The sequence below is a fragment of the Anabas testudineus genome, chromosome 18 (assembly GCF_900324465.2).
Source record: "Anabas testudineus chromosome 18, fAnaTes1.2, whole genome shotgun sequence".
NCBI lineage: Eukaryota > Metazoa > Chordata > Actinopteri > Anabantiformes > Anabantidae > Anabas > Anabas testudineus.
The window spans coordinates 22,238,409-22,522,289 of NC_046627.1; the positions used below are offsets into that span (position 1 = coordinate 22,238,409).

The window sequence follows — 283,881 nt, forward strand, 5'->3', positions numbered from 1 at the left end:
GGGAAATACGCTTATTGACTTTGCCATAAATGAGACGATACCACACTGACGTGAGCCCTTTAAATGTGGGGCTGCAGCTAGCAGCAGTTTAGCTTTATTATAAAGACTGAAACAGGCCCCGTTTATACCACGTACTCTGGTCATTTGCTTATGGACATGGTTGGTGGATTTTGATACCATCGACAGAGCCAGGCTGGCTGTTTCCCCGTCTACCATATTGCCAAGCTCACTGGCTGCTGCCTGTAACTTCATCTTTATTGTTCAGACATCAAAGTGGTATCAATAATCTCATCTAACTCTCAGAAACAAGAACAGATGGGTATTTCCCCATATTAATAAAAAGTTGTTTTGTTTTTAATTTGATATTGAGAGTTTGCCATATTTAAAATATAAACTTTAAGTCAAACTTAAAGGGTAAAAGAGTCACTATTCCTCAGCTAGGGGTTCTGTATACATTCCCTTTACTCTTGCACGGATAATTCTCATGTTTCAAGAGCAAAAAGAGAGACATCTAATATTTTAGAGGAAGCTATTTAAAGTACATTTTCATAGGAAAAGCCAATATTTGCCTTTACCTTATAGCAGAGTTATTTACAGAAACTATTTAGATGGGAAAGTTACAGTTGTTATTTCTATACTATGGATGTTCCCTGTCCATAAGATTTGTTTTCATAAAGGGGACCAGAAAGCATGAAAGTCTGTTCTAGGAGCTGGTTAGAGATGTAAATATACAAATAATATATGACAAGACAATAGCTGAAATAATTTATTGACCTGCAGTGTTTTGTCAATACAGGATAATGTTTTAAGAAGCAAAATCAGTTTCACCATGTCTGCTCTTGCAACTAAAGACTTATTACACCCTTACACCCTTATTTTACCTAATCTGAAACTGCGTGTACTTTGAATTACATTAGAGAATCTTAAAGTATATTTTGAGAGAACTATTGGATATTTTATTTACTGTATAAACATCTTGTGTCACGTGACACAAAGAGACAAACACTAAATTTAGTTTCGACCTTTTGTTGCCATTTCATTTGTTTCACAGGAAATAACTGACCACGGTGTGACGTCTCTGTGTAAGAAAGACAAACTAAGGCCTCTGTTAAGGAAAGTTTTAAAAAAAAGTGCAGATAAAGAAGAAAATGTCATAAAGAAAACACGGCGTGCGACAATAAATCATGTCCTTTAATGAAATGTACATAAAGTAGATTATTATAATGCACACGACGACTCATAACCCACTGACTATGCCATTACCGCCATGCACCAACACTATAGCTAGCAAGACTGTTGAAATTAAACTTTAATAACCGCTCTTATGATCACTGTGTCTCTTTTTTTTCCCTGCGATGAAGCCTTAGCAGACTGCGTTTACCCCGACATTTTTTTGAACTGTGAGAGATTGTGTATGTGTGAGGCGGAGGCAGGCGCCGGCACACACTGATCAAAAACGCCTCTCACTTTTAAAGAGAGTGACGCTACTTTTATTCTGAAATTTGCTAAGGACTTCAATGTGTACAGATTGTCTCTGGGTCTGTTTCTGCCCCCATCTTTGTTGTCCTTGAAGCTGTTCAATCAAAAACTGAAAAAAAAACTCTCAGTGTATGACTAGTCATTTATTCTAGCCCTGCTACTTCCCTTTTTTGCTTTTCCCTCAGCCACTCTCCTCCCCAACCCCAGTGCCAACAATTATTTTAACTTTAATTTTGATCACAGTTTCTGTAAACAGTTGGGTTTTTTTTTTCTTTTGTATTGCTCGCTGTATATTGTAGTGTTGGACTGATTTGTATCCTATGCATTTATGTCTATAGGAGAATCTGTGCACTGTAACATACCTTCCCAACAAATCTTTTAACCTTAAGAACTCATTGTGATGAGTCAAGGTGTTGGTCAAGATATTGTTGTGTTCAATTTGCATGACGGACGTGCAGGGTGGAGTGGCACTTGTTGAGAAAAGTAAAAGCGCAGAGTTTTAGAAACTGGAAAAGAAAATAACACTTGAGACCCTGACTACTCCTTTAAATGCCCACAGATGTATGGAAAGGTTGAATAGTTTGCAAACAATGGGCATGCATCTTTGCATGAAACATCCAATGAATAGACCAGATCAAGCATTTTATGCTGTTGTTAAAGGGACAGTCCACCCTCGATACCTAACACTGTCATATGATCATTTCTGGGTCTATTTTGCAGGTTTTAGTCATTCAGAGAGTGCTGGATCCTGTGGTAGTATCCAAGGTTTGGTCGACACTGAAATATGTGAACTGCTAAATAGATTAAGTTTTTAATGTTATTCTTCCACAACCACAACGTCAATTGTGTATCTTTTTGCACCGACTTTCAACAGTCAAACAGAAATGGGAAAAGTTTAGTTCATGCAAGTGTAACGAGCTGTTTTTCTCAATCATAAAAAAACATGCTGTTGCCCTCTCTAACACCTCTTCACCTACACGTACAGTAAATCACTTATTAGTTTTTTTTACCAAAACACTTTATAATCCAACACTTTACATCATAAAGTATCTTCATATATACAGTACAGTAAACAGTTTTTTAAACGTATGACTGTGTCAGAGTATTTCTGGGTGGATTTTCCCTTTGGCGTCCAGACTCTCTCTCTCTCGCTAGGCCAGACCCCAAGTGAAGCGGTAGCTGCCCTCCTAAAACTGTAGCCAACTGAACACAAAGTGGGAGCACTGCATCAATCACACAGCTGAACTGAGAGCATATTGTCAGGCAATGGGCGGCATTTGTGCTTACTGCTATGACCTGTGGGTAATGGTCTTTGCAAGTTTTAAAATAAATACAAACATCAGCTACAAATGTTGGAAAACCAGCCACTCATCCCAGTGATCAGCGCTGGTACAGTAGTTTCTGTCTTTCTTTCCAGATTAGAGCATGTTACACTGTACAAAATATAGGCACGAGAAGATGGGGGCTAATGTATTTTATTTTATTTTATTTTTTATTTTGAAGTGCTTTTTGAATAGCAACTTGTGAATTTAGATGTATGTGACCAAGTGACTTTAATTTAGTTTCTCTCTCTGACTCTCAGTAGGCGATGAACTCATGTTAGCATCTGTGTGGTAATTTGTCAGTAGCTTGACAGTAGGATCGTCGACGCAACATCTGTAATCATCAGAAACTTAAGAATAATCAAACCGCTTGATGCTCTAGACGCTCCAGACTGAAGCTTAAATTAAAACACTTAATTCAGGTTATTCACTGGATTTGCTGGCATCAAATTGTGGCTGTGCTGCAAACTTTCCCCTGTTTTTTTTTTTTTTGCATTCACTTCCTTCTCCCTACTCATTTTAAGTCTAACCCCCATCAATGTCACAAAGTGGCACAGCCTCACAACTTCATCACCAAGCAGATTATGTGTTTGGCATTACTTTGCGTTTTCTTCTGTAGCCATCGGCACATAATATATCAACATATCAGTCACAAATGATGTCAAATTTGGATTTCTGTGTACGAAGTACATATCAACTAAGTAAATGCTGCAAAGTATAAACCTACTAAAATATAGCCTATTGTATTAATAGCGAATACTTGAGATCATCATCGATACAAAGAGGCAGATAATGTGCAGATGTATTCAGCATGTAATGAAACAGTTGAAAAAAATTCTAACTGTATAATTTTCCCTAAAGGATAAGACTGTGTTTTTTTGTTTTTTGTTTTTCATTTTATTGGGTTGTAAATATGTACTTTGGATATATATCACTGTGTTTGTTTTGAAATGGATTAATTTATTTAATGCCTATATATTATTGTTTTTACATATCCTGCTTTTTGTTTTACTAACTGGAAACAAATCAAGGGGATGAAAACATCGTGCTTATCTAACATTAAGCAGACCATGCATCAACACTTTTATAATTCATGTTATTCTCTTCATTTATGTTTTGCTGTTTCCGCTTTGGGTGATGATTAAAAAGTGATATTCATTTCATTGTATTTACTGATATGTAACATATTATGTTTTACTGTGTCGTATTTGATCAGATGTGTTGTGGTCATTGCTTGTAAAAATCATTTTATTCAGAGTTTCCAAATCATGACAAAAGATAAAAGAAGTCACAAAGTCATAATCTGACATTTTGTTTATGGAAGACTTGTTGAACTAGGCTCATGTGACATGTTCAAGACAAACTGAGCCCTGAGTAGCCAACTCTGTAAAATAAGGTGACCAATAGGTATTAAACATAAAAGGCAACAGACAATAATAAGCAGCCACTCCAGTTCTGTATGGGGCCCCAAAATGTTCAAGTAGTCACAAAGAGAATGGCTTCAAAACGTTAATTTGAGCAGTTCAACAAGCTCAACAACTGGAACAAATGTTGTCAGTTAGCTTCTCCTGCAAAAAGCAAAAACACTGTCAACGTACATGTGATTCAACCAATCGGAGGGGGCTGTAAATAAAAGAAGTGCAGTTCGAACACACACTAACCAAACCTAATTTAAATAATCAGCTACAAGAAGTATATGGGTGAGTTATTAGAACCCCATACTGGATCAAAAAAAATAAAGGAAACCCAGTTTGGTTTTCCAAATAATACAGGCAGAATAGATTCGACCTCAATGATCACTAAAATGAGCATCTATTTACAGCAGCTTCTAGGTAGTTGAATCAGAATTACTCCAGTCTTGTATCGATCCAGCTAACTCATACTAGCTGCCAAATTTCGATAGCAGTTGTTGAGCTTGCTACTTTAAGAAAGGCATGTGAGCATTTATACATTATATTCGTAACATTTTCTTTTCTTAAACCTCTATTCACTATTAAACACTGAAGGCTTTATTGTTTTTGTAGCTATTTTTCATTTTAAGATATAGTGAATGGATAAAGGGCACATGGATGCAGCGAAAGAGTGAAGAGGTGCATATGAGTAGAGAGGTAGTAGTGAAGAGTAGTTCTGGGAGTTGTACTTTAAAATTAAAGATGGAGGTGAGAGCAGAGACAAATATGTAGGATCATACTGTGGGAGGATTTTCTAGTTAGTATCGTTTTGAATGTGTCTTGCACAATACCACGGTGTAATAGTGTTGCAGATATGTGTTATGAATGAAAAGGTGTGTTAATGCTGGGAATGTTGAGTGTCTGGTCAAATGAAAAAGTGCAACCTGAACACACCTGACACCTGTTTTCCTTTGCACCATTTACTGGAAGAGTGTCAGATTTAGTGTGAAGTGTCTGTTTCCAGTAAGCTGTTGTACTAAAGCTTTTTAACTGCACGTTGTTTAATTTCTGTGGAGCTTCACAGCAGAAAAATTCTCATTTTGGCAAAAGATAAAGAAAGAAAACTGTAAAGTTTTAGCATTTTGTCATGATGTTTGTTGTTAATGACTTTTCAATATGTCAGATTGTCACATAATCGGTGTGTTCTGCTGTAGTTAATACACACATTGTGTTGTAGATTTCAATAATGTGTTTTTGTAACTGGAATGGTGTGATCCGCCAGTGTGGTTGAAGGTTACAAATCATCTATGGTGTGGTTTAGGTTTTTAAGCATCTAACATTTTGACACTGAATGATTTGTTTTCTTTTTTGTTTTGTTTTTTAAGAAGAGTTATCTTAGTACCCTAAAGGATGAACGAGTGTGACTTGGAAACCTAAAGTAGCAGAAATCTTCCCAAAATGCATTTTGCAGGGTTTTGATAGGAAAATCTGCATTTTCAGGTTTTAACTTTTTTGTAGATCAGCAGCATTCAGAAAAAGCTGGAAGGTCCTGAAATAGTTTTAATGGAAGTAAGATCACAGCGTTAATAGTCAGATGTTCTTATATTAATTTGTAAAATGCTTAGTTAACAGATGTGGTTATCTCTTACAATCAATGCAACTTGTCATGTTATGACTTACTGCGCTTAAACAAATGATCTTTTAGATTTACACAGTGGAATTAGGTTTGAGACAATGACATATGTTCCAGTAATGAAACTTGCATGGTTTTCATGGTGTGACATGGCTCAACAATACAGTGATTGACTGATTTTTATCATGTTTCATCAAAAAATAACTTTCATCACAACATAGATCTATTGGATACCATGGGCTCAATGCTGTTAGAAACTTATGCTATGGTTTTTCTCTCATGGGGCAAGAAGCACTTCAGAATTTTCTTTTGTTTTTTCTTTCTCTATTTTTTACTATGATTGCAACAAAATATGATTCAAACTAATATAATAATGTGGCTTTTTGTCATGATTTACATGAGACTGAACTGAAATTATGCCATTTTGTCATTGTGCTAAAATAAATATAAATATTATATATTAAAATATATTTGCTAACCTATATGGTGCTGAAGCTTTCTTTCAAATATGGTTAAACGATTGTAAAATATAACACGATTCACTGAAGTTTACTACACATTGAAGTGCTCCAGTACATACATATTAATCTTGTACTATTTAATTATGTACAACTTTTTTATTATATTAATTTAGTTAATGTTTTTGTCCAAAGCGACTTAAAAATTGTGTCGTAATAGGAGTCCAAAAACACATGGGTAATAATGCCTCTATATTCACATAAGTATGAGCCAACTTAGCTAACTTTGAACTAACTTAGAAAACAATCATTAGGGACCTTAACTATGTAAAGTATCTATGTAAAATACATCTAAATATCCAAATGTCTGTCACTTTTAGTTCTCCCCTGGACACATTGCAGACAGATGTCGCATTTGCAAACCACAATGTTTCTAGGGGCATTAAAAAGTGACATTTAAATATGGACTTAAATTGTGGAGCACTGAGCTACTGCTGTGTGAGCTGGAGACGCCTGTAGACATGCTGTGTAGACCGAGGGACATCCTGTCCTCAGAATGCCAAAGTCCATGACCAAGACGATGGTAGAGAAGTGAAACTGAAAATCAATGACACTGACAAGAAATGCAAACGTACAGTTATATCAGTAGAGTTTTAAAACAAGTAAAGATACATTTCCCAGATCGCTGTGCTGTGTTCTGTTACATGATATTAATGATGTCCGTTCACCGTGATACTTGATTTCTCCCCATTGCTTGAATATGTTTTCAGATTCTCTCCTCGCCTCCAGTTTAGTACTAACGTTCCAGTTCTAGTTTTCAAACAATCTGAATTTACTGACTTGCTATTACACGTTCGTTAACATGTAAGAAACTTTGGATCTTATAGCGGGACTGTCATGACACAGAATTCCCCTACTCTTAGTATCATTATGTCATTAATTAAGAATTGTCTTATTTTATGAACTGATCTGCTCTGTGTATAATATTATATTCTGCAGTCCAACTTAACGTTTTTATGTTCACAATCATTTGTATACAGGAAACTGGAAGTCCATGATCCAAGATGACCAAAAACCTTCACGTGTGCTGTGATGCAGCTAATTGAAAAGACCAACGATTCCTATGAGTATACATATGCACAGTACCTAGTTCCTTTATTTACCTTGGTAAAGATGAGACTCCAAGCAAAATTGTTCTATCAGGCAACTAAGACTTTTTGCTGGAGAATACAGATCAAACAGCAGACTTCATCAACTACATGATCTGCAGAGACAGGATTTCTAAAGATCTGAGAGTCCAAGAAAACCTCCTAAAATGTTATGGAACAGTTGAAAACAATAATTTAATGTAGGAGGAGCTGCCATAATGATGAAAGCCAATCAATGCGTTTCTTTTTACCTTGGATTCACCATCAGAGGTCCGGTAGCATTTGGCATCCAGACAAAGCCAAATAAAAAAGGTAGGAAAGTTATTAGGACAAACAACATCAAACAAGTCATTGTAATAATGATTTAATTTAAATAAAACATGTTGAATATCGTCGATCATCTGTTGATGTGTTTACATATTTTGGTAAACACCTAAAGTTGATCATCTCCCAGACACTGTACCAACTGATTACTCCCAGTGAAGAATGGACGTACTTACAGATATCATATATGAACAGAAATGTTTTTCAAATAACATGTGTCTAATTAAAACATCAGTATCAACTTTCATGACACCAAACAATTGAAGGAAATAAATAAATTGTTATAATAAATTAATATAAATATGTCAGTGAACAACATCTTCATAGTCTAGAACAAAGCTGAGTGAGTTAAAGACTTTTAAAGAGCTGTTTTTTTCTTTCTCAGCAAATACAGCTCAGCCACAAACGGAGAACACTGCATTTCTTTACAGTATTCAAAAAAATGCAAAAAGTGACTCAAACTACACCCTTCAGGGGAAAGCATGTGGTCCTGTACATTTACAAAAGGTTAGTGGTTATTGCCTTATCCTTCAATACTCAAGATCCACCTTGATTTTTGAGGAACACAATAAATGAATTCTGGTTCTTTGTAAATATGAGTATTGGTGCTGGATAGAGTAGAGAGGTAGTAGAAAAGAGTAGTTCTGGGAGTTGTACTTTAAAATCAAAGGTTGAGGGGAGATCAGAGATAAATATGTAGGATTTCTAGTTAGTATCGTTTTGAATGTGTCTTGCACAACATCACGGTACAATAATGTTGCAGATATGTGTTATGGATGAAAAGGTGTGTTCATGTTGGAAATGCTGAGTGTCTGGTCAGATGAAAAAGTGCAACCTGAACACACCTGACACCTGTTTTTCTTTGCATCATTTACTGGAAGAGTGTCTGAAGTTATCTGAAGTGTCTGTTTCCAGTAGGCTGTTGTACTTAAGCTTTTTAAGTGTACATAGTTACATTTCTGTGGAGCTTCACAGCAGAAAAAAATCTCCTCATTTTGGCTTGTTGGACTTTGCAATTAGGTATTTTTTATGACATTTAGGAGATATTAACTGTTGGTGAAAGAATATTTTGTTAAGTTTCATCATGAGGATGAAATGAAACTGAAAGTGCTTCACATCAGCTGGAACAATAGTGAAATGAAAGTTTCATTTTATCACAACACATATTTTTCTGCATCCACCCCCCTACCTGGGGTGTGTCATCTACTATATTAATACCAACCACCTTCCTAGGAGTGTTACCAGTGATACTTCAAACTTCAGAGACCTCTGCATTGTGTGGAAAAAGGTAAGACAAATTTTTATTTGCTGTTGATAGGAAAATAATGTGTAGATGAAATAATGAAGATTAAGATTTATGCTGTTTCTAAGTATAGAGCCATGACAGTGACTCTGAATTTTGGCATTGAATACAAAATGTGAAAAAGGGCACTTAATCAAATCAAAGAAATAGGGTAGGATGAATCTACTGCTGAATGAGGTAAAGATTCCTGTGGACGTTGGTTTAGTAAGAGGGAAATTCACTCCTCAATGTTGAAATAACTACAGCCAATACAATAATGTATCCCGGTTAAAGGCAATTGAAGACTGGGGAAGTTAATTTTCCCAGATTGCCGTCAGTGTCAGAATCGGCTACAGCAACGTGTTCTTTTACATGATGTTATTAATGTCTGTCTGGCTGAGATCACATCACAAAGTACTCTCTCTCTTATACACTAGTGTGTCATGGGATAGCTCACTCTATCTCTAACTCCACCACAGTTACTTGGGATCTCTCCCCCATTGCATGAACACATTTGCAGTTTCACGTTGCCTCTCCGGTCTTTCGTTCTCATCCCCTCTAGCCGTCACTCTCACTCAGGCTGCCAGCGTCACTGTAGTTAATAGTATTGATTGTAATTGTATTATAAGTCATTTTTTCCTCTTCCTACAAAAATGGTAAACATTTAATATTACATTTGTGTGGTTTTCACTGAAAAGTTCTTTATTCTTTTTGAGTTTGTTGGTGGTGGTTATACAAATAATCCCAACGTTAACTTAGGTTCACCCGCTCTCTTCGCTTCCTTTATAAAAGTTAATTCGCACCTTCTGAAAAAACTAGATTAACTGAACTCATATCCCATGTTAATTACACTTCAAATCTCATAACTGGTCACAGTCATGACACTGATTTTATTATTCTACATATACTTTTGGGGTATGTTAATTGTGTTTTTCACTACACAGCTAATATTTGGTTCTGTACAGTTTGTTATATCATAATCTGCAGTCCAACTGTTTTATATTCATTAGCGTACAGGAAACTGGACGTCCAAGATGGCAAATGGACCAGGCCTGTTAACAGCCACAGGAGGGGAAATGTATGTGGGGAAAAACATCAGAGACTCTCTCCCACAGCTGGATGTTCTCTATGCAAACCAGTTTGAAGGAGAATCTTTTGTTCCTAAACTCACTGAGCAGACAGAGGTGAACTTTTACCGAGGGGCCCCGCCCATATGGTTAAACTTTCACATCAGTGAACAGGCAGGTGGTACAGCAGGTCCACTTATCAAACGAGATGGATACGAGACACTCGTGCAACAAATTCAACAAAGAGGACGCCCTGGAATATCAACTGTTAAACTGTTCCACCAGCCAGGATCTGGGGGCACCACACTGGCGATGCAGGTGTTGTGGGATTTGCGGAAAACCTTCAGGTGTGCTGTTTTAAAAAGCTCAACCTCGGACATGACAAAGGTTGCACAGGAGGTGGTCCACCTTTTCACAGCTGGGGGTCGAGGCCACCAGAACACAGTACTGCTGTTACTGGATGATGAGATGATTTTGGAAAATCTCCACGAGAGAATTATGGAGGAGATTGCTGCACAGAAGATAGTACCCTGTATGCCTGTGTTGGTTTTGCTCTGCTGCTTTAGAAAGGATGCAGATCTACAGAGTGGCCACGTTGTCCTCGAAAAAGCTCTGTCAGACACAGAAAAGGAAAAATTCAATGAGAAGAAGACAGAGCTTGGCAGAAGGTATACTGATCAGTGTGAACTATTTCATGGCTTTAACATAATGCAAACAAATTTCTCTCAGGCCTATGTCACACAAGCGTGCACTGTATTCAGCAATGTCCGAAGAGCAGGGAGACCTCTGAAGACCCAGCTGGCTGCCTTTCTGGCTCTGCTCAATGACTATGTGCCAGGTTCATATGTCCTGGAGTCTCAGTGCCTGGACTTCCTCAAAAAGAACAAAAACGATCCACTGAAGGACAGTATGAAGCCCTTTAGTCATCTGATCGTCACCTTCACACAAGATTCAAGTTCTGAGAAAAGGGTCCGCATGGTTCACCCTATGATAGCACAGACCTGTACTGATCTGATGGCTGAGGCAGGCGTGACCAGAAGTGACACAGCCAGAAACCTCTTGAACCATTTTTGCAGAGATGAGGTTCCTCCATACTTGCTAGCTTTTTTTAAAGACATGCTAACCAAACGAGAAACAACAAAACAAAAGAACCCTCTCAACAGCACAGAAGTCGAAGAGAAACAACAAAAGTTTTCTAGACTAATTCTAGACATTCAGGCAACGGAGAATGAAGACATGAGTGCATCACTTTTAAAAGTAGCCTCTAATAAATTTGATAGAAACCCATTCTTTCCTCAGGCACTTGCACGTTTTTATTACATAGAAATGAAAAACTACAATCTGGCAGCAATGTGGGCTGAAAGAGCAAAGAAAAGAGATCCCAAGAACTCCTTCATTGCTGACACTCTGGGACAGGTCTACAAGAACCAGTTGAAGAACACAGCGATTTCTCACACCCCAAGAGAAATTTTGCATCTGGCCACAAAGGCCATTGAAGCCTTCAAACATGAAGAGCAACTTGCTGAAGAAGAGGCAGAAGATGTCTGTAACACCACAGTGTTACAGACTTTTAATAACAGAGGAATATTTGGTTATTTGCAGGTTTGCAATATTCTGTATGACCGTCTGGTGCGTCAGAACGAAACCTGGAGAAACGTGCTCACAAGCAGTGTGTCCATGGACTCTGTCCTGGATTCACTTGGAGATAACAAGCTCTTCACATTTAATGATGTGATCAAAAGCCTCAGAGAAGAGGTTGAGAGAAAATACATATTTTTCGATAAATATCTGACATACTCAAAGCCCAGCATGAAGAAAGACGATGCCCCATACATTTCTGAAGACACCTTAGACTGCTTCAGAAAGTATGTCGGAGATATACAGATGTGGAAGAAAGAAAAATGTGATAACAGCATCCAGAAACTCAAACAAAACCTGGCCGACACCTCCACGGGAGTACTCTCATGTCTTGACAGAGATATAGAAATAACTACATGGTGGGAGGAAATCGATTCAAGCCCAGATTCACTGACAGCTCTGGCCAACTACATCAAACAGAAACTGCCCCTGAGTCCACAAGAAGCACCTGAGCGCCAAATGTTAGCTCTCATCTTAAACTGGCCCACAGACGGTGAAGAGAGTGTCTTTGACCTCAATCAATTAATTCAGCGTATGCATGGTTCTTATGAACGTTCATACAAGAAATACTTTGGATCAAGATACCTCTGCCCTTTGTTTTTCCTGGGAAAAGGTCAAAGGTCAGTTGTTCTTCTCAGAACAGTCCTTGAGAGACTTGGGCTAAATAATCAAGACTGGAGCAATGACTGGAGTGATGAGACCATTTTCCAACATCCCATGATCCAAACCCACCTTCGCAAAATTGAAGGAGTGGTACAAAACTGCAGAGTGTATGCGACTGTTGGTGGAACAAACATTGGGGTGGATGCCAATCTGCGAAACAGTCTCTGGATCCCACGGCAAGTTTCTTTTTATCTTGGATTCACCATCAGAGGTCCTGTAGCCTTTGGCATCCAGACCAAAACTGCATAAAAGGGTAAGTAGGCATAATGTTCAAAGAGTGTTGAAGTAAAATCACTAAACATAATAAACATAAAATAATGACTGCTCATAACGTGAAAAGTCTGTAAACCAAATTTTAATTAAACACTTTTATTTTGTTTTATCATTTCAGTGATTTTTTTGCCCATTAGCACATGATGATGATGAGTTCTACACCGATAAAACCTGAATCTCCAGCTTTGGATCCAGGCTTTTTCAACAGTATAGCCCTAGATGTTCACGGTTCAACCAAAAAAGCAAATCCAAGGACAGAATGAACCAGCTTAGTCATCTGATCGTCACCTTCACACAAGATACAAGTTCTGAAAAAATAGTCTCCTTGAACTCCTCACTGTCATTGTTTCTTAGTTTGTCTGTCATGTCACTGGTGTAGCTACTGTAATTGTTAGATGAAGATCCCATTTATATAATATCTATATGTCATTAAATCAATTCATTTAATCACTGATTTTAAAAGGCTGTTCATGCTGGAAACCCACTACTGTGGCTGAATTAAAACTATTCTGCAAAGAGTGAGCCAAAAGTCCTCCACAGTGATGTGAAAAACTTAGTGCTAGTTATCACAAACTCTTGATTGCAGTTGTTGTCACAGGACGAGGGTAGGGTTTATGGGCCAATTACCTCTTCACATAGAATTAGACTAGTTTGGACAGCTTTATACATGAAATCATCATTTACCTACATCATTTAATCAGCAAGGGGACAAAATATTGTCCACAAAACTGTATATCTACCACACTTGATTGTTAATTGATCAATTATGTAAAATAAAAAACACTGATTTTTCGCCACTAAAAACTGTTTATTTTGTGTGTGTGCGTCTTGTCAAACACAAATAACAACAAAGAATAAGTAAAGCTTCTTCCTGGAGGAAAGAGTCCAGTCTAGAAATACATTAAAGATGCAAGCTGAAAGGAAATTCATCAGAAAAATGCATAAATTTTAAATGCTTTATCATTTTGAATGGATCTTCAATGGCAGTTTTTACCCATTTTAAACACGATAAGCTATGTGGAATAAGTTTTCATTCAAGGGAATAGTTCCACATTTCTGGAAAATACACTCAGAAAAAACACTGTTGTAATAAACAATTGAGGATGTTACAATTTGGGTCATCAGTTTCACAAAAATCTACCATATTGCACAAAAAAGTAGAAATGAGTGTAAGCATTAGTGCAACACAAGCTAGGATAATACACTGCCCGTCCAAAAAAAAAAAGTCACACACTTTAATATTTTGTTGGACCGCCTTTAGCTTTGATTACAGCACACATTCACTGTGGCATCATTTCAGTAAGCATCTGCGATGTCACAGCATTTATTCTCGTCCAGAGTTGCATTCATTTTTCGTCAAGATCTTGTATTGATGATGGGAGAGGCCACTGCGCAAAGTTTTCTCCAGCACATCCCAAAGATTCTGGGATTAAAGTCTGGACTCTGTGTTGGCCAATCCATGTGTGAAAATGATGTGTCAAGCTCCCTGAACCACTCCTTTACAATTTAACCCTGATGAAACCTGGCATTGTCATCTTGGAATATGCACGTGTCATCAGCGAAGAAAAAATCCACTAATGGAACAACCATAGAGAACTATTGGATATTTTATTTACCATTTAAACGTCTTGTGTTGCGTGACACAAAGAGACAAACACAAAATTAAGTTTCGACCTTATGTTGTCATTTCATTTCTTTCACAGGAATTAACTGACGTCTCTGTAAGACAGACAAACTAAGGCCTCTGTTAAGGAAAGTACAAAAAAAATAAATAAAAATAAGAAAGCAGAAAATATAAAGAAAACATGGCGTGCGACAATAAATCCTGTCCTTAAATGAAATGTACACACTAAATGCACACACTAATCAAAAACGCCTCTCACTTTTAAAGAGGGTGTCGCTACTTTTATTCTGAAAATTTTCAAAGGACTTCAATGTTTACAGATTGTGTCTGGGTCCATTTCTGTCCCCATCTTAGTTGTCCTTCGAAAACTGAACAAACATTTTAAAAAATTAATTAATTAAAAAAAAAAAAACAACAAAAAACGACTAGTCATTTATTCCAGCCCTGCTACTCAATGTTTATATTGAAGTACTCACTGAAGTCTTGGTGAACTGTGGTCAAGAAGCAGGAAGGAGTGAACCAAAGAGAAGACTGTGAGGAGTTGTACATTGTTGAGTGGTGAACCAGTGGTGGCTTGTAGACCGCAGAATATGGTGGAGATTCCAAGATGGCCGATAGTAGAATGACGCACGTGTTGACTGGGAGCAGAAGAGGAATCATATGGTCTGCAGAACAGGCCAAGTGGCTAAAGCACAATGGGCTAGTGAACACAAATAGTTGACAGTTCTCCAGAAAGCCGAGATGCAGAGTGAGAGACAATTCCAGGGTCATGCACAAAAAGCCATCCAAGCACCAATGTCCATAAGGCGAGATTCGAGGTCCAAACAACAATCCAGGTCAACACTGAGAGGTAAAACTGAGAGCAAAGATCCAAAAGGCTGCTAGCAATGTCAAGGTACGGTCCAGGTCATACACAGAGAAATTCAACACAGGGTCAGGACAGGCAAGGAGGCAGAGGGGAACAGGAACAGGTCAGGCAGAAAACACTCAGGGTACCGCAGGGCAGAGCAGAGCAGAGGCAGGTCAGAACAGGCAGGTTCAATCACAAGTCATCAGTCCAAACGAATGCTGGCTAGTGTGTGTCCTCAGGTCAAGATATTGTTGTGTTCAATTTACATGACGGACGTGCAGGGTGGGGTGGCACTTGTTGAGAAACTTGAGTTTTAGAAACTGGAAAAGAAAATAACACTGACAGACCCTGACTACTCCTTTAAATGCCTACAGATGTATGGAAAGGTTGAATAGTTTGCAAACAATGGGCATGCATCTTTGCATGAAACATCCAGGTAATTGGCCAGATCAAGCTTTTTATGCTGTTGTTAAAGGGACAGTCCGTCCTCGATACCTAACACTGTCATATGATCATTTCTGAGGCTATTTTGCAGGTTTTAGTCATTCAGAGAGTGCTGGATCCTGTGGTAGTATCCAAGGTTTGGTCGACACTGAAATATGTGAACTGCTAAATAGATTAAGTTTTTAATGTTATTCTTCCACAACCACAACGTCAATTGTGTATCTTTTTGACTTTCAACAGTCATATTGGGAGAAATGAGAAAAGTTTAGTTCATGCAAGTGTAACGAGCTGTTTTTCTCAATCATAAAAAAACATGCTGTTGCCCTCTCTAACAGCTCTTCACCTACACGTACAGTAAATCACTTATTAGTTTTTTTTACCAAAACACTTTATTATCCAACACTTTACATCATAAAGTATCTTCATATATACAGTACAGTAAACAGTTTTTTAAACGTATGACTGTGTCAGAGTATTTCTGGGTGGATTTTCCCTTTGGCGTCCAGACTCTCTCTCTCTCGCTAGGCCAGACCCCAAGTGAAGCGGTAGCTGCCCTCCTAAAACTGTAGCCAACTGAACACAAAGTGGGAGCACTGCATCAATCACACAGCTGAACTGAGAGCATATTGTCAGGCAGTGGGCGGCATTTTTGCTTACTGCTATGACCTGTGGGTAATGGTCTTTCCAAGTTTTAAAATAAATACAAACATCAGCTACAAATGTTGGAAAACCAGCCACTCATCCCAGTGAACAGCGCTGGTACAGTAGTTTTAGGAAGCCACTGTCTTTCTTTCCAGATTAGAGCATGTTACACTGTACAAAATATAGGCACGAGAAGATGGGGGCTAATGTATTTTATGTTATTTTTTATTTTGAAGTGCTTTTTGAATAGCAACTTGTGAATTTAGATGTATGTGACCAAGTGACTTTAATTTAGTTTCTCTCTCTGACTCTCAGTAGGCGATGAACTCATGTTAGCATCTGTGTGGTAATTTGTCAGTAGCTTGACAGTAGGATCGTCGACGCAACATCTGTAATCATCAGAAACTTAAGAATAATCAAACCGCTTGATGCTCTAGACGCTCCAGACTGAAGCTTAAATTAAAACACTTAATTCAGGTTATTCACTGGATTTGCTGGCATCAAATTGTGGCTGTGCTGCAAACTTTCCCCTGTTTTTTTTTTTTTGCATTCACTTCCTGCTCCCTACTCATTTTAAGTCTAACCCCCATCAATGTCACAAAGTGGCACAGCCTCACAACTTCATCACCAAGCAGATTATGTGTTTGGCATTACTTTGCGTTTTCTTCTGTAGCCATCGGCACATAATATATCAACATATCAGTCACAAATGATGTCAAATTTGGATTTCTGTGTACGAAGTACATATCAACTAAGTAAATGCTGCAAAGTATAAACCTACTAAAATATAGCCTATTGTATTAATAGTGAATACTTGAGATCATCATCGATACAAAGAGGCAGATAATGTGCAGATGTATTCAGCATGTAATGAAACAGTTGAAAAAAATTCAAACTGTATAATTTTCCCTAAAGGATAAGACTGTGTTTTTTTTGTTTTTTGTTTTTTGTTTTTTTGTTTGTTTGTTTTTCATTTTATTGGGTTGTAAATATGTACTTTGGATATATATCACTGTGTTTGTTTTGAAATGGATTAATTTATTTAATGCCTATATATTATTGTTTTTACATATCCTGCTTTTTGTTTTACTAACTGGAAACAAATCAAGGGGATGAAAACATCGTGCTTATCTAACATTAAGCAGACCATGCATCAACACTTTTATAATTCATGTTATTCTCTTCATTTATGTTTTGCTGTTTCCGCTTTGGGTGATGATTAAAAAGTGATATTCATTTCATTGTATTTACTGATATGTAACATATTATGTTTTACTGTGTCGTATTTGATCAGATGTGTTGTGGTCATTGCTTGTAAAAATCATTTTATTCAGAGTTTCTATTTCTATTCACTATTAAACACTGAAGGCTTTATTGTTTTTGTAGCTATTTTTCATTTTAAGATATAGTGAATGGATAAAGGGCACATGGATGCAGCGAAAGAGTGAAGAGGTGCATATGAGTAGAGAGGTAGTAGTGAAGAGTAGTTCTGGTTCAGTACTTTAAAATTAAAGATGGAGGTGAGAGCAGAGACAAATATGTAGGATCATACTGTGGGAGGATTTTCTAGTTAGTATCGTTTTGAATGTGTCTTGCACAATACCACGGTGTAATAGTGTTGCAGATATGTGTTATGAATGAAAAGGTGTGTTAATGTTGGGAATGTTGAGTGTCTGGTCAAATGAAAAAGTGCAACCTGAACACACCTGACACCTGTTTTCCTTTGCACCATTTACTGGAAGAGTGTCAGATTTAGTGTGAAGTGTCTGTTTCCAGTAAACTGTTGTACTAAAGCTTTTTAACTGCACGTTGTTTAATTTCTGTGGAGCTTCACAGCAGAAAAATTCTCATTTTGGCAAAAGATAAAGAAAGAAAACTGTAAAGTTTTAGCATTTTGTCATGATGTTTGTTGTTAATGAATTTTCAATATGTCAGGTTGTCACATAATCGGTGTGTTCTGCTGTAGTTAATACACACATTGTGTTGTAGATTTCAAAAATGTGTTTTTGTAACTGGAATGGTGTGATCCGCCAGTATGGTTGAAGGTTACAAATCATCTATGGTGTGGTTTAGGTTTTTAAGCATCTAACATTTTGACACTGCACGATTTGTTTTCTTTTTTGTTTTGTTTTTTAAGAAGAGTTATCTTAGTACCCTAAAGGATGAACGAGTGTGACTTGGAAACCTAAAGTAGCAGAAATCTTCCCAAAATGCATTTTGCAGGGTTTTGATAGGAAAACCTGCATTTTCAGGTTTTAACTTTTTTGTAGATCAGCAGCATTCAGAAAAAGCTGGAAGGTCCTGAAATAGTTTTAATGGAAGTAAGATCACAGCGTTAATAGTCAGATGTTCTTTCATTAATTTGTAAAATGCTTAGTTAACAGGTGTGGTTATCTCTTACAATCAATGCAACTTGTCATGTTATGACTTACTGCGCTTAAACAAATGATCTTTTAGATTTACACAGTGGAATTAGGTTTGAGACGATGACATATGTTCCAGTAATGAAACTTGCATGGTTTTCATGGTGTGACATGGCTCAACAATACAGTGATTGACTGATTTTTATCATGTTTCATCAAAAAATAACTTTCATCACAACATAGATCTATTGGATACCATGGGCTCAATGCTGTTAGAAACTTATGCTATGGTTTTTCTCTCATGGGGCAAGAAGCACTTCAGAATTTTCTTTTGTTTTTTCTTTCTCTATTTTTTACTATGATTGCAACAAAATATGATTCAAACTAATATAATAATGTGGCTTTTTGTCATGATTTACATGAGACTGAACTGAAATTATGCCATTTTGTCATTGTGCTAAAATAAATATAAATATTATATATTAAAATATATTTGCTAACCTATATGGTGCTGAAGCTTTCTTTCAAATATGGTTAAACGATTGTAAAATATAACACGATTCACTGAAGTTTACTACACATTGTGGTGCTCCAGTACATATATATTAATCTTGTACTATTTAATTATGTACAACGTTTTTATTATATTAATTTAGTTAATGTTTTTGTCCAAAGCGACTTAAAAAGTGTGTAGTAATAGGAGTCCAAAAACACATGGGTAATAATGCCTCTATATTCACATAAGAATGAGCCAACTTAGCTAACTTTGAACTAACTTAGAAAACAATCATTAGGGACCTTAACTATGTAAAGTATCTATGTAAAATACATCTAAATATCCAAATGTCTGTCACTTTTAGTTCTCCCCTGGACACATTGCAGACAGATGTCGCATTTGCAAACCACAATGTTTCTAGGGGCATTAAAAAGTGACATTTAAATATGGACTTAAATTGTGGAGCACTGAGCTACTGCTGTGTGAGCTGGAGATGCCTGTAGACATGCTGTGTAGACCGAGGGACATCCTGTCCTCAGAATGCCAAAGTCCATGACCAAGACGATGGTAGAGAAGTGAAACTGAAAATCAATGACACTGACAAGAAATGCAAACGTACAGTTATATCAGTAGAGTTTAAAACAAGTAAAGATACATTTCCCAGATCGCTGTGCTGTGTTCTGTTACATGATATTAATGATGTCCGTTCACCGTGATACTTGATTTCTCCCCATTGCTTGAATATGTTTTCAGATTCTCTCCTCGCCTCCAGTTTAGTACTAACGTTCCAGTTCTAGTTTTCAAACAATCTGAATTTACTGACTTGCTATTACACGTTCGTTAACATGTAAGAAACTTTGGATCTTATAGCGGGACTGTCATGACACAGAATTCCCCTACTCTTAGTATCATTATGTCATTAATTAAGAATTGTCTTATTTTATGAACTGATCTGCTCTGTGTATAATATTATATTCTGCAGTCCAACTTAACGTTTTTATGTTCACAATCATTAGTATACAGGAAACTGGAAGTCCATGATCCAAGATGACCAAAAACCTTCACGTGTGCTGTGATGCAGCTAATTGAAAAGACCAACGATTCCTATGAGTATACATATGCACAGTACCTAGTTCCTTTATTTACCTTGGTAAAGATGAGACTCCAAGCAAAATTGTTCTATCAAGCAATTAAGACTTTTTGCTGGAGAATACAGATCAAACAGCAGACTTCATCAACTACATGATCTGCAGAGACAGGATTTCTAAAGATCTGAGAGTCCAAGAAAACCTCCTAAAATGTTATGGAACAGTTGAAAACAATAATTTAATGTAGGAGGAGCTGCCATAATGATGAAAGCCAATCAATGCGTTTCCTTTTACCTTGGATTCACCATCAGAGGTCCGGTAGCATTTGGCATCCAGACAAAGCCAAATAAAAAAGGTAGGAAAGTTATTAGAACGAACAACATCAAACAAGTCATTGTAATAATGATTTAATTTAAATAAAACATGTTGAATATCGTCGATCATCTGTTGATGTGTTTACATATTTTGGTAAACAACTAAAGTTGATCATCTCCCAGACACTGTACCAACTGATTACTCCCAGTGAAGAATGGACGTACTTACAGATATCATATATGAACAGAAATGTTTTTCAAATAACATGTGTCTAATTAAAACATCAGTATCAACTTTCATGACACCAAACAATTGAAGGAAATAAATAAATTGTTATAATAAATTAATATAAATATGTCAGTGAACAACATCTTCATAGTCTAGAACAAAGCTGAGTGAGTTAAAGACTTTTAAAGAGCTGTTTTTTCCTTCTCAGCAAATAAAGCTCAGCCACAAACGCAGAACACTGCATTTCTTTACAGTATTCAAAGAAATGCAAAAAGTGACTTTGGACTCAAACTACACCCTTCAGGGGAAAGCATGTGGTCCTGTACGTTTACAAGAGGTTAGTGGTTATTGCCTTATCCTTCAATACTCAAGATCCACCTTGATTACAACAATAAATGAATTCTGCTTCTTTGTAAATATGAGTATTGGTGCTGGATAGAGTAGAGAGGTAGTAGAAAAGAGTAGTTCTGGGAGTTGTACTTTAAAATTAAAGGTGGAGGGGAGATCAGAGATAAATATGTAGGATTTCTAGTTAGTATCGTTTTGTCAGGTCTTGCACAACATCACGGTACAATAATGTTGCAGATATGTGTTATGGATGAAAAGGTGTGTTCATGTTGTAAATGCTGAGTGTCTGGTCAGATGAAAAAGTGCAACCTGAACACACCTAATACCTGTTTTTCTTTGCATCATTTACTGGAAGAGTGTCTGAAGTTATCTGAAGTGTCTGTTTCCAGTAGGCTGTTGTACTTAAGCTTTTTAAGTGTACATAGTTACATTTCTGTGGAGCTTCACAGCAGAAAAAAATCTCCTCATTTTGGCTTGTTGGACTTTGCAATTAGGTATTTTTTATGACATTTAGGAGATATTAACTGTTGGTGAAAGAATATTTTGTTAAGTTTCATCATGAGGATGAAATGCAACTGAAAGTGCTTCACATCAGCTGGAACAATAGTGAAATGAAAGTTTCATTTTATCACAACACATATTTTTCTGCATCCACCTACCTACCTGGGGTGTGTCATCTACTATATTAATACCAACCACCTTCCTTGGAGTGTTACCAGTGATACCAGTGATACTTCAAACTTCAGAGACCTCTGCATTGTGTGGAAAAAGGTAAGACAAATTTTTATTTGCTGTTAATAGGAAAATAATGTGTAGACGAAATAGTGAAGATTAAGATTTATGCTGTTTCTAAGTATAGAGCCATGACAGTGACTCTGAATTTTGGCATTGAATACAAAATGTGAAAAGGGCACTTAATCAAATCAAAGAAATAGGGTAGGATGAATCTACTGCTGAATGAGGTAAAGATTCCTGTGGGCGTTGGTTTAGTAAGAGGGAAATTCACTCCTCAATGTTGAAATAACTACAGCCAATACAATAATGTATCCCGGTTAAAGGCAATTGAAGACTGGGGAAGTTAATTTTCCCAGATTGCCGTCAGTGTCAGAATCGGCTACAGCAACGTGTTCTTTTACATGATGTTATTAATGTCTGTCTGGCTGAGATCACATCACAAAGTACTCTCTCTCTTATACACTAGTGTGTCATGGGATAGCTCACTCTATCTCTAACTCCACCACAGTTACTTGGGATCTCTCCCCCATTGCATGAACACATTTGCAGTTTCACGTTGCCTCTCTGGTCTTTCGTCCTAATCCCCTCTAGCCGTCACTCTCACTCAGGCTGCCAGCGTCACTGTAGTTAATAGTATTGATTGTAATTGTATTATAAGTCATTTTTTCCTCTTCCTACAAAAATGGTAAACATTTAATATTACATTTGTGTGGTTTTCACTGAAAAGTTCTTTATCCTTTTTGAGTTTGTTGGTGGTGGTTATACAAATAATCCCAACGTTAACTTAGGTTCACCCGCTCTCTTCGCTTCCTTTATAAAAGTTAATTCGCACCTTCTGAAAAAATTAGATTAACTGAACTCATATCCCATGTTAATTACACTTCAAATCTCATAACTGGCCACGGTCATGACACTGATTTTATTATTCTACATATACTTTTGGGGTATGTTAATTGTGTTTTACACTACACAGCTAATGCTTCGTTCTGCACAGTTTGTTATATCATAATCTGCAGTCCAACTGTTTTATATTCATTAGCGTACAGGAAACTGGACGTCCAAGATGGCAAATGGACCAGGCCTGTCAACAGCCACAGGAGGGGAAATTTATGTGGGGAAAAACATCAGAGACTCTCTCCCACAGCTGGATGTTCTCTATGCAAACCAGTTTGAAGGAGAATCTTTTGATCCTAAACTCACTGAGCAGACAGAGGTGAACTTTTACCGAGGGGCCCCGCCCATATGGTTAAACTTTCACATCAGTGAACAGGCAGGTGGTACAGTGGGTCCACTTATCAAACGAGATGGATACGAGACACTCGTGCAACAAATTCAACAAAGAGGACGCCCTGGAATATCAACTGTTAAACTGTTCCACCAGCCAGGATCTGGGGGCACCACACTGGCGATGCAGGTGTTGTGGGATTTGCGGAAAACCTTCAGGTGTGCTGTTTTAAAAAGCTCAACCTCGGACATGACAAAGGTTGCACAGGAGGTGGTCCACCTTTTCACAGCTGGGGGTCGAGGCCACCAGAACACAGTACTGCTGTTACTGGATGATGAGATGATTTTGGAAAATCTCCACGAGAGAATTATGGAGGAGATTGCTGCGCAGAAGATAGTACCCTGTATGCCTGTGTTGGTTTTGCTCTGCTGCTTTAGAAAGGATGCAGATCTACAGAGTGGCCACGTTGTCCTCGAAAAAGCTCTGTCAGACACAGAAAAGAAAAAATTCAATGAGAAGAAGACAGAGCTTGGCAGAAGGTATACTAATCAGTGTGAACTATTTCATGGCTTTAACATAATGCAAACAAATTTCTCTCAGGCCTATGTCACACAAGCGTGCACTGTATTCAGCAATGTCCGAAGAGCAGGGAGACCTCTGAAGACCCAGCTGGCTGCCTTTCTGGCTCTGCTCAATGACTATGTGCCAGGTTCATATGTCCTGGAGTCTCAGTGCCTGGACTTCCTCAAAAAGAACAAAAACGATCCACTGAAGGACAGTATGAAGCCCTTTAGTCATCTGATCGTCACCTTCACACAAGATTCAAGTTCTGAGAAAAGGGTCCGCATGGCTCACCCTATGATAGCACAGACCTGTACTGATCTGATGGCTGAGGCAGGTGTGACCAGAAGTGACACAGCCAGAAACCTCTTGAACCGTTTTTGCAGAGATGAGGTTCCTCCATGCTTGCTTGGTTTTATTAAAGACATGCTAACCAAACGAGAAACGAAGAAACAAAAGAACCCTCTCAACAGCACAGAAGTTAAAGAAGAACAACAAACGTTTTCTAGACTCATTCTAGACATTAAAAGGACAGAGTGCAATGCCCACAGTGCGTCAGTTTTAAAAGTGGCATCAAACACGTTCACTCAAAACCCATTCTTTCCCCAGGCACTTGCACGTTTTCATTACATAGAAATAAAAAACTACAGTCTGGCAGAAATGTGGGCTGAAAGAGCAAAGAAAAGAGATCCCAAGAACTCCTTCATTGCTGACACACTGGGACAGGTCTACAAGAACCAGATTTGGAACACTGTGATCTCTGACAAACCAAGAGAAATTTTGCATCTGGCCAAAAAGGCCATTGAAGCCTTCAAACATGAAGAGCAACTTGCTGAAAATGTGATGAAAGAAGATGGCAACATCAAAGTGTCAAATGTTCACAACACCAGAGGGCAGTTTGGTTATTTGCAGATTTGCAATACTCTGTATCACCGTCTGGCGAGTCAGAACGAAACCTGGAGAAACGTGCTCACAGGCAATGTGTCCATGGACTCTGTCCTGGATTCACTTGGCGATAACGAGCTCTTCAGATTTAATGATCTGATCAAAAGCCTCAGAGAAGAGGTTGAGAGAAAATACATATTTTTCGTTAAATATCTGACATACTCAAAGCCCAGCATGAAGAAAGACGATGCCCCATACATTTCTGAAGACACCTTAGACTGCTTCAGAAAGTATGTCGGAGATATACAGATGTGGAAGAAAGAAAAATGTGATAACAGCTTCCAGAAACTCAAACAAAACCTGGCCGACACCTCCACGGGAGTACTCTCATGTCTTGACAGAAAATGCACTAAATCTAAGCTTGAAGAAATAACTACGTGGTGGGAGGAAATCTATTCAAGCCAAGATTCACTGACGGCTCTGGCCAACTACATCCTTGCTCATATCATGTTAACAAATTCAGGAGAAATGTTTGCCTCAGCTTCATCGCCAAGGTATTTAAACACATTCAAACAGAAACTGCCCCTGAGTCCACAAGAAGCACCTGAGCTCCAAATGTTAGCGCTCATCTTAAACTGGCCCACAGACGGTGAAGAGAGTGTCTTTGACCTCAATCAATTAATTCAGCGTATGCATGGTTCTTATGAACGTTCATACAAGAAATACTTTAGATCAAGATACCTCTGCCCTTTGTTTTTCCTTGGGAAAGGTCAAAGGTCAATTGTTCACAAAACAGTCCTTGAGAGACTTGGGCTAAATAATCAAGACTGGAGCAATGACTGGAGTGATGAGACCATTTTCCAACATCCCATGATCCAAACCCACCTTCTCAAAATTGAAGGAGTGGTACAAAACTACAGAGTGTATGCGACTGTTGGTGGAAGAAACATTGGGGTGGATGCCAATCTGCGAAACAGTCTCTGGATCCCACGGCAAGTTTCTTTTTATCTTGGATTCACCATCAGAGGTCCTGTAGCCTTTGGCATCCAGACCAAAACTGCATAAAAGGGTAAGTAGGCATAATGTTTAAAGAGTGTTGAAGTAAAATCACTAAACATAATAAACATAAAATAATGATTGTTCATAACGTGAAAATTCTGTAAACCAAATTTTAATTAAACACTTTTATTTTGTTTTATCATTTCAGTGATTTTTTTTTCAACAGCATAGCCCTGGATGTTCACGGTTCGACCAAAATAGCAAATCCAAAGACAGAATGAACCAGCTTAGTCATCTGATCGTCACCTTCACACAAGATACAAGTTCTAAAAAAATAGTGTGGACTCCTCAACCATGATTTTAAAGAGTTGTTGTTTCTTATTTTGTCTGTCATATCACAGGTGTAGCTACTGTAATTTATTAGACTAAGATCACATTTATATAATATCCATGTCATTAAATCAATTTATTTAATCACTGATTTTAAGAGGCTGTTCATGCTGGAAACCCACTACTGTGGCTGAATTAAAGCTATTCTGCAAAGAAGAGTGAGCCAAAAGTCCTCCACAGTGATGTGAAAGATTCATTGCTAGTTATCACAAACTCTTGATTGCAGCTGCTGCCACCAGTATGGGTTTATGGGCCAATTACCTCTTCTCGAGAATTAGGCTAGTTTGGACAGTTTTATACATGAAATCATCATTTACCTACATTATGTGTTATTATTTGAATGATGATCAAATCAAGTGTTACAAACATTCAATATATGTATTTTTTCTTTCTTTCTTTTTATCAGCAAGGGGACAAAATCTTGTCTATAAAACTGTATATCTACCACACTTGACAATTAATTGATCAATTGTGTAAAATAAAAAAAATGATTTTTTGCCACTAAAAACAGTTTTTGTGTGTGTGTCTTGTCAAACAGAGATACAATTTGGGCCATCAGTTTCACAAAAATCTACCATATAACACAAAAAAGTAGAAATGAGTGTAAGTATTAGTATCCATGTGTGAAAATGATGTGTCAAGCTCCCTGAACCATTCTTTTACAATTTAAGCCTGATGAAACCTGGCATTGTCATCTTGGAATATGCACGTGTCATCAGCGAAGAAAAACTCCATGTAATAACCTGGTCATTCAGTATATTCAGGTCGTCAGCTGACCTCATTCTTTGCACACAAAACATTGCTGAACCTAGACCTGACCAACTGCAGCAACCCCAGATCATAGCACTGCCCCCACAGGCTTGTATGGTAGACCCTAGGCCTTGATTAGTGCATTACTTCACCTGCCTTTCTTCTTACCATGATGCACCCAGATCTTATATTATTAGATCTAATCTAATAATCTTTGGGTTGTTTAAGAAATGAAAAGCTACTCACTGCATCAGTGCAGTAATTTTCAAAAATCATAGGTGCTTTATTTTCCAGAGGTCACACGAGTCAAACAAGAATGTGTAGTTATTTTAGGGTAAATGATCACCTTTATTAGCATTTGACTGAGGAATGCCAGGGAATAAATAAACACAAACAAGAATCACACAATCTATGGGTTCATCTGAGCAAGAAGCCCCTCCAGCTCTGGACGTGCCTTGAACCGCGCTTGGAAATCAGCCTCTGTATGCTGAGAAGAAAAAAGGGAAAAGATGTGAGGACATTGCTGTGGAAATGTTAGAAGTAAAGTGAGAATCTTTTTTCATACAGTAGTTTATTTATCTCTTTGTGCATTATCTGGAGTTAGGTCCAGTTAAGCAAACTCTTAAGGCTACAGAACACAATATCTAAACAATCTGGGTGGAAGCTATTTGGTAGAACTAATATTGTTATTAGAATCAAACATTATTTTCTTCATTAACTGATTGTTTAGTCTATAAAATCTCAAAAAAACTAAAATGTAACAACCTTATTAAATGTGTTGTCCAAGCAACAGTTAATAATATTAACTTTACTACCAAGTTATCAAATGTAAACCTGGAATCATAGAAGAGTTTGGCATTGCTGTTTAAAAAAGACAGTGATAAAAATGATAGTTGTTTTATTGTGAATTAGTTTTATTCTAATCAGCACATCTATTAATCAAAGAATCACTGCAGCTCAACAGTTTAGAGAAGCCGCTTCACTGCATCAACCTGAAAAACAACACTGCGTTTTTATTGGTCTGACTTTGGACCAGATTACGAGACAAATGAAGCAGTGACACATTCTGCCTGGTACCTTTCCAAAAGTGAGTCCTGAACAAAATATTCATGGTCTAGAAATAACTACATATGTGTCTGTCTTCATATTAACTCACCTCCTTTACAGAGAGCTGAACTCCCTCTGGTTGATTCTTAAGAAAAACATCGATGAGAATGGGACATAATGTGGTGTCCAGACTGCTCAGCTAGAAAAGCAAATAAACTCTTTAATAGTCATGTCTTTTTTTAGAAAACTAACAAAACATGTACAATAGTTATCAGGTTAAAAGGAAGTTTAAAGCAGAAACACATTACTTCAAGTTCCAACTTATCAGTGTCTCCTACAGTGCATCCAGAAAGTTTTCACAGCGCTCAACTTTTTCCCCATTTTGTTATGGTACAGTCTTTTTCCAAATTAAATTCATTATTTTTCTTAAAATTCTACAAAAATACCACATGTCAACGTGCAAAAAAATATTTCTTAAATTTTTCTCAATGAGCACAATAGCCTGCATCATCAAGTTTGGAACTACTAGGACTCTTCCTAGAGCGGACTGCCCGGCCAAACTGAGAAGCACTGAATACTGAATACTGTCTAGATGTACTGTATGTGTAATACCTGGTGGTATAGCCATAGCTTCATTAACACATTCATATGCATACTGTTTCTATAATTATATAATTATCATAAGGTTCACTGTTCATGTGGCTTTTTTTGTATAAAATAAATTTTTTAAATGGATAAAACAAACTAAATTTTACCTGGACAACTCGCTCATGAGTCTTTAGGACGGCATCGACGTACATCTTGGTGCCTTGTTCTTGCATTAGCATGACCTCTGTGGTCCTGGTTGGCAAAGCATAGCTGCAAAAGGAAAATCAGTGATTAAAAACAATGGTATTGTCCACAACAGTTCAGCACTGAGAGCAGTGTTGACAATCACCTTAAACTCGAGAATGAATTGTTAAATGTACTTTTAGTATTTAGATTCTATGTTACTTTTACCCCACAACATTTATTTTTGTTTTTTTATTTTACAGTTACTTTGCAGATGAAGCGTCTTAATGCAAAATATAATCAAATAATAAAATATGTAGGATTCATTTAGATCGACCACCTGGCTATACACGTTAAAAAATAGACCCACCTTTACCAGATGCAACATTAGAAATAAACACACATTTGTGCATCACTAATAATAATATTCCAATAACAGCATATTCACTTATGTGAACTGAGCCATTCTGCATGAAGAATACTTTTAATTTTGGTACTTCAAGTATTTTAAGCTAATAGTTTTGTCTTTCAAGTTACATATTGAATGCAGGACTTTTACCTACTAAAGTAAAGTCTATGTTCAGGAAACCCTGACGGCATATTTGCACTCTCTCATTGTTAGGATCCCTTTGTCTCTGTCTTGCACTACAGTGTGTTCAGAGGTTTCCAATGACAACGAATGGCTGCTGTCACTGACCCAGTAATTTGTCGGTGGCTAAATGAACATCATGTCAATCAAACCAGCCTTCCGCACCCAGAGCTTCCTCTTCCCATGTTGTTACAGCTCTGCTTCATTCTTTATTCTCTACTATGATCTTTTTCTCTTCATTATTGTTCAAAGGAGAAAAGGCCCCAATGTGCCTCAATAACTGCACTTAAAATGAGCAAATCAGAAATGTATTCCAACATTGCTTCTTTAAGTGTTTTCCATACCTTTCTGCCACACAAATGCCAAGCCTGTTGCAGAGGTTGTGGATGTACTGGGAATAATGTTCCACTACTGTCATGTCATAACCAGACACTTGGACATTCAGAGTCCCGTACGCTGTATCTGTCGCTGCAAAAATCGGTTTCATCTGGTGTTTGTCTTTCTTTTTCTTTGGCTAAAAACAGACAAAAAACTTGACACACTTAATGACAATTTAGTACAATGTTTTAAACTAATCATTTTCTATCTTTTGTCCATATGAGACATTTTGTAGGCTTCAGCAATGGTAGATAACTATAGTCTGTAAATAAATTAGCTACTGTTTTACCATTAGTGCTCATTGAAATGATGTGAGCACTGTACACTTACTGAGCAAATGTAATCTAAAAAAATTATTATTAGAGGTTATCATATTCCAGACATTGCAGTCTGGTCTGACAGTGATCCAATTATCTACAATTATTCTGCCTAAACAGTTTCTGCTCAATAATATCCATAATAAGCAAAAAATCCTGTTGTTTTTCTAAAAACATACTCTGGTCTTAGCGTCTTACCAATTCCTTAGGTAAAAGATATTTCCACCTTCCAATCCCGTTAGTTGGCATGTCTTTATATTGTCTTTTGTTTACAGCAGCCGTGCCTGGAAAGAAAACGGGTCCATTTAAGTACGTATTCTGTGTACAAATGCCATACTGAGTATCCAAGAACAGTTTAACTTATGAGGTTGAAGTGTTTTATTCACCCTTGTCTATAAATACTTACCCCAGACAGGATGCTGAAGGAATGGTGTGGCCCTTGAAATACATTAGAGATTTTAGTCATCAACAACATTAAACAAATGCTAATTATGTATTCCTGCAAATTAATTATCAAAATAGGATCAAGTAAACTGTTATTTATATAGATGCAACTTACAGGATTGTTCCATTTTAAAATAATGAGGATCTTACTTTCTTGGTAGTATTTGCATCTTTGTTGTCAACAAGATAATGCTGAGATTTGAAAATACAGCAACATTAATTTCCTAAGAATAAGGACGCAATGGACTGAGGTTACTGCTGCTGTCATTGCTTTTCCACCACTCTGTATGTTTAATGGGTGTGTTGTACAGTCTTGAGACAAAAATATCAAGACGGTTTATGTTCTGTCAGATTATAAATATATGTAGACATTTGTCACAATCCCATTTTATGATTTATTTATGCAGAAAAAAAAAAAAAAACAAAACATCAAACTGTGTCGAGAGGACTTACCAGCATACTGCAAGTGCTTCATTTAACACAAATGTTGGTAACTGAAAAAACATTAAAAAAATCAATAAATCAAATTTACAAAATTGCAAAATACTGAAATTAAAAAAAAAATTACGTATTTAACTGTTAACCTTTGTATGAACAAATCTTATTTACAACACAGCACATGCACAAAATACAAATATGGAGATATTTCTCAAACAGCAGCTACATGATAAGAAAAGCGTTAACACTTATTTCACTTGTTGAAAAGTAAAATCAACTGGAACATTTTACTGAACTACTTCTGGCAAAGCTGTGAAGACTTGATATCTATTGTCTTCCCCACTGACTGGTTCATTTTAGTGTCTATTTTTAACACTTGACTAAACAACGAATCGATAGAAAGTAGTAACTAAAAGCTCAGATGTTAGCACAGATGTTACCGATGACATATTACTGCTGTGTGACCTCTGTGCAGAAACTAAACATGTAACAAGATAAAGACAAAACAAAGATTAGTTACCTTTCGAAACACCGGATTCATGGCGTGAAGCTCTCGTTGTTCGTGTTTAACGAAAACACAGTAGTGATTCTGTGAATAAATTACATCAAACTAAGAAAAAAACACAAACACATGCACCGAGAGTTGCTCCTAATACCGGAATGAAGCACAGGAAACGAGTCCATCCGCTAATATGTCCGTCGGTTTAATGCGCCAAAGCAAAGGTTCCGGGATGGAAACGATTCATTTTTTTTCCATGGGAGTGAGATATTTATGATAAGAAAAAGCAAAGTGAAGAAATTAATGCTGTTAAATCAGGCCCAAAAAACTGTTAGTTACTTTTTATTAACTGTTAATCCAGTGCGTTTTATTATTTCATATTTTGTCTTTCACAGTTTTAATTAGTTAATTTTTTAATGTGGATTTCCTTCACTTTTAATTTTTTTAAAGAGCATAGCTAACTAAAATATATAGTTCTTACTGTAATTGTAAGCAAACATAGCAGAATGGTAATTAACTCAAACTCAAACAAAGGTTTAGACAATGATTTAGAGCCCTTAAATTCAGTTCACGGTTTTTAACTTGCTCTACTTTTTGTTTTTTTTTTAACTTCACTCGGTTTAAAAAGATCAAAGTTGACACATGTTCACATTTCAACAGGCTTTATTATTATGTATTAATTATTTTAGTTTGGCCTCACACAAAAAAACCTTTACTTGTATCAAAATAAAAATAAATGTTTAACTTTCAAATAGTTCAGGCCTATCATAGCATATTTTGTAGTAAAGTGCAAAATTCCACATCACCTGAAATGAATATTTTAAGAATTATGTTTGAACTATGCATAGGAACATTTGACATTTTTTAAACAATGCATTAATTCCTTTTAAAGCACTATGAATTATGAAAAGCAAAGCCATCATGTACTGTAGAGTGGGTAAACTGTTAGTTGCACATTGCATTTCTTTTTCTAAACGTCATGCCAAGCAAACTAACTTTTCAAATTCTCCATGCACACACACACACCTCCTTACTCTTTGGCTGATCAACTCCAGCATGAATGAGACAATCATAACAATCCATACAAACATTCAAGTAGATTGTTACCAGTCTGGTTTATTTGCTTAAACTTATCTGATTTTCTTTCTCAGCAGATCAAATATGATGCCAACGTTGGCATCTTTACCAGTGTTAATAGAAAGGCTTTCTATGGTGAAACTCAGGAATTCACACATGTGTAAATGTGTGTCTGGTAAATTTAAGTCAAACCACTTTGTGAAGCTTTGTGAAAAAGCTCTCTGCTTTTGTGTCTAGCACCTGTTGTTGTACCAGAAATTCAAGTAAACAGTTTAAATTTAGATCAAATTAGACTCGATTAGACTCAAATCTATCAATACTCATTTTGTATATTTTTTTGCCAAGGTCCAGGAGAATCTAGCATTACAACATGCAAGAGGTTATTCATTCAGTTTGAAGCTTAGTCCCTCCAGGCACATTCTCTCATAATACATTCACATTCACGTGTGTACGTAGACAGCAATTTTCTTCTAATATAAAGCACCTTAATTCATTTTAGCAGTATGCAACGCGGGTTTAGCATGAGATTCACATTGGCTGATTTTCAGTGCAGTGAAATCCAGCTGAATGAAAGCTCCATTGCTGTACTGTAGTTTGCCTCAGAATTGTTGATGGAGGGTTTGAGGCAAAATGCGTCAGCTGCTCCAGTCCTGTTCCGTACATGAGACATTCAACGAGAAGATGGGTGCAGCACTAAAACAGATGTCAAAACATCTGTCGCACTCAGCAATGTTAAAAATCTAATTCAAAGTGCTGCGAAAAGTGTAAAAATGTATCTGTACAAAAGTCCTCGGTTAAACTCCTCTCTCTTCCTCGTCCTCTTCTTCCCCATCGTCTTCATCGTCTTCATCTTCTTCCTCCTCACCCTCTTCCTCTTCCTCCTCCTCCTCCCCTGGGCTGTAAAGATCATCGGCCAGCTCAATCTGATCATGCCCGTCTTCCTCGTCCTCATCTTCCTCCTCCTCCTCCCCGTCACTCCTCATTTCTTCCTCACTGCTGTCATCGAGGTCATCATCGTCGTCATCGTCCTCCTCTGCAGCTTCTTCCTCATTCTCCTCATGCTCCTCCTCCTCGAGATCTGAAAGATGACCTGATAGTTGGAAAAAATATATATGTCATGAGTTTAAATTTAGCTCCTGAAGACGCCACCTCCCTGTTCTTTAACATGTTATTTGACACCTGCACTAAATAAAAAATATTTTTAGATTAGATAACAATGAATTGTGTTACATAGCAACAAAGAAGCATCACCAGTTCAGCAGAACTGAAATAACAAGAAGCAGCTATTTCATAAAGCAGCTGTCAGCTCATCTCTCTGACAGCTGTCTAAATGTGACTGGATGAGAGAAAGTTTTCTTACACAGGGAGTGAATGGCAGAAACAATATGACATGGTAGTTCATCATCAAGAAATTTCCTCATTTCTTCTTCCATCATAGCTACAAGAACATCCGTCTCCATGTCAACGTATTCTGGGTAGAACATGTTTTTCCTTAGCTGCCGGCGGCACCTGAAAACACACAAGATACACTTATAATTCAGTGTCCACTCAGCATCAATTAATTGTTTAAAACACAAAACATGCTATGTAGTAGTTTTATCTTCACTTAAATGTCAAGATTTGAATTTTTAGCAAACAAAGAATCCATAGGTTTGTGAACTATTTTTCTGAAAAAACTACTCAAGAAAAACAAGAAATACAATTAAGTGATATTAAAATTATTGAGCTGCAGCCCCAAAAAATTATAACACACTGTACTTACTGTTTTCCTGTTGTCTTGAATTCCTGAAAAAGGAGCAAAAACAAATGTAAAGAAACAGTAGATTCTGATTATCTTCAGTAGTATTAGTTCCCCCTCTCCTAATTAATGTATTATCTAAAAAATTCCACTACATGTTTATGTCTACTTTAACCTCTAATAATTGTTTATAAGTCTAAGAGTTTATTGCATACATAAAATACATACATGCATGTCTTATTTTATTACCACATATCACAAGTGTGTTTTTGTATATTAGCTGGTGCATGTGATTTGTGCTGTACAGTGATGGAACTCACCTCGATGAAGCGGAAAGGATCACTTTCCTGCATAAGGCTTTCAATGCCGCAGCGGACCTCCTGGAGACGGGCCTGGTCCTGGCAGATCTTGGTGATGTTCTTCTGAATTGCCGGCCCGTTAGTGTCACAGTGAGTACGTGTGCATTCCCGCAATCTAGCGATGAAGCTGAGCACTTTGGCCTTCATCTCTTCACCCAACCTGGTCAAGCACTCCTCAGAGTCGTCCAAAAACTTCTAAATAAGGGAAGTAATGAGGGGCGCATAGATGAAGGAAAAGTACATAGTACAAAACACTACTACTTACACAAAATGTATTTTACTTTAAATAACCAAGATTTAGTAAGTCAAATCATTTTTTTTACATTTTTTATTTATTTTGTCATATTGAAATTCTGAAATGTTAAATAAAACATAACATAAGCAAATAGTAAAACTAACTTTTTAATTAGCGTCACAAAATTAAAGGAGTTTCTTGTGATATAACAAATGGTCAAAGATTCATCAACTGTTCTGTTCATCAACTAGCATGCACCCTCCTACCTTATTCTGTCTCTCCTTCTCCTTCTGCTCCTGCAGTTTCTTCTCTGCCATGCTGTACTTCCTTTCAACCCTGTACAGCTGCTTATCCAGTGTGACCTGACAAAGATGAAAAGGTGTGGGCTCAGGAAATGATGCCTGAATAGATTTTAAGATCTAACTGTAAATATAACACAACCCAAAAATGTCTAGTAGAGGCTGAACGTGTAACTGATTACAACTGTACAAATAACTTCTGAAATTCCCCACTGAATTATCTTGTCTTTATTATTTGTTGGGACATTGTATGACTATGACTATTGAATATCTTACTGTTAAACAACAGTGTTTTATGACATTATATAAAAACTCTAATACTATATAATAGGCTAGGCTAAAATGACAAGTCAAATCAAGTGTCAATTAACAAAGCAAAGTGAATTCAGCAGGCTACAGTCTGCATATCCACAGCAACAAACTGGAAGGCTCTCTACTTGACAGTCTGTGCAGGAGAATGGAAGCACAGGAAGAGAAAGACCACAAAGTCATGCGACTCTTCCATTCATTTACGCACTGCCACACACAACAACAGACAGCAGTCATTCATCAGTATTCCAGACTCATCACAGGACTCTGTGTGAGTCAAACAATGAAAATGTAGTTCACCTGACTGGAGCAGGGTAAACCAAAGACTGAAATCCTGGCCTGATATTTTATGGGTCTAATTAATACGTGTACTTTTCACAGTTTCCTTTAATATTTTTAATATTCCAAAATATCTGTAGATGACAAAATGTCCTCACTAGAAGAATACCTTGAGATCTTTCATTGTGTTTTTTAAGGTTTTCATTCTGTGTCCTGAGTGTTCTCCCTCTATGGTGCAGGCGTTGCACACACAGACCTTATCGTCCATGCAGTAGTATCTGGAAAGAATAAAAACATGATTCATAACTAACTAAGTTTTTTCTTTACAGTAATGTATCACTCAACTGTGTCACCTTGATATGGGAAAAATCTGAGAAATATAGAGTGGAAAAAATTAGATATTGTAAAAGTTTGGCTTAGTGATGGTTCATGTTCTTAGCCATGTTTTTAGACAAAAGCTGTAATTTCAGGAAATATTTAGCAAAATAACTAAAAATACCACTTAACAGTTATATTGTATAAATAATATATATACTACAAAATGTAAACATAAAAATGATCCCAATAAGTTCTGTGCAGCTTGATGTACAGATGTCAAGTACTGATATCACTATGGGAATCAGCATCAGAAGATATCTTGTGTAGAGGTATGTGAATCAGTGTTGGGAGAGTAAATGTTGTACATCTCTGGTTTATATCAGAAACAGAACATTAACAGATATCAGCTAACCATCACTGACTCAGTATGTTTTAGTACAGCTATGTGTGAACATGGTGATTGACACAGTGCCTAGATGAAAACACTGTGGCATTGAGAAAAACAAAATTCAACTTCAAGAAATGCACATCTTTTAAAAAATGTTCGTGCTTCCTACCTGTATATTTCATCGTGATCGGGGCACTTCCTCTTCCAGAAGTCGTTTATCGGTTCTGTCAGTGGATGCTCACAAAATGCGGGCAGCTCCAGATGTGGTTTTACATGCTCCTGGCACATTGACACCTCACACTTCAGGCATGTCTTCACTGCAAACATTGGCGCAGCAGCTTCGTGCTTAACCTGCTGAGAAACAGAAGCTGCAGAAGATCCGTCCCCAGCAGTGCTGGCACTTGATGCCTCGGCGGCAACTGTAGGGCAGTAGTCACATGGAACAGCAAACACGCTCCTGGCTTGTGGCGCTGCCAGAGAAGGCAGCAATGACGCCCTGGATTTTAAAGTTATAGGAGCTGCAGTGGCAGCTCTGCGCCGATGACGATAATCATCAGCAATGTTGGCTAGTTTGAAGTTTTTCTGAAAAGTGGTGCCACAGCGGTGGCTTTCACGGCATTCTGGGCAGCGGAAGCGTCCTCGCTCAGCTTGCCGCTTTAGGTGATCAAGGCAAGTCTTGCAGAAGTTGTGGCCACAAGGAAGCAAGTGAGGGTCACGGTACAAGTCCAGACACACCGGGCAGGTGAGCTCCTCTTGAAGGACCCTGGATTGATCGGCCTGGGCTGAGGCCATGTCAGAGTTCACACTGAAGCCAGAGAGGTCAGCTGGAGACGAGTGGATGTAGTGTGAGAGGAAAACGAGATGAGCAAGATGGGTAGAAGTAGAAAAAAGAGAAGACGAGATGGTGAATGACGAAAACAGCCAAGACAGGTGGATAGAAACAGGACGAGGAAAAGAGACAGCTAGTTTCCAGATGTAGCTGTCAGGTTGTTGAAACCTTAAGAAAAAACAAGGAATATTTATTATTCACAGTATGAAGCATTTAGTCAATTCATCAATAAATGGACAACAATGACTTGTTTCAGTCATTTTACCAAACGACAGCAAACATGCACTGGTTTCAGTTAAAACACATTAAACACAAAAATAGATATTAAGCTTATTACTGTGTTGTAAGAAAATCTGTAATGACAACCAATGTTGGATGAGGCTCTCTTGGTTGATTATTACTGTCATAACCACTTCCTTCTTAAAAACTGAAAGTAAACAGCACAGTGAAGGTTGAGACGACATTCAAAGCAGGTTTATTTTCAGTTCTCCTCAGTTGAACATATAAACAGTCTCTGTTTACATTGTTGGACATGAACATATAAGGGTTAGCTGTCCAGCTACATGATGACAGGAAAAGTGTTGTGATAAGTAATGTTAGCAGCGGCTCACACTCCACCTGTCATCTTTAGCATAGCCTTTTACAAGCCTCTCTGACACAGGTTAAACCTTAAATTAAACTATGGCTCCTAATTTAGCATGTTTGTCCTGGTGGCTGCACCAACAGCGGGTTCAAGGGTCAACTGACAATTAGCTAACGTTGACTTACCTCCCTGTTAGCTTCACTAATCTCCCCCCGGCTGAGTTGGAGTGGTATTAACGAGCTACAGCTAAACACGACAGGGAGCCAGGCTGTTGTTGTTCCTCACCTCGGTAGGTATGTTACCGTCTGTCTCCGCACACAGCTGAAACACGGGTTTCCAGAGAGGTTAGCGACGACACAAATCTCTCAGCCCCGGTGCACCTGTCGTCCCGGGGCTAACATGCCAGCGAGCCGTTAGCCTCTTCCGTTTAATCCAGGCTGTGGTAGGAATCCGAGCAAATGCCTCAGTCACCGGGCATCTGGTTTGTCATCTGGACTTTTCGATATTTGACACAAAAGGACGAGTCAACTCACAGCTGAGCGACAGACGAACAGCACAGACAGACGAACTGAACCGGCCAGGTTGATGCGGGGAAATGCTGCCTTCAGGGCTCCTCGGAAATTCCGGTATATAGACAGTAACTCATCAGTGCACAACAGAGACAAAGAAGAATTAGAGATTTTATATGCCATACTGTTTGAATGAATTTAAGAAACATGTCTTTCTCTGATCTATTTTAAAGTCAGATTATTACTGAATATTATTATATTTTTTTTATTATAATTGTTATGACTATTCAAGACATTAGAATGCAGTAAATTTATCAGGGTGTTTTAATATGTTTGAGAAATGTTAAGTTAGTCTGATGTGTATGTTGTGACAGGCGTGTAAAGGTTGCAGGTCTGAATGATGACAATAGATGAATGTCGCATGGTGGATGGATATAAATATATAAATTGAAGTGGCGGAATAGAATAACACATTCGTGAAAGTGTTGTAGTGGCACTTTTTTTTTCTTCTACTAATGTTTATGAGTCGTCAATTCTTCGTACTTAGAGCAAAGTGGCATTGATCTAAGTCATAAACTAGGATCAGGAATTATTAGAAGCACAAGTTCTCAGATTCAGGATCACATCTCTCAGCAGAGACACACTGAACTCCTAAAGACCAGTACTTATCCTTGAAAATGGAGGAAGTACCACAGACATTTGCCATATCTAAAGCAGATACACCACAGACAACTCTGAGGTCACTATGAATCAACCTAAAAGAACCACGTCTGCTGATATGATGCTGTTATGGAAAAGAAAATATAAATTGAATGTTAGAAGAGAAATTAAAAAAAAAAAAAAAAAAACACAGGCAGGTCCATCTTCATACATTTCATTTCCTTGCAAGAAAAGGCCAACAGTCATACAGACTTTCATACAGATAGTAAGTGTGTAACAAACATATGGGGTACATGTTTGTTACTCACTCTCTATCTTGCGCTTCCCTCTGCAGACTTACAGACATACAAGTGGGAGGTTGTAACCCTGAAAGTGAGCAGGAACAAAGAGTACTGACTATCTTTGATATGTCAATAAACAATGTCATACATCTACATGGCATGTCAATTGTAAAAAGCGTTGATGTTCAGCGCAAGGGTGACATTTAAGCAGAACAAAAAGCTTCAAAAACACTTTTTTTTACTACTTTTTATTAGAATTTTCAGCAGTTTAACAATTCATGTGCAGCTGGTTAATGAAGCTCATTTTATTTGCTGAGAATATGAATTACATGATTATAACCAACAGCAACAATAGGTCTGATGTAATCACTTTAACAATTTTACCTCCTAGTTAAGTTCATATGCAGGTAGGCATCCTACACACATTAAAATGTTACTTTAATATGGCTAATATGGTATTCAAATAAAATGTTTCATACACCCATCCACCTCCTTTAAGCCTAATAATACAACATATTTAAATAAACTGATTATATAGAACATAGATGTGAACACACAACCACTGCCCCAAAAACAACCATTGAACTTCTTTAACTCTTTTCTGACACAGGTAAACCTGAATGTTTGAATTCAATCGTGTAGCGTAAAAAGAAGAAAGAAAAACTACACAGTTTTTGCGAAGCTTAGAACAACCAAAGTACAGCAAACGTTGAAAATGAATTGATTCATACAATAATTATTACATATTTTCTTTCTGTAAAGTTATCCAAGTTTATTGTATCTTCATTATCCTGATGTGCTCATGATGAATCATTGTTGTGACATATGAGGAGCTCCCACACTGAAGACAACAGGACCTCGAATGGTGAAGCCAAGATAGAAACGCATGGGGATGTGAGCTGAAGCTTCCCGCACAGCCTCTGTGGTGGCTTTTATTTTCTGCCCTCCAGCACAAACTAACACCTGCTGCTCCTTATCCTCCTCTGGGGCCTGTGTTGTGGGACCTTGACAAGGCTCTATGTTCACCGGAAGAAGAATATTTGTGATCTCTGGGAGTTGCCACACTGTCCCCTCGATCCACATGTCATTGATCCGCTCAACCTTCTTCTGAACTTTTTCGTCAGCATCCAGCTCAGCGTCCACCGTTTTTTCCACAATGGCATCTAACTTTGATTTGTGAATCCATTTGCTCAGTCCAGAACCCTTTCCCAGAAAAAACAGAGGCAAAAGGTATCGGCCACGAAGGTGTTTGGCATAATTGGTTTCAAATGCCTTCTCCATGAAGGTAACATACTGGTCCAGGTCAAGAGGCAGTTGTATGGCCCCTTCTCTACTTTCCTGTTCCTCGTCACTGTCCTGTTCCTCCCAGGTTTTGTCTTCTGGATCATCTTCCTCTGTGGCCTGCTGCTCCACTTCATCATCATCCTGTTCTTGCACCCTCTCAGTCCGTTCCTCAGGCCAGAACAGCAGCAGAACCAAAAGGTAAAACTCAGGGCATCTGCGGCCTACTTCTGTGTCCAAGAATTGACAAATTATTGTATTGAGTTCTGTCATTGGGGTTAAATGAGGAGAATTAGGTTCCTTGTTGCTCAAGATGATGTTGGACAGGATGTACCTCTCTGCTGCTTCGACACTGTCGACATTTTCTTCAAAGTTGGTTTTCAACAGAACCTGGACTTCCTCAATATCAGACACATTCTTCTCTTTCTCCTGTAACTTAGCCCTTTGTCCCTTTGACATGAAAAGTCCATGATTCAGATAGTCTAGAAGACCTGGAAAGCTTGTGGATTCTGCTGCTGTTTTTCCTGTGTAGTTCTGGTAACAAAGTGCAACATCCCTCCAGAAGTAGTGTGGCTCTAACGTCTTGATGTCGGGCTTGGAGTAGGTTAGGTACCACTCAAAAAAGTCAAAGTTGGCTTCAACTTTCATTTGTTTGTTTTGTATCAAACTCTGTTGCTGTTCTTTGTCTTTGTTTTCCAGTTTTTTAAAGGCTATCTGTGCTACTTGAATGAAACCAAAAAGGCCTCTGTTGTTGAAAGAGTTTGAAATGCTCACTGTACCTGCTGTGTTCCTCATCTCTGGGCCCTCTTCCTTCTCTGCTTTCTCCTCCACAGCTTTAAATGCTTCGAAGGCCAGTTCTGCCATGGCTAAAACATACTGTGCTTTTGCAGCTTTCCTCAAACAGTTTTTGTAAATCTGCCCAAGAGTGTCAGCCACATAGGAGTTGTTTGGAGCTCTTTTAATGGCTTCATTTGCCCAATATATAGCTTTTACCTCATAGTCAACGATGCTTTCTTCATTGTAGTAGAGTCGAGACAGGGTTTGAGGGAAAATGGGTTGCTGTCTGAATTTCTGTGCTGCCTTTTTCAAAACAGATACAGCGTGGTGAGTCTTCTTCTCTAGTTCTATAATATCGATTATTAGCCTTGAGAACTTCTCTTTAAAATGTTTTATCATTTCTCTCTTTGTCAGCAAATCCTTGATGTACTGGATTATATCTTCCCGGACCTGATCTCCACAAAGTGAGGATATTAATTCCTTCACTATAGTACTTCTGGAAAACCCTAAGTCAGCCAGTAGCTTCACGGCTTTCTGTGCAGTGTCAGACTTCATCATACAAATGTGTTCAGGGTTTGACTGGTATGTGCCAATTAGGGGAGAAAAGGGCTCCATTCGTTTTTCAAAAGGGGGGCCTCCATGGATGGGATCAGGTGGTCCAAGGAACTGTTGGCATTCAGACATCAGCAGGTAGGACTCAGGAACATATGCGTTCAGCAGTGCCAAGAATGAAAACAGTTGCGTGTTGGTGGCCTTTCTGTTGTTTTGCACATAGTGTTTAATTATTTCAAATTGCTCTGCTTCATCAGCAGCTTCATCTCTGATGGCAGGATCCATGGTGGTGTTCAGTGATTCATCTAGTGCCATCTAGTATTACAGTGAAATACCTGCAAAACCAATGAGGATCAGTCAGGCTCAGATGTGACTTGGGTTTAGAGAAATTGGAGAAGAACCAAATAAAAAAACTAATATGGTAAACATCAGTGTGCCAGCATTGTAAGCATTTTAATATTTAGCTTAAAACTGCTGACTTATTTAAAAGCAATCAGGACTTCACAAGTAAAAACTTTGCAGCAAGAGATATTTTTCACAACAAGCATTATAATCATTAATCTTTTCTTTTTGTAAATATCACATTTTACATTTTACAAGTATTATTCTCAACAATAGTAAAGCATCAGTCTTTTAATACTGATTGGCTATAAGCTCTTTCAATAAAACAGTTCTTAATATATATTGTTCAGATAATGGTTAAATTTAGTATTTAATAAAATCTGAATCTAAATTATAAAAAATAAAAATCAATATGTATGAATATGCTGTTACCTGTTTGAGTTCCAGAGGAGTGTGAATGACTACAGAGTGAGCATATAAACAACTTTGAGCCACGCCTTGTGCATAGTGGACATTCTTTTTGCTTAGATATAGTATTTATTTTATTCTCATTGTGCGTCAGTTCACCCTGATGATCCAGTTTGATAAAAACCAATGTGACAGACATGATGCCACATAGCCTACCAGTTACATTTACACAGAAATGAAAATAAAGTGACAGGAGAACAGAACAGATTGTGTTTTTCCTGGAAATGCTCCTGTGAGTATTTTTATTTCTTTCTATATGTTTTTTCCCCATGGACTCTATATATGTCAAATTGAAATTTTTTATAATGTATAATAAAAACAACAATTAACACACTTTCCTCAGCTGTCTAAGTTAGCGTGATACTAAAGTCATCATCTATTATAGCCACTCAATTCTTATAAATCAGTTGAAACATACATAATATACTGTACATGTTTTACAAATATGGTTTCACTTATTAGATCTAGTGTGTAGATGGGCTAGAAGTGCATTGTTGTTCCATTTTAAAATGAATAACACAGTAAAATGTGATGAAGGCAAAGTGTGTGAGTACTTTCCAGAGTGAGTGAGTGAGTATTTCTTTGAAACAGATGAAAATTACTAGATATAGAAATATCTTTGTACTTGTGAGCCATTTATTTTTTTGTGTTGTTGTATTGTACAGTGAAAAAAAAAGATCAAATGAGAAATTCAGTATGAATGATCGCAGACATGGTTAAATGTCAGAGGTCACTAATGAGATGTGAGAGGTAAGTGATAGTGCTCCTGGCTCCAAAGAGGTGGTTCTAATTTTTTGACCACCCTTATTTAAATGAATGAGAGTGCCTAAACATTAGAAATACCTCCACTACCTCAATATGACCCCTATAATAAAGTCAAATTATCACTTTTCTGACTGTTTCAACTTAAAAACTGAGAAATTAAACCCTTGTAAAGGTAGAAGTAATGGCAGAGCTGCTAGATTTGATTGCATTAGATTGTACACGTGTACCTAATAAACAGATATCTGTGATTTCACCTTTCAGTCTAAATACCACAGCATCACACTTCAAGTTTATCTAAACTGTAAATCTAAAAGGTTTTCCTTTAATATACACAGCCTTGCATTATTTATGAACATGAGCAGTATCTTAATACAAAAACTGACCAGCTAAAATAAGTAGTGCTAAATACATAGTATCAGTAGACCAACATAGAAAACCTGGTTTCATTGTTCATATTGATCAAAGGGCCGGTTCTCAGGAACGAATAGTGATTTAGTTCTTAGTAATAAGTGGGCGTGGTTGGCTCTATTATTCTCAGGAAATCATCTGCACTTGTGTTTGTGCCTTTGTCTTCTCTGTTTTGAATGTTTTGTTTTCAAAGAAGCATTGCTTCATTTTTGCCGACTCTCCTGTTGACCTTCTGTGGTGAGTCACTCTTTGAGAGCCATTTCAGATTTACCTCCTAAATCACCAAGGCTAGATCAATACCAGACTGGAAATGACCACATCCACAGCTCATTCCAGCTGCTGCAGTTGTTTGCACTCATACTGTTTTCACACTGACCAGGTTGGTATGATACTGTCTGATACCGGGATTTCTGAAATTTGCATGGGTCTAAAGTGAAGACATGTCACTCTGTTGGAGCTGAACATGTAAAGATCTATTTCTCTAGTTCTGAACTTGTATTTATGACTCCACTTTACACCTGTCTCTGCTTTCATCACTGACTGGACAGACGGGCTGAACAATGTCATGTCTTTAATGCAAAAAACAAATAACCATATTGACTTATTACTCCTCAATAAACTGTGATAGATTGAAAGTGCTGTTTTTGTGTTGCAGTGTAAAATGTGCAGAGGGTTAGACTGAAGCTATATTATTAATGTTTTCAATCAGTAGGTTGTAGTATAAAAGAGAATGAGGTCTGACATTGACTGATCCATCTCTTACACCTTTTTTTGCTGAACAGTCCCAAAGGGAGAAACCCAGAGTTGTGCTGTGCCTAGTTATGGTTGTTGAGCTGATGATTGAGTATTATTACATATCATATTGTTGGAGATGTTCCCCTCAACCAAATTGCTCTTCAGTGATTGTGATGCCAATTCATAATGACGTCCAGATTTTTAAGGTTTTCACTACATTGCAACAGAAGTAGGTATATTTTCTTCTAAAGTCACTTCCTGTTGCTGCTCCTCTTCAACGGGAACCCTCAGGGTGAAATAAAACAGGTGACCGTTCATAAAGACGTTGAAGTTTGTGAAAAACAGGACATTGGCATATGCTATATGGTAGCTATCATTTTGATCCCCAGAGCTCTCTGAGATGAACAAGACACAATAAAGGCAAAAAGTGGGGGCAAAGGCAAAGAAGACTGTGAACATGGACACAATCACAATTGGTTTGGTATGCTTGGCGGCAGAGGGGGGGGCAGCTGACACAGCATATTTGACAATGACCATTAAAGCCACTCCAAAGACGAGAGCTCCCACCCCAAATATCGTCTCCTTGTGTGGCATCGTCACACTGATAATTAAACAACACAAGACAAACACTAAAATCAACACAAACACCAGCATGAACATCCAGAAGAATTTGGACGCCCACTGTGGGTGGTACAGGACGAAGAGGCACGCCAGGGCGGTGAGGACATGGAAAAGTACCCCAAAGTACCTCGTCAGTGACCACAGAACGAACGAAGTGAAACAGGCGTCTGTGGAGCCACAGGTGGACACAATAAAACTGACAGCCAGGATGACTGCAGTGACTATGTTCATGACGTCATTCACAATCAGCAGTTTAAGGAAGGTGTGGATGTGTCGAACCCCCCCGAGGTCGGACGTCCGGCCCAAGCGGAACGAGAAGATGCTGTTGAGAAAAACCAGGAGCCCGACTCGCTGGGACCAGAAGGCCCAGATGTAGCTGCCAAGCCCCAGCAGGAAGAAGCCCAGGAGAACTCCTGCAGCTAAATTAGGGTCTCCTACAACACCCACTGGCCTGGGGAGGGTTGAATCCCAGCTGTAGGTTAAGCTGCTGATAAGATGGGTGCTGTTGTCCATACTGTGGGAGTCTAGTGGTAATTTCATTGACCTGTTGGAGGAGAGAGAAAGGTCTCAATAAAGCATCATCTGCACCAACTTTGTGCTCAAGTTAAGTTAAATTAAATTTAGTGAATGTTCATTCAGTAAAACCCTTTGAGCATAAAGTGAATGTTTCAGTTATTGCAGGAGCAGATGCGGAGAAAACAGTTTACAGAGAGTGTATGTTAATTAATAGTGTTTTTTCATCATATTACTGAAAAATAAAATAAAAAGTTATTTTTAAAATCACTAAGAAAAGACATTTAACAGGATCAGTGTAAACGCTGATCACAATAATCTCTAATACAGTGACAATAATACAATAAAATCTGATAGTATCGGTGTCATTACTGTTATGGTCACATCCAGAGGTTTTACTTACTTTTTACCAAAAGATCAAACAAACATGAGTTTTGTTTTAAAAGCTGAAGATTCTTACTTGTTTGGAGAAAGTGATGATCGCTTGTCTGCTGCTGAGTGAACTTTGCCTCTTCGGGCTGAATATTTATTGACGTATAATACGTGACATTAGGAGCACTCCGGCACACCCATTGTTATGTCTTTATGATCAGACACCATCGATACCTCGACGTAACCTCAATAGGATGAGGCGGATTTTAGAAAATGTGTGTTTAAATTGTTTGGTAAAGTAAAACAAGGTAATTGAGCTGAAAGGAAACCTATGTAGAGTTTGGTCTGCTCAAAAGAGTGGGTGATTACAGAGGTACAGTCTTTTCAGCAAAATTAAAGGCATGACTGTAGAACTGTAACTGATCATGTGATGTTGACTCCAAACGGCCACTTTTATTTAATGGAGCAGGAGGTACATCGATGGTTCTGCAGCACAGACTTTCTTCCTGAAGCTGATGTTTCTGCATCCACATGACTTCTTTGGAGCCAAAGCCTGATAATATAAATTAATATATTTCATGAAAAAAATAAATCACAATAAAATCCTACATAATTCAGTTCTCAATGTGCAACAATACAGCTGTTAAATTCCTCCATCTAATGTGATGCAGGGAACTAACTAATCCATATAAATCTCATGTATGATGCAGTAAAAAAGGCAAAAACTAGACATTGAATAAAAATAGATATGACAAATTTGTTGTTACCCTTCCAGAAGAAAAACAAGTCAGACTTTTCTATAAAATAACTTTGTTTAAAATATTCATAAAATCCAATCAACACACACACAAAGTAAATGGGGTAAAGGTGACGACGCAACCTTTAACCCCTAACAGCTAATCAGGTCATCATTAAGTTCAATGGACGTCTGTAACCTCAGCAGTAGCATAACAGCTTACCAGATATCTGTTAATAATCAATTAATATGCTGATAGAATTACACCAGATGATTTATTGTACCACACTCTGAAGCATTTTGGCAGAAAAACGATCTGCTCTCGAGGAAAGAGCGACAAGAAGTCGGGAGAATCGACTCTTCTCATGAAGCATGTTAACGAAACTCAACTGGACCTTTCAAAATCTGCAGTAATCCAAAAGACAACCTCCACATGATGAACGACAGAAGCGCAACGCAGCCATTAAAAAAGGGGGCTGGGTGGGAAATAACAGAAGAATCAGCTACAGTTCCTTTTAATTTTATTACAAAAACAAAAACAGGATTTTCAGAATTAACAGTACAACATATCTACTCAGAATGAACATAAGAGGGGACAAAGAGGAGGACAAGTGCGAAGGAGACGGTGTGTATGTGTGCCTGTCTGCATAAGTTTACAAACCCATTTAAAAAAAAGAAGAAAAAAAAAAGTGTCTCTGTCCCACCCCTGCTTTGAAAAAGACAAACTGTCCATCTAATTACCACAATTTGACAAACACTGCAGAAAACATGAGGAGACAGGGAATGGTAGGACGAGGTGGTGGGGGGGGAGAAGAGAGAGAGCGATAGGGAGGCTGGGGGAGAAATCAGTTTCTCAGTTTTATATAAAAACACTTGGCAGAGGATGTGTCAAGTCTCTTCTTTTATTATCCATTAGTTAAGAAACTTCTTTTTAAACAGAAAATAAACAATGCTCGCAATAAAAACCCATTTAAACACACATGCACACACCCACACACACTCACACACATACACAAATCCACCCACCCACACACAAAACATGAAACCCTGATGGTTGGATGGATGGAGAAAAAAAAAAAAAAAAAAAAAAAAAAAAAAAAAACGCCAGAAATAAAGCAAAACAGATGAAGTGCGTGTGACTGTCCTGCTGGTTGTGTTATCATTTCAACATGACACTTCACTGACCAACACAAAAATAAGGGGCTTCTACGGCTATATACACACATACACGTGCGTTTGAGCGTGTCTGTGTGAAGTGTATGAGTCAAAAGAGCCAGTTGGGGTAGAAGGAGGGGTCGAGGGTCATCTAGGTTTGGCAGTGTGTGTGTGTGTGTGTGTGTGTGTGTGTGTGTGTGTGAGTGAGTGTGTGTGTGTATGTTTGGGTGTGTGACTGTGTGTGAGAGAGAGTAAGAGAGATGTTTAGGACCGTCGCTTCTTCTTGCTGGGTGGGGCTGCTGACCGGCTCTTTCTCTTCCTGTTGGAGGTGTCCTCGTCCTCATAGTGACTTTCTCTGTCAGCTAGAGGAAGAGAAAGCATCACAGGTCACACTTGAATTAGGACGTAGGGCTCAACAGAAGTATGAATATTATAGCTAATTACTCTAAATTGTACCAGTGCATTCCACTTGAAATGAGAAACAGTAAAGGCCACAGAAATTACAGCAATATCAACTTATGTCTGAAAGAGTAGCAAGTGAAAATCGAACTTCGGCAGACACAAACCTTTTCTGGCTTCTTCCTCCAGCTCGTCCCAGTCTTTACCGCTCTCCTCCTCACTGCCCAGTGACTCCCCGCTGTAGTCTACAACACACAGCGAACAGGAAACGTAAATTTAAGACGACAAACTAACTTGAAAATGACTTAATAAATCTATTAACAACAAAAATAATTCAATCTAATCTTTTAAAATCATACCCGAGTCCTCGGTCTCTGAACTGTAATCTTCATCGCTGTCTTCCTCTTCCTCCTCCTCTTCGTCTGCTGATGGGTTGAATGTTTCATCCTCTATTTCTGACTCCGAATCTTCCTCTGCACCACTTCCCTGAGACAAAATTAAAAACAAACTATTTCTGAAAAGCTGTTTAAAAGTTTCAAATGTCAGTTTGACAAGAAAACTGATCCACACAGTAAGATTCTGATTTAGAAATCATCCACTACAGACATCTTTGTGACACAGCAGCAACCTAACTTTATTTTATTTATTTATTTTTACGCACTGTGCTGGACTTACCTCACTCTCTGGGTCCAAGAAGGACCAGCCCCCCTGCTCAAAGAAGCCCTCTGGATCATCAACGATAGTCTTCATGATCTTGGTCCAGTTCAGGGACTGGACTCCCTCTGTGTACTTGATGTCGCACGAGCTGAAACAGAGACGAAATGTGAATACAGCCACAACAGAGGAAGGTGTGAAGTTCTGCTTATGAAAAGGAAATGGCTCATAACCAGATGTCACCTAAACTTAATATAACTTTACAGACTTAAAAGCTTTTTCCATGTTTACTGGGCCTTACTTCAGCCACTCCTTGATGGGGTCGAGGGAGTTAACGGGCACAGCGTTGATCATGGTGACCTTCTTGTTGTAGTCCTTGTAGATGATGACCACGTCGAAATTCTTCAGGTGGAACTGCACACGCTCAAAGTGGACCAGCTCCACCTCATCCAGCGTGACGACGAATGGCGGCTGAACGAGGGAGGAAGAGGACAAAGAGGCTGAGACATGCGCTCCACATAAACACCTTAAAATTCACACGAGAGCCGTGGCTGTTCAAGCTGCGTCGGTCCGGCTCAGTTTGCTCACTCACCCATTCAGTAACATTGACAAGTGAGCTGGACGTGGGTTGTAACAGGCAGGTACTCCTGTATGGGGCCCCCTGGAACCTGGAGACAAAGACACAGCAAAAATCAGTCCACCTGTGGGTTGTTCAGTAATGAGTTAAATCTCACATTAACTTTCATATAAACTGTTAAAATCCTGCTACACACATTCATGTATCCATAAAGGGGAAGTATTGTGTTGGTGAGCTGATCTTTTCCTCTAGCGCCATCAGCAGGATGATTTGTGACAATACAAAACAACCAAATAACCTGCAGTTGGTGAGCTTGACAAAATGTGCTATTTCACTAATAAACTAAACTAGGATGGTAAACATTATACATACATATCAGTTGTCAACCAGTTATTTGTATCTGTCTGTTGTGTGGCATTGGTTCAAAGTACAGTGGCAAGAAAACGTGTGAACCTTTTGGTTTTCTGCATTAATTGGTCATAAAATCGGATGCCTATCTAAATCAAAAGTATTGTTACCAGTGAAGTATTAACAGTATAAGTTATTAATTTCCCAGTAGCTGATGAGGATTTTATGGTTGTTCTCAAAGAGATGAAAGATTAGAATTTTACGGTGTTATTTTAGGCACATTATGTTAATATTCTTGACTTAGATGAAGGTCAGATCACATTTTATGACAAATTAATGCAGAAAACCATGTTTTCTTGCCACTGTATAGTCGATCAGTGTTACTCACCCCAGGTCTCTGAAGGGCACCTCGAACTCCAGCTCCTCCTTTGTCAGCGTCTCTACTTTCTCGATAAAGTTCTTAAAGGCCGACTTCAGCTTATGCCTCATCTCCCGCTCCATCTGCTCGGCGTACAGGTCGTCTCTGTCGTGCATATGCTGGTGTTTGCCCAAGTCTGTGGTGATCTCCCCAACCTCAGTGTAGAACTGGACGTCTGTGTGGCGTCGCTTACCAAACATGATGGCGTTCTGGAGGAAAAGTGAACACACCTCAAGTTATTTACCACCCTGTTTTCAAAAATGTTGAGACACTATAAAATGTAAATAACAGAATGCAATATTTGAAAACTGCTTTGATTGTAATGATACAAAGGCAACATCCACAGCCCCTGGTTTGTTTTTTGTGCAGACAGATTGATAATTGAGTTTGAACGTCTGCCGTGGCAGTGGTTGTTATGATTGATAAACAACTTAACGTGCCTTGAGGTGAAAGTGCAATACGATGATCATCTCCCCATCGCATGGCTGGAAGATCGCGTGTTTGATGTTGTTGTAAAGAATGTCCACTTTATCACCACGGACCGACGTGAAACGGAAACCTGTGTGGTTGAGAAGTGAGTTATCCGTCAAGAAGGACCAGTACCAGAGAAGTTCTCACATTTACCAGACTTATCATTTCTGTCTCCTCACCGTTGGTATGTGCCTCCAGTGAGCCCTGCATCCTCTTCTGTGCGATGTTGGGTCTGATGTAAAGGTCTTTGAGCTTGGGGTTGCTGCGGTTGAGGTTGATGACCAGCGAGTCTTGTTTGACAATGCCCTCCTTCTCCTTCTCTTCGGCCTCTCGTGTCTTGTAGCGCTTCTGCACCTCCTTGATGATGCGGAATGCGTTCTGCAGGTTGGTGGAGGGCACCGACGTGTCACCGGGAGCCTTCAGATTGGACGCTCGGTACGTGCTGAGGGGATGAGTGAGCAGTTCACAGAGATGTTCATGATATAATTATCAGTCATATGAAATTAGACGAGGAGACGGATTTAAAAACAAGTTCCAGGACGAAGTCATTTGACTTTACTTTTATTATTACAAAATCCTGAACTGGACTCACATTTCTTTAACAAATGTGGCGTCTGGGTTGGGGAAGATATTTCCCTCCTGTCGCCCTAGAGAGCTGCCGGGGACGTAGAAGTTGATCCTCAGGTAGGTGTAGTCTCCTTCTACAGACATACTGATGTTCTAGACACAAAAACAGGACAAAACAGTCCATTTGAAACTGTTTTAAGAATAAAGTTTTAAATCTGCTATCATCAGTAAAAGCAAGTAGACGGGTAGATGTAAACTCTTTACCTTAATGGTGGCGATATGGAATGGTGTGGCGATACCAAAGACTGGCATGACGACAGTCTCATACTTCTTATCGATAAAAATCTTCATGTCTCTGATGTCTTTTTCTCTGGGCATCTGAGAGATGTTCTTATAAGACACGTTAGATTTCCTGGCCCTGAGAGGAAAACAGAGCGAGCTCAATTAATGACCACAAACCCAATCACGCGTGTGGATTCACAGAGCTGCTGCCTGCTGCTCTTCTTAAGCTTGGGATGATCCACATTCATTTGACTGTTCAAATTTTAATGCTATTACACATTATGAACATTACATGAACCTTTCGAGTAAAAAAAAATGACAAGGAACACAAATTGGTAGCTAGTAGCCATCAAAACCATTATGTTTTGCTAAAGGTACATTTACCATACTGTGAATTTTTAGTAGTGCAACATTACAAAATAGAAACCTCACTCACTTCTGGATCTGCTGCTCTCCTTTCTGCTCCGTCAGACGACGCTTGGCTTCTTCGTTTAGGTGATTGGCCAACTCCTTCTGGTGAGCCCGCCTCTTCTCCTCCGCTGTCATCTCATTCTGAGTTTGAAAACAGCCAAGTGAGTGACCACACACAAACAATGGAGTCCAAAATTTTGATTAAAAACAAAAACAAAAAAAAAATATATGGAAAAACCACAACATACATGCAGAATACAATCGTGTTACAACTTTGGATGAGCAGGGAGGAGAAAAAAGAAACAGAAAAAAACAAAACAAACAACTCACAAAAATGAAAATGAAACTTTTCCCATCAGCAAGTGGATTTTTACTACTAAACCAGTTCAGCTGATGAGATTTTAGAAAAAACAACAAATACTTACCTTCCCAAGTAGCTGGTAGAGTACAAAGACATTCACACTCTTAGTTACTAACACACTGTCAAGGTGGCAAATAAACACTGATCACCAGCGACATGTGTAAAACCACACGCTCACCCTGGTTCTGTCGGCGAGCAGCGCTGCGCTCCGAGCTCCCTTCCCCAGCAGCTCCTCAGCGTCGTCGCCATCCTCCTCTTCGTCCTCCTCATCGTCGTTCTAATAAAAAACACACACAAGATGCCGCAACATGCTTCACTACAGTCTGTCCTGTCCCCTCTTGTGAAACATCAACCCCGGTACTGTGTCATATAGTAACACTGCTAAATTCACAATAATGTAAAAAACTAAAGAAAAATAAATTAAGATTAATTTAAATACTTAGTTATCTCTAGAGCTTCAGCTTGTTTGTGCACTGACACCTACCTTCAAGAAGATTCCCACATTTTTTATTTTTTTCTTGACTGGCGTAAGTATCGTAGCAGCTTCCTCCTGTTCCAGAAAGATTTCAGGTTGTTACATTAAGATTGATTAAAGTTGTACAACTACTGTTGTCTTTCTGTAGTGTCAAGCACATCAACTGATGACAATATGCTAAAATGTAGAAATATTTCCAGAAGTATTAATTCTACACACTGGCAACGCTCATTAAGCAATTCAGTAACCGAGCACAAACCTGGTCCTAACACTCGTGTAGGGGCACATGAAAACTGTCGAGCAGTTCTTATGAAGCTGTTGCATTCAAGTGTCTTGTACCATGGCTTACCTCATTGATCTGTATCGTGTCACCGATAAACAAGGCGTACTTCTTCTGCTCCTCCTTCTTGGCGTCTTTGTTCACAAGGTCGGCAAAACCCAAACTGATACTCAACACCATGCCTGGAGGAGAAACGCAAATCAATTCATGCTCAAGTTCTCAATATTAAATTAATTACTTAACTTGTGTGTCTGAGTTTGGGATATCACGATAAAAGACATGTGATAGGGAATAACAATAGGGAATATGTGATGGGGAATAACAATACCCACTGGTTTTCATTGTGCGTTGTATTTAAACTCCCCTTCAACAGTGTAATTTCACGAAAAGGATGCAAATCACCAGCATATTCAGGTAAGTAAGAACTTGTGAAGTGTCACCTTTTTTTAGTTTGTACTGGTTCTTCGTGTTCAAAACCAAGGCCCCTTCTCTGAACTCAATTCCCATTGCAAAGCTGCAAACAACAACAACAAAAATACATAAATAACACAAGATACGTAAATGTGTGCGATTGCATGGAGGGAGTGCAGTTTGCCTTTACCCGAGGTTCTTGGTCAGCTTTGGTACAAGGTCCGATTTCTCTTTCTTCACATACTCCAGAACAGCGTTGTAGGCGTCACAGATTTTTACACCTGTGCAGGAGACAGAAGTTAATCAACAGAAACACACAAATATGCTCAATATGCTCGCTTCTCTTTATTTGGACGACGGGAACCTTGACGTTTATGCCAACTACCCTGTTTTTCCTTCACTTGCAAGTTTATTGTTTAGTCATTCAATAGAGCATTAATCAGCAGGAATTCTGATGTTTCGAGCAAATAATGACCACAATGTTTGTTTCAGCTTCTCTCCTCTGTATATCTTAATGTTTTTTACTGTCTGAATAAAACCTTGTTCACCTCATGCTGCATGATGCAATTTTTCACTACACTTAATTTATCAAGACGATATTGTGCAGACAGTTCAATGGAAATACTTTAATCAGGTGTTGTATGTCTTCATTAAATGTTTTCCAAATGAATTTACATAAAAGGTTTCTAAATTACAATTTATATTAGAAAAAGGATGTATATTTAAAAAAACACTTTAGAAAAATAAATAAACACACCACAACACAGAAGAGACTCTTGCTGCCACTTTCCATTTCTTGGATCACCGACTTTCAACAAGTGCCCGAAACTCCCACACGCCCACCCACCCCATTGAACTTACCGTGTTTGAGTTCTTTGAGCAGCTCCTCCTCCACCTGCAGCAAGAAGTTGTAGTTGTCCTGCATCTCCTGAGAGGGGTCCACCATAAGGGTTCGCACCAAGTTGGAGCAATATGACTTGTAGCGGATCCCCATGGCACACGTGATGGCACCGAACTGCATGTGGTTCTTATCGCTGGTGAAACACAATTATCTTTTGTTAAAATAAACCAAGCTTAGCGGGTTCTGAACTATGTGTCAGACAAAGTTTTAATCCACAAATCACTTCGCTGAGTGTCTGTTGAGATGGTGCGAGCTACCTGACGACGCTGAACTTGAGGCTGTAGTTTCCTCCACTTTGAATGATGGGAGGGTAACACATCTCTACTGTGGAAGGATCGGCGCCACATAGGTACTTCTTCTCCTCGATGGCCTTCTCCACAGACTCTGCCAGTTTACTGTGACGTACTTTCTGTGGGGGCGGAGGAACAAAACAGTCTATACATATACTGTATTTTAAGGGAAGAATTTCGACACATTAATGGATGTTTTACATCTTTGATGTAAAATATGTACACCACTTTCCATTTCAATTACCTCATTTGGACAATGAAAGTCAATACATGATCTTCCTAAAAGCTGTGGCATTTATTTTGTAGTTTTCCAGACAGAGTGAGACTCCCTCCTCCTCACCTCATCTGCATCAACGATCTCCATGACACGCTCCTTGAAGAACTTGGAATAAACCTCACTGGTAATGGCCGCTGCCTTTTTCATCAGACCGAGCTCACCGTCTTCCTTCACTGCCATTGTGTACGCGACCACAGCGCTGATGTCCACCTGTAGACAGGACACGACACAAGAGGCAGAGCTGATGACAGAGGCTACAAATAAGGATAAAGAGTGCTACTCCCTGTTCCCTACCACAGGTGTCCACAGTTTTAATAGTTGTGTAAATTTGTGTTTTACCTTCTCCAGTCCTTCTGCTGTGATTGTGTCATTCCAGCTCTTCATGTACTCTCCAGGGAATTTGTCCTTGCTGAAGACACCCACTGTCTTGCCTTCTTTGCTGCCTCTGATTGCCTCAATCATTTTGTCAAAGTTGGCTTTGTTGCTTTCATTCTGAAGGATGCAAAATGACAATAAATGTTAGTTTTAGAAAAAAAAGAAAATTAATTTAAATTTTAGAAAAAAATAAATAAAAATACTACTACAAAAAAGCCCAATAGGTCATTATTGCAAGTTTAAGAAGGTTACTAAGAGCTGACTGCCTCCAGCGGTCAATATTAGTACTACAGTCATTACTTGAACTTGTGTGGGTTTGAAGTTTGTATTTAAAAAGTCTGTTTAAACATAATTTAAGATGTTGCACTTATTGCGTAAGGTTGTTCTGAAAAGAAAAGTCTTGTAGAGAATTTAAAATATCCTTTATATGGTTTTATCAAGTTAAATGTAAGATTTAATGAGATAAAACTTGATTATTGCAACCCGGACTTGGGTAAGGTGCTGAAAATACATATATGGAGTCTGAAATTTCAGGTTATTAACTGATTTAAACTCATTTTATGATGTTCTTTATGAAATTATTATAGAAAGATGGGAGTCCCAGTGACAGCCAGTACTGTAAACTGAAAGTCCATCAAAAAAAGTTTTTCCACAGCATCTCTTGCACATTCCCCATCAGAACAAAGACGAAGGATTAAATCTTGTTCCTCACGCTCCGACAGCAGACTCTTCTTTCAGACGAACTCATCAGTTAGTCACACTAATACTTTGAACTTGGATACGTGTACCAAGAAAAGCTTTACTCTTCTGTCTGCCACTGCGGCTTCATGTGAGCTACCTTTTCTCTGGTGAGCAGAGTGATGGGCGGGAGACCGTTCGCGTTCTCGTTGCCTTTTGTTACAGTCAGCTGTTTGAGAAAATCCACCTTCTTCTTGCTGGCAAGGAAGATGATTTTCGTGTCGCAGAACACCATGATGGTGTCCGTCAATTCATAGCCAAATAGCCAAGTCTGATGATGAGGAGAAAAAAAAAGTGAAAATTTTAAAAACTAAACAGATGTACAGCGAGCAACTCACTTCTATTAACCTGAACATGCTTGTGTTGTCCTATAAAGCGGAGCCACATTAATAACTATAGTGGAGCAAAAGTCTTAAACTAAACACTGCTTCATCAAATGTTTTGATATCATACAGGGACAAATGTTGTAAACTAAATTCCAGTACATACATTAAGATAAGATGAACTTTGATTCTATTATTAATCCTGATTCATAAACTGAAGGAACCTGCATGTATACCCGGATCATAGCAGCTTCTGCTCTGTGATCATGCGGCTCTACCTGGGATATCCCCCCCTGTACCTGTATGGCTGTGGACTTCGCGTAGACAATTTCCTCATCCACTCCGACAGACACCACGATAGCATCGACTTTGCCAAACTCGTCTTCTCCTTTCTGGAAATGACACAAAGAGAAGTGGAGAACACAATTTAGTGCTGTGCATGAAAGAGCAGATGACAAGAGGCTGGGGTCGCTTCTCTTACACCCACTAATACTCTGGAGAAATGCTGGCAGACAAAGAGTGCTGGTTTCAGGTGTCACATCCATAACCGCGACCCCGTTCACGCCACTGAAACGCTGCTCACATGCGAACTCTCAGGGCTCCATCGGCTCATGAGGTGGCCTGCAAGTCCCCCCAAGAACAATGAGCCCTCAAGGAGAGCTTTTAATGAAGACGAGTAGCAACAATGAGACAACAACAACGCAGTCAAATCAAGTCACAACTTCTGTTTAAGTCCTGAAAAGTAGCCGCGGTGTCACCTAAAGACAGAGGACACGTTCAACACTTCATTAAAGCTCATTCCCATCATCTGCAGGCACGTTGCTGTGATGCAGGCGTTATTTTGATGCTAATTGCCCAGCTAGCATTAGCATGTGGCTAATGTTACAGGTGTAAACTGACAGTAACGCTGGACAGCTTGGTAGTTCACCCACGACCAAGTACTTCTACAGGGGTATTTTACGTGTTTGTGATCACTTTAACGCGACTTATGTGTCAGTTTTGGAAACGCTGGTTCATCCACACGTTTAGCTACTTGGCTAGTAAGTTAGCTTAGAGGTAAACTTACTGGCTAGCTAGCAGGCTAGCTAACGTGGTGAATGGAGTGACTTGGTGTGCTAGCTAGCCTGTGTGTCTCATGAAAGCTGCTGAAACGTCTCCCAAACACGCTAGAAGAGAGTTTCGGTGCCGATAAAGTAGTTAGGTCTGCAGACCGGGGCCTGTTCCCCCCCACTAGTTGTTGGAGGTGGGAAACATCACCGCTCACGCCGACAGTCAAGTCGCTCAGCAGAAAAACGCGGCTAACTCAGCTGCTGGCATCTTCCAGCAGAGCCACTTTCTCCACGGTAAAATCTCCTGCACGCTTCAGATCGCCCCATTTTACCTTCCAGTTGCCATATAATCTCTTGATCCGGCGGTAGTACGCTTCCTTGTCCAGGTTTACCGCCATGGTGAGTCCTCTGTTGCAAACTCCAGGTCCCGGCTTCGCTCCTCAGCAGGCCGGATGATGATGATGATGATGATGATCCGTGTCAACTAATAACAACGCACTTTCTTTCCACGCCTGCAGGGACACCACTACGAGCAGAGGATGCTGCTGCTGCTTCCTTTGTAATTTCACTACAGCGCTCTTATCCACTGACTAGTAATATATAAAGAAACAGCGCAGGGACCCAACAAGCATACACCAGGTTAAAATACCAAGTATAATTATTAAAATGTTATGTAATTTCTCCTCTTTCTTCACCACACACGACTATGCTCACACCAATCCGTTTTAATTAAGCGCTCCCCCCTCCTCCTCCTCCTCCTCCTCCTCCTCCTCTTCCTCCCTCCTGTGCTTCTTGTTCCTCTCCCTCCCCCTCCAGGTCTTTACATACCAGCTTTTATTATAAACAAACGTTATTTAAAACCAAAAAAACGCTCGACTCGACCTTTTTGATCGATTCTAGCTCATTAGGTAACAAAACAAGTACAAACGAATCTGTCTAAATGCTTCGTAGTGAATCCCTTTGCTCTTACTGAGTTACTTTGTGATTTTATCAGATGGTTTGTGGCGCATTTTAATGTGATTTGGAGCAACAGCGCCTCCTGTCTTGTGTTTACCACGCTGCTTTTTCCCGCCTTGTTGGGTTTTCCCGCCACCGTCATCACACACGCCCACTGACGTCAGTCTCGCGATACCAGCAGTAATGACGGGATGATGATGATGTGACACCTCTTGTGACACTTCTGTGTTTTTACCATCAGACATATTATTTTATGTTCCCCTGGCACACACACACACACACACACATCATGTATACATAACAGTTCATCCCCCACTCATCAGTGAAGGATATTGGATTTAATTACTGTGATCATCACTTAAATGTTTCAGTTGATAACCATGGAGCTTATCTTAAAAACCTTATACAATAATTAGATGATTATATTTTGATTCTAATTATAACCATTCAGATTACTCCACATCTTGCTGAGTAGCCTTTGAATTTCACAGAGGATCAATAAAGTCCTATTATTACGCTGTATTTTATTATTATGATTCTGAAAAGTAACCATAGTTATCAAACAAATGTAGTGAATTGTAATATGGAAGTACAATGTTTAACTCTGAAACGTGAAATCATAATGTGAAGTAGCAGAAAATGGCAATACAGTAAAACAGAAATACCTCAAAAGTGTTCTCGAGCATAATTTCGGTGCTTATTCCCTTAAATTTGTGAAAATAAAACCTGCCAGTGTTGTAAAAAACGTTTTGGAAATGAGTGTGAAAAGCGTTTTCATAAAATATTACTTCTGGAAATCAGTATTTACTGTTTGCAGTGTGTGCAGTCAACACGTGCATCACCCAGTGTATATTAAAACATAAAATATTTTTATTTCACCATTAAAAACCATTTCCAGTATTTCTACAATAAGCCAGACCGATCACTGCATTACTGGGAATAGCTTTATGAAGTAACCATCCCTTTCTTGATTAATAACAGACCTGGAAGCTTAAATTAAACACTGCCATGTTAAAAAAAAAAGAAAGAAAGAAATATTTTCTACTGTACTCCCTTTCCAATAAATAGTGTTGTCAGAGCTGGTGTGTTTATTCATTCCAATATTTTTTTTTTCCTCAAACAGCAATTTTCACAACAAATGTTCCTCATAAGCAAAATATGCACCACGTGTTTAAAAAGCTTATGTTGCAGGGTATTTCAGCAGGAGAGGAGAACAGAGAACACTACAGCTAGTTTTCCTGAATTGTAGCACCAGTGTTCAGAGTTACAAGTAAAACTCTTTGAATTATGGTAGGTCTCCCACACCCCCCAGAGTGGCTTTTAAAAGTGACAACCCGCATTTGGCTGGTGGTCGATTAATTTCCACCTTGTCTCAAAATGGCTTCTTGCAAACACCCTCTTGTATGACTCCGAACTAGCTTTAAGACTGTTTGTGCTTTGCCCAGTTGTTGGTGGCAACCTCTGAAGCAGCCGTCGGCCTGTCAACACAGGAACGCCCACACTTTACTGATGAACAAGTAAATTAAACAAAGGAAAAAAAAAACTCTCAGATTTCAGATTTCATTTACATCAATCAATCCTGAATGTAACAGTAAATGGAGGAGCATACGCGTACGAAGGTGAACGTCTCAAATGAAGAACTGAATACAAATGGTTTCCATCCTGCACTCCCCTCCCTATTTCAAAACAATTAAAAACACCATAAGTCCATAAAAAATAAAAAAAAGAAATAGTTTTTATCAACTCCATATTTTAAACTCACAACACATGATCAATAGAAAATCATGGAGCAGCAGAGCTAAGTCTCTGGTTTCTTCTTCTTCTTCTCTGTATTATTTTTCATATATTCATTTGGAATTATTTGGAAATAAGTTTTATTCTGATGGAGAACCATTTGGGCAGGACGAGAGTCACGGCAAAAGTATTTTACTGTTTTACTTCTCCATGACCGTCTGTCCATCTGACATGACTTGATAAAACAAACCATTATGTGCCGATACCTGAGCCCCATCTGGCTATCATCCACTCACTCACTCACTCATCCATCCATCCATTCCTATGTCCATTTGCATTTCATGTGTCATCTTTGTCCTTTTCTCTGTGAAGCCCTCGTGTCCTTCTCCCTATGTGACAGTGGTGGAGTTCTGTCCTCGGATTGCACACCAGGCCATGAACACATCTCTGAGGAACAAAAAAGTAAAAGAAACAGGTTTATTTTCTTCTGCTAAGTGTAATGCTCAACAAGAAGCAGCTCAGATTTAGCCATTTAATGAATTAGTTAACTGCAAATTCGTTTCTCCACTGACACAGAGCACAATAAGAAGCACAGTAGTATCCCAGTTTTGATCATACTCGGGATGTAATGTTTACATGAAAGTCATTTCTGCATTGACTGAGTTATATAAGTGATTGATGATGAGAACATGGATTCTGGCTTTCAGGATGCTCCGATGTCAGACGTTCATGTCCATTATCTACTGCATAATTAGAACTGACAACACACTTGTGACTAGAAACGTGGTCACTCCCAGTTTACAAACCACAGTATCTATATGTTTATATGGATTTCAAAAATACAACCAAAACAGAGCGACTAATGTGGATGTAAACACACACATTAGGTGTGTTTGGCGAGACCCTACGTACTGATAACATACAACTGGTACGGTGTGCACATGTAATTATGCCTACACTGATGAACATATTGGCAATAAATTACATCTTTACTACTTGATGAAAATGACCTTTAAACTGCTGATTGGCTGTCAACAACATATTCTTAAAGCAACAGTTTTGCATTTTGGAAAATACCTATTCTTACTCTTTCCCTCACACACCTGCTGAATACAGTCAGACATCTTTATCATTACCACTCATGAGTAGACATATCCAACTCTACGATGTGGAACATAAGTGAGCAGAGATGCACACTACTTGCTCTTAATTTATAAATGATTTGCTGATAATACTGGAAAGGGCAGATGAAATAAACGAAGTGTCAATATTCATGTCTGTCTGAGGTGCTGGTAAGAAGATTTTATTACCACTAAGAGCCAGGTGAGCTGTTTCTCCACTGTTTCCAGTCTTTATACTATGCTACGCTAACTGGCTGCAGCTCAGAGGTTACACCAATGAGAGTGGGACCAATCTTCTCATGTCACAGTCAGCAATAAAGCAAATAAGACTATTTCAATGCAATAAACGCACTAGATGAACATTCATAATGACACTTTGGGTTGGGTTGCCTTGGAGACAAATTAACTCACATTTAAACCAAAAAACCATTAGCATAGAGACAAACCTGCAGTGTGTGGCGACACACTCATTACTACAGTACTCCTTGTCCCAGTCTTTGCTCTCCACAGCAGGGTTAGTGCAGCCTGCACGCACACAAATGTTCAGACTGGCAGCGGGGGTCACACTCAGGCCGGGAGCAACATTTACCTCAACCTCCATCTGAGAGACACAAGAAAATGCAGACATTAACCCATTGAGAGTGATTTAAACCAAGTAGCAGTGTAAATTATCAACGGACACACACATTGATTAACTGTATTTGCAATAAGCTAATATTAGTCAGTTTATTAGTAATAGGTCTGATTAAGATATTGACATGACAAACACTAATAGTAACATCTTGCACAGTCACATGAACGTACAAATGCTTCAAGCATACAAATCACAATATTAAACACTGCTTCATGAGTTTCTTTTCCTTACTTACCCCTTCCTCTGCCACCTCCTCTCCTCCTGTCACCACAGCAGCCGACTCTCCCACCTCTACCGTCACGGCAGAAGAGGAGGAAACCGACGTGGGCTTTTCGCCGGCAGCCGTCACAGCGATTGGAGTGCTTGAATCCGACTGCCGTGACGACGGGACAATCTTAATCTGCAGTGGAGGTGGCGCTGTGGCAGCAGCTGCGCCTCCACCTCGAGGTTTGGCTTGCAGGGGCGGAGGAGCCTGGGCGTGTACCATCTGCTGCAGTCGAGGTGGAGGGGGAGTGCTCTGCATCTGCTGTAGCGGCGGCGGCTGCCGTGGCGAGGTGGCGGGCATCGCTGTGACGGATACACCACCAGAGGGCAGCTGCGTCTGTTTGATGATGATCTTAGTGACGGTGGGAGGGTTCGGAGGAGTTGGGGGGGGTAGAGGTTGGGGTTTGATAGCGCCAGTACGGGAGCGCGTGGTGACCTGAGGCAGGTCCAAGATGATGTTGGAGGTACAGATGTTGGTAATGGTGTTCTCCTCTGGGTTGTAGTGCTGGGATCTGGTGGGGCGAGCAGCTGGGGCGATGGCTGTGGCTGTAAGTGCTGGAGCTGGAGGCGGAGGCGATGGGGCAGTGTCCATGACTTCAATGGGAGCCTGAAAAGAAGACAGAGAATGAAGACATGATAAGCACTACTTGCTATTTAATACCTGATTGCTGATAATACCTGAAAGGGCAGATGATACAAATGACGTGTCAATATTCAGTATCATAAAATATTCACCTCAGACATCTGGCTGGCTCTGTACTCTGCCAATGCTTTCAAATATTCCTTCTTCGCTACTTCATTTTTCCTTTTGTAAACCTGAAAAAAAGAATTATGTTTAAATCTCACATTACTGAGCCCATGTCATCGTTTTGCACTTGTCTGAGAGGAGTAATGATGGATAAACTATGAACACATTTCAAATATGTAAGTATTTTTCAACAACTAATTGAGTACAGGTTCCTTCTCACCTGTTTCTGCTCCTCCCCGAGACTGTCCCACATCGAGGCCACTATCTTAGAAACTTCTCCAAACGTAGCGTTCGGATTTTGTCCCTTAATAGCTGCCTGTGTGTCCCTGAAGAACAAGGCATAGGCTGACACAGGTTTCTGAGGCTCATTAGGGTCTTTCTTCTTTTTCCCCTTCTTCCCTCCTCCCGCTCCTCCTTTCCTCCCAACAGCCGGAGAGACACTAGAGGTCGGGGCGGAGAGCGGGGAATCGGACATGGATGGATCGAGAGAAATTACTCCAGGAGAGACGGCCAGAGAAACTGGAGATTCAACCAGGACACTCTGATTGGAGGGAATTAGGGCGCAAAACATTAGAAATACCTCTTAATATACTGCACTCCAGTACAACTTCACCTCCTACTATGACCTCAATAACAAACACACAGCAGGATAATCACCTTTCTGAAAGTTTACAAAGAAACTGATAAATTTTAACCTTGTTAAAGTAGAATTCATGACAAAGCTTCTGTATTTGATCAATGTACAGGTGTACCTAATAAAAGTGGGCATGTTTATGTAGGATCTCATCACCTTTAACAAGAAGCCGAGTTTAAAAATAGCTTTTCAGACTCACCCTTCTAAAGTCGTCCATGTCATCATCCTGGAGCGAGCTGGTGGGCGACGCCGTGGCTGACAGAGGGTGTTCGGGCGACTGAGGGCGTTGCAGTATATTTCCCCCTCCAAGGCCGAGCCCCAGCTGAGCACTGAGCTCTGACTGGTCAATAGTGGTCAGCTGGTTGGACCCCAGCAAGCCCTGGCTCATATCACCCAGCGGGACGTCTATGGTCACTGGGGAGGAGCTGCTGAACTGAGAGCCGATGGGATGGCCGAGATCCTGTGGGAGAAAGGAAGACAGGAGCAGGACGCTGAAATATTTAAGATGCATCAAACAGGAGATCTGTTCATACAGTTAAAACGTCCTTTACTCCTCACCATTCCCAGTGACGATGCCAACAGAGTACTTCCTCCTGAGTGGTTCATGACTCCCAGACTCAAGTGTTCCAGTCCCTGCGAGGAGGTGTTGACAAAAGTGGAGGCAAACGAGGGGTCGTCCCCTTCCACCACGGAGTTTCCAGGTACCACCACGCTGTCAGAGTGACCTGTGTCTGACAGCTCCCCAAAATGGGACACGACATCGGACACGGTAAGGGCCGAGTCTGGATCCAGAGAGATGGGAGGGATTTCAAATTCCTCATCACCGAGACTTGGGGTGTGGAAGGTCTGGAGAACAGGAAACGTTGGTGAAAAGGAAGGAAGGAATAGCAAGGACAGAAGAGGACAAGACAAAACAAAGTTGTGAGATGTTGGGTAAGAGAGCAGTGAAGGAAAGTAGCACAGCCACAAGAAAACTGAAGGTCAGACTAAAACCTGTCAACAGCCCGACCACTGACCCATCGCATCACTCAATTTGAAACCTTTACAATAAAATAACAAGTAAAACGTACTGATTATAGCTGTATATTAAGTACTGTCAAACAATCAAAGATGTCTGGCTGTATTCATCAGGTATGTGAAAAAACAAAAAGGTACTGATAAATAGCTCATACTCCACCAGAAGATCCAGCGAGGCTGAAGAGGTCAAGGGGTTTAGAGGCACACTAAAAAATGTGAGTATGTCAGTAAGTGCACATGACAGCGGATTATAAATGTCTTAATTCTTATTTCTGGCTGGCAAATGTGACAAAAAGATTTAAAGCTGGATTAAAAAGAAAAAACTCTCAATTATCACTATTAAAAACATATCATCTGCCCTGTGCTTTAAAAACTGGGAGTCATGTGCCTGCAGTGAAAAAAGTCGGTTGATGACTGGAGGGCAAAGCAAATGTCCACAGGGACAGGCTCGGTAACAATACAGAAAAACCTGCTAGAGAGAAATTCACTGCCACATTATCCAAGACGCAAAGGCCTACCTCTGAAGAGGAGAGGAAGGGATGGCCGGACCCTGAAATGGTCAGGTAGTTGTCACTGCTCCCAGGGAACTGAAACAATCAGGAAGAAAGCCAAGTTAGAAAATAGTTCACCTGTCTCTTTACTGTCCACAAACCAGAATCCGGTAACATTTTGAATCATCAGGGACCTGATTTACAGACATCAACAGTGAGGCAGTGGAGCCACAAACAACTAAACAGCAGTAACATCTGCACCCTGAGGTGCGTTCAGTGGCAGCATCACACCAACCACACCGAGCCGATGTTAAAGGTTACACACGGTCTGTCTGTGGAGGGGAGACATGTGACCTCCATTCATAAAACAGTCACCTTGTTGTCAGAGTCAAAGCCATTGAACGACTGCGGATCCAGGAACTCCGGATCGCCGCCGTGTTGCCCGGTACCGTCCGTTAAATCCGAATAAAAATTCAGGTCCATCTTCTCAACCGGGCCTCATATGTTAGCTATGAGGCCCCTCTCCGGTTCACCGAGGCGATCCGCAGTTGAACCGTGGTCTCCTCGCTCTACCTTTGCTCACAGTGTTGTGGTAACGTGGCTCCGGGTTTGTGCCCGAACAGCCGGGTTTGTTCCGGAGCCGCCGACCCCGGTGGAGCGGGCAGCTTTGGCACAGATGTTGGACTAGCTCACGCCGCTAAAGCGCAGCATGTGTACGGCAGCAACCGTGCCAAAAATAACCCGTCCGCTGGCTGGCTGGCTACCGAGGTAACGTGGCTGTTGCCCGTCTTTCTTGCTGACTTGTCCTCACACGGTTTAGCGTTAGCAGGCTTTGACGCAAGGCTGCGGTACTCCTGGCGCCCGTTCGTCTGCCGGTCCTCAAACGTGTCATTCGATCGATGGCGGAACCGGACGGACACGGCTGCGTGTTGAACGGACGAACCGTGCCGCCGCTCGACAGGGCCGGGGAACGACAGTGGTCGTTTCAAGGTGTCTGACAGCGAAGGAAGACACACCAAACCCCCGGTGTCGCTTCGTGTTGGCCCGGGCCAGGCTGCTTAATGGATCCCGAGCCACGGATCAGGAGCTGAACAGGAGGGGGTCAAGCTAAACCGTCACAATACCGGATGTAGAGGTTCCGGTTTCAAAATAAAACAACCTTCTAAATCTTTTTTTTACAATTACTTGGTCACATGCCAAAGCACTAAAAATGCTGACAAACAGTACAGTTCAGCCCATAGTATGGCTAGATTAACCTCTTATGAATGAATTATGAATGGGCCTCCCATGCACCACTGATGCCTTTGTACTGGAGCCTCTGTTAAAAGTGACTGAAAAACTTTAAACATGATCAAAAGAGTACAAAAATTCAATAAAAAATAAATACATCAAATAAATACATTAGGCTAAAAGTTGCAAAATGACTATACAGACAAGCAGAATGCCCAGAAGGAGATGCAATACAAGAGAGACTTACAATAACCACTTCTGATGGAGTCAATCTAATCTCTCTAGATTGGAAAGAGCACAAAACACCAACATGCACCCACAGACAAACAACTGCTAAATATTCCAAACAAGCACAAAGACACTCAAAAAAAACATTAAAGCATTTTGATTGAACACAACTTTCAGCCAAATTATACAGATGTGATGATGGGGGTCTGCTGGTTTTGCCTGGTTGGTTATAAAGGGTGAAATTACTTATTTAATTAATTAAATTTTTACTAGTCTCTGTTACAGCATCCACACAAAGTAATGTAGGAGACTGCCACAGATATCAGCCTAGAATTTCTCACAAAGTTATTTATATTTTCTTTATATGGCAAGTGTTGCTGGACTTTTGAGCCTTTCAGACTAGCTTATATACCTTTCATGATAAAGGTGGAGTTGAATAAAGTCCTACTCTTATTTTGTCAGAGACTATGTAGTCCTGGAATGACACTAAATGACACCAGTGTTTCTATGCATCTGTTTATCTGAATAAAAAATGTAAGATATGGATATAACTCCTGCACAAATTTTATGTCACAAAGGCACTTTTACCAATATTACTCTATTACGGCCCAAATATTCATAGTGATTATGGGTCAGTTTTCATATGTACATTTTCTCATTTTGATTTATATATGTCCTTTTCACCTTTCCTTTATCATGTTAATGTATTTTTTGTTTATGTACGTGTTGATGTAGTACTAATTAACAACTACCAATTATTGTCATTGTTGATTAATCATCCAACTTTCAAAAATAGCTTTTTTAATAGTTAGTGTGGTCATTTTCATCTTTAATTTCTTGTAACAACTTTACTATAAATGGCAAGTGTGCTAATGTCTACAGCTGTTATACAGGTGTGATGATTCCTTATTTTATACTGAAAGTTATGAAAGGAAGTCATTCATCATGACGTGTTTCTCAATTTTAATTAAATCCATATAGGAGTTTCCTTTGCTACCTTTGATTGATGTAAAAAAAAAAAAAAACTTTTAAAATCTAATCTAGCTGGAAAACACACACGATTATGTCGTCGAACAGTTTAGTTATGAATATTTTAACAAATAAGTTTTCAGCTATTGTAACATTAACACAGCTTTTGATGGCCCTGATCTTACTTCACCTCCCGTTTCTCCCCGTTGGTTCAGTCCAATACAATCCTCTACTTAAGTAAGATAGTGAACTGTTCAAAGATTAAGATTATTAATAAAGCGATTCAATGTACAACTTGTGGGAGGATAATTTACTTTGCTATTAGCTATTTCCGTCCCGGATGGTAGCTTTTAACGCTCTACATGACCATTTTATTTTTAGATTAACATCATAAGTCTGATGTGTAGGATTGGCTGCTTTTAACGGGGAAACAGATAAGGTTAAAAAAATTAATCAATGAATAGATTACAGAGAGGGGTAATAAATGAGACATGTCGGGCCGCTCGTAATAAGGCCATCGTTGTGTTTGTGACAACCAGAGATCGTGTGCTGTAGTTTATCATCACATATGAAGACAAAGGTGATTCTTTTATTAAGTTAAACGTTTCTAATGCCAGCTACTCTTACCTCCATGCTCACCCCGAAATCTGATTTATGTTTAGTTTTATTCCACTTTTTGCCAGTGAACTTCGCCCAGAATTGATTTCCTCAAATATCACAACATGGCACCGGCTTCCGATTTTTACGCAAGGTGGAAGTGACCTCAGCACGTACAGCTGAGGCGGTGTCTTTCCAAAATAAAAGCCGATGGAAGCTGTTCAAGTTGGGCCTGATCACTTTTAATGGTTAGACCCAAATTTAAAATACACTGCCACTCCCCCCCCAAAAAAAATCACCACCTGGATTTAATTAAGAAAATAGCTAACCTCCCACTTGATAATTACTGCATAGATGATTATTTTTCAGCTGCCAACCAGTTATTTAACCCCAACTGATGCAGTGAGTTGAGAATTTCTTAAACAACCATGTCTGAAGACACATCCAACATGTTAATCTGTTTCAGAAGGGTCACATTATTGGCACCAAGCAAAGAAAACATCCACAAAGATTGATGAAACTACTAAAACTGGGTTAAGAACTGTCCAATGGAAGAAGGTCATGTGGTCTGACAGGTCCAGAAGAGAGGTGGATGAAATGATGCACCCATCATGACTAGTGTTTACCGTACAAACCTGTGGGGGCAGTGCTATGATCTGGGGCTGCTGCAGTTGGTCAGGTCTAGGTTCAGCAACGTTATGTGTCCAAAGAATGAGGTCAGCTGACTACATGAATATACTGAATGACCAGGTTATTCCATCAGAGGATTTCTTCTTCCCTGATGTCATGGTCATATTCAAAGATGACAAAACCAGGATTCATCGGCCTCAAATAGTGAAACAGTGGTTCAGGGTGGATGACACAACATTTTCACACATGGATTGGCCACCAAAGAGTCCAGACCTTAGCGCCATTGAGAATCTTTGGGTTGTGCTGGAGAAGACTTTGTGCAGTGGTCCGACTCTCCCATCATCAATACAAGATCTTAGTGAAAAATTACTGCAGCATGTACTGCAGTATGTAATATAACGTTTAGCAAAATAATTTGGTAAAATGATTAATCAATTGGCCAACAGCAAAAATATTATAATATTTGATGACTGAAATATGTTTAAATAAACTGTATGTCAGTTATGAAATACCACTAATTTATCAATTCCAGTATTATAAAAAATATCAAAAAAGGCATCTTCCAATCATCCAACAGATCTGACCTGAGCTGAACCTTAATCATAAATACCAAAAAGCTATAGCGCCAATTTGAGGGAACATATTTCTGTAGGTCGTTAATGTGACAAAATAAATGGATCATAAATATTTTTACTTTTCTTTCAAAATTATTTTATTCCCACATTTTTTCAGGCAAAGTTTTTTAGGATTCCTTTTATATTAATGTAATAAAAAAATGATAAAATTTGGGATCTTTCTCGTCTTTATGTACAAGCAATAAAACAACGTTCGAGAAAAGACAATGAACATAAAAGAATCCCTGCACAATAACACTGTAGAAAAGAAAGAAAGCATAAGAGTGGAATCAAACACCTCCAGTTTACAGCTCCAGACTTAAGCAACAAACCCATTCATACCCACACATACAGACAAAGCAGGATGTCAGCAGGTTTATTTCAGATGTATGGTGAGGTGGAGAGATTCAGGCCAGAGGGAATGAGAAACACCATAATAATGTGTCAAACGCTTGTATCATTCATATGTCGCGCGCACAGACACACACACACACACACAAACTCCTCTGTCCAAGTGACAGAGACTTTTTGACAACATGCAGTGCAGTGGTCCTCTGTTCGATGGTCCAATACTGTTTCTAATTCTTCCCTTTCTGAGGCCTTTAGAACAATAACCACGTTTGACCTCCCTTTCCAAACACATTATAACATCTACGTAACCAATATCCTAAAAATTCACATGCAGTTCAACATGGGGCCGATTTATGGCACAACACAGAGAAGACTGCAGATCATTTCCTTAGCATTGATTTAATTACTAGTTTTCCTGGATCGTTTGTTGACATCGACAAATACTGTATATGTGGTGTATGAGGACAACCCCCCGCTTGATTTATGTAACCAACCTACACCCATCACACAGATGACACCACATACGGTCAGAGTGGACTGCTGGTGCTGGTTTTACAGATAAAAATATGTCTTAGGCAGTTATTGTCAATAACTTATTTTTCATCAAATTATAGTCACCCGAGTACAGAGGCCCAGTTTTACTCAGAATCCAACAAAATGTATTTAAAAAAATTATATATTAAAAAATATTAAAATACCCTAATTGGAATTGGAAAACCCTTGTGTTTGTCATGTTTGATCTATGAGTATTTAGTCATTTGGACTTTGTTTGTAAATTAGATTTCTCACGTTTGACATGACTAATTCAAGATATAGAACTGAAATCTAATACTTTAATAGTTCAATATTTTGTTGTTATCATGACAAATTTTCATCTTTTTCTACTGGCAGAACTGGACTTTCACACAGGGCGACAGATTCAGAGAAATAGCAGCAAGTGCAAACAAGACTTAAAAAATTATTCAGTTGCTCCACTTTGAACTTGGATATAACAAATTCTGAGATATGTGCAAATACTACAGGATATGGTGGATATCAAAAGAAACAAGGCCAGTACTGATATGCCATTGATAGATAACCCTGTCTTCCTTTGATCTACTTAAACACGTTCCACTTTCAAGTAAGGAGACATCACTAAAGTCTTCTGATATTCTTTAAAACTGGACTCCTCGCTCCCTGTGAAGTGCAGTGTTACTTTGAAAGTTTTTATGTGCTATTGGAATGAACGTCACTGCATCTTCAAGGAGAAAACAAAAACTGAAACTTCGGACATTCAAGCTCCACTCAGAACTCAAGACTATAAAAAGGCAAGCCAGAATCTCTTCAGTCGAACGGCTGCTCTGTTCTGAGACACCACCAAACCTCTAACACTCAACACTGCATGCCCCCCCCCCTTCCTCTGATAAACCAAACCTCCTTTAGGTGGATGACTTCATACACACACATGCACAGACACACACTGTTCACTTTTTTTGCTCATTTGTGGAATTGTGTTGGCATTTCTATTGTTCGACGTAAATGGAATGGAAACCCTCGTCAGGACAGAGAAGTGTAAAGGTGAAAGGAAAAGGGCTGAGTGGGGGTACTGGGCGCGATGACTGATGCTGCAGCCAATGACAGTCTATTTCTGGACTCATGCCCCAACAGCTCATTTCGCTCTCTTCTGCATGATTGGCTGCTTCTGTAGTTCTGGCTTTCTCTCTTTGTCCAATCAGGAGTAGATAGTAATAACTTCACTTCCTCCACCTCTGACCAACAGGACACGCTCCAATCCTTCCGTTAAAACCTCAAGGAACTCCATGTCTGGCCAAAGAGTCAAGGTACGTATGTGCACCAAGCACAGAAAATATCACACCCACATCCTGCATAAAATGCTCCACTCATTTTGGATTCCTCCAGATGTTGAAGCAGTGTGCATGAGGCTGTAGGGGTGATACATTTAAAGTTTGAAGGGTATTGTATCTTTAAGTTGCATGTTACTGTACTTAAAATCTATTCTATACAGATCACGAGTGCTTTTACTTGCACTGAAGTAAACCAGTCACAATCAGCTTTCTTGGGTAAGCTCACTTTTTTCTGTGTTGCTGTCATGACAAAACTGGTTGCTGCATCTGGGGTTAGAACATTAGGGAATTTAGTCTGACAAGTTTGCCGTTCAGATTTCCTTTCTTTCTAAGAACTATAATTGACAGCAAACACAAACACTTTTGTGAGAATTTAATTGTAATAAAATAATCAATTACTAAATAACTTTCTCTCACTCACATTTAAACAAATCCCTGAGTAAAAGTGTGCCAGGTTACTGAACAAAGCTCTAACTAAAGACAAAGTGCAGTATTAGTACTTCTCCATATGTAAGCAGGTGCAACAGGTAATAAAAACAGAAGAATACAACAAGAGACCAAATGGTCATCTTTCCACAGCTGACTTTTGTCATATTGTGAGCTTTGTGTTTCTGAGAAGCAGAGCAGGCAAACAGCTCCATCAACGAGGAGAGAAATATCTCAATGCTTGTCCACGATGTGAATTACCGTGCTTGTAAATGTGATCAGCCCAGAATCAAATAGCTCAGACTGATCAGCTGGTCATAGGACTAATAGTGTCTTTAACCAATTAATGGAAGTAATGTTTGGCTTTTTGACTTATTACATTCTAATTGCTATTTTAGCTATTAAAAATGACTGAAGAAAGAAAAATAGCATTGGTTTAATTTATACATTCCTATTTCATAAAGTAAGAACATTTCTTTTCTACACATTTAACAAAAACAACTTCTAATGCCACCTTTTCTGATAAGGATACAGTTCTCGTCTCCGTCTGGGTTCCTGGGAGGTCCCGGCATGTTGAGCAGGACAAGCCGGGCATCATGGGATTTGTTAACAATGACCTCGTTGAGTTTGACAGCGGTGTGCATCCGCCTGACGTTGGAGTGGTCCCTGACAGAAGAAAAGAAACATTTAACAACCAGCTTCATTAACTTCTATGCTGAGATGTGAGAGAGAAATACTCCCTCCTTCGTGAATATTGTTTTTCTGCTCACGGCCTGATGCTGAGCATGTCTCTGAAGCCCTCAGGTGTGGAGCAGCCAGAGTGTGTGACTCTGTACTGTGCTGTCTTCTCTTTAGTCCAGGTCATCTGAACCCGTCGATGGTGCTCAGAGCTTCCGCCAGCGCTCCCCATCCTGTCTCGCTCCCCGCCGTCAGTGTCATCATCATCATCTGATCCGATGCTCGTCAGACGCAGCATGGAGTTACGGTCTTTCACCAGCTGGGCCTAGTTTGATAGAAGGATACACAAACAAGTTCAGTGTCATGTCATCACCTTTTCAAACTGTTTCTGCCTTATTCCTTATTTCTGTCTTCTATTCCTCCTTACTCTTCACTCTCTCTCTCTGTACCTGTCTGTCTCTGTTTCCTTTGCAGGTGTTTGAGATATGGATTCCAGTACTCCTGAACCTGGGGGAAAGATACACCTATAGACAATACAAGATAATCTAACTTCCTAAAACAAAACACGGGTCAATCTGCTCTAGCAGAAGGGTGGAGGATCGCTACAGGGACACGACAGCGCTGAATGTTTTAAATAGATCTGAGTCAAAAGCCAAGAAATTCAGGAATCAGAGTTGAAAAGGGTGAATGAAGAATGAAGAAGGAAAGTGGAAAATCAGTTAAAAAGTATAGTGGAGAAACGGACAACACACTGATTTTGTCCAGAGTGTGACACGTTTGACCCAGGTCTACAAATATTAGGCAATCCCTCTACTGAATCCTTCAGAGAAAAGATCGAGCCGACATCTTCAGATGAGTGATCAGTTGAAATCTCATAATGCAAAAGACTGTGATCTTTTTTTTTTTTTATCTCTAATTCATTCTCCTTTTGCTTATCCAAGCAACATTAGTGTCCACGGTCAGTTACAGAAAAGCTTTGCCTGGTAGGAGAAAGGATTCAGTGTTTGGATCAAGGACCCTTTATCCAGGTCACTCTGCTAATAAGCTTCACAAATATGCATTTGTTATGTATGTCCTGGTAAAATTTTAAGACGATGCAGCCAACTAATGTTTGACAAGAAAAATTTAAGTTTGCATCCAGGCTTTGTCTTTGTCTTTGTCTGAAGGATTCAACTGGGCTTGCGAAAGCTAAACTGCTCTACATCCGACAGCTGATGGTCGCTACTGTATAACCAGTGAACTTACATCATCAAAGCTCCAACGTACTCGCTAAGGAGACCAGTGGCAAAAGAAAATGTCAAGAACTTCAATAACAAAAAATCAAGTCCTTTCTATCTAAGTCTCTGTAGTATATGGGGACATGTGGAAATCATGTAGAAAATGCTCAAGCTCAACTGACTTTTGATTGACTGATTAAATGTGTTATTTTGTAATTAAATTTCCATAAATTAGTGATTTTTTAAATTAGAAATTTTATAAGGTGGCCCTTTTAATCTACAGGCAAAGGCACTTATCACTTAGCATATCTAGTAAGACCTAAATGTTCATATACAACTCTACAACCTTTTTAAAGTCAGAGTTCGCATATAGTACACTTATGAAACAATCTTTTCCTTCTACCTTTCCTTACCTCTTTTTCCCGGTCTGATTTAGACAGCCGCATCTGTCTAAGCATCTGAGACCTCTGCTCCATCATCAGGGTCCTTTCATAGGTGTACGCACTGATATCACTGTCATGCTGTGAGAATAAAAAGCAGAAGTAGAATACATTTATGGGGAGGTGAATGTTATTGTACTGTTTGTGTACCACTAGTTAGCGATTAAAACCTTAAAGCTCACTGCTCAAGCATTGCAGCCAAATGCTGTTCCACCCCAGAACAGCGTATTAAATTAATTTAAAAACGCCAAACTGTCAAAAGGGAAGGCTACAGACATATTGAGGACCCCTGACTTTCATGACAAGTAACACATTTCAGTCAATTTTAGGGAAAACGTACAAGTCCTTATAAGCATCATACCATCTCAACTACTTCAACCTCAGCCTCGATACGTAGGTGATAGAGAAACGTTGCCAGATCCTTCTTCATCTGGATTGAATTATCTTCCATTTGGGCCACGGTGAAGATTCGCATCCCACACTTGCGCCATACCTAAAGAGAACAGTGAGACAAAGCAGTTAAGACCTGAGCAATAATGTCAGAGTGGGAAATAAAATGTAAACAGCAAAAACACCTTGTGTTGGCGCAGGAGGAAGGGCAGGAGCATTAGCATCCCCCCATCGTGGACGATCCACCAGATGTCGATGTAGCCTTCTGTGCAGGGCTCACTGTTAGTCGGGAACAGAGATATGTTTTTGGGCACCAACAGGGCAAGGTGGGCTGCTGTGGTCACCCGCACTGTGTCTGGAGGGAAGAGAGGTGGCGCTGTTAGCTTGGAAACTTAAATCATGACATCCTCTCACATCTAAGTGACAATCAGTCAACAATTTCAACATCCTCTTTGACTCACTGATGAAGGTCTTCCAGGAATGTGGGTCCTCGCTCTGCCTCCAGGCGTGAGGCCAGCCCATCACCACAGTGTTGGGTCTCATTCCTCCCAGGCCACTGGACTGAATCATGTGGCTGATGCCTTCACGCGGCTTCTGAGCCACGATGCACTGACAGAATCCCTTCACACGCTCCTTATCCATCAAGTGCTTCAGTGTCTGATATGTGGCAAATACAGAGGAAAATGATTTCTTCTTAATATATCTTAACGTGTTAAACAATCAGAGGTTTCCTTCAATTCAGGAATTTTCCAGGAGTAGGGTTAACCTATGAGGAGTAGTACTTTCTGTACTGATACAACTTTCTGGCATCTGAATGCAACTACAGCTACAGTCTTCAGCCACAAAACGTTTTCATGCTTTGTTACCACTCTAACCCTGAAATAATCATGTACCCACCTGTTCAGCAGCGAGGGCCTCCCCATAGCTTTGTAGGAAGTTGCCAGAGACAACTGTGCCAACGATGGTCAGGCCCTTTCCCGCCTTCAGCTGGCTGGCAAATGTCAGCAGACGAGGAGACTTGACGTGGGCGTCTTCGTCCAGTTTTAGTAACACCAACAGCTGGGGCCTGGAGAAGAAAAGTAAGTGAGATAATGTAAGTGGATTCAGCGCTTTGAAATGAACATGTTCTCCTACACTATCCAGGAAAACTAAAGGCTGCATCAGTGTAATATTAACAGTTAACTTAATCCTAATCAACAAGCTTGTCATTTATATTGTTACATCAGTGCTCTTCCACTGATGTAGGTCACTCTTTTTATGTATATAGTAAGCTTAAACCTTCTTGTAACAGCTACTAACAGAAATTCAACTTTCAACCCAGTGTGATCAAGTGGTACTGAAAGTACTCAGAAAATAGCATCAAGCATTGAGAGATATGATGAAAACATCAGAAGAGTACTGAATGAACCTTATGATACATTGTTCTTTAAACAAACAATAATCTACGGACATAGTATATAGAGAAATTGCCCTTTACTACTGCTGTATCCCTTATTACTGGTGTGTATCTCCTGTGTTCCTCCCACAGTATCTACATAACATGGTTCATTCTTTGGTACTAAAAAGACAAATGTTTAACTTTAACATACACTGCCACCCAGAGTCACTTGTCGTTAAATGTAAGGGTATTAAATAAATAAATGGCATTGATGAAATTTAAATAATAAAAGGCATTAGTATTTTTCAATGTGTATCTATAACTGATTTAATGTACTCGCAGTAATACTGTGCAAACATAAAGTTTGGTATTTCACCATATAACACACTCCTATCATTTACACTATTTACACAAGTACTGTTTGCACAGTCCACTTTCAGTTCTATCTAAGGAGTTTACGATCACCTGTGACAAGTTGTGAAAAGTTATTAAAATGTTCATGTTGGGGTACCTCCAGTTTTTGGTGTGCGGTGGTCCCTCTTCCAACCTCAGGAGGGCATAACGGGCAGCACTGAGCGAAAGGCCGCGGATCCCATCCCCCCACTCCTTCTCTGCTCTGATACACAAGTGGATAGATGGAATATGTCAGAATATGATACCGTAGTGTGTAGTGCATATACTGACCTTACACACTCACAAAAAACGGATTATTAAATTTAAAAAAAATTATATTTATATATTAAAAGCTCACTTTTTACACACACTATGCTGTACATGTACAATCATTTAGGGGGGACACATCTCCATAGCAACATACCCATGGTACTCAATGTACTTGTAGATCATGCTGGCGATCACCATGGCAACAATTGCGTAGTACCAAGAGGATATAAACATCAGTGCCAGACAGAAAGTCATCCCCAAAAACGACAATGACCTGGACATAGATGAGGAGCAGAGGCAAAGATCAGCTGTGTTTACGTGTGCAAGTAGTGTGTGTGTGTGTGTGTGTGTGTGTGTGTGTGTGTGTGTGTGTGTGTGTGTGTGAGACAGTACCAGTGGTAGTAGGAAAAACGTGGCCTCCAGTTAGGCGTCCTAAGGAGGGTCTGGAGAGCACACGCCAGGTTTACAAACAGATAACACATCAGGAAGAACCTAATTTAAAAAGAGAAAAATAATTAAAACACAAGCTGCAGAAAGAGAAAGATACAAGTTTAGATACCACAGTGACATAACACACACAGGCACACACACTCAGCTGTGTCTCACATTGTCAGGATGGGAGCCACCATGTCCAGAGAGGCAATAAGTATTCCCAGCTCAGCAATCAGGCCCGTCAGAAGCAGGGCCCACGTGGGCTCTCCGTTTGCCTTACCATGGCCAAACACCTGTGTAATATATAAATATACAGCAGTGAATCACTCCATATCCAATAATAATCCAATCGTTTATTTATAAATCTATTTTTCAGAAACTCTCAGCTGCATTTAACATTCAACTATAATTACTAGTAATATACCTAATCCTAATCTATATTCTGGACACAGATAAGCACCAGAACTGACGTGAACATTAATTAACATGGGTGATTTACTGTACAGTATTGTGAGCTTCTTTGGTACTGTCATTTGCAGCAGCAATGATATCTTTTATAAGATATCAAACGACCACCTCCACAATCCAACACCGCACAACTCTTGTCCGTAGTGCTCTCTTCTCTATGTAGACAGGCAACCAGTAAATTTTAGGAAAGAAATGTTTCACTATCAAGCATCTGGTAGAGTAAAAAGTGTCTGAGGCTTGTTTTAAATAACCCTGTAATCATATAGTAATTACACAGAGGCAACAGTCTGAGCACAGCAAAACAAATGCCAGAGAACAACATCTTTAAGCATTAACTTATCACATCAAATGCCCTGCCAAGACCAAACAAGACCTCTGCACATCTGCATGTGTGACAGGTGCACTAGAGGAAAACACCAAACAAAAATAACAGGAAAGAACTCCCGCACATTGTCTCGCTGAGATTATAGTATTTAGTAATTCACGAAACCATACCCATTTTATATATCATATCCTAAGCAAGACAGTATGGGGGGGGATTCCTGTTATTTAAATTAATATTTGTAGTTCTAACCCTGAGGAAGGGGACGATATTGTCTTTGGCAATAGCCTGCAGGAGTCGGGGAGCGCCGGTCAATGACTGAAGGCCTGCGCCACATGTCGAGAAGAAAGAACCAATCACAATGACCCAGGGAGTGGGCCAAGCCAGAGTCCCCACCACCAGATTCCCTTTCACTGAGTCTCCAAATCTGCCAGAGCCAAAAATATATTTATAGCTTACAAAAGTATCACAACAATAACTACTGCTTTTTAAACAGAGCACATGCAATAAAAATAATCTCTTTAGCTCATGCATGACAAAACATAACACGCAGATAAAAGAGCAGATGTACTGACTTGTCTCTGAGGACCACCCCGTCAATGCAGGCTCCAAACAAAACAACGCTGCTCAGGTCTGGATGGACAAAACTCAGGAAAACATCCCGTAGCAGTCAAATCAAATTAAATCAAGTCAAGTGTATCTCAAGTGCCTTTTTGATATAATGGTACAATACAATTAGCAATCAAAATCATATAATGATGCATAAAAACCTGGAATAAACTCCACAGCCACATAATAATAAACTATGTTGTGAGTAAGGGAGACAAATCGTATAATAATACAGAGAAAGGTCGCATTCAAAACTCCACATTATCATGAAATATTTACAGTTATTATTTGCTGAACATGCAGTGTAGCATCTGTAAAGTAGGTAGTACGACACACAAACACATAATGTTGCTTTGAGTTGGTTTTGAACTAAAATATACATATACTATAATATACAGTACATGTATTTATCAAAAGGATACAGACAATGGAGGTGGTGAGAATTGCGAGGATTGTCCCAATGGGGATGGAGCGCTGTGCATCTTTCAGATCCCCGGATCGGTTGGATCCAGCCATGATTCCTAAAGAATGAGAAGAAACCATTATTAACAATTGCAACTTCAAAATTATATTGATGTAAGCTTAAGTATATTATCTTACTGTTTAGTTAAACATCAATAAATCAACATCAATTAAAATGTCAATGTTGTTGTGCATCAAATTGTACTGAACTGAAGTGGTAAATTGAAAACCAAAAATGAAATACAGAACGCAGACATAGAAAAGACTGATGCACTGTGGTCTGAAACAGCAACAATCAATATCACACCTGCTACGTCTCACTACCAATAATAATAACAGGAACAAGAAAGAAAAGAAATCTGTACCTGTGACAGAGGGGAAGAAGATGCCCACCAGCAGTGTGAAGGAGGTGGTGATGTCAGCAAACACATACGGCTGATGGGTGGATGATGGATGTGCAACATGAGAAGAGCTGAGGGAGCCTTTCTCTACCACATCCCCTTTGCTAAGGTAGGAGCTCCACAGGTTTTCTACAAAGCAATTCGATATGTGCTAGTTAGTAAAGCATTATGTTGTAATTCTTATGAAGTGAGCCGTCACACCTTGATACACAATGGAGTTGGAAAATCTATATTATTTCAAATTCAAATTTACAACACAAAGCGAAGGAGTCTGAATACTTTCTGTAGCTACTGCACTACTTGGCCAGTGGGTTTTAATATGCAAGTAATATGCCGATTTAGTTTTTACATCATGCTGTTTAAACTGATTACATAGATATGAGAGTGTAGCTTAAATGAAAAATTGGTGGAACAATAGGTACTTTCTTCTAAGTTGTGTAACAGATCCAGATTTAAACACCTGGAAATAAAAGCTGAAATGTTGATCTTTTGTCTTATATTCTTTTGACCCAAATGTTAAAAGGAACTGGTCTCACTGTTCCAATACTTTTGGAGGGGAGTGTTCATCTTTAGTTTAAATCTATTGGTCAAAGTAAAAGTAGGAAGTGATTTGAGGAATCACATTTAACAATAGTAAGTAAATGAATAACCCAATATAGATATAATATAATAGCGGGGTACAGGATGCCACCATAACAGTCCTTAACTACATCTATAAACACCTGGAGGGGAGCAGAAATCACACTAGACTGTTTGTAGATTTCTCATTAGCATTTAACACCATCCAGCCCCACCTGATGGTGAAGAAACTCAGTGAATAGTATGGTTTGGGTAGTAATGTTGTTGGCTGAAAAGTGTCATCACATTTTATATGTTAGTTTGGCTCGCTCAGTGTTAAACAGAAAAGTTAATTAAATGTTAGAGGTAAAATCATTGGGACTGAGTTCCATGTGCTGCCTTCTGGTTCTCTCTTTGGCAGCCACGAGCCAGAACCAACAAATACAAACACTTTTACTACTCGCATTGATCAGTGTGGTGAACTTAGAGAGAAGACGGTAATGAAAGTGCTACTATGTCTTTTATGTTGATTTATGTGTCCGTTTTCCCTGTGTCATGTGCAACTGTACTGCTACAAAAATAATTGGCCCCCTGGAACAATAAATTATTATTTGACTGCTAATAATGGCAGTGATAAAAGTGCATTAATGCTACAAAGTGAAAAACAGTAGATAAAAGCATATTATACAATCTAGACACATCCTGCACATTAGCAAAGCTATTACAGAAGCTTCAGTGCCACATCTACACAGGATGAATACTGGGTGTAGTTTACCTGGGTGTGGCAGCACTTTGTGCAGCGGGCCGTACTAACACATTTAACGCACAAGTAAACCACAACCCAGTTTGTGGCTTGTGTAGACAACTCACAATGTTTTAAATTCTGTCAGATCAATTGGACTCCAATGTCTCCCACCTTCCCTGATTGTGAAAGTATTAAATATGAAAATATTGAATTGAAATGCTACACACATGTAGTATTGTCACAAGTATCGTCACATGCCTACACATTCTCCACATACACATACTCTACCTGATATGATACCGCTGGCCAGGCCGGGGATCCCTTCAATATTGGAAAAATTGTTTGACATGAAGTATTCATCACAAGAGGCGTTGAGCTCTGGGCCTTGGCAAAAATGCTTCCAAAGATATGTGGTCATCACCAGTGTAGGAACATGACTGGGATCAGATGTTGTGCCCACAGTTTTGTTTTCTATTGAGAAAAACAGTACAGATTTAGAGGATGTTAAGGAAACTGAATGGGTGTGAATGGGTGATTTTTTTTAATAGCAGTAAGTCACAAATGTGAATAATCATCCTCCAGCACCCACCATTAATAAGTGTGAAGTTTATGTCGTCTCTTTCCACTGGCTGCTGAATGATGGTTTTTGCACACTGGTTGTCATCAAGTTCATGTCCGTTGATAGTTCTATTTCCCAGCATGCACACACTGCAGGTGAGAGCCCATTGGTCAGTCAAAACCATAAGTGTTACTGTACATTTTTGCAGCTTTGTATTTTTGGAAGTTAATAATTAAAACTTACGGAAAGTGTGGTGGATTGAAGGCAGAGACCAGTGCGCCGACATAGATGGAAATGATGGAGACGATGACACAGGCCAAGAAGATGGAAGCAAGTTTGTTGACGTACTTCACGCCAAAAAAGACCAGCAAGGACATCAGGAGGAGACAGATGGAGCCGTAGACCCGCATGTTATTTAACATGGCCGCCCCTTCGCCTTCAGGGTATTTTGCCTCAAAAATGGCTGCCTTAGGTGCTATGTACATCTGGAGGAGGGAGGGAGATGAGAGAGTGAGCACATGTAAACAAGTTAGACAATCCATTCCAAAAAACAGGAGAAAATGTGATAATACCAACTAAACTGATGATATAATAGTGGTAAAAGCTAATAGTATCAACCATGATGGCGATAAATCAGAACTCACCAGAAGAATCTCAATGGCTCCCAAGATGTACATGGCTCCAGCGAAGGTGGTACCCAAGTAAAAACACAGGCCCACTGCCCCCCCGAACTCTGGACCCAGAGAGCGACTTATCATGAAGTATGAGCCTCCCGCTGGTGGGTCAGAAGAGAGCAAAGGAGTGGAGGAGAGAGAGGGTAGGGTGTACAACAGGTTTGGAAGAAGGAAAAGAAGGAGGAAGAAGAGAAAAGTTGGGTGGTAGAAGAATAAGAAATTGTATAGAGAAAGGAAAGTAGGAAGGACAGAGAGAGTGAGAGAAAGACGGATGTTGGACAACAAGAGGAGATGGGATATAACAAGAGAGAGAGGCATGTGGATGGTTAGTAACATTATGATGTTAAGAGAGAAAAGAGGACAGCTGATGATTTATTCTATGCTTGTAGAAAGCATACATTTCCAAATTATAAGAAGACAGAGCAGATATTTGGTCAAAAAGTAGCCAAGATAAAGTCTTTAAACTGTTTTCGGCTTCACTTGAAGTACGAGGCTGGGTCGAGTTTCCTGCATCTCAAGTCTTTAGGTCTTTATCAAAAATACTTTTCTAGTGCTAGATAAAGTGTGTCCTTAGCAAAGAATATCATGAATCTAACTACTTTAAATTAGATCAAAGAACATTGAAACTCTTTTATTCAGGCAATGTTATGCTTCAGATGGTTGTGTTTAGACACATTCAACAACTTTGTCTTCTTTTGTTAAATAAAAAACATGTATATTTCTTATCTCAGTTTTGTTTCTACCCTTGATTTAGCTGAGGTTGTAGTTATTATGTAAGCTATGAAAGCAGTTGTTTTTTCAGATTAATCAGATAATATAGTGATTCCAGAGATGTTAAATCTGTAAATAAACTTACAGCAACTTACACTGCTATGTTAATCCAGCAAACTAATACTGAATTTGTTTTCTCCAACCAGCAGTCCTGAATGAGCACAGTGACAGTGAAAAACGTTGTTTAAAAAGTATTGTGTCTAAATAAAAGCCGTAACTGTGTACTAAAAGCTGCAGATGTTATTATTTAACTGAGCCAGTACTCCAAGTGAGCTCAAACAGTCAGTACAGTGCATCCAGAAAGTATTCACATAGCTTAGCCTTTTCCACAGTCTTATTCCAAAATGGATTAAATTCAATATTTTCCTCACAATTCTACAAACAAAACCCCATAATGAGAACATGCACTAATGTCGCTTTACATTGCTGCATTCACCTTTCCCTCGAACCTGACTAGTCTCTTAGCTCCTGCCGCTGATGAAACATCCCCATAGTATGATGCTGCCACCACCATGCTATACTCTAGGGATGGTATTGGCCAGGTGCTGAGTGGTTCCTGGTTTCCTCCAGACATGACGCTTAGCATTCAGGCCAAAGAGTTTAATCTTCGTTTGATTAGACCAGACAATTTTGCTTCTCAGGGTCTAAGAGTCTTTCAGGTGCATTTTGGCAAACTTTAGTGCTGCATATGTCTTCTGGAAGAACAACCACAGTTTCTCCACAGTGAAATGCTGGAGCTCTTTGAGAGTGACCGGGAGGCCAGCTCTAGGCTCTAGTAAGAGCCCTGGCAGACTTGGTTTATGTTGTGACGTGCTCTGTTAACTGTGGAACCTTATACAGACAGGCGGTTGTTCCAAATCATGTCTATTTGTTTGTGATTTCAAACAAATTTCTTTTATATTGTCATTACGGGGTATTGTTTGCAGAATTCTGAGGAAAATAATGAATCTAATTAATATTGCAATAAGACTGTAACATAACAAAATGAGGAAAAAGCTAAGCACTGTGAATACTTTCTGGATGCGCTGATGCTGATACAATTTGACCCAGTTATAAACAGGCTACATGAAGGAATCATACAGTAAGATTGCTCACTGTAAGTCCAGAGTTCAGTGTTTGGTTTCCAAAATGCAACCCTTTAACAAAAGACACTCACATAGTTAATGTGCATTACACAAACACAACATAACTGATGTAACAAAGAAGGACAATGAATAAAAGTGATGTTTCAGGTTAACTAAAAACACATTTAGTAGATTAATGTTAATGCTGCCAGATTTGCTCTTGGAACACTTTAAGGCAGGCAATTATAAAAGTAACAAGCAAAACACCACAAGTCTCAGTCAGAGATATTATTTTTACTAGTGAGCTGAGCTGTATTTGGGAAGCCAAACATCTTTGATTTTGCTTCAAAATTAATCACAGTGAACTACGCACACACACACACAGTATAAACTACCATCTCAGATTAGATGGTGAGAGAGCATTTTAGATGAGAAAGAGAGAGCATGGAATGAAATGTTGATGCCAAACAAGACATGTTAGAAATTAATTCTCTAGGTTACCTACCGGGAGTTTGCATATTACATTTATTTATCAAAATGTCACATGCTAGTGGAAATATCACACTACTTTGACATTTAGGATATTCTTCGAGAGGTGTTTCGGTGACAGGCAAAGTCAATGATAAATAAATATCCTGGGTTTTTATGCATTTACAGACAGAGAGGGAGAAGTAGACAGAGGAGAGGCAGGATAAACAGAAATAACATTCATTAGAAAAACGAATGTACTTCATCATCTGTACATCATCTGCCATACCTGGAAGAAGAGAAGGACAACAACCAGGAGAATTCAAACGAATATCTAGAGAGGTCACCTAGATGGCTAAACTCAAAGTGGTCACCATAAAAATGCAAATTATTCTGTTATTAAGCTTCGACTGTGGGAGACTCAGATTGTGGATGAAAAGTTATGTATAGCCTACATGCTGGCTGAAATGTCTCCTGTCAAGTACGTTTGTATGTCCTCGCCTCTGTCTTCACTGGCTGTGTTCGATCCATATATGTGGCAAAGATGAAAGGTTAGAGAGATCATACCTGGTACAACTCCATTTGTGGCGATGGCACTCATCGATATCGCAGTTAACAGTGTCTAGAGATGAGAGAGAGACAGTCAGACAAGCAGCCAATATAGAAATGGATTTACATGTTCTGTCTTGTTCTGCCTTTCAGCTAACACACAGAACTGTAGTGACAGACATACAGAATACTCACACAGCAACAGCATATGAAGACGATACAGAGCGCCTGCAGCACCCCAGCAGTCCCCACCACCCAGGTTAACCGCAGGAACAAGATGACACCAAAGATGTTCTGGAGGCAAGGCAGGTAAACACCCATGAACGTCCCCATATGTGGTGACTGGAGGGGAGATACAACAGACAGAGGAACAAAGCTTTATGAGCAACAAAGCCTTAACAAAAACAAATAATGTGCTTGTAAATCATCTTATTATTCCCATGTGTGTATTAACATGTATGTGCAGTACATAGAGACCTTACAGCAGTGGATGTTCCAAAAAGTAAATATATACATTTAAACTAACCAACAAAATGTTAATTTATACAAACTTATATACAACTGAGTGTTGAAAGAACAAGTTTTATACAAATGAATGTAAAATTAGTTTTCTTACTGTTTCTAGTTATTTATCCATTACATTAAAATATCTATCCTATTTAAACTGTTCATAAACTAGACATCATCACTTTTAACAAATCTAACCTCTGGCTCACCTGCTCAAAGGTGTTACTACTGGCTACTAGAATATTTTTTATATTTAGTGGTGCTACTCTCCACCTTTCCACACAACTCGTGTGCGGCTAACCCTTAACTGGAAATCTGTGTACTACACCACCTGATGTACTAGTTCTATGTTCCTGCTTACACTGAACACATGCTGTGTGGTCAGGAGGGAGGATTAAAAATGTTTTGGTTTAACTTTCTCAGTCGTGGACAAATGCATCTAGTCCTGCCAAGGTGCAAGGAGCATGCTGGAAATAGTATATTACTCTGAACCACAGCAGACTTGGTCTTGGTCTAGAGACAATTCTTTATCAGCAGGACTGCTGTTCACATCAGGGTCACATCCTACTGAACTTTCAGTTGCAGATGCTGACTAAGGTGGGCAATTGCTGAGGATGTAATTTCTCTAGGACTGGAACTCATGACCACGTTTTAAAAGAATGGAAAAAGTAAATTTTTACATGTGGGTTTTCCTTAACTTAATTTTCCTGTGCAAAGCTAACAATGCCCATCACTTGAGGACATTTTAAACTTTGCACTTGTTGCACCACCATTATACCCATAATCATCAGCTTGGTATGATCGCTGCAGCATGGTAACATTGTGCAGCAAGACAAAGTACATCTGAGATTACACACTGTGTACACTATGTGTGCCGTCACTGGCATCAAAGTCCTGCAGAAAACAACTGCATATTTTCGCTTTGTGCGGCTGGTATGTTGTTTGATTAAGGTTAATGACTGAATATTTATTGCTGGGTGTTTTACTGCACTCATGAGTTTATTTTCGCAGTCTGGTATACCTTGCTGGGTTTCTTCTTTTCACCAATGCCTTCGGCCTCCTCATGCTCCTTGGCTCCCTGTGTTAGATTGGTGTAATTGGCTAGGCGATTGAGCAGAGAAGACACCTTCGGCCGAGTGTCCATCTCCTCCTGTATGGATCAAATATTAGGGGGGCAAAAAGAGGAGGTAAAAGAAGGACGATAGGGAAATAAAGAGGGAAGTGGAGGGAAATTATGAACAGAGAAATCAGGTGGAAGAAACATAGTCAGAAACCAGGAAAAAAAAGAAGAGGGCAAGAATAAGATGAGCCAAAGGAAAAGGGACAGAGAGGAATAAAGAGAAGAAAGGAAAGAAAAGAGATAAAAAAGTGAGCAAATGATGTATATTACGAAGCTTGTTAAAGAAATCAGAGACAAAAACTGAGCTATTCCCAGCAGATTTCGTTTAAAACAACTGAAATATCTGCACATATCAGGCAATTGCCTATTTGTGGCTCTAGTTTAGCACACGATTTGGCAAAAAGCCTTTCTGCATTTAATACAAGCCAATTTTCATACTATTTATAACATTATTATATTGTGCTTTTGTAGATAACAAATATATGTTTTATTATTTTTTGCATTTCAGACCTCAAACAGGGCCAAGTTTCGGTCATAGAAGTCATCGTCATCCACCCCATGAGTGTTGTTGATGTACACACTAGAGATTTTGGAATTCCCATCACCTAGAAACAAAAAAAAGAGATTATGAGAGAGAAGGAGGAGAAATAGAAAGGAAGAAAAGTGAAGACACAGCAGAAAATCATCTGGACACACTGTTACTGTTGCCATGGCTTTTGAGGAAGTACTGCACTCATTCCTTCTTTCTCCCACTCACACACACTCAGTGACTTTGCTGCAATGGCCACCATGTCACCGGCTTCGTTCTGCCTCACTCAGCACTCAGACCACTACATCAGGAGCAACTGAGTCAGCACCATCACTTCCTTCCCTGCTCAGCTACACTCACGCAGACAACCACACACAGTTTTAATTTTAACACAACCGAAAGACACTGGTGCATGACATAACTTTAGACTAATATGATGCATTTGTATTTTGTAAAGAAAAACTAATAAAGAAAGATGTGGCTCTGCCTCACCACCAAGTCATACTGTTGTTGTACCATCAGTTTATCTATTAAAATGGGACAATCTGTCGATCATTGTTCCAATTAATCAATTGTTTGGTCTATAAAATATTTTAAAAACTCTCTGTGCTTAAACACTAAAGGCACACAGAGATATATATCTATTGTACTCTCCCCTTTTAATGAATAAATGTACTTTTTGTGTACATTTTCAAAAACTTTATTTTAACAGTATTTTCACAATTTAATGGATCCGTAGAGTATCTAGTGTTTACCTCTTAGGCAGAATTATACAAAATATGTGACTTTCTCCTTAAAGCAGTGATGATTTTATTGACCCCAATCGTCACGTTATACTGAGATTGAAGAGTATCCTGCATCCTGACAAAGCTCACAAGGCCAAACTCATTGACCCTCTGTATACTACAAATATTAAGACTTTTGACCTCTTCAGGTGGTTTATTTTTGTCCATGCACTTTGGCTTCCTGTTGTTGAAGCAGACACAATTCCACTTGATTTTGTTTTTAATGCAAACAGTATATCTTTATGTTTGGAAAGTTGTTCAGACAAAGCAAAACATTCAAAGATGTCACCTTGAAACGTGAAGACATTTTCCATTCATTTATTCAATACAGCTAACCTACAAATGGAAGATATACAGTATTTACTGTAATATTTTACCTGTAAGATTTACATACACGTTTACATGTCTATGAAAATCATCTGTAATCTAAAAAACATGCAGTTCAGTTCTAAAATCTGCCAGGCTTTTGATTCCACTGTCGGCGAACGCTTAAACTAGAATGTAGTGTGACTGGTTCACAAATGATTAAGTCAACTTCACTGAGCCTCAGAGCAGCCAACAGACAACAGTCGTGCTGACCTCTGTCTCCACTACTTCTCTCTCTACAAGATTGGGTTTGTAAAGTTTACAGACAGCCACTCAGCTGTTCCTGTTTTGCTCTGTGTACAATGACACAAGCAAAAAAAAAAAAAAAAAAAAAAATGCTGTGATTTAACTGACAACATGCGATTTGTCACAGTGTATTCTTGGCTGATATGTTTGAACAAATTTTGAGGAGCAGGTCTGTTGGTATCAATTTAAAAAAGCCTGCATCGGTTGAGCTATAATCTCAAACAGCCCGAAATCACCTATGTGTTCTCACAGCAGGAAAAAAAACAGCGATCCTGTCATCTGTAAATAACTCAACAGTTTCACTGTAAAGTTCAACACAAAGGAACGCAGCTGTCTGTTTCTGTTTGATCACCAAGAGGAGTCCTGCACCAGAGACTGTGACACCTGAGTATGGAGCCTTTTTTAAGCATGAGTAAACAGTGAAGCATAAAGCTGCTAGGGCCAAGTGTGCGTCCGCGGAATGTGCACATATCATTCAATAGTTAATTTTATTGATGTCAAACACAACGGACCACAGAGCTTTGACCTTTCTGGAAATAACTCTCCACTCCTCCCACCTCCTTTCCTCAGCATCTTGACTTGCTCGCTTCAACGAGAGCAGATTTCTATTCCGGCTGACCAGGGAACGACTGCTGTTATTTCTGATATATATATATTTTTTATTTTAGAGTGGGTGATGAACCGTAAATAGAAAAGCTGTGTAGTTGTGTCTCCAACAGTCTCTGTGTTTGTTTCTCTGTATAAACAGAGCCTGATTGGAACCCAATTGGATTAACAGGATTGATTTCTATTTATGGAAGCTTATTAAATAACGTGGGGCATCCTTATTACTATGCAACTGCTTAAGTGGATCAATGCAGCTAATATCATTATATCTCTCCACGGTCACAACCCTCCTGTTGAGCCTGTGAATCAGTGCAGCTATTCTTTTTCTAAACTGAACCACTGTGCTCCACAAGAAAACTGCACAGTCATTGCAGTCAGGAAGAACTCTTTTGTTCTTTTCTACATTTACTCATTTGCATTCCCACAATATCATGTCAAACTAGACTGACTAGCTACATGGTGCAGGTACGTCTGTACCTGTTAAAGCTGATTTCATGGGAAAAGGTCTCTGCTGTCAGCTACCATTAAGGGAAGAACTGAACCACTCTGTAGGTGGGCTGGTAACAGCAGTAGAGGAAGTGAAACCTACACTATGTTCACAACAGGCAATCCTGTACATGTCACTTCTCTTGTTGTTCTCACCCTCTGCTGTGTGCAGGAGTTGAGCTGTTGGGGGCTTTGCTGTGGACCTGCTAGAGGAGCACCCTGTAGTCAAGCGTGCACTTAGGAAACAAGTGGGGGGACTAATTGCTAAACTCTCATGTATGTGGACAAATCTAAAAATAGCACTTCCCTTTTAACTTCTCATAAAACCAACATTTTGTACAGCAATGTCATGAGCCTTAAAATCTTTCTTGCCAATGGGAACGTCTCAGACTGGCTCACTCCTGGGAGTTTGTTGTGTGGGAATCCAGTATCAGTATACCAAGAGATCCTAGACCCCATAAGAATGCACATGAGAAAAAATGATTTCACAATAAAATTTACATTTAGTTATTTGGCACTTTTATCTAAAGCACCTTACAGTAAGGTACAAGGTACAAAGGCAGGCAGGGCAAGTGTTAAGAGGTCTTGCCACAGGCCAAGACAGCTGGGATTTTGAACACTATGCAACCGCAATGATGCACAACTGATCAGAAAAGTATGAGCCAACATAACCAGTGTACAGAGTGTGCTGCCAGTAAATGAACATAGCGTGGCTAACTGATTTTACAGTGGGATATGATCTTACATGTGGTAATACACCACCATGCAAATGGTGGTGTATGAATGAAAGGATAGTACACTATGAATGTAAAATGAGTAATTTAAAGTGTCATGACACATGACTACTGCAGAAGATAGAGCTCTACAGTTAAGATAAACCTACCGTAAACATGTCAGTCTTAGGTTAACCCTGAATTCAGGGTTACAATGAAGTAGAAACAAAACTCACTTGCTGTACCTTTACATCACAGGAACAACCTATTATGTCTATATGGCTGTGTGTGATTCTTCACCTTGCTCCACATGGCTGTGGTCCGGCGTGTCTCCTCCAGTAGTTGTCACAGCTCCCGACACCTCGCTGAGTGGGTCACTTCGATTGACACTCTCCCTGGAGCCAAAGCACACTCGGGGCCCCGAGCGGGAGCTGATGTCAGGCGACGTGTCAGACAGCCCCGGGAGGTCCTCTGCCTTGGTGGGCGTCACCGTAAAACGCACTGATGCCATGACGACTCACTTGGTGAAGTTAGAAGGTAGGGGCAGGGTGTTGTGTTGGGTGGATTGGCTTGGGAGGGGGTCACAGACTAGCTAGTTGGGCTGACCTAAGCTAAGCTAGGCTATCTCCCAGGTGACGCTGAGGTGTTTGAGACCTCTACAATGTTCTCTTTTGCAAATGCAGTTCTCCATTGAAGCCAACTGGTCGTCTGCCACAAGGCATGTGAAAGTAAATCTACAACAGGCCTCTCTCTGTGCCTGCGAGTGTCAAAACCCCTTCTGCATTAGAGGAACAATTCCTGTAGTATAAATGTGTGATTGTGTCATGCAGCTATCAGAGATGATGAGTACACCAACACAAAGAGTGGAGGATGCCTGTTATTGTCATATCATGCTAAATGTTTCCTTTCTTTCACATTACCTGCACTGAAATCCTGTTTCTGTGCTGTGCAGTGTCTTTTCTACCTACACTTTGTCTTGATTCTTGATAATAGTCTCGCCTTGAACAGCTTCTCAAGTAAACAACTAAAATTAGTTATAACAAATTTCTTTCTACTATGAGCACCAATCAGTAGTCACAGCAAGGGAAGGGGGGGCACCATGGTGGGTCGACAAGGCATCAGTGCAGTAAAGGTGAAGATGGGATTTAAGTGATTGTAATAGAGAAAAATAAAGAGAAAATAAAGCAGAATTAGTTTGTATAGTAATGACTGGCCTCAGTGTTGGTGACAAAGAAAACACACAAATAGGCAACATGTACTGTAAATACATGTATTTACATGTAGTTTGCATTGCATGTATTCAAAACATGTTATGTGTAGGATAACACAGTTTAGTTTTGCAGTCCTTTTTCTCTAGTAACACTAAATTATTATTACATATCTGTATTAGCAATTCAAAAGCTGCAGACACCAACTGCAGCTTGTCCCATCTACCTTCATCTTGGCTGTCTATGGACAGATTTAATGGGCTGTGAGCATCATACGTACATTCATTTAGAGGAAGTAACTGTAACAGTGGAACTACTGGAACAGAGACTGTTTAGAGCAAGGGACAGAGCAGACTCTACTTCTTGAGGAAGCTTTAGTCGTTTAATATGCGCAACACTGGTGCGCCCCAGAGTTTTGCCAGTCTGTTCTAGTAAGTGCAATTTTCAGCTGATCAGGAAGGTGGCGTCTGTGCTGGGACTTCACTGAAACCCTTGGAGCAGATTGTGGAGATGGGATGCTGAACATCATGGTTAGCAGCTCACATCCTGTCCAGCTCCGCTGTGATAAGTAAGGTACAGGAAGTCATTCCTGCCAACAGCCATCACCCTGTACAGTGACTACATTCAGACAATGAAGAGCTCTGCTCCAGCAGCAGCAGCTCTAGATTTTATTATATGAATCTCTTGGTATTGCACCATATCCACTTATAACTACACAACATGCTTAATAGCTATTCTGTTTCGTTCTGTAGATTTGCAGATTTCACAACTGTATGCAACTTAAGGTTGCATTTTTGTTTCAGTTTTGTTCTGTCAGATGTGTTTTTTTCTTGTATTATTCTTGTTATCTTCTGCATGTGTATGTACGTTTACGTGTAATGGCTACTGCAACACTGTCCACTATAGGATTAATAAAGTATCTATCTCTCTAAATGTCTCTCTATCCATCTTTCTATCTCCCCATCTAAATAAATAAATGTATTCATTGGAAAATTTAAGTAGAGCACTGTATCAAGAGTTTGCAGGTAAAAGGTTCACCTACTAAATATCAATAAATGCAGGCTACAACATGCCTTTTTTTTACACAAACGAGAACTCGGTATCACCCATTGAGAGACTTTCCTTTATGTAAAAGAATGTCTCTTTCGACATGCTGTAAGTGAAATTAAATCTAGGGAAACTGTGTCTGGGCTGTAATTCCACCATGACATTAGCTCTCTAGGTTAAGAAGGTGTAAAACAATAACCAGTATGAACCTCACTGTTGGCTTGTGGGCTTTGCAGGTGCAGATTCAATTGTGTAATTTACTGCCATCTTGGGAAAAAAAATGGGCCATGACAGGTGGGTATAGCTGCATAGCTGAATTGTTGTTTTAGCTTGGTTAGAGTGGTTTCAACCGGCTGTGCCTGTTGCTCCTGGCTGTTTTTTTCCTCACTCTCTATGCACCGGCATAGCACATTTTCCTGTTTTATAATGCAGCCTGCCTTGCACGTTTAAACAGCGTGTCCCCGGGAAACTTCCAGTTTAGGCGACTCAGGCCACTGAAGCTTATCCCAGCATGCATTATGTAAAAGACTGGGAAACCCCCAGGGTTATTAGTCTAGACAAACACATCTATATCCACACGGACTCTCCAGTACAACTCATTGGTATATCTTTCATACACATCCTAGTAAAGACTTCTTAATCAACTCAGGTAAATAACCACACTACGCTGTTCCCATCATGATCCCATAAATAGAGTAATACATCTTGGCACGGTCTACCACAGTCTGCTATCAATACACTGGCAGAGACATTACAATACATTCTCTTGTGACAACTAAGCAGGGGGGTGTTTACTTCTTTTTCTACAGATATTTGGATTCTGTGTTCTTGATCATTTATATGCTAATGCAGCAGATTTGGTTTCAACTTTTAATAAGTGGTGTAATTTACTCAAATGAGTATGATTATGTGCACATTAGTTCCTGATCATCTGTGTCCAGCAGTGTCAAGATTTCTCAGCCACATTGTTCTTTACTAACAAAGACTCAAGAGAAACTTTAACAAGATATTCATGCCCAGGTATCTTGGTTTCTATCAGACTGGTTGAAACCTTGATAAGACCTTATCCAGGTTTCTGAAACCAGGATGTTTGCATGTATAACTCACAACTGGTATACTAACATAGTATACTGCAATAGTCAAACAATCATTGAAAAGAAATGTTGAATATTGTGATTATTTGATATTCGTTGTTAAAATATTTGCTCCTTGCATGCGAGCACTAAATAAACATTGCTGTACCTGGCAATGAACCAAATAGCTTTAAATTTAGAACATGTTATTCGGGCTAGTAAGACTTTTAAAGACATCCCATTCAATCATTCGTTATGGGATAGTTTCTGTCTTAAAACTACTAACAGGTGCCCATAGGAACAATAAAAAGGTTTTACTTGCTGCAAGAGATGCTTTCTGTGAAAGTGAGGGAAATACACATTTCAAATTAAATGGATATTATCCAGAAGTAGTACAACTCTACTACTTTTTGTTACAATGCACCCACTGCAACTCACCAGGGAAGCACATCTGGACACATTTTTGCACAGAAGGAAGAATGCACTTCTGTTGAAAAGGCTTTAGGGAGGTATCTATTCACAGCCAGTATAAACAGAATAGTTAAAGGTGGTAAATCCTAGTTCAGTACTGCTACATTAAGGACACCTGACTATTTGTTTGGAAACTGACATGTGAACCTATCCTTTAAGTTACTGATTTTTCACAGGGCAGGTTATCAACCAACCCTTATTTACAATCCAGCATCAGAGCTCATATCCAAAACAATATTTTAATTATTATAGTTAAACCAGTGTTAGGTCTGGATAAGGGAAGAGTGTCCTCCTGCTCTTCTGTCTCGCTGTCAGCCTCTGTCACGAAGGGGGCTTAGGTTAATGCAGCTGTAATAAACGCGATGCAGGGACACGTAGATAGCCAGCATGTCTTTGTTCAGTTGAGAAAAGCTTTATCTCACTAGGTAATAATCCAAAACACAGACTGTCTATAGAGGTTGTGGTCCCAGTCACCAAACCCAGTAGCTGCTGAGGTTCGCCTGCTAATCGCCACTCACTTCCAGTCCATTCTAAGCCAATTAAGCTAGCTGTAATAATTCTGGCTTGAACCGGTCCGTACAAAGCACCCGATCATATTATCACACTCAGAACCGGCGTTGTAGTAAAATTATGATCCGACCGTTTTAAACCTGACATTAGACAAGGTTTTCATTTCTTATAACGAAAGCAATGCGGCATTTCTCCGAAACTGCGGATACTGAAAGGCGCGCAGCTGATTAAGAATAAACCGGCGGAGGAAGAAGCGTGTCACTGACAGGGCTGTGATTTTGGTTTTAAATTAAGAGTATCATAATAAAGAGCAGCATGTCCATCCCTTAGCCATCACTTCGGCAGATATAGCGTTAGGTACGGGGGGGGTGGTTGTAGGGGTGAGGTGTCGCTGGCGGCTCAGGTAACTGGAGCTAGCGTTAGCCACAAGCTAGTCATGCCGCTGATAACCTGTCAACTCCGCGGACCTCCGGCTATTCTCTGACAGTGACAAAATACCCACTGAAAATATTAAACCCTACAGGCCAGTCACATAAAGTGCATACCTGGTTCGGGTTTCCTTTAAAGAACGCTTCCGCCGTGTCGCTGTTTTCAGGTACATCTAGGAAGAGTTGGCTCCCAGCACCTATTTTGTCCCATCGACCCAACGCACAAAATGCGAATGTGAGCGCACACGTCAGGTCCTATTTCACTTGCCGTAGGTCCAACGGCTTGAGCTTTGCGTAATGACGCAATCACTGCAGAGGCTACCTGGGAAACGTAGTCCGTAAAGACCATACGGCAACTTTGTTATGTTTAAAATATTGCTGTTGAGTTGAAACTGGATGTTTATAAACGGCTTTATAGTGTATATTAGTCTAAAAGCTTTGGATGCAGTTTTCTGCATACTTAATTAATAAGAATATATTTGCATATATAAATACTGTATCAGCTTTGGAAGACACAACAAAAGCCATTTTTAGCAGTATGTAAATCATGAGAATTTTATTCATTTTGTCTCTTTCATCACATTTCGGTTTTCAAAATATAACACAAGACTTTCCCCCATTATATCATAAAAACCATATCACACACAAAAAGAGAAAAGAATACAACCATCAACCAAACACTTATTTAGTACTGAATCAAAATTATACCAATGTCAAATGATTGTGAACAACTTACAATATGTAAAACAAGATCCTTATCATTACAATTGATCCAACATGTGAACAGTCTGTTAAATCTGAGCCAGTAGATTTCTTGTCGTGTTGTTTACAGTTCATCTTCGCCGTAATCCCTCCATTCATCTCTGCCTGCCTTGGCTCCTTGTCCTCCACTCTCTCACAGAACAGGTCTGGGCTGCTGGGTTAGCAAAATGCCGAAACGTTTCTTCAATATTACTCGATGTCTAGAAAACTTGTCGTCTGGCGAAAAGCGGGCCGGGTGGGCCGAGCTGGTCGGCTGTCCATCTGGATTCACCTTCTGTTGGTAACAAATAAGAGCAAGTTAAGACCTCAATGATCCTGTAGGAGAGAAATTCACTTGTTACAGTAACAGGGTAAAATTGGCTGATTTCAGTGCTGGGAGGGATGAATAAAGAACAACTTAGATTCTTCCTCAGTTCTTTCTATTCCTGAAATCCCTCAACAACAAATGTGACTGAATTCCTGCTTTGTAGTTTTAAATTATACAACATAATAATAAATGGTCGAAAATATGGTGTATTTTAGTAAAAAGTAATTAGAATACATATACGTGTCAATAAAAGCGTTAAAATACATTTAACAGAATAAAGAACAAATAAACTAGACCTTAAAGGAAATACTGAAAATAAAAAAACAGAAAATACAGCTTTGGAGACTAAGAGTTGCATCCTTCTCTTTGTTGAGATAATAAACATCATTAAAACCATGTGAAACAAACAGCATACAAACTAAAACTAACTTGGATTCTGACTATTTATGGATAATGTGAAATGTGAATGTGTGTAATACTTATAACAGCAAAAAGTCACAAATAATAAAGAGAAAAACGAGCTCGTTGTATTTCTTCGTATCGATAATTTTAAGTTACACTCCTCTGGTAACGAAGTTAAAATGTATTGTATTGAAAATATATACTAAGTTACAGAGAACAACATAATATGTGGAAGATGTAAACACCAGTTAACTTTAGCTAATGCTCCGTTAGCATTACCTTCAGAGTATAAACCCTGTCCCCGTTCTCGTTCAGATGATACTGCAGAAACATCGCGATGAAAACGTGTCTCGTCGATTTAAAAAAGGAATATACAGATCAAAGATGTTGAATTGAATAAAGAACAAGTCTTTGCAGGTTTCTTCTTTTCAACTCCACGTGTGGAGAAGCGTCTCCTAACCCGGATAACAGAGCGGATATCCGGTTGAGAAGTTTAGAAAAAAAAGCGCTCGGCATGCTGGGAAATTGAGTTTCCAGGGGTGCAACTTAACGCCAAAGTCTTACAGGGAATTTACAAGCAGATCCCCATCTAAGGAAAATGCCCCTGAGCTTCAAGCTTTATTCTTGACCTTGAGAATAACTTGTCCACTTGATTGCAGCTTCAACTATATCTCATGCTGATTATTATTAAATGACTTACGGAGGTTATCATAGGATGTATTCCATGCATCCATCCATTTTCTTAGCCACTTGTCCACTGAAGGGTCACAGCAGTGTTGGAGCCTATCCCATAGCTGCTGTGTACACCCTGGACAGGTTGCCAGTCCATCGCAGGCCACACATACAGAGACAGACAAGACAAATTGGGCCACAAATTTCATTTGCTTAATTCAATTTGTTAAATATAATGTTGATTAATTTGACAGCAACATCTATATGTCAACCTCCAGGTTTAATTTTGTGGCAAAATATATTACAACACAATTATTTAAAATGTTTAGTTTAATTCCTCTGTACCTTTTGTATAATTCTATGATCCGTAGCAAATAGTTCTCTCAGTAGGTATGACATATTGATAACCTTTTGAATCAGTGAATTCAGTGAATGATAGTAAAACATGAAACAAGTATTGTAAAAATAACATTTGAAAGCTATAAATCACTATGAAACTGTAGTTTGTGACTTTTACAAACTTGGAATGTTTATATGAGCAGATCTTTAAGTCATAGATAAACAAAATCAATCAGAATTGAGGTTTATTTTCAAAACACAACACATGCAAACTAATAGTATTGGTTGAAGACAATTTTCTGCAAGAAAGGTAAGCTTGATAACTGTTTGATGGTTTGTTATTTACATTTTCATTTGTTATTAAAACTGTAGCTGAAAAACAAATATTGTTCAAGTTAACCATAATTTATCACTGAAGGTGCACAGACATATTGAAATAGTTTTCATGACTAGGTACCAAAGGTTTGCTCAATAGCGAATTTTATGATTTTACAAACGAGAGTGCTGTAATACTGAAACAATGTACTGTTAGCAGTTAGTGGCCTTATAACTTGAGGGCCACGGTTCATAATCTGCCAACACAGCTTTATAATTTTGTGTGCAAAGACAACTGTGTGTCTCTGTGTTTTCAGCTGTGTTGTTCAGTAAAAAGACACATTTCAAAATGCAAAAATCAAGAAATATGACACTGTACCATGTATAAAACAGGGATATGTGCCCGATTATTCCAGATTCAAATTATTTGTTATTTTACCATAGAATGATTTTAAAGGGTATAAACAAACAATACATGAACATGTCTTATTCCCACTTTCCTCTGCAGTTACAAGCGAGACAAACAGAGATAAAGGATGGATCCCGTTCCAGTTTCTCCACCTGAAATCCTTTTTAGTGACAGAGAAGAGCCTGACGACTCTCTCGCAAGATACCTGCCCTTTTTTCATTCTCCATATCATCACCAGCCTTTTTCTGATTACACGTGTCCTTCACAAGGAGAACTAGGTCTGGGTGAATTATCAGAAATAAGAACTGGGCAGTTTTGTCAATCAAAGCTTTCACCTCCCGGAGTGAATGAACCCGTGCCGCTGAGACCTGTCACAGTTGCTGAAATGCTCCGCAGGTTACCCAACTGTGAAGAAAGAACAAATATGCAGTGGACAGCATGGACACAAAGAGCCTCCAACGTAAACAATCACTTTCTACAGCATCTGGCACCAAGCCTGACAATCGGCACAGCTCAGGAGAGTCCCTATGGCTTAGATTTCCCACCAGGTGTTTGTCCCTCTCAGCGCCACCACCAGGTTTTATCACCAGGTGCCAGAGTCCACCCTGAATTTCAACCAGTTTTACAGAAGCTCATATTGACCCCATGTTCACCACCAGACTCCTGCTGCCTTGCTATGAGCCCAGTCTCCTCCACGCCCAACTCCAGCTGTAGTTTCAGCCCCTACATGTTGGTCCCATGCAGCCTATTTTCACCTTCCTATTCTTTCTTCGTCCTGTCTGAGGATCGTCCAAGCTGGTGCACGTGTCCACAGGTCGAACCTGTCCATCTGGCCTGCAGTCCAGGACTGTAAGGAACATACAGCATCATGATGTGATTTATGGTCCGCTTCATATTCACAAATCCTGATCGTAATACTGTATCAAATGTCTGACCTCAGGTTGTCAAGGAATTCAGTGCAGAAGTTAAGTCTAACGCCAAAGTCTGCAGCGTCAGAGAAAGAAAAGGATGAAGAGAAGTCAGAAGATCAGAGGTCAGAGATTTGTGTACAAGGACAAACAGGTGAGATGACCACAGACAAAGTTTTAGCCATTTTAGGAGGAGAAATGCCTCAAGGGTCTTTCCGACACCATGCTTTTAGTCAAGTACTTGAAAATTCATTTGAGTATTTTCTTTGTGCTTCTTCACACTGCATTACCTTATTTAAAAAGCTTTCAATACTAGTTACTTTACAAGTTAAACATTTTCTGAACAAAAAGAAGTTTGGGCAGAATGTTGAGATTTTAGGAAAACTGCATGATTAAAGAAAAGTAAACTGATTTATTGGCTTTCATCTTTTTTCCTCACAGTTGAGCAGAAAAGTGAAACACCTGACCTGCACCAACAAGCAAACAAAACAGACAATAAAACTACAAAATCCAGGATTTCTCCTGGTCTTCTGCTCTCTTTGGATGAGGAAACGCTGGCAGAACGCGCCTTTGAGGAATACATGATGATCATGGACTCTCTCTTTCCCAAGGTCCACTGCGGTTTATAATATATTGTAGAAAAAAGTTTAAGGAGTTACTGTAGATTGCGTAAAATTACTCATCTAAACTCAAAAGAACTTATCTGACACCGTCACCTAAAGATACCCTTTCTGACTCTGCTCAGATCCAAGACAGCCACAAAGAGACTGAGAAGGAGGAAGATGAGGGAGAAGAGGACGAGAAGCTGGAGATCGAAAATGGCTCATTTCTAGAGTATCTCGACAAACTCTGCAGTGACGTGGACTTTGTCAGAACTGTACGTTATCACAGCCATCGGTTTAATAAATAATGTGAATGTTGATCACACTAATGTTCATAAGGATCAGTCCAAAAAAAAAAAAAAAAAAAAAAAAAAGTAAATGGAGAGCACAAGTCTTGTTTTTTCTATTTGATACAGTTTGCTGATTATAAGGTTTCTAAACTTTTACTTGTAATAGAGTACTTTTTCTGGTACGTAAGGGGGAAAAACCCCTTATGACAGTGGAGGTTTCCTGTCCCTGTGCTTATCTCTTTCTCTCAGGTGGAGACGACCCTGAATATAGACTACTTGGATTCCCTCCTCAGCACAGACCCAGAGCCCCTCGACCTTCTTGCACTGGAAAAACAAGACCAACAGGTAACTGAAAAAAACTTTTCCTGCACAAAGACCAGCTGCATTTTTTAAAATTAAATATAATATTTAATTGCGATTCTTTTTCTGTTTCCATTTCCAATTTTACAGGTAATACTGCAGGAGCAACCACATCAATCATCTGCAGACTCCAGAGATCCTGATGCGTCTCCGGTGCGTTTCCAAGTAGTTGTCTTATTAGCTTTGTAACTTTGAGCTTTACCTCAATGGGTTTTACAGTCAGCTCCACAATCACATGGCTATATAAAGGAAGCATACCAGAGGACATTATTCTGTTGCCCTAGACAACAGGAACAATTAATTTAGAGCACATCTGTTTTTAATCTTGGTTTACAGGTCCTACAGGAGCGGTCACATCCACCTTTGGCTGACACCGACAGATCTGTTGGTGCAAAAACATCTCTGACAACTGCATTTGTCGAGGAGAGAGATCAGTCGTCAATTTCAGGTTGTGCAAGCACACAGCCTGACCCCGAGTCAAACCATGATAGTCAAAATGCACCTCAGAGTTCATGGAACAGGGGTTCAGTGGAAAGTTGGTGCAGCTGTTCCTCCGTCCTGCCCGCAGAGGAAACACTGCCTGCTTATGCCGCACCAGAGTACCACAACCCTGTTAATGTGTTGACTACCGTCCCTCTGTTAAAGGACCATAGTTCCACTTCTGTGCTCCCCTCCCCAGACAGTTTTCTTAATTTTGAATTTGAGGGAAGTGACTTGAATGCATTGGAAGCCATATTAGCCTGCAACATTGATCTAAATGTGTCAGAAGAAGATACTTTAGCATCTCTCTCACATCTTGTAGACATGCAGACAGAGCAGCCACATGAGAACCCAAAGGCTCCTGCACCTCGTTTCAGAGCAGACCTGTTGACTCTCAGCCCATCCCAGTCAGCTGAGCCTCCAGTTTCGAGTGTCCTGCCTCAATCATCAGCGAGGACAAGGAAGCCTGAGAAACATCGTAAACACAAAAACATAAAACCCAAATCCTCCTGCCTTGATGATAAATCTCTTTCAGTCAAAGACAAACATCGTTGCACAGCTAATGTGCCAACTAATACACCTTCTGTGGCAGAGTCCTGTACAAGTTCCTGTGATCGCCGTGTTCATGGCAAACTACCAGATTTCGTGCCGGACAAACAGATGTTAGAGGCAACAATGAGACGGCAAGTTTCTCAAGAATTAACATCCTCTGGCAAGTCCTCTGAATTAGGAACAAGAGAGCGGGGTAGAATGGACAGAAAATGTCTGAAAAAAGTGGTGAAAGCTCCTAGAACTGCAAGACCAGAGCCACTTGAAAAGATGAAGGATAAGAAAGAAGAGGATGAGCTATTTAAGGAAAGAACCAATGTAGTCAATATGACACAGGGTCAGAGACGGTCAGGGCAGACTAAAAAGGACGAAGCAATAAAAAACAGTGAATGCATCAAAGAAGGAGCAGAGAACAGGAAACCAAAACACAAGCGTGTTAAGAAAACAGTCAAATTCACTACAGAGAAGGAAAAAGTAACTTCTGAAAAGCCAAAAAGAAAGTCCTCGGGAGAAAGGAAGGTCTGTATAAGAGAGGGGAGGAATATTCAAGAAGGAAGCCGAGGAACAGAAACAGCAACTACAGTCAAGCAATTTTCAGAGGTGGACAAGCAGAGACTCGAGGCAGAGGAACAGCGTGTGGCCGATAACACACTGAAACTGTCTCTTTTAATTAAAACACCACAAGAGAAGAAAGCATCACGTAAGGGGATGGCAAAACGTGAAGAGGGGATTCAAATGTCCACTATTGTCAGAAGAAGAACCAAGAGCCAAACCGGAGAGGTTACTGCCTCCAAAGATGCAGGGAGTCTCAAACACTCCAAGATGGAGAGAAGTGAGATCAAGTCCTCACCTCATAGAGAAATCCTGGACACACTAGATGTAAATGTGAAGGAAAATGCTATTAAACATCCCGTTTCAAGTTTAATTAATAAAGGCAGGAGACGTGAGAATAGTAAGAAGGCCAATAACACAAAGAAAGATTTAACTGCACGCATCATCAAGGACGCAGTTTCTGAAAGCTGCAGGTCCACCTCTCAGTCTGAATCTTCCCTGCAGGACACAAACACCACTGGAACAGCCGATCAAGGCGGACAGAAAGCAGCACCAAATAAGATAAATAAGTCTAAGTGTCCCATCTCAAGCATGAAGTTTTCTTTGAAAACCAGCAAGAAAACCCCCAGATTGCCCCCACGTCCAGAGACTCTCCAGAGAGAGCGTGAAACAGCAGCACAAAGTGGAGCTGTAGAGAGTCGACGTGAATTAGAAACCTGTGACGCTCACAATTCAAAATCATTTACTCATAAGCAAAAGGTGACAATAAGGCAGTTAACAGAAGCACCAGCTGAAAGCGAAGAAATAAAAGAGCATACAAGGCCTATGTTAAGTCCAACAAAAAGGGTTCATCAAGAGCATGAGGCTTCACAAACAATGGTACATGCACCAGAGAAGTCAGGGAACCAAACGCAGATGCCAAGTCCGACCAAAAGAGCAAAGTTCAAGAGCATACATTAGACACCCACAAGGCTGAGGATTAAATTATCCTGAATCCATAAAGGTTGACTAGACCAGAAATTTGCAAATAGTGAAAAACAAATACAAAACAAAAATGAACACGGCATGCAGAGAGGAATCCAAAAGAAAGTTTCCACAGTAGAAAGATTGTATCTGGTAAATCCAAAAGGTGAAGTCACAACAGAAACTGAAGAAAAAGCAAAGGCAAGAAAAAAAAAAAAAAAAAAAAAAACACATCCAAACTACTACTTAAAGTCACCGTTTAATTTATTGTTAAATTATCACAAAAAGTAAGAATGTATATAAAATAAACTTTTTGAATTGAGTGTTGAGCTCCTTTTGCACGAACCACTGGCCCTTTAAAAAACAGTTTATATACATAAGGAATTTCTATAAATAACACATTTCAGGGCTCAAAGGACAAACATGAACTATTTTAACAGTACCTGTGAACAAGAGTACAGAATACAAAAAAACAGAAACACACTAACCGTTTTCAAACATCAGCTTCGAAACATCAGAAAGCCACCGTAGCATGTGAGAAGCTCATGGCTAAATGGTTTAACACATGATTAGCAAGTCTTTAAAACAAACAAAACCACACACGCTTTAAAACACAATCCTTCATCTGTAGTTCTTCTGCAAAACAAACGCACTGTAAAAAGTCCAACTTTGATTCCATCTTTTAAAACTCTTATTTATACTTCTTGTCATAGTGGAGGGATCCGTTGCTGTTGTGCACAGTGTTTCCATTGTTGTTCACAGTCTTCCCATCGATGAAGGACTGCAGAGAGCCCACTTCTTTGGGCTGCAGATATTCATTCACTACTCTCTGATAGGTCGGGTGGGTCGTCAGCACTCGCAGCAGATTGTCTGTGGAAACGAGATGCAAGCAGGATTTGAGCGTTTTGACCATGTCTACACTTCACACCACTGTAGTTCTCCCAGCAGAGAGAATGGTCCAGATAATGGGGAAACTAACTAAATCTGACAGAAGAACAGTAACTTTGGAGAAGTAAGTATTAGCAGAAAAAAGTGTCATTTTAATAACGCAGAACTATTTTTAACAGATTATATTTTTGCATAATTTTACAATTAAACCATAGAAGCCAACACAATTTCACTAGTAACAAGACGTGCTACTTTTATAAAAGTAGTAATGTGAAGAGATACCGTCAAATCAAAAGGTCTTTGCATGAATTGTGTGTTTAAAGTATTCATGCTACCGACTCACCTTCAGTAATCTGGCCTTGACTGGAGGCTTCAGCGTAAAGCTGATCAATGTTGCGCTGAGGAAAACCCAGCAACGCCCCCATGAGGTCTGACAGCTTCTGTGCATTCAGACTGCCTTCGCCTCCATTGTCAAATAGCTGGAATAGATAAAATACACTGAATAAATAAACTAGCTGGACTGGAGTAAACAAACTGCATGGAAACAAATTTCATTCAACAGATGATACCCTGAGTCGGGGGCAACATCAACAACATAAATAGTCAACAGTACTTACATTGAAAGCAGTGTGAAAGAGTGATTTGAAGCTAAAAAATCCTGATATGGTGGCAACGCTCAAACAGACCTGTCTCAGGTCCACAGTCTCATCCTGAGGGAAGGAAAAAAAGTGTTACACGTTTGGTGTGAGAGGTATTTCACTTCAGGTGAAAAAGCCACCCGATCAGACCACAGGTGAGAAGGCCTCTGGTGGAGACAAATATCTGGCTCATATTTTAACATTTACCTTGGAGAAGAGGCTGCAGACAGTGACAGCCGTCTCTGTATCATTCAGTCCGAGAATAGAGGAAAGCTGCTCCGCACTGACCATTGACTCCTGGGGTCCTGACTGACACCTGTCAATCATTCGTTCCAAAGCTGCTTCCACTTCTGATGGTTTCAGCCTGAGAGAGAAAAGACGACTGACTTTGTGTCCCATTTTCATACGGATGCTTCAGGTAATCCAACCCTTTCACTTATATTTACATTACAACAGTGTTGAGATTGATATTGTGTTATACCTTGTGTTGTTCCTTGTTATCTACCCACAATAACCCACACTGACAAAGGAAAAACTCATTTTCAAAAGGTTTTGCTAAATTTTCTTTGGATGTTAAAGTTAATTGACAATGTCAAGTGAGTACTTTTTAAAGCTACAGTAGGCAGTAACGAGACCAAATATTAACAAAAGGAGGTCCTCTCTTACCCGTTTTTGTACAGTAGTGAGAGTGTTTCTCTGGGAGGTGACTCCAACTCCACTGGGAGAGAGAGGCCGCCCAGTTTGCTGACAGGAATTCTACCCTCCATCACATAGTCTGTAGCTGGGACTCCAAGAGCCCTGAAACACAAGCAATTAATACTTATTACACTAAAAGCAGTGTATTCGCACCAGCCTATCTACATTTCAAAGCTTTTAACCCCCAGCATCCCATCACCAGGGACACGGAAACTCAGCAAATCTAGCCAACCATTTTAATAATGAATGTGTTTGAGCCATTTCTTAAGGATAACATCAAAATTAGCTTGTTCTAGCTTCTCAAAATGTAGATTTTCACAAGTGGAAATCACTGTTCACAACCTGTGCATATACATGCATCTCCAAAGTGCACAGCAGAACCCCTTTATTCAGATTTAGTTACTGGTGCATTACTTCCACTGACATGGTGGGTTGAGCGAAGGAATCACAACCCGTCGTGGTTATTTACAATCGTATTTTGAGCTGTGCATTTTAAAACCAGTTGTAAACCGGGTCAATGCATTTGGGTTTTAGATCCTTTGACCAGACATTTATAATCTTCACAGAGATTTGTTAAAGCTACTGTGTTGGATTACATTGGATCGTACAGGTGTATATAATAAAAGTGGCCAATGAGTTTATAATACAATGAAGTGTATAATCTGCTGCTTACTTGGCCATGAGTTTCTGAACATTGTCTGCATACAGGTTGGGATCATCCTTTTCCTCCTGGGAAGGGTTGTAAACTGGCAGGAACTGTAGCAAAAAAAACAAAAACAAACCATTGTCACAACAAAGTCACACAGAAAGGCAGAACAAGGTTTACAGGTTTTATATTAAATGCAGTTTAAATATCCCAGAGAAAACGGCAAAACATAATATACCATGTGTTCAGGTCTGATGTCCCACCACACCTACCATTTACTTCACCCGTTTCTACACTGACTGAACATGCCGAGTGCACTTCACTAGAGGTGCACTCTATCCTATCACAGAACAGTTTGATTTATTTTTTTATAGTGACCAAAACCTGAAGTTTATTATGACATCATCTGAATTAAATGAACTCTTACCTCAATAGTCATGTTGGAGTAGAGCTGTGAAGTGGTGTGCCACACTGCCTCAGTCCTGATGAATAGAGTCAGCATTATATTTATTTAATATATACAGAGAAATTATCCCCATGTATAAATGCTAATCATGAGAACAGTGTGACTTGCATTATGTATGTTATTAAAGCCAGTATGTCATTTGTTTATTCAAGAAGACTGTCCAACCATATATAAAAATCCTGCAGTGAAATCAAGTTAAACTGTCATCACACTATGTTCGGACTTTTCACAAGAAAATGTTTTCAGCAGCAATAATTATGATGCAACAGCTATGTTCTTTTCCCCTTCCACACAAAATGCCTATAACCTGAAACACTACCATTATATTTACTTATCATTTAAATACTTTTTAGGATAATAAATCAAGTTACTGAGCAGACAGTTATTGAGAGAGCCGAGTTCAAAGTCCTGGAAGCTGTTCAAATTATTGTCCATGTTTACGCAACCTCCTCCCTACATAGAAATCCAGAGATTTTACAATAGCTATGTAGTGCAAATGTCATCAGTGATGACCAAAACACATTTATGCGTCGTGTTTTTTTTTTTTTTTGCATGGAGGCACTCACCAGCTCGTTCCTCTATATGTCCAGCGAACAGTATCCTGGGGAAAGTAATATAGGAAAATCAAACTGCAGATAATACGACAGACTGAGTGGAGAGTATTTTTATAGCAGGTGTAATTCTAGTCTTATTCCCCTCTTTACACACTATAACAGGAACTAGTATGCAAACACTGGCCTTGTGAAAACATTCCAGTATGTTCAGATACATGACTATAACCTAATAATATGCAGTATAGAGCACATACTGATCTTACCAGAAGAATATCCCCTCACCTCACACTCTCCCACATCAGACTGCTCTGCCAAATTATTTAAACTCCTTTTCCTTTGATGTCACATATGTAGTAGCACTTAAGCAGTGGAGACGTATGGGGCAAGTTTCTGTTTCTAATTTCAGGTACAATGCTTGCCATTATGACGAAAGTTATATTTTGACTTCTTTCATAGGTTGAGTTAGCAAATATATTCCTAATTAGCATTAATGTTTGTTTCCTTATTGCTTCATTGCTTGGGAAGAATTTGAATGCAAAACTTCCAATGAGTAATGTTTAGAACGTAACATGTAATATAGTGGTATTAAACTGCTCAGTGTAGTAGCCACTTAGCAGTTTAATACCTCTAAAATTATATCTATTACACAAAGGTATGTCTTATTTTGTCTGGGGTGAGGATAGCTTTCTATAAATTAATAACCAGTGACAACAAAAAAAGATTTTCTCTGATTAAATGAATACACACCCTTTATTTGTTTACAACCACAAAAGACATAACCTAAAATATAGCTAGTGTTCAGTGAAGTATTGTGTTTCCCTAAGATACTGAAATCAATCCTAGTCTTAACCAAAGTTTATTCCATCGTTAATCACCCTGGATTAAAAAAAGCATCTTACTTGATTATTATCATATGATGCTACAGTCTAGCATCCCACTTACCAGTTTGTTGGGGTAACGCAACAGAACAGGCTGGACAGGGACTCCAGCAAGGAAGGCACCTGATGACGGCGAGGTGAGGCGAGGCGAAAAAAAAAAAAAAAAAAAAAAAAGGTTAGACATGAAGGAATGAAAAATGAACATGCACAAGACAGTAAATCATCCAGTAACAATAGATTCAGCTGTAACACCCATTCCCTCTCATGCAAATCTCTCAAACTACAAGTCCATACATCAGGAAAAACAAGACGGAACTGATTCTCTAGATGGGGTTAACACATGTTCATTAATTCTTTGCAGGAATGTGTAGAAAGACTGTATTTTACCCACTGTTAGTACTTACCAGGCTTAAATTTGATGAGTGCCTGACCATTAGTTGTAGTTCCCTCAGGAAACATCAGCATCTAGCCAAGAATGTAAGGATAATTAAGAACGGCAGTGGCATCTTAAGCCCTTTGCACATTCAGCAGGTTCATTTATGAGATAACATTAATTGCCTCTTACAATCAGTTAAATGACAGTGTATCTTTAGGCCTGTCTAGCACCTTGTGCTCTTACCTAATAAGTGTGCATAAGAACTGACAATGTCAATACTGATTATAAATCCAATAAGAAAGTATAACAATGTATTGTTCACCTCTTGTTAAAAGAAGTGTTGAGAGAGTTGAGTAACGAAGGATAAAATCTCTCACCTGAGGCCAGTAGCCATTAGAGGTCAGTCTCTCTGTGAGCTGGGACACTGCCCTTTTCCTCGACTCTGGATCCTTCCGGCTCACCAGCACTGACTGGTTGAAATCAAGCAGCGCTGAGAAGCAAAAAAAACAATATCAGAACCAGAAGGGAGGAAGTCGAGAACAAGAAGGCCAACACAGGGCATATCAGAGCAGCCTGAGCAGATTAGAAGCCATAAGACTTAATCACTTGTTTATCTTTGAGCTTCCTTGCATATTTTTTGTTTTGCTCTCCATCTCTCTAATCCAAATATTATTCTTGGTTGTTCCAACACATCGAAAACTTGATATCCCCTTAAATACTAATCACACTGTACTGTGCCTGCTACAAAAGCACAGAAAAATTATTCCAGCAGAGATTTAAACCAAATATGGTAAAAGATTATGTCATCCAGGCACACTGAAACCTGGAAACCAGGATAAACAACAGTGACGTGAACAAATGACTCAATTCTGCCTAGAGCTGGCAGAACTATGTTTTGGCAGATCGAACACAGTTTTGTCTCCACAGTGTGATTTTTGATTACATTGTTGCTACGGCTTTTCTGAAAACTCACTGCTTCTCATGTCAAACCAGGCAGTGATGCAGACACAGGGAAAGGACGAGAACGAAAAGATGAAACCAGGTACAGTTTTAATCCTGCAGCCTATAGATTTATGCAAACTTTTACTGTATGTTGTCAAAACATACTGCCCACACATGTTATGCAAATGTTAGCATTGAACATGCTCAGAAATGTTTTTCCTGTCATTTACTGTAGTCCATCTAGCACAGCAGTGTGAGAGTGGTCACACTTAACAGATGTGCAGCAATCATTTACTATGTGCACCGCCGTACAAAGTGGACAGTGTATACACACTGGCCCATTAGGGTTCAGGTTCTGGACAAGCAGTTAGTCCACACAGCGAGCACTAAGAAAGAAAACCAGTAGGTAAACATAGCAGGAGAGATGCAGATTTGCAGCATTTCTGCATGTTGTGCATATCTGCTTGTTAAGTGACAACGCACTGATCGATGAAATTGCTCATTATTCACTTTCTGCTGCTTAACTATTGTGTCAGGAATACTGTGATATCTACCTACAGTTTAAGTGAAGCTATGTGGGGCGGCTAGGAATCAGGAAGGTGTGTGCTGGGCGAGTTGAATACCAGCTCCTCCAGTTCACGGCTCAAAACATCTATGGACACTGAACCCTAATGTGCTCGTGGTAAACATGTGAAACAACCAATGACTAAATGACAAATGGCTCAATATAGAATCTAACATGAAGGATCCTGTAGGGTTGTCTCACCTCCTATGACTGGCAGGCTGACGTTCTCTGATCGCGACACCACTGTTGGCAGATGGGTCGGACACAGCACGAGCATGTCCAGAAAACTGCTGTGGGGAGCAACCACCAGCACTGGTGCCTCCTTCAGGTTTGCCCTGCGACCTTTGACCTTCACCCACAGGAAACCAAGTGAGAAGAAGACGGCACGGCTCAGAAGCCAGATGATCGGGTGGAAGAACCAACTCCGCCAACCTGTGATGGGCCGAGAGCGCTGCTCCTTAGACAGACCAACCAGTCGCAATGGAGCAAGAGGCCACATGACGAGGAAGAACAAGGCCGCCAGGATCACGCGTAAAGGGACGAGGACGCTGCCCAAGATGATGCCCTAAGGACGATGAGAATAAAATTAGAATATCATGTAGGTCTGCACTGCTACAATGTACAATCACAAATATTTTAATATCTACACAACGAACAAATCTGGCTTTTCTATAACGTCTTATTCGGCATGCAGAGCAATAATTAGTGCCATTCAATACATTTTACTTTATCTTGGTATGAAAATGTGCTATTCTAAGAACATTAAAAATAATAGCTAGAAGCAACTATAAGGAATTTTCATTAACATCAATTAACTCTATGTTTACAAGATTATGTGCATATTAAAAGGAAGCTTCAACCATCAAACATTCCCTTAAAAGTAGTTGCAAATCATCTGATGTAAATGGACAGAAAACTACAATGTTTTGTCCACCAGCTAACTGATGAATCCAATAATAGTTAGATTAAAATGTGTAAAGAGTTTTGATCTACATTTTAAAGCCACCAGTCAGTGCACTTGACATCCATTTCCGCTTTTCTATGCGCGGGTTGATTCATCTGGACTCAAGTGTAATCACAGAAAAAAAACAATCCTATTAACATAATCATAACAATTTCATCCTAACGCCAAGCACGACTAATGCATCTGTCACTATTGGGCAACTCTGTGGTAATGTTGTAATTACCTGGGATGCCTTTCTCTGCGTGAAACATTTATGACTCATCTGTTTTGCTTAAGCACCACAGACAGAAAAAAAACTGTTAAAGAGCCTTTGTTCTCCGGTGAGCAGCATTAAAAGCTGATCTTTAAAAAGAGATCGCATTCTAGCAATTAATCTGATGATTATTTAATCAGTAGATCTAATCTTTTTTGTATTATTTAGTCTATAATGTGAAAAATAAAAAAAGGTCACAATGTCCTAGATCCCCAATATGTGAATCTGACAAACTTAAGACAAGTCAATGTCTGAATGTTGTCTTACAAAAACTAATAAAGCTGATGGACTCATTGATTAGAGCAGCGCTGCTTAGGTTTATGGACTGATCAAGTGAAGCACATGTGGAGATGGTGAGTCTCAAAGACAGGATCAACTCGTGCAGGTTCAATTAAACTGTCTGATGAGCTCCAGGTGCTGCAGTCTGGGACCAGAGGAAGCTCAGGACCTCTCTAATGCAGCCTGTGTAACCTCTCTGCTGACTGCCTCAAACACAGAGAGCTCAAAGAGACATTACTCCTTGTTTTACATTAGTGGTTTCTAAGAGTAAAACAGTGAGAGGTCAAAGGGACATTTACCCTGATCCTCTGGGCTCGGCTCATCTTCACCTCATGAAAGAACGGATGCGTTGCTGGGTGACGGTCACAGCTCTCCATGGAGACACTTAAACTCCGACAGACCGGTTTTAAGTCAAACAAAAGTAGGTTAAAACGAGAAAAAAGAAGCTGAAGTCGCTTATTGTGGAAGAATACACTTTTTAAAAGTGAGGGAGGGTTAAGCTGCTCCCGGGTGTTGACGGCTCCTGACTCTCTGGAAAGTTTTTCGCCAGTTTAAAACAATAATAATAATAAAAGAAAACTGAGCTGAAACTAACTGGAAAAATAAAAAAAAACACTACACAAATAACAGCAACGAGCTAAAACAATAAAAGAGAGGACTAAAGGCGTCTTCCCTCCGCACGGGGACGGACTGTCTCACTGATGAAGACGCTGCGTCTGGTCCTTGTAGCGTCAGCTCACCTGCCCCGCCCCCTTCACACGTCAGCCCCGCCCACTGAAGGTAGACCAGGTCCTGAGAACAAGAGGTGCAGGAGTCACCTGGGGATGGGACAACCACATGTATACAAATACAAAATAAATAAAAAAAAGACTTTTTAATGTCAGATGTATCCCAGCCATAATAGGAGTTCACTTACACATTCACATTTCTACATGTTTTGGGATGCCAATCAAGCCCTGTCATCATCATAGATACCTGTCTATGCCTGATCACCCACCACTAGCAAAAGCTGCACATGCTTTCTGCCACTTGCCGCTCAGGTTTAACCTCTGCCCTACCTCGCTGCTATTGTTCTGTGCACAGGGTGTTGCTACTGATACCAGTACAATCTCCTCCTATGTAGGAAGGCAAACACACACGCAGGAGGGGTTCGTTAACATGCCAAAGAAAGAGAAAATAAGAAAGGGTTGGAGCGAGACAAGGTCCAGATAATTACAGTTGCGGGAATTTAGCAGGTTTCACCTACTTTTTCCTTCATGACTATGTATTAAACAAAACAAAGTCACGGTGGAAAAAGTAGGTGAAACTGTTTTTGTAATAACTGGCTGAACCGCATTTGGCAGCAAGAACCTGAAACAAGTGATTCCTGTTGCTTTGGATTAGTCCTGCACCATAGGGTTATGTCATGAAATGTAATGGGTGTGTTCAATAAGAACCTGAAAGATTATGGCTGCTTGTGGTTTATCAGCTCAGGAACATCATGTTTGTTTTTATTGGTGAGGTGGTAAAGATCAGATCACTCTTCATGAGCAATTTGTGCAGAAAACCAGAAAATTGGAAACAGTTCACTTGTGTTTTCATGTCACTGTATATCATTTATTATGACTTTTGTATGAACAAGTTATCATCTTATATCGGTTGACATCAGAAATCTAAATACCAGATCTTTTTCATTCAGCGCATTTATTGACACAGCTGAAAAAATCCAACATTAACCAATAAGGGTTTTTCCATAGAACCTTCTCATAAAGCAAATCAGTATAAATTAAACAGACCTATAAATTAAACAGGTTAGAGAGTGCTGCTGGTTAGCATGCAGAAATCATGTTGAAATGAAGTGTTTCACTACAAAACAATAAAAGAAGATGAAGAATGAAAAAAAAAAGAAGATAAAACTAAATTTTCAGTAATTATAGATACAAAATGTTCTGTTAATAATGACGTCTGCCCCTCAAAAACTAGATATAATTCTGTATTATGTAGAATAACTTCATAAATAATCTCCTATTGTGAGCCTTTGCATGTGTTAGAAATTTCATATGGAAAGAAAATTACAGTAGTTCAACAGTCAACGTGACGACTCAGGCTCGGAAATCTTCATCAGAATATGAAATGAATGGGGAATAGCAGAGGTCTACACATGAGGCAGAGCAGCATGCTGAATTAATGTAAGGTTAATGTTTCTGTCAAAAAAGGCAAACAATATGCGGTAAAAAGCTGCAGTGCACAGCCTGCTTCCAGCGGACTACGTGTTCTGTCGCTGTAGAGGCTGAACCTGTGTGAGACAGAAGCAGCTGGACAGGCGGCTGTGTGGCGCGAGTGGAGAATGAACAAGATACAACATCTGGGAATATCGGAATCCTTTATATGCGAGGTCCATCTTCTTCACAACACCATCCCTCCGCCCATCATCTCCATCCTCTGTTGAGAAGACAAAATGGTTCAGTTAGTCCAGTGTTTGTTTGGCACTATCAAATTGGTCACAGTCATTTGCTGTGATGTGAAAACATGCTGAATTATCTACATCCATCACCTTTTAATAAATCATGTACAGAATATCTAAAGTACTACTCATGTGTAACAGTGTTAATATTCTGAGGCTGAAGCTTCTGAAGAGTCTTAAACATCAATATTTGTATTTGGCTACAGTAGCTGTGACTAAGACCTGAAACAAACATCACCTCTGCTGACGTCATAAAGATTATTACTCCTTTATAACATAAATCATTACATCAAAACATCAACCCCCAGGTTCCATGTTGTTGTCTACAACTGCATCGAGTAGCATTTTGTGAGGCTACAGTAGATACTTGTATTCTTTGGCGTCGAACTGGAGCTAAATCGTCACCAAATTCAAGCTGAGATTTAAACATGACGATGTCAAATTCTCTTTCTAGAGCAAGTGTCCGCTTGGTGTTAGTGTAGAAACATGGGAGTGCAGAACTGCTGCCTCCGTGAAAGGGGACCTGCTCCCTGTGTAGATATAAACTAAGGAGATAACACACTAATGGAAAGATAATTATGAATACTGGGACTATTTGATTCCATTTTTGTTCATCTTACACACAGCACCTTTAAAAACATACAAATTCTAAAATCACCATAACAGTTTTCAATTTAAAAATGAAAGTGTTTACACAACTATAAATTAACATTCAATTCCAAAATGAGAGTACTCTACCCTCTACTGGCCTCAAACTGTACAACACGAGAGACACTGCCTCGATTTCTGACGACCAAAGTCAGTTAATGTCACACAAAACTGAAAATTTTGGTTTGTTTACAGATACCGAATGGACGTGAACAGATCAGCTGATTTTACAGCCCAGGGTGAAAAATGAGACACATACAGACTACCTAATAGATAGAGGGGTTGAAATCACAGCCACAAATGCATTTTCCAAGTGTTGTTTAGTAAAATCCAAAGTCTGATATAATTTATAAGAATTCCAGCTGTTAGCGTGTTTTGTGGTTTAACAACTAAAACATTCGACTAAATGATGAGGTGATGGAAAGTTTATAGCTCCACATAAATACACTGGAAGTGTCTGGAACACGAACAGGCTTGTCGATGGCAGACTTGCAAGTGCTCATTTGTCTCGCAGACTGTCCACATGATAAAATTCTTCTTCTAGGTTGCTAGAGTTCAACATTTTTCCATGACCTCTTGCTGGTATCTGAGTAGTCAAAGTGTTATAAAGAAACTACAGACACTTTGCTATTAAACAGATCATATTGTTTACCTGCGGAGGTTCTATGAAAGCCAACCAATCTGACGAGTGTGTTGGGAGCAGTCCCATTGACTGACACTTGTAGATGGCCAATGCTGAGCCCAGGAGGTTACCGATCAGGTAGACGAGGCCCTGAAGCCACTGCTGACTGGAGCTCTCCAACAGCTTGAAGGCTGAGACACAACAGGACAAAAGGCACAGGGAAAGACGACTTGATGTCAGGTGTTTATTGTCTGCGACGGTCTCTGATCACTTTAAATTGTGTTCAGCCATCTCCAGGACATTAAGAACACATGCAATCACAAGACTGGACACTCACTGGCAGACATGGACATGAGCGCCTGTATGGGCCTCCACGCCATCATGCAGACCATCATGATGGGGAAGATGGAGATGGTGTTGCCCGACATGTACATGATGAACAGGTTCATGGGGATCTGCTTCAGGGGCCCGAGGGCAACGTCCCAGCAACGCTGTACAACAGAGAAACAGAGAAAGAGGTCGATGATCTGCAGCAAACTAGAGTTACTGTCACAAATCAAGCATTCATCACGTACTACACCCTGCATTGATTATGAACAGCAGGAACACCAGAAATGATCTTTAAAACTCTGTCATGTGGTGATTCATGAGGCACCTGTCTGAAACTAATGTCGACTAATTCAACATTCTCCATAAAGTTGACGATATTCAGATTGTGTTCAAACTGTTGTGCAGTGGTGTTGATTCTACTAGATCCGTCATTTTGGAAGCTGCAAGCTCCTGTGCTAATGGATTGTTTTTGTTAAACTGTTGCTAGATGTTGCTTTGTTTTTGTCCATATACCATGTTACAATATTATCACATAACTATAAATCACAGCACCTGTTTTCAATATTAGTTTTTCACTCATGTCTTTTTGTTACTGAGTAAAAGGTCAAATCATCTGAATATTAATTCAAAGGCAGCTTAAGCTAAACCTAACCAAACTCCACTAGGAAATCACAATCCTAATCGGTGTTGGAAGCATCGCCAATAAAACAGGCTGAAACACAAACAACATCAGCATCTGTGACTGTATCTGTAACTGCTGTCCTCACCTTCTCCACCAGGTTCTTATCTGTCTCCTGGATGCTGGTGTCGGGGACAGGTTTCTCAGAGTAGCCGATGGGGTAAACAACATCTCCCTGACCGCCCTGCCGGTCACGACTCCTGCAGCGCAGAAATAACAAAATGAGACTGAGTGAACCTTTTATTTCCTATTACTAACTAAACCAAAAGACCTTTCATGTGTTTTGTCCTTTTAAAATATGGAGAAGAGGTCAAGTCAGTCACAAAACGGTACAGGAGCCGATGCACTCTGAGGAGTTGAAAGCTCTGTCCGTAGAAGTTTGAACTTAAATGGAACCTGTTGTTTGGGACACTTCTAATTATGGATTAATATATCCAGTTATGTCAGTTCTTCAAAACTACTTGAGAAGTGGATTAGCAGGTTTTTTCTCTGCCTAGGACCCAGTGATGAAAAATAAAGATTAAAAAAGAAAGAGTAAGAGAAATTAGAAAAAATGAGGAGCGATTGAAACAAAAGTGTTGAACAAATTCACGTGACTCCACCACAACTGCTTGTCCATTAATCTGTTGGTGAATCAACCAAATTCAGAATAAGTACAGACAGACGAGAACCTGGAAACTGGTGAAAGTAAGATAAGAATGATCTGCCTGTGTAGCCTACAACTCTTAGCCCTGCTCCCATTAATGGTGGGGACTTTACTGTAGGTTAATTAGCTTAAAATTACACATTCCTTTCTATGTAAAATTGTGTTCTCACTCATTCAGTACTCTCTCTATTTTAAACTCACTCGATGCTTGCACAAATACATCACAACCATCTGACTTCACATGAGTATAAACCTACTAAATTCCAAAACTCAAGTTCTCAGTACTTGTAACGACTTGTTTTAGAAATTCTACATTCAATAGATGATAGTAGAGACAGTGAGGAGAGAGGGAGAGAGACGTAAAGACCACACAAAAAAGATCCCAAGCAAGAGTCGAATGAAGATGTTTGTGATTGTTCATATAGTCCTTAGACAGCCAGGTCTGAGAGATACCCACAGATTGTCACAGCTAGAAGGTGTTCTGTGGATTTCCAGGTTGGACAGTGAGGGTGTAAACAGAGGCTCAATAGTTTATACTGTTTTAATAAATTGTTGGAAGTATTTGGATCTAGTCCGTTTGTGTTTACCTGCTGCTGCCCATACTGAGCTCCAGAGCCCACTTCATCCTCCGGGCCCCGCTGCCTCCTCTGGTCGACAGAGCTCCTCCTCCTCCTCCTTGTCCCCCGGGAGATGCCATGGCAACTGACTGCACTGCTGGACCACAGAGACTAAAAGCACCTACAGAGATAAAAAGACAGGATGACAGCAATCAGATGATTCTTCACTCTTCATTTTGCTCTCAAAAGGTTCCTTGAAATGTTCGTCCCAGGGCTCAACAGCCACATTAAACCACTTCGATATGTAGATGCATCTTTTTCTCCATTTTCCTCAAACTAAAACTGAGCTTTCCTGAAGACTTAAACACAAATCCAGTATGTATGCACGTTCTCTACTGCCCTTTATGTTACTGGTCTAACTGTGCAACTGACTATATGCTTTTATTATTATTTATCTATTTATTTCCTCTAGGTGTTGCAGGTCCATGTGGTTTATTACTCTGACAGATACCCTCTGTGTGTACAAACATATTTTAATGCACTCGCGATTTCATTTTGTCCATATTAAGTTTGACCTAAATAATTTTATGTTTTGTATGATGTTTAGCACTAAGAGGAATTCATACCCAGGTCCATATAATTAAACAACAAATAAATAACAATACAATAGTGGTGTTTGTTGGAAATGTTTATTTGTTTTGTCACTGCATTTAAGAGCGATATAACTATACTTTAGTTTATCCGTTATATTCTTCAGTGACTTAACATAATATTGAAAATAATATTAGAGCATGTGATCAGTAATAATGAGCTTCCTACCATTAGCACCACAACCAGTTTCCCCTTATTTGATGCTATATGTGTTGTTAACTGTATTAGTGACTCTCACCTGGTCAAACAACAACACATGTTGATCATAAACAGTAACGATCTGGATATCTGGATGTAATAATGAGGTTTTATCTGTTGTATCAGGACAATTCAAAGAGAAAACCTGAAGATTCAAACGACTGCACACGGCGCAGAGCAGCAGGGAGTCACGATCACTGGACGTCGCTGCCGTTGAGCCGTCCAAACACATAGATTGATAAATAATTAGGCAAACACGCCATAGTTTATTATCAAGCTTACCTTACGATAGCATCCAAAGCTGTGATATCGGCTTTATTTGAAGGTCTTTCTGATTAATAAGCGAAGATTTCCGTGTTGCGGCGACAAACAGGTCGACACCTCGTCACTCGCTGATCCCAGGGCCCGCAATGATGACGCAGTTACGTTGCTGTCGCGACTCGTGCGTCACGGGCGCCCTCTAGCGGCACTTTAGGAGACTTACTACTGATGCAGTCAGCTGCTAAGACGCATTAACATTTTGATTTTGACACAGAGATATAAACATATTAGAAGAATATCAAGGCTTTTATTATCTGGGACATTGTCGTTGCTGTTTGCAGCTGTATTACATTCACCAACTCATAAGCAACACACATTCCAACATCTGTGTACAATCTTTACAGTGAGTTCAAGGCAATGCTATTATATACACACACATACTGACATGTAAATGAAGCAGTGCAAATTGTAAAGTGAACATGTTACAGGCACAGTGGGTCCGTACAGTGTGAGAGCATTAATAAAGGCACAGATAAACTCAGGCGTAATGATCAGCATTAGCTGTACAAAGCTCTTTAACTAACAAACTACAGGCACTTCAGGTGATGTGTGTCCTTTATGTAAATGTTGCAGATTGTCACATTTCTATTTTGTCTGAAGAGAATTAATGTACCTTTGAAGCCTTGTGCAGTCATTTTAAGGCAGCTAGTCTCACCAGACTGATCGAATTCAGGTTTGTCTGAAGTGTTTTCTGTTGGAAGCACATGCATGGTGATGTTGGTGAATGCTGGTTTTAAAATATGGTCTTGTATCAATCTACATAAGCGCCAGAAAAATACTGAATACCTGAATATCAAAATATATATATATGTCTCTTCTGGTCAAAATATGTGATGAACATGTTTCTAAGTTACCTAAAACACATTTGACATTCCTGTCCTATACTACTACCTATATAAAACATCTGTGACAAACCAGAATCAGCTAATAGCATACAAAATTCACATTATTAAAGTACAGTCAATAATATGAACCTAATATAAATACTACCAACATAAGACTGGTCCAATCTGCTTTAACACTGTGCTGAAAGTTGATTAAGGCAAAAAGAGCTAATGGATTGTTTAAAAACACAGGTAATTTCACAGTTACAACCGACAAAGCCACAAGTGGCTTTTCTCTTTTTCTTTTTCTTTTAAGTTTTACTGGTCATTTATGGTATATTTAGTTTTAAATGGTTTGTTGTTTTGCTAAAATACTTTTACCTGTGCTTCAGTTATAAAAATGTATAATGTATTGGTATTATTTTAATTAATTTAATTACAGTAAGTTAAACATGTACAAACACAACACCTGGGGGTCACTATTCAAATAGTTATGAGCCTTCTGTTTGATAATTACTGCAGTAATTAATACGTTTCAGGCGGTCACAGCAGTCCAATCCCATCACTACGAGATATTAGCAAGAAATTAATAGAACTCTGGAATTGAATTAGGCTTAAAAGAATGACGCCACGGCTAATGTGTGGTGTGATCAAAACCAAAGGTGGTCAAAGAGTGATTTTTTTTTTTAACAAGAGTAAACTGGAAGGGTCAAATTTCAGTTTTTACAGCTTGAGCACGGACACACTGGACTGGATCAAATCTTTACAGTGAGAAGAAAAAGTACGTGAACCCCTTGGAATTTCATGGTTTTCTGCAATAATAAAATCTCATCTAATCTTTATCTAAGTCAAGAGTATTAACAAATATAATCTGCCTAATATAATAAAAAAATAAATAAATCTGATCTTTCATTTCTCTATGAAGAACAACCATAAAAATCTTTTAGTGCTAGAGGTACAAGTATGGGAACCACTGAAATAATAACCTCCAAAAAGCTTATTAGAGTCAGGCATTAGAATACCACTCAAACTTTTAGAGTTTGTTCCGCACAATAGGAATATGCATATGTGAACCATACCTCACCAAAAGAATGGTCAAAAATACAAAGTGATTTCAAAGACTTTAGAAGTTCACCAATCATTGGAACTGGCTAACATCTGTGTTCATGAGTCTACAGTAGGTAAAACATTGACCAGGCAGGGTGTCTTTACTGCACGCCTAAGGTTTGCCTAAGAGGCCAGAAGTATTGTGGACTGACAAAACTATACTGAACTATTTAGAAAGAACACACAACACTACATCTGGCATATAAAGGTCACTGCATATCATCATAAAAACATCATCCCAATCCTAAAGTATTGTGGAGAAAACATCATGGATTTCCAAGTGTATCAAAAGAATTTTCAGAATAAAGTGAGAACGTCTTTACATCAGCTGAAACTCTGTAGAAGTTGGATGATGCAACAGGACAATGACGCAAAACACACAACAGAATGGCTTCAGAAAAACTAAATCTGCCTTTTGGAGTGGCCAAGTCAGAGCCAGTTATTCATTCCAAGGGATCACATACTTTTACTTCTTGCCACTGTAGTTGTGCATCGGATGGATCATTTTTCATCATTTTATTCTGAAGAGCTTGGGGATCATTACACTTTTAGAAGTGTAAGTGGTTATGCATTTTATGGACATGGATTAATGGTTGAAGGTTTTATTTTACTGCCAGGACACAGTGGCAGAAAAAATGGTCAAGCTGAAAACAAGCCCACTGTTTATCACCACTCAAAAGTTTGTAATTTGAAAGTGCAAGTGTTTGATCTGTCACTGGCAGAATAAGAACGTGAGGACAATATGTGTGAGGACAGCATGAGTGTGTCTGAGCTCAGCCTCCACATCACTTGTACAGGCTGAGCTCAGGGCTGTGGTACAGACACATGTAGGAGTCACACAGCAGGCGGCGGGGGGACTCTTGTAAGGAGGTGGGGTCTATTCTGCTCAGCTCCTCTTCTGACAGGCTGAGGTACCGACCCACCTCAGGACATGCCTTCACCTGGGGGATGTTGAAGCCGTTCTCTCCACCTGGGTGAGAACATACAAAAACAGGAGCTCTTTTCCCCTTTTTGTTCCGTTTGTTTATGTAACTGTACTGAAATGTGTCCAAGTTAAGATGTCTCACCCTCCCGGTCTGCCATACTGTCAAAAAACAGCCAGTCAGCATTGAGGGGTCCGTGCTTGACGAAGCTAACGTAATGGCTGGTCTCGATGCATGTCACAGCAAAGAGAGACATTCGCTGGCGGGTGCAGTGTAGAGGGCCGGTCCATGGTCCCCCAGGAACGCCAACCTTTATTGGCCTATGGGAAGCCCGCTTGCTGTGACTGTGGACCTGATAATCAATAGCAAAGACTTACAGGGTCAATATGCAGAACAGACAAAAATACAGTGACTGACGAGAATAACAACGCTATCATAGTGATTTAAACCGTGTTTGCCACTAGGGGGCAGCACAAAGGCACTGACATAACATGGTGCAAAAAGCACAAACAAGGGCACAAATTAGCGTCAGTTCAAATTAAGACGTGGCTACCTGTGTGTTGCAGGTGTTGCAGTACTGTTTGAGGTGACCAGGAGTGATGTCTAGATCTTCATAACACTGCAGACACTCCCACTCAGCCACAGCTTGACAGATGCTGCACTGTCTTAATGCTAGAAAAACAAGGAGAAGACAAAGAACACACTGTAACTACCCAATTAAAACCTAAATTCCAACAAAAACACAAGTACAGTACAACAAAATGTGATGCGAGTATAAAAAAATCATTTTGAGAAACGTGATTTGATGATTCTCTAAGACCTTCATGTATCTGACAGTATCTTTTCAGCGTTTTCACTTACCAACCTAATCATATTTATTAAATGTAAGCTAATTAAAAGCGTTGTTAAAGAGAAAGATGATGTTGCACAGTAGTAAGCATGATGCAAATCTGTATTCAACTGAAACGACACTGTAATTGCATTAAACCAAGCTAGAATCAAAGTAACAAGCTTCTGATAACAAATCTAAATTGTTCTCACTGTCATCCAGCAGGTCTGTGATATCCAGGCTGAGGGTTGGCAAGATGGCATCAAACATTTTGAAGTCCTTCCCAAACCTAGGCATGAGTAGCAGGAGGGAGGATGGAGCCTAGTGGGGTGATTGATTCACATCATTTTGTCAGTTATCGCCTTTCAGGGGACTCAAAAGAATGTAGTCATTCATTTTAAGAGCAAGTTGACTTTAGTTGCAATAAATAAATAAATAAATAATAAAATAGCTTCTGTTACCTCAACAAACTTGAGGCCAGCGTGGAGGAATGAGGACTCCAGCAGCGCCTGGACGCTGGCAACCCTCATCCGATTGGACGTTGGTGAGGAAAGGGCAATGGGGGAGTCAACTGGTGAATGGGGTGAGGGTGAGGAAGGAGAGGGAGGAAGTGTAGGTGGGAAAAGCTGGTAGAGGTGACACTCCTGAGGCTTCTGGGTCATCGATCTGGAAAGGGGGAAAAAGGAAAAGCAAAGTATACATTTTAAATATGAGTTTTCTTTATTAATCCAGGTGGAGCGGTACAGTTTAGTCTGATACAGTAAAAATAAAAAGGCCCCTGGTTGAAAAATGTGTTCTACTTGTATAATTATTATTTCACTTTGATATGTAACCGTCATATGTGTCATATGATTTCTGTACAGTCTGGTATTCTTTTCAGTGTCACCTGCTGACAGCGAAGTGTTTCACATTACATCGGTGTCACATTTTAACATTTTTAATGGTAAAAACAGTTTAAATAAAACATAAACATATCTATTATTCCATGTAGAGTAATTTTACGTCTTAAAACACGTTTAGAGGCTAATTTTAACCAGGTAGTTAGTTCTGTTGTTGCTCCAATATATTCACCTATGCTGTAAAATTAAAATTAAAAAATAAATAAATAAGAGTGGTGGTAAAGTGACCTGATCTTAAGGAGTGGCTCGACTCGGAGGAGCTGGAAAAGCTTGTTGAGGAACTCCTCAGGATCTGACAGACAGAACAAGACAGAAGAGCAGTATGACAACATTCCTTAGACAGTTCACACACAAACACTGTTGATAGCAGGTGAACACCACAGGCATGAATACTGTCTCACACACATACCTTTCTCCTGGTTGGTGAAGCCGGTGTTACTGTTTGCAGCCTCCAGCAGTCGTCTCAAGGCCATGGTCTTACTGGCACACACGTAGCCATACCTTAGAAACGCACAAGCATACACACACATACACACTTCAGTAATGTCTTAAACACAGCAACTAACGATGTGATATTATAGTGCACATGTATTACACATTTGTTTATCCTGTTACAGTTGTATAGTTCTTATAGACTCATGACTGATGAGATCAAGCAGCATCAAGTCTGTTTGGGTGGTGTAAGTGAGATGCTACTGTCTATTTTACTTTCGTATACAGTTACTGCTAGTTTTTTTTCCCCATTTATTTCAATATGTTTGATTTTTGTAACTGGAACAGGACTGTCTACCTCACCAATGAAAATTTCATATTCTAGCTCTGACACTTCAACATATAAGCAGAAGCAATAGGGGTAAAATTAAGACCAGAACTATCAGTATTAATAGTATAATAAGTACTAATGTTGTATGATCCCTAACAACTGTATTTGCAAAGGTTAGGTAATTACTAGTGACAGCAAAAACAGTAGTGTATAGAAAATCCCTGTGTTTAAGTATTCTAGGCACAGTAATTTATGAATGATACACAGACCCACCCTCACCCAAACTCATCTACAAACCTTCGCAGTGGGTTGACTATTTCACAGCGTAGCAGGTCTTGAGCCTGACTGGAGTTTTGGTCGATTTTAGGGTCTGAGGGCCAAAACATGACCCAGTCTGCTGAGCTGCAGCAGGAGAACAGACTATAGAGAATGAGAGAGAGAGAGAGAGAGAGAGAGAGAGAGAGAGAGAGAGAAGACTTACAATAAGCAGGACCGCTAATTATATGAAATTAAAGGGAACCACATCTGATTTCAATTAACAGGGGTTTGTGCACTTTTCAAAAGCACTGCACACTAAGCTGTACTTTTAAACGCGTTTGTTGTATTTCAAGGTATTTCTACACAGAGAGTCGTCTCTCCAACTGTGGAGTTCATGCACTGTTCCAAATGTTACCTGAACAGCGTAGCATCCAAGTAACAGGAGTTGAGGTGACCCTGAATACCTCTCTTCCAGCCTTGGTAGAGCTCTCTGGCTTCATCCCCATCTACAGGAGGAGTGTGCTCCTCCACACGCTCACTGCCCCACTCTGCAAAGGCTGAGACACAGACATCTGTGCTGGATGCCTCTAACACTTATAACATAATCCAAAGTTCACAAAAAACTTCAAAGAAACGTGCAGGTGACATAACTACAAATCACTACATCCATGTCTTTTTACAGTTTATGACACCCTGTACCTATGGAGTTGCATCGCTCCACTTGATTGACAGGCGTTTCCGGTGCAGGGAACCTTGAGTCCCTCCTACAGTTGCGCAGCTTGACGAACAACCCTTTATTTGCAGGACAGCGGAAGTGACGTTCACCGAGGTAACTGCCGTCTGTTCCTGCAGACAGCTCCTGATCCTGACACACACACGCACAATGTGTGTTTGTTTTCATTAATGCCTCACAGGTGAAATCAAATCTAAAATCTGAAACCACTAAGTGGTAAAAGACTGTTATTGTTCAGCTTAAACTAAATCATGAATTACAAGATTTATTAGAAGACAATTAAAGACCTAGAAGAGATAGTGTATTGTTACTTTTCCAAATACTGAAATATTTCTACAATCCACATCCCAATTTAACAGTTAATTAATGAAGGGAAATTTGCATACACTTTTAACCAAAACGGCTCCTTACCAGTTCAATTCCTGCCACTGGCTCAGGAATCCCACTGATACGTCCGATCCAACGGATCACTCCAAAAAGGGGTGGATCATTCACTTCAACCATTGAGCCCACCTCCAGCTCGTCCTCCAGTCTCGCCTCACCATCATCTCTGGCAGCTTCACCGTTATCTGGTGAAATCAGTGGTGAAGGAAGGCCATGCACGCCATTGATGTGCTGCAGCTGCTCGGTGGCAGGTGATGTGGGGCTGTGGGGTTTGGGAGGCGGTAGAGGGGGCAGGGGCTTGTGGGTGGATTTAGGTGGTGGCAGGGGCGGAGGCTTAAGTGCTTGTTTGTTGGGAGGCATTAGGGCGACCTTGGGAGCAGTTGGCGAAGTAGGACCTGGTTTAGTTACAGGGAGCGGTACTTGCTTCAGGTTGGATCTGGACATTTGGTGAGCAGGGTTGGGATTGTGGACTTTTGACTCTGAGAACACAGAAATTAAACAAAACATTTTTCTTACCATGTTTGCACATCAAATAGTTAACATCATGTCCCCTGCATAGCTATTTACAGTCTCACAAAACATGTTGCATATCAAAATCTGTGTTTTTTTGGGAATCTGGGTGTTTTATTGTAATTTTCAATAAAACACCAAGACCACATTCCAGGGGTTCTTTTCATGCTTACTGGCATTTATTTATTATTTATTTGACAACCTTGACAACCAAGGATCCAGCTCAATATGAGTTTTTAATGCATAACATTCTAGAGAAGATGACGTGTTTTATAATAATTAACCACATTTCCTTTGAGAATCTATACCTGAGGAAACCTTGGTGACTGGCAGCAGTAGTCCATAGATGGGGGAAGGAATGTGGCAAAGCTTCTCCCCATTGTAGTGCCCATTCCAGTTACCAGCAGGAGAATCCTGTGACATAAAGCACAGCACAAGATCAAACAAAAAGAAACATGATTTCTAATTTATTTTCAAGTTACTTTCTATGGCTCTTGTTTGGGGGCTACCTGTGTATTAAACCAATTTCTACCTTTCATTAGTATTAGCATTTAAAGTACTATATTTCAATACTTTGGTTCTAGTTGAAAAACCACAAGTAACAAGTTGAAAATAGGTGAAGTCCATACATACAAATACAGGTTCCCAATCAAGTATCAGTTTTATTCTATGAAAACACAACACACATCCATTAAAATGACCTGTCACTTATCTAAAAGCCCTTCCTTGTTCTCTGACAACTGTTTACTGATTAGCTGTCATCACAAAAAATATATATATCAATTGCAGTCTGCCAAATCCAAGTCTTATATCCAGTGTTGTACTAACCAGAAGGACACCGACGTACATCCCAGAAGAGGACCGGCTAGGCAGGAGACCACAGAAGCGCACCTCCCCTCCTAACACAGCGTCATCTGTGGGAAAACAAACCCGCTGACCAACATGAAATGGTGTTGATGTGGGAGTTCGGACTTGGATTGGGCTTTGAGCAGTGAGTGGTGCTGACTCCGTTGTTCGAGGGATAAAGCCAGAAGCAACTGGCTGAGGAGGGCTACTGGGTCGATGGTGGTGGAGATTGTTGCGGCTGTGCTGCTGCTGCTGATTTTGGCGGTTGTTGCTGTGGTGCCCATTGCTGGGTTGATTATTGCTGTTGCGGTGGTTGTGGTCTCGTTCACGGGCTCGCTCATGTGCATCAAAGCCATTGCTGCGAGACAAGTGCCGGAGCCTGATGTGACTGGCTGGTAGGAAGAGGGCACAAGAGTCAGGGCAGGTGAAGAGTCGCTGGCCCTTAAAGGAACCGTTGCTGTTTCCTTTACCCACAGCTGTACCCTGGAGGATAGAGAGATGAGAAGAGAGAACAACATATTTTATTACAGAGCCTAACCACAGGTAAAGCTGCAGGTTAGCCTATTTTCAATTCGCTTTCATCCTTAAAGACTTTACTGAGAGTTTACCTTGAGTTGGACCCCAAAATAAACAGCGTTGCTCCCTCTGGTGAGTGGCCCAATGTATTTAAGCTCTGCATCTGCCAGCTCCTCTGGTTGACCTATTTGGACCAATAGTGGAGTATCAAGTGGCAAAGATGCCAAATGGTGCAACTTCCCAGGATTGCCTTAAAATACAAAACAGAAATGAGTCATTACAATTAATGAACGTTTTTCTTAATTAATTTTGCATTTTTAATAAAGAAAGTTCTTACTGTGTAAAACAATGCATAACAATTAAGAAAAGGCAGCTTTGGAACCATTTACAGCAACAGTAATGCATTAATGTGATCTGGCTTCACTTCTTATTGTCCATTTAAAAGATATATCTAACCTACACTACTGAATTTCACACGCTCTCCATCCTGTGGTTTTTGAACACACTTTAAAAGTAGCTACTTCAGCTGATGTTTGAGTACGAAAACGGCACAAAATGTTCACAAACAGCATAGTTAATAGTATTACTGAGATTTCTGTACCACCATAGTTACTACTACTTGTCCTTATATGTTCAGGGACTACTGTCTTTATCTGACTATTACATTTATCATCCTCCTGGCTGTGGCCTACATCCAGTAGAAGTCCTTAGGCAAGATATCCTTATGCTTACCCTGTCTTTGCCTTGTGACTCATATATAAGTCGCTTTGGATAAAAGCATCAGCCAAATGACTAAATGTAAATCATTATCAACACTTTTCTCTTACCAACACTTTCAAAATTGTTATTTAGTTAGTTTAGTTTCATCCACTTTAGTAATAAAACCATTATTTCTTCTACAAACCCCACTTCCAGAAAAACTGGCACTTTTTCTTAAATACAAAAAAAAGGAAAACACCGTGGTGACTAGGAAAGGTGATGTAACACCTTATTAAGCATAATTTAGTTGATGAGTAAAAACAGTGAAAAGATTTTCTTTGCGCTTCTGTCAAATTTGAACTTTTTTTAAAAAGTCACAGCTTTTCTGGGAATGTTGTACAACAACGTTTGCTTAGCTACTACTACTTTGATCGTAGTATCTTGTAAATATGTAAACTTGTAAATGTGTAACACTGCTTCTGTAACCATTAGTGCAGTACTTAGAAGTTTCAGGCGGGCCTCTGGATCCAATACAGCCTCCAACAGGCCGCTCAGGTCACTTGGGACTTCAATCAGGAACTTCCTCTCTATTTTTAACATGAAGTCATTGTCTAACACCTGTGGAAAAACAGGAGAAAGGCAAATGTGGAAGAGAAGATATCAGAGGTGAGTATGAAGGGAAAGAAACCAGTGAACAATAGTGAGTCTGCCATATGAAAACGGTGACTCAGCAGCATGTGGTGGCTGCTCTCATTGAATCTGCAAAATACAACCATTAAAGGGGCATATTTTAAAGTGGGTGAAAGCAGGGAATGGACCACCCAAGTCATGTACCAATATAATTAAAGGAGATTCCTCACGGGAACAAGTTCAAAGGATTGAGCCATCTTAGCATGACCTCTCCTTCATCTTGATGCAGTAGCAAAGGCCGGACAGGGTGAGAAATTATTTAACCTTGCAATCGTGGTGAGTATTTTTTATATAAAGCTGAAGAGCTGAATATGCCCCAGATTTTTTAAGTGCTGACTCAATGGATATTATAAAAGGTATTAACTAAATGGACAACATGCTGTGTATTTCTTTATGTTTTTCCATATGTTATATTAGATTTATGCGAATTTATGCTTATATAGTTTAACCTGGCTTCATCCAGGTAAGATGCTATAGTTTAGCTGAAGGAGGCAATGATTTCAAACAATGAAAACTTCAGTACAAGTAATTTCATTTGGTTTGCATTCTTCTAAAACGCTTCATAGCTTATGTAATTTGAGATAATTATTGTTTTCAGTATGAACCTACCAATTTCACAAAGCCCAAAGCAATGTATTCAAATCAAGCTAAAAGTCTAAAACCTGTAGAGGTTCAGCGCAGCACAGAAAAACAGTCAGACAATTTGCTTTCATCCAACGGTACTTGAAATAAAACTAACAGCTTCATATAAACTGTCAGAACGTTTTCAACTTGTTAATACTTTTACAGTCAATTTTATGCTTGCATTAATACCAAGTCCTAGTGTCTCACCCCAGGTATACCAGATGGTATGGGGGTGCATCAGAGCCCACAGCATGGGTGACTTGCAAATAGAAAGATGCATGATCCCATGCATGTCCATCTATGATACACACTTATCTATGGTAAGTACAAGTGGTAATTCTGATTATGTAAGTCTGGAAATGTAAATTTATGCTAATACCTTAACCCACAGACAGTCCCCTCTGGTTTTGGCGATATCCTGTTCCTGGCAGATGTACCCCCGATGCAGCCGAATGGTACCTTCCAGGTCGTCCTGGACCTTCAGGTCGGTCGAGATCAAGAACGTTTTGGGGGGTCGGCGCTTCCTAACCTGGTCGTGAGCTCCTGACATCTTATTAGTGTTTTCTACGTCGCTCGTTCACTAAGGAATTAAACCAGTCATTTTCCTAAAACAAAAATACAAATAGGTATTTTCAAAAACAAAACAAGAGGCTCGAAGTGTGTGTTCACCTCCAATGGAAACAACGACAGGTAGCAACAGTTAAATTCACATTTCAACTACACGTTCAAAGTGAACTCCATCCGTCAAAACCGCTAAAACAGCGCAAACTAGCTACATCTCCGCCATACCTTCGACTAACAACCAACAAAGTTAACTTGTACGAACAACTGTAGGCGTTTATCACACTCACCAACTTCATCAGTTCCGACGGTCAACATTTCCAGTCACATTTCAAGGAGCTCCCCTTCAACAACAAACTGCTCCGTGAAACAGGAAGCACGTTGACTGGCACCAACCTCGACCAATAGCAAGTGCGGAAAGTTTAACGGGGGCGTGACACGAGCCAATCAGCGGCCCCTGTGGGCGTTGCCGAGAGTGGGGGGAAATTCCAGAGTTGTTGATAGGTGAACGTAGGAAGCTGGTTAACATCAACACATGAGAGCTGGTGGTTTCTGTTTATTATCTTATAAATAGGTTAGAAAAATATTTCTATATAACAGCTGGGTTTACATCCACAACTCACAATCAGCCCTCACAGTAATGTGTATTTAAAAAGAAAGGGAAAATATTCTGTGTGCATTCAACATTGGATTGTAATACAGAATTCCCTTCGTGAGTACAAGAAATTAGAAAGTGCAATGTCAAATGTGCGTTTTCTGAGTTTTCATGGCACAAACACACCATTATGCTTGGGTGCAAACATGTTACAGCATATATATAGTGTCAGTAGTGGGCAGCAGAGAATAAAAGATCACAACTTCAATGTATTAAATCGCTTCTGTTTCAGCTGTGAATGAAAAGATCCCGTTTTTGTTTGTGATACCTTAAACAAATTAACATCTACTTCTATTTGTTTATCCATACAAAATTAAGGTTGATTTTCCTATCCATGTTGCCTCATTAAAATCATTGTGTGGGGAGGAATAGTTTAAACTATCCAGGATTTCATAATAAAAGCACAGATAAAGGACAAGATAAAGGACTTTTTTTCTTTCTTATGCCATGATTCATCTTGAAGCACTTTGGAGATTAGGACTATGACATTTAAAGACACAAAATATTCTGTAAGGACATTGTTACACACAAACTGTTTAAACTTAAATAAAAACTGAGATAAAAAGGTTTTTTTGTAACTTATGAAAAACAATATGGAGTGAAAAACATTCATGTAAACAGCACAGCTTTTTGGCTTATGTGAGTCATAAGCTACTTCTACAATATCCTTCATAAAACATTCTTTGTGCATCTAATATGATATCTTATTTTTGCCAATAGAGTAACCATAAACATTGATTATTAAATAGACATGCATACAATTCAGCCATGGTAAGTGTACCAAAAAAGCGTCATTCATATTATAAAGTATGTTTTCAGAACAATACAATGAGAAGGGCGTGATTAGGACTCAAGACACATAATACAGACACAGTGCAAACACATTAAGTAACATGGCTGACCATTTAGTAGTCCATGTCTAGAAAGCTCAGGGCCTTCAGTTGCCAGTTGTAGTCTCGATGTCTTCATGTAGCCGGTCAGAATTATATTTAGTGTCTTCTACGAAAGACAAAGGCAGCTCTGTGGTGGATGCAAATGATCATAAACAGGAGGTTTACCCGTTTATGATCATTACAAACTAAGGTAAACATGCAGCAATATTTTCAAGTCACGTCCTCTGTGGCAGCCGTGATGAGTCGTGTAGTGTTACTGTAGGTTAATTGCAACAGTTCACAATGTTAACCCACGAGTACATCAGGTTATTCAAAACAAACAATAACAAATATTTACAGCTTATGTTTGAATCCAGTCTGAGTGTTAACTTGAAGTTTGTTTAGTATTTGTCTGTGGAGGTCAGAACTGAGGAGATGATTGGTCTGTGTTAACAAAATAGGTGGTGAGCTCTCCTTTTCCCTTGACGTTGACTACTCCTCTGAGAGTGACACTGTATCCCACACTCTGGACCACCTCTGCTGTCTCCTCCGTCACCTGAGAGCAAAGAGAGACACCGACAGTGAGAACAAGTAAAATTATTATTTCTCAAGTTATTTGCCCCCCCATTTATCCATCTCTGCTCTAAAAGCTAGGAAAAGGAACTACCCCTCTTCAGCTCTTTTCCTCTGACCTGTATCTTGTCCAGCACTCCTGTGCTATCCATCCTGCTAGCCACGTTAACAGAGTTCCCCCAGATATCATACTGAGGTTTATGAGCTCCAATCACCCCAGCAATAACTGGACCGTGGTTTATTCCTGAAAGCAAAGTATAAAGGATAGGTTCCAGGGAAAATATTATCACTTGAAACTACTTCCTTGGTGCAAGGATGACAGTCGAGCATGTGCCCTGGAAAATAATACAGTTTAAAAAAAAAAGAGAAAAAAAACTTTTCTTGTAAGATTCAGTTATTTGTTAATACTTGTCTAGATGTTTAAAAAAGAAAACAAATCATTGATTTTAAGCACTGACATTTAATCGTCTTAAACAGACTCACCAATCCTCAGTTTGAAGCTGTTGAAAGAATGTGTGTTGATAAGCTCCAGTTTTCCCATCAAAGCAATGGCAAACTCCACCATGGCACGCACATGACTGTAGGTCATCTCACATTTCTATAGGGGGAGCCAGAGATCATGCTAATGTAAGACAGGGTATTCCAACTGGGTTAAAGTATTTTATTCTGATATAGTTCATCTTTTGCAAAACATCATAAAAATATATAGACATTTGTACATGGAGTGTTTAAATAGATTTATGGGAAGCAAACCTTTTGTTCATCCCCTGGAGGTGAGTGTGTCAGTCCCGCAGCAGCCATGTACGTACTGCCAATAGTCTTAATCTTCTCCACTGAAGAGAATTTGGGCTTTGAGAGAAGCTGAGGAGGAGGAGCAAGAAGAAAAGGAGGAAAAACAGAGGTCAGAGACTAAATTACACACTGACAGTACTCAACAGCCCCTTCTTCCTCATACCTCATCAAAGTCTGCTATGATCTCGTTGAGGAAGCGTAAGCACTCCAGACCGTCCCTGTTTTCGCTGCTCTCAGTGTAAAACTCCTTGAACTGAGGCACTGAGGCGAACATCACACACACACAGTCATATGACTGGCTGTACAGATACTAAAACAAAGGAAACATAACAAATGTTTTGAACTCTGCTTCCAAATTTCAACATAATTTGAACCTGTTTAGTTAGTTTACATTTTTCTCCAAGGTTTCACGCTATAATGATCTGAAACAATAACATAAATGCTTTGTTTATTTTGAACAAACCATTTATGGGTCTTTACATGTTTCTTTACACATCTCTACTTTGATTTAGGGCAAATATGCAAGTCTCCTTATTGACATGAGTGTGTCCAGTATGGGTAATAAATATGCACAGCACAACTCTGCTGTGTTTTGTTTTCTCTACCTGGTTACGAACAGTTTTGCCCATGAAGATGGAGGCAACGTGGAGCGGCAGGACATTCTGCAGGAGGAGTCTGTTGACGTTCTCCACGGTCTCCATCTCGTCTCTTTCCATCTGGAAACATTTCTCCAGCAGGAAATCGACACGGCAACCGAGCTCATCCTGAGAGAGAGTGAGACATTTTACACAAAGACAGATTAACACATTTGGTTTACAGTGTTTAAAAACCAGCACACAGAACTGCATATAATCACACAAAGAGACAAAACACTTGCATCTTTTGTAAACACACACACCTGTCTAGCCAATAAGAGGCATACGATATAAAAGATGACCAGCCAAACCCCGGCCATGATTTGTGGGTCCTTCAGCACACCAAGTCTGTAGAAAAAACAGTATTCACATCTTTAGAGCCATATTCTTACTTTATCTGGACTAGTAAACAACTAGTCTCTCTTTTCTTCTTCCATTACATAATTCCACAGAAAAGAGTGTCTTATGTCTCACAGTGAATAGACCAGTACTTCAAGAGCTATAGAAAGCTCTTGAATAAGTGATGGTGGTCTGAAACTTCAGACAAGTATTCACAATCTGGACTGCCGAATGGTGGACAAAAGGCAGGAAACTCAACACCTCAGCTGACCAAGAAAGACGGTGTGATGAATACAGGGAGCGGTGAATGTATGTGAACAAATGGAAAGTGAACTTTAGCAGGATTACTAGGAGCCTGTGTTAACAAGCTTGAACAAATATTTATATTCATGTCTGCAAAATGTTCATACATCTTATTTTTAGCTGTTTGTCTATTAATACAATGTAATATATACAGAATTGTACATCCTGTAAAGTACCTAAGGGAATAAACATAATGTTAAGTGTTGTCAGTAAATTTCACACAACACACTGCAATACATTATATACCAGGTTAGCGTCTAATGCTAATAACACCAGCTTTCTACAGATAAACATCTGTGAGGCACAAGCACATCATCATTTTTCATTAATCTGTTGGCTCTTTTTTCCCGTCTTTAATTGATGTTGGAGAAACCGATCACAACAATTTCCAAGAGCCCAGTCAAGTTTACATCTTAAAGAATAAGTTATGTCATTTTCTAAATGAATCATTTTCAGTATTAAACCCAAATGCAACTTTTAATGACTACTATAGCCACTTTCTGAATTTGCAAATCAGGTTTATATTCAAGTACATCTAGTGGAACTAATCAAACCCTTAGTTGCATCAGGAAGGAAGCTATCGAGGGCTGCAAACAGATTTCAGAGGAGATAGATAGAGAAAAACCCTTGAGTGACTGCAAACGTCCTGCAGCAAGTCCTCGTGGCAACAGCCTTCGAGGTTTCATTTTGCAAAGTAAAGCACATACTAAATGCTAAATGTTTCCTTGCCAGGACTCCAAGACGTATGCCACCACTGACCCAAAGCACAAGAAAAGTCGTCACCAATATGATTAAATTCATATAAATAAGCCATAATTGTTTTGGGGATTCTGTTCTGTCGATTTCGTTTCAACTTTTGGGACCTATGCATCAGTGATATGTCTGGAGGAAGCATACTCTGAATCAAACACTCGTTTAAATCAGCTTAACAACTATTGTAGGAAACGGAGAGGATCTTTTACAACATTTTAACTTGTTACCATCCAGCAAAATAAAAGATTAAAACAATTTAGTTGTTTTCACAAATTGCTTATCCGAAAAATGTATAGAATTTTTTATACTCTTGAAAATGATTCTGCTAAATCCTGCTTTTCCTAATGGACCTCAAATCACACACTTTGAACTGTTCAAGGCTAGATGAATCAAGCAACCCTCTGTTGTTTTTTACCCCTCAGGTCTCTAGAGCTCTATCTGTATATAGTCAGAGCTAGTGTCTGCTACTGTTTACTATTCAAAATACTGGTCAGGTACAAAAAGCTACACTGAAGTGCAACTCACTCTGTGTTGTTGTTGTTGTTGTTAAGGAGGCTGATAAGGCAGGAGGATCTCGGATTAAACACATAGAGGAAGAGGGCCAGGTAAACCACGACAGCCATGGTGAGCAGCAGTGCCTTCACAGACAAGCACGTCCTGACGAACACAACCACTCCCAGCATGGCAAGCAGGCAGCAGTACAGGTAGTACTGGATATTTGAACAGAAAGGTAGATGGGAAGTAAAATATGTGGGTTATGACACAGTAAGTATAAGGTTTTATCTTTTTCTGAATATATGCTACAAAAGCCACCTACACTCCATAAAATATAGAGACACACATCTGGAAACCAGTGGTCAAACAGTTGTGATATTTTGATAAAGAAAAGGTTGCTCCATCTATAAAGTAAATACCACAACTTTGGTTGGTTTATTGATATGCTGCCAACACAACCATTTTTGTTTACTCCTCCAGTTCCTCAATTTTCTGCATTTTACCTTTTAAATGTCAGCTTTAATTCTGTCAGCTTTAATTGTGTATGCTAGTATGTTGAACTAATCTAAAGTGTACACATTTTTCTTTTGTTTTGTTTTGGTGTTCTATGTGTGTGTATCTAATGTAAGTTCTTGTGGCTGTGAAAAGTGACATCTGAACATAGGTTATGTGCAAAAATCTAAAATATTTCTACATTTCAATGGAGAGAGTCACTACTGCCTTTGCAAAGGATGACAGGGTGGTTTAACAAATGCTGTGTTACATTCAGTTCAGTAAAAGACAAGTGTTGGCCTGAGTTACTTTAGTAAAATTTAAGACTAAACAGTGAAAACAATGCTAAATCTAAAAAAGCATCCATATAATACATACAAAAAGAAAACAATTCTGAAATGTTCTTTTGGAGCTACTCACAGGCTCATTGTAGAGTTTCAGACGTTCCAGCTCTGTCTGGTTGGTGGACGTGCAATTGTTTCCAGGTTGGAAGAACTGAAAAGAAAGAAACAAATGAAAAATAAAATTTACAGAACAAACAAATGAACCAACATACGAATGACATAGAATGAAATACAAAAGGAGATGATGGCAAAATTAAGAAGAAGGGAACTTACTAAGTTTAGGATAGCCATTAGCAATGTGATGAGCGCACAGAGAATGACTACAAAGAGCCGGAGTGCTGCCCTGGTGGAAACGCCGCGGGACAACCCCGATATCCAGGTGACACCTGAAGGAATCTTTGAGCGCCATTTCTAAGTCAAAAAACATGCACATATATTGCAAACATGCTGAGGTTTACTGACATGGCTTTTTCCATTGTATATCCCTGTGCAGCTGTTACATGACTGTCTGTGACTGTACAGTTACTGTTATTACTGTGACTGATTACATATTTCTGCAAATTGATTTTCATACAACACTAGAACAACGAGTAACATAATACTACTGGGAACACACTGTAGGACTCCATTATATTTTTCAGTAATGACCTCAAGTTATTTATTTGCCATCTTTTATTCATGATGACATGATATTGCTTGAAGCCAGACCCAGATAAAATAAGATCACTTGCTTACACAAAATGTTTCTATAAACATACCAGCAGTGTGTTTATTTACCTCTAAGTATCCGGTGAACGCAATAGACAGAATCAGCACAAGTACAGGGAAGGTTGCACCATAGGATACAGCCATCTCAAAGTTCCTGGGAGGGGGGAAAATGTATAATTTAGACGATTCATTTCTAATTAAATATTGTTTTTTGGGTGGTTATGCAAGAACTTGGGATTATTTATGAATTTTCCCTAGATGTTACTCACTTTTTCGATATAAGCATCTGGGTGGTAAAAAGAGTTACAAAGACCAAAGTATTGCAGCTGATAGACTGGTGCAAACCCTTCACCTCTGAAAGACGGAACTAGAAAACAAATAGCACAGATATATTCAAAAAGTAAATACCACAACTTTTGTAAAGTTTATTTAGTTTGTTGATATGCTGCAAACAACACCATATTTGTTTACTGCTCCAGTTACACAGCTGCCATAAATATATTTCGACTATGCCTCGATTTTCGGCATTTTACCTCTGTATAATGGATTTAAATGTCAGTTTTAAGTCTGTCAGCTTTAATTTAAGGGTTTGCTTGAAATAATGGACAAACCTTTTTACAATTATAACCATTTATATTCCCGAAATACTAAAAACAAGAGCACAACAAACCATTTTCAGTGAGTTAAAGAAACAACCTTGAGGGACAGACAAAGACTTAAAGGGATCATTGAAACTGACTAACATCTGCGTTAAAACATTGAACAAACACAAAACATTTAATGTTTTCAATTTAGGATAGTCAGCACTTAAAGCTCATATTGACTGCTTCATTTTTAATCAATGGCAATGATGAAAATTGCATAGGTCAGTGTCAAAATACAGCATATATATTTTACTGTAACAAAAGCACAAAATATATAAAAAAGTGCATGATATCATGCTTGTACCCAAAATGCAAACTACCTGCTTCTCCAAGTTCAGGTCATTGAATAGCAGAGTCAAACAGTTGAGCTTCTTCGCCCTCCTCCTGAACAAAACATGTAAAGAAGGATGATAGACGATGAGCAGTCAGTGGAAACTAAAGAGTGAAGATTAAAGAGTTTCATCCCAAAATAAGAGGAATGGTTACAGGAAAACATCAGAGAGATCTGACAACAAAATGAGGCAGGATTCCACAGAGTCACTGAACTGGACTGTTTTCACCCACATCCATTTGGTAATAAAGTTGTCTTTGTTACATCTGTGACTGTCTGCCAAGAGTTGAAAAATGATATGTGTCTGAAATTTAATGACAACTTACCCTGCTATGTCCACTGTGTCCAATGATCCCCTAACATTATTATCCACAAACAAACTGAAACAAAACAGAAACACATTAGACACAGATTTATCCAGAGCAATATAATCCTGATTCAACTGCTAATAAAGCAAAAGATGAATAAAATAATGCTGGTAGGCTGTGTGTTAGAAGCATGTTTACCTCGAATGACTGACTTCACTATAGTTTCAAGAGCTGCACGTTATAGTCTCATTCTACTTCTGGTTCTGCTTTGGTATGTACAAGCTGGAGTGGGTCAACTAAACTAAGACCTCCATACTACGAGCAACCAGGTGACATCATCTGAACTGAAAAGGTTCAGATGAGAGTTTTTCAGCTAGAAGCAGAAAGTGGAAGGCAGATGGAAGTTTAACAGCATTTATTTGCTATTAAACTACAACCACAGGAAGCAGGGAAATAAATGAAGTTGTCTTTTAAGATAACCTTAGGTTTAGCATGTTTTTTTCTCATGCTTTTAATATCTGTGGAAACTTACCTGGAGGGATGGTTCTGCAGATGTAGCCTTTCCTGAAGCAAACATACACACATATTATTAATGAGCATGGTCACACATCACCTCTTTAAAATATATAAAACAGAATATATGATCAAACGCTGAAGAGAGATACATAGTTAACACTATGAATAAAATCATACCACAAAATGAAGATGACAGAATGACAAATACGTACTGCAGATATCTGTGTGTTTACAGCATTGGGGGCCATGATCGGAGTCTTTGCAGATGTAGCATCATGGTTGTTTAGGCCTGAGAATGGTTGAATACTCCGCCAGGTCTGCATATACTGAGACATCCGGACTGATGCACGCTTATTGGTCTCACCTGATGCAAGACTGTTGGGCTGAAATAAAGATAGATATACTGTATTTAGATTTAGGTTTTTCTTCAGATTATTATTCCATCAGTCATTTGTTTCATGCCCCTCTCTAACAAAAGAAAAAAAAAAGATACATTTAAATTTTAGAGGCACAAAAACAGAAAAAAGTTATCATGTACCTGTAACATGTAGTTAACAAAATAAAAACTAACGAATAACTTACCAATTTGGCCCTCCTAGAGATTCCGTCCTGTTTGTGGGGGTCAATCACCAGGTAGGTTTTCCTTTCTTTCAGAAGAGGATTGCGACTTCCTCCTTCCCCGTCCTCCACTTGGTACTCGCCATTTAAGTGCTGCAGTGTTTCCTCTGTGATGTGGACTCGCCTATAATAATAATAATAATAATAATAATAATAATAATAATAATAATAATAATGACGTTAATAATATAAAATTTATAATAATAATAAAAAGGGTCCAAAAAGATGGCGTCGGGGAGGTCAGCTGCCATCTTACCTGCTCTGACTCTTTCTTTGTACATATTACTTCTTGCTTTTATTTTTTTTTTCTATTACAACAGCCTGCACTGTGTTATATCGTATGTGACAGGCAGATACTCACAAATATTGGATCAGCGCATTTCATTGTACACTGTTATATGTACATTTGTGCATATGACAAATAAACTTATCTTATGATACAGAGAGGAAACAAAAACTTACCTTATTCATAAAACACTAATTTTAATTACAAAAAAAAATTCCATCTACTCATCAGACCTATATTATCCCCATGTGCATATAAAGATTTTCTCACCCGGGAATCCCTCCAGACTCCATGTGGTTGGCTAGCGTAACATCATGTGACCACACGTCGTACTGCCACTTCTGCAAGCCAATGACACCGCAGAGCACGTTCCCAGTGTGAACTCCTACACGCATACTGATGTCAACACCTGTTGCTTCTCGAAGATTACTAGAGAGAAACAAGTGTTTGTGTTTAAATCTGAATATTCGTAACTTTCAAATATATTCTATCCCTCTAACTGAAAATCTAAGCCAATTGAAAATAGTTTGAATTGTATGCATAGCACTAAAAATGATGTAAAAAATAAATAAATGCAGTCCTGAGGATATTTGCATAACAACATCATCTTATTTCACATACATTCAAAGGAACACATTATAATTTCTCTACAGTCGAGCAGTGAAATCGAATTAATGCAATAAAAAAAAAATAATAAAAAAACAGAGAGCAGAATATTTCTACGTTGGATGTGTGTAGTGCAAACACAATATGGAGTCATGAAAATGAGCAGGTAAAAAAAAAAAAAAGAGCTTAATTTACATGTCCATAACTTGTTGCTTCCACATTTTGTAACTGTGTGGTTCTGCTATAAAAGAGATTGTTGTTTCCATTGAATGTGAGTCATTAGAGCCACGAGGAAGTTACAGAGTACAGTAATCTCAGATGCAAATTAGGAGCACTGAAAAGCTTTTATTCCTCTAGCTGGAGGAACAATCAGGTGGGAGGCACCTCAATACATTTTTCTAAAGAAATAACTAACAACAAGTAAGACTGGTCTTATGGCAGAAATACATATAAAATAATTACAGAAAAAGAAAGATAGACCGAGAACACTGGGAGAAAAAATGCCCTAAATCTAAAATTTTAGATGAACTCACTTGATGGCGGTGCACATGTCCAGCCCCATCTGGACACAGTTCCTGGCATGGGAGGGAATGGGATCGGGCAGACCAGATACACAGTAGTAGCAGTCCCCTAAAATTTTAATGCGAAGACACCCGTTTACCTAAAAAGAGACGGCGACAAGAGGATAGAGTGAGACAGGCAGAGTGAAGAACTATCACAACATCTTTGTGTAGAAGATTTTATTTAAGCGTGGATGTACAGATGTGTTCACCTTAGCAATGTCGTCAAACCTCCCAAAAAGCTTGTTTAGCATAACTACCAGCTCTTCCGGTGAGCAGGTACTTGCCAGCTTGGTGAAGCCCACAATGTCTGCATACAGGATACTACAAAGATTGACACACACGTTAATCATATTTTTGTATTGTAAGAGCTTTGAGTAAATCTGACGGCCAATGTAAACAAATACTGTACATAAATACAATGGTAAACAATTACGTCTTTTTAGGTCTCTTCCATTAAACAGATCCTTGTAGAACTAAAACTCGATGACCTTTACAGTATGCATTTTAATTTTAAACCCAAACTAAGATTTCTAATTGAAACTGCAACTTTAATCTCAAATTAATCATCATTAACCAACTAGACATATTACAGCTTAGACAATAATCTTTACTGGACAAGTTTACATCTTGATGTAACCTTTGGATCTTCTATATGACTAAATGTAAATGTCAAGCTAGATCAACACCTGACGTCTTTGTGCTGCCGTATGTAAAGGCTGTGGAAATTGTGGGAAGTGGACTCATTCTCCTTGTCGCTGTCTGACTTGGACAGTCTCTTTATCACCTCCGTTTTCAGCTCCACGGCGATGTACCTCGGCAACACCGATAGGAGAAGCTGCTCCTGTTGCCGAGGAAACAGAAAGGGGTTACAATATGTATTGAGAAAGATGGCGATGGGTTTTGAGACCTGGTACAGTGGCCCACTGAGTTTCTGTCTTACAGAGGTGACAATCTGTTTACAATGGCTGCAAAAGAAAGAGACGGCCATCAAAAGCCCCTTGAAGCGATGTCCTGTTTACTTAGTGGATCACATTTCATCTATTTGTTTACTTGCTGTGAATAGTGTCCATTCGGGTTTGCCTATTCTATGGCTGCTGGGCTTCAGACAAGTGAATGATTAATCTATTGACCTAATAGCCAGACGAGCCAAACCCAGGCTGTCCAGGTAGAGAGTCCTTTAATCAGAATGATTACACATAATGATTTTAAATTCGGTGTACAAGAAACATAAACACAGAAAAGTGGATTTCTATTCTTCTAAACAGCTGCTAAACAAGAGTAAATGAATTTGTCTTTAAGTAGTTCTAGTAACTAAAGAAGTGTAAACATGCTAAATTTTTAATAATGCTTCTGTCATGTCGTTTGATTGCTGAAATTGAGAAATAGAATAATAAAGTAAGAAAAATCTCATAATACAGACTGTTTACAGGTGTACGACTCTTGACTTCTTAATGACTTATATATGTGTTCAATCCTTACCTGCTGATACTTCCTTATTTCCTTCTGGGATCGTATGGAGCTGAATTCTTCTCTCTTCTGGTTGGATTTCCTGAGATCATGCTCGGTCGTCCACAGGTGGAAAATCCCAATGCAGTTCACACACACAAACAGCACGGCATTCGCCACCAGCTGGGAGAGAAACCAGAGGAGAGGAGGTTCTTCTCTTTCTCAATAATGTCCTTGGATTGAGAGCTCAATGTATCAGTGACACTAATTAATCATTCTTCTTACTTGTGTGTACAGTAGTAATTAACCTTATTTTTAAAACTTCTTAACACGTTCTTTCACCTGTTTACTTACTTTACTTACAAATACTGGATTTTGCAGGACCATATTTAGGACTTCTCTGCAAACTGATAATGAAATGGGTTGTGCTGATCATTTGCATCTCTCTCAAGAAGAACTGTAAATGCAGCTGGTCACAAACCCCACAACTGTATTGTGCAGGCTTCACACCTTATTTTAATATGGACATTTTTGGAACATGCAAAACATGCACACCTAAATGGGCAATGATTTGCAAATATCTGCCTAAATTTACATTCAACCTTTAATGTGTGCATCTATTTATTTATTTAAAAAAATAAAATCCATTTCTTACAGGGAGGACTGTACAAATCTGTACAGTGGTGGAGGTGAGCTTAATTATGGCCCTTACATTCAATTTGAATTTTTTTTTTTAATTGTATGTAAACAGCAAACCCTTACCTGTACAACCAAGTCTGGTGTCTCTGGGTTTGTGACAGGGGTGTAGACACTGATGATGATGATGTGTGAAACACTGGTTCCAATGCCAACTATGAGGGCCCAGGTCAGCGATAGAGGCAACACTGTGTACACACTTACCGAGAGGAACAGGAAAAACGCTACCTAAGAAGGTAAGATAGAGGGTGAAGACAGAGAAGAAGTGAATTCAAAGAACGACGCAGAGTAAAAATTACATTCTTGAACAAAAACTACTTCCTTCTCACCTGTTCCCATGCAGCGACAGCTCCTTCAGTGAAAATGAAGACTATAGCAATGACATACAACGTCCCCCAGACAAACAGGGCCAGGGCTCCTCCACAGCGCCTCACCGTGGCCAGCCAGGGCAGGCAGACAAGGAGGACAGCGCTCATACACAAGACCACGCCCAGCACGCCCAGAGCACCTACATGGACTTTCGGGTCCTTTGAAGAAATGGGCAAGACAGACTGATCAGTGCATTGGTGACTATTTAACTAAGTAATTAACACATGTCAAAGCTTAAAAACATATTCAAATGATTCTGTATTATCCTTTATCCTTATTCTTTCTACTGCTGCATAGATGCTGTGTGTGAATTAAAGAAATGTCATTAGCACACATATCAAGAGGTAAAGGAGAAGTTCATATTAATAAACATTAACAAGACATTGTCCCATTTTGACACAGCGGTCTGTGCAACACTAAGAGGACCAAAATTAAAAGGCATCATCACATATAAAATCTTCTATGGGAATTTCTGCAATGAACAACTAGCAATACTGCTGGGTTTTTTCTCTTTTAATCACTAAAAATACTAGTCTATAAACAAATTAAGTATTAGTAAATTCAACAAGTTTGTTTTGTGTCATATCATACAGCAAATACTCCAATTTAAATCATTATCTTCTTAACTAATTACAGTTATTTATCGATTCTGCACAAAATGATGGATAAAACTGGTAAAAGAAATTGTCAAACTGGTGGTACAAGGTTTAGTCTGTTAAGTAAAAAATATTCAAAAATGTCCATCATTAAATCTCTCAGCATTGAGCTACAGCTTGAGGTGATTTTTTAAATTTATTTGACCAGATTTTACTATGATATACAATGAAAAAGCATCACATCCTCACAATTGAAAAACTGCAACCAGGGATTTGGTTTGAAAATTTAATAAATTATTGTTGATTCATCTTCTGTTCATGAACTAATCAAATAATTGACAAATAGAGTTTTACAGAGGGAGGCACTTTGGTCTTGTACTTTTTAAAGAAGTTAGGATAAGCGAGTTGCCTGCCTGACAAAACTATACCTGAAAGCACACAGTTTGTAATCAAATAACAGACTGAATATAAAAGATCACTTCCGTATAAGTACGTGACTTGCAGCTGGACTTGATCTGGGTCACAGGAGTTTATTATACTGTAAGATAAAAAATGTCATGACACAGGTTTCTTCGTTGGAGTTCCAAGCAGAAGCGATTACATTAAACATTATGTATTGGCTGGAAGAGCCTGACTAAGCTATTGACTGTTTTCATGCATGCAGCTGTTCTGTGGAACGGTGAAGGCATGAAACTCGTCTTTCTAATCAAAACACAAGAATGTTGCTGTGTTTTGGAAGAACAGGTTTTTTTTGCTGTATTTCCTTATTTAAGTTGGTTGTAAAAGTAGCAAATGTCCTTGTTCACAATGTCTACACTCATGCAGTGGAGATGAACTACAAAGATACTATAATCGCCTCTTTTGTTTCTCTTTCTCTGAGATATGCCATATATCCATCAAAAACACGACTGACTCTTATAATACAATAACATATTGGAACATATCAGTGTGTGATACATCAATTCAAAATCACCATTACAGCTAGAAACACTATTTAGTAGTTTAGCAGTTTTGCTAAATTACACAGGGGCGCAAATAATCAAATAGCCAAGCACAGAAAAAATAACTGTATCGCCATTTTGTCCAACTAATAGTGAAAAATCCTAATGATTTAGAGTTTACTATACCTGTTAATATAATATATATATTACCTTATATTATAAAAGAGGAGTACCAAGGCTGAAACACTTAAGAAGCTGTAAATTAGTGAATGTTTGGTGCTTTCTCACCCTTGTAGTGGGGATGACAATGATGACAGTCACACAGAAGGCCAAAGACAGCACCAGTCCAGACACCATTGCAGGAGTTTCTTCCACACACTGCAGAAAAGCCCTGTGGACCGCCTGGTAGCAGCAACACATGCCCTCTTTCACACTGCGTCTGGACCGTGTGCTTCGTCTGTCTTCGTCTCTGTCCACTTCTTGCATCCACCTGACATCAATGCTGTTTCTTATCTGGACAACTTGAGATTTGACGTCGGGCAGTGAAGATGAACTGCCACTGACAGAGTTTTCTAGTTTTGTTTTAACACTCGAGTGTGTTTTGGAATCGTCTCTGTTGCCATCTTGGCTATTTCTGGTGGTTTTGTGAGAATGGGGTTCAGGATTTTTCATTTCAAAGGTGCTTCCATTGAAATCCGATAATGTTTCACCACAGAGTTCAGAGCTGAAACTAGTGGAAGCGTGACCAGGGCTGGTTTCTGCGCTGCTGTAGTCTGAGTCATTGCAGCCATTCGTTTGTGATAAAGAAGAAGAAGCCGTACCCGTTTCCCTCAACAAAGAATTAGGCTTGAGAGGGCCGGGGGCCTGTGATGTTTTCGCCACACCAACCTGTACAGAAATCTGGGATTCCCCGAGTCCCGACTGACTCCCAACAGTAACATTGCCTGCATTTAAAAAGGCTTCATTCTTGTTTGTTGTGCTGGGATTTCCTTTCAAAATGTTAACGTTACCGCGTTGTGTGATTTGTTTCACGTCACCTGTTGTTTGTCTGACTTCGTCAAGCTCCAAGGTGTTGCCTCCAGCACTTCCGTGCTCGTCATCACTGCAGACAATTACAATCTCTGGCACTAAAGACTCTTTAGGTGCTTCTTCACCAGGACTTCCCTCACCCAGAAATCCTTGTGACTCATCAGGCATTGTGACGTGCATGAGCGTGGGGGATCTTGCCGTCTCTCAGCTTGTCACTTTGCCTTTTCTTGGTGTCTGCCTCTGTCAGCTTGTCTACATGATAAACACAAGCTAGAATAGCGTTACTTGTTACTATCTTTTCTTGTTGGGAGTTCAGATTAAATTCACTAAAGATAAAAAAAAATAGAAATTCTCCACAGAAGGTCCAGCTCCTCTGTTTTGAGCGGTCCACTGTTTGTCTCCGAAGTTAAATACAGTCCCAAAGATCATTGATTAGGACTCTTGCACCATATTGATGCATATTCTCCATTGACGAGCCCTAATCCGTATTTGCTGGAAGAGCCATCTGCCTGTCAAAGAACAATTTGAAGATTAGAAAGATTCAGCGTACAACTACAACAACAACAACAACAACAACAACAACAACAGAAATAAACAAAGCTCTGCACTTGATATTTTATGCTTGAGCTTGGAGACCTTCCAAGTTCAATACTGGCACTAAGGAGGTTCTACCTGAGCATAGTCTTTACGCCATTTAACAAAATTCTTCTAGCTATTTCCTATTGTGCAACAAACCCGTTAGTCAAGCTACAAGCTCTTCTGCAGCAGCACACACTCCTGGCGAGCACCGACTCACGCTATTCAGGTGTGTACTGGAATGACATGTCAGCAACGCACCCAGTGCACATTAAGAACATTTTTTTTCCAGTCACCGCCTACATTCAGTGGTTAACTCCAATTTGCCTCTCTCTTGCTTTCCTCTTTTGCCTATTGTTCCCTCTCAGCTGACAAAAACACAAGTGTTTATTACTTTTGCTCACAGATCAGTCCACTGTCCACTATTAGTGAGCCAACATCTAGGCTGCCTTCCTCATACCTGATCTGATCCAATGTCACCATTCACTCTGGGATTAAAACTGTCTTTTTAATCTGTCTCCTCTGCTATAGGTACATCTGATCCAATCCCAGAGTCATTGAGGGATTATACAGAAATTCATTTAATTTATTTGCTCAGCCTGACTCAGACTAACACACTGTGCCCTTTTACATTAAATAACAATAATCTGTTTCTTCTGTATTATTCTACAAACGACTGAATTTCTGAAAGACACTTATATGGCACAAATAACAATATATTTTTTTGTTCCTATTAGTGAGAATGTCCCTTTTCCCTGTCTGCTGGTTTCACTACTCTGTTCTGACTGAAAAAGATGAGGGGGTTTCCAAAACCAGCATAGTGCTCTCAAGGCCTAAATCAAACCAACCCTAATTTATATACAGTGACTTGTGTATTAGAGGTGAACCTGTCTTTTAAAGATTACAATAATGTAAAGAAATCAATATATATGGTCACAGTTAAATCTACAATAGATGATCAATCATAACAACACAGAAATCTCCTGTTGCAGAACTCTGTGACCTTACAATCATCAAATATTACTGATTAATCAATATGGTAACTTCTCATTTAATTCAATTGTTTCTGTCTAAATGTTAGAAAAGAGCAAAACTTCACACACCGAAGTGAAATCATTATATTTGAGAGGATGCAACCAGCTGCACCCGGACAAGTACATATCACATGAAGTGATTATTGGACTATTTGTTTGAACTGAAAAATGACACATGTGAGTCCATTTCTTCAGTGATTCCAGTAAAAACATGCGTTTCTCATGCAACACTCCTTCCACTTTAGTTTATTTATTTATTTTTTTGAACTCATTGGGTCAAACAAAAAAACCTGTCCAACCACACATTTCGAGTACAGACAATACATATCCAACGGTGACTGAGGAAACTATGATGTTATCAGCACTGGGTTAAAAAATAAATAAAGGGTTAACAAAGCTATCTTTAAGATCTAGCCAGCTGTCTGTGAGCTGTTACGGGAGATGGGAGCAGGTATAAGCCCAGAAGTCACTTGAATAATCAGCTACTTAGCGAACTAAACACGCAACAAACTAGTTCACGGTCACATTAGCACTTAAAACTACAGCTTAAAGTTATGTTTGTCAGGTTTGTCAGGTTTCGTATATTTTATTTCTGAACTTCTGAACGACAATAAACTGTTTTCCTATGTTTTCAGTGTAAACTGCGCTCTTCTAGTTTCACTGAGGTCAGTTCAGTTCACTCGTTAATTAAGAGAAATAACCCACCGGGTCTGGAGCTCTCACCGCACACACTGGACCATGAACGCGTCTCCGTCCGGTTTAACGTCAGTTCACACGGTTTTGTCGCTCAACTTCCTCCGTCAGAGCGACAGCAACAAAAAAACTTCACCTTCTACGAGCGAGGGAAACGTCAAAAAGCTCCACTTTTCAGAAAGAGACGCTGGAAAGTCTGCGCCTGGCTTTACGCACCAGAGACTGGACCCAGTGCGAGCGTGAGACAGGTGAGTGCGGGGACGCGCGCAGGCGGGCACGAGCACGCGTCGCGCTGGTCCAGCTCTGGAAACAGGAGGAGGAGGAAGAGGAGGAGGAAGAGGAAGAGGAGGAGAAGGAGGAAGAGGAGGAGGAAGAGGAGGAGGAAGAGGAGGAGGAGGAGGAAGAGGAGGAGGAAGAGGAGGAGGAGGAGGAAGAGGAGGAGGAGGAGGAAGAGGAGGAGGAAGAGGAGGAGGAAGAGGAGGAGGAAGAGGAGGAGAAGGAGGAAGAGGAGGAAGAAGAGGAGGAGGAAGAGGAGGAGGAAGAGGAGGAGAAGGAGGAAGAGGAGGAGAAGGAGGAAGAGGAGGAGAAGGAGGAAGAGGAGGAGGAAGAGGAGGAGAAGGAGGAAGAGGAGGAGAAGGAGGAAGAGGAGGAGGAAGAAGAGGAGGAAGAGGAGGAGAAGGAGGAAGAGGAGGAGGAAGAGGAGGAGGAAGAGGAGGAGAAAGAGGAAGAGGAGGAGAAGGAGGAAGAGGAGGAGAAGGAGGAAGAGGAGGAGGAAGAGGAGGAGAAGGAGGAAGAAGAGGAGAAGGAGGAAGAAGAGGAGAAGGAGGAAGAAGAGGAGAAAGAGGAGGAGAAGGAGGAAGAGGAGGAAGAAGAAGAGGAGGAAGAGGAGGAGAAGGAGGAAGAGGAGGAGAAGGAGGAAGAGGAAGAGGAGGAGTTGGAGGAAGATGAGGAAGAAGAAGAAGAGGAGAAGGAGGAAGAGGAGGAACAAGATAGGGAGCAGGAGGAGGAAGAGTACTGGGGGGTGAGAAGGAGGGGGAGGAAGAGGAGGAGGATCAAGAGGATGATGATGAAGGGCCGGTACACAGCCACAGGGACATTAACACAACAGGCCCAACAGGCAGGTAGGCCCCGCCCCTCCCGTAGAGTGAAATGTTAGGGGTAAATATGGAGATAACATTGTTTTATTCATCCCTGACAAAATCAACAGAGCGGGATCATCAAATTCTCTCTGTGTTAGCAAGTAAATAAATCTCTGACTTCCTCTGATCAAGATGTTTGTTTCTCTCTCCTCTCTTTGTGCCCACTCAGTCATTTTTCAAATCCAACATCTTTATTGGTGTAGTAGGAAAAACATTTTACAGCATCTGCAAACACACACACACACACACACACACACACACACACACACACACACACACACACACACACACACACACACACACACACACACACACACACACACACTTATAGCGGCACAGCTGCAGGTTTTAGTACCAGATGAAAGCCTTGTGCAGGTCACCAGTGCAGAGGGGCAAAGTGCCCAAACTCGTGCGATGTGGGAAAATAAATCATATATGGGATATAATATAAAGTAGTAAAAGTTAAGCCACTAATGCTGTTTTACATCTTAAAAACCTTTACTTGCCTTTTCTGCGTCAAGAATTAGAGGTTTGCACTCTCTCAGTGCAAAACAAAGGGAACGAAGCAGATATATAACAAAGAGAATGATCTGGATACGATGCCAGTCAGTCTGCAAGAGCAACATTGCTACGTAACAAAAGCAAGCAACTAAACAAACAGTCGAGAGACATTTGGTCTTGTGCCGTCAGCTTCTGTTAATGTCGTTCTGTCTTTGGTACAATGTGGCAGTGATTTGTACCCACCTGTAAACGAAAGTGCAACTGCAACAGTATGAAGAAATGAAACTGCAAATGTTACAAGTCACTCAAAGACCATCTGTCCATCTGATTTCTTGTAACTTTGTGAAAAGACAATCTAGACAGCCTTTGTGTTATGTGGCGAGCTAGAGCTCTTTCATCACAGTGAGTCAGTGAACAGAAGTTCATCTGTCACCAAACCTGTACAAAAAGCACTTGTGCACCTCAAATGTCAGGTATTACTCTAAATGCTGTTAAGCCATCCATAGCATTGCCCTGGTGCATGCTGAGCAGCCTTTAACAACACTGTGACTTACAGTATAAAGTGCCACACCTCTTCTGTTGATATCCTGCTGCTACCTATCAATGAATGCACAATATGCAAATGTGTTAAACTGGCTTTACAAAAATAACCCACACATGCAGCCACCACCCACTGCTTCTCACTTTTATTAAAATCAGACTAGTAATCAGACATCACTAGACAAGCTGGAAGTTGTACTGGGCAAGGCCATCGAGCAGCATTTATTTTCTTTTATTTGACTGTGTGAAAATATTCTCACTGCCCAGGTTGTTCCCTAAATAGATGTGCCGTCTTTGTGCTGTTGTTCAAAACTCACCGAACCGGTTTGAAATGTATCTATTCTCGGAAAGAGGAGCCTGAAGCCTCGTGCGTGAAGTCCAAAAAAGTAACAAGTCATCATCCATTATTCTCCATGTTGTGTAAACACAACTATACTGTAAAGTTTATTGTGCAATTGTTCATTATGTGCAGTGGACAAACAAAACTAAAAAAACACACAATAGCAAAAGGAAGTCAAAGAAGGCAATAGAGGATATTTGTGGAAATGAGAGAAGAATTTGCTCCAAACGACTTGTTATGTTTTTGATTTACTCAGTAACATAGAGTCAGTCGGCTCCAATATACATGTATGAACTGCTGCATACTCCATATTTGCATTTGCAGTGGTCATTTTTGTATGTCAAAGGTGAAAAGTCACAATAAACCTTTACTGAATCTGTCTTTAACATGCAGTACTCTAAAGTTAAAGCAACACTGTAGAGAGTTTTTTTTCTCATTGGCCTTTAACATGGAACTGTGGTAAAACTGTGGCAGAAACAGGAAGCTAAAGAGGCAACCATTGTTTCCATGTGCAAGTTTTCCTTCCTTGGAAATGCAAATGGAAACTTCCTAGTTTCTAAATTATGTGCATATGTTTAAAAAATTTTTCTGAGAACTCATTTCATTATTGATTTCAAGCTGACCTTAATTAAATTCTGGTCTTACATCATAGCCACTGTCTTCTCACACTTCCACATAAATAGGGGTAAGGTGCGACCTCTAGTGGAAATGATCTTGAACAGCAATCTCTGCTGCTTTAGAGTTCAGAGTTACAGGCTACGTTTACCTGCTGAAGTGACCCAGATGTGATTTTTATTTAATGTCTCTGCCTTTTTACATCCCACTTCTGCACATGTGCTCGATAGCTGTCATCATTTGGCGTGGGTACCTCCCCGTCCATTAAAATAGATTTTGAAGAAACTGTACGAGTGAACTAGAAATTAGCCCTGCACCATGGCTGTCCCTAATATATATATAGTATTTTCTCCATTATTATACAGTGTTTTAGTACTCTCAAATACCAACTCTGAAAAACAACATGGAAACTCTTCACATTTTCCCCTTTCCATCAAGGAATAAGTTTTAAAATGTACAAATGAAAACAACAGCAAACAGATTATGCACAAGCCTCCACTAGCATCCATCTCATTTAAAAAAATGATGTACAGAATGTTTTAAGGACAGTATAATTACAGAAAAATACCATTTTTAATTTTACTTCTTTTAAAAGCACTGGTGAAAGCACAGCTCACATTAAAACCACCCAGAGAATGAAGGTAGATAGGTATCATCATAGGTATCATCATCACAAGTGCGGTACTTGCCTAAACAAATACTTCACTAAATCACCACTTTAAAGAATTTACTTAAGTATGAAAGTAAGTATAAAGTTTAAATTTACTCAAAGTACTATAGTACAGGTAGCCTGTACAAATACAGGTAGTACAGGTAGTAGTTGTACTAGTCTAGTCCAGCTTTGTTTGAAAGTTATGACAAGTGCATAGTAAAATTTATAAATATAGTAATTAATAAAAAGGTTACCTCAAGTACCTCAATATTGTAATTAGGTAAACTTTTTGAGTACATTAATTTACTTTCCATCTCTGCCAATTAATATTATTTGTATAGAAAGCTGCTAACATAAGCAGGCTAACATGCTCGCAGCAGGATTGATCATTAAAAGTCAATATATCTGCTGGTTATTATGTGAACCAACTTTCACAGCAATCTATGTAATAGTTTTAGTACTAAATGTACAAATATAAAAATCAGATCCTGCTTCATAGGTCACCTGTCAAATTTCACTTGGGGAAATAAAAGCATGCACAGTGGAGAGAGGTAAGATTTTTTCATCCAACTTTTAATCTTTTTATACAAATATTAGTTGCCATTAGGAAGAAACTACAAACATGAGAGGCAATACACAAGGCAAAGTACTTCTATTTTGTTAAATAATGTGTGTGGTTGACTGTGAACAGGAAGTTCCAGTGTGATATGCTATTGGTCCTTTGGTAGGAAACACAATTAGAGTAAAAAAGTGTCTAGTTGTTCTGCTGCTGCAAGATCAGTTCAGACAGCACATTGATGTCTGTTTCCTCAGGGTTGCACTGCAGCACCAGCATCACCATGTTTTCCTGGTCTGGAAAAACCTGACCGAGCTGCTCTCTCAGGCTGGCTGTTTTCTTTGGACTCCTGTTCACACCTCCACCATCATGCTGCTTGTTCTGATGTCCTTTGTCCCGCCCCCTCCCATGCCCTCTCCCTTTACCTCCACCTGCTGCATCCACAGCACCCCCCAGTGTTCTGTCGCGGAAGTTCAGGACCTCGGTTTGGGAGCGTGGAGGTTTGGAGGAATGGAAAGGGGTGGATACTCCACCAAAGGAATGGTTTCCTGGTTCAGGGGTCCTGTGTGAATATAAAAACCGTACGTCAGAGAACATGTAACTGTACTATAGTTAGTTTCTTATGACTTAGAAATACAGGGGCTGTGGTGGTTGTCTAGCACTTCTTCCTGAAAAAGAGGCCTCCCTGAAATTAAAAAACTTAGTTATCCTAAGTCTGGATCAACATAAAACGTTTTTATTGTCAGAACGTCTAAACTTATAAAGTTTTTTCTGACTTAACTTAAAATAAATCGTCCTTCAAACATTGTTCTTTGTTGGAAGTTTAAAGAAAACATTGACAGCGGTGACTTGCTGTGTGTCTTTATACAAACAGCAAGGTCACCGATGTTTATTTTAATAATATTGAAAACAATGTGAACCATGAGGAAGGTTGGTGTTCAATTCAGTCCCCACCTCTGCACACTTTAAATAGTTTCACTTATAACTTTAGTTGAATCAACAAGCTTTATTTTACAGTTTGTGCTTTACAATTAAACATGGAAGAAAAATAAAAGTGTATGTGAGGTAATACCTGTGCTCTGAACATAGAAAGTCATCCAGGTGAGGCCCTCCTCTACCCAGAGGGTCGTCTGGGACCATGAAATGATCCCCAACAAATGTATACTGAAGAAGTCTGGGGAGGCAACATCAGAACACAGCACTATAATTAGTGGACTAGCCCTTTAAGCAGTTTTTCACCTAGGATGATCCTGATCGAGCTGCTAACCAGGCCAAATTTGAATGATCTGCTGTCGTCTTTTTGTTATACCTCTTCTTGATGATGTCCCTCCACACATTGGACTCATCAGAGAGGTCTCTCAGGTTGTCATTAGTCACTATCACTCCATCTGTCTTTTGTGCAAGCTGTAGCATCAGTCTGTGGAAACAATGTGGAAGATTCTCAGTCATCCCAGTGAAGTTTTACCTGGAATTTGATTAATGGCAACTAGACTTCCTTCTTGTAAGAGGTCAGAACAACTGCCCTGTGCCAGTTCCACACTACATACTGACTCGAGGCAGGATTTTAATGTGTTCACATTAGGAATTCATAATTTCCAATACAATAACTACTCTGAGCTAACATAAAGAATTATTGGTCTGGTTCAACTGTCTTATTGTGTTAAATTAATATGAATATAGAAGGTATTTAGCAACATCTGGTCTCCTAGTCACAACTACAGACAGGGGGGGTGGGGTGATGGACACCAAATGAAAAGTGAAAATGTTTCTCACTTTCGCACAGATTTTACGTGTGAAACCAGTAACTTTCTGTTTACACGCCGGCGTCTTTACTCTGCGACAACAACACAGACACAATGCACTATTTTAGGTGAGAGTCTGTCTACCTGTCATCGTACGAGCTGATCCTCTTACCCTGCACCTCTCTGGAGGGGGTGTAGGAAAGCAGACCCAACTTCTGCAGCTTAGTCAGATAGTGCTGCTCTGAAAGGCAGGAAAAAAAAACCACTCAGCTTAGTGTGCACAAAAAGAAAAGTGCACACCCACACCGTCACATGTTGGTCCAACTCGGGTTGGTTTCCCCTTAAATAGAATCAAATGAAAGCTGCAATGGGAATTCCCTCTGTGTGTATAATCCATAAGGTCCTGTAACTACAAACACACACACGCAGGAAAGCACAGAGACCTTTGTAATTGTAAAACCACAATGTGCGGTCCTTAAAAATGAAGAATACTGTGCCACAGAAGTATACTGGCAGAGTACATCTGTACTTTCTGGGTACTGTAATGTTTTTTGTAATGTTTGTTTGTTTGTTTTTTTTGGTTGTATTTTCTTGAAATCTCGTCTATTTTACATTACATGTAAAATGTTACAGTACAGTAATGAAAATACTGAAACAATACATTGAATTAAATTAGTCCATTAGCTGATGAAAATGATTCTATATAGTTGTAAAAGAGGCAACAAACCTCCCATGTGATGAACTGCTGATTTAAACATTGCTTCTTCTAATAAATAAACTATTCAGGAACTTATTAACTAATAAAAATAATAATGAGTTAATTTTTACAATAATACAAGCTAATAAGAGATTAAGTTTAAAGTCCTATGTGATGATGGGAAGGGTTACCTTTGATCTTGGGGTCGCTCTTCTGTCTCCACTGTGGCACGAGGGTGCTGATGTTACGATGGCCTCGATCCCAAAAGTGCTGGACGGCCAGAGCGATTCCTCGACAGGAGAAGAAGTGACCCAACCCGTGACTGTGGAAGACACAGAGCAAAACATGTTTTATTACAAAACCAGGAATCTACCAAGAAGAACCTCACTCTATGAATACAGATGAAATGAGGAACGTGTTATGAACCTCAGTTCACTTTATCACCGTGTCCTTGTTTAAAGAAGTATGATCGTTTTATTTGCGTATTGTGGACTCTAATTAATCAATTCCCACCTCATGGCCACGTTGCTGCCATCAATTATGATCGTCCTCAGCTTCGGGTCTCCGGGTTTATCTGCTAGCTGGAGGTCAAAGGGTATCTGGAGTCCCTCCAGGAAACGCTGCTCCCCTGTCACTACCACTGAAGAAGCGGACATCAAACCCCGTCTTTCCCCCAGGGGCTCTGGCTTAAGAGCTTTATCTTGACTTGGATGATTTTGTTTTGGGGTGGATGCATTAGTCCAGTAGACGCTTTGGCCATATTGTTTATTGGACTGGAAATTGCTGAGTGGAGGATCTAGGGCTGAGGCATAAGTAGGCATGGGCGGCCCTTTGACTTGAGGCAGGACACTTTGGTGAGGACTGTGTGACTTCGAAGGCTGGTGACGCTTTGGCTGCTTCGATGTGTAACTCTGAGGAAGCAGATGCGGTTCTGCAGTCAGGTTCTGCACGTCTACTCCACCTACCTCAGCGGATTCTCTCTTTTCGTCATCTTCTGCTGTTCCAAATTTTGGTCCCTCTTTTTCCAGCACCACATCGTCCATCTCTCTTGGCCCCTCCCTGAACACTTCTGTCTCCGTGCTCTGCTCTCTCTGCAGCTCCAGGAGCAGCTGGTGAGTGGATCGATCAGGCAACATGCTATAGACTCTGGCTACTTTCTGTTCAGTGTACCCGCAGCTGGCCGCGGCTTTCTTTACCACTCCCAGGACAAAGTCTTCCTCATGTCCTTCCTCGTTTATTTCAGCACTACCTTCTCCCTCAAAGTGTCTTGTGTTTCCGGTTGGTCCATCGCTCCCTCCCTCCTTAATTTCCACCACTTCTCCATTACTACTGATCACAGTAAATCCACTTTCAGCTGTTTCTTCATCCTCCCTGTGCTCTGTCTCGCAGGGGCGGTTCTTCTTGCTCGGTTTCAGGGCGACACTATGTTGATTTTTAGGGTCTAACACACCCTGAATTATCTGCTCCTGGTCGCTGCGATCTTGTTCCTGTTGAACCAAGTCCAGTATCTGTGAAGCTTCTTTAGGCCCTGTTCGGGCAAGTACTCGTTTCACGACATCTTCTGTGTATCCCATGGCTGTGAAGAACTTCAGAAGAAGCCAGAACTCCTTGTTTCCTTTTGACAATTGCATCTCCTGTTCTTCTGTATTCCCCAGTCCCTCTTTATTTTTGGTATCAAATGTTTGCCTCTGCTCTGGTTCCTCCTCTTCTGCCACCTCCTGTGGGGAACGCACGAGTCTTGCCTCAGCGCCCTCTGCTCTCCCTCGAGTGCCTGCACACATGGAGAGAGACTGGAAGGAGTCCTTGGTTGCAGCTTTTCTTGAACTCGCACTCGTCCCTTCAACCCACCGATCAGAAGTGGTGGAAGGGTCAGGGCACGTGTACGTAATGGCTGAGGGTTCGTCCCATCTGTCCTCTGATTCACCATGTAATCTGCCATTTCTCTGTGTTAGTCCTGATTCTTTGACCAAATCCAGCAGAATTTCCTTCACTGAGCCCGGTAGCACCAGAAGATCTAGGATATGTCTGTCCTCCCATTTCTCCACCAGAGTTTTGAAAGCCCGACGTGAATCCAGGGATTCACCTGAGCTTCTGTCCCCAGTGTCAGAGTGTCTGGACTGTATGCCCTCATACCTCTCAACCAGGTCTGTGATAAGGGAGTAGGCCCGTACCACTGGCTCTGCCAGACCTGATATAAGCAGGAATCCTGGAGAACCAACCTGATTTGGTAAAAGACAAACAGAACTACATTAACAACAATCCGAGCTGTGTTGGTGCGTCATGTTTTTAAAACCCATCTGCTCCCGAGGCTGAGAGGTTTATCACACCTCAAGGTCTCATTGCAAACTTCTGAAATATTTCCACTCTTTAACACACAGATGTCATTCAAATAAAGGTGGGGGCTGTGTTTTCAGTCTGAATGAGGCCAAAGAAGTAAAAGTAGAGGTTGAACAACCCTAAAGTGACTAACCTGATATATTCTCAGCTGGGATTAATCACTCACTTCCAATATGTAATTATATATATATAGTCTGGGGTGGTTAACAGGTAGCTCAAGCAGAAAAAGTAGCTTTTAGTATCTACAATTATTTCATGAAGGGGCAACAACCCATAAATAACCGATTTCTAAGAACAGATAGCAACTCATAAGGAAAAAGAAAGTAATAAATTTCCCTGAGTTCCGTATTTGCAAAAAAAAAAGTATGCAAATATGTTTAAAATTTCCAGTGACAACATCACAGTGTCACACTAAGAAGCAGTTGTTACTTCATAAAGGGTGTAACACATCTTAGATCATGACATAATAGCGATATTGACTAATAGCGTAATTTTTGTTGTTATTACGTCATCAAAGTTAAAGGCACATTTGCGCACAGCGTGACATTTCGTGTCTATCCAAAAAAAAAAAATCCAATAAAACAGCTTAAAAATCAGATAAAATAATTCCCTGAGTTTTCCTCAGTATCAAATTAATGGTCATAGTTGTTTAAACATTCAAAGGTACATTGCTAACAGCAACTGCCGCCATTATTGTTTTCTATTTGTTATGACTCACTTCTCATGTCACCTCTTGCCTTTTCGCTATGACTAGACACGCCTGAGGCAGATCTTTGCACATATTAAATGTTCTCTGCAAACTACGCAGTGTGGCTTTTGCCTACCAAAGTCCCTGAATCCACTGCTTACCACTATATGTGCTGACGTGCATTTAATCAGACAGTCCATGAACAGCCCTCTGGCTCCACAGAAGACGCTGTGAAGGACACTGGGATATGAGACCTCCTTCTGCTCCTCCTGGTTCACCACTCCTTTTACAAATAACTACAAAAACAGGAATTTGATATTATTATTGTGCATTTTGGGAAAGAAAAATATATATATTTTTGTCATCCACACTGAGCTGGACGTTCATTCTCAACACTAAAAACAGCAGCTGACAGAATGAGCTCAGGGTCCACTTACTTATTTAGTTTGGAGCTTTCAAATATCAAACAGAGAGTATGTTATTATTACACTGTATAGTGTGAAGCTGGGGGAACAAGTGCGTGGACCTTCAGCTAAGAGTTGAGATAAAGGACAAAACAGCCACAAAGCAACCATGAAGAGACAAAACAATCACAAAGACAAGCGAAAGGAAAGAAAAAAGATACAACACATAGACAAAACCATCACAGAGACACAAACCCAGCGCAAAGAGAAACCAAACTACAACTACAGACATTCAGAAATTGTTTTGTGTCTCTCTGAACCTGCAGCTCTTCCTCGTCTATAGGAGCATGGGTGATAAAAAGAGGAAGTAAAGTGCCGCATAACTTGTTTATTTAACAGTATTCTATATACCAACTATATATACCTCTCTCTCTCTCTCTCTCTCTCTCTCTCTCTCTCTCTCTCTCTCTCTCTCTCTCTCTCTCTATATATATATATATATATATATATATGTATATATATGTAGTTGAACTGAAATGTGACAAATGTGACTACTGCTTTTAATTATTTTGATCATATAAAGACTGACTGCGTTTCCCTAGTTACTAGAAACAAGCTGTAATTCAGGTTCAGGTTTACCTTTATATAAGTTAACATATTAGATTTTCATTTCGCGTTTTCAATCAATCTGCATGTGCAGACTACATGTGGACTGAAACCACAACTGAGACTTATTAGTCAACATTTTAAACCCTTAGTGAGTCATTTCTTAGGCATTTCTCTCTGGGAACTGTAAACCAGTGCTACCAGTAACATCGATAGGACTTCACTGGTATCCAAATCAGCGTTTACAGAATGTCTCAGAATGAAAATAAGACAACTTTCAAAGAGCCTAAATACAAACAAACAAAGCACAAGACAGCAGATAGATAGTGGGATTAAGCAGGCTGGGATAAGTAGTCGTATTATTAATAGTAGTATTATTGTTCAATGGTTCCATTACTGTGAGCACAGGTTCAGAGGAAATATGTCTTACTTTAGCAGCTTTTACATTGCCGCTTGAGCCTCGTAGTTTCAGCCATATCTGTCCATTGTTTCCATGGGGCATATCATCTGCCGCGATTGCAAATTTCACGCAAAATATCCGCTCCACAGTGCTGTGCAAGGAGGTCAGAGATCCGCGAAGCATTCCAGCACACGCAAACTCATCCTCCACCTCTGCTTCTCCACCTCCATCACTTCTCTCGTCGTCCATCCCTCGTTCTTAAATCAGTGTCACACAGTCCAACATACTGCAAAAAAACACATTTCGTGCATCATTTAGAATATGTTACACAACTGCATGACGGCTGGCATCTTGATCAACAGTTTTGTACTTTGAAGTAATGCTGTCACCGTGTTATCATCAGTAACTCATTAATGAGGATGACTGTGTTCAAAACAACCTTAGGAGATACAATCAGTTGGAGCTAGAACTAAGTGACGTCTTCAAATGTCTCGTTTCGCCTGACAGACAGGAAATCCCTAAATGTATTTCGTTTCCTTTCATGTATGAGGGATTGAAGAAAAGCATCAAATCTCCAAAAAGAGCCTGGAAACAACAAATTTTTTGTATTTTACTTTACATTGACAATAAATTATTCAGTGATCAAAACAGTTCATGTGATTAATCAGCTAACTTTGATTCTAATAATGTCTTTTGTTGAAGTTAGATATAGAATTAGTTAGATACTTAGTGTATATTTTATTATATGAGGTACTTACTAATCCCTTCATTAAAAGTTAATTAAATATAACCTTTCTGCTCAAAAACAACATTTTAAAGGTGAAATTCTTCTTGATTCATTTGTTCACCTTTCCACTATTTGCATATTTGCTTTTATGTACTTTAAATGTAAAGTATTTCCCTCCACGACAACGTAGGTGTGTAATAGCGACGTCTCCAACCTCAACTCACGGTAACTAACAGGTGGGTGAAGCTGCCAAATCCCACTAAGTGATGACGGACATGACATTTGTTTCAGTGCATATTTAGCCAGTAATGACTAACAAAGGAACTTTGCATTGTAATGAGTGATGCTGATGAACATCAGGGCAGAACTGAGCTGTATTCACTTATTAAACTGTCGTCTACATATTGCACCATGTTGCCCAGAGTATACTTCATCTGATAGGTAGTTTGCACAGTGTAAGAATACTATCGCCTGACATATTGAAGGTACAGTAAGTACAGTAACTCTAAGTTTTAAAAGTCCATGAGAGGAACTGGTCATATCTCGACGAGCAGTAATGTGAGGACAGACACGGTGGAAGACCGAGCTCGCACGCTGGACGAAGTGTTATTTGAAAATGGATCAGCCCCAATCATATTTCAATGAAACATCAGTGATTTGCAAGCTGTGTCAGAAAGATTACAGATCTAATGAATGGAGGTAATTTGATTCAGATTAGTTTCACAGCCTCACACAGAAACACCACCCATGTGCGAAGAAGATCATGGCACACGTTGAAGGCGACAGCAGTAACACACTCCTCTAATTCTGAAGGGTTTTGTTTGTGGTTGTTTGTGGTTTTGCTGCAAAGTAAACACTGGAACAAACTGTTCACGTTGGCACAGATGACACACATGATGTCAGCCCAATCTGCTGACAAGATGACATGCACGCTAGTGACTAGAAAATGGACGCTTAAAGCTCCTTAATTAACCTAACAGTTTGTGTTTGCACAGCTCTGAATGCAGAACAGCGGCTGAACCGTTTTTCATATCACATGCGATATTGTTGTTGCAAAAATGTGGTAAGATAAAGTTTTAGGTCGGCATCATTCACGCCTACTACAAAGCGCCATCTGTCTGATGTGTTATACGGCAAACATGCTCTGCAGATCTCACACTTTGCATCCCCTACACACATCTTTTAATTAACAGTGCCTCTACTTCAGTGGAGAAATTCTCCATTACGAATATATGTCAAAACTTTTTTTAATCAGTAAACTTAAAAAAAATTACATTTGATTCATTTGAATTTTTATTTACTATGCTTTTAATTGTGAATTTGACTTGTGTACATATATGATTTGATGTTTAACCAATGTTTTAGCTTGTACTCATTTAGCAATAATAGTTGATTAATGCTTTAATTTATACTCATCTAGCATTAATAGTTGAATAGCATGTTTTATAGAGACAAGAGTAGTATGAGTATAATTTACTATTAACCATTATTTACTATAGAGTTAATGAAACTAAGACACACAATATGAATTGTTGTTGAGTATTATTTACTGCGGAGTTAATGAAAAAGCAATTAGGACGCATCAGTGGAGATGGACAGAGACAACCACCATATGAAAAACAACTGATAAGCATATGATGAAGTCCAGGATTTATCACAGGAACGGCAGCTGTGGATGAAAGACTACAGCTACAAGGAATCCAATAACAACGGATGGGAGAGCAGCAGTTGGACTAATGACGGATGATGGTGAAGGTCAAGGAGCCAGATAACGCTACAGTGGATGAGAAAGTCGAGGGAGTCAGATCAACGGACCAACCAGGAGGAAGATTGCACAAATGTCTATGCAACACTTGTTGTGTACAAAAGGACTGGGTCAGGGACAGATGGTGAGTCAAACTTCGTGAACTGACACACACCTTGTTGTTTGTCAGAGATAAGAAGATCTAGACCCAGAGCTCTGTATGCTTTATTCATTTTGCTCCTAATATTAATTTACTATATGAATTGTTAAATAAACTGATAACTTGAGACCGAAACTTCTCCTCCTATTCCTTCATAAACGAAGGATGTGACATAGAAGAGAGTTCTGCTAGTCGATTGAGCCACAGTCCAACACTGGTCAGTTTTCATTGTGATGTTTCTGTGATTTTATTATTAGATGCAGCGCTGATGCACGTATGAGTAGACCACAAGAAGAATAGTTGTTTCCTTGACCACTAATGAGGACCTCAACGTGCACATTGCTTTGCATTGTGCATGCTTACAGCAGCTTTGCACAGTAAAATATCCATCTGAACACTAACTATACTTATTAGGCAGCTATAATGCAGACAGAAGAAGAAGCAGCTCTGACTACTTCACCCCTTTGCACCTGATGTCCAAACTGTAACTGCAGCCTGTTGGGCTCTTTGTCGTTCGCCTTCTCCAACAGCACACTTACATTTGCAGAGGGCACGTCTTTTGCTTATGCAACTTCACCACGTCGATAAGAACGAGAGCAGCTGATGGGACGCACGCACAACGCGTAAAGCGTCCAAAATGCGGCGACCTGAGTGGAATTAGGCACCGAAATAATGCGAAACAGTTCAGTAAATAAGGCTGTTGGACGAGTTTTGACCACAGTCACGGCATCAAACTGAGAAAACATGGTTGATCTCGCTACACAAGAGGCCCTCTGTGGGTCCAACATCACTAAAAGTGTAAAAGCTCGTACGTGTGCGTCGTCGTCTTACGTGAAGTCGATCGCTGGTGCGCCGTCAGAAATCGGTTCCCAGCAGCAGCAGCTCGCTACAGAGGAGCGGAGCAGCTCGCATCAGTCTTCCGCGATCACCCGACAGCGCAGATCAGTCCGAGGTTCAGCGTTTGACGCTGCGTAACGCCACAAAAACAAAAAACGATCGCTCCCCGGGGGAAGTGGCGAGGCAGCGGACGCGCCGGTCGCGATGACCTCCTGCACCTTACAGCGAAGACAAAACCGAAACTGAACAACAACACACGGTCCCTTACAGGACGTGAGCTGCGGGGTGTTTACGTCTGGCTCATGATGTCGCTGTGGAGAGCAGCAGCCTGTTAGTAATCCTGAGAGCTGGGACCGTGGCGCCATGTGAAAAACGCCTCTTTCACTCCCCCAGAAGTGCACAAGAGTGACTTTTCTACACGCATCACGTTTAATCGTGTACAAAGTTATAAACGTGTAACTTCATTGATAACCTTTACTTAAAGGCTATTTAAAAAAAGAAAAGAAAAAAGGCTTTGTTTACTTTTGTCAGAGTTCCCCCATGAGAAAAAGGGGATTTCCAGTGACGTCAGAAGTGTGTGTGTGTTTTTTTTTTTTGTGTCTGTCTTGTTCTTGCTGATGTTGTTAACCACTGGTTTGCTGCTTTGCCCAGTAACACACAGGGTTACCCACGTCCAGCACACGTCGATTTATTACAATAAACCTACATTATTGTAAAAGGTCTCTCTGTCTGTCTGTGGTGCTGGGTGGTGGTGGTGGTGGTGGTGGGGGTGCGGAGAGTGTGTGTCTGACACAGGAAGAGCACTCCTACACTACATCCTGTGTCACTTTGTTGGGGGTAAAGATGTATGATCAGACAGATGACATGAGAGACTGTTGTTACTACTCATTTACAAGGCAGGCGTGTCTATGTTTTCTTATTGGGAACAAAACCCAAAGAAAAGACCCCAGAACTTACCTGTTGTCCAAAAACTAGAAAAACACAGCAGTGAGAAAAAATAAAGTATACATCTGTAACCTGTTAAAGACTTGTGTCAGCAGGATCACAGCCCTTTGCAGTTGTTTATAGTCTGATCGCTATTAAATTAAATTCAGTCGACACATTTTTAAGAGATGTAAGAGAATGAGAGACGTGGTCTCTCTCCTTGTCAAAACCTGATGTCCACTATCTTGTAATATACCACACATGTATGCTGAATTTGATGTGCAAAATGGGTGGGGTTGCTCTTTGACCTGACGTTATCTCTTCACGGGTCACACCCTCTGATACTGTATCATGTGACTGTAAAAATCCCTGCTTGGAGGATTGCACAATTAAATAAAGGAATCATAATCCGATCTCAGTTGATTTCTCTGTCTTTCATTCCTTTTTCCCCTTTGCTGTCATTCGAATGACCAGACTTTAACTGTGGTGATTTGACACACACAGTGGGAGCTGGGTGTTAGGGGCTTTGCACAATCTTGGTGTGTATCTGTCATTTTGTGTAACCCTCTCCTCTCCTTTACTCTGCCTCATGTTACAGACTGTGCCCTCTGCTGGCAAAGTTTAACATCTAAAAAAGCAGCTAAAGCAAGCAGCCATGAGATCAGACAGCAAGGAACAGGGTTAAAAGAGTTGTCTAGATAGACTAGGTAGACTTGCCTGTTTGCTGAACAACCCAGAAGCAGAAGTAAAACAGGTTTATGGGATGCATCTAGGCTGCACTGTTTCACTTCTGCTTTTGCCTGTTTAGATGGAAAAAGAGCTGCCGCCGCTGTGAGTAGTAAGTCACTGAATGAACAGGAGGGTTTTTACACGTTTGCCTCTGTCGGTATGGCTGGACGATGAGGAAGAAGGGTCTATCCCTAAGGGTGAGTGGTTCCCCGCTTTTAGAAAAATCACCTTTCACCATTCTTATGAGCGTTTAGAGTGCCTGCTGCGTTGACTGACCACATTTTGTGGGGGTTTCTGCCTTGAATGTTTCATTCATGGGTTGTGTTTAAGCGAAGTGAGTCTGGTGTTCAAGTAAAGTTAATTTACCATAGAACTTTTCTTTTTTTCACTTCAGAACTAGAAACTAAAGCGTCAACACAGCAGCACAAACTAAGTAAGAGTGAAACCAACACAATCTGAGTAATAACTCAATACTATTGTCTTGGTAGAGTTGGTTATCATGACAGGACAGTTGTACCTTTACATGGTACAGGTGTTTGTATTCTTTAGCCCATTCTCGTTTTAGTGGTAACTACCGCCACCAACAGCGAAATGTGGTTTACATGAGTGAAGCTACTTGTACGAGCTCAGTACTCCACAGCGAAACGTGAAACTGTTGTACATTTAAAACTAAACATTACACAGCTCATCTGGAGATATAGGTTTGTCACTGTTTGGTGAGTCAAGAGCCAGAGGCGGCAGGAAACATCCTATTTAATATAATGTAAATGGCTCCTCTACCAGTAAGGCTCATTTACTTCCTGAAATTAAGTGACCACACAACAACAGCTACAAAAAAACCTTCGAAGGGGAGATAATATTCCCCATCAGTGACAGTATCAGTAACAACTTTCACAGCTGGAAAGTCATCAGTTTGTTATAATGAATTGAGAAAAGAGCGCTGACATTACTGTGTGTTTACAAGGGAAAAAAAATACTGTGCTGCATTTTGTTTTGTCCATGACGTTTTAGCTTTATTGCCAGGTTGTGATTAAAAGTAACTAGTTGCAATACATAAATAATTACACTACTTATTACATTTCTAACATGATGATGAGCTAGAAGATGCCTGCTCAGCATGCATACTCTGTACTCTGACACTGTGCCACACGCAGCAAACTGTAATTCACTGTGTCTCCTGACACCTGTCGATCACGGCCAGCATTAGAGAAGTCTATCTTAAAGATATTCTTACAACTACAGTTTGAGGACATTTCACAGGTGAGATCAGTCACAGTTTAGGGGAACAACGTGCTTTGAGTTTTCAGGCCTGTAGTTTTTTACAATAATTCTTCCCCTCCAGTGAATTATGGCACTGCCCAGCTGTATAGCTCCATTGTTGATTAAAGACTCCAGCCTAAGAGACTGGGAGGTGATTGGCTCTGGAGGGTTTGGCCAAATCTACAAAGCTCGGCATCACCAGTGGTGCTGTGATGTGGCCATTAAACTTCTTCATTATGATGATGGGTGAGTAGTAACAAGTATCTTCTGTTTAATGCCATTAGAGGATGTGTAAATTACTGACAGCACAAACAAACACACACAGGAGCAGTTCATCGTTGCTGCGGGAAGTCGAAATGATGCGTCAAGGGAGTAGCCCCTATGTGATTCAAGTGCTTGGGGTCTTCAAGGGTCGACCGCCGTCCTCAGGACCTTCAGCACAGCTCGGTCTGGTCATGGAGTTCATGGAGAGAGGAACACTGGCATTCGTACAAGTAACCTACTAAATAATATATTGTACCTAATTGTTTTTCTTTCACTCACTAGATGGTTTCCTTTGTTTATAATATGGGATTAATATTTGTTTTTTTATTGTCAAATGCCTGATTTCATTCCAACGTCATTTGATACAAATGATCCCAGTGAATAAATTTCAGTTTTTACATAGCACCTATAATCAGTCAAAATGTGCACACTGTGCAGTATTTCAATGTTCCTTTTGGTACAGGACGTTGACTGTTAACTAATCACTTTGGTGATTCCTTATATACTGTATTCATGTATATCTTACATTTTTCTAACAGAGCAACTTTTGCGGAGCTCTGCCTTGGCCACTGGTCTTCAGACTGGCTCACCAAGTAGCTCTGGGTATAAATTTCCTCCACAGTCTCTCCCCGGCTCTGCTCCACCTGGACCTGAAGCCCAGCAATGTGCTGCTGGACTCCTATCTCAATGCCAAGGTGAAAAGCCAGATCTCATCTTGCTGCATGTTTACTTTACAGCATACTGTCACGTCAGTTTGCACACTGAACAAAGTAGACCCAATAATATACCAAAATAAAAATCAAACAGTTGGTTTATGGTTGCTTTCAGCTGCATTATATCCTGCAGTGAAGTGTTTTAATAACATATGGTTTTTTAGTGAAAGGTAATGATTAAGTTTTTTTTTACAACAGTCTGTTAATGGACCATCATCCATATTAGGCTGCAGAACCATTTTGCCATTTTTGTGTTGTCACTGAATTTTGTGCTTTCTGAGTTTTTTCTCTCTACCTACAACTGCTTGCTTCCTCTCTGTGCTAAATTGTTTTCTCCATTACCCCTTTTCCCCAGCTTACAGATTTTGGCCTTGCTCGGTTTTACCACAGTGTCACACGAGTTTCCAAGAAAGACAGTGAAGAGGAAGGGGGGACGATCAGCTACATGCCACCGGAGGCATTTGACCTATCGTACAGTCCCACACAAGCCTCTGATATTTACAGGTACAGATCCACTTCATACACATAACTAGTTAAACACAGGTTTAGTCTTATCACGTGAGGTAAACTGCATGTGTTCCAGGTACAGTATACAGTAAAATACCATATGGCAGTCATTTAAACCTGAAGGTCCTACTACATCTGACAAACAGCACCAAAATAATCAAACCCGTCTCTCAGCTCATCAAATATTCTGGCACTGACTAGACTATAGTTTTGTTATTGATGATCATTGAGGAGTCACTTGAAAACAAACTACGAGGCGAATACTACAACTAACCTGGGTGTGATTGTTTGGATATAATTAACTATCTTGGCATGCAACGCTCTCTTGTCTCTTTTCAGCTATGGTATACTGCTGTGGTCCATTGTCACAGGAAAACAACCCTATGCAAGTAAGTGACAGTGACAGCTTCTTTATTCATTCTGTTTGTTTTATCTTTAATTTCTTTCCTCGTCTTTATTTGTCAGCAATTCTTTTGCACAATGACACGTGGTGCACGAATAGTGAAACCTTTTTTTTTTCTGACCACACCTGTCATTTACTTTCACTGTGAACTCAGACCGTAAACAAGTCACGTGAACTAAGGGGGCTTTTATATTTAGTATTAGTAATATCTCGTCAAAGCAAAAGATGGAGCAACCAAAATAAATAGTTTTCTCTTACCTTAAAGCCAGGCCAGGATTTTAATGTTCATGTTAGCATATGAGAGCTAGCAGAGTTAATTAATAGAACGGGACAATGAGTGAGGATGCGGAGGACCAGTTATAGTTAATATTGTACATAATATGTAGGCCCACATCCTAATGACTTGCCAAACTTACACCATTTTATTCATTCTTCTTCTGTAGATGCTAAGTCCAGCATAGTGCGATTTCGCATTCCAGAGGGAGACCGCCCATCTCTGGAGGAGATCAGGTGCAAGGCTACAGGACTTGAAGGGCTGACAAGCCTAATGGAGCTCATGGTGAGATCCTGGGATGCAAAACCCACCAAAAGGCCCTCCTCCTTTGGTAAGAAAGCAATCTCATACCTGAGCATGTTGAAAGTGGAGCTCTCCAGATCTCCTCTAGTGCCCAATACGAGTTGACATTTATTATTTATGTCTCCAATGATGTTGGTCCGGACGTTTGTGTCCCTTTAACTTTAACTGACCTCTAGCAGTGAGAGCCGGATCCTAAATATTAAGATGGTGATAGTATATAGTGGTATAGTCTGGAAGTTGAGTCATGGCAACTGGACTTCCTTTAGTTAGTTGAAACGCTTCGCTACTCATCCAAGTAGACTGCTTGGATGAGTAGCGAAACGTTTCAAGATAACTTCACCTGGACGACTGAGAATCTTCACCGACATAGTGGTATAGTGTTTTTAGCATATTGTATATTGTAACAGCTTCATGCTCTAATGTTTTCCCAGACTGTACGACTGTAACAGAAGAACTGTTCAAGATGCACAAACATGGAATTGTAGATGCTGTCCATCAAGTGTTGAAGAAACTGGTAACTGTCCAATCTCTCCACCAACACGGTCATATTTTGGCAAGACACAGCAATTGTGCATTTTTATTTCTAATTTACGTTACTGCCTAATTTGCGCTTTCTCTTCCTCTTTCCAGGAACAAAAGGAAGAAGAAATACTACCAGAGCAGCTTCGGAGCTTACATATCGCTCAAACCTCAGGTTTGCTTTTGTGATATTTTTTTTCTGTTGCACCACTGTTAAAAGGGATTTTCCATGATTTTGCTCCATGCGTATAAATGTTAAATAAAACAATAAAATGCTGATGCCACCACTGCTACTACTACTGATGGTCCTGTGCACATTAACAATGACTGTTTAGCCAGATGTTCATTAACTTGGCTTAACATACAATTGGAAACGGAAACAAATTGGCAAATCAGCCTCTGAATCACACAAATAAATCTGTTATGTTTCTAGTTTTTCTGTAGCATAAGCCAAGCAATATCTTGCAATCTTTATGCTCAACCAACTGGTTGGCTGTAGCTTTTACAGGCATGAGAGTGCATCAAACGCCTAAATATTAGCCAAAAAAGCTAATTTCTCATAATATCTGTGTTCAGCTTGGTGTCGGATTTTGTAATTCTTTGTAATAAACTTTGTAAAGTGCTACTGGTCTTTGTGAGATGGCAATAGACACTTAAGCTATAGTCAATTGTTTAAGATTAATGGATCAGGTTGTAATTGATGTCACACAATAACCAACACCAGTTTGTATGTTTAATGTGTTTTATTTGATATTTTTTGTAGTTTATGACAGAGTGGAAGGTGTCAACATTTGTGATACTGTGCCGACAGGACGTCCACCAATTCAGGTGAGATCAGAAAAATTGAGACTGTAGTTTCATCCTGCTATGACTTTGATACATCAAAACAAGTCACTCAGGAAATGTCTAAATTAGCTTTCTAAATTAGTTAATTTCAGCAGTCTCTTTCCTGTACATCATTAAAATTCTTGTTTGTCTATTTTAAGAACCTCCCACAACTCCATTGGCCAACAATGTGGTTCATGAGGTTTTTTTTTTGGGGCACAATTTGGTCAATACTGTGATATTTCTTATTACGTACATCACTTCCTGCTACACCAGGGGGGGTTTCACAGGAAAACGGGTTGTGCACAAAGTTTCCGATCACTGCAAACTCACACGTGTAAGTAATTTATGCCTAAAGAGTCCTTTTCAGCACCGGTCTTGTGAGTATCAGACAAAATGAATGAAGGCAGTTGGAGAGAGTTGTCTGACTGGTTAAAGCAACAGGAAGTACTGTATGTGCCTTTACTTTCTTGCACAGGGTTGAGCACAGAGCCCAGCCGTGTGGAAACAGTAAACATCGGTGACAATTGTAATCACGAGGAACCCCACTCAGCGTGAATTGTGCAGCAACCAGACAAACAAAAGAAGTTATGGAGAAGCCTGCTCCCACATGTTGGAGTGTTGCACAATCTTGGTTAGACTTTTGTGTAAATCATATGTCACTAAAATCTCCATGTCTGCAGAATCAGGTCTGGACATTGGGCAGAATTGTGCTGTGACAAAATTTTCCAAGTGAGTCACAGTCTCACATTGAGAGAACCTCTGCTTAAGTGAGGGGGTGTCTGTGTAGAGGTGTGACCTCTGTGCCATCTGACTCAACAGCAACCTACTGAAACTTACAGGGTAGTTAGTAGCCTTTAGAGGTGCCTGTAGCTGGCATTTAGTACCTTTAAATCAATCTTGTGATATATCTCTTGGATTTAAAATAAGTGCATTTGTTTGTCAAAAGAATTCATTTCACCATTTCACTGGGACATGATGAACAAATAACAGACAGAACTGTGACTTCCTTTTCTTGCAGGAAATAGCAGGTGATTGGACTCCAAATCAAAGAGACACAAAAAGAGTCAGAGGTAAAAATGATGTTGGTTTAGCCTCTTTAAAAGCACTGACAGAGGAGGGTAAGGTGGGTTTATATCAGCATACAGTCATCTTTTCATGACACAAATTTGTTCTCTTTCAGATGTGCCTTCAGCTCGACATGCAAATGTTTGTCACATTGACCCTACCCGCTCATCAATACACTATAAAGTGAAAGCATCATCTGTTCATCCCATTGGATCATCACCACCGTCTTCTTCAACTAGAAGGCCACTTGAGGGCACAACAGCAAACATCTCCCAGCTGCCTTTCAGGCAAAACGTCTTTCCACAGTACCAGGTGGGTGTTTTCTTTTACTCTGCATCAGTACATTATTACACACGTGTTCCACAGTGAAAGAGTCTCGTGTTTCAGATGGAAAATACATAACATATATATGTTTTCTTCTAATTCTTTTCTGTTTATCTGCAGCGTCAGTTTTCCAGTCCTGACACATTCCCGTGCAATGCTCCCGCTCCAGGTAAAGTCTCCATTAACCTCAGCAATGTAACTGGATTACAATTTGGGACCAACAACACCATGAACATCTACGCCACAGCCCCCTTAGAGAGGAGACGACACCCAACAGCACCATCTAGTGTTGACCTCCCACCACCACATTCAGGAGGTTGGAAAGACAAGGAAGGACGAGTTAAATGAGTTGACATGGAGCTTTTTTTTTTTGGATTTCAAATTCTCAGATTTTCTTTCACAGTTCTTAATGTTTGATTTTTTAGACAGATATTTATATATATATATACACACACACACCCTTTTTTTCCCTGTCAGCAGTGTGTTGTTTAACAAATATTCACAGTTGCAACGTTTCTGGTTTCTTTTAAAAAGAAGTGCAGCCAAAGCAAGCAAGCACAGATTGAATTGTGAGTTATTTGTCTTAAAATATCAAACACAAGGTTGAATCATGTATAAAAAAGTGATCAAGACATATATAATTTGAAGTTGATGAAATTATGTATGTTGGCATGTTGGCTTTGAAAACTTCACTCAGCAGAAACATAATGTAGCTTCAGTGAAGTGTTGCAACTAGCATGAATATTAATGTGATATATTCTTTTGCAGCATGAAAACATTTAAAATAAAAAAAAAAAAAAGAAAAAAAAAGTAAGGTCTACTTTCGTATATCTTTTTTTAGTTAAACAAGTCAAATGAATACAAATACTATCTCAGTGGTGAATGAATTGGTGCTGAAATGCTATATTTGTCAGAAATCTGTAAATATGTGATATAGATGGCAAGGTGAGAGTCCAAGCAAAGGTCAGTGTGGGGCAAATGAGTCCACAGGGATGCAAAAAGATAGTAAGGGCAAAACGAATTATTTGAACACAGGTGCACAAGTGGAGTAGGATCAGGTGGCAGCATGACCGGAAAGTAAAAACTGGTGAACTAAGAGGTGATAAAAAGGTGACTGAGGTGAGGGCCGAGCAGAGAGGAGAACAGAAAAGAGAAGTCATTAACTGGAAAGTAGAAATTAAATCACCAGGGGGCGAAGAGGCGGGAATTCTGAATTAAAAAAACACATTTTCCTTGATAACAGAGAAAAAGTCTCTGTAAAATCAATGTTTGGAGTTTTGGAAAATTATTTCGAAAAAGGAAATACAGAACTTGTTTTTAATTTTCAATATATGAAAAGTCACTGAACACTCCTGAACATACTTTCAAACAAACACATACCAATCCAGTTCAAGAGAAGGGAGTACTCGCTCAATATAAAACAAAATATAATATCCACCCCACTCCCCACTCCAATAATTGTAGAACAAATAAGATTAGACTTGTTTTCAATTTAAAATCCTTACATGTTTTATTTCGTTAAAATTTTTAGTGCCATGTCCTGTTTGACCTCACTCATCTCTAAGGTTGTGTGTTGATGAACTGTGACTGTCTGTAGGTGGCACTCCTGACTGTTTTTCTGTTGAGCTTTGGTTTTTTATTACTCACATTACTCACATCACTTCTGCTTCTGCTGATATTAAACATGTCAGATATATTCAGAAGCAGATATAAATATTAAACTGTATAGGAAAATAAGTTTTAGCATGGCAAATGGTAAAAGTAAGTTCAGACGTATTTGTACTCTAGACATGAATCTCCAAAGTGCTAACACAAGCCTCTGCTGTGCACCGGGGCGTTGAGACTAATCGGTTGTGACAGTCCAGTGTGGACTCAGCAGGCCTCTGGCATCGGCTTCGTCCCTTCACTGCCAATCCTCCATCTGCCACCGGATCCACCACAGGGAGATGCTAGGTGGCTGTGCGTCAGTGGGGACAACAATTTATTATATAGCCCCAAAAAGCTGCAATTTTTATATTTGAAACATATTTTTAAGTGGTACAGTGACAGTACAGGTACCAGTGACTGTGTATGGATACTTTCTGAGATCAGACTTTAATGTATTTAAGCAGGGTAAAGTAAATGTAAGTCAGTTCACCTCATGGAGGACATAGCGGGGATGCCCCCTGTTTTCTGAACAACCCTCTGTCTGCAGACATCTGTCTGACTCCTAGAGCGCATATAAAGCAGTGAGTTGGAGGCCACAGCAGTGTCAGCATTCACCAAGGTCATGTGGCAAGTGTGTTGCTGTTGCATGAAGCCTAACGCGCAAACTGAAAGTTTGTCAAGAATAGTTGGCAAACTATGATATGTTCTCAATGTTTTGCTACTATTCATTAGCAGTAAGCCTTCTAGCCTGAGCGGGTGAAGCATAACAAACCTACCTAACCTGCAACCTAAGCACAGTAGTAATAATGAGCATGTCTACGCATGCACAGAGGTGTGTCTGTGTGTTTACAATTTTAATTGTATCAACTACACCAATCAAGCATGTTCATTGTCGAAATGCAGAGAGACAACATATGCTGTTTTAAACTCCGGACATTACCTAAGAACTGTCACAATTTTTAGTTCAAGGACTTTAATGGCCACAACAAGAACTGCTAACAGCTGGGATACTTGGAGACTTTTAATGGAACTAATTTGCAAACATGTAAACATATAGATAACTTTGGTTAGGAGGGAGGGAAAAGACATAATTATTTTTTGTATTCCCACAGACAATGCTATTCCAAATGTCATGCATTAAAGAAAAATCACAAACCTTCGACAGACTTGAAGTAAGCATAGCCAACATATCACAGTAGTCAGACAATAGACAGTAAGCCATATGATTGCTATGAAAATGGAAATTACATTCAAGAGTATTGAGTACAAATAATTCACCAACGTATCTGATACATATGATGCATCAAAGCAGTTCAATATTGTTTCCTGCTTCGTCTCCTTGTTTATGTCACTGGCCCCAAAACTATCTTCATTTAATACCATGCCCACCCTACAAGGGGAACACCAGAAAACCAGAGAAGGTAGAGTACTTCCAGCCTCCCATCAGATTCCCCCTTTCCAGTTTGAGGTAAGCCTTGTCCCCTCTCTCCATCATCACCAGCCCGGCGTTGGTGGCAGCTTCCCTGGTCACGTCCTGGTCACCAGCAAAAGCCGAGATCACTGGCCAGCCATTAAGAACCAAACTTACCTGGAAAACAGAGAGCAGGAGAACAGGTAGTACAGTAGTGGACACCTACAGGACTTTTGCTGGGAGCAAATTGATGTATTTCTGAAAATGTCAAACTGCTGTTGTTCTTACTTGTATCGTCTGCCTGTTGTAAACCTTCACAACATGATAGCTGAAACTGTAGACTCCTTTTCTGGGGGCCACGAAGATACTCCTGGCAGGATCAAAATGGCTGCCAACATTAACCAAGATCTAAGAAGAACAGAGGAAATTGAGCTATTAAATGTGGGAATAGATGACGTTATGACTTTTATAAAGTTTTGTGATACTTGTTGAACTTTCTCTAGCTCTCCAGTTTTTGGCCAGGTTTTCCAAATGTTTTGGTTTAAGTGAATAAAATGTTCTGTTAGGATACGTCGCATTTCAATAAAAAAATAGCATTGTTACTCGGGTGGTTTTGTATCATTCATTGTCATTCATTTGTTTATTAGAGTACCTTACAGTTGCAGACTACAGAGTCATCGTATAGCAGTTTGAGGCCTATAATTAATGAGTGATGTGCAATGTGTTTGTGATCTGGTTAATGACAGCTTCCCGTACAGTATGAGACACTGACTCACAGTGTAATGTCAGTAAAAGCCTCTGATGACACATAGGCTCTCACACTGCCTTTGTGATGTCTATTGAAACCCATTGATACATTTTTATTGGAATAAACCTTGTTCAATGACAGCAGCATTTCTATAAACTCAGTCACTTTAGACCAGACAAATATTTCATCACGTGTTGGATAATTGCCATGAAATTTTGTGTAGACATGCACAGCCCTTTAAATGGATCTTATTGGCCTTGATGAACCCTGATCTGACATAGAACAGGTCGAGGATGATTTTGGTTTTTCCCTGACTTTTTCCTGTAGCGTCACCATGATGTTGTTGTCTCAATATCGGCTGAATGTATGTGGCTGTGAAATAATGAAACGACAATCCCTTGGCCTTCAGCTGTTTCGTGTTTATTAGCAGGTTAGCCAGCACAGATAATCATACCTGCTAAACAACACCATGTTATCAGTGTCACCTGTAGCATGTACCACTGTGTTGAAATACTGCATCACTGAACTGTACAGAACTAACGCCTGTAAACTCATACTTTTATTTCTGAAGAAAAACTAAAGACAATGGCTATAGATAGCATAAACACTAAGTTAAGTGTATTACTACAAAATGTGAATTGGGTATCTATACATTTGATCTATTCTTGTGGACCTAAAGGATCCCATCCAAACAAAGGTGGAACTTTTATTTTAGACAGTCGCGTGCTTTAGACCTGTTTCCAGATGACATGTGCTTGTGTGCAATTTGAGGTAAAGAGTTTGACTGAGCTGTGAAACAGGCCTTTTGGCTCATCATCACATGGACCTCAGTAAAACCACTGAAAGTCAACAAGCTTCACCTGGGATTTAGAGAATGATGTGACTCTAAAGCTTCTATGCCAGTCTGAACCTTTTACTAATTAAATCCCTTGTCTTTTTGCAACCGAATGGCCTGTCTTACACCTGATTTATCAGATTTAGGTATTTGCCAAACAGTGACAGCTGGAATCAGCTCCAGCACCCTCAGATACCCTCAACAAGATTATTAGTTATAGTAATGAATGACTGGAAAATCTGAAAAGAAAAAAACAATCCACTCCAGATGGAGTGACACACTGAGGTTAAAGGTTAAATGCCATACTCAGTATTTTGATGTGTTGGACTTCTATAGTACATACACAGACAATGAAACCCACCTGGTCAAAGTAGATAGTCATGGTGCGGTTGCTCATCTCTGAGGGTTCATGGTTCGTGTTTCGAATGGCTGAAAACGCCACCCGGCCAGTTCCTGACCTCACCGACATGCCCAGAGCATTACCTGATGGTTCGGCAGAGGGGGTGGAGTCACACACCACCAGACACTTTCCCTCCAACACAATGGGTTCTGTATCATTCTGGCAACGGACCTCTGAAGGCCCCCAGCACACAAGAAGCAGAAGTCCAGTGAAAAAGATGTAGCAGGGAGCAGCGTTGGGTAAAAAGGGACGAGATAGACAGGGCATATTTCTAAATGAGGATGTACTGTGAGTGTGAGTGGAGGCTTTGCTGGTGTCGGGGTCTAAGAAATCTTTAGCAAGTGCGTGTCTTCTTGGACAGTACGTCACTAAAGTAACAGGATCATAATTTCACCTGGAAACCACCACAGATTTCGTACATCATTGAACAAGGTAATCAGATAATCCTCGACTAAACGTTCTGCCAACAGTGGGTGGAGTGTCTCTGGAGATGACTATTAGTTGGCACCAAGATGAAAACTTCCCATAATAACAAACAGGAAGTTCTTAAATAGACTGAAGGTGGAGGTGATTCAGTTCCTCACAGGAAGAATCTGTAAAATCCAAACAGGTTTGGAGGCTGTGAAGACTTCAGGGCCTGTGTGAATCATAGGACAGAATTGTACGCATTAAAATGTTGATCAACATTTGCATAATTTATATAACAAGAATAAAATGATGTAAAACCTTTACAAAAATCTTTACTGCCGGGATGGTTTCTTAGTGGAAAATCTATCCAAGATTATTAGATTAGATTAGATTCAACTTTATTGTCATTACACACGAACAAGTACAAGGTGAAATGCAGTGGCAACAAAATGCAGTACTGTGTGTACTATACGTCAAAATAATTCTGCAAGATATTTTATACTCATACTACGTGGAATTTAAGTCTGTGCTGCTTTATAGTCAAAGTGAAAATGCTAAATATATATTGTCCAAAACTGTGCAATGTCTGTTTCCTCCACTTCTCTGCATCAACACGCACCTTTGGCTATTTAGCCTGGCTTGGCTCTACAGTTTCTTCTAGTGTAGACTTATCTGGTATGAACTTGCCAAAACCTGACACTTGCTGAAACAGCTGATCAAGGTCAAGAAAAACCGGAAAACAGATAATTACGATTAAGAGAAAGGTGAAAAAGGGAGTGGCAGTAAAAATTAAATTAAATTAAAAAAGATAAAATGTCTTGTCAAATGAGAAGAAGGGATGAGGTAATGCGTTGGCTCGGAGGAGGCCAGCGTGAGTGCTGCCAGCTGGACCCAGCGGGAGGGACAGTGGACTATCACAGTCCCACCACCGAGAAGCCATCTGTGGGTAAACAATCCCACTCTTTCTCCCCCAGTATCTTTCCAATTAAATCCCTGTTTCTGCACTTGCATTCCTTTACACACACACACACACACACACACACACACACACACACACACACACACACACACACACACACACACACACAATAAATACCGAGAATAGCATTCTGTCTGTCTGTCAGTAACCTGGCATAATTTAAGAGGAACTTAAATATCACCAAATGCCAAAATTCACACAGAAGCTGTCTGGATTATCCCATGATAAATAATATTTTAACAGTGAAGTTTAGTCAAAACTATTGAGGAAACATCATTTTGTAGGGACGAATTCATACTGCTACAGTTTAAATGACCCACCTCACAATGACAAGTACATGGTTTTTCACAAAATCAGACTTAGCAACATTTATATAGACATTATGTTTTGTTTGCTGGAAAATCACCCACCTCACTCTCAGCGTTGTCTCGGTTTGCTTCACTAAAGTTGGAACATCCCAAAAGTCCTGTTCACGTTACCTTCAGCTTAATGTTTGCTCTTCTCTCTCCATCGCCCTCTCTCTCTCTCTTTCTCTCTCTCTAACGATCTTTATGTTCCAGGGAACCCCTGTGTTTGAGCAGACGTTAAATCACATCACGATCAGTGCGGCCCTTCTGTTCTCACGTCTCCTCAGCCCCCTGCTGCATCTATTTCCCCTCCTTCCTCATCCTGTGTTTTGCCTCAGATATCACACCTCAGATGGAGAAAACTGCAAAGCATTATTACAAACAAAATGATCTGACATTGTTTGCAAGTGAAGAACAAATGTTAGCTAATATCATTAGTAATGACATACTGATGCTAACAAAAGATTTTCTGTACACTACTAATTGGCAGCAGCATTTAAAAAAGATCTAATTTAACCTACATTAGGGTTGTTCATATCAAGATAATGAGAATAATTTTTAATTTATGTGTTGACAGCTGTGTAACGTCCTCTGACGACATCGTTAGTTTTAATGGCAACTATATGCACCCTTGTTCAATAATTGCTTATAGCAACTAAAGCGTTATCAAACATAACTTATGCACTCATGACACTTGGTTAAAGACAGCCATGTATTGAAAAAGTCCAATGTGACATGAAGCACAAGCCAGGTCAATCTTACCACTTGAAAAAACACTGTCAATAAACCTATTCCAGGCATTTCTATCCAACAATCTCCTCCAAAATATTGGAAAGATGAAGCTAATTAGGTGAGGAGAGGACCATATGTCAAAAAAATGATCCATCCATCCATTCATTCATCCATTAAACTAACCTAACTGCTTTTCCTCTTTGCGGGGGTGCTGGAGCCTATTCAAGCTGTCATTGAGCTAGAAGCAGAGTACCCCCTGGACAGGTTGCAAGTCCATCACAGGGCTGACATAAAGGAAGAGACAACCATTCACACTCACAGTCATGTCTGTGGGCAAAAAAACTGTTATCCTAACTGCATGTCATTGGACGGTGGCAGGAAGCCAGAGTACCAGAAGGCACCCGGCCAACCCGTGGACTTCAACCTGGGTCCTTTTAGCTGTGAGGTAACAGTGCTGACAACTGCACCGCTGTGCTGCAAAACAATTGTAAAAGTATGAACATACTTTTACAATTGTAAACAATTTACGATGTCCTCTACAAAACGCTTGACACTAATACAAACCCCTGAGGGGCTCCACAATAAAACGATCACAGACAGAATAAGCAAAAGCTTCACCAGCAAGTTGGGAAGTTTCAAACATAAAAGAGCAATGTCATCAATAATAAAAGGCATATGTGTTGAAAACACATATACAGTATGTTCAATCTTATTAAAATGTTCACTTTTGACCTCAGTCTATCAAAACAGCAAATGAGGAAACAACAAGGCCTCAACCCACACTGCTTTGTTTTAATGGTTTAACCCTAACCCACAAACTACAAAGGTGTTAGAAGGGAATATAAGAAGGAAACAAATGTAGGTCATGACATGAAACAAACACCAGTAAAGTTACATGATAGATTATTTTTAAATGAATCTAATGTGCAAAACTACCAGCTGTCGTAATGTTTTACCACAAACACCTTCATTTAAAGAAACAATAGATTCTTAGTTAATAGGTGTATCCTGCAAAAACGTGGAAATGTTCATATCATATCCTAAGAATAATAACAGGCCCTTTTATTAATTCACTATTTTGCGTGAGGTGTAGGGGATCAAAGTTGAGTTAAAACACTTGAAATGAGAGCAATAGGCCAAGCTCTAAGCCAAGACATAACATAAGAAAGGTATGAAGTGCTGTATTATTCAACAACAACAGCCACATCGCAGCGATGACAAAGGAAACCAAAGTGTGTTGTGTCGTGTGTGTAGAAAGTAGATCAAATGAAACCTTAAAGGTTGAATAAGATGTCTGTGCTGTAGTTGTGGTGCAGATTTCAGAAGTGAAAAACGAAAAAAGATTTTAAGATGTACATGCAAATGAGTAGTCTATTTAAAAGAAAGCGCAGACAATTTGTACACATCACAGTTTCACTTTCAAACAGAGCTTTTATTTTTTTGTTGTTTCACAGTTTTCAGGATTTTAAACATTGTTGACACATCATATAAAAATTTGACAGTACCTTCATTAAATGAAACCCCTACTGCCATCTCACAGGCAGTTAAAGTTTGTTATGTCTTCATAAGAGGATTGTTGTGCTATTATAGACTTATAAGTTTTGGCCGGCCATGGGCCTTTCTGGTGCAAATACTATTAAAGTATAATAAAATAGTTTAAACCACAATTGGTTAAAAAATATTCTTGAATAAGAATAGAAATACTTATTTACATTAATTAAACGTGAGCCTTCTATGACGCATCATACAGCTCACTGAATGATTATGTCCTGTACCTCCCTGACTCTTCCTTCAAGAGGGCAAATAACCAGCGGAGCCATGTTTTTCCCGTTGTCTTGAACACAGGGGTTAAAGTACGGGTGGAGAGGCTCAGTGAAGTTACACCCGCTGTAAGTGTAAATGTGAGTCTTTGCTTGAGCGTCATAGAAGGACACTGATCCTTTCTCGTAGTCCAGGAATATGCCGACTTTCTGAGGTGTTTCCTGGAGGTGGATGGTGGTGGAGGGGCCGGCGCAGGCAGACAGACTTCCACCTTTGCGTCGACAGATCGCCCAGTAACCACTGTCAGGTCGCACTATGATGCTGCCCTTCCTGTTAACGGAGTGTCTGACCACACCAAGATCCCAGTCTGTTTTATTGCCAACCTGAAAACACAGCACAGAGAACATTGAATTAGACAGACCACAAAGTAAACGATAAAAATAAAGTACTTTGTTTTATTTCTCGGCAATTTGATTATGTGAGATCATCTATTAATTCAGATTTTGTGCTTTTTCGTGTGAAATTTGTTGAACAAGGTGCTAATTCAACTGGTAAAGTTAAAAAAACACCAGTGTGTGATTAAGTTGTGTGTGACCAGTGTAAAACTGCTGATGTCGCATTGCATTTCAACATTCCTTTAAAAACACACCAGATATGGTTCATTAAAGTGTCCTGCTAGCTAAGTGTGTCTTCATGTTTCTTTGCCCCTACCTGAACCACCCAGTAGGATCTTCCTGATGTGAAGCTTTGTTTCCCCAGGACACAGACGCAGGAGTCGAACCGCTGAGGATTGTCCGGCCGGGGGGTCTTCTTCATCTGGCAGCTGACCTGTGGGTCATTATGATTATTATTACATGATTATTATTACATCATTATATCATGTTCTGCTCATTTGATGTTACTGAGAGACTGCGTTCTGTACACACATCAGATCATCAAATCACACAGTACCTTCTTTCCATCTGTAGACAGGGCCAGCCAGTTTGAAGCGGTGGCAGGATCCAGAGTCACGTCAACTGCAGAAACACGGAAAGAAAACAGCAAGTTGAGTAATAAAAAAGATTCACATCATTGTCAACTAGATCGGGGAATTAGGTAAAGGAAGTGTGATGCTGAACATACCTGCATATTGATTCATCTTGTCTGCCTCTGCAAAGAAAAATAAAAAGAGAACAAGAAGGTTATTTCATACATTGACACATCGATACTGAACAGAACTGACATTGTTCTCTCCTGAAGAAGTACTGACCTTCTGCACACAGTTTGTTTTCAATGTCTTGACAGACGTCCATGAACTTGGAGATGACTTTCCGTACTGTCCCCATGCAGTTATCAGAGTGCACTGCAATCTTCGACCACTCTCTAGTAGATGGGAGTCTACTGAGAGACGGGAAACTCTGAAATGAAAGTTTTTCATGAGTACGGTTCTTGCAGCTCTGGTAGAGCACAGAAATGTAAAAATCTAGTACACTTATCTAACCTGCAGGACGTGAAGAGGGTTCTGAGTGAGCTCCAGGTGCAGAAGTTCGCTGTTCCTCGTCTGCAGGTCACTGATTTCCTGGTGAAGCTCATTGTTCAGGTCCTTGGCTCTCCTCTCAGTTTCCTCCTGTCTCAGTTCGAGCTCCTCAACTAGATCTGCACGGTGTCTATTGATGGCGTTTATGAGCGTGGTGCAGACCTGATAGCTGTTCATGATCTCTCTCTCTGTAATGCTCTGGTGATTGAGATGACAAAACATTAATTTAGAGGAAAAGAAGGCAAGCCCGGCATCTCTTATGAAAAATCCATAAAACAAAGTAGAACTTACTTTGCTTAGATCCACTGAATCTTTGATCTCCTCCATCTTTCTCTGTCTGGCCTGGATCATCTTTTGAATTTCTGCCTTTTTCTCCCTCACATTGGTCTGGACAGGATCAACAAACATTAGTTTTTACAGTTTTACAACAGGAAAAACATTTTTTCTTATAGGCTTATACAAGTTATTTTGTTAAAATATAAGTAGATGAATAAAATGTAAATGTCCTCACCTTGATTCTATTGCTCTCCTTCTCCATGGGGACGGTTTTGTGGTGTTTGTGGTCCCTCGCTGCACATTTCTCACACACAGGTGTGCGATCCTTCTTGCAGAACATTGTCAGCGGCTTGTTGTGGTTTCTGCAGAGGTGACTGGTGGGGAACGTGGCTGGATCCGTCACCCGGTGTCTCTGCAGTTCTGCATCCGTCTGGTGGGGGGTCAGGTGAATGTCACAGTAAGATGCCTGGCAGGTGAGGCACGACTTGACTGCTGATGACTTGTTCTCATTACAGATATCACAGGGTACTTCTTCAGCTTCTGATACTCTGTATGGTTTCCTGGTTGCTGATGGCACCACATCGCCAACACCCCTCTCTTCTGTTGCCGCGGCCAACACACGTCTATTGATGTGAAATAAATTCTGTTGGTATCTCAATTAAATTCAAATGTTGTGCTTTTCTATACGGTTTACAAAACCCTGATTTAGATAATATTCAAAACAAACCTTAAGAATTCAATGATATCAGCAAATCCATGGTTGATCCTGAGCTCTGGGCGACTTGGGAAAACCTCTTTGCACAGTGGACATTCAGGTTTATCTTTTGTATCCCAGTAGTCTTCGATGCAGTCTAGGCAAAAGTTATGTCCACATGTGATGGAGACTGGGTCGGTGTAGATGTAAAGACAGATGCAGCACCGAAACTGCTCCTCAAGCTGCGCCCCAGTTGCATTTTGGACTGAAAAATAACACATCAACAAAAAATTGTTTACATATTTGTTTGACTTCTTGTCAAAGCCGTTCTTACACAAAAGCCTGACAGGCATGTGTGTTTTGATAGCTGCGGTACACTTGATATCACTTGACTGCATCTAAACAACAGCAAAACAAGATCTTGATCAACTTTCTGTTTGTTTTGGCGTCAAAGCAAATGAAATTATTTCAACACAAACAAGAATCTCAGAACACAGGTTTCTAACAACTTGTGTAATTAGCTTTTACTGAAGTGAACACTTATTGCCAGTCAGCTACTTTGTTTGATATATAATATTTGAAAAACATTGAAATGATAAATAAAAGATGACCCGAAGTGGAGCATAATTATCCCTTGTGGCTTACAACACATTACAATCACAGATATTTGACACATACAAATAAACTACTCATGTTAAACTTTTAATATGAAGTAACCAAAAATCTTTTGCAAATGCATCGTGTCAGGATCACGTCACAGTTTTTACCATGCGTAGGTCTCTCATATGACTCTTAACAGATACAACTCTTTACCGCTGTTGTTCTGTGTTGGTGCTTCAACTCCCGGTTCCCTGATTATTAGTGATACATCAGGACACAAGTGTCTCTGGACAAAACACTAAACTCCGAACTCTTGGTGCAGAGGCCTGTCCACAAGAATCGCAAAGGTGCTGTTCAGTGGCAACTGGAGTTGCTTTTAGTTCTTGAAGACGTTTCACTTATTTAATCTGAAAGGCCTCATCAGTTCTGAGTGACTGCTGGAGTAGTAGACTTATAAACCCTGTGGACTCATCAAGTCGTTAGCACTTTGATGGTCACCCGTCAGTTGTTGCCCTTGTCTTTCAGGTGCAGGTGGACAAGACTGAGTCTTGTCCCGAAGAGCTGGCTTTTGTGTTGTACAGTGCATTTGTGAAGCTGTTGTTTTGTCTCTTCCATGTACTGCGTTGCTCTGTGTTTGTTTTGGTGTTGTGGACTTCATACACGAAAGCCAGCCAAGGTGCTAACGATTTGATGACTCCACAGGGTTTATAAGTCTGCTACTGCAGCCAGTCACTCAGAACTGATGAGGCCTTTCAGATGAAATAAGTGAAACGTCTTCAAGAACTAAAAGCAACTCCAGTTGCCACTGAACATTACCTGTATGACTGAGAATCTTCAGTAACACCTGTCCACAAGAATTTCCCTGAGGGAGTATAAAAAGTATCAATTACTATAATTATTATTAAATGGAGCCTCTAAATCTACAAACTATATTTTAAATAAATGCATAATTTTAAACTCATACTTTTTGGAGTTTAGGTTGTGTTTTTTCACTCAGACACCACAAGTGAATATGAACCGTGCAGCAAAAAATATTGTGAAACTATCTTAAACAGAGAGGAAAAACCAATCTAAATTTTAGACCTAAAACAGAATCCACAAATCACGGAGAAACATGCACTTTATGATTATAACCAAATAGAAAATCACAACAGCGACTAAACAAATCATTTCTTACCTGTTTGGGATGTCATGTTGAGTGTCCTGATCATTCTTATCACATACAGAACACACAGCAGGTGCAGCGTGCAAAGGTTTAAGTACTGCCTTTGTTTGCAATGGTTTTAGTCACACCTTCCACTGTCGACACCCCTCCCCCTCCTCAGATTTTCCGATAATGCAGTCATTCTGGTATTTCTGGTTCTTCGCGTTCATCTGATGACTTTGTTATATAAAATCCACCTTAACGTCATGCACCTGGTGCTACATGTGTTATACTTTTACTTTTTCAATATGCAAACAAAGCCTACTCTCAAGTATACCGTCTGCAGCTGGTGCATCTGCTGCACTATATCATTGATAATTCATGTAGTTTTATAGGGTAGTTAGGTTTTTAGAAACCTAATGTTACTTCATATGTAAATAAAAAGAACATAACACTAAATAGGACAACTTCTCTTGAGGGTCACTGGAGAGCCAAGCTGTTAGTGGGCGAGAGGCAGAGTACACGCTGAACAGGTCACTATTCTATCACACATTCACAGCTATGGGCCATTGTGCCATAAATACTGTACACATCAAAAGGAACAACGACAACAAACATCAGAATAAAAATCTCAAAAATGAAACAATGTTCAAAAGTACCACAGTACAAATCAAACTCTGTTTTAGACTGAAAGCAGTGATAAAAAACACCAAAAAAACAAAGCATCACTGGCCCGGCTGCACATCATTTCTAACAATGGGAGGCTCTTGTTAAGTTGCCTCCTAAATTACAGCAAGTGAAGAAACTATTGCCACATTCAGTGAAGTACTGGAAAGTACAGGTAATTAAGACTGCCAGAAAATCTTGTAAGACTTACGGGCAGTAGCTCTTACCTAATAATTACTATTGTTGCAGCTGATTGGTAGTTGCAATCATAGATGTTTACACCTGTGCTAATTATGGTTAAAAACATATTGGTGAGTCATGCACTACACATTTATACATACTGTTTGTAAAGGCATTGATCAGTCAAATCACTTACCATAAAAACAGGCTATGGCTGTTCATACTGTGAGTCGGACTTGCAGAATAAATTCTCTGATGATACTATCCCATCTGTAGCTCCATCTGCAAAGTGACACAAACCGATTTTGGACTAACCATCCACGTGTTCACACGTCCAGTTGCTGTCAGTCAGCTGCATTGTCAAGTAAGGAATGAGCATTAGATGTGACACTATTGCCCTAGTTAAGGGGAAAAAATCCATTCTTTTTATTTAGTTTTCACTCTTATCTGTTTTTCACCTGCTACCAGCCACATTTAGTTATTTTTTACCCAGTGCCCGTAGCTGTAACAATTATTAAAGCCTCACAAAGTTCATAACGGCATCATGAGAGGTGAAGTCAGACTCAAACATGACTTTCACTGACTAAATCTTGACTAAAACCTAAAATGTGTCATTTTCGGGAAGTGACTATGACTGAAACTAAAATTCTAGTTACAATTAAATAAGGTGTCAAAGACCACAGTCGAGAGTCGGCTTCACACAGATCTAAACTGAATCTTACACTGAATAGAGTTAAAGTTCAAAGTGGATCAGTACCATAATTACTGTTTAGACCTCAAAGTGGGAATTTTCCTCTACTGGAAACTGTGGACAATAAATAGTATCATGAAGAGAGACTGACAGACAGAGAGACATGCATCTTACTTAATCCTTTGTATTCTTGCATCTGATTGGTAGTTGCACTCAGGCACATGTACACACCTGTGCTTGCTGGAGAGTACAATAGACAGACCGGTGAAATAGTAAGTCACATTATTTTAACACTCTCTAGTATCAAAAATGATGAAACAGGTGTTCAGGTCATTTGTGGATGTTAACTAATGTAAAGACATGTTACATTAGAAAACTCATTGCACAGAACATCACTTGTCAATGTAATTTGTACCATCAGTTATGTTTTATAAACTGTAACCAGTATTTTGATGTTGTTTTTAAATGAGGTGAAGCTAACTTGTTTAAACGTTTGGGGTGATTTCATGATTCACCATGCTATATATAAAATCCTTGTTTTGTATGTTAAACCTTAAAGAAAGACATGAACTGTGAAATTATTGAGGTACGTTGTTGCCCATATGCAATTTTATTGTGGACAAAGTGACGTCCTCTTGCACCAGTTTTTCTGATAATCTGAAGTGAGCTAACTCCATGTGAACACTAGTGTTTTAAAGCTTACCTTACCTGTTCCTGCAGAAACAAATGCTAATTTACTGTACCTGACTGTCATATCTGTTTTCCATCTGTCACTTCTCTGGGAAACTCAAAGAAGAACTCTTCAGACTAGTTGGCACAGCTAAACCAGGAAACAGAGAGAATAATGAATCAAGAATTAGGTCAATCAAGTATGTAGCATGCTGCACATTTTTTAATTTGCAGGAATTATGTCCTATGACATAATGATAACAGCCTTGATTTACTGTGCCACACATATTCTTAGATAACTAGCTGCTTGGTATGATATGCAGGAATAAATAATCAATCCTTCACTTACTCTGTAATTAATTTAGAAGCTGTTTAAACATGTGAACTATCTTCTTTCTTTTGTAAATTAGTTGTCATTACAGCTGATTTAAAGAAGGGTCATATATCAACAACCCTGTCTCCTGAATGTTTTGGATGTCCTGGATTTTATGCAGCTAAATTTCAACTGCAGTCACATTTATGTAGCAAAGATAATCATCATGTTTTGATGCAACGTATTGTTTGAATGAATGAAGCTCTACATTTATTAACAGAGAGCAAGCTGCATGCAGGTTGTTGGGTTAGATGGAAGGAGGATAATGCACAGGACTTATGAACCGCAGACCCGAGTTTGAGTTCAGACTCCCATGTGAGGTTAGGTTTACATTTACAGTACATTGGTTAGGGTTATGACTAGTGTTAGAACTGCAGGATCAGATATTTGTGAGGATCATCAACAGAACCGGTGCTAAATCATTACTCTTTATATTTTAGATAACCTTGTGTGCTGTTTTCTTTATCATCTGTATGGATCCGTTTGAACATGCAAATCCTCTCTGTGTCCATCTTTGGCATTTGTCGAGTTTTGTGAATGTGTAAGTGCAGTGCATGGCACCGGAACTGCACTGTCCATCCTGTCAGATGGGCAAAACATTTGCAGTCAGCTCCATCTGCAAAGTGACGCAAACCGCTTTTGGACTAACCCTCCACGTGTTCCCACGTCCAGTTGCTGTCAGTCAGCTGCATTGTCAAGTAAGGAATGAGCATTAGATGTGACACTATTGCCCTAGTTAAGGGGAAAAAATCCATTCTTTTTATTTAGTTTTCACTCTTATCTGTATTTCACCTGCTACCAGCCACATTTAGTTATTTTTTACCCCGTGCCCGTAGCTGTAACAATTATTAAAGCCTCACAAAGTTCATAACGGCATCATGAGAGGTGAAGTCAGACTCAAACATGACTTTCACTGAATAAATCTTGACTAAAACCTAAAATGTGTCATTTTCGGGAAGTGACTATGACTGAAACTAAAATTCTAGTTACAATTAAAAAAGGTGTCAAAGACCACAGTCGAGAGTCGGCTTCACACAGATCTAAACTGAATCTTACACTGAATAGAGTTAAAGTTCAAAGTGGATCAGTACCATAATTACTGTTTAGACCTCAAAGTGGGAATTTTCCTCTACTGGAAACTGTGGACAATAAATAGTATCATGAAGAGAGACTGACAGACAGAGAGACATGCATCTTACTTAATCCTTTGTATTCTTGCATCTGATTGGTAGTTGCACTCAGGCACATGTACACACCTGTGCTTGCTGGAGAGTACAATAGACAGACCGGTGAAATAGTAAGTCACATTATTTTAACACTCTCTAGTATCAAAAATGATGAAACAGGTGTTCAGGTCTTTTGTGGATGTTAACTAATGTAAAGACATGTTACATTAGAAAACTCATTGCACAGAACATCACTTGTCAATGTAATTTGTACCATCAGTTATGTTTTATAAGCTGTAACCAGTATTTTGATGTTGTTTTTGAGGCATTTCATGATTCACCATGCTAAATATAAAACAAATTCTTTGTTAAACATTTGTTAGAACTTTTAATGTGGACAGAGCCAAGTGACGTCCTCTTGCACCAGTTTTTCTGATAATCTGAAGTGAGCTAACTCCATGTGAACACTAGTGTTTTAAAGCTTACCTTACCTGTTCCTGCAGAAACAAATGCTAATTTACTGTACCTGACTGTCATATCTGTTTTCCATCTGTCACTTCTCTGGGAAACTCAAAGAAGAACTCTTCAGACTAGTTGGCACAGCTAAACCAGGAAACAGAGAGAATAATGAATCAAGAATTAGGTCAATCAAGTATGTAGCATGCTGCACATTTTTTAATTTGCAGGAATTATGTCCTATGACATAATGATAACAGCCTTGATTTACTGTGCCACACATATTCTTAGATAACTAGCTGCTTGGTATGATATGCAGGAATAAATAATGAATCCTTCACTTACTCTGTAATAAATTTAGAAGCTGTTTAAACATGCGAACTATCTTCTTTCTTTTGTAAATTAGTTGTCATTACAGCTGATTTAAACATCATATATCAACAACCCTGTCTCCTGAATGTTACAGTTTATGCAGCTAAATTACAACTGCAGTCACATTTATGTAGCAAAGATAATAATCATGTTTTGATGCAACGTATTGTTTGAATGAATGAAGCTCTACATTTATTAACAGAGAGCAAGCTGCGTGCAGGTTGTTGGGTTAGATGGAAGGAGGATAATGCACAGGACTTATGAACCGCAGACCCGAGTTTGAGTCCAGACTCCCATGTGAGGTTAGGTTTACATTTACAGTACATTGGTTAGGGTTATAGCTAGTGTTAGAACTGCAGGATCAGATATTTGCGAGGAAAACAAAAAAGGATTTTGCAGACGTGATATTTTCATGAACATAAACAAGTATGTATGTTGTTCATTTATGTGTTCCAACGGATGTGGGGGTTGCAATGATGGAGACACAAAATCGAATAAAGTGGCAAAGCGTAATTTATAAAAGAGCCATTTTTAAGTTGATTTGGGCAGCAAATGTTATCTTTGGGTTAAGGTTAGATTAAGTTTTGGTGCTAGATTTTAGTGCAAAATGAAACGAGAAAAAGCTATTTTTACGACGCTCTTCTGCTCCTTCATTTTGGATTTGCACAGCGTGTAACACTTTTGTTTCAGCCTTCAACTTCCTTATACACGATCTCACCAGGATCATTTTTCTTGCACTACATTTAAGCAGCCCTCACCGTGTTCACGTTTGCCACACTTTCATGATACACGATATAAAGTCTTTTCTCCTTATGTCTCTTTCTTACATGCTTCCCTGTCTGTTTTGTGTTTTTGTTGTGTGAGACATGATTACTTGGCTGTGTTAATACTCACCTGACATAAATACTGTATCTGCATGGCAAGCATAGTCTTGTGAAAGACTTGTGTTTGTGTCTATACGCGTCTGTGACGCCCGTGTTTGCTTGCACATTGTAGGGCTTTGTTTTCAGTACAAAAACTACAACTCAGTTTTGACTAGTAAAAAACTACAATGGGTAATTCTATTTTTTGATTTTATAAACTAAATAACTGAGGGAAGATAGTTCTGAGATTGATCTGAAATGAAAATCTGACCTATATCTGATGATTTTGTTTTTATTTGCTTTTTTTTACATGTGTAAGTATTGTTAAGCTGAGACTTTCAGGTGACATTTAATCTGTTGAAACAGACTCACTTCTGCGTAAGCAAACATTTTGTACATTGCATACCTATCATTCATCACACAAATGAGGCCATAATACATTTTTGTGTCAAGTACAATCATCTCACGGCTCTTAGATTTCTTAAAAAAAATAAAAAACCTGTGAGACAGCTTGTGACTGGATAAGATCAACCCGCTTCTTAGTTAACAGTTTGTATTATAGTTTGAGGTATATTTAACCTCAAACTGTAATCTGTCCTGATTTGATAAACATCAACGACAACAACAACATAGTATGTGACAGTCTGGCCCCATACTGCACACACTGTCAATTATTATACAGTAGGAAAGCAGCACCAGGGCTTGGCTTTATGTCCAAACATTAAGGCAATAAGAGTATTGTATAACAGTGTGGGCTGTTTCTTTCAGATGATCAAGAATAAAAGTAGACACCTTATCTGTTCTCATCTGTACCTGTCACTGTCTGTCATATGTCCAACGTGCAGTTTCGGCTTTGTTGTTGTAAAACTGGTGTTTGTACTGCAAGATTAAAATCTCTGGAACAGTATGTCCTCAGTATGACATCTTAACAATCATAAACATCTATATTTGTACTCTTAAGGTTAAGTAAAGCATCATTCGAATGTTATTTTTTGCACTTTACTCTCTAAACAAAATAAATATATAAAATATATAAGATGAATGAATCAGCTTTTATACTATATGAAAGAAATTGTGTGTACAAATAATAACTGATAATGACAAAGGGAACTTTTAAAACCCAAAACTCAAATATCTAATTTACAAATGTATCCAAAACGTTAATTCATTACTAGATTGAAACCTCTTTTGCAACAATTACAACTTTACGTTTTCTGGGGTACTGTATTACTCTACAAGCTTCTCACCTGGATTCAGGTAATTTACCCCTTTTAACTGAAAGATCCTCTCAAGCTCTGCCAAAGTGCAGGACTGAACTGTCTTTTATCTCTTCTCAGACTTTCTTAAACAACTTCTCTGGGTTTGGCTACATTTATCCTTCTAGTCTAACTAGTCTCTCTTTTGCCTGTCGCTGATATACACCTAGATTGGAGCCACTTTGCTCCTGGAAACACATAGGTTTTTATAAATGGTTTCATCCTGTTCATGATCTATGCTTCACTACAGTGTGTTATTGGTAAGTCTACAAAGAGTGAATTGTAGGAACTGATCTACACAAGTGTTTACCTTTCTAAATGTTCAATCCATTCAGTTTGCCACAGGGAAAGTTAATTTAAAGAAAAATGAAAGCAAACACAGTGTAGATTGCCACAGTGAAGGCGTTTGAATCCCTTCTGAAACACTATACCTCTGTACTTTACACATTTGCCACTTTCTTTTTACTTTTCTTTTATAATGAGCAAAAAAGATTATCTCACTTTTAAAAGCAAAAAGTGCACTAGTACAAACAGGATGGCGGTTTGGAATACCAAAATTGGAGGGCTTTACCACTAAAAGCTCCAGTTTGGATTAAAAAACAGTTCTTCACATCCTAAATTACTGAGATAATATGCCTGTCACATGCTCTTTCTGTAGTTTACCTGTTGTATAACAGCTCTTTCCAAAATAACTCCTGACGCTTTGCATTAACCAACCACACGAGATGCCACTAAAGGAAGACGCAGTTTATATAATCACACACTGGGGAGACTATGCTCTCAAAGTATGCATAATAACTGGTTCAAGCTCGACAATGTTCTTTGTTCTTTGTTCCAAAAGATATAAAAAAAAAAAAAAAACACTGAAGGGAAATTCAACTAACACTCAAGTTTGGCCTAAACACAATAGCTTCAAAACGTACTGATCAAACATAAATGATTGCGATTCTCTCATTGGTTAAAAGGGCGAGTGTTATATAATTAAAAATGAATTGAATAGCTGATGCACCAATGGCTGTGCTTTACAGTAAAATCCAGGTCAAGGATAACCATGATAAAGGTTAAACCTACTTAGTATCAACATACAGTTAGTTCTATAAATAATGGAATAAAGAACTTTTTTTTTTGGAATTTGGACATAAATAATTAATACTCAGTTTCTTTTCTTCCTTCTTTTGCCAGGCCATTACTTCAGCTGCTGCTTTTTTAATTATTTCTGCTTTCAGTCTTGACTTTGGAAGGTAAAAAGACTGGTTCCATTGGCAGCCATACATGCCCATGCCATAACTCTGCCTCCACCATGTTTGACACATAATGTGGTATGGTTTGGATCATGAGCTGATTGTTTCCTTCTCTATACTTCTCTCTTCCCATCATTCTGGTACAAGTCAGGCTTTTTTAGCTGTTTTCTGGAAAAGTATAATCTGGCCTTTCTATTTTTTATGCACTACCAGTGTTTTGCACCTTGTTGTGAAGCATCTGTACATTTAGACTTAACATTCACATTTAAGTGATTGTAGACATTGACATTCAGTGCATTTACATGCACTCATGTAACCAGGTTACAGTCAGCTTACTCCAACTCCTAAGTTGATTTCTTCTTATTCTGTCAGCTAAGAAGTGCGGCCCAATGAGATCATTACACTGTGTGATGCTGCCTCATTATATAATCCAGTCTGACCAAACCAATACAAAGTCCCCTGCAGACGTTGTGTATTTCTTTAATTCAGTTTGCACTGTCAACGGGAGCACTGTGACAGTCTGTGTCTCTCTCTCTCACGGCTTTTTCAGGGCGTGTGAACCCTGATTACCTGAGAAATCTGAGTAGTCTTGCTCCTTGCATCCATGAAACCGCACTAGATGGCATTCCTTACTCCTCGGGAATGTTTTTGACTTGACTAGTTACTGTAAATAGTTTCTTCTTCACCATAGACAGAACTCTGTGGTCATTTACTTTAGTTGACTTTCTCTGTGGTTAATTAATTCCTTCTTTTTAAAAAAAAGGAAGCTCTACTGTACTACTGAACAGAGGTGGAATGCATTCGACTGATCATGTAACCACTTAGGAAAAAAAAGTGAGGCAACGACATAGTCAGAGATTAGGATTTGTTAAGATGAACCACAAAGTAGTTCAGTTTAGTAAAGAGACTTATGTAAAATACATTCTTACACTGTTTTTGTCGACATGTGCCAAATACAAACAAGATAACTACTGTTAAATAACTTACAAATGATATAGTTAAATTGCAAACTAACACTTACTAACACAGCCTTCCTGGCAAAATCACTTAAGCACTTGCCACAACATAATTTTATTACATAAACATGTAGATGTGAACAGAGGACAGATTAAAACAAACAAACAAACAAACAAACAAACAAACAAACAAACAAACAAACAAACAAAAAATACAAAAACAACAACCTATCTTCTTTACATTATTTATGGACCTATATGTACTAGCTTTTTCATGGTTATTTGATGACTCCAAGCAAAACTATCTAGAGACTACCTCACGAAACAGGTTGACTGCAGACTCTTTCTACAGGCTGGGAAGGAACAAAGTTAATATTAACACAATTTCCTTATTACTTTATCTTATTTAAGAGTTGAGCATTATACACACACTACCACTATACATTAACTAAATATTTAGCAATAAATGCTTCACTCTAAATAAAAAATAAAGGTTATTCACCTTGTTCCTTTGCATAAAGAAAGGTCACATAAGCCATTTGGCATGATGCCCATATGTTCCAGAAATTCACTTGAATTGTCGACTGCAAACTGTTTAATCATGATCTTATATAATATGTGCATACTTGAGGAAGGTGCTTGATGTTACTGGGCAACATGTTGAAACAACACCTATACCTGTTTACACGTATGCTAATCGCCATGATTACATACATTTTTACATATGTTGTTATTCTTATTTACAATCTGCATGTCTGAACAAGTTTACAAAAATACTTTCCACATAAGATTTCATATGCCACACATCAGATAGATAGCACTGCCTATCAGCAAGTCATACTGTAAACAGTTTCCTGCTTAGCTACTAAAGTGCGTCACTGTTTTGTACTGAACCGAGCTGAACTAACTGTAGACTCAATTCACTACTGAACATTTGGAATCAGTGCTGAACTTTATTCTGCATGAATGATAATGCATTCACTTACGTAGTTATGAAGAATCTTTGAACAATAGTACATTGATTTGCATGTACGCTGAAGTGCATTTGACTGATCATGTGGCCGCTCAGGTAAAAATGTGAGGCATCGACATAGTCAGAGATAAGGATTTGTTAAACGGAAAAACAAAATAGTTCAAATCAGTAAAGAAACTTGTGTCTCTGGTTCCATATTTATCAAGAATCTTTACATTAAAAGTTAATTTAGGACCAAAATAGCTTATTCCTACCTCAGAAAAGTTATAAATGAAACTTTCTACTCTTACTCTCAGCTACTACTCCCAGGAAGGTTTTTGATGCTTTTGTTTCACGACATCCAGAGCTGAAAAGTACAAATTATAGCAACCTTATTAACACAATTTCCTTTTTACTTTATCTTATTTAAGAGTTGAGCATTATACACACACTACCACTATACATTAACTAAATATTTAGCAATAAATGCTTCACTCTAAATAAAAAATAAAGGTTATTCACCTTGTTCCTTTGCATAAAGAAAGGTCACATAAGCCATTTGGCATGATGCCCATATGTTCCAGAAATTCACTTGAATTGTCGGCTGCAAACTATTTAATCATGATCTTATATAATATGTGCATACTTGAGGAAGGTGCTTGATGTTACTGGGCAACATGTTGAAACAACACCTATACCTGTTTACACGTATGCTAATCGCCATGATTACATACATTTTTACATATGTTGTTATTCTTATTTATTTTTATGTAATGTTTTCGGAAATCAAAAGTTCAAATGCTAAATAAAACTCGATTCTCATTGCCAATGGAGGCTGAAAGTCGGCCTTCTTTTACTGGACTTTACTGTGGTCATGAGGCTGCTCATGAGCTATGTGAGTCACATCCAGTCAACGTAGTTTATCACTTGTGTAAAATGTCTGTTTTTTATGTGCAATCAGTTTTTTTTATGTTATAGAGAAAATGTAACATTCCACTCTAAAGTTTGTTTATATTTTATTGGTAAGTCTATTCAGCAAAGAATAGACTTACCAATAAAATATAAACAAACTTTAGAGTGGAATGTTACATTTTCTCTCCAACAAAATCATTAGTATGGTTGTTGGATAAACAAATACAAATGTAAAGATTTATTATTTCGTATGCGAAGGTGAAGGACTTTTTTAATCCCCTTGGGAAAATTCTTGTGGACAGGCAGCCATGTTTAAAGTGCCACAGGTTTGGGGGTAAATGCCTATGGCCGTAAGGCTGCTCTTGTCTCAGCTTCAGTCTGGTTGACTAATTTGTTATGCAACTGCTCATCCATCAATGCGACTTGACTGGAAACACAGTGGGTACACTAGGTAAACAGGTTGTTAGCTGCTGTGAAAGTATTTACAGTTATGGCTAGAAACCAAAATCCCAGGTGAGAGTTAAGGAAACGAAACCTAAATGTGATGCTCGATTCTCATGTTTATTAGATTTTTAGTATTTGATGATAAATTCATATGTCTGATATGTTACAGCACAACTTCAACTTCTATAATGTGATGTACTGACTAAACTGGGGCACCATTATCAGAGGCTTATAACAGTGGAGTTCCTCTCTGGTAGAGTCCAAAGACATTGCTCCAGACTTTTTCTTGCTGGGGCTAAATGGGGGCACTCCAGAAAATAAAGGAAGAAGAATATATGGCATTTAAACAACTGTTTCAGACAATATATATCTACAATCTGCATGTCTGAACAAGTTTACAAAAATACTTTCCACATAAGATTTCATATGCCACACATCAGATAGATGGAGTAGACTCAATGCCCTACTGAACATTTGGAATCAGTGCTGAACTTTATTCTGCATGAATGATAATGCATTCACTTACGTAGTTATGAAGAATCTTTAAACAATAGTATATTGATATGCATACATGCTGAAGTGCATTTGACTGATGATGTGGCCGCTCAGGTAAAAATGTGAGGCAACGAGATAGTCAGAGATAAGGATTTGTTAAACTGAACAACAAAATAGTTCAAATCAGTAAAGAAACTTGTGTCTCTGCTCCCATATTTGTCAAGAATCTTCTCATTAACTTTAACTTAGGACTAAAATAGCTTATTCTTACCTCAGAAAAGTTATAAATGAAACTTTCTACTCTTTTTTCAGCAACTACTCCCAGGAAGGTTTTTTTTTTTTGCTATTGTTTCACGACATCCAGCGCTGAAAAGTCCAAATTATAGCAACCTTATTTTTACACATATTAATACACAATTATGAAGCTTTACTTTGTATTACATGTAATCCAACTATTATTTTAACCTTTAACCTTTTCCTAATATGGGTTGTGGGGGCACTGGAGCCAATCCCAGCTGTGAGGTCACAAGTCTATCACGTTTGACACAAATGAACACAACTGCATGTCTTTGTACTGAGAGACCAGGCCAGAGGAAACCCATGCAGGCACCTTAATCCTAACTTCACACAGACAGTCACCCAACCAATTCAACCCTAGGTCCTTCTTGCTGTGAGGCGATATTGCTGACCATGTTTTATTGTGCTGTGCTCCCACTGAGACATATCCAGAGTATCTGGGACAGTTATTTTCTAAAGGTTCACATTCACAGCTACGAATGCTGTTATTGCATTAATTAGGGTTTTTAATTAATGTCAGAATCTTCGCCGGGCAATAATTTTATTATTAATGAATTTGCGTATTGTCATTGTTTCCTATTAGCAATCAGTTTGCTTTATTTTGCCAAATTGTCGTTAACAACAGTAAATAACTTGTGGTTCCTACGGTACATACAGCACACAGCATTTTTATCGATGTTGGGATTCTTCAGTCAGGTATTTCAGTCCGGTCCTGTGCCACAGGGCCTTTTCCATCCCTGCAGCCACACCTCAGCTATAAATGGAAACCTATTTAAAGTGCTTTACATTTGTGCATTGCGCCTTAGCAGTTCCTTTACAACAGAAGTTCTCTCATAATGGATGCCAGCCTGGACTCCTGAACTATCCCTGGCAAATAGCACACAGTTGGTGCATTTCATGGTCTCATGAGGCATGTGCCATTTCAAAGGCTCCTGCAGAGATCGCCTTATTTTGGCCATATTTATTACAACTGGAGTATCACGTCGCAGCTCTCTGTGTTACACAGCTATATGCATTCAGATGATCAGTGGGCACTGGTACATAATCAAAACAGTCCCTGAAAGTCAAATACAATGAACCAATACACAACCCGGGCTACGTGCAGTACAACTGGAACCTGAGAACCAAAAAATGTTCAAGTCAGTGGGTGCAGTCAAAAACAAAACGTCAAATATGTTTTTTTTTTACTCTTTACCTGTCAAAGAGGATCTGGTAATGCAAATCAAAATGTTTAAAGATTTATTAGAACAACAACAGCATTGTGTTCAAATGTGGTGAGTCATAAAGTAAAGGACAATGCTTGGCATTTATTTGTGTGCAATGAGGTTGAACAGCCGGATTCTTAACTCACCTACATACCAGACCGATAGCTAAAGGCTGGGCAGAGGGAGTCTAGTGACAAAGCCTCAGGGGCTTTACCCTAGGTGGTGTACAGTATTCATTAATAGCACACGCCACCTGGTGAAGGTTTGGACTCAAAGCAGCTTCAGATCAGTCATAGTGGCCTCAGGAGTTTTTACCACTGAGGCCACACAAACATCTCAGAATTTCTAAGGCACTGCAAAAGCTCCCTTATGAAGCTCAAGATTTTTCTTTGGACGTTTCCAGAATATAAATAGTATAAAAAAATATTTCAATGATTTTCTGAACTCAGAATAAACTCTAGCAGAAAACCTCATCATTTTATTACAGTACATTAGCAGCTTATTCGCTACACATGTGTGCGCACCAATAAGATCTGCAGGAGTGCAGATTTTTAAAGATAACTCTAGTCAGGCAGGGAATCATATTTGGTACCTTCTGTGTCATGCAATGTGTCATCAAATGGGGTCGCTAGAGTGTGAGTAATAATTGCTGTTTGATTAGTAAAGCCGTACTGTGGCATAATTAAAAAAGAAAAACTGGTAGCTGGTAAAGATATTAATGAGTTATTCCACATTTGTATGAAAGTCACAAAAGTTAAAGTGAAATAATCTGAAATAGTGGTCTAGGGTTCAAATGTTTAAAGTTTTCCAGTGACTGCCCTATAAGGATTAACAAGGTCTAAATTTGTTGCTAAAAAGAGCAAATGAACTGGAGTTCTTGCAGCTTTAATGTTTTTAATGGTTCTAAAGAGAGAAAAAAAATTGTAACAGTAAAACACAGCTACAAAATATGTTAAGGCACAAACAGAGAAAAAAACAACTGAATACACACAAGCATGGTTGGGTAGGTAGTCTACCCAGTAGTGCCATCTTGTGATCAAAGTCTTGTAATCATGTAAAGTGTGACTTTGGGTGCTCTTTACAAATCAAATAATTTACATCCAACATAATTATTTATGGACAGTTTTACAAGCCACTGTATTTACTTTGCTCATTTTCACCCAATGTGTGTCACCCAAACTTATTTATTGCTGGTTTCATGCTAATTTTCCTACAAGACAAATTGACATCAACCAGTGTCAACAAAAATGTTGTAAACCAGCTTAAACCACTATTTTTCAGGTAGCAGTTCTATATTGTTATTGTTGAATAACAGAATTTGATGTTGAATAACAGAATTTGATGTATTTCTTTTGTTTGAAAGACATTTTAAACAATGTGAGTTAATATATATTATAATTTGTATAACTATAGTAGGAAATCTGTTCTTTAATAAAATCCCCTAGATAAGAGATCTTACTCAAAAATTATGTTGAAGTCATTTATAATAACTGCAGTCTCACCTTTATTATATATTACGTATCTACTGACATCATCATGTAAAAGAGCTAGAACTGCTGACACTGGACCACCTCATATTAAAAAAAGGTTTAACTGATAAATTAATGATCCAGTCCTGTTTGTTCTGCCTCAGCCTCATGTTCCCAGGCCTTAGGATTTTTAAGAACATTTACAGTGTAGTCTATCAGATGTCCTAAAACATTCCTTCCATTGCAGATCACCTGATCTGACCCACCCGCATACACACCTGTTGCCAGATTTAAGCCCACTACTTAACCAACCAGCTTCAACTGCTTCTGTCACATGTTTTGTGTCAACTCTATAATTTGTCTCACTTCCTGTTTACATGCTTTGTTTTTTCCTCATTATGCTTTTGAACTTGTTCCTTCTGCCTCACGTGGCGGTTTGGCTCGCTGCCTCGTCATCTGTCTGTCTGTGCCTGCGTTCTTCTGCCTGTTGTCACTATCACCCGCAGTGACAGAATATACTGCTAAAATATAAGACACACCGGCTTTAAAGAACATTTTAAAAATGGAGAAAAAAAGGAGAACGACTTTTACGAGTTTTAAAATGCATGTATATATGAATCTTTAACCATTGATCACTCACGCCTTCAGAAATTTCCATGATGTTGTGATAATTTGTCTCTTTTCTTCACAAGCGTGAGCAAAAAACAATTAAATACACTGAGCTGCATAAAAAGGTCAAATGGCAAGCTCATACAAATACACGTCTTTTGTACAAATATATGTAGATATGTAAAAATATTAACATTCAGTACACTTTTTTATCCACAATGGATAGACATAATAGAATCATTGCATGCATAAAGGAAACAAACAAAACAACTCAGTGCAAGAGAATCCTTCACAGCTGTTTTAAGATAATTGACATTTAGCAGCGTTAACATCAGCCAGTATCTCAGCATCAAATGGAGACAGATCATCTCCATAAAATGCAAAGGAAAAAATATCCACTGTGTCTAACAGAACATAGAGGAAAGTTACAATACACATACCCATTGATGCCATTTACAAGGAGAAAAAGAGCCTTAAAGATTGAGGAGTAGCGTTAGTAACAATCTGTAAAACAGACCACCAAACACCAGAGCGTGTCCACTTGTGCATCAAAGATACTTGACAGAAAGCTTTCACAGTTCAGTTGTGCACAGAAATGCTGCAAGTCATGCAGAGAAACAAATTACTGTTTTAAGCTCAATTTGTGTTATTTCTAGATTGCAGGTGTGACCGGTGTGTGGGATCATGTATGTATGATATACTTTGAGGTGGTTTGACACAGTTTTTGTGATGTGCAACCGTTTTGATCTCTATTAGGAATTTAGCAAGAAAAGGGAATCATAATGGAAATGTCCTTGGACATACCGTCTACACCACTGAGCTCTTTGTCTCCCGTTCAAAATGCTGCAGGCTTTTCATTGAACGTAACCTTGAGTGGACAGATGATCAGCGGGGCTGTGTTCTTCCCACTGTCATGACAACATGGGTTAAAGTACGGGTAGAGGGGCTCAGTGAAGTTACACCCGCTGTAAGTGTAAATGTGAGTGTTAACTTCTGCATCATAGAAGGACACTGATCCTTCCTCATAGTCCAGGAATATGCCGACTTTCTGAGGGATTTCCTGGAGGTGGAGAGTGAGAGAGGGACTTGTGCAGGCGACAAGACTGCTGCCTTTACGCCGGCAGATCGCCCAGTAACCACTGTCAGGACGAACTGTTATAGTCCCCTTCCTATTGATGGACTCCCTGGCCACACCAAGATCCCAGTCTGTTTTATCCCCAACCTGGAACAGAGGTGGAGAGGATGTGGAAATAGACAAGTAACAACATTAACAGTGGGAAAAACAAACACGACATCCTGACATCTGCAAGTTTGGAGATATGCGACATCAGGTGGGATTGAAATTTATTCCACTGTCACGTAAAAGTGTTATTAGTTATTCAGTGTGAGTGGAGCAATAATAGTAGTTATGGAGATTGTTAACACACTCAGCAGATATGAATTTAATTCTTGTAAGTCTAACCAGACTGGAGCTCTATCTATGTACCTGAACAACCCAATAACGTTTTCCGGAGGTGAATTTCTGTTCCCCCAGAATGGAGACGCAGGAGTCAAACCTGCGAGGGTCATCAGGGATAGAGAGCTTCTTCTGCTGACTGGCAATGCTCACCTGTGGATCATCACCATGTACATAATCAGTAGCATGTAATAATTATGGAATTCAATAAAATTGTCTTTAATATGTGAATAGTAAAATGTGGGAATTGTAAATAGCTGCAGGTGTTAGGGTAAGACTTGGACTTTCTAAATGGCCAGAACCTATGATGAACACAGCCTCAGTTATTGTGTTGCTGTAAAAAAAGAACATGGCCAGTGTCTCGTACTTCAGTTTACTTCATGTACAGTCTCACCTTCTTCCTGTCTGGGGACACAATGAGCCAGCCTGCAGCAGTCACAGGATCCAACGTTATATCCACTGGAGACAGACAAACAAAAGGAACATGTGTGGGAGATGATGTTGATTGTTTATTGATTTGCTGGAACGGCTCACTCCAATACAAATATATTATTTATAACTGTCTTGAGGTCTTTATGCTTGACCCCTAAGCTTTTATTCAACAATTTATAAGTAATTTATAAGTCAGTAGCATCCGACACAATTAGTTTTTTTTTTTACTGTGTGGAAATAGAAACTTTGTTCTATTAGGTATTTGATGAAGTTTTTTGATTAAATTTATTCTCCGTTCATGCAGCAAGCTTTACAAGTTTGGGTTTGCATCTGCAAAAGTTTTAAATTGTGGGCAACTGTTACACCGTGATGTTCACATCTGTGCACTTACCTGCATATTGATTAGCCTTGTTCACTTCTGAAACAGAAGAGGAAACCAGTTGTCATTTGTCTCATGTAGTTTCAAAGTGTCTGAGGACTACTAATTTATTGTGAGCTTGTATTTTAAATATACTGTATATTATCTGGAACAGCCACAGATTTAGCAGTATAATATTTACATCAAAACCATGACTGAGGTTACTAACCGTCTGCACCCAGTTTCTTTTCAAGTTCATGGCAGATGTCCACCAACTTAGAGAACTGTCTCCTCGTTGCCCCCATGTACATGTCTGTTGGGAAGGTGACCGTGGACCAGTCCCTGCTGGATAGTGGAGCATTCAGAGGGGGGAAGCTCTGAAACAGGACGACAGTGACACATGATGTCTCATGAATGACACTCACTACCCGGACAGGTGCTCTGTTTATTTATACTTTAATAAAGATATTATTTAGTCAAGGAAATTCAATTTTGCAATTTAATAGCAATAGACGAAGTGCAGCACTAACCTGTATGAGGTGGAGGGAGTCCTCTGTGTACTCCAGGTATTGCAGCTCATTGCATCTCCTCTGCAGATTATCAATTTCTTGCTCGAGCTCTTTCACAGACTCTTCTGCTCTTCTCTCAGCTGCCTCCTGCTTCTGTTCAATCTCAGCGATGAGCAAGTTATGGTTTTGCTGAAAGGCACTTATCACCTCTGCGAAGAGCTGAACACTCGTCGCAATTTCTTTTTCTTTATTTATCTGCAAATATGCATAAGTCAATGTTAATTATTACATAAAATGATGCAAACGTGACAAATGGCCTCACCCCCTCATATGATGAAGGTGAACAAACAGTTCATTACTACTATGCAGTGGTTCTCCACACCAGTGGAGGCAGTAATACAAGAGGAAAGTGTAAAATTAAGAGAAAAGGGGAAGATAGTTCTAAATTACTTGTGTTTTCTGATTGATGTTGCCATTAAACCATTAAATACAGTTTATTTTTTGATTGGGATACTGACATGACCACTCAATGCAAAGTAGAAAAGTTGGTTGATTGCAATTCTATGAATGAACACATGGTCACATAAATGGACGAAATTTGAAAAACGTACTCTGCTCAGCTCCACTGAATTCTTGATCTTCTCAGTCTTTCTGATTCTGGTCTGGATCATCTCCTGAAACTCTGCGTTGATCTTCTTCATCTGAGTCTGTGAAGGTTGAAGGTGAACTCAGTAATTTCCCTTTAAACATCACTTTCATACACTACATGAAAGTAGAAATAAATTATCTGACTAAAATAATTAAAAGTAAAATAAAACCATATATTATAAATAATAAAGTTCTCCTTTGTCGTTCTCAAGTGTGTTTTTTGCTGTCAAGCCAGTAGAAGATAGTTTATTTGGAGGCAACATGAATTTTCACCCCCTGCAGGATAAACAAAACTCACACTGTTTGTATTTTAGTGTTTTTATGATACGATGGACAGTAAATAATAAGGTGTCCTCCTCACCTTGATCGTCTTGCTCCTGGTATCAATGGTGACGATATCATGGTTTTTATGATCACTCACAGTGCACTTCATGCACACAGGCTTCTGATCCTTCTCGCAGAACATCGTCAGGAACTGGTTGTGTTTCTTGCACACGTGACTGGAGGTGAAGGTGGCCGGATCCATCAGCCTGTGCTTTGTCATCTCTGGATCCCGTAGATGAGGTGTCAGATGACTTTCACAGTACGATGTCTTGCAGACAAGACACGATATGAGCGCCATTGTGTCTTTTCCATGGCAAAGGTCACAGGGAACATCAGTTGTAGAAGCTTGTCTTGTGGGACGTGGCCTTGGTGAGGCTTTGTATGCCGGCTTGTTCCTGCGAGACCTTTTCATTTGAATAGATATTATTAATTTAGGTTAAATACACTATGACAAAACACAATGCTAAAACGTGTATGAAATCTTCACCACATGGTTTAAGACACACAACACAAATGAGATTAACAGACCTTTTAAATTTCTCAGTGATGTCTTTCAGGTCTACGTTGACCCTGAGTTCTGGACGTTTTTTGACGACTTCTTTGCACAGGGGACACACTGCCTTTTGTCTTACATCCCAGAAACGTTTGATGCACTCCAAGCAGAAGTTGTGCCCACATGGGATGGATGCAGGGTTCTTGAAGATATCCAGGCAGATGCTGCACAGGAACTGCTCCTCAGACAACACAGAGGCCATGTCTCCGACTGAAAAACATTGTTACCGGTACATGTTGACTTCCACTGTAAACTGTGACGTACAACACGCTCCACTCTTACACTTTTTCACATTTTAAAGTGTTATGTATAAAACATATTTGTTGAGATTTGGTCAAACGACATAACCAGAGGTGATCAGTTAATCAAGAACCACTTATTTCAGTAAACTTAATTTAGCCAGAAAATAAATGTTAAACAAATTTACTGTAACGTAGAAACCTATATGTATTTATGACAGTTCAGGAAATAAATCTGGAAGATAAGTTCATAAAACTAAAACAAATGGCATTGTGGGCTTCTTAATTAAAAAAATATTGACAACATTGGTGGAATTGTACTTTACAGCTCATTGATAATGGGATAATAGTCGGGTAATAGTTTGGAAATAATAGGGTAACAGCAGGGTAATATGCCACACTAATAAGGTGGCAATAAACAGATGTGGTAGTTTTGTGTAATAACTATTTAACAGAGCTGTTAAATGCAAAACTACCACTTTCTACTTTATTTTATTATAATATCTGCAGTGTTCAAGATGAATGACATGAGAGCTCCCCAGATGTGAAGTCATCTTAAGCTGTTGTAGCAGAGGTCATAAACCATGGGAGTCCATTGCACTAATGTAGCTTGTAGCAGTGTGTTGCAGTTGTCCAGCTCAGTAGATGTAATATTGGGAAGAACCATCAGTGTCACTGTTGGTTGGGATCAATGGAGCTCCTCCAGTGTTTTGGGAAGGGCCGTTAATTACAGCACAGGCTGAGTACAGCACAGGTACTGAAGCTATGATTACATCTGTGCTACAAGACATTATGCAAAGGTCACCGAAGATGCTAATTATCTAAGTACATTTCCATTTAATAAGCATTGTACTGAAACACAATTGTGCAGTACTTGTACTTTAATGGAGTATATCCATTTTATGATGACCTCACTCCCTACAAATCAGAACAAAATACTGCAGTTTTACTACAACATTTACTTTACTAAGGTTTGTAGGTCGCACTACTTACCTGCTATTGACACGTCATCACCAGCACCAAATTGTACATGGTTTAAAATACACTGTTTTCTTAGTGGAGTAACTTTACCTTTGTACTTTAAGTAAAATTAGAACATATACTTCGGTACTTAGTACTCACTTATATAGTAAATAGTGTCACCTTCACAGTATTTTTCTAGGAAAATACTGATAATAAATCAGATAAATACATTCTGTGCTGCCTGCCCAGCACCCACAAACTGATTGGGGAAAAAAGACTAGCTCAAGAGTTAGTGAAGGCCAGAACTATGTTAATAGTTTATATTGGTCAGATTTACTTGTGGATGGAGACACAGGACAGTCAACTGCGACTTTATCGCAGCAGCTGCTGTTGTGCACCATATTTTTTCCATAGCACTAAACGATCCAAAACGTTTACTCTAGATTTAACATGTGAATTTGTCACTTGAATAGAAGTACTCCAGAAGTCCTGCGTCTCTTTTTTGTACATCTCACCCCAGTTCAGACATCTTTTGTATTTTTGCAAGCTTTGATATTTAAAGACTATATGCACTCTCTGACCACTTTATTAGGTATGTGGTGTAGTCATACTTTCCATGCATTATATTTCTAATGTTAGCTATTTGTAATGTTTTGGGCAAAATGGAAATAAGGAACTTCTGTTAATATATTACAATACTCTTTTAGTTGTAATTTAATCCTGCATGTGTGAGATCCAATAGTGAAGGAATGCTGCTACACAGGGGTAGTTGGAGGTTTTGTTTGAAACATGATCACTTAAGAATTAATTAAAAAGTAGGAGTGTCTTCATGTGCCAGTTTTTAAGGTGACGCTAGTTAGAGCCAAGTAACTGTAAAATCATAGCTTTGGCTTGAACACAGGAATGTTGCATGTTGTTTTCCTGTGTTTGTGACCTACATTCTGTTCATTAACCCAGACAAGTGTATAGAATTACTTTAAAACAAATAGATTTAATAAGGAGGTTAAATGTGATAATGTTTGATACATTTTTGAACCTGTTCAGACTCTTGGTTAGAGATTTGTTTTATTTATTTATTATTTAAAGGTTGGTGTCCCTCGGACTGTTTCGTACCTGTCTCGGACTATCACTGTTTACATTTAAGGAAAAAATCATATTATCTTAAAGCAGGTGCTCCCGAGCTGATTTGGTTCTCACTCTACACTACCACACTATCTGTTTAGCATAAATAACGTCTTACCTGCACAGGTGGACCTACGAGATGTCTTCACCGTAGCTGCACAAATGTGTTCACAGCTGGCTTCCTGGAGTAAATGAAGACACAAGTAAAACGTTCCTCCGTCACTTGAATTAATGTGTTGAGTTTAACTGGTATTTCTGGTTCTAGATCTTCACATATTCACATCACACTTGAACTGTACTTGACTTTGGCTGATGTTTCTGGGATCAAACCCAACCCCTCAGGGGAGGGAACGAAAGGCTTCGCCAACAACAGCAGAGTTAGATGAAATTTACATGATATTATCAGTATGATCAGAGCGGCTATTGTGATAATGTCTAGTTTCTACAGTGAGTGGGCCCAGTCAGCCAGGCATTGGGTTCAAACCTAGGCCAAGAGGCACAAGTGCTGTCTAACCATGCTGCTCCTCATAGTGTTATCTGAGCCTGTACCTAGTTGTGTCGCTTCATCACACATTGCTACATATGACAATCTAGATAAAAGTGATTATAGTAAATCACTATAAATAATAAATAGAGGTTAATGGAGGTGATAAATAGGAGTCACCAGGACCCTGAACCATAGAGCACAAAAAATCTCCACCTCCACAGAAGCCCAGTAGAAAGAAGACAGGCTCAGAGACCTGTGGATACCCCAAGTGGGAGTTTAACAAGGCAGCATTCCTCTCCGAAGAAAGAATATTGGTAACAGCCGAGTCCCAGGTCCATGCAAAAACCTATTCCTCTCTTACATGATTGGGGTTTCAGAGAAGCTGAAAAGGAATTTTAGAAAACACTGCATACCTGTCTACTTTTCAGAGACTTGTCCATCCCAAAGACCAGACTCCACAACAAGAGGAGCAATACAGTGTATGCAGACCATCGCAGTAAAGAATGCTATGAGCTGTACATTGGAGAAACCAAACAGCTGCTACACAGCAGGATGACACAGCACAGGAGGAGTCAAACCTCACCACCTGAATCAGTTGTTGACCTTCATCTAAAGGTCAAAGGACACTCATTTGAGGACAGTGACGTTAACATATTGGACAGAGAAGACCAGTGGTTTGAGAGAGGGATGAGAGAAGAGGGAAGCCTTGCATGTGCAAATCAACACCCCCTCACTCAACAGAGTTGCTGCCCTTTCATCCATCCCCAGAAAGATCAGGCCCTATTCCCACCTGCACCAGGTTGGACACACTAACCAACCAATTTTAGGGGTTAAGAGGGGTTGGCAGAGGTGTGACCAGTAAATCCTTTACACCCTCCCCATCCATTGTTTCACCTAATGACAAACTTGTGGGCTCAAACAAACTGGCTTCAGACTGATGAAGCTACTTGGACGAGTAGTGAAACATTTTAATCTAACAAGAAGGAAATCCAGTTGCCGTGACCAAACTTCCAGATTTGTTTTGTGTAAATAATGAGTGACAATGTAGGTCACGATTGCTGAACCTCATTCTTCACTTTAACATTCCTCCACGCTACAAACGCAGACACTAGTGAAATGAATTTGAGCTCAGGTATTGGTCTTTGAGTTTATCCACTGTTGTGACTTTCTCTACGTGTTCTGGGACAGCCAAGGTAAACTTTGAAAATATGTAGTAAAACCAAAACATATTAGTGTTTTAATGAGATGACTGTCCTGTCAGTGGTTGTATTATTATGACAACACAACAGCATTGTTTTATTTTTTTTTATCAAAAGCTTTCAAGCTCACTGGCTTTGTTTCCCCACAAAAAAGTTGAAAACACTGAATGAGTCCAACTGCTCCTAAAGTACCAGTAATTGAACACACAATTGGAAAACCTGCCACAGGCACTCTGTAGCAGTTGGGGTCAAATAATGTGAACAGCAATGGACATTGAAAGGGTGCCGAACGGCTCATGCAGTGACATTTTAAACACTTTGAACCTCATCTGTGGGATGAGGAGATAATTGAGAACTGAGCAATAACAGTAGGTGTTGGCGCATCGGTCCAAACACACCCTGTGCCAGACAGGTCTTATAATGAAGCGCCAACAGATTGGCGGTCTGGGCGTTTTATTACGGCGCCACACCCTGTGCTGTGCAAAACAACTTCTGCAATATGTAGAAGAAAGAAAAGGGAAAGGTCTGAAAGGATGGACTGAGTTCCTGTGCCTTTGTTTTTATTTATTTATTTAATACCACATTCAATCTTACTCTTCAAAACCAAAACACAGCTATAAACAAAACAATTCCAGTACCATGAATAAGCTTGTGAGTGCTTGGACACAAGATTGTTACTGGAAATCCCCCGACACATATGAAATGCTAAATGCTAAGGAAGATGACACTTTAGGTCTTACTGTGTGTCTAAAATTCAGTATGTCATTCTCCTCACTACACTGCGCTTTTGTCTGTCACCTGTTTTACAACCACATTGGACAAATTACAGCAGAGCCTCATGTTAAAGTCTGGTCGCAAAACTTGTACCACTCCTGCTTCTCCACCTGCAATACAAACAATTCAAAGCAATTATACAGTGCTAGAGTACATTATGTTTGTTATATAGTTTGGAAACAATAAAAATTATGTGCACCCTTCCGTAAGGGTTTTATGTGGGTGATGTATGAACTCTAGTTGGCTTTTAATGTCAGACTAATTTCCACCACACCCGCTCTACACTGGTATGGTGCATTCCAGAAAATATTTTAGCATTTAATGATCCTTGAACAAATTCCCCCCTTAGGTTTTCCGCAATGGTTCAAAAATAGTTTTAAAAAGAACTGAACCAACCTCTTTGATTTCACCACAAATGCCACGTCACCTAAATTCTGCGTGTCCCCAGGGAAACTGAGCAAAGTCCTACAGATCGGAGAGGTAAGGCGAGTGGGTGCATCTTTTACTTGGGTTTTAATGTTTAATCTTTAATCCTTTCATTTGAATCATTATCTGTTTTTAATGATGGTGGCTCAGCTGTTAGTCAGACTTCAGAGCTGCTGTGTTATCTTCTGTTGGACTTTGTCCAAAAATACACTGTCCACTTAATAATTAGGAAGCACAGTCAACAGTGTGCTGTGCACTCCAGTGTACTTCAGAATATAAACATGTGCTCATTAATTAAGCCTTTTTTCTATTTTTATTGTCCCTAGTGTGGCAATAATTTAGACTTTAATAATCATTGTGAGCTCATGGTTTTTAATGTTTATTATTTTTATTAATAATTTATTAATTAATACAGATTATTATTCTGTAATGGATTTGTAGGAATGCATTATTAGCAAAAATAACTTTTTATGTAAATTATGTAAATATATTTTAGGCTATATTTATACTCATGTTCAGTTATTCAGTGTTATTCACAACAGTCTGTTTCCGGAGTTTAAAGGAAGCTGTTCACGTCTCTTGAGCACTGAGACCTGCAGATCCCTGATCCAGATGCTGGCTCTGCAAACATACAATAAAAACTCTCATTTAATGACAACTAAAAGAACTGATACTGATAAACACATGCATACAGTGGTACTGAAGATAGATAGATTTACCTCTGTGATCTCTGTCATATTTGTTTTGAGTGAGACATAATAATGAATGATTACATTTGAGAATTTAAGATTTGAGACACCAATATTTAGTAATTACTAAACTACAATACGTACGGACAATTTCGTGAGTTTCTAGTAAGAAAGTATTTTAGTAATAAGTGCAAGTTACAAGCAAAGTAACAAGCAAGCAAATTACCCAGTAGCTAAATATGCTCCTCTGACATTTAGGTACCAGGTGAGCAAAATATCCAAGTCAAGTAGAAAACATTAAAGCAAAGTGCTGTAGGAAGAAATGTGTGTGATTTCATGAGATGCAAGTGCAAGATAGGATAAAAAAAAAGCATAAAGCATTCAAATGCTTAAAATTTGCATCTACTAAATTTATACAGTATGTTTTACAATAATTCTGCTTCAGAAAACTGAATGAACTGAATATAGGTGAAGCTTGGATTCGATTATATACTGTACAGTAAACATATTTATCAGTAAACACATCTATCATCCAGTAAGTTATTCATTAAGTGAAAATATTAGCCGTCGTTTCTTATGCTAACTCACATTTTATTTCCTGCATTCAATCATCATTTACTTACACTTTTTATGGACATATACAACCAAATAACCTAAATATACAATGACTGTATATGTGAGTATGTGTTATAGATGACTGTGACAAGACAAATCATAATAATTAAAAGAAAGTCAGTAAATGATTGCAATTACGAAAACAAATCTCTGTTTTTTTTCTTTTGCACTTAGATCAACAGAGAATTTAATTAACATCGTGCAACATGTAATTGTTTCATGTCATCTGAGATCAAATGGTAAAAATCCTGCCTATCTGATGTTTGCACTGCTGAGAGGTGCACAGGAATTGTATAAATGTTTTGAACACAGTTTAAATATTGTTGCCTCTTGTTTTAATAATGACGCACTTCTGTTTATGGACCCGAAAACCATCATAATTGAAATTCCAATGAAAAACTGAAAACAATATTTAATTTATTTATAAAGTCTCTGAGGCCTCCCAAAAAAGTGAGTAAGAAATAGTTAGTAAAAAGTAATACTTTGAATGCTGACCACAGAAGGGAGACTGCACTTACATACGTCATGACTGAGAAATAAATATGATATGATTTATACACTTTGTGCATTTTCACAGCGTTTGTTTTCAGGGTAACAGGCTTAGCTTTGACTGCAGTACAATCAGATACGCATCGAGCTAACACTCACAGAAAGTACAACAACCACAAGGATCATAAAAGATTGAATATGTTTAATTCTTTCTGCTCATCAGCATAAAAAAAAAAAAGTCATGTTGTATTATGCAAACTAATAGTGTCATGGTCTCCAGTCGGACTTCCTGCTTTGGTCATATTTGGTCTAATTGACTGTCTCTGTCTCTCCTGACTACTATCCAGTATTCACTGCTCATCTGACTCACCTGTTATTCTAACCTCTGCTCTGAAACCCTGTCGCTGAAACGCTGGACTTGTCTAAATCCCTTTGTTTTTGTATGTTTTGCTCTATCTTTGATAGTCTGACCTGCTGCCTGGTTGTTTGCAAGCTCTGTCTTTGGATATGGACTAAGCCCTGTCTTTTCTGAGAACTGACCCTGCATTGTCTGTACCTTGGATTTTGGATTGTGCTGTTGCTCTTGGTCTCTCTTTCTCAGACTCTGTTCACAGTACAACATGTTCTGAAACGCCTTATTACAAAATTATACCCTTAACTAATTATGTTATGTAATCACTGCAATCAAGCGATTATTGTAACTGTCGACAGGTATTTTGGTCCACTCCTCATAAACTAACTGCTCCAGCTATCTCAGGTTTGAAGGGTGCCTTCTCTAGACTGCATGTTTCAGTTCCATCCACAGATGTGATTTAGATTAGGACTTGAAGCAGAACACTTCAGAATAGTTCAGTGATTTGTTCTTAGCAATTCTTGGGTGTTTTAGCTGAGTTTTGGGTTATTATCCTGTTGTTTCTGACACTGGGCAGCATGTTTTGCTCCAGAATACCTTGAGATTTCATTGTTCCCGGCACAGATTCAAGACCTTGTGCCAGATGCAGCACAGCAACATAACTGAGCCCTTTCTGTGTTTCACAGTAGGTACAGTGTACTTTTCTTTGTATGCCTTTTTTTGCATCTGTGAACATAAAGCTGATGCCAAAAAGTTCCAAGTTTTGTCTCATCTGTCCAAAGGATATTCTCCCAGAAGCTTTGTGGTTTGTCTACATGCATTTTCTATTTTTTTATGATTTACTTGTATCAGTGGTCCAACCATCTCGGTCGTTATGAGGATTGATCTCCTCTGTACCAGTAATATTTCCAACTGGATGATGGATTCACACTGCCCCCTACTGGAATGCCATCCTCTGAGCTGTGGCTTTCGTGAGCTCAGAATAAAGATAAACTGTTTAATTGTTGTCCCTGTGATTTAAGTAAACCTAAATACCTTGATTTAAAACGTGCAACAAATTTCAGAGCTACTTTTATCACAAAAAAGATTTGACAAAATGTGGGAAAATAATAATTATCCTTAAGGTTTGTAGTTGATTCTTAATAGACAATAAACTAAGCAGACAGATATTATTGGACATATGTTCTGTAGAGAAAACATAAGAGCACTGAATAAACAAACAGTATGTACCTGTAACATTTATTTATTTATTTATCATTGTTTATTTTCCCATGTTCTTACATTCACAGTGTCTGTTTTATGAAGTGTAGGCTACAATTTGTATATAGCCAAAGGTGATGTATGTTTCGGTCAGATATTTATTGGCTAGAGGATTAGCACCTTAACAACATCAATGTGGTGTGGTGACAGTCAACTAAACTACAGTGAAGGATAGAGCCAGTGCTCTTTTGAATCCATATAAAAATGTTTCCTTTGAAAATACCAAATGTACCTTGATTATATAACAAGTGCATTGTTCTGTTTGTTGATTCTGTTTTTAAACAAACTGATTTAGATTGTAGTCAATACACTTTGGTGGAGTAAAATGAACATGCAGTGGAAATACTCATTTTAAGAATGTCTATCAGTAATGATATTTAAGTACTGTGCTTATACCTATTAATATGTGTGTGTGTGTGTAAAAAGTCGTTAATTTAGACCAAAATTCATTTATAAAGGAGTAGCTCTCAGCGGAAATGGTCAGTAAGTCGAAAACAATTCTTTTAATTCTATTTTTAAGTAGAGATATTTGCATATGAAGATAATCCATTGTCCACTAATTTGGCAATTACAGTATTTTCTATGATGTGACTCTGTTAATATTTTGTCTTATAAAGTGTCAGAAAATTGCACATTAAAAAAATATATGTTAGGGGACATTTTTGGTTTTATTTTTTTTTTTAAATGTGCTTAATAAATGTGAAAACAAAATAATATAGTTTTTAATTTATTTATTTAAAAAAAAGATATATCTTTGCACATCTTGAAGTGATTAATGGATCAGACAGGATCTGAAAACGAGCGCATCATTAACGTGTCGTCAGATCGGCTTTTCTGACTTTTCTACGTCTCTGATTTGAGGTCGGAAAACTAGACGAAGCAAACCTCCTGTCTTTAGACTTCGTCCCTCTGTAAAAAGAGATCTTCCAGTAGTTATTTCCTCTTTTCTCCCAGTTGTTCTCCAAACTAACGCTAGATGTGTTTTCACGTGTCCACGCTGCCACTCACTGACTTCCGCGTCGCGCCGTGACGTCACGGACACGCTCTTTGAAGATTGCTGCTTTGATCTTCGTCCTTGTCCAGAACCCAGGACTCATTAGTACAACAGCTCCTCAGATCAGAGATCACACCTCAGATCAGAGATCACACCTCAGTAAGACACACACTGAACTAGTGAAGACCACTACGTATCGTGAAGATGGAAACAGAAACACAAACAAGCAACTGTGAGTTTCTGAACGAGGCAAAAAGTGAGACCAACCTCAAGCTGTTCGTCACCACGCTGATAATGAGAGTGCTGAAAGAGTGTCAGACAAGACGAAGACGAAGCCGGGAGGAATTGGTCGCACACATCAAAAACCTGGTGAAGAAGACAATGGAGGGACTGACCAACATTGAAGAGGATATCTACCCAGACATCAAGACCACCAAAAAAGTCATCAAGGCCGTGCTGAAAGATCTGCAGAAGACGTGTGCTGATAGAAACCTGCTCGAGGTTCAGATATCCAACTGTGATCCAGCTGTGGACCAATCCATTGTCCAGATTCTGCAAGAACACATTACTACATGCTACAAACAGCTTGCAAAGATGGCCTCTATCCGCATGAGAATGAAAAATGTGCTCCATGACATTTATACTGCATTAGCAGTCATTGCTGGAAGTGTTGCCTTTTTTCTTGTCTTTGCTTTTTTTGTTTCTTTGTTCTGAAGCAGCACATCAGCAACCTCCTCTCACCCTGCACTTGTTGAGACCAACCTCAAGCTGTTCGTCACCACTCTGATAATGAGAGTGCTGAAACAGTGCCATTGTTGCATCTTCAGACCACACTGAAACTCCATTAACAATCCTGAACTTTTCCTCCACTTGGAAGTGAGGAAAAAGTACAGGACTACCACAAAAGTGCAGCCATTTCCTGCAGGAGAAACTGCAGGACTGCTGCACTTTTTCTTCAGGAAAGCAGTCCTGCAGCAGAAAGTGCAGGACTGCTGCAACCTCCAAACCCCCTGAACTCCGATAAAACAAGGGCTACACAGCAACATGTGTTGGCGTGGGTTTACTCCGGGTCCTCCGGTTTCCTCCCACAATTCAAGTTTGGGCAATAACATTTTTATAAACTTCAAATAATAAATCAGCAATGAAATAAACTTAAATTAAAATGTTAAGCTAATGTATTTTTAATGTGTAAAATACTTTTTCTTAAATTAGAAAGTTAAAGCCACGTTTCAACAAAGCTAGCTGTAACACATCACTAATGAATTACATCTAATAAAGATTGAGCGACGTTTGTATTATTATTATTATTATTATTATTATTATTATTATTATTATTATTATTATTATTATTATTATTATTATTATTATCATCATCATCACTGGTCACTTTTAGACACCAGTTATGCAGTATTGTTTTAAGCAGGAGTCAATCAAAAGGGCCACAGTCGACCAGCGACTGACTGCACAGTACTGACTGGACTCTAATAGAGCACTCTCTGCCTTACAGGTATCCCATCTTTACCTAGTGTGAGGAGTGTTGGACCTGCAACAAGGAAGTCAACGTCACACATCCAAGCAGAAGGTAGTTTAGGTAAGTGTCTAAATACATCATGCTCCCTCAGTTTAATTCATATCTATGTGAATATATTTCATGTATTCTGTGAGGACGGCACAGTAATGTAGTGGTTAGCACTATCACCTCATAGCAAAAAGGACCCTGGTTCATATCCACGGGTTGGCAGGGTGTTTTTCTGTGGAGTTTGCATATTCCCTCTGTGCCTGAGTGGGTTTTCACTGGGTAATCTGGCTTCCTCTCACCTCTAAAGACCATGTTAGGCTAATTGGTGACTGTAAATTGCCCATAGGTGCGAATGTGATTGTGTCTCTCCGTATGTCTGCTGTGTGATAGACTGGCAAGCTGTCCAGCGTGTACTCCATCTCTTACCTAATGACAGCTGGGATAGACTCCAGCACTCTCATAGCCCTTGAGTATACAAGTGGTTAAGAAAGTGGATGGATGTATTCTGATAAAAGCTGCCTTCTGTATGAGCTCATATTATTGAGAATCTGTTATTAATTCAGTGCAGTTATCGTGAAAATAATCACATTAGTGCTCCTTTTATAAATATGAATATTATCTTTTAGACCAAGATGCTTCTGCCCTTCAGTGTTCTGATTCCTGTCGATAAGTATGACAGAAGAATTTCAACATTTGTGGGTCAGTGGTCTCAGACTGAGGTTAAAACTGGGACAGCAGAGGCAAAGGAGTTTTCATTGATTGTCATGTAAAAGGTTTGAGGGTAAGAGCGCACACTGCACACACTGTGTTCAACACGTCAATGATTACAGTTACATTTAGTTTTGGGTTTAGCCGATCTTAATGCTGGAGAGTTGGAGATTCACAAAGGACCACCACAATGTACAAGTGGCTGGAGGATCTGGTCCTTCTCCAACTTTAGCTGCTGCAGGAAACTGATTCAGTGACCATAGTCCTTTATTCCTTCCTGAAAAGGGGATACCTTCTTAGTCCAGCTGCAATAACATTCGACTCTTTGACATTCTCATTGGACAGAGGAGGTCTAATTCAGATTTTCTTCAAAAGTTATATTTATTGGGGAAAATGCAGAAATGTTTTCACTGCTTTAAAATCCCCTTTAAAGGTTTTATTTGACTGGTATCATCAATTTTCTTTTTCAGAAAAAAAACAGGAGTCTCTTTAATAATGTATCTATGCAGAGGGTTATATGATCCCATCAGTTAAAATTATTTCAGCTTTGTTTTTGAAAAACTATCCATCAGTTTTAGGGAACAGATCATTGTAAAGATCACTGTGTGACTAAGGCAATGAACATCAAGACTGCCTTTTCAGATTCAAGGTTAATAGTCAGCCCCTGCTTTAATCTTTGATATGTAATTTAAGTATATACCTTTGACAATGGCATGCATTCACTGTGGCATTGTTTTGTTTAGCGTCTGCAATGTCACAACATTTATTCTCGTCCAGATTTGCATTAATTTTTCACCAAGATCTTGTATTGATGATGAGAGAGTCGGACTGCTGTGCAAAGTCTTCTCCTGCACATCCCAAAGATTCTGTGTGGGGTTAAGGTCTGGACTCTGTGGTGACAATCCATGTGTGAAAATGATGTGTCATGCTCCCTGAAACCCCAGATCATAGCACTGCCTCCACAGGCTTGTACAGTAGGCACTAGACATGATGGGTGCATCACTTCACCCCCCTCTCCTCTTACCCTGATGCACCCATCACTCTGTAATAGGGTAAATCTGGACTCATCAGACCACATGACCTTCTTCCATTGGACAGTTCTTAACCCCGTTTTAGTAGTTTCATCAATCTCCTTAGATGTTTTCTTTGCTTGATTCATGCCAATAATTTGACTCTTCTGAAAAAGATTAACATCTTTTCTACGACCACACGATATGTCTTCAGACATTGTTGTTTAAGAAATGAGACGCTACTCACTGCATTAGTTAGGGTTAAATAACCAGATGAATGTTTTTTGGAGAGGCAGTGTATTTACTGTATTTAGTGCTACATGACCTGATTTTTTCATCCATACTGAAATTAGTAAGTAAAACTCTTAAATGTGAAGTTTATGCTGTTTTGCATTATCATTTACCATCAACAATATATTTTATCTCTTAATACATATTCTTCATTCTGAATGTCTTTGTTATAGTGCAAAGATATAGATTTATATTATTATTATTATTATTATTATTATTATTATTATTATTATTATTATTATTATCATTATTTAACATGATAAAATTAAGCCATTGTTTCCACTCTTTTAGAAAAAGACCATAATTCACTGTAGTCACAACGTTGCAAAAAATGCTTACAGGTTCATTTACATGCAGGTTCTCATCAGAAAAGCTGCAAAGCCAACGGCACAGCCCGACTGTTCTAAGCCAATAAAAAACTATTTTAATATTTTTGTTGTATTTTAGCTGTTGGTTTTATTAAATACTTACTGTGAGACACATTTCCATTGCCTTGCAATGGATAATCTGACAAATCGAAAACATAACCTTTTCAAGCCACAACACACACAACATCGCCTTCTAGTGGTTGTGATGCTGATCGTGCATGTGAAAACCACAATTTAATACATATTTCCTAAATGGCACTTTTGGTGTGTAGTTGTCAGCTTGTTATTTGAACCACTGTCATTGTCCTGTGACGGAACATTTGTTAGTATGAAATCAGATTTTATTTTATGGTTTATACAGACGTGTTGTAAAAGCAGACACTTCTCAGTTCAACATAGAGTTTGCATTAGACCAAACTCCACAGCTTTGCATCTGTTTTACATCTGTGGAAAAATGTTTTAAATCCACCATGCTCCATTTAAACAAGTACTGATATTTATTTTAAAGACAATGCAGGATTAGAATATTAAATTAGATTACTAAATTCAGCTGTGGAGAAACAACAACTCCTTTTTTAAAACGTAATATCTTAATTACTATTCTTCACACCGTTAGCCCAGAAGCAAAATACAAATCAAGTAATGACTACGTGTGTGTAAGTTGGACAGGAGTAGATATGAGTTGGCCACACTTGACTTCACACATAAGAATCCTAGTGTACAGAAGGTACAAATGTATGAATACTACAAACAAACAACAAATCAATGCTTCAGATATTCTTGAAAACAGTTTGTTAATCTCTCCAGATATTTTACATGCATGTATACAAATATATTCTATTATATAATAGGCCTCACTAAGCAACAGTTGCTGCCTTCGCTATGTTGCTGTACAGTAACTACAGTATAAACCTCCGTCACCAAAAACACCATCACCCCTTTCTAACACACAGTGCAAATAGATAAATAGAAATGCACTCTAGGAACCAAACTATCCGAGCTTTAATATCTTAATTCTCCAGTCTTCTCTTCTTTGTAGAAGATAGTATTGTCAGGCCGTATTTTCCACGAAATTGTGAAATCTCTCGTAAAACCCCTATCATTCATCCTCTCGTCCAGCTGAAAAAACAAAAACATTTACAACTGGAGAAAAAGTAATTAAAAGTAATGCACAGTGACTTTTGGTAAAGCCACATTGGTAGATGTTATTTTTTTAGCAACAGGCATCAATGTTTCATCACTTATTAATAAACAGAGCCAAAACTCGAGCGTGTTTATTATTGTTAATTACTGACTGTGTAGCTCAGAAGCTCCCAACACCTGGTCCACGGACCTGTGCCGAGTCTCAGAATAATGTCCACTGGGACGTCAGGAAACAATATGACTCAACAACACCAAAGACCAGATCAAGTAACCATTACAGCAGAAAAACAACTTCTGCACACAGCTGTTATTATACACACAGCTGCTATTGTTGTGTATGTGGTGTGTTTAACAGAACCGTGAGTTCTTGAGTACTGCTGTGTTGAAGATACAACAAAAGACCATTTTTTCAGATGTAGATGTATTTAAGTTTTCAATGGCAAATTTGAATTTCATTTTAATTATGCTGCATATATAGGTGAGATACCTCGTCAGTTATCAAAACATACATTCAGCAAACAGCATGATACTTCTTCTCTTAAATCGTAAAAACGTCAACATTTTCCCTCTGAGGGTTTTATATAACATATAATATATAATTCCATGAATCCATGTGTGATGACTGTACTGTATTTACCAGCTTCAGGATGGCCTCCAACACTTGAGGGTTATTCAGGTCGATTGAGGATTTCACTGCTTTCAGTTTCAAAGTAAACAACTGCTTCTTCTCTAGTGATGAAACAGATGTAAATGAAATGAAAAATAGAGTAGAAAGGATTCATTTTTGGAATATATAGCTACACGATGTCAGGTAATTGGGAATAGCTCACTGTTGTGGCAGACAAAATTTAATTTGATGTCACACTGGTTTTCCACCCACAGTCCAAGACGAGTAGCATTTATCACACTGGCAGCACAGTCCCCGGTATCAACGTATGGGTGTCCATCTGCCCAGTTTCTGAATTTGGAGTCAGAGCCATCCGACCACCAGACCCAGGTGAATCTGTACAGGCCAATAGAAGCCAGCTGATTGGCTGGCACCACCTGCTGGATTGCTGTATTCTCAGTTTCATTTCTCACACTGGTCAGGTCTGTGTGGTACTTTCTGCAGTAGGTTTGAGCTCCATACCATGACATTGGTTCGTTTATAAAGAAGTAGGTCTTAGCGGAAATGGTTGTTATGTCTGAAACAATTTTTTAAATTCAAATTTCAATTTGAGATATTTGCATGAAAATAATGGTACAGTAGCACTGCAACAAAGACTTATCGTCATTAACAACTAATCTGGAAGTAAAAGTATTTTCTATTCTATGTGGCTTAGTTGAACTTTTGGCTTATTGTCAGAAAACTGTACATAAAAAATAAAATATGTGAGGGACATTTTTGTTAAAAATTAATTTTCCAAAGGTTATATGTTTTTTTTATTGTGCATGAGTGAATTTATACACTGAAATATCATGACTAACATGGCTGTGTAGTTAATGTAATAATGTCAAATACGCAACAAAATTATTGTAAATGTATTTTTAAAAGTGTATATCTTGGTACTGGTAATGTGTAATTGATTATCAGATGTAAGTGTAATAATAGCTGTGTGTATTAATTTAATTCTTTCTGTATGTAACAAGACAAAACAAATAACTTAGAAATGTTACTCACCAAGTTGGTGTGTGCTGTTATAGCAGACAAACGCGTAGAGGTCATTGCAGAAATAATCATACAAATAACCTTGCAAGGAAACAACACACAACTGCCCTTTGGTTCTCGCGTTATTCGGTTCACCTGGGTACCACTTCCTAAAGTTCCAGTCGTTCGCTTGATAGTACTTGAGATTTCCTAGAGACCACTCCCAGTCAAAAGAGTTGTCGTGAAGGCCTATCCACACTTCTCCTTGGTAACCTATGCCAGTAGCTGTGATCAGTTGCTCCATGTCGTCCTCATTGTCTACAGTGGCCAGGTCAGTGTATCTTTCCCTGCAGTACGTTTGTGCTTCACTCCATGTCTTTGTTTCATTAAAAAAGTGGTACTGATGAAGACCCGAACAGAGTCCTGCAAGCACAGACATCCCTTAAAGCAAGCAGAGGCAGGGTGACACTTCAACTTCACTGTGCTTTACAAAACTACACTGAAGAATAAAACTAAGATAAATTTGTCAAGCTAAGTCAACTTGAAATAGTTTTTACTAGTTTTTATTGTACTAATTTCAAATACATCAAAAACACACAGACACATGCGGACTGACCTGTTAGAAGCAGAACACACAGCATTGCCCTTAAAGTAACTGCAGACGAGAAACATTATTCACAAAATGTAAAATATAAAATGGACATAAACAATATGCTGTGCACAACTAGAAACTCAGTGTAAAGAGCAGGTTCTGCTGCTTATTTGTTATCTGTGGTTGAATGAGCCATTTGGAGTTTGTTAAGCGTATAGGAGAAAATATAGATGAGTCAGAGAGGGGTTTGCAAACAGATAACTCGTTTTAGGAAGAAGAGGGTGTGAAAAGGAGTTCGCACACTATGATCTTTGAGTCTATAACATTAGATTACATTAAAAATATAAATGAAACGAAATAAACATGCTTAGTTAAAAGATCTTTGTAATTCATACTCAGCTGTATTAGTACAGTATAGAAATAAATTACAAGGCAGCTGCTCAAGTATTCAAAAGAAAATGGTCTAAAAAACATGTTTGAGCACACATAGAATTAAATTAAGCTTATTTTAGGGCTGAAGAGATATTTAAAATACTGTAAATATATTAATTTCCCTATTTTCTAAATACACACCTGGACACACTGAACAGCAGGATTGGGGCATTATCCAAAGTCCTCAATTCTTGTCCTTTATCAGAATGTTTTAATTTGACTTTTTTTTGACTTTGACTATTGAAAAGCTCCTTCCTTACTCTGTCGTCTTCTTCGCGTTTGTGTTTCCTCTCTTTACAGCAAATCTTATTCCAAACGTATGCAAAGCATTGACCATCTCAGCTCATGTGTCATGTGGGCTCTTTGTGACACTAACTTTGATCGAAGATGGCTCTGAGATGCAGGAAAATTCTGTTTGATATTTGACTTTGAGGCATCTGAGACAATTCAAATGACATTTAAAAATCAAATAATGTATAATAATTCTCCAGCCTTAAGACTTCAGCTTTTAGATTTATTCATAAAAGAGAAAAAAGGTTCTAATTCGACATTTTTATAGCAACCAGAACTGTAATTTTGTCTGTGTAGTACAAATGAAAATGTTGAAGCGGAGGTGCTACTTCTGCAACAAAACTGCAGTGTAAGGTCATGGATCATCTAGAAAATGTTTACTGTGGTCTTGTTTTCAACCATGCAAAACAGATGTAAAGCCACATGACCTCAGCTGATGCAAACAGTATGCTAACGTGGTGTGATGTGTGGTTTGTCATTTGGTTATGTTAATATGGTCCTAACTTCAAAATAACATCTAGACTTTAAGTTTTTCAAACAATCATCTGTAGCACCAGATTAGCCTAAGTAGATATTCACTAAAGCTAACTTTGGTCTTTTGGACCATGCTGTTCTTCAGCAGGGATCTGTGCTGCAGATTGCTGTTACACTAAATAAAAAAGTTACCCAGCAGTACGACACTCTAGATGACTGCCACTTAAAAGCTTTCTATGTCTGGTCAAAAAATAGATGAATGAAGTTCACTTATTTGCTCCAACTCTCCATAACACCTACTCATTTGTTCATCTACTAACAGTAACAGAGAGACTGTTGTCATACTTTCCACGAGTCATGAACCACTGACTGCAATGGCAGGTTATATTTTCTTTTAGTCATGGTGGTGGTTTCATTGCGTCATGTAAGTGAAGGTTTGGTCAGAAATAAAAGAGGTGGAATTTTTTTCGGAAATTGGATAAAAATAAAAACTATTTATAGACTAATTCAGTCTTGCCAAAACATTTAGGAGTGAAAAAGGTGACTGTGATTCATACAAATGATCCTTGTATGAATAAAAGTACTGCATCAGTATATAACAACCTAATATTCCATTTTGTTTTATTCAGTATAGCTTAATTTGTACATGGTAATTCATTTGTGGTGATACTGTGGACAGTTTGTACATTAAAGCAAGATTGGTTGGTGCTCTGTCTACTAGAAATGTGAATGAAGAAATATATTTGGTGGTTAATACAGTAGTAAAGCAAATTACAATAAAGTATTTGTATTTAAATGTACACGTTCTTCTGTTTGTACTTTGTGGGTTTGTAGAAGGTCCAGTCACACAACCATCACATGATGTCTGACCTGAAAATGAGCCACCAGTGTTGGACAACTGGTGTGGTTCAAGACAGCCAGGCCAAAGCCGTGCACGTACGGATGAAGTGCAATGTGGAGCTGCAGCAATCCTCAGTTCAAGCGTCCACAGTACGAAGCTCATGTGTGTTGTTAGTGGAAAATTAACTACTGGATTCAAAAGCCACACCCTTGTGCTAAACACACAATTTTCCTGTGTGAGAGTTACTATTATGTAGTCATATGATCACGTAGGCACACGCACACCCACAACAATAAACACATCATTAGATAGTAGGTTGTGTTGTAAATACTATTATTTTAAGATCAGGTAGTTACAGTAAAGCAGACCCAGAAAGAGAAACCAGTGCTGGGCTGAACTGAGGGAGGGCCAGGCTGATGAATAACTGTGCTGACGTTTCATCTTCCTGTTTTACAGCTCACACTGTATTCATAGTCCTACTTCTTCATACTGCAGGAGAATTACGTGTTTTTTTTTCCGCCACTGAGGACGGGAAAGGGATCAGCTCAAAAGAAGCAGCTGTAAGTAAGAGCAACATGCATCCCGTTCTGTTTTAAAACAGACAGAGCAAGTGAATGAAAGTGAAGTTCGGTGTAAGTAGCTAAGACGTGGATTATTTCTACAGGGGACGATTATGTTTCAGTCGTGTGGATTTCTGACCTGGTGCACAGGAAAACCAGCAACATTTTTCAACCTGATGAGTTTCCATCGATTGAAATGAGGAAATGTGCTGTTTAACATTCAGTGACACGTGTGTTACTTAAAAGTTGCTGCTGAATGGCAGAGTAAGGATTATATTTGTACTGCTGTGCTGAAGAACTCCCTGTCTTTCTGCTTTTAGATCTTTACATGACCTGTATTGTCTGTTCGCTTGTGTTTGTATACAGTTAGAAATAGTTAAAGATAGTTCAAAGTAAGTAAAAATAGTTTGATAGTTTGGGAAATATACTTTTACCCTACTGAGACGATTGACACCATCAAAGTCAATCTAATAAAGGTTCAACTTACATTATCAAATCATATCAGGTTCAACTATGCTAGCTTTTCCCCTCAGTTTAGCATTTACCCTAAGCTAAGCTAAGCTAACTGCCTACAATCAGTAATCAAAAAACTATGAAACTAAAAAAATAACAAGTTACTAATGGATGAATTAAGGAAACCAAATATAGTAAATTCATACTTTTACAATTAAAAATTACACAGGCCTTTGCACACAAACTTACACACGAGGCCAATTCAGTCAGGATTGTTTGTCGCAAAAAGGAATGATAATAATATTTCAAACATGAATTTAACGTTTTCTGTGTTTGCTGGAAAGTGTGGGTGTGTCTGCTCAGTGTGTTTAATTGAACGTAGAAAACACAAAGAGTTCCAGCTTCAGGTTATAACTCAAGTCAACTGCGTTTGTGTTTATCTCTACGTGACTATTTGCTTTTGGTAAATACTAGTCGTGTTTTTCAGAAAACAAACAAAATGTCAGATTGACAAGGATGGGTAACGGTACTTCTGCATTACTTATGTGCACATACATTTTTGCATTTACTTCCTCTACCGAGATTTTTCATGTGCGTCCAATCACCTAACTTCCTTTTACCGTTATATTGTGATCAACAGATAATGGCCTCAGGTATCATATTACCAGAAAAACAGCTCCTGTGCACTATCTGTCAGCAAGTGTTAAACGACCCGGTGACCACTCCCTGCGGACACAACTTCTGCCAATGCTGCATTGAGAGTGTGTGGGACAGTGTTGATGTTTGCCAGTGCCCCAACTGTGACAGATCATTCACCCCTCGGCCTGAAATAAGCATCAACACCGCTTTCAAGGAGCTGGCGGACACATTTAAAAAGATGGTAGCCTGCTCGTCAGCGTTGCCGCTGTTCGCAGCCAGACCAGGTGAGGTGGTGTGTGATGTCTGTGCCACCACGTCCCTGCAGGTGAGGGCCCAGAAGTCCTGCTTGGTGTGTCTGACATCGTACTGTGATGCGCACCTGGAGCCTCACCAGAGAGTTGCCACCTTAAAGCTACATAAGCTGATTGATCCGGTGAAGAACCTGCAGGACAGGATGTGTAAGAAGCACGAGAGGCTGCTGGAAATGTTCTGCAGGGACGAACAGAAGTGTGTGTGCCAGTTCTGCATCGAGACTGAGCATAAAGATCATCAAGCTGTAACAATAAAGGCTGAGAGTGGGGAGAGGAAGGTATACTATAGTGTACACTCTGTACTATAAGGCCTTAGGCAACATGGGTTACTGACAACCAGGCACGTGCTGGAAGGAGGGCTCTGGGGGCTCAAGGCCCTATCCCTTTCTCAAAGTAATCAAAGGTGCCCCTGTAAATATTAACAACCTTCTAGGTTCGTAGCCACCTTTTCTTAGTCCTGTTGCCTCAATTGTCTTCACGTGAGTTAATTTATAGTAAATTTTTATACCAACAATATTTCCCACACGTGTATTTGAATATGTTTGCTTCTGTGACATCACGTTACAAGTTGTTGGACCAAGAATGAACATAGAAAGTGAAATTTTACTATTATGTGCAACATGTGTCTTCACATGCATATCCAAATTAGTCCAGATTTCCCTTTTTAAACATTTAAGCCCCTTGAACAACCCTCTGCACATCTCTGCTGAAGGCTAAATGCCTTGTTTGCAAATGCCTTGATAATAATCTTATTTTTATTGGCACAAACACATTAAGAATAACTTTCCTGCTCATCCTGAGATAATCCTGCAAAGGTCTGCCATGCTATCGACATCTTAGCAGCAGTACAGTATTTAATTAAGTCTGCAATAACTGTATTTATTATTTAATAATAATTATTTCTGTGAATGTTACATTTTACATTTACATTTAGTCATTTGGTAGACAGTTTTATCCCCTGGAGGTAGGGGTCCTCAGGGCTATAAGGGATAATAATAATATTAACTTCATCTAACTCAATTCAATTGCTTCATTTAACTTATCTGTTATTGATTTTGTTACTGTTTATAAGAAGTCAATTTCCTTTATGCACAAACATACAAGGCCAATAAGGCTGATCCTGATTAGTTAAACATAATGTATTTAATCAAAGGAAACTGAAATAAACTGTAGTTGTGATGTTCAAAAGACAAGAAAATATATCTTTGCCATCTTTCATTTTGCAGCAGGTAATTTGCAGAATTTACTTAAATCTTTCATGTTTAATGGGTGATATTTGCGTTTTATCAGGCAACCGAGTTCAAGTTTTGGTTCTGTCTGTTTAGGTTCAAATTGAGAAAACCAAGGTAGATTTTCAGCAGATGATCCAAGAGCGACTAAAGAAAGTGGAGGAGATCAAAAACTGTCTAAAGCTCAGCATGGTGAGTTATTTAATGCCATAAGTTGTTTTCAGACTGTCACATATTCATATTTATACAAAGTCTTTGTGCCAAATACTCATAATCATTATATTATAATCACATCATAATAAATATGTGTGTGTGTGTGTGTATATATATATATATATATATATATATATATATATATATATATATATATTTATTCATTTATTTATTTATTACTATTATTTTTTTTATTTATTTAAAAAAAAATAAATATATATATATATATATATATATATATATATATATATATATATATATATATATATATATATATATATACTTACCCTCTACCAGATGAGTACAGAGAAGGAGCTGAGGGAGAGCGACCATCTCTTCACGTCACTGATTCGCTCCATCGGGGAGAGACAAAGCGAAGTCAACAAAAAGATCAAGGAAAAGCAGGAAGCAGCTGAGAGGAGAGCAGAGGACCTCATCAGTGAGCTGCAGCAGGAAATTACTGAGCTGCAGAGGAAAAACACCGAGCTGGAGCAGTTGAGAAACACTGAGGATCACTTGCACCTTTTACAGGTTACTGTCAGTTTTACCCTGTGAATAGGGCAATAAAGGGGATTAAGTTTAAGTCTGTTTTCTACTACAGACAATGGATGTGTCAGAAGTAGGTCAAAGGAAACAAAAAGTAATCTTAATCTTCTTTTGGGGTAAAGTCCGTCCCAGATTTAGTGTCACTAAATACTGTATAAGGTTTCTTTTGTGCTATAGACAGAGTTTATATCATTCTGGGCTTTTTTAGTCTATCATATTGGTAAAGGTTTTAAAAGTTTTACATCAGTCAAACAATGTGATACTAGGCCTTTATCACTTCACTGTTTTTTCTTTCTTTACGGTAGACATTTTCCTCTGTTACGTCACCTCCACCCACTAGAGAGTGGATGGAGATGGGCCTCCACCCTGAACTCTGTGTGGGTACTGTGAGGAGAGCTCTGTCTAAAGTGCACTGCACCTTGCAGAGTGAGCTGGAGAGCCTGAAGAAAGATGGTAAAGTGAACAGAAGATCCTAACCGTCTGTTTTATTTTAAAATAAAATGTCCCATTAAAAGTAACAAAGCTGATATTTGTTTTATGCTCCTGACAGAGATGAAGAGGATGCAGAAATATGCTGGTATGGCCTCCCTGAACATAATTATATTCAAGATCCACTTGAAATGTGTTTAGGATTTGCTATAATTAGGTTTTTACTTTCTAGACACTAGAGGCTTGTCTTGAATTGTTGGTATTAGTAGTTTACATTAATGGGTTGGCTTACATTAGTATTATCTAGACCTCTCCCCTTTATATCTTCCTAGTTGATGTGGTGTTAGACCCAGATACTGCACATCCAAACATTGTCCTGTCGGCTGATGGGAAACAGGCAGGCCGTGGTGAGTTGCTGCACATTGTTCCTGACAACCCCCAACGTTTCGACCCCGTCATCTGCGTTCTGGGCAAGAGAGGTTTCCTGTCCGGGAGGTTCTACTTCCAGGTCAATGTCTTTTCCAATGACTGAATCATTTCTAGCAGTTTTTTTTTCTTCTTAAAAACAAAGAAGAAAGATGTAAAAAAGACTCAGCATATATATCACACTGACTTAATACTGAATGCAATAAACTAGTGCTGAATCAGATCTCATGGTGTTAAGAATTGATGATTTTCATAATTTTTATTTTACCATTGTCTTTTAGGTTGCAGTAGGGACAAAGACCTTCTGGGACCTTGGCGTAGTCAGAGAGTCTGTCAACAGGAAGGGGATGATCACCTCTAAGCCTGAAAACGGTTATTGGACAGTGCGGCTGAGGAACGGGAACGAGTATCGAGCTCTGGACTCCCCCTCAGTCCTTCTCGCTCTCAAACAGAAGCCAGAGATTGTCGGAGTGTTTACAGATTACGAAGAGGGAACTGTGTCGTTCTTTAATGTGGAAAACAGCTCTCACATCTACACCTTTACTGGATGTTTGTTCTCTGAGAGGATCTTCCCCTTCCTCAGTCCAGGTGTATGCGATGAAGGAAGGAACACTGCACCACTGGTCATCAATGCTGTCAATCATAAGACTTGAAGAAGAACCCATGACCACATTCAGGGATATTTTGACTTACACAGATGATACAGTATTTGATAATTAAGTGTTGCTTTCACTGAACCTAGGTTTTTAGTCTGCATATCTGTTTCTAAGTGCCATTACAGCATTTAACCTCCAAATCCAGACAGGAAATGTTATGCTAAGCCGGTGCAATATTTTAGGTTACCTACTAAGCTGATTACCACTTTAACCAAAATTATACATATGTTTTTTTTTTTTAAATGATCAGTTCCTTGATTCAAAATATTATGGGTAATTAATAGTGTCTTGGCTAGCATGTTTGATTAGTTCACTCATGATGATTTGTTTGTTAAAATAAAGGATTAGTTGTTTAATTTATGGCCCAGGATTACTTTCTCATTGTATCACAATATATATATACTTACTCTCTACCAGATGAGTAGAGGGCAAAGCGTTTTTCTACAACCAAAACATCAGAATGATTTAAAACATGATGTAATCACACAGAACTCGTACACATATTGGATTTAAATTCACTTTATTTGTGATCATTCCAATGTTAATTATGCCAACAGACTGTCTTTCTGTTACACTCTTTGATAATCAATGTTGTGATTCTTCCTGACCTATCCAGTTTATACCTCTCCTACCTTGCTGCCAGTTCCAGAGCCAGTGTGGTCAGTTCTCGATTCAGCTGGTCACACTGATTCCTGTGTTGATTGCTTCAGGTGACAGGCTCTCTGCTTCTAAATCAGATTGCCCCTAAATTTGCTTTTGGGTCCATCTCTCTGGTCTTGCAATGTGCCAGTACCTCTAAAAGAGGTTGATATTAATTTGAAGTGTGGTCACACCAAGCAAATCTCAGCCAACAACTCTGCCTCTGTCTGGAAAGGGCTTAAGGCAACTACGAGCCTAATGTTGTACTGCTAATATGGAGTTTGATCAGAAAAGATATGGAGCAAGAGGGCATTGTGTTGAAGCTGCTATCATTATTATTGTTATCAGGGTTACAGAGTAAGTAAACTACATAAAGAAGAAAGAAGTACTGTGTCAAAATCAAATATTTTAAATCAGAATTAAACCTCAAGGAAATTAAAGTAAATATCACCCCACCTTTCTTATAAAGCAAACATTTGGAAGTATCAGGTCTAATATTGCTGTAAGCTGTATTATTCCTCACAACTGTTGGTCAGATGACTGTATTGCGCAGTCAAAGCCTATTTACCTGTTTGCATATCCAGTATTTTGCATCCAAAAGCAACACATGGACCTGACATAAAAATGACTTAACACATAACACTCCATGGGATAAATGGAAAGTTCATAAAGTGACCATTGTTTTTTTTTTTTTTTTTTTTTTTGTGATTTTCATGAGATGCAACAGTAAATAAAAAATTTATAACAACATTCAGTAGACTCATATTTGAATTATTTATTTTGGTTTGAGTACAGTACGGTAGCTACAGCCACCTGTTCAATATTAAACGGTGCTTCATCACTGAGCTCAGATTTTTGGATTCACAATTTTCAGTCACATTGCATTGACCAGAAACCCACTGACTGTGGTGTGGAACTCAGATGACCATATATAAAATCTTGCAAGCAGGCGTACGTACACCTGGCCCCTTTCCTTGCGCTGCAGGAATACCGCATTTCCTCCATTGTGAATTGAGGATGAGCAGTGAGGAGGTAAAATTATAAATACCTGCAACAGGTGCAACAAAGACGCCTGTGGAAACAAAGGAGTCCTTTAAAGCTTCATGAAAAACAATTAATTACCTGTAGACCAATTCAACCCATCACCAATGTTTGTGATCACTGTGTGATTAGCCAAAGGGATGTCTGTGTTGAAGGGTCTATACGCCCCACCTCTTTGTATCATTACCTGACATCAGGGTTTTCTTGGTGTAGAACAAAACATTATCATTAAGTTAGGATGTTAAACCATTTCTTATCTATTTGTGTTTGATGAGTAAATATAAAAACTATTTCAAAATGAGGCCAATATATCCTGATTCAAATTTTTATTAAAGTTACATCTCTGTCCAGATGGAGAAGAGGAAACAGTTCTGACCACTTGCCACTAACTGAGATAGTATGCAAACTTAAATGTACCAGAGAGATTTTATGCAGAGAACAAAACACGATGAGTGACAATCTGCTACATTTTCCCAGCTAACTATCTGAAAACTCAAAGAAACTCACTATTCATTATTAAAACATCCATGTTGTTAGTACACACATAAAACACACACACACACACACACCAACGTGACTGACTGGTAAAAATGTAAAACATAACAAATATCAAAGTTGATATGTCTGTACTCATCCGAGGATTTCACTCTTAATGTTGGTCTTTACTACAGTTTCTACTAAAGTCTTAAGTGACAACATTTCATTTTCATCAGTTCCTCAAGCTGTTGTTCAGTGGCCTTAAGTCTGGTTTCCAAAGCTTCCAGTTTTCTTTCCATCTCATCCATCTCGTCCGTCTCCGTTGCTTCGTCTCCAAAGCTCCAGTTCTCCAGCTCCAAGGCTGTGATTTGTAGGACACTTGGGACTGCTTTTATGACCTTCATAAATTCAGTCAATGTTCAGTCGATAATAATGTGTTGTCATGGCTCCCTCTGCCAGTTTACCCAAGCTCTAGTTGCTGCAGAGGAAATCTGTCAATAATTAAGAATTTATGTGGTGTAAGAGCTGTTCAAGAGAACAGGTCATTTTTGGTTAGCTTAGCTTGGCAACAACAGACAATACATACAATGTAATACAACAGAGAAAATCTCAGTTAAATGACTTTCCACCTTTTGACAGACTTTTATATATATATAGATAATTTACATCTACAGAACTGTAGTAAACCATGCTTTGTCTGGTTTATAAATTACTCTAGATACTAGTTCTTATCAGTCAAAAAATAAGGTCCAGGAAATTTCCATTAGCATCTACAGGGATCTCTCATTTTGATTGATTTATATTTATATTTTTGATATTTATTTATTTATTAATTTTGGCTATGGTTATGGTTGAATGCACCAAGCAAACTTCAGGAAGTAAAACACCCGCTACATTACATAAATGAAACAAAACAATTAACAATGAATCCATTCAAGAAAACAATAATATCGAGTCAACAGTGTTTAGCAGCAAGTAGCAGCACTGTGAGGGGGAGCGAGAGGAAACTACAAAAACACAGAAGGTACAGAGAGAGGCGATATGCAGCAATATACACTATTCAAAAGAGATTGAATAAAACATCACGGAAAACCACCTGGGGCTGTACTCAAAAACAGATGTAATCACAAACACATTCAAGTAGCAACTGATAATGTACAGTAAATCTGAAGTGTATATGGTCTGCATGCCTCCAGATGAATCAGCGTCTCCTCCCAGATTCCCAGAGCTCCTGGAAGTCTTGGGTGGTACTTGGTGGTGTTGGATGAACAGATACATAATGTCCCACAGGTGGAATGGATTAAGTCAAGGGAAACATGAAGGACAGCTAGTGGCATCAATGCCATTGTGAGGAAGTCAGGGCCCGTTGCAGCAGTGTAAGGTCTGGTAGTGGCTCTCAAGATTTCATCCCCTATTGGTTCTGATAGTCTGGTTAGGCACACTAACACCAATAGTAGGTCTCACAGTGCCTCTCCTGTCCCTCCTTGATTATATTCTCGTCAGGATTTAGATCAATCAGTAAAAATACTGTAAATAACCTCGTGGTGGCAGCGTGTGATCTGCCGCACATGTCACCAGACGAAGAAGAAGAGCAGCCTCTCTCCAAGATGGCGACGACCATAGACAACAGCAATGCCGTCCAGGCGACAAAGAAAAAGCACCTTGGGATCCCCGAGGCAGTGTTTGTGGTGCGTAAACTCTGACATTTCTTACTGTGTTACGTACTTACAACAGGACCAGTTTGTTGAAAACGCACTTTTATGGCGGTAGCAGGTGCGTGGGCTCGTCGCGCTGACTATGAGCTAGCTAGCTAGCTAGCTAAGCTAGCGACAGAGCTAACCGAGCTAGCTGTTAATCCTGCTGTGTGTGCAGGCTGGGCGGCTGCTCACCTCCATCTATGGACATTACACTGTCTGCACGACTCGTTTCCTCTTTAGGTTTGGTGTATTTTCGTTAGCTACACGCTAGCTAGTCATGTGAAATAGCTTGAGCTGCCTACAATCGTTGGGACTGGTTGTTAGACAGCATTATCGACCCAGCCCAACTTTAAAAGCACACGGTTACACATAATGTAATAATGCGGTGTTGCAGCACACTTAACATCCGCAGCTGACAAAGAATCATAATGAACCCGGATATATAATCATCATCGTTCTAATTGAGACTAATTATCATTTCATTTCCGTTATTTTTCTTAATTAATAATCAACTGTGCCTTCTAGTTTCAGAATGAATTATTATACTTTGAGTTGATAATATTGCTGCAACAAACTTCAGATTTCTCCTTTTTAATTTTTTTAAATAAGATTCCAATAACTATTAAATACAAAATGCCTAATAGCTCATTTCTATTGTCACAGTCATTTCTGAGTAAATTCAAGATTCAAAAAACTTTATTAATCCCAGAGGGAAATTGTTTTGCGTCATTACAGTTGTTCTCAAAGCAGACAGAAAGAAAAGTAACCACAACCAGGAAAGATCCAACAACATAAATACACATAACCAATAACATCAGTACAGAAAAACTCAATATATATACAGAATATGTAAAATAGATGAATAAAATTGGATCAATATATATATACCCTATGTGAATTGACAGCAAGTATATGACACAACTATCACTTCCCCGACCCCTTACAGAGGGGGGAGGAATTCTACAGAGTCATGGCCACAGGTAGAAAGGATCTCTTGTGGTGTTCTGTGGAGCATTTAATATTAATAAGTCTATGGCTGAACGTGCTCCTCTGTCCAGCCAACACACTGTGCAGTGGGTGGGAGGGGTTGTTCAGGATTGAGAGGCGTTTGGACAGCATCCTCCTTTCAGCCATAACATGTAGAGGGTCCAGCTCCACCCCCAGAACAGAGCCAGCCCTCCTAATCAGTTTGTTCAGCCTGTAAGTGTCTGCCACCTTCATGTTGCCGCCCCAGCAGACCACAGCATAGAAGATCACACTGGCCACCACAGACTCATAAAACATCCGCAGCATGGTGCTGCAGACGTTGAAGGACCTGAGTCTCCTCAGGAAGTACAGCCGGCTCTGAGCCTTTCTGTACAATGCTGATGAGTTTTTGGTCCAGTCCAGTTTGTTGTCCACGTACACTCCCAGGTATTTGTACTCGGACACAACCTCCACCTCCTCCCCCTGTATAGAGAGAGGGATGACAGGACTCCCAGATTTCCTGAAGTCCATCACCAGCTCCTTTGTTTTATTGATGTTTAGTTGCAGATGGTTGAGTCCACACCGGTCAACAAAACTGTCCACCACTCCACGGTATTCTGTGACATCTCCACCCTTAATACATCCTACAACTGCAGAGTCATCAGAGAACTTCTGAAGATGACTGAACTCTGAGGTGTACAGGGTGAAGAGGAATGGAGACAGAACTGTCCCCTGTGGAGCACCTGTGCTACAGACCACAGTGTCAGACACACAGTTCTGCAGGCGGACGTACTGTGGCCGGTTAGTGAGGTAGTCCATGATCCAGGAAATCAGGGGAGTGTTGACCTGCATGTTTTTTAATTTCTCTCCCAGCAGTGCAGGCCGGATGGTGTTGAATGCACTGGAGAAATCAAAAAATATGATCCTCACTAAGCCCCCAGGCTTGTCCAGGTGGGTGTAGGTGCGATGGAGCAGATGTATGATGGCGTCATCCACTCTAATATGGGGTTGATAAGCAAACTGGAGGGGATCAAGTGAGGGTTTGACCAGAGGTCGGAGGGACTCCAGGTTCAGCCTCTCAAAAGCCTTCATAATGTGTGATGTAAGAGCCACTGGTCTGAAGTCATTGAGGACTCTGGGACGTGGCATCTTATTCACTGGAACCAAGCAAGCAAGCAACAACATTGCTCATAATCAGAGAGGGGAGATGAGGTTCGAATCTTCTCACCTTCTCTCTGCGCATCGCTCTTCTCCTTTCTTTATTTCCTCCTTGCTGTTTTTTGCCCCCCCTACATCCCCTCGTTGTCCTCTTTCTGATCTCCTCAGGAATGTTTAAAGTCCTGGACAAAGTTTGATCCTTTACTCCGGTCGTCCTCAGTAAGATCAGCTGATCCCGGGTGTGTTCCGGTATTACGGATGAGTGAAAGTATGAATCGAAGGGTAAAAACGGGGATAAAAACTCTCTCGAACAACATGATCTGAGAGGGTATAACTTAATTTCAAAACTAGTATTATCTATCTTATCTACACAAAAGTAATAAAAATAATAATATAAAAATACAGACAAAAAGATCAATTGCAACATGAGAACAGTGGTAAATCGGCTCGCGCCTGCGCACATGCTGCTTTTCTCTTATGATGAACTGAATCTGTTTGGATTTTGGATGAATTAGTACTTGTAGATTGAGTTAAGAAAACTTACATTTAACGAAAACATTTATTTGACACATAATTGACTAATTGGGGCAAAATCACTGACGTTTTTTTTTTTTTTTTTGGTGTGTGTGGCAAGAGTATTGAAAAATTGTATGTGTTTGAGGTTAAGGTCTTACAGTGTGAGAAAGAAAAACACACTTAAGTTGAATTTCTCATTACTATAAGTTATTCATCAGAGAGCACTGGAAATTTTATTATCGGGGAAAAAAATTTATCATAATTGTCAAAGTCTTATATGAAATTGCATGCTGTGTGTTGATGTTAGGAAGAGGAACATCAGCTTATATCGCTATTGGCTTTGATAAGTCAGCATTATTCAGTCTTCAACTCGTCGGCTCGCTCTGTGGCCACTCCTCTGTTTCGATTTTTCAGGAGGATGTCGACTCTTTTATGAAGCAGCCCGGCAATGAGACAGCAGACGCAGCTCTGAGGAAGCTGGATGAACAGTACCAAAAATATAAATACATGGAGCTCAACCTGTCCCAGAAGAAACTCAGGTAACACAGGGAGAAAGACAATGTAATAATCCGCTGAATGCCTTCCTATCTAGGCTAATCATCTTATTTTGCTTTGCATAAAGGTTGAAAAACCAGATCCCACAAATCACACAGACGCTAGAAATCCTACGACACATGCAGAAGAAAAAGGTGTGTATATTTTTACTTTTCTGTTCTTTTAATATGTTCTTATTTTCCCAATCTGGAACCTTGTGTAGTTGTGCTTTGAGAGTCTTGTACAGTGGTATTATTAAATAACCAGACAAGAAAATAAAACGATGGCAGTTTTTCTGAGTGCTTAACCCAAATATTAGAGCTAAAAACAAAATAGTGTTGTATTATGTTTTCATATTTCATTTTTTTACAGCTGAAATTACTTTTTTAAATTTACTTTAATTTTTGTTTTTCCAGGAAACCACAGAGCCCATGGAAACACACTTCCTCTTGGCTGACAATGTTTACTGCAAGGCTACAGTGCCGCCCACTGACAAAGTCTGCTTATGGTTAGGGGTAAGTAAAGTTAACCTCGGTTTTTTTAATTGTTTTTTTTTGTCATTGAAACTATGCCTGAGAGCAATTTTGCCTCTGTTACTTTAGTTCAAGAATAAGAAAGGAAACAGAAGTATAAAACAAATTAAATATTGAAGAATGTTGAAGTAGCATAATGCTCAGCAGCATTAGTATATGACTTATTTATATGTACTGTCATGGCTGAGAAGTGCTGACATTTTTCCCTCCAAGGCTAACGTCATGTTAGAGTACGACATCGATGAAGCCCAGGCTCTGCTAGAGAAAAACCTATCTACAGCATCTCGTAACCTAGAGACACTTGTGGAGGACCTAGATTTCCTGCGAGACCAATTCACCACTATTGAAGTCAGTATCCTTCCACTATGTAGTGTAGTCCACACCAGTTGGACTTAGTGCAGGTTCACGCTGAATGAAAGTTCTCTTGGGTTATTTCTATATTTTGTCTGATAGTTAATTTATTTTCTCTAGCAATGGGGAAAACTAATTCTGCACCAAACCATCACTATGAAGCATTTGTGTTTGATGGTTAATTGTTGTTCCTGTTCCAAAGCATTTGAAACAGTGCAGCAGTGACATCTACTGGACAAATCCTTGGTTTTGTAATTGTGTGGACGCATTAGGTCAAAGCCAGAGTAAAAGTGCCCTTACTGATTATTGAATTTTTATTTTTTTTAATTCAGTAAAGGTTATAATGCATAAAAGGTCACCTTTAAATAACCCACACATTTGTTTTCATATACTGTTCCACATTAGCCACTGAAGTGCACATTGGTTAAGACATTTACAATAAGCACATTAAGAGGAGCTGTTGGGGTGTACTGTTGACTTTGCATAATACACATACTGCAGTGTACGGCACTATTTTCTTACAGTGCCCACATATTGTTTGTGTCACTCTGTCAACGCTTATTAATTTCACCAGGTAGTCAAAATGTGTCCACACAAACAACTTGAATGTGGTGGGGTCATTGTCTATGGTAACGTCACCCTCTGGCTGCTCTGGTTCTGCTGATGTCTGATGTCATGAGACAGTTTTTTACCCTGTTGAGAAATATTCATCATGTTAAAATATGAGATATAAGAGTCAGTTCACCCACCATGAATATGGCGTGCCTACATACAAGAGGTAAGAGGACAGATATGGCTTTTTGATTATTTGGGTGAATAAGCTTAACACTTCTCAGAGGAAAGTCTGCAAATGGAACCCGCTATCATAAGTCCATAAGTATGTTTTTTTGCTGCGACGTGTTCTATAATTAAAAATGAATCAAATCCTGCTGCCACTGTTGTTCCTGAACTCGCTTCTCAGATATGGCAAGAGTCTACAACTGGGACGTGAAGAGAAGGAGCCGAGAAAACCTCCTCAAATCAGCAGAAAAGTCTTAATATCGAAGGGGAGGCGTCCACATCCCCATCTGTTAACTATCTTCTCCTTAGTCAAGAAAATAATAAACGGACCCCATCTCCCCAGTCATGTGTATGTTGACCCGAGTGCTCTGCAGATAGAGGGCATGTTTAAATACTTAGCACAGTAGCTGTGTGCTTGATTAAACTTGCAGATCCAGATTGTTTTGAAGACGTGTGCAGATATTTAAGGTTGGCTAAGTCAAGTGCATGTCATCATTTTAAATGTGTCCTCTACCCAGTTGAGCTTAAACCGTTCACCACTACTGTTTTTCTGTTGATTTGTTACTTTTTAAAGTATTTTTTCAAGTAAAAACTAACAAAACAAAGGCAACGAAGCAATTTTTGTATTCTTTTTAATGATTTAAGTATGTTCCGGTGAGGGTTGTCTTGAATTGTCTTTCCTCCCTGTACTTTTCCTCCTTACTGACCTGACACAGCAGCTCTGACATGCGACACTTTTACTTGAGTTAATGTAAAAACACAGTTCCCATTGTACTCAGTAGAATCGGGCTTGTAGGAGGACAACACACAGAACAACAGAAGAAGAATGCTGAATAAAACTAGCTCTGCTTTGTGAACGTGGTTTTCATTTTTACAGGACTTTAGAAGGATCAGCCATAGCTGTCCTCTGTCTTTCAACACCACCTCTTCCTCTGTTCTCCCTCGTCTTTCTCCTGCACTCCTTCTTGCCACAGGTCTGTCTGTATTTATTTGTCTCTCACTGTACTCATTAAACAATGAATGAAGTAAATGAAGAACATTTGGGCAAAGAGATGAGACCTTGAACTGGTGCTGTGTGTGTGTGTGTGTTTATTATCTGATGAGAACAGAGATTAAAAAAAAAAAAAAAAAGATCTTTGGCATCAATGACAAGCAAATATCTGCAGGTTACAGGCAGGACTTGCAGGAGTAGAAATTAAATTTTTTCCAGGAAATAAAATCAAATTACCAAGTGTGTATTTGTTACTTTTTGGGGCCACAGTATCTGTGCGTCCAGGTGAGTTCCCTGCTTTTCCTGTTCAACAGATGACATGCTGACGTGGAGATTCAAGGTTCTGAAAACCACATAGTCCTGACATCATATTAATCTATTAAGACCCAAGCTCTAATTTTAAATGCATTTTTTATTTCTCTTTGCTATTTGGGCTTATTGGAACCTGATAAGTATAAAAATTAAGCATCTTCTTTTCAAAAACAGGTTCAGGAAGACATCATATGCCTACAACAACAAATAACGCATTCAAAACATTTTGCATTAAAAACTAGCAATGTCCTTTTCTTTTCACATTTGTGAAAGGCTGTGTAACAGTTGCGATCAGCTAGAACGCACAAGAACCCAAAGTGTACGCCAGGTCCTCAGAGGTTAAGCAACAAGATGTATAAATCTATTCAGCTGCCCCTCCAAACAGTAACATTCAGAGCAATAATACTGAACAGAAAGCCAAAGGTGAACGATTTCTAAAGATTAAATGTATGTATGGTTCAAACAAGACAGAACGGTCAACACACATTCAGCGTGCTTTAAATATAGAACTGATTTGAACTGGTTTTGATCTGTTTTAAAAGTATTACTGTTTAATAAGTACATGCTGTATGTAAAACATTTACACGTCTTATTTACAGATAAACTAAGCCTCTGTTGACATTTGTGACTAGTTTGAAATGTTTTTGTTGAGATAAACCAGACAGTGGAGATTAGTTTAACATTTTAATTAAAGTTTATTTTCTTGTTGATTTATTATTTGAAGCTGCAGTTTCCTGAAGTGCCTATCAATCCCCACCATTATGCAGTGTCCAACCACACCTAGCAGCAGAGCAGAAGGTGCGTAGCAGCTATGAGTCTCTCAAATTGGATAAGAGGCTCGAGACATCCTCATCACATCCTCTGCTGCATCCAGACTCAAATGCAATGACGAAGAGACAGAGAAAGAGACTTTTGAGCTTTGGTTGCATCTGATATTACAGAGAATCTTTATAATTCATTGGTCGCCGGGTGCAAATCTGCTGTGAGTTGAGCTGCAGGCGGTCATTGAGATGAGAATCACTGATCTCAGTCCAAATCTGTGCCTAATTATTGGTGCACTGAGTTTCATGTCACTATAGTGGATGAAAATATGTTTGTGGTACCCATGGTGCTGAACAGTTACATTTTAGAAACATGTCTTTGCAGAAGGAGAAGGAAACAGACCCAGATTAAACAAAATCTACAACATGTCTCTTATATGTTGCTGTACATGTAGTTTTATCTGTGCCCTTGCTCCTGCTCCAGGAACAGCTGCTCTGCTCGACTCTGGCCCTTGTGATTGGCTCCTGCTTAAAACAATACTGCATGACTGGTGTCTAAAAGTGACCAGTGATGATAATAATAATAATAATAATGATGGTACAAACATCGCTCAATCTTTATTAGATGTAATTGATTAGTTATGTTTCTATGTGTCTAAAGATTTGTTGACGACTTTGTGGATTTTCTCCTTTACACGTTCTACATGTATCTTGGCTGTTTCACATCAAAACATGACCTTATATTATCAGCCTACATTTGGTTATCATTAGGCCCATTTGGTGCCTATAAATAACATTTATAGAGGAAATTATAGCCTATTGTATTCTTTTTTATATTAAAGATTGGTGTCATATTCAGTTTTCAGGTGACAGTAAATTGATTTGAGTTGTTTGTGGTTACAGCTAGATTTGTTGAAACGTGGCTCTAATTTAAGAAAAAGTATTTTACACATTAAAAATACATTAGCTTAACATTTTAATTTAAGTTTATTTTATTGTTGATTTATTATTTGAAGTTGATGAAAAATGATTGTGAATTTGAATTGTGGGAGGAAACCGGAGGACCCGGAGTAAACCCACGCCAACACAGCATGTTGCTGTGTTGCTGTGTTGGCCCTTTTATTATCGGAGTTTCAGTGTGGTCTGGAGGTTGCACCAGTCCTGCACTTTCTAATGCAGGACTGGTGCAACCTCCAGACCGAACTGAAACTCTGATAATAACCCTGCACTTCTCCTTCAGGAAACTGCTAAATTTCAGCAGTTTCCCAAAGGAAAAGTGCAGTATTGTTATCGGTGTTTCAGTGTAGTCTGGAGGACAAGTGCAGGACTGCTGCAATCTCCAGACCACACTGTAACGCCGATAATAACCCTGCACTTCTCCTTCACTCGGAGGTGAAGGAGAAGTGCAGGATTGTTATCGGTGTTTCAGTGAAGTCTGGAGGACAAGTGCAGGACTGCTGCAATCTCCAGACCACACTGAAACGCCGATAATAACCCTGCACTTCTCCTTCACTTGGAGGTGAAGGAGAAGTGCAGGATTGTTATCGGTGTTTCAGTGAAGTCTGGAGGACAAGTGCAGGACTGCTGCAATCTCCAGACCACACTGAAACGCCGATAATAACCCTGCACTTCTCCTTCACTCGGAAGTGAAGGAGAAGTGCAGGGTAAGAGGAGATGTGCTCATGTGCTGCTTCACAAGAAGAAAATCACAAAAGAAAAAAAGGCTAATACAAATACGGTTACAATACTAATTAGCATAATGGCATAAATGGTCATGAGCACATCTTTAGCTACCTTGCGCAAATTTTCCTTTGTAAAGTGGAGAATGCACTCTTTGGAGAATGCAATAATGTGTGCTTGCAGAATCTGGACAATGGTTTTGAACACAGCTGGATCACAGTTGGATATCTGAGCCTTGATCAGGTTTCTATCAGCACACGTCTTCTGCAGATCTTTCAGCACGGCCTTGCTGACTTTTTTGGTGGTCTTGGTGTCTGGGCAGATATCCTTTTTAACGCTGGTCAGTCCCTCCATTGTCTCCTTTACCAGGCTTTTGGTGTGGGTGAGCAGTTCCTCCCGGTTTTTTGTCTGGACAGAGAGAGACTCTTTCAGGACTCTCATTGTCACCAGGGTGACGAAAAGGTGGAGAGGGGTCTTACTTTGTGCCTCCTTCAGACACTCTAAGATGCGTCTTTGTGTTTCTTTGTCCATCTTCATGAAGTCACGTAGTGGTCTTCACTAGTTCAGTGTGTGTCTTACTGAGCTGTGATCTCTGATCTGAGGAGCTGTAGTACTAATGAGTCCTGGGTTCTGGACAAGGACGAAGATCAAAGCAGCAATCTTCAAAGAGCGTGTCCGTGACGTCACGGCGCGACGCGGAAGTCAGTGAGTGGCAGCGTGGACGCTTGAAACCATGGAAACGTGAAAACACATCTAGCGTTAGTTTGGAGAACAACTGGGAGAAAAGAGGAAATAACTACTGGAAGATCTCTTTTTACAGAGGGACGAAGTCTAAAGACAGGAGGTTTGCTTCGTCTATTTTTCCGACCTCAAATCAGAGACGTAGAAAAGTCAGAAAAGCCGATCTGACGACACGTTAATGATCGCTCGTTTTCAGATCCTGTCTGATCCAAAGTCTAAATAAAACTGAGACCAACACGAAGTGAAACAAAACAAAATCCCTTTTCATCGTGGGATTCTTTAATTCTCAGACACTTTATGGCAGGAATAAAGTGTTTATCTTGGAGCTTGGATGTCTAAAAATCACGTGACGGACGTCACTGATGTCATTCAGAGATCCGGAATTAAATTGTGAATAATCAACATGTAATTGTTGATATTTTAAACAGTAATTCTTGAATTCTAATCTCTGAATTGTAATTTTGACTTGTTTAAATGCTATTTTATAAATCTAAAATGCTGTATGATGTATAGTCAATCTAAGCATTTTATGTTAAAACGGCGTCTGTAAATACCTTTACAGGATATATATATATATATATATTGTCTTTCACTAGTCAACACTTAAATTTAAGATATCTACAATGCAGTTTTGACTAGTCAAAACCACAATTAAACATATCTTCAATTGAATTGCGACTAGTAGGCTAATATCTTTTAAACACAAACAAGGTAATTAAGATATCTTTAAAATGTGGCCAATTAAAAATATCTTTAATTGGGATTGTGACTAATCAAAATGTAGTTAGGGATATCTTCAATTACAGTTTTGCTATATCTGTAATATCTGTATCTGTCATATCTGTAATATGAATCCTCTGCCACTTTCTATTTGACCTTCCATGCCTATACCTCCTACACCTCAACATGACCTTGTTCACAGTCTCTGCACATCCTATTTACATATTTTCCCATTAAATGTAATGGACTTTTCAGATTACTGTGTGTGTACACCCTCTTTAACATCTATATATCTCCAAATCACCTAAATAAATTTAGTAATCGTATATTTTAGCTACAGTTTCCTTATAATGTGTTTATTCTACCACCAGAAGACAAAGCGCAGTGACACTATATCCTTTTCCAGTCACACATGAATTATTTCAGTTGACTGAGCATTAACTAGAGCAGAGGAAGAGAGGATGTCCACTTTAACTCACAGTGATGGACAGTATTGTCTGTGCAGCTCAGACAGTTTAATACAAGTGAAATATTTTGATAGTACCACAGCACCTGGGACAAGAAGGGCTCTCACTCAACAGTAGCTTTGAATGTACAGCTCACACACTGATGACGTGTTCCTTGTTAGCAGAACTCACTAATCAGTGTCCTGAAACTTCATATAATGTGACTCATTTTGTTCAAACAGCAAACACATGGTATGAGTGGGGTTACATGACAGACTATGTTCTTGTCATATTTTCTACAGTCTTGTCTTAATTAGTCTGAACGGGGAGTTTGTTACCTTTGGAAAATCCAGGCTACATGTTCCAAAGCAGTCTTTGCTGCCAAACACCAAACTTCTTTCGGTCATACGAGAGGGTCTGTTCAAAGTGCCCTGCTGTGATAAAATAAAATAAAAATATTAAAAAAAAAACAACAACAATAAAGTGATAAAGGGACACACTGGACATAGTGCGCTGCAAATTCCAAAATTTCATGTGAGGTACTGGAAACTCTGTTAAACAAATAATAGCGTTCTCAAATGCGGTACACGTGTAGTTTTTAATGGCTGCTACTGCTGGAATGCAAAGAAATTATTGACTGGGAGCAAAACAATGCATAAAGGAAGAGCAACATTTGGAAAGAATGATAAAGGAAATTCCAAATATGACCTTTTAAAGAATTGCTGTTTTATTTTAGCTACTTACAGTATATGTAAAGTTTAACATTTTCCACTTGCTGAGCAATAAATGAGAAGACTGAGACCGTTCTCATATCCGTGTGCTAAATATGAAGCTATAGCCAGCAGTTAGTGAGCTTAATTAGCATAAAGAGCGGAAACCAGGGGAAAAACGGGTCTAAAGGTAATAAATCCACCTACTAGCACCTGTTAAGCTCATTTATTGACACATAATATCTCCTTTATCTAATCTGTATAAAGACAGCATTTAAAAAATGACTTCTTTGTGGTCTTATGGGGAGTCATATGGGGGGGTCATGTTGTCATCTTGCCATTTTCTGAGCACAATAACAGTTTCTATTGCGTTGATTTGTGGTGGGTGGATTTCCTTTAGACGAGGTCCCTGTTTCCAGTGCTAAGTGAGGCTTACCAGCAGCTGGTTGTAGCTTCAAAATTTGCCCTAGAGACATGACAGTGGCATTAATTTTCTCATCAGAGAAAGGTGAGATATTACAGAGCTACCCAACAGACAGCTGCATAGCAGAGCAGTCTACTGTAGCAGCTTGCTGACATCTTGGCAACCAATAAGAGGGAGCTGCACACACAGGAGACTGCATCCACACACACCTTAAAACTCCTGAAATGTCTACTCCGTGATGGCCACTGGGGAGTGTTTAAAAGTGCTTCAGTAGAAAGCACTGGTGATGATACAGCAAGCCAGAGAAAGGGAAACAGACTGTTGTGGGATAAAACACAGCACAACGCTCTGTCGATTTTCAAAAACACAAACACATCAGTGAGTACTCAGGTTTTTTTTTTTACTTCCTGGAAGGATTGTTCTGTCTGGCAGCATTTCACTCAGCTCAGTAAATCATATTGCAGTGTATAATAGATTTTCATTTAATATATGACACCTTGTTGTAACATCTCACCCTTTCCCCTCTGATACATTAGTGTAAAAATAAAACAACACAAACAAAACTCTTTGGAAACACAGAGTTAATAATTGAAATGAATTAACTACTTTTATAATCGATTAATTGTTTATCATTAATTCAAGTAAAAATACCAAACATTTGCTGATTCCAGCACCACAAATATGCAGATTTAATGTTGAAGAGAATCTATTTGTGTGTTGGACTGTTGGTCAGGCAAAACAAGAAAGCCGAAGAGAGCACATTGGGCTCTCTGAAACTGGCATTTTTGGATTAAACGAATAATCAATTAATCGGAAAAAATAAACACCGGATGAATAAACAGTGAAAATAATTGTTAGTTGTAGCCCTGGGTTTGTATGAAAACCTTTCTGGAAAACAAGTCATCATCAACATGTCTGCTGAAACCAATCAGTGATACCACTGCCAGTGTTTTTCCGTACACTGCTGATTCAGTGCAGCTATAATTATTAAATTTTCCAAAATGGTGGATACATTAACTAGTGGCATTGGAGTGTTTTAAAGTAAAATAAGTTTGGTGTTATATTACACATGCACACACACACACACATAAAAAAGCATGTAAGCCATGGAACAAAAATAATCCTTGTAGTGTCCCTGTGCCTGTATCTGTACTGGACTGATTTTGTACCTGCCAACTGAACCGTCTTTGTTTGACTACGCTGTGGTGCAGTTCGGTCCATATACGTGCCGTGTGGGTAATGTAGTCCATTCATCAAGTTTGCCTGTAAGTAGTTTGATCCCTCTCTGTTTGTTTTGCTGTTAAGAAATAATTGATCCCCTGCTTATTTGCACCATTCAAATGACCCAAATGAAGCTCCACAGTTAAGGTGGACTTAGCTACTAAGGTGCTTTTTTGGCTCCAACAGTCCTATGAGTCCACCAGGTTCAGGATAGACAGTTAGAGTGTGTTAAGCTAGTCCAGGAAGTCCATCTCAGTCAATTAAGCTGTACACGTTGTCTCTTCCCTCTTAAGAAGTCCATTAGGAACTGGATAGATGAAAGTGTTTTGTTTTACTGTGGTATTTAGCAGAATGATGGCTGTGACAATGCTGTCAATGTCACTGAGCTCCCTGCAGGACAAAACTGCAAACATTGGGAAAGTAATCTGTCTTCCTGTGTTACTTTTAGGACCTCCAGGACCCTCCACTGAGCTTGGAGCAACATGTCAACACAAGAGAAATACAACTATTAATGAAGGAAGTTGAATGTAAGGGTTCAAACTAAGATTCTTCGAATGATATGTGCTAGGAGGATCTTGGACATCAATATAAAAGTGTCCAAGTGTATATGATTATGTAATTGCATACTGGAGGACAGGAAGCGATTCAGAAGTATGTGAAAGAGAAGAGAGGGACGAGATGATGGCAGAAAGAAAAATGATATAAATCAGGAGTCATCATGTTTTAGCAAAGAACCAAAACGGATCCTCTTTCTAAGGCCTTCTACGACTTCAGGGAAGGATTTACGGGCAGGAATTCCAAGACGAAACAAAATAAATTGAATCACTGGAGCCCTCACATGTAAATTAGCATCTGTGATTGTTCCTCTCCAAGAAATAAAAAAGAAATGGGCTCAACCCTTCAGCCATCCAGTTATCCATCAACATTCAAGGTGTTCTTCGTCACCTTCTACCAGCCTTTCCAACGAAATTCCTCAGACATCTCCCTCTGTATCCAGTCTGATGAACAACAGAGGGTTACCAGCAGTTCAAGTCAGAGGGCTAACACCTTAGTCTGTCAGCCAGTCCCCTCTGAATCCTTCTTTCCGTCCTTTTCACCTTCAGTCCCATCGTTCGGTAGCCCCTCCCAGATCAACAGAGACAACGGCGGTCACTCTTGGTCACTTCTTCTGAGGAGTGAACCACGTTGGGCACAAACCCGCTCTTCACACCCTCCCAGCCCTCCTGGATTGTGATGTCACCAGATCGCACCAGGGCGAAGATGTCTCTGGTCAGCTCAGTGAAGGCATGCTCCACGTTGATGGCGTCACGGGCTGATGTCTCGACGTAGCGCATCCCATACGCTCCTGCCAGCTTCTCTGCCTCCTGGCGGGTCACCTGGAATATCATAAGAGATGAGATTAAGAGATGCAGCGAAGAGATTTCACCTTTGTGACCAAGACCAATATCTTTTTGGTTGGGCACTGCAGTTTGCTTTACTGTGGTCAGGTCTGTGCAGTTCAAGTGGGCTGAACATAGGCAGTTAAAAAACAAATTAATATTAATTTATAGTTAAACTTATTATATATATATTCTAAAATGCAAATGCAATTGGAAAGAGTATAATCCATGGGTAACTAGTGTCTCAGCAGTCCCCCCTACTGACCAATGTGCTATACTTGAAGATGGTCCAGCACCCCGACAAAGAGGGCTGCTCAATAATGTAAACCAGTTCAAATAAAGGACAGAACGATTCCTAAGAATGAAGATGGTGCAGATTTATAAGCACTGACTATGACATGCAAATGAGGGCTGGAGAAAATAAAACCGGGTCCTGGATTTCTTTTTTCTTTTTTTTTCTCGAAGAAGTTGCACTTTTGTTCAATGTATCAAACCTGTTTGCTCTATATTATACACCTCACTGTGTGTCCTACATTTCAACCTAAAAGTAATACAGTTAATTTTAGGTGATCACAGTTTTAAATCATTTAACATTTAGTGGGGATTTTTTTGGTGCACATTTGCTGAATGGCACAGTAGCTCCCCACATTTAGCTTTTCGCTAAACTAAGCCCAACTCAGAGACAGATAGAGAAAGTTTGTCCTCATTACCAAACAACTTTAAACTGAACAAAGCCATCGAGACATCTGCACTGAGGAGCTTTGCTTACATGTTTGACATGTTGCCAGTTAAGCAGCTAGAAAATGATCCCTCTGCATTAAGAAGTCAAAGTGAGAAGATCAGAATCTGAGTCAGGTGGCTAAGACAGCAAACCTTGCATCGTTTGCTGGTTTATTTGAGATTAATCCTGCTTCCACCACGACTCTGTTGTGCAGTGTGTTTTGCAGAGTCATCCTGTAATGTCTAATTTTCAGTGGTGATATTTTTGCCTTCTGTCAAGCAGATGTCCCAAGAGAACTAGACAAGAAGCGATGACTCGCTTCTGATCTGAATGCGTGCTGATCTAAATGTGAACAAAAGGATATTTTTAAACCAGCTGACTTTGATAAATTGCATATTATGCAACAGTTAAATGCATAATGATCCCCAGCAGCAACACAACACAGCCTCATCATGAACTGGTAATATTACCGTTTCCATTTTGTTTTCATACACTACACACCTGGCGCTGTGCCTCCAGGTCACACTTGTGGCCAACCAATAGGAAGACGATGCTGTGTGGCTGCACATGGCTGCGAGCCTCCTCTAGCCAATCATGAACGTTCTGGAAAGAGCGGCGATTGGTGATGTCAAACAAGAGAAGTCCTCCCACAGAGTTACGGTAATATGCCCTGGTGATGGACCTGCAGAGGACATAAAAATGGGGGAAACTTAAGATTAGAGCAAGAAACATAAAGATGCACAAGTTTTCTTAATTGCACTTAAATGTAAATTGATGTTTCGAGGTCCCTCAACTTACAGTGGGTGGATATGTGCTGTTATTCATATTTTTACTTTTGCAGATTTTGTTGGGTGGTTAAAATTGTGTCCCAGATTTTACAGTGTAATAAACCCTTACGTACTGTTCCACACAGGCTCTGTGGAGCTTTTTGTGAGCAAATGAGTTTACATTCAGTATCACCCATCAAAACACATACTAAGTAATAGTAAGCAATACAGTACTTAATAAACTAAACAAAAAAAAACTAAACAAAAAAATGGTGGGCTAATATTTTAACCATGTCACCCAGCCCTAGTTTACCAAAATGACTGCATTCATGCTGGAGTAAATAATTCATTAATTCTTCCTTTGTGTACATAGCCAGGAAGACAATGAACAAATGAAATTAAAAAGGAGTTTCTCTGTCAAGATTCTCTAATTTTATCATGTGAAATGATGATATTTTGGTTTGTTTAGTGAAGTGAATATTCTGGGGTTTGTGACTGTCTGTTAAAACATTTGAAGAATTCAACTTATGAGTTATAACATTTTTTGTAAATATCTGACATATAATATACTAAACATCAAATCAATCCATATTGAGAATAATGAAACATTTGCTGCAGTGCTAGGATAATAAGTGGATATATTTGATGCAATAATATCAATATCAGACTTTAGAAACCAAAGTAGCTTCAGCCCAACATGAAACTAGATTCATGTTGTTTGATTTTACATAACTCATGACTGCAGCTCGACTGGGAGGAGAAGGACGACATGATTTTGACAAGACGTGACACCCTGCGTGCACACAAACACACAGCGAGGCCCTTACAATGCATTTATCTTCCCACAGTAGCCTCACAGAGAGAATGTCAGCACAAATATAACGAGAAGGAAAATTACAGGTGTAGACGGAAAGAGCAAGAAGCCATGATTTATCGACTCAGAGGATACAGTTAAGGGCGGATGAGTAGGTGTCAAAACATCTGAGTCAGCAACTGATTTATATCTATAAATATATATATAGGCAAAAATATAAAAGAGCGCAGATTACAACAGCGACTAAAACGAGATCTGAGTCATTAATAAAAGGGAACTAATGGATGTATTTGTAAGAAACACTTCTCTTCAAAATGGCCTCTTGATGTTTTGCAGTTTGGTTGAAAAAGACCTATTTTGTCCTTCGGTCTCTGAGGGACGTGTCACAGTTGCCATGGAGACGCTAATCATGCTGGCAGGTGAGACCAGCCCCTCCTCTATTAAGATGAAGACTATAGCTATTGTAAGCATTGGAGATTATGAGACGTGTTTAGATAAAGGTATGTATCATCACATCATGGCTACCTCACTTCTTGGCTTCTTAAATTTCTTGGCTGTGAATTTGCGACAAGCCGTTCAGCATGTAACAGCAGACGTGGGGTCAAAAACAAAAAGTCAAAAAAGTCAGCAATAGTTTCGGATCGCCACAGAAAGTGTTGAAGAAAGCTTGTACGACTGACATACCACATTTATACACATATCCAACGCTGCCACTGTCGCTTTCTCTGGCATGGACAATATTTCAACGTCCTTGAGTGTTATCGTGGTTTCTGTTTACACGTTGCAAAAGCAAAAGTCCACAAGGAACATATTTCTTTTATAGCCTGACACGATTATGCCCTAACCTGTCCCCTAGTGAAGCTACTTTTTGATCCAGCAAGCAGGCGTGTAGTACACAGTAAAAGTGTCACAGCCGTTGTTTATGTGTACACATTGGTTAAAAGCATCTACTGTATATGAGAGGGATAAGGGTCAGCTAAAAATAAGCTAATCTGTTATTAACATGGTATAATCTGTTTTACCTTGAGCCACAAAAGGTTTGGTACAGCTTTTTTACCTTTGTATTTGCATATTGGTTTAATAGAGATTCTCTTTACATGTTGACTTTACTTCTGTTAACAGCACGAGACAAAAAGCTGTTTGAGTTATGATTCTTCTACACACAGCAGACTTAACTTTTGATGCTCAACCACCTGTTATATTCTAATACGTGCTCGTGAAATGCAGGCATAAGAACACTTGCAGGTGTTTAGCTACTAGTTAGAAACGACCTCTGGTCGCGTATCAACGCGAACCTCATTCAAATAATTGGTGCGTCTTCGAAGAAGGCAAACAAATTAGTTTCAGGTAGTAACTCGAGCTGTAAGAGCTCCAGGCTGCGTTGTTAAGTTCTGTGCACTTAATGAGTTCACAGCTTAGTGTCCAACTTCTTCATTTCCTAAATAAAAATATGTATATGTAAAATACATAAAATGTGTTTTATTCCATTTGGTGGCAGCTGTATATTTAATCTTTCTAATAATATGTAACATTATGATGATTTTTTTAACCTTAATACATTGAAAACTTCAACTTTTTCCCCTCTTCTGGCTCAGACGGAGGTCACAGGTCTTTTCATCAATCTTCTATCCCATTTGACCCTGATGAGTCTTTCAGTTTCGAGATAAATCAGAATCAAAATGGTAAACCACAGGTTCCTCCTTTCCATTCACACTGGGAACAGCTGTGGTGCTGAGTGGCCCTGTTTCTGCACTGCGCGTTGCAGTGATCACCTCTGGGAAATGTCACACGGTAGGCTATACGATGTGACATGTCCTCTTTTACCGGTCAAGGGGTCACGCTGACCACCCATGCACTTACAGGTCTGAGTTCAGATAAATTGCTTTTGTCCGCACACATACAGAGCTGTACAGTTCTCCTCTTACTTATTCTTATAAGTACGAATGTAACCTCAAACATCAGTCGTTTATTTAGGTATTCAGGTTGATTACATATTTTTCTTAGGAAAGCATCAAGGTAATGTGTTACCTTGAAGGTAATGTATTACCTCGATGCTTACCAAGCTTATAAGGGGACACTGTGATCAAATGAGCCAAACAAGCAAGTGAAATAAAACTCCAGGAAATAATCCTGGTTGTTTGCACACATGCCCTAATCCCTATAAAAATGCAGGGCATGAAAAACACTGGAACCTCCCCAGGAGGCCTCGGGCACTAGTACTGAAACACAGTAATGTCCCACTCTTTGATACAGATGCAGACACACACGCACACAGCTGCTCTCACCTGAAGCGCTCCTGACCCGCGGTGTCCCAGATCTGCAGCTTGATCCGTTTTCCCGGCTCGATCTCCACCAGCCGCGAGAAGAAGTCCACGCCGACGGTGGGATCGGACACCTGGGCGAAGCGGCCCTCCGTGAACCGCCGGATCAGACACGACTTGCCCACCGTCGAGTCCCCGATGACGATCAGCCGGAACTGATAGAGCCATATCGCCTCCATGACCGGGCTTTGCCTTACTGCCGCTCTACTGGTCTGGTCGGTGCGTCTGTGCGCGGACGTCAGAGGGAGGGAGAAGGAGAGATTACTCTGAAATTCAAAATGAAACGAGTGCAATAACTTTTATTGAATATGGTTTTCTGTTAACTCTTGGGGTTTTTATCTGCAGGTATGTCCAGTTGGATGTTTAGCTGAAACAGATCCACTGATGTGCGTCTGGTGCGCACCTGCTGGGTACATGGTCGTACAGAGTTAGGGACCGTCTGCAAACTGTCCTACTCTCTGTGTTATCATAATAGCTCAATCACCTCTATGTCATGTGACATATTCACCCTGTCTGTTCTTAAATGTGCAGCTGCATATCCAGCAGCCAGTTTCTTATCTCTTTAGAAATGCGTCACTCAAAATGAAGCTTAACATGTTCTCATCTTAATGTGAAGCCAAAACCTGCTTTTTCAGAACAAGCAAGACCCCAGATAGTTTGTGGAAAAACAAAAGAGGAAGATGCAGGCAGCACTCTGATGTGTTGATGTCTGTTGTGAAGCTATTAATGCATTAATAACTCATTTCAAGCACAGTGTTAATGCATCAACTAGCAAAATAAGCTACATCAGTCACAACTACAACACAACCAATCTATTGTGACAGTCCTATTATTATTCTTTTCTCTTTTTTTCTTTCAGATTATTTGTTTTGGAATTAAAACGACGGAGTAGGCGACACCAAATTAGCTCTAATAATATAGAAATGTGATGATTCCCAGCTTCTAGAGTTATAAAGAGGTGAGATGTCTTATTTTTTATGACTTCCATTCAAATACATGGACGTTTATTAACACTTTAAGAAAAATAAGCCCCTAAGAAAGTGTAAGTCACTCTGAATCTGCAGGTATGTGGTTCATTAATTTAATTTTTGCCCAAATTGTTTTTTTCCCAAGCTAATTGCTATGATCTGTGTCCTACAAGACTCAGCGACCTGCTGCTGCGGAGCGTGTTGGTACGTGGACTTTGACCAGCAGACCAAACAACAATGATTAACTTCCTGTTGTTATTAGAGCACATCCCGACACCTCGTCATTTCCTTCCCACTGTTGCCTCTCCCTCCTCACCTGTGCTGCCCTGAGGGGTCACACTCACACTTTTACGCTCAATAGTAAATGCGCCATACATGAAAAACTGATCATAACATGTAAGATATACTGTAACTAGCCTTGGCCTAAGAATTTTGCAATACAATGGTAATAAAAAGTATGTGAGTGTATGTGAGAATTTCATGGTTTTCTGCATTAATTTGCCATAAAATGTAAACTGATTTTTATCTAAGTCAAGTGTATTAACAAATATAATGTGCTTGAAATAATAACAAAAAATAAATTCTGATCTTTTATGTCTTTAATGAGAACAACCATAACCTCACATAGTGTTTGTGAAAAAAAGTATGTGAACCCTTGGATTAATGACGTAATGACGCTAATTGGAGTCAGGCACTAGCATACCTGGAAGAAAATTAGTTTGGAGGTGTGGACTAGAGCTGTGTCGACTGACAAAAACAACTCAAACGTTTTCAGTTTGCTCCAAACTAGATGAATTATTAGACATGTAAGATCATTTGTTTTGTGTCATTACTTTAGGCACATTATATTAGTTAATACTCTTGACTTAGATAAAGATCACATCAGATTTTATAACAAATTCATGCAGAAAACTGAAATTTCAAAAGGTTCACATACTTTTTCATGCCACTGTATATTACATACTATCTTGTAGCCTGTTTTTCACCTCAGACGTCATCATTACGCTTTAAGACTTCCAGGTGATCTGCAGATCTGAGTGTACAGATCTCTTTTGGAAAATCACTTCAGTCTTTCTTCAACATCAGGGACTAAACTGCAGCTGTTGAGTGCGAATGGCAAAAAAAGTCACAGGGGACACAAAATAGATTAAAACAATACATATTCCCTGACTAACTCGCCCTTGATTCAGTTACTAAAATATAATCTTTAATTGGATTTTTGCCCACATATCCCCCTCCCACACACACACACACACACACACACTGGTTCACTTTCTTCAGTTCATTCAATGCGTGATTCAATTAAAACCACGAGATATAAGAGAAAATCCTCTTATGCTTTTCTAGTCACTTGATGGCGTCAGTTGATGTTTTAATAAGCCTGATTTTTGGATTATTGGTAGTAGCCTAATGCGCTTTTTGATATGAGGCTTTAGCATTTGGATGTGTGACCTTCCAAACAATTAGACCTACAGTATAGTGGACCCCACAGGCATGTTTGGATGTTAGGAGAATAGCCTGCATAATTCCTTTCTGTAACATAACCAGATTTTTGCTACAGGTGAGTAGTACTCTCATACAGAAATACTAATCCCTTTTCCAGCTACTTTCTACATGTACTCCCCTGCCTTTCAGAATAATATGTTGTACCTTTTATACAACTGTTTTTAACTGGTACCTAAAGATACTATACAGAAGAAGATTTACAAAAAACACCATACAAATATTTTTAATTCTATATAACTTAAACAGTGAAATGTTGCCTACATGTCAAACCATCTTATAGCCACATAAATCTCTCATCATATAAGTGTTACTGAACTTCTATCACTTTGGTTTGGTCTAACAAAGTGACAGAAGTAGTTGTTACTGTGGGACACAGTACTTTTTGGCCATAAAAAGACACAAATGTGTTCATGCACGCCTTATATGCTGGGTTAGAAGAAAAGTTAATGGTCATAGAAATGTGTGCACGCTTCCGTTGGTGGTGTTTGTTAGATAGATTGTTAGATATAAAATATAAGGGCGTTAAACAAATTTCAACATAATAACATGGACTTTTTTAATAACTAGGCGCTTGTGAATGCAGCCATAGGGCAGACAAACAGGCAGACACATGCAGCCTCCCATCAGCCCCCTGGTGTTTGACGGGTTGCGTAGCTCAGTCGGTATGCAAACATTAGTGGCCGAATCCCCGATGAATAGCAGCCTTATGGGCTCTCACACCGGATGCGTTTGGGCAATCTGGAGGTTCACCACGACACACAGGACACCACATGCAACATTAAGGGACGGCTGAGTCTCTAAAACATGTCACCTCTCAGTGTAAAGATGTTTATATGCATGTGGGCTGTGACCGACTGGACTTTATGGTGTGTTTTTAGACATCAGGCAACATTTTCTAATCCCCCAACATGACGTCTCCTGTAACACACGATACGCACATAAGTAAGGATTTCAAACACGTGAATTAAAGCTCATATGCACATAAACTCTGGTCTACATTTGGATGGCCATTCACTTCATGTCGGCCCACATATCCTATGAAACGTGTTCCAGCATAGACTGGCTTCATTGCAGGCTTTTATTAGACCTTCACAAGGCCTAGGTATTTCTGAAGGGAGCGTTAAACCATAGGCTGCATGATAAATAACAAACAGGCTGTATCGGCGTACTTGCAGGAGAAGTGGAGTCGACCTTAGGCCCCAGTGGTTGCTCTTCTTATGCTGCTCAGCACCGGGCTAATGTGGGCTCCATGGCACCGACTGTCTGTCTGGATCGATCCTCAGGACGCAGCAAACCGACCGAAAGAGCGACAAAGGCTTCCGGACTGGATGTTGGTCTTTAAGCCCGATGACGGAGGCAGGAGTAGAGCAGGGCCCGGAGTCTGAGCTGATTTCCTCGTTGAGATCAGGCCCGATAGAGAGCTGAAAGAAAAAACGCATCCACAGCAGGTGCAATTAAAACCGGAGGCACGAACAAACCACGAACAAATCTCGCTTCTGTTTTTCGACACAGAGGAGTGAAGATACTTATGAAGGCAGGACGCTGGCTGTCACAGGGGAATCCCGCGGTATCATTTCTGCGTTTGCTGTGTGTGTTTGTAGGTTTTCGCTGCTGATGAAATGGCAGCAGTAGCAGCAGCATCATATAGCCTGACTCATCCCGCATCAGTACCACTACCGTAAAGGACCGTGGTGAGGCGCAACAAAAAAAGAAAAACATGGGACATCTCGAAGGATGCATATTTCAGAGTTACAGAAAATAGAAAGCAGAACCATTAGACTGTCGGGGATATTATGTAGATAGGTGCCTAACATGATCGTCAAACTAAATCTAATATTCTTTCAAGTAGTTCGTAGTTAGAGACATATATGTCACTCAGTACAGACAAAATAAATATAATTTCCTACAGTATGATGTCTGGGGCATGAAAGCTGCAGGAGGCAAGGCGCTGAAGATGGTTCAGTGGGTCTGTTTCTACCTAGTCTTGGCAAACAGGAGATTTAAAAACAAAACATACATCAGAAACAAACTCTCCACCTGTGGTCACCAAATAAAATTCTAGTTCAGCAAAAATAATGTAAAGATTTCTAGTTGCATTTTGTGCTATTTCAAGTGTAATCGCATGACGCACAGTCACGTTGCAACAATTGCTGCGCACTTCATACGCACACAATCAGTGCGCAAGCACGGAAGTGGACGCGCTGCAGGATGGGAGTTGTCGTTTTTACACACGTATACATGACGTGTTTTTTTTTTTTTTTGCGTCTGTTTCTAAATTTGTGAGCTCTCACTTGTTCTCATAACAATAAGGTGATTACAGTTCCAAGCTAGTTTTAGCTTGGAAACCTTTTCAGGTTTGGAACTAAGGGTGCGTTTAAAAACTGGGTGGTTTGTAGCAAATCATTAAAATGTAAAGGCCAATATGAGGCTAAAGCACGTTTGGGATTCGTTTGTTTTCTTTAGGTTGATTTTTCTTAAAAGTCATAGGGCTGTACAGCAGATACAAGAATCAATAAGAAAGTACAATAACTATGAACTGACAGTGAAAAACAACAACAAAAGAGAAGAGAAATCTCTCATCTTAAACCTATAATATGCAACTTAATCTGACATCTACCCACTCTGCTTGGCCAAATCCTGATCTGCCCTCTTTATGAAATTATGACAAATAGCCTAAGATGTGATATAGATGTAAATGTGTGCTTAACAGTGACCTAGTTTAATAATGCGTTCATTATAATGCATGTGTTCCTAATAAAGTGGCCACACACACACACACACACACACGCACACACACACACACACACAGTGGGGGGCGTGGTCGTCGACAGAGACGCCACAGAAAATGCTGACGGGCTTCTCAGACATCGGGAGAAGATGTGCACACGAACCGGAGGCTAAACTGTCAACACATTTCTTTTGTTTGCTTTGACTTGGCCATGACAGCCTTGCCCATCCAACAACTTCCTCTTTTTGCTGCAGCTTAAAACTTGACGGGTGGACGTTGCGCACCGAGCGGAGTGAGACGACGACGTTCATCGTTAGATCAGATGGTTCCTGTGCGCTCGCTCCGCAGCTTGTGGGGTTTTCAACAGTAGCTGCTATTTCACAGCCTGCTGCATATAACTCGTTTTTAAATAACACTTAGTGTCTCCACATCCATTCAAAGATACTCCTCCGCCATCTGTTTGACGCGCGCTCTCAGCCGGAGCAGCAGCAGCAGGAATGCAACAGGAGCGTCTGCTCAAAGTTTTAGTCATCGGCGATCTCGGAGTCGGGAAAACGTCCATCATAAAGCGCTACGTCCACCAGGTCTTCTCTCAGCATTACCGCGCCACCATCGGAGTGGACTTCGCCCTCAAGGTGCTCCACTGGGACCACAAGACGGTGGTGCGTCTGCAGCTGTGGGACATCGCCGGTGCGTAAAAGTGCAGATGCGCGCGAGCCGGCGGGGCTGCGTGGTGGTGGTGGGTGGTGGTGGTGGTGGTGGGTGGGGGTGTTGAATGCGCTGACAGAGTCTACCTGCGGCTTCTGGTTATGTAAGCGATCTGATATTAAAGAGCAGCGTATTACTCAAACTTAATTTGCCTAGTCAAATATGAAATGAAGAAACAACAGCGTGAAAACTGCTCAACATATAGTAGGTTATGATCTATTAAACTAACATATGATGTGTTTTATTGGTAGGTAATTTAAGAAAAGGTCACTACTGTTTATCAAATATGTCTATCAAACAAGATTTTGTCCTAAGTGTTCATTATTTCAACCCTGTAGATCCAATATGTAGCTCTGACACTAGTTGCATGTGAATTACTTGAATTTGATACCAAAGATCAAATATCAAGTAATACCAAGTGCTCTCTGAGGTCTTAATCCTGTTAGACATTGTACTGGTAATAGGATAAGTTCATTTTAGGAATGGGTTATATTATTATATATTTGGTTGCAGAAAATATCACATTGCAGATATTTCCACCCCAACAGTGTTTAAAATGTCATGCTCCACATGACGTGCAGATTGGCATGTGGGTGAATATCTGGGGCTTTGTTGCTAGTTATTTAACTCTTATCTAGCAACACTGAGTACAGTGCCACCAAGAAGCGACAGTGATCTGAATGTTCTCACTTGCTGATTGAATCTCGCTGATGCATCACACCACGATGGTGCATGACACGTGAAGCAATCGCCCACGAAATGTGGCCAGCCTCGTTCTTCAGATGAAAAGTGGAGTTTGTCCTCCAATATATTTCATTATCTATCATATTAAGTGTTATACAAAAAAAAGCATTCTTTCATGTAAATGTGTGTAACTTCTTGTCTCTCTGTCACACACATTAACACACACTGTAGTTTATCTCTTGCTATGTGTGTTGAGCAACAGCTGATAAGTGTCGTCATTAACATAAACATGTCCGGCTGTGGCTGGACCATAACACGTGTTGACTCAATACTAGAGACACTGAATACTGAATGACGGCTTTTAAACTGGGCCAGTCTATCTCTAACACACACACACACACACACACACACACAAACAGTTGAACGATTATCCTCATCTATGCGTGAAAGTGATAATCACATCACTGATTATGTGAGTGAATTGGTGTTTATCTGTGTGAAGAGAAGACCTTTCCGTTAACGGATCCTTCTTAGAGCAAGGCCACTGGAGGGATTTTGTGGCAAATTGCCTTTTCATAGTGTAATATTTGCAGTGTCTTATTAGCTGCAGATCTTATTTAAGTACAATCCATATCGTATGCCAGCTTTCCACAGAGAGAGCGAGAGAGAGAGTGCATTAGAAATGTCTTTACAAATCCTCACATTCACACATTAAACAGGATTATCACCAGTGTAAGGCCTGCCTGTTTGCACAACCATATTGATCGATCCTGTTCATTTACCTATGAAGTGTTGTTCTCTTTGTGATGCTCTACGTAAACCTTGACCTTACATGTTGTTTGCACAAGGTTGGGAAATCTGTAGTTTGTGCATGAGCTAAAACTTGTGGAGAAAAGTGTCAGACTGAGCAAGTGTGTCAAGTAGCAGAGTGGCCTAATGTTATGTTTATTATTTGGCCTAAGATGGTTGGTGCTGATCTGATCTTTGTGAGTGAAAGACAAGACAAGATCAGATCTGCTGTAAGAGACAACTCCCTGACTACTTGAGTGTGTGTGCGTGAGCGTTTCAGCATGGAAGCTAGAGGTTTTTTTTTTTTTGTGTTGCTGCGTAGGTCATGTGCAGTGTGTTTGTGTATCAGATGCTCACTTGCTGATTCACCACACATATTAGGATCATGTGGAGGAAGTTAGCGTTCAGGATAGAGGCTTATTCATATACTCACTTACACACACACACAGTCAGAAAAGATGTCTGACGAGAAGAGATTATTCAGCCTGCACACACTCACATTTTATTTTATTAAGTTAAATGTGCTTGTACATCTTCACTCGGTCCCCATACGCTGTCATTACCAACACTTACGGTTGACAGCATTAGTAATAAGGCTGCATATTTAATATCTTGGATTTAGTCTACAGTGAGTTTCATTTCACTTTTATATAGAACTCCTATTCAGCTCACTTTGAATGCAGGCCAGAATAACATCTCACTATAAGACTAGTCATCTTTGTCTCTATTTTAAATTGGTCTGTAATCCAGTTTAGCTTCAACCAGGTCACCAAGTGACAGCATGTGATGTTTTGAAAAGGATTTCTGAAACTCCTAAATGGTTGAACTCTGTTCCTTCTTTTTTTGTGGTGATACTACTGTATGTGTGGTTGATAACTTCCTTTTAAAGGTTTAAGTGATAGTTAGTCCAACAAAAAGAGTTGAATGTTTTCTCTTCTGAAGTGTTTTCTCTGTATCTTCTCTCAAAAGGACAAGAACGCTATGGCAACATGACCCGTGTTTACTACAGAGAGGCTGTGGGGGCGCTCGTCGTCTTTGACATGACCAGACTTTCCACATTTCAGGCCATCCTCAAGTGGAAAGGAGACCTAGACTCAAAGGTAAATCTGCCAAAAGGGAGCGAATATCAAAGATGAAAGAGAAGGACAAGAAGAGATGGGAGATTGAGACATGGTAGAAGTAAAGATGCAAGAAATGTCTAGTGGATAGTCTAAAGATCAAATCTATCTAAATCAATTAATTTAGACTCTTTAGGGAAATCTCTGATACCTCACTTATGGAAAATTACACCTATAACTTGCTTCCTAGGAACTGAACCCAACATCTTCTTATCCCACACGGTCAAATACTGACACTTAGACCTTTCATACCAGTAACAAACATATCCTTGGCTACTGGATGGCTTCATGTTGGGCCTGTTGTCATGCTTTATTATAGCTGTGGAAACATTGTGGTTTGGTTGAGTTCAGGTACAAAGACAACTGGGTTAAGGTTAGGCATAAGAAATCAGGGTTAGGCTAAGTTAAAACATAACATAAGGTCACAGTCCTCCATGTTGTTGACCTATTTAACCACTCTATCCTACTGCCTTTGTGGACCTTTGGCCGAATATAGCACATGATTGCTTTAATGCAAATGTATGACAAGGTGAAGGTCTAATGACAAAGAATTTGAATTCTTGTGTACTTTGAGTCAGGATTTTCTCGTCAGTAGTTTTGCCTACTTCTGCTTCAGTCATGACTCATCACATTACCCGAAGTCTCAACAGGCAGAGCGTGAATTCGTTTTACTACACAGTGTATTATAGCGGAACAGAGTAAAGTAAGCTCTTGTGGGTTACACTGTTTAGATACGTTTCCTCTCACAGTACTTTTACAGTTATACTGTCAAATGGTTGTTATGCCATAAAGAAGAAGGGAGGTCCACACAGAAACAATTAAAGTAAAGAAGTCAGTTATTAATACAAAGTCTAATTGATAAAGGTAAATTGTGTTAAGTAAGCAATCAGTAATGAAAGGAGGGTAACGGATACAATTGAAACCTGCATGTTCCCATAACCTGAACCAAAACTACATTGTGTGCCTGCAAGGTACCAGACTTCCAGGAGAGAGAGAGAGAGAGAGAGAGAGAGAGGGGGCATCTTGGAAGTCGACCACCTTTTATTGACTCCATGCAGGTGTGGGCAATCTCTCAGTGAGGAGGGAGGGGCCGTGGGATAAAAGGAGGGTCTGAAATAAAGAGACAAGCAGGCCAATACAGATACCGACATATGGCCCTGGGCAGATAGCAATTTGAATGTGACTGAAAGTGAAAAGGCAAAAACTGCATTATGAAGAATACACAATAATAATATAAACTGTATTTTAAAAAGGTCACATTATATATGCACTACAGAAATGCATGCACAATAATGACAAGAACATAACTATGCAATGGTAACTGAAACAAACAAGGCACTTAAATAAACCTGTAAGGTTAAACCCTTAAATCTTGTGAACAAGTTTCACAATATTTGGCTTTACAGTAGGCTACATCAATCCCATGCTGCATTGATTATTAATATATCAATGTTCCTAGTTTTAAAATTTGAAAAAATCATGCAAACTCTGAAAACTGCATATTAGAACAAATAGGAATGTATTTATTGGCCATCATAAGGTGGACAGGACTTGCCCAATATAATGCATTTACTCTAGAAATGCAGACGGCACAAAGCACAGAGTTACAGTATACTGTAGTTGTCTGGACATCCACAGCACAGTACTTCTAATTTGACTAGATTTCTTCAGGCAAATAAGGAAACGAGGGATCCACTGCAAATGGAGCACAATCATTTAATCACATTTTTATGTGTGAAGAAAAATATAATACAACATTCATATGAATAGACAGACAGGTATAGTTGAAAGAGGTCTTGTGCAAACCTCCACTAAATAGGACACATACACAAAAAACAAAAAAACTGTTCTTAACTAGGTATTACAACATAGATTAATAAATATACAATATTCATAACATTACATGTCAATGCCAATATACATAACAATAATAATGTTAATTAGAGTGTACTTACATTTCTTCATGTCTCCTATCTGGTTCCATCAGGTCGCTCTGAGCAATGGCAGGCCAGTTCCAGCTGTCCTACTGGCTAATAAGTGTGACCAGCGGCGTAACAGCTTATGCCCTAAACTGCCCAAACTGGAGAACTTCTCTAAAGAGTATGGATTTGTTGGCTGGTATGAAACCTCTGCCAAAGTAAGAGATCATTTTGGCCTTCGCGTCTTCAAATTCTTTGGGCTGTAAATATTGTTTTGAAAGCATCTGCGTTGTCTGTTCTCATTTTTTCTATAAGCAAATGTCATCACTTATTTTCTCAGTGCATTGCTGATTAGCCCTCAGTTTGACACATTCCTCCACTGCAGTTCATTTACATCTTCTATACCTACCCTAGTCTCTCTCTCTCTCTTCTTTACCTCTTTGCACTTCTTCCATTAACACCTTCTCCATGCCTCTCCAGGACAACACCAACATCGATGCAGCCATCACATGTTTGGTGAAAAACATCATGTCCGTGGAAGAGGAAAGAGCCTTGGGTGGCACCACAAACTCTGCCAAGCCTGAACCAGAAGGTACCGTTCTCGTTTTGCCTCGCTTCGACTACAACGTGAAGCAGAAAGGACTCAGTGGATGTTCGGAGTGCACCAGTTTTAAACCAAGAGAGCGAGACAACACCTGAAGAAAAGATGAGTCTGAACTAAGAGACTGTAGGAACACATGGACACAGAATGGTGGTTTGTTGAATAATGAATACATTTAAAGGTGAGAAGATATTTAAAGACATTTGTTGGGGCACTGTAACATCTGTAAGACATGGAACATTCACAGAAATGTTGAATTTCTTTATTTATATAATGACGTGACCATGTGACTTTTTTATTTAAATAAGTGCACTTTTAAACCTGTTATATATTCTTTATCTCTTCAAAGTGTTGTTTACTTCTGGAAAACAGATAGCAGATGTTCAGCTTTGAATGTAAGGAAAATAGCACCTTTTAAAATAAAAATAAATTAATTACTAGTAATTTGAATATTAACAACTTTATTACCTTTCGTCAACCCAGAACACGTTACACATATTTTTAAACTCAGTATGATGTTCATTGCAAATTACTTAAAATGTTAGCAAATTGTCATGCTTGAATTATTGTTTTATTACATGATTTGTTCATAGGCTGAAAATACTACTATTTATAAAATACTTCAGGTTGCCTAATAGACATGCATAATATTTTTAAATTGTCGCATTCTTCAAGTGCAACACACTAACATATAGATATTTATATATAGATATATTGTATATTGCAAAAAGCTGTTCCTTCTTTCTGCTTTAATATAACTTTTTTGTGGCTAAACAGTTTTAGTTTGGTATTTATTCCTTCTTTTATTATCCACTCAGCGCTGTAAAAGAAGAAAAACAGATGACTAGACACTAAAAATGTTTTCTACTCCTCCATGTTCATTTTCACTGCTTTCAGTAATTTTTTCCGTTTTTGCTCCCATTGTCTCAGTTCTCCGAAATTGCCGGCTCTTCCAGCTGTATTGCTCTGTAGTTAAAAGCTTAAAAAACAAACAAAACTAGATAAAACATTTCCTGAAGAAAATGCACTGTGAATGCTGTAATGCTGATTTGATTCCTGAAGAACTGCTGAAAGTTGCTAAAACATTTTAAAACGCTGCTGAAATTAACTAAAGAGAAACAGGAACCGTTTTAACAGAGCTAAACGTGTGAACAAGAAGCTGAAACAGCTGAATGTCAATTTAAAAAAGCTGAAATCTATTTGCTGAAGTTAATAAAACATAGCAGAATTGTATGCTTGTATGAAAGTATGAATACATATATATATATATATATATATATATATATATATATATATATATATATATATATATATATATATATATGAAAGTTAAAGGTAAAGGTAAAGTTAAGCTGTTTTGTAAAAAAATATTATGTTAACGTAACATGTTAACTTAACTATTCATATATGTGTGTGTGTGTGTGTGTGTATTTACATGTATTTCGTTAACATAGTAACTATATATTGAATAGAAGCAAAAATTGCCATTAAATATTAATAAGACATAAACCTACAACAGCCTATGTATTTAATTACTGTAAAATTAACCCACTGAGCCTCTTTCAAACAAGCATTAATTCGTGTTTTGGATGTTAAAATTCACTTTATAATGTTTTTTTAATGTGTGCTTGAATTGCCTAAAAACTAGACTTTGTTAAAAGGCTGGAATTTCCAAGTGCCCCTGAACTCCACACGTATTTATATAAACCGCCCTTCATTCCTCTGTTGTCTTGTAAGTAGTCGATACTGATTCTCTTTTCAGACTTTAATGGTTTTTAAGTTTTTTCAAACATAAGTATGAAAGTTAAACATAATCGAAGATATATCAGATACAAAAAGTCAACGTCTGCAAGGGATGGCCTGTATCCTATGGGAGAAGGCACCACTATTTTAATCCAGAAACATGGACAGTGGTTTAAAGTAGGTTTGAAATTAGGAAATGACTATTTGGCAGGTCACAGGTTATTAGTGAGCCTGTTAGGTTTACTGATTCTGCAGTGTTGGAGTCTGCAGGGTTAGTTAATTTCCAACCAGGGAAACCCTCACAGTTTAAACTGCCAGATTAGCCAGGGGGTGGGTCCACCATAGTGCTGCTGGGCGGCTCTTCAACTTGGATGGCAACACATGAATTACTTTTTTTTTTATGGACTCTTTGTTGAGGTAAGCGCAACATGTATGAGTTTAAGAATAGATTGCTGTGCTGTGCAAGTGACACATAGAGTAAACTCACTGAAAAGTGTCTTGACCTATAAAATAATTGATTTTATTACTCACACTCTGTGCCTTAACCTATAGGTTATAGGGTGTATTATATAGAGTCTATTGAAGCTAATTAAACCCCCATTAATCAAAAAAAGTGAATAGAGACTGATAAAAATGGCATCTGTTATTAATGATGTCAAATTAATATATAATTATGGTTTCATAATTCATAATTATGGGGATGGGACTTACAGGGAACAGCATTGTAACGGGCTTATGAGTCTTATCAGACCCATCATTCTCATTATGACAGAAGGCTGTCGTGATATTCTCTCATATTATTTACTTATACTACTACAAGCAAGATAATCATTAATTGTAAGTTCTGCTGATAACATCAATCTACAGATAACAATAGGACATGTAGCATTTATAAAAAATTACCAATAAAATTTACACTTAAAGATCAATAAACCTAAAAATGTTCATTAGAAATAAAACCTTTTATTATTATAGTATTATAAATAGAAGAATAGAAGTAAATAGAAGGTAAATACATGAATATATACAGTACATATTATTTACTTATATTGCTACTTCAAGCAAGAAAATCATTAATTGTAAGTTCTGCTGATAAAATCAATCTACAGACAACAATAGGACATGTAGCGTTTATAAAAAAATATTAATAAAAATTAGAGACTAATCATGTCTGTGTGGGGCATTCCTCTGTCGATACCTCTGTCGATAAATGGCTGGAGGAGGATGTGATGCTCCTTTCTGGAGGCAGCAGGTTGTTGCTCACCATGTGTTCCTTCTACAGAGAAAGGGAGAAGTTAGTATTTGTTTTGATTGAAATATTCTCCTGTTACCTCCAGTCAGTATTTCAATCTAAAAGTTAGAATTGAAAGCTTTTTTTTTTATTGACTTTGGCTTTTTAAGTCTGTGTTCAGCAAAACAATGTCTCTATTTCCCTTATAAACGGTACTAAGATATGTTCATAAAGTACGCATGCTTGTGTTAAAGACTGTTTGTGTGCTTTCTCGCTCTGTGTATTTGTAGTAGCTGTACCTGGATGCTATCCTCCATGACTTGCGTGATCGATGCCTCCACCAAGTTCACAAGCACAGACTGGGCAACGATCACAAAACTGATCAGATAGGGCGGAGTGACCCACTTCATGTAGCCCAAACAGGTATGGTGCTCATCAGGAAGACATTCCCTTAGTGTGTCCACTGCAGCTACTTCTCTGGTCCATCAGGACGTTGTGTAGAGGACGGTCGGTGTACTGTAGAATGGTCTGTGTCTTTTTCTGTGTGCGTTTCTCCACCTCAGCCTCTAGTGAGTTCAACGTCATTCCAATCACTGAACAAGTTCTTTGGACAAGTTTGTCCAGCCGTCTTGTCTCCTCCTGATCTATGCTGCCTCCTCAGCAAACTGCAGCATAAGACAGCACACTTGCTACTGTAGTAAAACAGTTGTAGCATCTTCCTGCAGATGGCTAATGACCTGAGTCGCCTTAGGAGGAAAATACATCTCTGCCCTTTTTTATACTGCACATCTGTGTAAAGTGACCAGTGCAACTTATTGTGCTGGTGCCCACCTAGATATTTGTAGGCTGGCACCACTTCACTGTCCGCACCACAAATGCTGACTGGATGAGGAAGGGGTTTAGACCTTTGGAAATCTGCTAACATCTCCTTGGTTGGTGTTCAGTAGGAGACATGTAACAACTGCAGTATTATCAGAGTACTTCTGAATGTGGCAACACTTGAATTGTACTTGATGTCTGCTGTGTATAGTGTGTGCAGGAATGGAGCCAAACAGTCCCCTGTGGAGCCCCAGTGCTGCTAAGGACTGTACCAGAGATGCAGGTCCCCCAGGTGATCAGTGGTCCAGGAAACAAATGAGGGGTCGTCGAGGGGTCAGCCTTGCAACTGTTTAGATTGTTCTTGTTTAATTTGTTGGCTGCAAAGCTGAAGTGTTGTACTGTAAATACACTTAATGTATAAAGAGTTTGCATCATGTTGAGTGTGGAAAGCTTGTGTATTTGGAAATGTGAGTGTGTGCTTACTTTGATAATTGTGCTCCAGCTATCACTGGTACAGACGTGATAGAGGGTTATCAGGGCCATCCCTAAGTGTGCAGCTGATGTACTCATTAAAGGCCTCGCATGTGTTCGAGGCAGTGCATTCTGATGAACACAGAGGCACACAAGACACAAGATATAGATTTATTGAGAGATAAGAGACATTTGTTTCAACCAATAAATCCTTATGATGCATCATAAGGCTACCTCTGGGACCATAATCCTTTGTGGTAAGCCCATTTTATATGTGTATTCTGCTTGTGTGTCACTGACCCGGTTTGCCAAATAGATCCACTCCTAGTGCAGCATAGATGCAGAAGAATAATGTGAACAGCAGACAAACATTTCCAACCTGAAATAAAGATGCATTTTAGACCTGCAGCACAACCACAGGCCTTTATTTGATGCAGGCTGTTATTATAAACAAACTTTTAACGTCAATGTACCACTGTCTTTTAAAGTACATATCGTATTGAATAAATATGAATAAACATTGATAAACGCGTATCGATATAATGTGTTTTGTGATACTGTATTGAGTCACAAACACACTGTATTAGTTTTTAATGAATAGGTTGTAGAGAACTGAACTTGTCCCTCTTAAACAATCAGTTAACACTTTTTAGTTTCTCCTGAATGACATGCTGCATGTGTGTTGTGTCTAATATGTATTAATATTCAGACTACCTAATAATAAATCTGCTGTAGGATTTCACGGTTGCAAAGAGGAATCTGCAAACTGTAATGTTTGCAAACTAAATCCAGCTGGAAGAGTCTTCTCCCGTTGCAAAACAAACTCATTTATACTCATTTTAGATTTGTAATGAATCAGACATAAAATTCAATCAGCACAACACCATCTGTGTTTACTGTACCTGTGACAGTATCTTGATAACTGTCTTCAGGAAAACTTGCATCCTTTTGGCCCTAAGTACTGAAGAGACACATGCAAGTTGTCACAAATACATTTGCTCGCACAACATACACCTAACTAGGACTGGAATTCAGTTTGACACACTACTGTACATTTACTGTGTGTGTGTGTGTGTGTGTGTGTGTGTGTGTGTGTGTGTGTGTGGGAGGGTGTACCATGTGCCAGTCTGAGGACTCGATAGGTTCTTAGGATGGAGGGATTAAAGTGTACAACAAAACAGTGACATCCAGCAGGTTCCATCTAAACACACACACACACACACATCATGTTACATTTAAGACACTTCCAATAAGTGACGGACAGAACAGACAAAGAATGAAATCATGATCACACTGAAGAAAATTCTGACATTGACGATTCGGTCCATATTGTCACTGGTACACAGAGTATGTATAGACCGCCGTACAAAGGAGTCGTCTTTATAATACGGCATCTGCTCAAGCTCTGAAACACACACACATGCACACAGATGCCAATATTATGTACACAGATAGAAAACAGAAATGCAACAAACATTCAAAGCATTTAGCAATCAGGGTTTCTATATAAATAAGAGATCAAATAAATCTAGCAATAAACCTCCAGAGAATTCTCATATGAAATTTAAGTCGTAACAAGCAGCACATGGCATATCTCCTCTCTGCGGAGTTTTCACTTTAAGAGCGTGTCTGTTTTCAGATTAATAACTGCGCAACACGCTTCTCATCCCCAAAAACAAATGCCGTTGTCAAGTCTTAACCGAGCACTGTTCCCCTTACAGGATGGACACCGGCTTCAAACCCCACACCTTACTGATGAAAGCACTTCAAAAAATCAGAGTTCAATGGTAGGTCGGTCTGATTGGAATCTACTTTAGTATCTTATTTTGTTGTGTTTGTGGTTGTTTGTGTTAGAGGGGGAGAAAGAGAGCAAGCGCAGTAAATAGTGGACCATCCAAAGTGATGAAGCAGATGGTAATCACAGTCTAGACAGGCAGGGCAGGGGAGGTAGGCGAGGAGGAGATAGGCCTCGCTGTTAAACCAACCACCCACAGAAACAACATTTTAAAGCTGTTTTCAAAGACTCCGTTGCACAGATTTCTGCAATGCAAAAAGCAGAAATCAAATGATCATGGCAGTGGATCACGATGAAGCAACAGTACCAGACTGGAATATTAATATGTTGGTATGGAAAAAGGGAGAAGGTTTAAATTCAAGTCAAAGTGGTCATTCTGTCCATTATGTGAACTGCACTTTTTCACGCCAGAATATGCTTTTTTTAAATGTGCATATGCTATGAGAAAAAAAAAAAAAACATGTGAGAAAGGCTCAAATAGCTAGTCTCTAACCAGTATGAATTAAAACCCAGTGGTCTTCCCAAACACCCCCACAGTGTCTGTTGTATGCTCCAGTGCAAGTGAATTTTCTTTTTAACAATGTGTGCAGTGTGCTCCTAACCGCAAATCTTTTACATCGCGATCAATAAAAACTCCTTTGCCTCTGCTGTCACAGTTTTAACCATGTTATGGACACTAATTCCTTCTGGAATATTATTATTTTTATTCCCATAAGTACTGGATCCAGGAATTCCTCTGGGATAAACTCGACTGAGGATGGCTGTGAACCTGCAGATGCTCATGGGGACAAAGTAAGTTCCTAAGAGTTAAAGTTTTTTTAGTTAAGTCTATGTGCTAATCGCACATAATGATTTGCTGTGATTTCACTTTTTATTTAATAATATCTCAGCGTGTTACATGATATGATGGGTGATTTTCTACATTTTAGTCACTGTCTCCACATAAAAAGACTAAAAACAACAATGAGTTGAATCTGAAATCCAGAACTTGATTTTGCTTTTTCATCTGGGCCACAGACAATTGCTTCTTTCTTTTGGAAATCCAAAAAGCGATAACTTCATCTAAAACTACTGAACTTCACTGAGTTTGTATTATTTCCCGGTGAGTCAGATCAGATTTCTGCCATCAGTGTGTGAGTGTGTGTGAATGGGTGAATGAGTTACAGTGTGAAGCGCTTTGAGTACCAGTTAGGTAGAAAAGTGTTTTATAAGTGCACAACATTTACCATTTTACCATTTACAGCTGGGCAAGGCAAAATGGAAAATTAGCTAGAAATAGTCATAACACACACTAGAAAGACACAGACAGAAACAAGCTACTAGAGCTCAATAGGGACATGTGTGTCAGATGAGCCATAGGAAGGGAAGGAAGAGTTTGTATCAAGAGACTAATCATTTGGGAACAGGACATGAGGAAATAATACAACCAGCAAATAAAGTGAGACAACTGAGTGTCTTGTGACAACAAACGTGAACTAGATTTAATTGTGTCCAGTGGTTTTGACTTACGGCTTCAAATCACGTCTGATTAGACCCATTTGTTTAATATGAATTAAATTGTCTACAGTAGAGGGATTTTGATATAACAATACTCTAAAATAATTTTTCTGGGATGTATTTTAAATACTCTAACTAAGATAACTAAATTATTAACACAATGTTATAGGATTACAATTTGGAATATCATTTCAGTTTTACAGTATCTTCAATTCCCTTTTGCTTTCATTTATCTAATCCAATGCATATTATATATGTTTGTGTTTAGGTTCCGTCTATTTTACCTTCGCATGATCTCTCACAAGATGTTTGACAACCTGATCCTGATGTTGATTCTCTTGAGCTGTATTGTCATTGCCATGGAGAGGCCTTCAATAGACCCTTACACACAGTCAAGATGGATGCTACTCATTTTTTGGAATGAAGAATATATCATTTTAACTAAATGTAATACAAAATAAAAGCAAGTTATAAATTCATCTCCCACCCTTTAGGAGCGATTGGTTCTGAATGTGGCAGATTACATGTTCTCTGGTGTCTTCCTGGTGGAGATGCTTATTAAGGTGAATATCAGTTTTGTCTTCAATGCAAAGATTCTATGGTTATTTAGAAATCACATAAATATTGAAGGAAACTTTAAATTCTTCTTCTTCCTCTTACTGAATAAATGCACGTCATCGTTTCTGAGCTCCAGATTTTCTGGTATATGTTTGTTTAAGTTTGTATTGGTGTATTGTATTTGCTTCTCTACCAGGTGCACAGCTACTGCCAGTCGATGGATTGTTGGTGATTCTGTCTTTAGACAACATCTTAAAAGAACAGACAGTGACAATAGGTCTCAGTGCAGTTTTCAGTCACCCCCTGGAATCACTGAATCTCCCACCTCTTTCTCCCAGGTGCCCTAATCCCTCTCCCACATAACACATAACAGCAGCAACTGGAACATCAAACACCACAAGAACAATGTGCCTCACCTCTGGATCGCTACAGTATATATACTGTAGATATGTATGTGTCTATTTATTGCAGATGTTGTGTATCATATTCATATAGCAACCTTTCTTCCACACAGTGTCTAGAAAACAGAAGCTGGATGAGGCCTTGGTGGACATGATAGTCAAAGATGTTCAGCCTTTTTCTATCGTTGAGGATGGGGGATTCCAAAATTTCATTAAAATCCTGGACCCATCATACTCATTGGCATTGGTGGAAGCAAGGTACACTGTAACCAAAGAGAAGGCCTTGGCAGAAATTAAGCAGACTTCAGCTGTTAGTTAGACTGCTGACATGTGGACATCAGTCAACATGGATGCGTACCTTGGTGTCACTTGTCATTATGCGTCAGACAGCCGAGATCTGGCTACTGTGCTTTTAGGTGTTCATTATTTTCCTTTTACCCACACAGCAGCTAATATTTCAGATGGGGAATCATTGAAAAGGTCTGTGGGATGGTCACTGAGGGAGCTCATAATATTGTGGCAAGTGTTACTCAGTTAAATGTTAGACATATTCATTGCTTTGCCCACATGCTTAATCACTCTGTCAGACCTCTGAACTGGAAAACATGCGCAGTGGGGCCCGCAAAAGAGTGGCACACTTCAAGTCCAGTTCAAAAGCAAAGGAGAAGTGGTGCTCTATTCAAGCTAATATGGGCATGCCCCAAAAAAAGCTTGTTCAAGAGGTCAAAACCAGATGGAACAGCACCTATGCTATGCTCCATATGATTTATGAGCAGAGCTTCAGTTGTGCCTTTTAGAGGATGCTATGGCTTCAGTTGTCCACCAGATGTCAGCGTCACTGAGGCCTTGAAGCTTTGAACCTTTTTCGACACAATTGTTAGGAAAGCCTCAGTGCTTCATGAGGTTTCATTTGCCCACCCCTACTGTGAATGCTAAACAGCCTTCACAGTGATAATATATAATATCTAATAATACAGATTAGGAAAACAATACCGTAAATGCTAAACAGTATTGAACCTCTGCAACTGTTCTGAACTTCTGTGTATTTATTATTCTTTTTATTTAAAGGTGTTTGTTCTGAACTGTAGTATGTCTTAGTGGTAGGTGGCACTGAAAAATTCAATATAATACCTAATAAATGGACCATTATGTCACAGGAGTGTTTTCAACCACCAGATGGAGCAATAAGCTGCTTTTTTTATTTATTCAAAGGGGGCTGAAAATTGGTGTTTGTCATGTCACCATGTTGCGTTTATCTCGTCGTTGATGCATCTTCCTCTTTCCCTCTGCCTCTGCTCTACTCTCATGCCTGCACATATATTAGTGAAGCCTGTCTCTCTCCTCTCTTCTTTTCCTCTCTTCTGTGCTCTCATCTTTCTCTCACTGCTTCAGTAACAGAGGTTGCTGCAGATGCCTCCACACAGGGACGCGTCCGTCGTCTAGCAGATGCTGTCTGCAAAACCTCCTGCTGATCTGATTTCTTTTTTCCTCAGTCGTCTTGAGCAGAAATGGATTATTGGCATTTTGACAGCAGATAAAACCGGATATGTCCCATTTTGCTCTGTGAGTTCAGTTAAAATAGGAAAATCATCATGATTTCTTTCTTAAGATATCCATCTTGATCATGCCTTCAAGTTTTTGTTTTCAATGTTACATTTCACGTGGTTCGGTTGCAGTCACGTGTCATTTGAAGCGTTTGATTTGTAGATGAAAGTCAGCAGGTGGTGTTTTTTAACTTGATAATCATTTCCTATCTGGGCTTTGTTCACTCTTGTGTTAATAATAACTTGACTTTAGTTGTTTTCTATTGTGAAAGACTCAGAGAGCAAATTCCAGACCAATGTTTCTTTACACAAGTGTCTTTACTCTTTTCAGTTGTTTCTCTTTTGTTTAGATTTTGACCTCATATTCTGCCATTATAAAGATCTTTTCTTTAGACTATTACATGTATTGTACATTTCCATGTGGCTCAAGATAGCCATATTTTTAGAATATAATAGAATAGGTGTTTTAGTGTGTCTAGGCTAGTTCAATACCCAGCATTAATATTATGCTCATAGTATGAATATATTTAAATACAAGCTATGTAATGTTTTATTTAAATTTACCATTATAAAATAACATTTATTTTCTTTCAACTGCTACTGTACTGTATATTTTCATCCGTTTTAATAATCAGCAGGATTTCTTGTGTACAGGTGTTGTATATTTACAGTGAATTCAGAGCACCATGAAGATGACGGCTGCTGTAAGGATTCTCGTCAGTCTGCTCCTGATCCTTCATTTTAGCCGAGGTTAGAGTCTTTTATTCCAACAATGTTTAAAAGCCTGCCCATCAGGAAACCTAGTTCAAGTAATTATTGATAATTATTGACTTTAAGGTTTTTATCCTTGTGTCCTTGTTCTCCGTCATATATAATTTCATTAACATCATGATTTGAAAAATACTTCTTGATAATTATTCCTTTAATCACAGTCAAGCACCCAATCACAGTGAAGTACTTAAATGAACAGCATGTAACCTACTTTGAATATTTTCTAAAAGAAATTTACTCAAACTTATCTAACTGTATCTTAGCATGAAAAGTCCTGATGAGGCCTCGTGTGACTGAAACACATTAAACAGCTGGACCAGCAGTGCAGAGACTTTTTGAAGGTTTTTCAGTGAGGCTCCCCCTTCTAACCAATCAGAGAACTCCAGTTATTTCTGTTTGATTAGGACGTTTGGGATCATTCTCATTTATTGTAATTTGATAATGATGACCTGGTCGAGATCGTGGCAGAGTGTAGCAGTAAAGCACCACAAGGAAAGGTTTGCTCTGGATAGAGCAGGGCGGATTCATTTCAAATTCTTTTCAGATAAACAGACAAGGGTACATTGGCTTTTGTTTTCTCTTTTTCTACTTTGACCTTCCAAAATTGTGTTGACAACAAAATTCATAGTCAAGGATTTTATTTGATAATACTGTAGTATGAAACAGAAAAAGAGAAACCAGAGTATAGTATGTAATTTTTCTGCCACGTCTGTCATTTGATAAACTTTTCTTTTCTGAGATTAATAAAGTATTTTGAATCTTAGATCTTAACCCATCAACAGGACCGGTATCTGCTCCTTTGTGTTATCAGGAACAAGATGAGGACTGTCAGAGCCCTACAAAATGACCTCCAGCAGGCCACTGGTGTGAATATCTCTAACCAAACAATCAGAAACAGACTTAATAAGGGTGGCCTGGGGGCCCTGTGCTCACTGCTTGGCATAGTGGAGCCCGATTGACATTTGCCATAATGGGTTTGCTCCCGGCGACAACAGCCTCATGTGGTAAGCGTATGCAGGCAGTTCCTGGAGGATGAAGGAATTGATACCATTGACTGACCCCCACGCTGACCTAAATCCAATAGAACACCTCTGGGACATTATGTCTTGGTCCATCCAATGCCGTCAGGTTGCTCCTCAGACTGTCTGGGAGCTCAGTGATGCCCTGGTCCAGATCTGGGAGGAGATACCCCTGGGCAACTTCTGTCGTCTTATTAGGAGCATGTCCCGAAGTTGTTAGGCATGTAAGCAAGCACGTGGGGACCGTACAAAGTACTGATTCCCATTTTAAGTTGCTACAATTTAATTTCAGTAAAATGGACTAACATGTCACATCATTTTTCCACATTTATAAACAAAACCATTAAACTGAGAACACAGTATAATCTGCAGTTTGAAAATAATTATTAGTAGTTCATGTCAGTCCTAACTAAAATCTCTTTTTTGTGTTTCTTTTTATAGCTCAGAAACACAGTGACGACTCCATCCACACACCTTTTAACAAGCTGTTCGGCATGAACACCCAGTCCCTCCTCAGCCTCCTGCTGATGGGCCTTTCCCTTGTCCTGTCTGGCAGCATCTACCTATGGGTCCTCAGATATGTCTGCATCGGCTGCTGCCAGCCTATTGCTGTCGGCACTGAATCAGAAGCCCTGGTTGGGTTGGTGTGAAGCCAACAGCTCTTGTCTCAGTGAGTTAGAGTCCCACTTGCTGACAAGCTTTCCAACAAGTCTCACAGAATAGTTCCTTTTCTTCACGGGTAAAAATGACATTCCCGCATCTGTGAACTGGCCCTGTTCCCCAGAGAGCTGTGACTATAATATAACAAATAACACGTCTCACCTGTTAAATGTCAGCCTACACTGTGTGACAAAGGGTTTGCCAAAGGTTTACAGATATTGTTATACCTTACAAGACATACAGTATGGACATTTAGCATTTTTACATGTGGCAGAATGCGTAACCTGTTTGAAAATGAAAAATAACTAACACACAAACAGAAACTGTGGTTGAGTTTGACACAGCTATACAACTTTATCTGCATATTTCTACAATTAAAGATAAAATCATTACAAGTGAACTCTAGTGAAAACATGACACATAGCTGAGATATACTACTGCTGTGGTGAAATGTAATAGGCACTCAGTCCAGTTATCATGCTTAAAAAATGTACTGTAACTTGTATATCGTTGGAAAAAATGTCACTCTTTGTGAGTCATGAACTAACTAATGTCATGTCCTCTTTCACTACGGATAATTTGCATGTTTAGTTGGTAAATTATGTCGGATGCCCTTCCTGACACAGCCCTCTGCATTCATCTAGACTTGAGACTGGCACAGGATGACACTGGATTGTGCCCCCTTGTGGTTGCATTGCTAAAATGTTAGCAAAGAAGAAGGAACAACATTTCAGATAAAAGATGAGCCACCTCGCAGTCTGCTTAAATAATGGACTGATCGGCTCTGCAAGACAGAGGTTATGTAATTCTCATCTTAACGGGTCCAATTAAAATTTATCAGTCTCATAATTTAACAACTTCATATGTCCTAGAAGCGTGATGGATGAATAAGTGATCTGAGAGAATCTAAATCAGGCAGAAGGCTCTGCAGTGGCAGCAACATTTAATATTTTAGCCTGGAATTAGTCACGTGATACTTACACGCTACCACACACGACAAGCATGTTCGTGAACACCTCACTGAATGATGTTCCTGAATCCATTTGATTTCGCTGTATACATGATGTACAATGACAATAAAGACTATTCTATTCTGAATGCTGTGCAGCAGAACATAAATGACTAAACCTTCTGATCATCCACGTGTCTAATTTAGAACATTTTCAATGTTTATAACTGAGAATGATCTGAAATCTGAAGTTCTGCTTGACATATTTTTCTTATGACTGACAGCGGAAGAAAGCTGTGTGCTGAGTGTCAGTCAGACAAACATGGACATGGACAGAATGTGTTTCTGCCAAAGACAAGTCATGAGAAACAGACACTCTCAAACTGCTCTTTTTGTTACTATGTTATGTAACTGGTGGGATCTGTTGTTGTCGTAGCATCTCTGTTAACTTTTATTCAGCTTTTGAGAAATCCTCCAAGAAAAAATCTGCAACCTGCCAGCTCTCTCCAACTCAAACAGGAGAAAGAAGGGAGATGTGTATGGCCCTGAGAGCTGAACGCCCATCGTAGTTTATTTTCCAACTCCAGTTCACAGCAACAACGAGTTCAAGCAGTAACCAGCAGTTTTTAGTGGCCCTCATTTAGAAATGCTGCAGATGACTGTCCTGTCTGCAAAATGTAATTCCAGGAGGTGACACTACAAGCTGACAGTCATTTAGATGCAATATAAGATATAGCACAGATGGGTGTATAATGAAGGTGAGGATAGAGGTGGATAGCAGCAGCCAACTAGATACAAACTTGTGGCTGGGTTTGACTTTGTCTTAGAAGTGTGAATAAAACCAGTTTGGCTCATGAGGTACAGTAAGCAGTTATTATCTGTATGGTCCATATGTTTCTACACTGTCTCGATCACCTCTTCACCAAGCACTTTAAAGGCAGTGGGACCTCTGTCTTTCATTGTGATGCTAAAGGAGGCTGACTTTTGCCTATGATCTTTTTATGGTTTCCACATATTTTCTTATCATCTCCTTGTGGTAATTTTGTGTCTTCTAACTTAGTTCTTTTTGTTTCAAATGAGTAACATTCATGTCATACTGTGCTCAGTACGCCTGTTTAGGTAATGCACTCCCATTCTGACACCAAATGTAATTTGTCATAATAATCAAGCCCCAGTTAAACTATGTGACTCTTTTTGTGTGAACTAACACTTTAAGGTCTGTGTCACCATTGTTATAGGGATGGTTACTGTTGAAGATGCATCCTATCATGTACAATTACTCTTTCTGTTTTCTTGCAATTGCTTTAATTGTTGTCAAATAAACTGATCCGTCCATAGAGCCAGTTTGGACTAGGTCATACGAACAAATGCCATGATATGCAGTAACTATGTCACAAACATGGTTATATAGAAAGAGAAGTGAAAAACAGCATTGGGTTCAAGGGCTTATGTGTATCCAGTCATTCTGATACTGACAGCTGTGCAACACACTGTAATAAGTGCACTCTGAGTCATTAGAAACTATATAAATTATTATTGTGTACTTACCCCTCTAGTAAAAACCAAGCACAGATCCATGGGGCCTTGGCACATCTTTGAAGTGACAGTTTTCAATATTTATTTGCTGGAAATTCAAAGGGCTACACATCTGTGCTTGTTCTAAACATTTATGTAACGACATTAACAAAGAATGAGGTTACACTACTTTAGAGGAAACTTTCTGCTAATGCACATTTGCTCGTAATTGTAGAGTGTAAAGGTCGAGTCATCCAGGATCATTATGTAACTCACCTCACCTCACCTGATGCTGAGATACTGTCATTGATTGATTCGTAACCATGGTAATCAGCGAAAACTACCCTGACAGGCCGTAGTATATTTACACATTATGGATGAGGTGTGTGTGTCTAGTTGTTTGTCTTGGCGAGTGTCTCCAGATGACCCCATCCAGTTCAGTTGCCTTGTAATGGATTTATTCCTATCTCTATGAGCACATTGGCCTTGGGCAAAGTAGCAGCTCATCCTGTGATTGACAGCTGCTGATAGGACTCCAATCCCAGCCTGGAGCCTGTTGCCATGGGCTACGGGGGCTCCCCATATCCACGCATGCAGTTGCCATGGAAATAGGGAGTTCAGCTCTTCCGCCTGCAGATGGCAACACTGCACTCCAAGTCAGGAGGGGGTGATGAAAAGTGAAACAGGTACGAGGACAGCAAACCAAATTAGCGACTGACACTGATGCTTCACATAGGGCAGAGTGCGCATTTGATTTCCTGTTTTGCATGTTCACCCTGAGTTCACCTTAACCTTCACTGGGTACCGCAGCTCTCTTCAATTATATGCAAGTCAGGTGGAGACGCTCCATTCCCTGTAGACATCTGTGGGACTGTCTGCCTGCCAATCTTTGTGCTGCTGTATATAGCGAGTCTTTACGCGAGCTGGGTTTCACACGATGTGACAAAGTAAAGTTTGTATTTTTGTTCATATCTTAGGAGAATCAAGATGCATAACACTAAAAGCAGTAGCTGCTGCAAGAGTATAACTGCAAGTTGACTTTGATAAAGAGGAACAGCTGATTTATTCCAGTAGTGCAGCTTTAATGACATATGAAAAAGTTTTTTTATTTCTAAGTGCATGCTGGTGCATCTGCAGTGAAACAAAGTATGAGAAAATGGCAACTGAACCCTCGATGGTGGCCTGTGCAGCTCTAACCACTTCTGTCTGATGTGGCTGCATTTCCTATTTCCTTTTTTCTGCAGCATAAACATCTTTTAAACACACTTCAAAAGGTTTGGCAGAAAGTAGTGAAAACTGAATGAGCTGAGTTAGGCTGATTGTGGCTCATAGGTGGATTACGTGCGCACACTCAGACTTTCAGCTTCCAAGTGCTGATACATTCTGGCAGGTTGTGTGGACAAAAGTGTGTTTCTCATCACACGCTCTTGACAGCTCATGGTATCAATCATCAACATCTTGGAGAGCCTTCTCTCTTCTGTGAGGAAGAAGAAGAGAGGCGAACAGAGGTCATTATAGGTCAAAGCAGCAGCGGATTCCAGGAATTCACCTGCTGCTGCTGGGGTCACTTTGCAGTATTTCTCACGCAGGCAGGAAATTCGGCAAACTGCAGCTGGTTCTCTGAAACTGAAAAGAAACTGTCTGTGAGACTGAGAAACACACTCTACCGGAAAATCATGAACAGATATCAGGCAAGATATGGTGTGGCAAGCCACTCTTTATTATGGGCAAACGCACATCTCACACTCTGATCCACCAACCAGTCAGAAGCGATGTGCATCCAAGTCTCAGCAAAATCTGATTTGATATATATTTGATAGATTTACTGCAGAATCACAGACTGCTTACATGCATGCAGCTGTGATCAATGTGAACCACTTACAATGACTGGAAACAGCAGCCTGGCATCTAATTACATCCTGTGCTAGTTGTGAAATACAGTCGACTCCTGGCAGATAGCTAATTTGATTTATTCAGCTCTGAGACGTGATACCCACTGGACTGTGTGCTGTGCAGCATGAGCGATTCCCACACATTTGTCAGCACACCGTGTTCCATATAGTCTGGAGTCATACAAGGACACGGCGTCTGAAGAATAATTTAATACGACCTTAAATGTGAATTAGCAGGGCGAGAAAAATGCGTTTACAAAAGAGAGGGTGCGGAGCTGAAAGCCAGTTTGTTCTTGCGTCGTCGCAGAAAAATCGCCGTGATGCAGAAATAAAGGAAATTTCACACATTTGTTTCACAAATTCCGCTACAATTTAAACCCGGATACCTTAAAGGTTACACTCACTCCTCGGTTCCTGTCCAATGGACTACGGGGGCGTTCAAGGCCTGTCGGGAATATTAGAACCCTGTAAAGAATTGCTAAAACGCATTTTCCTATAATGCTGAGACAGTAACTACAGTTCATCAGCTTGTAAAACATGACAGCATATCACTGTTAAACAAAGCCTTTGTTTGTTTGTTGTAACACTAATTTTATTTATTTCTAATTTTATCAATAAAAGTGAAAATTCAACTCACATTTGAGTTTTCATCTGCACATGGACTTTTGTTAACTGCTGATATGTCCACATTGTTAGAAAATTCAGTCTCGTCCACCATAGAGGTCAGAGTTTGAGCACAGTTATTTTAAATGTCATGCCACGACTACCGTGGCTGTTTTGTCTGTGAAAAATAAAATTAAAACTGTATGTGCCAGTTTGTAAGAGGACAAAGTGCTTATTTCAAGGTCAAATTCAAACAGGATTATTGTCTACCTTTGTTAGTTAAAATTAGAAATGTGTCTTTGGCTTTGCTTTATCACAGTCCATACTAACAGATATGAAAAGGCTACCTTCAGCTCTCCACACAGAAAAGTAAAAGTGTGGGTATATTCATATATTATAATAATAATAGGTGCACCAGATACAAAGTCTAAATCCTAAAGATGTCCAGAGTGAACTAAAACAAAGAAAAAGATTGAATTATATCTGAAAACATAAAATCAGCAAATCCAAATCAAAGCATATTCCTCCTACTGTTGTTTTGTAAGTGAAACGGGAAGAAGTAGTAGGACTGTGAGTGTCTAGATTCCGAGCCGAGCACGGGCTCGTGAACGCAGCCCAGTTGTGAGATCAGCTGATTTTCTACGCTGCCATTTTGTCCGGCAGAGCAGCGAGCAGGCAGACAGGCAGGAGCCCGCACCGACACTCTCCAGACAGCAGCGCAGCGCAGGACGGGGACCGTAGTGTGGAAGTCGGCAGCCGGACGACAGCACGGACCGAGCTGAGCACCGTGAGGGGACACCGCTGTCGTTTTCAACTTATCCGGTCTACCGGCTCGGCTCCTCAGTCACAGCCCCCGCTCTCTGGCTTGGCTGGCAGGTTAGCTAACCCCGCTAGCGGCTCGGCTAACACCCAGCGCCGCTCTCGTCTCTTCTCACCTGGAGAAGCGGCACCTGTCCCGGCTGTCAGCGTCGCACTTTCCCCTTAAACACTTCAAACAATGTGCTGCTCGGTTCTGAGTGACTTTTTACGGCCGACCGGGGGTTCAGCACACACTTTGCCGAGCGACCAGTAACAGCTAAACAGTCCAAGCTAACAAGTTGACGTGGAGGAGGAACTCAAGATTTTTTTTTTCTTTCTGGATAGTCGAGATTGTTGATTTTCTCCAGTTTGTGTTTTCACACGGATTACTTTCTCTTCCTCCCCCGAGGTGGACTCTTCTCTTTGGTGATCCCAAACCAATCGTCCGGGTTACAAACGATCCAGTTAGCTATGTTTATTTGTGGCCAGAAAGTAATTTCAAGTGTTCACAGATTCCTCAGTGGGACTCTTTCCTGGTTCGAGTACTGCAACGGAAACATTAGCTAACACAGACTAGCTCGGATTAGTGTCGTCGTGTTTTGTTTATTAGCTAGATAGATAGTTGGAATAAACAGTTTGCCAAACAATTTAAGTACAAAGGAGACCTGCAAATCAGCTGTTGATCGTGTTTTCTAGTGTTAAGCCAGTCAACAACCAGTGATCTTGACATTGCTGCAGACTGCACAGGTTTTGGACGCACCTGGAAAAAAACAAAACAAAAAAACAAAACACCTCTCATCATAAGAGTGGGTGTCAGATCACCACCGTTTACATCCACTTGACAGTGAAGTCACGTTGAGTTGTGTCCCGCAGGGAGTTGATCCATTGATCGGATCGTTATTGTGCTATTTTAGCTGATTGAGAAAAAAAAAAAAAAAAAAAAGCAGAGATACAGAGAAATAGACGCGATGTCGGGCCAGTCTATCACGGATCGGATCGCAGCAGCACAGCACAGCATGACCGGGTCGGCTATCAGCAAGGCTGTGTGCAAAGCCACCACACATGAAGTCAGTGGACCTAAGAAGAAACACCTGGACTGTGAGTATATGCTTTTTTTTTATTATTTTATTTGGCCGCCTGTGTGTCTGTGTGTGTTGTGAGGCAGCTTGCAGAGTGTAAAAGCAGACATACTGGTCTTCTGGGCTGAAAGTGAAGATCCCGTGATGCACACATTCCTTCACTCTACCTGGCTGGTTGGACAGCATCAGAGAGTCCGGCACGAAGACTGAAGAAGAGTAAAGAAGCTGCAGTTGGAGAACAAAGATTTCACCTGGGCACGTCTGCACATTTGCACAAATGCACCCTGTCAGCTGTTCATAGAAGAAGTATATTTATCATTTCAGTAGTAGAATTAGTATTCACTGATCAGCCGCAACGTTAACACCAGGACAAGTGCTTTTATAAGATACCAAAGCTCATAGTGTCGTCCTAAATTTACTCCACCAGCCGCCACATAAGTTTTCAATATTGGTGTAAAGAATTTTTTTTTTTTATTGATTCATCAAACTTTTTGTTCATACAGCTGCCAGCGCCCAGGAGCACGATTTTTTTTGGGCTGTAAATCCGTCCCAACACAATATCCAAAGAACAAATTGAGTTGATTTCTGGAAGTTTAGCACAGACGTCCGCTTCAACTCACTCATGAACTGATTAGAAGGTCAAAGGGCAAAGTTGCTCGGATGTCACGCCTGTCTCTTTCTTGTCAAGACACCTGGGGGGTAATTTATTTACATTTGGCAAATGTTCACTTGGACTTATGAATGAACTGATTAGAATATAAATCTGGACAGACATGGACATGGAGAACTGTGACTTGACCAATTGGCCGAATATAGCATAAAACCTCCATATAACTGTAGTTTCTTTTAATTGACTAATTATTAGTACTTGAAATACAGTAAAATCTAGCCAGCAGAATGTGTCAGTGCCCAAAGTGCCATCTTTAATTAAGACGGCATCGACTGATTATCTTTAATGCTAATGGATCTGCACTTGTTTTGTCTATAAAGTGTTGCAGAATGTCCATAATAGTTACTCAGAATCTATTAAGAATATATATTCTTAATTTACTGTCAGAAATTACATTATCAATGCTCATATTTCACAAAAAAAAAAAAAAAAAATCAGTAAAACAATGAATCTGTTATTTAAAAAGTCAGTCAGCTGATCACTTGTATACTCCAACTCATTAGATTTTAAATGATAAATGTCGAAATGCAGCAAAAGTCTCACATTGAGTAACTAGTAAATGTTTATTGCATTTTCTTGATAGATGGTTCAATTAACTAATCTATTCTCAGAACTCTTGGGCGATTAACTTTGTAGATCGATTCGCCCATTAACTGACTACCATATTCACTTCACCTCTAACTCACTTTATATTAAAACAGGGCAAAGGAAAACAAGGGTTTTGCCTTTGTAGGACAGGATCAGCTGTTTACTTTTTGTGAATTAATTTGTGGCAGATGTTGTATTATAGCACAAAACTCAAAACAGCAGGTACCTGTTGTACAGAATTCCAGGCAAGTCACAGGCAGACAACAAAACAAGTGACAGAAGCAACAAAAAGCAGGTCTTTCATCAGACCTGCAGCCCAGTGGGTACACGCTGTGCTCACCTTGTTTACAAAGACAGTCAAAACGACAGCTCTGTCGAAAAAAAAAATCACGGAAACATCACATTTTCTCATAAGGCAGATTTAGGGGCCTTTATTTTGGCAGGGAGTGTGTGGGAAACATTCGGAGGAGTGTCAGTGGAGAGCAGAATCTAGTCTACAAAAGCACACCACACCACTTTGATTTTTCTTTAAGTCAACTAATTCCTGATTGTCTTTTGTTTTATTTGGTAAAGGATTGATGGAGTGGTTTATTTTGTTCTCCGCTGCCAGTAAAGCCCACTGAAATTAGTCATGTTGAAGGTGGCAGTGATGCAAGTGGGACCACACGAAAGAAAGAATGAATATATATATATGAAGAAAAAAAAACTTAAGAATGAGTCACGCATATCGCAAGTGCTTGTGTCAGACATTACTGGGACTAAACGTGCTGAAGATCTGTTTCTGGGAACTGCCTTTGTCGGCACGGGATGCTCATGTTTGATCGATGCTTCAGATCAGCTGCCTCACATCTGTCAACTCCCCCTCACTCACCAGACTCAGCTGCTGACGTTCAACAAAAGTCATGTATTGTCTCCGCTCCTTTTGTGAACTTGTCCAGACCTTTACAGCCAATACGCCACGTCAAGCTTAATCATTGTGGGATATTGATTCTTTGGGAGAGCAACAACCTCAGTGCCGCAGGGGGAACGGTCAGCGAGTGGTGCATTGCATGAAGGCCTTAGCCTCATGTTATTTGTCCATTTGATGATTTCTACCATGAATGTGACATCCAGCGTGTTCAGGCTGTCAGGTTCATTATGTTGTTGGTGAATGGTGGCCAGAAGGCAGGAATAAAGGCAGGCTATAGGTTAGGTCGTCATTTGGTTAAGCAGGTAGTCAATTTTTGAGGTGTTCAGAAACCTGGCTAGGCTTGGAGGCAGCATGTACGTTCATTACTCATTGAGTCGGCAAGCTGATCCAAACACTACACTCACAGTAGTGAACACGTGTAGCCTGGTAAGATAGTTAGTAAGTCAGTCAGTCAGTCAGTTTTATTCTATATATACATAGCACTGTCTGTGAACACAGGACTGGACATGTGATCAGGCCACCATGTCTTCTGTACAATAATCAAAACTTCGGCTGCCTATCACATCATACCTGAACCAAAGGTGACACTATACAATTGACTTGTTTTGATCAAATAATGACAACCAATTGAGATTTAGTTTGCTGCTGATGTACAGTATATGTTATAGAAAAGAAGCAAATCCTCATGAAAAAAGCTGGAACCAGAGCATAGTAGTACTGAATTTAGGCACAATCCAGATATTGAGAGGCAAGATGCTACAGGTATGAGGTCTAGGTCAGTTTCCCAAGGAAGACACTTGGTAAGCCTTCCAGCTAACTAGTTAGGATGTGTGCCAAGTAGCAAGTCCATCATTTTGTTGACTATATGATGCATCCAGATTATTTAACAATGCGCAGAGGAAAAAAAATGGGAGCAGGCTTTGACACTAAACACCGTGGTTGAGTTTCATTTTTCTTTTTCTGTTTTTCAGAGCCCCCAACCACCTACACGTACTCACATAAACATATACAAGCATCATTTTCTTTCACACTCCTGCTTGACACGTAATTCACCACAAGAAGCTGTGACTGTCTGACAGCAAGCTGTGAATGATGTCAGCTGCGTATTTGCATGTAGACCCAATAACCGTATAACCCTGCTAGAAGCCTTTCATTTCTGCTATCAGTGAAC

At 39.3% G+C, this 283,881-nt stretch overlaps 24 protein-coding genes across 34 annotated transcripts in view; 8 read left to right on the forward strand and 16 right to left on the reverse strand.

Annotated features, from left to right (window-relative positions):
* The first annotated feature begins 9,001 nt into the window (after positions 1-9,001).
* LOC113157359 (sterile alpha motif domain-containing protein 9-like) lies at positions 9,002-13,578 on the forward strand. The gene is made up of 3 exons (XM_026352803.1): positions 9,002-9,043; positions 10,048-12,658; positions 12,797-13,578. The coding sequence occupies exon 2, from the start codon at positions 10,072-10,074 to the stop codon at positions 12,652-12,654; it is 2,583 nt and encodes an 860-aa protein (XP_026208588.1). The 5' UTR covers positions 9,002-9,043; positions 10,048-10,071; the 3' UTR covers positions 12,655-12,658; positions 12,797-13,578.
* An 8,224-nt stretch (positions 13,579-21,802) lies between these two features.
* LOC113157789 (sterile alpha motif domain-containing protein 9-like) lies at positions 21,803-26,389 on the forward strand. The gene is made up of 3 exons (XM_026353413.1): positions 21,803-21,844; positions 22,849-25,551; positions 25,690-26,389. Exon 2 carries the CDS (start codon positions 22,875-22,877, stop codon positions 25,545-25,547), a length of 2,673 nt encoding a protein of 890 aa, XP_026209198.1. The 5' UTR covers positions 21,803-21,844; positions 22,849-22,874; the 3' UTR covers positions 25,548-25,551; positions 25,690-26,389.
* Positions 26,390-26,883: 494 nt separating this feature from the next.
* On the reverse strand, positions 26,884-31,280 carry mrpl48 (mitochondrial ribosomal protein L48). The gene is made up of 8 exons (XM_026352421.1): positions 31,126-31,280; positions 30,621-30,661; positions 30,130-30,161; positions 29,922-30,007; positions 29,373-29,542; positions 28,424-28,526; positions 27,778-27,867; positions 26,884-27,108 (listed from the first exon to the last, which is right to left on the reverse strand). The coding sequence occupies exons 1-8, from the start codon at positions 31,144-31,146 to the stop codon at positions 27,031-27,033; spliced, it is 621 nt and encodes a 206-aa protein (XP_026208206.1). The 5' UTR covers positions 31,147-31,280; the 3' UTR covers positions 26,884-27,030.
* A 498-nt stretch (positions 31,281-31,778) lies between these two features.
* Positions 31,779-38,169, reverse strand: zgc:92594 (RING_Ubox and BBOX domain-containing protein). 2 transcript variants are annotated; one of them, XM_026353533.1, is made up of 8 exons: positions 37,804-38,169; positions 36,276-37,103; positions 35,570-35,678; positions 34,780-34,875; positions 34,240-34,473; positions 33,944-33,966; positions 33,542-33,690; positions 31,779-33,271 (listed from the first exon to the last, which is right to left on the reverse strand). In XM_026353533.1, exons 2-8 carry the CDS (start codon positions 36,896-36,898, stop codon positions 32,976-32,978), a joined length of 1,530 nt encoding a protein of 509 aa, XP_026209318.1. In that variant the 5' UTR covers positions 36,899-37,103; positions 37,804-38,169; the 3' UTR covers positions 31,779-32,975. The 2 variants fall into 2 exon arrangements, with proteins under 2 accessions (XP_026209318.1, XP_026209319.1); XM_026353534.1 differs by having other exon boundaries at positions 37,704-38,169.
* A 1,043-nt stretch (positions 38,170-39,212) lies between these two features.
* Positions 39,213-41,910, reverse strand: LOC113157126 (sterile alpha motif domain-containing protein 9-like). Its single transcript, XM_026352411.1, has one exon. It carries the CDS (start codon positions 41,891-41,893, stop codon positions 39,779-39,781), a length of 2,115 nt encoding a protein of 704 aa, XP_026208196.1. The 5' UTR covers positions 41,894-41,910; the 3' UTR covers positions 39,213-39,778.
* Positions 41,911-47,615: 5,705 nt separating this feature from the next.
* Positions 47,616-58,041, reverse strand: supt16h (SPT16 homolog, facilitates chromatin remodeling subunit). The gene is made up of 24 exons (XM_026353257.1): positions 57,633-58,041; positions 56,551-56,643; positions 56,029-56,199; positions 55,155-55,307; positions 54,879-55,025; positions 54,506-54,657; positions 54,209-54,381; positions 53,538-53,628; positions 53,377-53,450; positions 53,006-53,118; positions 52,666-52,731; positions 52,360-52,458; positions 51,846-51,961; positions 51,392-51,545; positions 51,153-51,280; positions 50,740-51,002; positions 50,530-50,648; positions 50,060-50,298; positions 49,339-49,414; positions 49,048-49,217; positions 48,768-48,897; positions 48,452-48,578; positions 48,260-48,337; positions 47,616-48,055 (listed from the first exon to the last, which is right to left on the reverse strand). Exons 1-24 carry the CDS (start codon positions 57,696-57,698, stop codon positions 47,958-47,960), a joined length of 3,096 nt encoding a protein of 1,031 aa, XP_026209042.1. The 5' UTR covers positions 57,699-58,041; the 3' UTR covers positions 47,616-47,957.
* A 1,064-nt stretch (positions 58,042-59,105) lies between these two features.
* On the reverse strand, positions 59,106-68,072 carry tox4b (TOX high mobility group box family member 4 b). 4 transcript variants are annotated; one of them, XM_026353236.1, is made up of 10 exons: positions 67,955-68,072; positions 64,928-64,996; positions 64,565-64,615; positions 63,951-64,238; positions 63,592-63,852; positions 62,979-63,299; positions 62,746-62,826; positions 61,982-62,617; positions 61,559-61,713; positions 59,106-60,438 (listed from the first exon to the last, which is right to left on the reverse strand). In XM_026353236.1, exons 1-10 carry the CDS (start codon positions 67,958-67,960, stop codon positions 60,381-60,383), a joined length of 1,926 nt encoding a protein of 641 aa, XP_026209021.1. In that variant the 5' UTR covers positions 67,961-68,072; the 3' UTR covers positions 59,106-60,380. The 4 variants fall into 4 exon arrangements, with proteins under 4 accessions (XP_026209021.1, XP_026209019.1, XP_026209022.1 ...); XM_026353234.1 differs by lacking the exon at positions 67,955-68,072 and adding an exon at positions 65,276-66,288; XM_026353237.1 differs by lacking the exon at positions 64,565-64,615.
* A 1,216-nt stretch (positions 68,073-69,288) lies between these two features.
* On the reverse strand, positions 69,289-94,952 carry LOC113157292 (solute carrier family 12 member 6). 2 transcript variants are annotated; one of them, XM_026352670.1, is made up of 26 exons: positions 94,850-94,952; positions 90,296-91,046; positions 86,775-86,869; positions 86,166-86,294; positions 84,833-84,979; positions 84,656-84,710; positions 81,756-81,886; positions 81,355-81,596; positions 81,142-81,260; positions 80,841-81,023; positions 79,214-79,378; positions 78,809-78,907; positions 78,353-78,410; positions 78,030-78,204; positions 77,162-77,280; positions 76,949-77,047; positions 76,710-76,829; positions 76,404-76,508; positions 75,412-75,580; positions 74,976-75,171; positions 74,700-74,869; positions 74,486-74,617; positions 74,098-74,205; positions 72,560-72,792; positions 72,322-72,455; positions 69,289-71,322 (listed from the first exon to the last, which is right to left on the reverse strand). In XM_026352670.1, exons 2-26 carry the CDS (start codon positions 90,504-90,506, stop codon positions 71,231-71,233), a joined length of 3,486 nt encoding a protein of 1,161 aa, XP_026208455.1. In that variant the 5' UTR covers positions 90,507-91,046; positions 94,850-94,952; the 3' UTR covers positions 69,289-71,230. The 2 variants fall into 2 exon arrangements, with proteins under 2 accessions (XP_026208455.1, XP_026208454.1); XM_026352669.1 differs by having other exon boundaries at positions 90,296-91,049.
* Positions 94,953-95,259: 307 nt separating this feature from the next.
* Positions 95,260-96,675, reverse strand: nop10 (NOP10 ribonucleoprotein homolog (yeast)). The gene is made up of 2 exons (XM_026353113.1): positions 96,483-96,675; positions 95,260-95,768 (listed from the first exon to the last, which is right to left on the reverse strand). The coding sequence occupies exons 1-2, from the start codon at positions 96,534-96,536 to the stop codon at positions 95,628-95,630; spliced, it is 195 nt and encodes a 64-aa protein (XP_026208898.1). The 5' UTR covers positions 96,537-96,675; the 3' UTR covers positions 95,260-95,627.
* Positions 96,676-97,478: 803 nt separating this feature from the next.
* On the forward strand, positions 97,479-102,842 carry LOC113157619. The gene is made up of 8 exons (XM_026353207.1): positions 97,479-97,524; positions 98,038-98,787; positions 98,879-99,000; positions 99,288-99,457; positions 99,592-99,723; positions 99,988-100,083; positions 100,189-100,251; positions 100,435-102,842. Exons 2-8 carry the CDS (start codon positions 98,066-98,068, stop codon positions 102,637-102,639), a joined length of 3,510 nt encoding a protein of 1,169 aa, XP_026208992.1. The 5' UTR covers positions 97,479-97,524; positions 98,038-98,065; the 3' UTR covers positions 102,640-102,842.
* Positions 102,843-102,899: 57 nt separating this feature from the next.
* lpcat4 (lysophosphatidylcholine acyltransferase 4) lies at positions 102,900-111,496 on the reverse strand. The gene is made up of 13 exons (XM_026353596.2): positions 111,087-111,496; positions 109,493-109,856; positions 108,162-108,274; positions 107,813-107,873; positions 107,473-107,531; positions 106,543-106,577; positions 105,938-105,992; positions 105,538-105,620; positions 104,835-104,966; positions 104,376-104,532; positions 104,148-104,240; positions 103,874-104,009; positions 102,900-103,512 (listed from the first exon to the last, which is right to left on the reverse strand). Exons 1-13 carry the CDS (start codon positions 111,162-111,164, stop codon positions 103,334-103,336), a joined length of 1,545 nt encoding a protein of 514 aa, XP_026209381.1. The 5' UTR covers positions 111,165-111,496; the 3' UTR covers positions 102,900-103,333.
* An 860-nt stretch (positions 111,497-112,356) lies between these two features.
* Positions 112,357-117,973, reverse strand: emc4 (ER membrane protein complex subunit 4). The gene is made up of 6 exons (XM_026353513.1): positions 117,844-117,973; positions 116,743-116,893; positions 115,598-115,709; positions 114,838-114,991; positions 114,531-114,691; positions 112,357-113,208 (listed from the first exon to the last, which is right to left on the reverse strand). The coding sequence occupies exons 2-6, from the start codon at positions 116,850-116,852 to the stop codon at positions 113,173-113,175; spliced, it is 573 nt and encodes a 190-aa protein (XP_026209298.1). The 5' UTR covers positions 116,853-116,893; positions 117,844-117,973; the 3' UTR covers positions 112,357-113,172.
* Positions 117,974-118,105: 132 nt separating this feature from the next.
* si:cabz01101003.1 (ubiquitin carboxyl-terminal hydrolase CYLD) lies at positions 118,106-129,422 on the reverse strand. Its single transcript, XM_026352864.1, has 17 exons — positions 129,339-129,422; positions 128,867-129,092; positions 127,674-127,791; positions 126,567-126,724; positions 125,941-126,441; positions 125,421-125,526; positions 124,630-125,081; positions 124,185-124,350; positions 123,901-124,042; positions 123,525-123,647; positions 122,874-122,965; positions 122,693-122,756; positions 122,027-122,231; positions 121,778-121,886; positions 121,290-121,408; positions 120,881-121,088; positions 118,106-120,783 (listed from the first exon to the last, which is right to left on the reverse strand). Exons 2-17 carry the CDS (start codon positions 129,035-129,037, stop codon positions 120,599-120,601), a joined length of 2,919 nt encoding a protein of 972 aa, XP_026208649.1. The 5' UTR covers positions 129,038-129,092; positions 129,339-129,422; the 3' UTR covers positions 118,106-120,598.
* A 167-nt stretch (positions 129,423-129,589) lies between these two features.
* Positions 129,590-147,538, reverse strand: LOC113157466 (adenylate cyclase type 2-like). 2 transcript variants are annotated; one of them, XM_026352975.1, is made up of 26 exons: positions 147,274-147,537; positions 144,218-145,467; positions 142,353-142,550; positions 142,090-142,251; positions 141,361-141,510; positions 140,568-140,722; positions 140,091-140,202; positions 139,852-139,979; positions 138,983-139,141; positions 138,391-138,550; positions 138,021-138,191; positions 137,825-137,856; positions 137,311-137,364; positions 136,974-137,037; positions 136,279-136,376; positions 136,079-136,163; positions 135,575-135,712; positions 135,378-135,452; positions 134,496-134,680; positions 132,839-132,923; positions 132,546-132,704; positions 132,104-132,250; positions 131,902-132,009; positions 131,632-131,746; positions 131,268-131,392; positions 129,590-131,131 (listed from the first exon to the last, which is right to left on the reverse strand). In XM_026352975.1, the coding sequence occupies exons 2-26, from the start codon at positions 145,136-145,138 to the stop codon at positions 130,997-130,999; spliced, it is 3,921 nt and encodes a 1,306-aa protein (XP_026208760.1). In that variant the 5' UTR covers positions 145,139-145,467; positions 147,274-147,537; the 3' UTR covers positions 129,590-130,996. The 2 variants fall into 2 exon arrangements, with proteins under 2 accessions (XP_026208760.1, XP_026208759.1); XM_026352974.1 differs by having other exon boundaries at positions 130,997-131,131; positions 144,218-145,463; positions 147,274-147,538.
* Positions 147,539-151,600: 4,062 nt separating this feature from the next.
* Positions 151,601-162,673, reverse strand: khnyn (KH and NYN domain containing). 2 transcript variants are annotated; one of them, XM_026352916.1, is made up of 9 exons: positions 161,941-162,673; positions 158,509-158,764; positions 157,230-157,364; positions 154,557-156,262; positions 154,235-154,365; positions 153,491-153,587; positions 152,914-153,021; positions 152,677-152,778; positions 151,601-152,166 (listed from the first exon to the last, which is right to left on the reverse strand). In XM_026352916.1, exons 2-9 carry the CDS (start codon positions 158,725-158,727, stop codon positions 151,803-151,805), a joined length of 2,862 nt encoding a protein of 953 aa, XP_026208701.1. In that variant the 5' UTR covers positions 158,728-158,764; positions 161,941-162,673; the 3' UTR covers positions 151,601-151,802. The 2 variants fall into 2 exon arrangements, with proteins under 2 accessions (XP_026208701.1, XP_026208700.1); XM_026352915.1 differs by having other exon boundaries at positions 161,922-162,673.
* A 717-nt stretch (positions 162,674-163,390) lies between these two features.
* ripk3 (receptor-interacting serine-threonine kinase 3) lies at positions 163,391-170,839 on the forward strand. 2 transcript variants are annotated; one of them, XM_026352984.1, is made up of 14 exons: positions 163,391-163,409; positions 163,679-163,796; positions 164,942-165,105; positions 165,185-165,353; positions 165,663-165,818; positions 166,192-166,340; positions 166,683-166,732; positions 167,190-167,351; positions 167,755-167,837; positions 167,954-168,017; positions 168,606-168,670; positions 169,689-169,740; positions 169,851-170,047; positions 170,180-170,839. In XM_026352984.1, exons 3-14 carry the CDS (start codon positions 164,948-164,950, stop codon positions 170,405-170,407), a joined length of 1,533 nt encoding a protein of 510 aa, XP_026208769.1. In that variant the 5' UTR covers positions 163,391-163,409; positions 163,679-163,796; positions 164,942-164,947; the 3' UTR covers positions 170,408-170,839. The 2 variants fall into 2 exon arrangements, with proteins under 2 accessions (XP_026208769.1, XP_026208767.1); XM_026352982.1 differs by lacking the exon at positions 163,391-163,409 and having other exon boundaries at positions 163,553-163,796.
* A 19-nt stretch (positions 170,840-170,858) lies between these two features.
* On the reverse strand, positions 170,859-177,031 carry si:dkeyp-74b6.2 (cerebellin-1). 2 transcript variants are annotated; one of them, XM_026352986.1, is made up of 5 exons: positions 176,898-177,031; positions 176,128-176,220; positions 175,062-175,737; positions 173,406-173,525; positions 170,859-173,294 (listed from the first exon to the last, which is right to left on the reverse strand). In XM_026352986.1, the coding sequence occupies exons 3-5, from the start codon at positions 175,365-175,367 to the stop codon at positions 173,097-173,099; spliced, it is 624 nt and encodes a 207-aa protein (XP_026208771.1). In that variant the 5' UTR covers positions 175,368-175,737; positions 176,128-176,220; positions 176,898-177,031; the 3' UTR covers positions 170,859-173,096. The 2 variants fall into 2 exon arrangements, with proteins under 2 accessions (XP_026208771.1, XP_026208770.1); XM_026352985.1 differs by lacking the exon at positions 176,128-176,220.
* A 1,943-nt stretch (positions 177,032-178,974) lies between these two features.
* Positions 178,975-183,731, reverse strand: LOC113157357 (E3 ubiquitin-protein ligase TRIM39-like). Its single transcript, XM_026352801.1, has 10 exons — positions 183,591-183,731; positions 181,847-182,078; positions 181,355-181,742; positions 181,135-181,230; positions 180,808-181,041; positions 180,577-180,724; positions 180,450-180,476; positions 180,279-180,343; positions 180,039-180,155; positions 178,975-179,710 (listed from the first exon to the last, which is right to left on the reverse strand). The coding sequence occupies exons 1-10, from the start codon at positions 183,622-183,624 to the stop codon at positions 179,318-179,320; spliced, it is 1,734 nt and encodes a 577-aa protein (XP_026208586.1). The 5' UTR covers positions 183,625-183,731; the 3' UTR covers positions 178,975-179,317.
* A 15,252-nt stretch (positions 183,732-198,983) lies between these two features.
* On the reverse strand, positions 198,984-205,699 carry LOC113157358 (E3 ubiquitin-protein ligase TRIM21-like). The gene is made up of 10 exons (XM_026352802.1): positions 205,552-205,699; positions 203,085-203,319; positions 202,594-202,960; positions 202,196-202,291; positions 201,606-201,839; positions 201,305-201,452; positions 201,109-201,135; positions 200,680-200,744; positions 200,316-200,438; positions 198,984-200,051 (listed from the first exon to the last, which is right to left on the reverse strand). Exons 2-10 carry the CDS (start codon positions 203,309-203,311, stop codon positions 199,665-199,667), a joined length of 1,674 nt encoding a protein of 557 aa, XP_026208587.1. The 5' UTR covers positions 203,312-203,319; positions 205,552-205,699; the 3' UTR covers positions 198,984-199,664.
* A 16,704-nt stretch (positions 205,700-222,403) lies between these two features.
* On the forward strand, positions 222,404-228,834 carry LOC113157858 (E3 ubiquitin-protein ligase TRIM39-like). Of its 2 annotated transcripts, XM_026353493.1 has the most exons (9): positions 222,404-222,574; positions 222,679-222,838; positions 223,668-224,255; positions 225,303-225,398; positions 225,717-225,950; positions 226,271-226,418; positions 226,516-226,542; positions 226,727-226,902; positions 227,102-228,834. In XM_026353493.1, the coding sequence occupies exons 3-9, from the start codon at positions 223,671-223,673 to the stop codon at positions 227,471-227,473; spliced, it is 1,638 nt and encodes a 545-aa protein (XP_026209278.1). In that variant the 5' UTR covers positions 222,404-222,574; positions 222,679-222,838; positions 223,668-223,670; the 3' UTR covers positions 227,474-228,834. The 2 variants fall into 2 exon arrangements, with proteins under 2 accessions (XP_026209278.1, XP_026209277.1); XM_026353492.1 differs by lacking the exon at positions 222,679-222,838.
* A 2,338-nt stretch (positions 228,835-231,172) lies between these two features.
* Positions 231,173-237,238, forward strand: vbp1 (von Hippel-Lindau binding protein 1). The gene is made up of 6 exons (XM_026353389.1): positions 231,173-231,321; positions 234,385-234,509; positions 234,593-234,659; positions 234,921-235,019; positions 235,251-235,389; positions 236,350-237,238. The coding sequence occupies exons 1-6, from the start codon at positions 231,202-231,204 to the stop codon at positions 236,424-236,426; spliced, it is 627 nt and encodes a 208-aa protein (XP_026209174.1). The 5' UTR covers positions 231,173-231,201; the 3' UTR covers positions 236,427-237,238.
* Positions 237,239-242,419: 5,181 nt separating this feature from the next.
* On the reverse strand, positions 242,420-254,271 carry rab39bb (RAB39B, member RAS oncogene family b). Its single transcript, XM_026353150.1, has 5 exons — positions 254,177-254,271; positions 253,820-254,071; positions 250,141-250,401; positions 246,776-246,956; positions 242,420-245,550 (listed from the first exon to the last, which is right to left on the reverse strand). The coding sequence occupies exons 3-5, from the start codon at positions 250,353-250,355 to the stop codon at positions 245,305-245,307; spliced, it is 642 nt and encodes a 213-aa protein (XP_026208935.1). The 5' UTR covers positions 250,356-250,401; positions 253,820-254,071; positions 254,177-254,271; the 3' UTR covers positions 242,420-245,304.
* A 1,170-nt stretch (positions 254,272-255,441) lies between these two features.
* zgc:162171 (Rab32_Rab38 domain-containing protein) lies at positions 255,442-273,965 on the forward strand. The gene is made up of 5 exons (XM_026353151.1): positions 255,442-256,068; positions 258,529-258,659; positions 260,665-260,814; positions 261,077-261,188; positions 273,488-273,965. The coding sequence occupies exons 1-5, from the start codon at positions 255,876-255,878 to the stop codon at positions 273,694-273,696; spliced, it is 795 nt and encodes a 264-aa protein (XP_026208936.1). The 5' UTR covers positions 255,442-255,875; the 3' UTR covers positions 273,697-273,965.
* Positions 273,966-279,328: 5,363 nt separating this feature from the next.
* The window catches only part of si:ch211-200p22.4 (phosphatidylinositol-binding clathrin assembly protein), a 72,853-nt gene continuing 68,300 nt past the window's right edge, over positions 279,329-283,881 (forward strand). The window contains exon 1 of the mRNA XM_026353048.1: positions 279,329-280,561. Within this exon, the coding sequence (XP_026208833.1) occupies positions 280,432-280,561 (130 nt within the window). The 5' untranslated portion in view covers positions 279,329-280,431. The remainder of the gene's footprint in view (positions 280,562-283,881) is intronic.

Coding starts and splice junctions, on each gene's coding strand:
- supt16h (XM_026353257.1), bottom strand. CDS start 57,698: ATGGCGGTAAACCTGGACAAGGAAGCGTACTACCGCCGGATCAAGAGA. Junction 49,218..49,338: donor TTGTCAATGTTACTGAATGG/GTGAGTGAGCAA, acceptor TCCCTCGTTCAG/CCGCCATTCGTCGTCACGCT. Junction 48,579..48,767: donor TCTTGGACCCAGAGAGTGAG/GTAAGTCCAGCA, acceptor ATTTTGTCTCAG/GGAAGTGGTGCAGAGGAAGA.
- LOC113157292 (XM_026352670.1), bottom strand. CDS start 90,506: ATGGCATCAGTGCGTTTTACGGTGACGCCCACCAAGGCAGAGGACCTC. Junction 81,597..81,755: donor GAGCCATTGAGATTCTTCTG/GTGAGTTCTGAT, acceptor TCCCTCCTCCAG/ATGTACATAGCACCTAAGGC. Junction 81,261..81,354: donor TTCAATCCACCACACTTTCC/GTAAGTTTTAAT, acceptor TCTCACCTGCAG/TGTGTGCATGCTGGGAAATA.
- LOC113157358 (XM_026352802.1), bottom strand. CDS start 203,311: ATGGCCTCTGTGTTGTCTGAGGAGCAGTTCCTGTGCAGCATCTGCCTG. Junction 201,136..201,304: donor AAAGAAACTGGGTGCAGACG/GTTAGTAACCTC, acceptor CTTCTGTTTCAG/AAGTGAACAAGGCTAATCAA. Junction 200,439..200,679: donor TGTCCCCAGACAGGAAGAAG/GTGAGACTGTAC, acceptor GATGATCCACAG/GTGAGCATTGCCAGTCAGCA.
- mrpl48 (XM_026352421.1), bottom strand. CDS start 31,146: ATGAATCCGGTGTTTCGAAAG. Junction 30,662..31,125: donor TGAATCCGGTGTTTCGAAAG/GTAACTAATCTT, acceptor ATGTTTTTTCAG/TTACCAACATTTGTGTTAAA. Junction 27,109..27,777: donor TTCAGCTCTCTGTAAAGGAG/GTGAGTTAATAT, acceptor TTTTCTTCTCAG/CATACAGAGGCTGATTTCCA.
- lpcat4 (XM_026353596.2), bottom strand. CDS start 111,164: ATGGAGAGCTGTGACCGTCACCCAGCAACGCATCCGTTCTTTCATGAG. Junction 109,857..111,086: donor GCCGAGCCCAGAGGATCAGG/GTAAATGTCCCT, acceptor CATCGTCCTTAG/GGCATCATCTTGGGCAGCGT. Junction 107,874..108,161: donor CTAATGGCTACTGGCCTCAG/GTGAGAGATTTT, acceptor ATTCTTGGCTAG/ATGCTGATGTTTCCTGAGGG.
- tox4b (XM_026353234.1), bottom strand. CDS start 65,383: ATGGACCTGAATTTTTATTCGGATTTAACGGACGGTACCGGGCAACAC. Junction 64,997..65,275: donor GCTTTGACTCTGACAACAAG/GTGACTGTTTTA, acceptor TGATTGTTTCAG/TTCCCTGGGAGCAGTGACAA. Junction 60,439..61,558: donor TGTGTCGCCACACACTGCAG/GTTTGTCTCTAT, acceptor TTTGTTCCTCAG/AGATGTGTTCATGGCCTGGT.
- si:dkeyp-74b6.2 (XM_026352985.1), bottom strand. CDS start 175,367: ATGCCCTGTCTATCTCGTCCCTTTTTACCCAACGCTGCTCCCTGCTAC. Junction 173,526..175,061: donor TGACTATCTACTTTGACCAG/GTGGGTTTCATT, acceptor TGTTCTTCTTAG/ATCTTGGTTAATGTTGGCAG. Junction 173,295..173,405: donor ACAACAGGCAGACGATACAA/GTAAGAACAACA, acceptor TCTGTTTTCCAG/GTAAGTTTGGTTCTTAATGG.
- ripk3 (XM_026352984.1), top strand. CDS start 164,948: ATGGCACTGCCCAGCTGTATAGCTCCATTGTTGATTAAAGACTCCAGC. Junction 165,354..165,662: donor GAACACTGGCATTCGTACAA/GTAACCTACTAA, acceptor TTTTTCTAACAG/AGCAACTTTTGCGGAGCTCT. Junction 166,341..166,682: donor CAAGCCTCTGATATTTACAG/GTACAGATCCAC, acceptor GTCTCTTTTCAG/CTATGGTATACTGCTGTGGT.
- LOC113157357 (XM_026352801.1), bottom strand. CDS start 183,624: ATGATCAGGACACTCAACATGACATCCCAAACAG. Junction 181,042..181,134: donor ATTCAGTGGATCTAAGCAAA/GTAAGTTCTACT, acceptor CTCAATCACCAG/AGCATTACAGAGAGAGAGAT. Junction 180,344..180,449: donor CAAGATGAATCAATATGCAG/GTATGTTCAGCA, acceptor GTGTTTCTGCAG/TTGACGTGACTCTGGATCCT.
- LOC113157126 (XM_026352411.1), bottom strand. CDS start 41,893: ATGGCACTAGATGAATCACTGAACACCACCATGGATCCTGCCATCAGA.
- LOC113157619 (XM_026353207.1), top strand. CDS start 98,066: ATGGATCCCGTTCCAGTTTCTCCACCTGAAATCCTTTTTAGTGACAGA. Junction 98,788..98,878: donor CTGGCCTGCAGTCCAGGACT/GTAAGGAACATA, acceptor GTCTGACCTCAG/GTTGTCAAGGAATTCAGTGC. Junction 99,458..99,591: donor TGGACTCTCTCTTTCCCAAG/GTCCACTGCGGT, acceptor GACTCTGCTCAG/ATCCAAGACAGCCACAAAGA.
- emc4 (XM_026353513.1), bottom strand. CDS start 116,852: ATGGCATCTCCCGGGGGACAAGGAGGAGGAGGAGGAGCTCTGTCGACC. Junction 114,692..114,837: donor GCTCATGTCCATGTCTGCCA/GTGAGTGTCCAG, acceptor GTTGTGTCTCAG/CCTTCAAGCTGTTGGAGAGC. Junction 113,209..114,530: donor CTTTCATAGAACCTCCGCAG/GTAAACAATATG, acceptor TCTTCTCAACAG/AGGATGGAGATGATGGGCGG.
- nop10 (XM_026353113.1), bottom strand. CDS start 96,536: ATGTTTCTGCAGTATCATCTGAACGAGAACGGGGACAGGGTTTATACT. Junction 95,769..96,482: donor ACAGGGTTTATACTCTGAAG/GTAATGCTAACG, acceptor TGTTACCAACAG/AAGGTGAATCCAGATGGACA.
- vbp1 (XM_026353389.1), top strand. CDS start 231,202: ATGTCACCAGACGAAGAAGAAGAGCAGCCTCTCTCCAAGATGGCGACG. Junction 231,322..234,384: donor TCCCCGAGGCAGTGTTTGTG/GTGCGTAAACTC, acceptor TCGATTTTTCAG/GAGGATGTCGACTCTTTTAT. Junction 234,660..234,920: donor GACACATGCAGAAGAAAAAG/GTGTGTATATTT, acceptor TTGTTTTTCCAG/GAAACCACAGAGCCCATGGA.
- zgc:92594 (XM_026353533.1), bottom strand. CDS start 36,898: ATGGCCTCAGCCCAGGCCGATCAATCCAGGGTCCTTCAAGAGGAGCTC. Junction 35,679..36,275: donor GATCACGATGAAATATACAG/GTAGGAAGCACG, acceptor TATTCTTTCCAG/ATACTACTGCATGGACGATA. Junction 34,876..35,569: donor ACACAATGAAAGATCTCAAG/GTATTCTTCTAG, acceptor CATCTTTGTCAG/GTCACACTGGATAAGCAGCT.
- khnyn (XM_026352916.1), bottom strand. CDS start 158,727: ATGGACGACGAGAGAAGTGATGGAGGTGGAGAAGCAGAGGTGGAGGAT. Junction 153,588..154,234: donor GAGCGACCCCAAGATCAAAG/GTAACCCTTCCC, acceptor CCTGCCTTTCAG/AGCAGCACTATCTGACTAAG. Junction 152,167..152,676: donor TTTCTATGTTCAGAGCACAG/GTATTACCTCAC, acceptor ATATTCACACAG/GACCCCTGAACCAGGAAACC.
- LOC113157789 (XM_026353413.1), top strand. CDS start 22,875: ATGGCAAATGGACCAGGCCTGTCAACAGCCACAGGAGGGGAAATTTAT.
- si:cabz01101003.1 (XM_026352864.1), bottom strand. CDS start 129,037: ATGTCAGGAGCTCACGACCAGGTTAGGAAGCGCCGACCCCCCAAAACG. Junction 126,442..126,566: donor ATTTTGGGGTCCAACTCAAG/GTAAACTCTCAG, acceptor TCTATCCTCCAG/GGTACAGCTGTGGGTAAAGG. Junction 121,887..122,026: donor CTGGCCTCAAGTTTGTTGAG/GTAACAGAAGCT, acceptor TCACCCCACTAG/GCTCCATCCTCCCTCCTGCT.
- LOC113157466 (XM_026352975.1), bottom strand. CDS start 145,138: ATGCACGTCACAATGCCTGATGAGTCACAAGGATTTCTGGGTGAGGGA. Junction 141,511..142,089: donor CACCAGACTTGGTTGTACAG/GTAAGGGTTTGC, acceptor TTTCTCTCCCAG/CTGGTGGCGAATGCCGTGCT. Junction 136,164..136,278: donor CAGATGCTTATATCGAAAAA/GTGAGTAACATC, acceptor CCCCCCTCCCAG/GAACTTTGAGATGGCTGTAT.
- zgc:162171 (XM_026353151.1), top strand. CDS start 255,876: ATGCAACAGGAGCGTCTGCTCAAAGTTTTAGTCATCGGCGATCTCGGA. Junction 260,815..261,076: donor GGTATGAAACCTCTGCCAAA/GTAAGAGATCAT, acceptor ATGCCTCTCCAG/GACAACACCAACATCGATGC. Junction 261,189..273,487: donor TGCCAAGCCTGAACCAGAAG/GTACCGTTCTCG, acceptor TTCTTTTTATAG/CTCAGAAACACAGTGACGAC.
- rab39bb (XM_026353150.1), bottom strand. CDS start 250,355: ATGGAGGCGATATGGCTCTATCAGTTCCGGCTGATCGTCATCGGGGAC. Junction 246,957..250,140: donor GCGGGTCAGGAGCGCTTCAG/GTGAGAGCAGCT, acceptor TGTCCTCTGCAG/GTCCATCACCAGGGCATATT. Junction 245,551..246,775: donor ACCTGGAGGCACAGCGCCAG/GTGTGTAGTGTA, acceptor ATGATATTCCAG/GTGACCCGCCAGGAGGCAGA.
- LOC113157359 (XM_026352803.1), top strand. CDS start 10,072: ATGGCAAATGGACCAGGCCTGTTAACAGCCACAGGAGGGGAAATGTAT.
- LOC113157858 (XM_026353492.1), top strand. CDS start 222,431: ATGAATAACTGTGCTGACGTTTCATCTTCCTGTTTTACAGCTCACACT. Junction 222,575..223,667: donor TCAGCTCAAAAGAAGCAGCT/GTAAGTAAGAGC, acceptor TGTGATCAACAG/ATAATGGCCTCAGGTATCAT. Junction 225,399..225,716: donor ACTGTCTAAAGCTCAGCATG/GTGAGTTATTTA, acceptor ACCCTCTACCAG/ATGAGTACAGAGAAGGAGCT.